The sequence below is a fragment of the Pinus tabuliformis genome, chromosome 9 (genome assembly GCF_031772625.1).
Source record: "Pinus tabuliformis cultivar Carrire ecotype Pingquan chromosome 9, CPIR1, whole genome shotgun sequence".
NCBI lineage: Eukaryota > Viridiplantae > Streptophyta > Pinopsida > Pinales > Pinaceae > Pinus > Pinus tabuliformis.
This window is the reverse complement of record NC_142307.1, coordinates 488,378,585-488,666,942: the sequence shown is the minus strand read 5'-3', so window position 1 is coordinate 488,666,942 and position 288,358 is coordinate 488,378,585. Positions and strand designations below refer to the sequence as shown.

Here is a 288,358-nt window from a genome sequence, read left to right as displayed (position 1 = left end):
TCACTATTTGGAATCCATTTGGGCCAGCCTCTGGATTGGCAAAGTGTTGTCTTGAAGATAGAGATATGATATGGTAAAAGATCAACCTTTCTTGGGCGTTGTTGCATATCTCTCTGGTTCACAACGACGCTGGGTCTTACTCTTGCCCGAATTGTAGAAATGGTAGGACAAAGCCGTATTACTGACCTACTACTACTTGGCCAATCTCTTATATGCCGCTTCCTTTCTTGTGCTGGCCCTCGATTGTTAATAACCTCTGCTTGAGTTTGCTAAAACAATTTAAAGTAAAAATGTTATTCAAAACAAAATCATGCTTGCCACTGCCATGGCTTCCTTTGAGTTCAATTACAAATACCAATTAATCTAATCCAATATTTCATTAAAACAATAAAGAACCATTTGAGTTTACCCTAGCATCATAACCTCTTCCTGACATCACTTCAGCAGGAGCAACCGATGTAGTTGCTACATCAGCTCTGCGTAGCTGTTTAACTGCCATGGAGGCCCTAAACACACATAAAATAACAATTTATTGATCAACCATTCATAGTTTCAGTCTAAAAGAGTTCAAAACTTATGCAAGCATGGCTTCAAGAAAAGTCTAATCTCTATGAAGCTTTAACGAGGGACAATGTCTAAATTTTTGAAAAAGTAATCACATGAATTATGTTTTATCCACTGTACAGGATCAGGAAAATTAGAATCTTATTCTAAAATAACAGATAGGGAATTTTATCAAAAAAAAAAGAATCTACTCCTGAAATAGCAGATAGGAAGCTTAAAACCTAAGCTCTAGACCAATTTTGAGTTTGCGGAGATATGAATCTTCCCTATTACTTAGAAATGACAACCAGCAGATAACCAAACCTAAACTGATAGATTGAAAAAAAAATAAACATTAATCTGCAGACCCTATAAATACGTTGTTGTTTCCTGCCTATAAAAACTCAGGATTATGTATTTTGAAGTGTGCATTCGCAACATTCACTACAATCATAGCCTGAAAGTGTTCGTACAGTTAGAAACCATTTAGAAAAAAGAAAAAAAAAATATCTTAGTCTCCAAGACAATAACACGAGTATAAAACAGGTGGGATCAACCAAGTAAAATTACTACAATTAATAGAGTAATTTTCAAAGTTGACAGTGTTTGGATATGTGTTTTACTTTTGGCTGATTTGTTTTAATTATATATATATATATCAATTATTTTTATCCATTGTAATATAATTTCAATTAAATTGTAATCTAAAACATGATTAATGAAGTAGGGTAATTGATGTGAAATACTTAAACATTCTATTGTGAATTGTTTAGTTAATATTGTAGGTTTTAACTTTATAAAGAAATTACTTGCATACAAATTTTAAAAAACAGAAAATAAACAATAGTCAGAGCATAAAACAGATATACACTGAGATTTTCCTTTGGATCCCAAAACCGGTACTACCATATTGATTTTTCATTATATTTATTTCAATGTTACAATACATATATATGCATGCCTAAGCATCCATAAACCCCAATCCATTAACTTTGGATTAGAACATAACCATAGTTCCCTTGACCGGATCTACAAAATACCATGGACAGAAAACCATCATGCCCAAAACCATGCACAAAACCATAGGTAGGTCCACCCACCTAATATAGGGTCCAAAAAAAAAATTTCCCTGGGCGCTGCCCGGACCCCATGCAGGGGGGCCCCCTACATATCCCCCAACAGGAAACAATATAACACACACCCAACATTCTCCCACTTGTTGTTTTCTTTTCATAGGAGAACTTAGTCATTGCTCCAACCCTGCAATGCCCGTTGTTTCTCTACGCCAAGAGAACTCTTCAATGCTCACAGACTTTGTCAATGCATCTACAATATTCTTCAAAGTGTCCACCTTTACTAGTGACACATTTTTATCCTCAACCATATCCCTTACAAAGTGATATTGAACATCAATGTGCTTTGTCTTTGAATGATAAGAAAGGTCTTTTGCCAAGAAAATTGCACTTTGGCTGTCACAATCTATCCTTATAGCTCGTTGTACTAACCCCATACTTGAACACAATATCTACAACCAAATTGTTTCATTGCTTGCATGAGTGGCTGCCATGTATTCTACCTCTGTAGTTGAAAGTGCCACTACAGACTGACTCTTACACATCCAACTGAATGCACCTTCAAATAGGTTAAACACATACCCATTTGTAGATCTTCTCTGATCTAAATCTCCAGCCCAGTCTGCATCAACCAAACCATGGATGTTCAAAAATTTGTCCAATCCTAGTTTTCTTTGGTAGCACAAACCATAATCACTAGTGCCACACAAATACCTGAAAATTCATTTCACTATTGTCCAATGCTCCTTCCTTGGTTTTAACATAAATCTACTCAATACTCCTACTGCATGTGCAATGTTTGGTCTAATACAAACCATTACATACATCAGGCTACCGACTGCACTTCCATATGGAACACGGGACATGTCCTCTTCATCTTCTTGTGTCTTGAGACACTGTTCACCAGATAACTTTACACCTACAGGAATAGGAACCTTCACCGGTTTACTATCCTACATATTAAACCTCTGCAATATTGTCTCAGCATATTTCCTCTGGTTTAACCAGAGCTTTCTCTTTGCCCGATCTCATCTAATTTCCATGCCCAAAATATAGTTTGCAGCACCAAGATCTTTCATGTCGAATTTGGAGGAAAATTGGGTCTTCAAATCTTGGATAATTTCCTTGTCATTTCCAACTAATAACATATCATCCACATACAAGACCAAATATATAACATGGTCACCAATTAATTTAAAATACACACAGTGATCCGTTTTTCTTCTTGTGAAGTCAAGTCCCCGTATAAATGTATCAAATTTCGGATACCACATCCTTAGTGACTATTTTAACCCATACAGAGACTTTTTTAACTTGCATACCAGTTCTTTCTTACCCTTCACCGCAAAGCCTTCAAGTTGCTTCATGTATATCTCTTCTTCCAGATCCCCGTGAAGAAATGTCGTCTTCATATCCATCTGTTCTACCTCAAAATAAAAAGCAACAGCAACTGATAAAAGTAATCTAATAGAAGCTACCTTGGCAACAAGAGAAAAATATCACCAAAATCAATTCCCGGCACCTGGGAATAAACTTTTTCTACCAATCGAGCTTTATATTTCTTCACCTTGCCTTTTGCATTCATCTTCTTCTTAAACACCAATTTGCTGCCAATGGGTTTCCTTCCATCCGGCAACTCCACCAGATCCCAAGCCTCATTTTTGTGCAAAGATGTCATTTCATCAAACATGGCCTCTTTCTAGAGTTTGCCATCCTCTGAATCTACTTCTTCCGTCACAGTTCTGGGATCATCATCAATAATAGATAAAGAAAAATTTGAACAGTAAGCAGATGGACTATACCTTTCTGGTTGCCTTCTTTCTCGAATTGATCTTCTCACAGCTGGAGTTTGTGGCTCCTCATATTTTGATTCCTCTTCTATTGTAGAGTCTAATTCTTCCTCCTTTAGCTCAAACTCTATCTTCTCATGTTCTTTTGGTAGGGCTTCATGTTTAATAACATCTTTCACCTCTCTAAACACCACATTGTGGTTGTACACAACCTTCTTTCTTTATGGGTTCCAGAGCTTATAACCTTTTTAAACCATCATTATATCCAATACAGATGCACCTTTCAAATTTACTATCCAACTTGGTTATTTTCTCCTTTTGGAACATGCACATATGCATCACATCCAAATACCCTCAGATGTGAAAGAGACGGTTTCTTACCAGTCCATACTTCTTGTGGAGTCTTATCCTCCAACGCTGATGAAGGTGATCTATTGACCAGGTAACATGCAGTCCCCATTGCCTCTGCCCATAATTCATGTCCTAACATGACACCACTAAGCATGCTTCTTGCGTTTTCCATCAAATTCTTGTTCAATCTTTCTGCAACTCCATTTTGTTGAGGTATGTATGGAACAGTCTTATGTCGTGCTATACCACACTTCTTACAGTTCCTTCTTGCAAAACTCTCCACCGGTATCTGTCATCGACACCTTTATCTTCTTCTCTATCTGGTTTTCCACCACGGCCTTAAGTTCTTTAAACCTTGTTGGGCATTGGAAAATCCAGCGCTCCCCATGTGTTTCATGACATGTGCTTAACCGCCTCTCTAGGATCCTTTAACTCTGACGATGCGTCCATTTACTAATACCTGCGGGTTTTAGTGTAACGGAAATTGTGATTCCAACAATTGGTATCAGAGCGGGCTTCTTCATATTAGCCTAACAGCTTGAAGAAGGATTCGTAGTCATGATGAGAAATCACGAAGCGTCATGATTCGTAGTCAACGGCACCAATTTTGGTTTGTGGAAAAGGAGAATGATCTACTATTTAATGTCCCTTGGACCTAAAGTCTGGCATTTCGTTCTAAATGAGTACCCAATTCCTTCCACTCTTACAACAGATCAAGACGAGAGGAAAGCCTACATTGCAAATGCAAAAGCTTTGAACTCCATCACTAGTGGAATCACTAATTCCGAGTTTACAAAAGTCATGAATTGTAACTCTGCGAAAGAAATGTGGGATAAGCTAATTAGCTTATACAATGGGGACTCAAAATTCAAGAAGGCAAAGCTTCAAACTCATAGAAGGCAATTTGAAAGTCTAAAAATGGAAGATGAAGAAAATATTGCATCATACTTTCTCCGAGTAGTTGAAGTGGTCAACTCTCTTAAAGGATTGGACGAAAAGATTGAAGAAAGTACCATTGTTCAAAAGGTCTTAAAATCTCCTCTAGACAGATTTGACACCAAAATAATGATGTGAGGACTATTCCTCATTCATTGTGCAATGCACATAGCGAGCAAGAGCTCGTTGGAGGAGAGACATAGCTTTATCTTAGCCATGATAGGGAGAGGTCTGAACGTCGTGGGAAAGGAAGTCTGTTTCAGGGGTCATCTTAGAGGGTTGAGTTGCTAGAGAGGAGATCGAGGTACCTCCGTAGAGGGTCGAAGCACAGGAAAGTTGTCTATGGTGTTTGAGGTGTTTCTTGGGTGGAGAAGCCTTGGGAGAGGCAATGAAGGTTCTTGTGGGTAGGCTGCAAGCCCTACCTCATTGTTTGAGGGCAGCGTAGGGTATATTGAGGGTTGTTCATGCCCAAAACAACATCAACCGGGTGAGCATCTCTCCAAGGATAGGCCGCAGCCAAGGAGGGTTGTTTGGGTGACTGTTTAGGGGTTGTTGCAGCAGTCCAAGATGCCCTAACCAGTCACAATCACAACAGTAGTATTGCAGACTTGAAACAACAGTGTGATGTGTGTTGGATCCTTGTTTTTGGGTCAGATTTGGATTAGATTATTGGGCAGCCTATGGGAGCCAATTTGGAGGCTTGATTGGGTGATCAAAAGTCTTCATCGGTGCAGATCTTGCAGTGTAGTATTGGGCATCATTGGTCTGGTGGAGGGCAGTGTGTTGATAGCCCAAAGTAGCCCTTAATTAGCTATATTGAAGTGACGAAGAGAAGCTAAAGATTGGGTGAAGATTTGTGCTGAAGTGCAGTACCTTGATGGATAAAGGTTACTGTTAGCCTGGAAGATTGTAGCTCGGGAATTAGCCAACCTAGAGAGAAAAATTGATGAGCCTGTGTACATGCTACAGAAGTGACTTGCAGCAATGTTAGGTGGCAACCCTCCTAGAGTCTCGATGTGTTATCCTTTGAAGGACTAAAGGGTAGCCAGTGAGCAGTACGGAAGCAAAGGACTGGCAGGACAAGATACGACATAGAAGTTGCAGCGAAGTTTGTCATTATCTTATATACCATAGACTATTATATTATTCAGATTTAGTTTAATATAACAAAGATTGGGTCATACATTATTGAACCATTTTGTTAAAAATTGTGTATACTTGTGTACATGTGATTTATTGCTTTATATTTTCCATTTTTCAAAGCAGTTCTTGTTGAGATTGTTAGTTTGGTAGCATCAAAGATTCTAAGATTCTAACCTAGACCCAGAGTTATGCACAATGAAGTACAGCTTAAGAGGGAGTTGGTGACATTGTAGGTGAAAACTTCGAAGTTGCAAGCTACTGTCCAGTATGAGGATAGGTTGGAAGGGTTGTAAAACTATAGTCCATGGAAGGAAAGGATCAAGTTGGTCTTGTAGGTCAACAAGATCTGGGAGTTCCTCGATAAATCCATCAGGAAGCCAACTTACCCAAAGGAGCTGGAAGTGTACGAGGATTTGATTACGAGGGCGAGATTGATCATCCTAGATGGTGTGAAGGATGCCCTAATACCTCATTTGTTTAAGAAGAACACCTCACATAAGATGTGGATGGCTCTTCAGAATTTGTTCCAGAATAAGAACAAGAGTCGTGTACTAGTATTGGAGGATAAGTTGAATTCCACCAAGATGATAAAGGGTGAAGGCATGACTTCATATCTGACGAGATTGTCTCAAGTCAAAGATGAGCTTGTTGTCGTTGGTGTGACTATTTCAAATGGAGATATGGTGAGGATTACCTTGAAAGGGTTCACTGGAGAATGGAAGCCCTTCATCAAAGGGATTGTTTCCCGACTGGAATAGGCTATGGGATGACTTCATTTAGGAAGAGTTGTGAGACGAGGATCTTAATCCAAAGAAGAAGACTTTCGATGATGACATGTCACTTGCAGCGTGAATGAAGGGTGAGCAGAAGAAGGGCTTGAGTAAGGTAAAGCATTTCAACTTTGGCGAGATGGGTCATTTTTCGACAAGATGTTCAATGAAGAAGAAGGGAGATGATGAGAAGAAAAAATTAAAGCAGGTCATCAATGTTGCCACTTCTGCTGAGATAGATGATCTTACCAAGAGATTAGAGGAGGAGGACTTTGCTATGATCTCTCATTTCTCATAGGGTATTATTGATGAGGATGAATGGTACGTGCACAGTGGTGTTACAGGGAAAAGTTTCTACATAGAACTGCTCTAACCCACTAAGGTGTGACAGTTGCCTTAGAAACAAACAGAGTAAAGCTACTTTCGTTTTTCCTTTATGAATTATAGATAGAGAGGAACAGAAAGACCAACCTATGTCTTGCGCTAATCTCCTGATTTGATTCCTCTCTTCCTTGATAGTCTTTCGCTACTTGTTCCCTTGCACGCCCAGCTTCACAAAGTACCTGTAAGATCACAGTAGCATAGCACTATACAAAGACATGGATCTATAATCAGCACTATACAAAGACATGGATCTATAATCATAAACAATCTAGGATCAGATGTAAATTGACCATACAAATGCAACAAATATCAATGACACAAGAGCATGGAGGAAAACTTGAATAGCTTTTATTGATAAACAAGAAAGAGCCAAGAGGAGTTACAACCAGTTGTTCTGACCCAGCATCAACCTCTCAGCAAGGAAGCCCCTCTTCACCTCATACAAAGCTTAGATCACCCAACAATCTGATGTTTGTCTCAAGAAACCAACAGCAATTCCTTACAATATGCAAAATTCCAGCCTCTAACCTCCTGGATCTCTAGGATGAGAGATCTATATATAGATATTTCCAAAGGTGTGAGTCAGCTCTGGGTTTTTTATTAGTGTCTTCTCTATGATAGTTCTTGAGTCCACTTGGAGATCTCATTGATCTCTTACTCATTCTTGGGCGATTCTGAGAGGCAAGTGTCACATGAGAAGTTTCTGGAAGATTCCATGATCATCCACCTCGCAAACTGACTCCGCCACTTGTCTTTTCTCATCCATCGCACCCCATAGAAGGGCTTTTTGAAATGCAACGCACTTCCCGTGTGTACAAGGTGAGATGCATCGCACCCTGGCCATGGAGCATGTGAAATGATCCAGTTTTGACCAGTTCTGAGTAGTTGTTCATGGAGAACTTCTGGGAGAAGTTGTAATCTGTTGACCTTGTTCCTTTAGGGGTTAGAACAACACTTTTAGGGACTTAGGAGCCCTTGGTTTATGGACATTTCATGCTTGGGGTTGTAGTGCCCAAAAAATGTCTATAACAGTTTCCCCGAGGTCGTTAATCTTTTTATGTCGGGTGAAATGCTTTATTATGAGGATCCGAAGTTCTTTCAAGCTGGGAGGAGACCTGTAATAAGATACAATACAATACATTATCTTCATAATATTTTCATGATCTAGCTGAGGCGGGCATTCCCATGCTCAGCTTTATAAATTCATTTTCATGTACATAGGACAGACAATCGTCTGAGTGTAGACTGATGATTCTGGTAGAGCCATCATCCCTTTGATTGGATGATTATCTGTGCAGCAATGATGTACATTTGATGTCTTTATTTCCCTGAATATATATCGCAGCCTGGATGGATGAAACTAGATCCGGAGTATTCAATCTCATTCGATCTTCACTCGAAGTACAAGTCGATCCATGTGAGAGATGCTCTAGAGTCGAACATGAAAAGACATTGCTTGATTACCAGCCAATGATGTAAGTTGTTAACAAGCGCGAGAGGAATCACCAATAATGATAATGACCCTCAAGGTACTGCAGTACAATTCACGTGGTGTGAATAAAGGACTTGGCGTCGAACACCACGCAAAATCTTTCGGTCGAAGGTCATTGATGTAAAGCTGTCACCGGAAGTGAGAAACTTGCCATTGAGGCATGCAAGCTTCAAAGTACTGAATGGGGTGTTCCTAGATCAACTTCTTGGATAATGAGCTGATGTCGACAAGAAGCGATCCATCATAGGAGGGCCTTAATGAATCCCACATCAATGACACGGAACGGAGCAAATGATTTTAATGGAGGTGAAAACGATCTGGTATAAGGTTCCGGGTGGCGGTCATGAAAGAATGGAGTGTAAATGTATTGTAGCGGGTGAGACACAGGTGAATTCTCTGAATGACTTCTCTTGAACATATCGGCGACACTGACATGATGGATTGGTAGCATTAACCCCAAATGTGGATGGTGTGATGGGACCATGGCGATGTGACCGGTGAGTGGAACAACCCAACCCGACTTGGATGCAAAGTGAAAGTGTCATGTTCAAGAGCAACTTGCTACCAACAAAGTTTCTTCAAGTTTTCTTCCCAATTTTTCCCCAGTCATTTCTAACCAGTACCTCTTTATTTTTGTCAAGCTTGAGGAGGATAACATATGCTTGTTCTATAATTTTCCCTTCGGGAAACCCATCGCTATGTTTTAACGAGCCTAGCAATAGTGAAACTCATTCTCGTCTATAGACAAGTTTGTCGCTATTAAGATTTTAACGAGTTTAACGACAAAGATAACTCGGTCCTTTTAAATTTTAGAGAGTCTGAAAAGGAACGTAAAGGTAACTCCAAAATTCCTTTTTCGTCATCTAATCCCTTAAGTCCGAAAAAGTATAAAACAATACAAAAGGGATGAATTTTCGATACTTTTAACGAGCCGAACAAAACAAGCGCTCGATATTTTTGTGTAATAATCCCTCAGGTCCAAAAAGATTAAAATTTAGAGGAGGGATAGCACTTCCGGTCCCTTTAACGAGCTGGAGAGGCCAATGGCTCGGCAATCTTTTCATATTTTACGAGTCAGTTGAAAAGAGCTTAAAGGAGACTCGTCTTTTGAGGAACGAGTGATAAAATGGGTAGCAACTGATTCCAGGTGTGTTACAAGAATGGCTAGTGAGATCACTCTTCGCAGCTGTTCCTCAAAATGGGTAAACAATCAAATGGAGGTGAATGATCGGCCAATGCAAAAGTGGAGGTGACGGTGCAAACATGACCAAGGCTTTAAAGGCTGAAGTACTACATTCACGATGGTTATTTACCGGGAATAGTTCATTTTTTAATGAGCTTAAACACGGGGGGAAACATTTGCTCATGTCTTATGTTTATTTTTTAACGAGCTTGAACTATGTGCTAAAACTGCTCGATTAATCCAGTCGTGTGATAAGAATGTCTCATATAAAAACGACAACTTTTAGAGTTTTGCCCCACATCCTTTCTTTATGCAAGTTAGGAAACGACCAATCCAAAAAACAGATAAATGATCGCTCTTTGCTTGCACTCCAAAAGGTTTGCATGCCCCCAGGTATAAAACAGAGTTTCAAGGTTACCCCTTCTTTCTTCCGTTAAAACATTTGTTTTACCGAGAGAGGCCTACCTCTTACAGGTTACCAAAGATTATTCTATTTACGGCATAAAAAAAACACCTCTTCGGAGATGTCTACCGAGATAAATAAAGGTGAGTGGCGATGCCCACCAACTCACATAACTTTGACAAGAGGATCTTATTCCAGTCCAACTCCCTCTTCCAATCACGGACGGGAGTACGGAGGTCATATACTCTCGCGGAAACCTACCCTATACCCGAAGTTTTCCTGCCGAAGCAGACCAGGGTGCATGCCCCCTGGGTTTCAGTCATGTCCCTCGAATCACTCGCGCTCATCAGGCGGACGGACTGGAGATTGAGACATTTCTTGCGTGAAAAGACCATTCAGGGATGGTATATGACTATTTGCTCTATGTGATCCGGGAAATGAAAGTTGGTCTACGAGCTTGACCACTCTTCCTTCGTGCGGAAAACACATTACTCTAAAGAGTGAGGAGACAATTGCTCCCATGCAATAAATGTAGTCTCGTCCAAGGAGTAGATTATAATCTAGGGATCCTTGAACTACCATTACGTTCATGTGAACGGTTTTCCCCCTCAATGTTATGGGCACATTGGGAAGGATCCCTAACGGTCGACTGGTTCCTTTATCAAAGCCTGTTAGATTTCTCATCTCAGGCAAAAGCGATGGCGAACCAAGCGCTTTCCAAGCAGTCAAGGAAAGGATACTCACAGAAGCCCCCTCATCTATGATGGTACCAGCCATAACCATTCTATATATTTGAACAATGATTCGAATGGTACACTAGCCGGTAAACGGGGTCTGCCTAGTTGATTCCAGTCGAAGGAGACAACTAAGTTGCTTGGAGGTGGGACCAAATAGACGGTCGGGTATGACTCTGACGAAATTCCTTCCTGCGGTAAAGGAACGGGTAAATTGCCCCCATGTTCGTTGGAGTCTGTGCTTATGAAAAGAATTTGGACGGTGTCATCCTTGTTCTCTTCGGTGACTGTATCATCTGAAGATGGAACCTCTGAAGGCAAGACCGGGTCAACTGCCGCCTCGACCTTTTGACTTTCGTTTGGTATGGGTTCAGATGGTTTGTCTTCAATGATAGATGCTTCAGCCGACCACCTGAGCGGGCCAGCTGGATTTTCAACTAGTGACGGACTTGGCAAGAGTTTTTTATATCCAGGAGGAAGTCGTAGCGGTGAACCGGACGATCGTCCAAAACTCTTTTAGCCTCGTCTAAGAAGGGACAACGGTGGACGGCATGATCGCCTTCGCACAGTTTACAAGGAAATCTATATTTTCCTTTTTGTCCTGGGGCTTCACTTTCACTAGTCGACGGTGTGTTTTCAACATGATCATCAGAGGTTGACGACACCAGGTTGTGCAAACGAGGAGACCAGTCCCTTAAGATCCGAGGGATGCAAGGACAATCTCTATGATAGTGGTCTCCTTTGCAAATGACACATGGCGATTTAGGCCTGGTCGGTGCAGTGTGTGGATTTTCGCTAGACGATGCTCGTTTGCCCCCATTCGCTTTTGGCTCCTTCTTCTTCTTTTCCTTCTTCTTCTCGGGTACTTGACTTTTGGCTTTACCAGCCCCATCAAGCGAAGAGGAAGGAGGAGAGGAAGAATTAGAGGAAGTAGAAGGTTGGTGGGTAACTCTGGACTCGTCTAGTTGCTGATTCGATTGTTCAGGAATTGTGGTGTTCTGAATGATAGAGGTTGAGAAGAGCCATACAGGCAAGCCAATTGTCAGTCCTAGAAGCGACAATGTGGCCATATGGGGTGCACCAACATCTCCCCAAGAGGAGAAGGGACTAGGATTTCCTCCAAGGGGAATTCCTTGGTTGGTGCATTCCATTTCCTAACCCAAGATCAACGTAGGAAAGGGGTAATGAATATTCCGTTTAAAATAAATTTTAGACGCTTTGACACAACTTGTTTTTTCAATTTTTAAGAGTCGAGAAAAAACAAAAGATGACTCTAGTCTCCTTCGATTTTTAATGAGCCTGAAGTGACAAGTGCTCAGATGGACCTTTTTTGTTAAAGAGTCTGAAAATGAACGAAAGGGACTGCTCTGGAAATCTAGGTAGAGGGATTACCAAACCAATCGCAAAACTGCAGAATACTTTTTACAGTACGGCAGTCAATCTTCTTGAATGCTGTGTTCAGTGCATTGCAATCGATAGGGCAGCAGACACGGATTCCTGTGGATAAAGGATTAAGCCTATTGGGGTCTCCCAAAATATACTCGACGGTACGTGGGAGCACAAGTCCGTACTGGCACTTATCGTCTCAAAGTGGAGGAATCACCCAACCATCAGTGAGAACAACAGTTACCAGGCTTTACGACGCCGGAATACGTCTCTAGCCTAGACTTCTAAATGTTGTGCGTTAAGTTCCAAAGCGTTGTTAGATTCATTGAATTTATTTTATAGTTGATCTTGTTTATGAAGTTTGCCTTTCAGGTTCACCGCGAGATGTAGATGTAATTCCTAAAATGCAATCTAAGATGATAAACAATCTTTTTATCTTCTTTGTGCAATGAAAATCCTAGCTACTAAGGAAAGAAAGACAGAATCTTTTCACAAAGAGCAAAGAGCACACTCTAAATGCACTTTCCTAAATCAAACCAATCAAACTGTCTATATGCAAATGCACATGCATGTATTTGTTTTCGACTTTCTTAGTATATGAATGATAAGAAGAAAGTTGATGCACAAATCTGAATTTCTTTTCAAGCGACAAATATCAACAAGTTTCTTTTCGAAATCAAAAATGGAGACGATCACAACACCTTACGATTTTGAAATGAATACTTGTTCTTGACACTAGAAAATTACAAATTCAGACCAAAAACAATAGTAACAGGATAATCGACCATCAACAGCAATCAAACTCTTTCCTATGATTGAAATCGACACTTGCGACAGTTTCAAATCAAAGGACGACAGTACGATTATGCTACTTTTGCAAAGGAGAACTGAAAATGACTCAACAAACACAAAAACATTTACAGTTCTTTTGTACAAAGGAAGCGGAATAACAGCAAGGAAAAGGGGTTTCAAACAGACATATATTGATCACAGGCAGCAAAATTCAGAAATAGAACTGGAAAGAATGAATCACAGAAACCAACACTCCACAAAGCCTAGTCTGATCAGTGCACCTGCAACACAGAGAATTTGAAATGCAGCGTACCTTCTCCACTCGGGAAGTGCGCTGAAGTTTAGATTCTCTGAACAGTACCTATGCTGGGCCAGAAATGAGACTCTGTTTGGGTTCCGGGTCACAGTTTGCAGTTCAGTTCATGGGTTTTGGCCGAGCAAAAGGTAATCAGTAATGCAACAATCAGGGGTAGATCTAAGGAGGATCTAAGAGCTATCACAAGGGAAATCAGAGAGTTTGTGAATCAGTTGTTTAAATCATAAACAGATCCAGTAGATGGACTGAAGTAGCATTTATCTACTTTGCATTTGCTATGGCAAATGCAGTTCGAATGCTACCTGTAAGTTTATGAAATAGACAACAAGGAATGATAAACAAACAAACTAATTCTTCCCCAGTGGAGTCGCCATTTTGTTACAGGGAAAAGTGTCTATATAGAACTGCTCTATCCCACTAAGGTGTGACAGCTGCCTTAGAAACAAACAGAGTAAAGCTACTTTCGTTTTTCCTTTATGAATTATAGATAGAGAGGAACAGAAAGACCAACCTATGTCTTGCGCTAATCTCCTGATTTGATTCCTCTCTTCCTTGATAGTCTTTCGCTACTTGTTCCCTTGCACGCCCAGCTTCACAAAGTACCTGTAAGATCACAGTAGCATAGCACTATACAAAGACATGGATCTATAATCATAAACAATCTAGGATCAGATGTAAATTGACCATACAAATGCAACAAATATCAATGACACAAGAGCATGGAGGAAAACTTGAATAGCTTTTATTGATAAACAAGAAAGAGCCAAGAGGAGTTACAACCAGTTGTTCTGACCCAACATCAACCTCTCAGCAAGGAAGCCCCTCTTCACCTCATACAAAGCTTAGATCACCCAACAATCTGATGTTTGTCTCAAGAAACCAACAGCAATTCCTTACAATATGCAAAATTCCAGCCTCTAACCTCCTGGATCTCTAGGATGAGAGATCTATATATAGATATTTGCAGAGGTGTGAGTCAGCTCTGGGTTTTTTATTAGTGTCTTCTCTCTGATAGTTCTTGAGTCCACTTGGAGATCTCATTGATCTATTACTCATCCTTGGGCGATTCTGAGAGGCAAGTGTCACAGGAGAAGTTTCTGGAAGATTCCATGATCATCCACCTCGCAAACTGTCTCCGCCACTTGTCTTTTCTCGTCCATCGCACCCCATAGAAGGGCTTTTTGAAATGCAACGCACTTCCCGTGTGTACAAGGTGAGATGCATCGCACCCTGGCCATGGAGCAAGTGAAATGATCCAGTTTTGACCAGTTCTGAGTAGTTTTTCATGGAGAACTTCTGGGAGAAGCTGTAATCAGTTGACCTTGTTCCTTTAGGGGTTAGAACAACACTTTTAGGGACTTAGGAGCCCTTGGTTTATGGACATTTCATGCTTGGGGTTGTAGTGCCCAAAAATGTCTATAACAAGTGGTGCGATGAAATATATGACAAGGTCACAGGAGGTTTTTGGGACTCTAACTGAATGGGACTCAAAGTTTCACATGGTGTTGGGTGACAAGATTCAGAAGGAGATCTGAGTATCGGGTGTTGTTCCATTCAATATGGAGATAGGACAAGTGATGTAGGTCTAGTATATATTGTTCGTACCAGGACTCAGATATAATGTGATTTATGTCTTGATGATCGTGAAGAAGAGATTTGTGGTCTTGTTCCACGATGGGAAGGAAAGACTCAAGCCTAGAGGCTCTAGCTCTACTGGTATCGTACTTGGAGTTAGAGAGCATGGTCTATATAGGCTAATGGGCAAGCCTATGGATCATGAGAAGCAGGTGGAGCAAGTGCAGGTTCCAGAGAAGCAGGTGCAGCCTTCAGAGGAGCAAGTACAGGTTCCTGAAAAGAAGGTTCAACTTCCCGAGAAGTTCCATATTCCGGAGACTTAGAGGGAGTCGAGTTCGAGAGGGAGCTTGCAAGTTCAAAGGGAGCTTGCAAGTTTAGAGGGAGACTCTGCAATCCAAGAAGAGCGTGTGGTCAGTGGGGAGCAAGAGTGCTCCTATAGCTACATATAAGGAATCATGGAGAGAGTGGAAGACGTTCCAGGAAAATAAGAAGCACGGTGATTGCAGTAGTGACAGTGACACTTCCGAGAGAGGGGTAGTTCACAGAATAGGGATTGTTGCAATTGTGAGCGCCAAGAGTTAGGCAAGTGTTGCGAGTATTGCTGATGATGATGAGTTACTTCCTATTCCTGGAAGTACCTCCCTCGCTAAGAGGGACTGTTGATTTCTGAGTAGCTTGAGAGGTACTCCAAGCCCTAAGGTTTGGGGATTGGAGGGAAAAGCACCACAAGACTCACTTGTGGGTTTGGAACCCAAGCTTAGAGTTTTGTACCAAATAATGTTTTGAGCATTTCCATGAGCACATTTCTACATGTGATGGCATGAGAAGATAGAGGGCGAAGAGGAGAATCCAACGCTTCGAAAATCATCCAATTCCAAGTTGTAGAAGTGGAGATATAACTTTTTGAAGTTATATTTGGGGTTGACACCATAAGTGTCAAGGTCAGCCTAAGATCTTTTTAGGCTCATGAAAGTTGACAGTCCCTAAATGTGACGTTTTAGAAGCCCTCCTTCATGGTATATATAGGAGGTGATGTGAGGACTATTCCTCATCCATTGTGCAACACACATAGCCAACAAGAGCTCTTTGGAGGAGAGACATAGCTTTGTATTAGCCGCAACAAGGAGAGGACTGAACAGTGTGGGCAAGAAAGTCTATTTCAGGGGCCATCTTAGAGGGATGAGTTGCTGGAAAGGAGGTCGAGGTACCTCCCTAGAGGATTGAGGTAGAGGAAGGTTGTTTTAAGGTTGTTTGAGGTATTTCTTGGGTGGAGAAGCCTTGGGAGAGGCAGTGAAGGTTGTTGTGGGTAGTTCGCAAGTCCTATCTCACTGTTTGAAGGCAATGTAAGGTATATTGAGGGTTGTTCATGCTCAGAACAACATCAACCAGGTGAGCATATTTCCAAGGATAGGTTGCAACCAAGGAGGGTTATTTGGGTAACTGTTTAGGGGTTATTGCAACAGTCCAAAATGCCTTAACCAATTATAGTCACAACAACAGTATTGCAAACTTGAAACATCAATGTGATGTGTGTTGGATCCTTTTTCTTGGTTCAGATTTGGATCAGATTACTGGGCAACCTGTGGGAGCCAATTTGGAAGGTTGGTGATCAAAAGTCTTCATCAGTGCATATCTTGCAGTGTAGTATTGGGCATCATTGGTCTGATGGAGGGCAGTGTGTTGATAGCCCAAAGTAGCCCTTGATGAGCTATCTTGAAGTGACGAAGAGGATTTGAATATTGGTTGAAGATTGTGTTGAAAATAGCAACAAGAAATGCTAAAAATAGAAATGCCAAAATTAGCATTGCTATAGATAGCATTTTAGGATATATTCCAATTTTAATTTGTCCTTGAATTAAAATTGAGAATTAAAATTTGAATTTGAAAAATAATTAATTAATTCATCCTGAGTTAATTAGTTGGAGAAATTCAAACATGAAGTCTTTGTAAATACATGCAACAGTTATCGCTTTGATTGAGGAAGTTATCCCTTAATTAAGGAGATAAGGATGAGTTGTATTTGAGTTGTAATTAGTTAGCTCAGTTAACTGAGTTAAGTCCAGTTAGATTAGTTCCAAACAATTTGTGGAATTGATTGTGAGTTCAGTCAGTTAATGCATGCATGCATGAAACTAGTGTACTCCAGATAACTGAATATTCTCTCATGAATAACTCATGCATGTCAGTTCAGACAGAGACCCAATTGAGATTAAAGGCAAGGACAGTGTACTATTAGTTGCAAGAATTTTCCTATAAGAAAATCTCTTGCATGCAAAAGGAATTCATTCCTTGAGATTTGCACAGTTTTACAATGTGTTGGAGCAGTGTGTGAGATCAGTGTCACACAAGGTTACAGCAGGAGCACCCAAGGAAAACAGCGCAAGGAAATAGGAGGCTTGGAGGACAGAGGGAAAGGCATATGAGTTGTCTAGTCTGTCTATGAGCAGTGAGAGGGATTGTATTGAGAGTTGGATAGTTGTGAGAGCTAAAGCTTTGTGTAATCCTGAGATATTTCCACTTGTATGATAATACAGATAGCGGGGTTTTTAGCTGAGGCTTTCCCCAAAGTATTCTTCTGTGTTTCATGTGTGATTGATTCTTCTTCTCTGTTATATGTGTTCTGTTTGATCTTGCTCAAAATCGATTAAGCTTCCGCAAAGTTTGATAGTAGAAGTAGATCAAGTATTTTGCTTTAGTTACATTGCATTATCAGGTGATCTACAGTGAGAATTTCTACATGGTATCAGAGCAAAGGTGATCAGAGTTGTGAATAGCATATTGAGAAGGGAGAAGTTTGAAGTTTGAAGTTCTTGATTGCAGGTACAAAATCGATTTCTTATCACATCTCAAAGTTCACCAATGGCGTTCAATGGCTTGAGACTCGAGTATGCCCTAGATGGCAGCTCGAATTACATAGCATGGAAGGATCGCATGGAAGCGGTATTAGAAGACAATGGTTTGAAGGACTTCATTGATCAAGAAGTCCCCAAGCCAGTAACAGCTAATGCCCAAGAATTGGCGGAATGGAAGAAATGTGTGGCAAGAGCGAGGAGGATTCTTCTGGAGGGAGTTCGAGACCATATTGTCTCGAGTCTCCATGGGAAGGAGACTCTATTTTCAATGTGGAAGACATTGAAGGACCTATATCAGAACAACAGAAACCAAAGGAAGCTGGCGCTGAAGGACAAGCTTTGTAAAATCCAGTGTGAAAAGGGCGACAAAATTTCTACATATCTGAACAAGCTCACCACCTGCAGAGATGAGCTTGGAAGTGTAGGAATCATGACATTCAATGATGATATGGTGAGTCTTTCTCTCCTCAGTCTTCCTAAGAGCTGGCATAGCTACCAGGACTCAGTGAATGGAAGAGAGACTATCGGATTGGGAACGACTGTCGTCAGATCTAATGCAGGAGGAGATCAGGAGGAGCACCAGAGATGGTTCTTCATCTAGGCATGATGATGAAGAAAATCTAGCCTTGGCCAGTAAGTCAAGGAAAGGGAAAGGGAAGGCTTACCATTCCAAATCGAGTTCTTCCCATGGTTGGAAGAAGATTGACAAATCTAAAGTGAGATGCTTTAATTGTCATGAGGTGGGCCATTATGCAACTAATTGTCCATTGAAGAAATCCAAGAAGGGATCCTCGAAGGGATCAGAAGGTGAGGCATTGGTCTCTCAGTTCGAATTGGATTTTACCCCTCATCGCATGCATGGTTTCATCGATGATGGGTTGTGGTTGGTTTCTTGACAGTGGAGCCTCTTTCCACATGACCGGCGATAATAGTTTGTTCAGTACCTTGGAGGAGAAAGACCTCCAGATGCGCATAGAGATGGGTAATGATGAAAGGTATAGTGTTTCAGGAGTGGGCACGTTGCTTTTCAGAGGGAGCATGGAGCTCTCATTACCTTGACAGATGTGAAGTATGCGCCTGGATTGAAGAAGAACTTGGTACCGATCGCGATGTTGAAGGACAAAGGCTACGATGTTATCTTCAGTAAGGGAAAGGTTTTCCTTAGACACATCACCATGAGACAGGTGAAGCAGATTGGTTCACGAGTCAAGAACTTGTATGCTCTTGAGGTTCAAGATGCATGCAAAGCCTTGAGGAGCAAGGCAAATGTTGGAGACTTGGTGGTTGAGAGGGAGAGTAAATTACCTCTCAATATGCAGCCCCAAAAGAAGTCTCAAACAATTGTGGAGGAGCCATAATTGGAGATGCTGAGAGGAGACTGAGTGGAGGCATCCACTCATGCAGAGACCTACAGTAGGGGGAAATTTTGAGCCAAGTGGGCAGAAGGATCACATGCAGCCATACCTCCAGGTGTGAGGTGGGTCAATGTGAAGTGATAATCCTAAGAAGGCTGAAATAGGGGTAGGATCCTTGAGGTACCCAGCCTCTTTGATTAAACCTTGCTACGGAAGCCTCGACGAGGAGAAGCAGGACTAGCTGAGTGGGTAGAGACGGATGCGGATGGAGCAACAGAGGGAGCTTCAGCATCAGAGGGTGTTTCTAGCCCAACAGGGAGGTCAGTTAGGAGAACAGTTACTTACTTCTCAGTAACTGAGTTGCAGTGCAGCAATGGGCAGCACGATGCAACATGATGAGAGGATGTGCAATGCGGATGCAATGCTGGGAGATAGGACCAACAACAGCACAGATGCAGTAGGAGGAATCAATGTGATTGATGCAGTCAGAGATCAAAGTGAGAGAGGGTAGAGCAGTCAAATACTGAAGAGAACAGAGGTGCAGAGTTTTCAGTTAACAAAGGCAATAGCAGTTAGATAAGCATCATTCTGATTCAGGTTGGATATTTTTTTTGTTTCTAGAGTTGCTGGAGCAACAACACTTGAGAGAAGTGTTGCATGCAGAACATTCCAAAGGTTCAGGATCGGGTTCAAGTTGAATGCCTTTCTTGTTGAGAGGGAGTGTTGAAAATAGCAACAAGAAATGCTAAAAATAGAAATGCCAAAATTAGCATTGCTATAGATAGCATTTCAGGATATATTCCAATTTTAATTTGTCCTTGAATTAAAATTCGAATTTAGTCTCACTAGTTGTTTGAAAAATAATTAATTAATTCATCCTGAGTTAATTAGCTGGAGAAATTCAAACATGAAGTCTTTGTGAAGACATGCCACAATTATCCCTTTGATTGAGGAAGTTATCCCTTAATTAAGGAGATAAGGATGAGTTGTATTTGAGTTGTAATTAGTTAGCTCAGTTAACTGAGTTAAGTCCAGTTAAATTAGTTCCAAACAGTTTGTGGAACTGATTGTGAGTTCAGTTAGTTAATGCATGCATGCATGAAACTAGTGTACTCCAAATAACTGAATATTCTCTCATGAATAACTCATGCATGTCAGTTCAGACAGAGACCTAGTTGAGATTAAAGGCAGGGACAGTGTACTATCAGTTGCAAGAGTTTTCCTATAAGAAATCCTCTTGCATGCAGAAGGAATTCATTCGTTGAGATTTGTGCAGTTTTACAATGTGTTGGAGAAGTGTGTGAGATCAGTGTCACACACGGTTACAGCAAGAGCACGCATGGAAAACAGCGCAAGGAAATAGGAGGCTTGGAGGACAGAGGGAGAGGCATATGAGTTGTCTAGCCTGTCCATAGGATTGTACTGAGAGCTGGATAGTTGTGAGAGATCCTGAGATATTTCCACTTGTATGATAATACAGATAGAAGGGTTTTTAGCTGAGGCTTTCCCCAGAGTATTCTTCTGTGTTTCATGTGTGATTGATTCTTCTTCTCTGTTATATGTGTTCTGTTTGATCTTGCTCAAAATCGATTAATCTTCCGCAAAGTTTGATAGTCGAAGTAGATCAAGTATTTTTCTTTAGTTACATTGCATTATCAGGTGATCTACAGTGAGATTTTCTACAGATTGGTGCTAAATTGGAGTACCTTGATGGACAAAGGTGACTGCTAGCCTAGCATATTGGAGCTCGGGAATTGGCCAACCTAGAGAGAAGAATTGATGAGCCCATGTGCATGCTACAGAAGTGACTTGCAGCAGTGTTCGGTGGCAGCCCTCTTGGAGTCTCAATGTGTTGTCCTTTTAAGGACTAAAGTGAAACTAGTGAGCTGTACGGAAGCAAAGGACCAGTAGTACAAGATATGACATAAAATTTGCAGCGAAGTTTGTCATTGTATATTGTATACCACAGACTATTGTATTATTCATATTTGGTTTAATATAACGAATATTGGATTGTATATCATTTACTGCTTTATATTTTTTGTTGTGCAAAGTAGTTCTTGTTGAGATTCTTGGTTTTGTAGCGTCAAATATTCTAAGATTCTAACCTAGACCCAAGATTGTGGAAATTCAACGATAATAATATTAATTTTTTGTAGCAATTGATAAAAAAATATGTTACACTAAGTTAAATTAATTTAATTTATATTGATGATTTTAGGATTATAGTTTTTAATGAAATCTTTCATCGTGTCGAGGATAAAATTTATTATTAGATAAATTTGATTTGGTCATAAAGTTAAATTAATTTAATTTATATTTATGATTTTTAGGATTATAGTTTTTAATGAAAGCTTTTTGTGTGGAGGAAGCTCCCTCTACACAATGAAAGCTTTCTTTGAAATTTCTACACAAGGAAAGCTTTGCACAATGAACTTCTTCAAATTAAGATAGAGATAAGCTTCTTCCGCATAATGAAAGCTTCGCACAATGAAACAAGTTGTTACAATTATGGTTCTCAGTTTGTTAGGTGAAAGTTTATTCTTCCTCCGCACCTAAGCACTTTGCACAATGTATCAGTTACTTTATGAAGATTTGTTTGGCTCCTCACCTTTTGCCTATGTAAAGGACCTACAATAACGTCAGTTTTGGTATCATTGGGAAAAGCAATAGCATAACAGTGTTAGTGTCAGAGCACTCACCAAAGGAATGACCACTCACAAAATTGGCCTTTTTTATTTTAAAATGAATTGTCATGCACTAACAAATACCAAAAATAAAACACCCTCCACCAGGGGATTATGTCCCATCAGATCTCGCTCAGCCAATCGAAAATTAGAAATACAATTTCCATGAAATTAGAAATTTACTTTTTAATTTAAGAGAAAATAGGAATATTCAATATTTTCTTGAAACTTTGGTTAAAATTTCAAAACTCAGAAAAATAATAGGAATTCAACACACTTTGACCACGAGGTGAATGTTATAGTTCCTAGTAAGGAAGGGACTAATAAAACATGGCATATAGTTTGAGTTTAAACATGGGAGACAATATGGAAACATTTGAATGTTTATTTATCTTAAGTTTCAAAGGTTTAAATTGATTGCATAATTAGGATATTTCCTTTACTTTTATGATATCAGACTATTATTTCCCTTATGATTCATATCTCATGCAATCTTTATTCATCAATGGAATGATTGGTGATGTAATGGTGTGATGGATGACATTTCTCTAGATTACTTGTTACATTGTGGAAATTATAATATCATTGAACCAACACAATCATACTTAACATGGTCAATGAATTTGGTGTATAATTTCACGTGATGATTTGCATGGTTTGGTTTATGGTGATGTGTATATGAAAACTTGCAATTGAGTATAGCTAGTGAATTCCTATGACTTGGAACATACATATAAACTGGTATCGTACTTATCACTCCCTTTGTATTAAGTATTTTTTTTGTTGAACAACCATCAAACTTATTCAATAACGCCACACAAATATTTTCTTCCCCAGTAGGTACATGTGATTTTATTCAACAAATGAATCTAATGATGCAATAACACTTTCTTGAATGATATCTATTAGGGTTGGCAGACACAATTTATGCCAACATGGTTAAAAAACTTGACACAAAATTCCTTAACATAGTTTATTAATTGTGATATCTTTATCAAATGTGTCGATTTGCATTAAATTTACATATCTTTGGATGATTCAAAAGATACTTGAAGCACTCACTCAAAATATTCACTCATCATTTAAGAAATTTTACTTCTCAATGGAATGAGTGATGATTACAATATATGCTAAAGAACACAAGAATGTGGTTTCACACACACTTTCTAAGCAAGAAATGACCTTTGAGATTTAGGCTAGAGATGTGTTTGAACATTTATAAATAACAATAGGAACTATCATTGACAAGTAAAATTGTAACTTGAGAATTATACACAGGGAAACCCCATGATTTCATGAGGTTGTACTCATTTATCTTAAGGCTTGCCTTGCTATAGGTCTAAGTGACCATTGTTGGTACCCATTTGAGTAATATTTCATGACACAAGAATGAACACAGACATTACTTCCATGTACCTTGAGTATATTGAAAGTACTCCTAAGTCGTCCCAAAACCAACAATTTTCCCACCTAATTGTTATATTGCACCAAAAACAACATTCGGAAGATCACTTTCTTGCACTAACTTCATGTCAATATATCTGAGAGTTAGAAAATTTTAATGTTAATTTGTGTTATTTGATGCAAATATTTACTCTATCGTTTGTGGGTTGAATCAAAGGTTCATGGATGTAGTTTTATTTTATTATATGTGCATTTTATTAAGGATATAGTTGATATAATTTGGACACTTCACAAATAATTAATTGAGAAATCAAAATTTGTGGTTCATACTTTCAAGCAAGATATCATGATGCCACAACTCTAAGAAAGGGTCAACATCTAAGCTCACTAATACTCACATTTATACGAAATGATAATCTTAGAATAAAACATAGGGAATCCCCCCTTGGGAAATCACAAACATAAACCTAGAAATGAGGGGCAGGGCTGCCAAGGTGACAATGGGTGGCTTGCCTAATAGTTTTTTTAGATTCTTCCCAGGGTGAGGTTGAGAATTTTTCTCTAGGTAGAGTCTAAGTGATAAGATAGTTGATTACTTGAATCTACGACCATGAGACTTTTATTCTTGGCATCTTTCTTTTAGTTATTTTGGTTGATCACTTAATGCAACTTCTATCAGTTCTCCTTTGTATGACCATAAATGTCATAATGGTTGTAGTAGTTGCTAGGATGTTTTCATTGATATGTCATGGTTTTTATCTAATTGTCTTTCCACTTCTTCTTCCCTTCCTTGAAACCTTCTTAGTGTTCCTTTTCCTTTGACCCGTTTAATTTCCCTTTCTTCTGACCAATGTTCTTTGAGTACTGTTCATGTAAATGTTGGATAAAGTTGGCATTGATTTCAATATGATCACTAACCCTAGGCGCATTGTTGAAGCAGCCCTAGGTCATGGGGTATATGTCAATAGGGTACTTCAAGTATTAAGATATGATGTTGGAGAAAACCCTAGGTGCCAAATGTCAATGATAAAGCCCTAGTTAATGCATGCCCTAATATGCCCTAGTTGAAGCTGATGATATGCCATAATTGAAGATGATGAAAACCCTAAGTGCATAAATGAAACCCTAAATCCTATGGATGCATGAATAAAGTCTTAAATTGTTAAAGGAAATCTCTATATATTTGATATCTACATACTTCCCTAATTCTATTGAATAAATAACACATGAGAAGATGTCTTAATTTGTCCAAGCCATAAAAACCATAAGGATTGTTGTAAACATCAGTAGTTTTTGCTTTAGAGGCAATAACTTGAAAATCCATTTACACCAACTTGTAGAGGGCTTCTCCCTCTTTCCATTGAATACTTACACACCCTCTACATCCTTGTCATTGTGGACTTATTGATTTTTTAAGTCTAAAATACACCTTTTGTCAAGCTTACTCAAGTCGACCTCCTATACACAAGTCATCTCTAAGGTTATCTCTCCTAAAGAGACATCTCTGTTCATACACACAAACAAATATATATACAAACGCAGGTCACTTCAGTTATGGCATCAATTCAATCATACAAGTGCAAGCGCATAACAGAGTAAGGAAATCGTGAATTAGAAGAGACAAGAATTGTTTTGGATGGATCTATTGAGCATATTTCAATGAATTTGTTTATTGGATTGTACACATGTGAAGAAGAAAAAATCAGATCAAAGAACAAAAAGCACAGAATAAAAACTTGACTATTGTTTGGACAACGAAGTGGTGTATCATTTTTTGGATAATGAATTGGTGGAGACCTTAGAAGCTCAAACATGTTTGATCTCAAAACTGTGGCACTGAATTTGGGCCTGAAATTCCGGCCCTATCAAAGCCTGAAATTTCGGCCCTAATTGGCCTGTAACTTCATCCTTTTCAAAAGCTCGGGTTTTGATGACTGTGGAGAAGCCAAATTCAAACCTATTATCTTCAGAGTTATCAAAAAAAAGCATGGATTTGTGAGTAGCATCCACAAAAAGTTAAGACTTGTAGTATCACTTCTTTGCAGACCTTATGGAGGTATAAAAGAAGAGCTTGGACAGTTTACAAAGTGGCTCAAATTTGTGAGTAGAACCTCAATCTTCAAACTTGTTTGGACTTGTAAATTACCAAAGGCTTAACTTCAGACCTATGGACAATGCACTAATATAGTACACATTTATGAAGTCTCAAACTTGTTCTCAACATTGTGGAAAGATAAAAGGACTTTGCCCACTGGTATCCAAGGCTCAGATTTGTGGATAGAAATTAGATCTATTTACTTGAGGACGTCATTTAAGCATTGGAAATCGTTGTTGAAAACTTGAATCAATCTTGGAAGCACAGTATTGGATTTGTTTAGCAAACCTTGGTTGGAAGCACAGTCATGGGACTATTTTTACAGTGATACTCTATTTGATATCAAACCTTGTCATTTGTTGGTCTTGTTTGGGAAAATTTGTTGGGCTTGGATTTGTTGCGCTTGGATAAGGACTTATTGAAGAGCTTGTTGAAGACTATCTGAAGGATTCTATTGGAAATTGTTTTTAAGAAAATTTGAATTGTGGAAGTCTATTTTTCTTTTGAGCATTGAAGACCAAGTTGGTGCTTGGGAAAGTACAAGTTGGAGCTTGGTGGATTGAATATTGGAGTCCTCATTTTATTTATTAATAAAGTTATTATTTTTTTATACATATATTTTTGTGTTTTGTTCATACATGATCTTAACTAGTTTAAAATAACAATTATGAAAAGAAATATTGATTCATCTCCCCCCCCACACCCTCGGTATTTCCAATAGTACACAAACCTCATCCACTATTATGGATTTGAACAACATCATGTGCTTCCATAGATGGTCATGTAGACCCCTCGGATACTTAAGTATGTATGAGTTCTTTAGAGAGATACCTATAATTATTTACATATTCCTAAATTCGATGGTGTACTCTTGTACACTATGGCCATGTTTTTACCTAAAGTAATGCCACCTTATCCACTAGTCCTCCACATACCAAATAGGGTAGAACTATGACTTTATGAGAGTTTTCAAATCCTCCTACTTAGTAACTAGAGGATATCCCTCCAATATCAAGGATTTTGTGTGGCTTTCCCACCAACTCAAGGAATGGCCCTCTAATTTCAAACATGCAAATGAAATATTTTGTTCCTCCTCTATGTGGTGAACACTAAAATAAACCTTTAACTATTGCAACCAATGATTTAAATTCAAAACATCGATATCACCTTGATATGGTTGGATGTCAACCTTCAGTTCCATCTTGAATAGGGACTGTGAATGGTTCATGACACTTGAACTGAGTTGTTCTATTTTGGGTTTTGTTGACAATGTTGGATACTGCCAACATACAGGAGATCTCCCCGATATAAGGTCCCAATTAGACCTCACATCGTTTGGTGTAGGAATCCCATCTGGAATATGAAATAAAATCTATTGGAGGAATTTGAACCACATGAGTAAGAAGGAAAGGAAGGAGGTTGAACTAGTGGGCCCACAAGGAATAGAAGGGGCAGAAATTATAAATAGGAGAACCAAACTCATTTTGGGGGTTCCTTGATTATGCAATTTCAGTTTTAGAGTTTGCTTGAGTCATTTATCCAAGTTAATTGGTGATGCTTATCACAGGGGTTTCCAAGCGGAAAATCCCAACTATCTTTCAATGAACTGAGTGTGTCACCCTAGGAGAGAATTCCAGAGCTCTTAGTGATCGATTGCCCATCTATTATGAGCCCATTTCATCAGTTCTTCAGCCAGTATTTGTTCCTTGGAGGATGCAGTAGTAGAAATTTGTGTTACTTGGAGGAGGATATTTCTAAGGAGCTACACTGAAGAATTTGCATTGAATTTTTTTTAGGGAAGATGAAGTACTTGGGAGAGCTTCAGAACTGGAGGTTGTTGCTCGAGAGAGAGCTGAGTTTGGCCATTCTAGGGCCTATGCAAGGAATTTCTGGGCACAGTTACAACACAAAAATTGGTTGGAATTGAGCTAAATTGGGGGCAGGTATTCCACTCACATTTCCAGATAAAATCTTGCATAAAATTTTCATCCAATTGAGGGAGATTTGGAGCAGAACTTTAGCATCTTTTATGGGATGGACATTGGCCAGTAGTTGGAGGAAAATGCACCAAATTTGGCTAATTTCAAGCATTTAGAATTAGCCCAAGGGTTTTTTTTGTTCTGTTTGTTGGGGTTTTAGGAGCTTAGTCCCAATTTTGCATAAATTTTGGAGCAGGTTTGAGGCCCCAAATCACAGATTTCCTCCTGCAGCATTGTTACATAGTAATTTGTCACTCTCCTGTCACTCCATGTTCCTAATCCCGGAGAACCCTAGTAGTGACTACTATGTTATACTTTCACCATGAAACCTATGCTCTTGCATCCCTTGAAGTTTGAAGAAAGTAGTCCCCACTCCCTTCAGAACATTTCAGTGTTTAATATCAGTGCTCTTTCCTAGTGTCTCACCTGCTGTGATGGCAGAGTTTTATGTTGTGACCCGCACCGATCGGCGCTACAATTAGCCCAATACTTGTGTTGGTCCACTTATGGAAAGCTTTTATAAAAAGAAACTAGAAACTTCTAGTGGCGATGTGCTAGATGTTTGTTTGGTTGGATAAGGGCCGAGAACTCCATATAAGGTTCTTTCCCCCTTAAAAGTGAACCTTCCCAAGGAGATAAGACCTTCTTCCCCCTTGAGTGGATCTCATTCTTATCCCCCTCTCCCTATATAAACCACTTCCTCTTACCCTTTTTGGTTACAATAGAAGACAATACAACACACAGTGAAAGTGGTGGAGAGATAGAACCAGCTACTAAAATTATAAAATCTTTAGCTTTTGATAGAAGAAGATTAGTCTTAGATGACAAAAGACTAGTCTTTGGTAGCTAAAGCATGAGGAGAGAGAGTTATAGCTTTGAAGTCATTTCATGTCAAGCTAGGGGAGGAAAAGAGTGTTGAAAAGGCGTGTAGCACGACTTGGATACCGCAAAGGAGATCTCCAACATCAAGGCTTCGGTTGTATTTCTCTTTGAAATTTATTTTAATACAACTAATGGTTTATTTCCTATATCGGGTGTAATATTACATTTGATAGCTTAGAACTCCTTGACCTTTTAAGTAGATTGGATTCGATTTTATGCTATCATGTTTGTTGTTGTTTCTTGCATGTTTGTTTCAGGTACTTGAATGAAAGGACGCTGGAGCAAGGAAGCAAAATCACCATCAAGTGGATTAGCGTTATAAGAGGTAGTCGCTCTTATTTGATTCTACTCTAAGGAAATTTACATTAGATTGTCTTGTTTGTGGCTAGACCCACTCTCTTGGGCTAGAGGGATTGTCTCTGTTCACAGAGAGGATATTCCTACACCACAAATTGGCGACTCCACTGGGGATATACATCTCCTTTTCATCACTCTATTTTTTCTACATGTGTGCCTAGTTTGTTTATTTATGGTCTTCTGGATCTGTATTGACCTGTTTGAAGGCATACAGACACTAGCCCACCCTTTGATGTGTTAAGTTTGTCGCTGTGTGAAGTTCTTTTTTATTTTTCTTTGAATCCCTTGATCAGTGCTAGTTTCAGCCAAACAGTCGCGCCAGTCAGCCCGATCAGCGGTAGTTTTAACCTTACAGTCGTGCAGGTTTCACTTTTCAACGCTAGTTTCAACCAAAAATTTGTGCCGGTTCCTGAGTTAAGAAAAAATCAGAGTTTCTCCCATTCCAGTGCCAGTGTCTTGACCCTCGAACTCTCTTCTTCCACCCAGAAATGACTAGGATGCTTTGTTTGCTGGGTTTGATTGATTAATTGGCTTGAAGTTTTATTGATTGATTTTTTGAGTTTTTTGGATGGTTTCTATGACCCTAGGGCATCTAGGTATCGTTCATTTGTTTATTAACTCATTGTGTCAATTTTTTGATTTGATGCTTCATTTAATCCATCTTTCAGTCGCAACATCTTCATTGCTTCATTTTCAATTGAATGGGTGAAAGAGTCTCATTTGTTCTCTTATTTCGAGTGTCTCCTTTCTCTTTCCGAGCATAGATTACATTGATTGGTTTGTCAATTGAATCATTTGTGTATTTGGTTTGTTTGGTTTAGGGAAGAAGTTGTTTTTAGTTGCATCTATCATGCTTTGGATTTTATTGATGCTTGTTTGTTCGGAATTGTGAAATTTTCATTAGAAATGCTCTATGTGAAAGATTCATTTTGCATTTTATGAAAAGAAGAACATCATTCTAGTTTACTTAAGCGAAAATATTACATTAGTAGCATTATTGAGAAGCTAGAATTCCATCATCATAAGAATTGGAAATGAAATGAAACTTCTTTTGTTGTTAAAGGAAGATTAAGTACATTTAGGACATGTATTAGTGAAAGATTTCATTCTTTGATTGTTGTGTTGATTGTGTGCTCTCTATCCCTCAATCAATGTTAACTTTCATTGAAGAAAGATTTATTTTCTCATACAGCTGCATATAGGAGTTTTTCTGATGACAGCGGTAGGGCCTTGGAATTGAAACCTAATTCAATATCAACCATTAAAATTTATTGAATTAACCTAAGGAAGCATTGAAACTTAACGCTCACATTTAGAGGTCTAGGCTAGAGACGTTTTCCGGCGTCTTTAAACCTACCAGTTGTCGTTAACTTTAGACAACGCTAGTACATACTTGTGCTCCCCATACCGTCACGTATATAAAGGGAGACCCCACTAGGTTTGCAATCCTTTATCCATAGGAAGTCGAGTCTTCCACCTTGTAAACGTGATACACCAAACACAGCATTCGGGGAGATTCCCTGCTTGTACTTTTTGGTTCGCTGGGAGGTATTTTGCAGTTCACGGTTACCTGGTAATCCTTTTTGCCTAGATTATCCTGAGTAGTCATTTTGATATTTTTTGACTCTTTAAATTTGAAAAGATCATCGAGCACTTGTCCTTTCGAGCTCGTTAAATCTGAAAGTGACTAGAGTCACCTTTCTCTCTTTTCTCGACTCTTAAAATATGTAAAGGCAAAGTTTTGTTTCAGTGTCTTAAAATTAACTACCCACGAAATATTCGTGGTTAAGGTTATCTTCCTTAGTGATTCTTTAGGGTCAATTCCAATGGAAACATTTCCAGGGTCTACCAGTCAAGGATTCCCCTTGGATGGGAACCCTGGTTCTTTTCCTTCTTTTGGAAACGCTAGTGCTCCTTATATGGCAACGTTGTCCCTCCCTAGGTTAACCATTGGTTTACCTATCTAGTTATTTTCGACCTCGATGGTCCCAAGGGTCCCAAATCCTGCCCAGACATCTCCTTCATTTGAACCACATCACGTTGATTCTAAGGTTGACCTCTCACATTCTTCCCCTTTTTCTTCACCCTCCTCTTCTACTTCGCCTGGTGAAAGTTTCAAATACAACCAAGAAGCTAAGAAGAAGAACGAGAGGCCAACCGTGCAGTTGTTGCTCCAAATTCACTTCCTGTCGACAAACCTTTTGATCCTTTCCGGAAGGTAAAATTCCCTTGTAGGCTATGTAAGGGTGACCATCTCCTTCGAGACTGTCCTAGTATTCCCAAAGTCTTAGAGGTATGGTCTCAAGACATGAATCGACCATCCCCATCGACCTCTAGAGATCATGTCGATGCTACACCCTTGGCTAGCGATGGTAAGAAGAAAGGAAAAATTAAATTCCCTTCTCAGTTATGCGAAGGAGAGCATCTTCTTCACCTTTGTCCTCTTATGGATAAAGCTTCCAAAGTTTTGGAAAACCTTACAGCTCTTCAACCCCAACTTCCTGTTGGTTATCAGAGGTTTTATTCTAACCCTCTCCTAGTTGGTAAAGAGATTGACTTGGATTCATCTCTCGCCCATCCTGCTCTTCCTGAGCACAACTCTCTTGTGTTTGTTCCCGACCAACCATTGGTTAGAAAGAGTGTTGACTTGGCTTCGCCTTCAGTTGTTCACTCTGTTCCTGAAGAGAGTGGTGATCATATTTCTCATGTTCTTCTCGTCTCCTCAAATTCTCATGAATCGAAGAGTGACCCTCTTGTCCCGGTTGTTCAGGAGAGTCCTTCTCCTATTCCTATAGAGCATGGGAGGAATCATATGATACCCCCACCAAGTAGTTTTGTTGTTGCTTTTGACTGGATTCAATTGACTGCTTTTCGCCTTCCATCTTTTGTGCCTTTCCAGATCACAGTACAAGCCTATAATATGGTACATGGCACTATAGTAGATGAAGGTGTGTATGTTAGCATCATGCCTTCTACTATTTGGCAAGATTTGGGTTCCCCACAGCTTGTGCCTGTCACCCAGAATCTGTTGGCTTTCAACAGAGGAACCAGTCAGCCCTTAGGGATCCTTCTAAAGTTCCCTATTACTTTGGGAGGAAAGACCATCTATATAGACGTGATGGTAGTCCAAGGTCCCTTAGATTTCAATCTTCTCCTTGGACATGATTATGTTTATGTCATGGGAGCTCTTGTTTCTTTGCTTTTCTGTTTGGTTTGTTTCCCACACAAAGGGAAAATAGTGACCATTGATCAATTGTCGATCATTGGTCATCAGGTGCCTCCTCTATAACCATCATCCCCTATTGGTTCTTGTATGCAAGCAGTACCCTCCCTGCCACAGGTCAATTATGTGGCTACCCATTCTGTCTCCACATCTGCAGATGATCACACATGTGGTATAGTACATTATGTACTAGGAGCATTGGAACCCAATCTGTCATTAGTATCAATAGACATGTATTCCTCCCAAAGCATGGTTCTCTCGTCTAATCAGGACCTCTTAGGAGTCATGTTCTCGTATGGTCCATGAACAAGGGGACAGAGCATAGTTCCTTGTCTTGTGTCAAGCTCGTTAAAAAATGAAACAGGGGGTTGGAGCATAGTTCCTTGTCTTGTGTCAAGCTCATTAAAAAATGAAACAAGGGGTGAGCATAGTTCCTTTTCTTATGTCAAGCTCGTTAAAAAATGAAACAAGGGGTCGGAGCATGATTCCTGGTCTTGTGTCAAGCTCCTTAAAAAATGAAACAAGGAGTCTTGAGGATAGTTCGTTTACAGTTTCAACCTCGTTAACAAATGAAACAACTCCCTTTTCCAAATCGAGTCTTTGATTGAGATCTCGTAAAATCCCAGTCGAGTCTTTCTTAGATCTTGAAAGTGAACCTTCATTCCATCCACCTACCTGAATGAAATGAAGCTTGGGGGGCATGTACCTCGAATTGATTTGTTATGTTGGGGGCATGCAAGATTAACTTAAGCATAGTTTATCTTTATTTCAAGCTTGTGGAAAAATGAAACCAAACTCAAGCATAGATTCTCGTTTCAAGCTTGTGTAAACATGAAACCGAATTCAAGAAGAGTTCCCCATGGTTCAAGCTTGTGTAAAAATGAACCCTGCCCAATTTACATCTCGTGATTGTCATTTTTATCAACTACTTTATGCTAGATGAGTCTTGGTTGTTTCATTCCATCGCCACCATCTCTTTGGCCGATCATATTTTTTCACTTGGTTGTTTTCCTTTCCTGAGGAACCGCAGCAATGAGTGGTTTTGCTAGCTAGCCTCTTGACCTTTCAGTGTTTTGAGCAGTTTCCCCATAACCGGAACCAGTTTCTACCCTTTATACCACTCATTCCTCTAGGGCGAGTCACCTTTAAGCTCTTTTCTGACTCGTAAAAAAATGAAAAGATTGTCGAGCTCTTGTCGTTTTGAACTCGTTAAAGACTGCAAAACTTCGTTTACCCCTTTTTCGGGCTAGGATAAACTATTTATGAAAAAGGTACTCCTTGGCTGACATGGTCAAGAGGTTCTCTCGAGCATTGTTTTCCACCTTTTTGGACTCGAGAGACAACTTTATGAAAAGGGACCTTTTGGAGTTTTCTTTTTCATGTCTTTTTCAAACTCTCTAAACATGAAAAATATATCGAGTTTCTTCCTTTTTCGAACTTGTTCAAAGATTAAACGACATAGGACTTGTCATTATGACAAGACCAAGCTACTCCTTCCTAGGGCTCGTAAAACTTAATAGGATGGATCCATTCGAAGGATGGACTTATATTACAAGCATATGTTATCCCCGTAAAGCTTGTGTAAAAATAATTGGGGTACTCGCCAAAAATGGTGGTGGAAAATTGGAAGTATTTCATCAGTTGTATTCCTCACTTGAGGCAGCATGTCTCTCTTGAACATTGACACTCATCTGATGTTCATGATGAGTTTTGGGACATCCTCACTCTATCACTTACCTCCTTGGGTTTTGGGTTATCCATTTTAAACCTCTCATATGATCTCTACCACGTCACGATGACCTTTGATCCTATGATGTAAAATGCTACCAAACTTTGGAGTCGTTTCATCCACATGTTCAAGAGAAGTCTTCCTACCTGTACATTGTCTGATCATATGTCACCATCTTGGATTACTCTCATTCATTGTGTTTCCAGTTTCGTGTCGATGATGAAGGATTCATTATGACCTTCCTTTAGTGGATCGCTTCTTGTCAACTTTAGCTCATTATCCAGGAAGTTGATCTAGAAACTATTTTCCAGTACCTTAGAGCTTGCATGACTCAATGGCAAGTTCTTCGCACTCAACAAAAAGTTCTCATCATTGACCCTCGATCGAGTGATTTCACGGGTGTTCAAATTTAGTTCCTTATTCACACTTCGTGAATTGTACTGATAGTACCTTGAGAGCCATTGACATTATGGGTAGTTTCTCTCGTGCTTATTAACGGTTCACATCATTGGCTGGTAATCAAGTGATTTTCTAGCATGTTTGACTTCAACATGTCTATTCACATGTTAGAATTTGTACTTTGATTGGGTCGTGTGGTGCGCAAGACCCTGGGCTTAGATCACAAAAGTCCAGGTTGCAAGGAGTGATGAGTCATTCATGATTATATACATGATTCTTTAGATGGATGGTTGTGAATGTTGTGGGTATCATTTTGATCCTGCTTAGTGGAATGGTTTCAACCATACTGTGGGTCTTTTCATTTTGATCCTCTCTATGCGGATGGCTGCGCCCACGCCGTGGATCTATTTCATATGATCCCTTCAGTCTAATGACTGCGTCCATGCCAAGGATCCATGCACATGATCCTTTTCTTAATGGATAGTTGTGCCTATACCATGGATTCATGTACTGTTATATGCCTCTCATGTTTAACAGGCATGACTATCAAATTTTAGATATGTACATGTATGTTTGAGTTGCAGGTCTTCCAATGCTAGTATTCCAAGTCCTCGCGCTGTCTTAAAGCATTTCAGCCATCGCTCTCAGCTTTGACTTCATGCTTTAGGGGGCATCTTTTACACAGTTATTTGTCTCTCTCCTATCACTCCACGTTCCTAATCCCGGAGAACCCTAGTAGTGACTACTATGTTATACTTTCACCATGAAACCTATGCTCTTGCATCCCTTGAAGTTTGAAGAAATTAGTCCCCACTGCCTTCAGAACATTTCTAGAAAATCCTTCTTAAAACCCAGTTTTTAAGATTAGCACTCTTTCCCAATGTATCACCCGCACCGATGGCAGAGTTTTACATTGTGACCCACGCCGATCGACGATACTGTTAGCCCAATACCCGCATCGATCTACTTCTGGAAATTTTTTATAAAAGGAAACAAAGTTTTATGTCTAGAAACTTCTAGTGGCGATGTGCTAGATGTTCGTTTGGATGGATAAGGGTCGAGAACTCCATATAAGGTTCTTTCCCCCTTAAAAGTGGACCTTTCCAAGGAGATAAGACCTTCCTCCCCATTGAGTGGATCTCATTCTTATCCTCCTCTCCCTATATAAACCACTTCCTCTTACCCTTTTTGGTTACAATAGAAGACAATACAACACATAGTGAAAGTGGTGGAGAGAGAGAGAATCAGCTGCAAAATTCTAAAATCTTTAGCTTTTGATAGAAGAAGATTAGTCTTAGATGACAAAAGACTAGTCTTTGGTAGCTAAAGCATGAGGAGAGAGAGTTAGAGCTTGGAAGCCATTTCATGTCAAGCTAGGGGAGGAAAAGAGTGTTGAAAAGGTGTGTAGTAGGACTTGGATACCGCAAAGGAGATCTCCAATGTCAAGGCTTCAGTTGTATTTCTCTTTGAAGTTTATTTTAATACAACTAATGGTTTATTTCCTATATCGGGTGTAATATTACATTTGATAGCTTAGAACTCCTTGACCTTTTAAGTAGATTGGATTCGATTTTATGTTATCATGTTTGTTGTTGTTTCTTGCATGTTTGTTTCAAGTACTTGAACAAAAGGAAGTTGGAGCAAGGAAGCAAGATCACCATCAAGTAGATTAGCGTTATAAGTGGTAGGCCCTCTTATTCGATTCTAATCTAAGGAAATTTACATTAGATTGTATTGTTTGTTGCTAGACCCACTCTCTTGGGCTAGAGAGATCGTCTCTGTCTGCAAAGAGGATATTCCTACACCACATGCATTTGTAGAAAATTTTTGAGGAGAGCGTACATCTAGTCTAGCCATTTCCAGCGAGGAGATTCACACATATTCACATGTGTATTGCAAGTTTGTTGTAGAAAGCCCAAGTGAACTCATTCCATCTCCTATTGTGCACAAATTGACTAATAATTTGCAATAAATGGCTCAGAAATGTTGTTCCTGCTGAATGGTGTTCTAATTTTCTTTGCATGTGTGAAATTTTCATTTGCATGTTCCATTTATTTGTTGTAGCTTAGTTCATGTTCTTGGTATTCATTGTATTTCTCTAAGTAGAATATGATAGTGGTATCATAGCATCTTCTTAGCTAGTTGCGGGCTCAAGATCAGGTGGTGACAAGGTCATTTAATGGAGCAATTTATCGTCCTAGAGGAAGGGGTCGTGGTAGAGAGGACAACCCTGAGCATTTTTTAGATACAGAGTTTGAGAATGCCAGAGATTTCATGGGGGGAAATGATGGTGATGAGCATCCAAGGTAGGGTGGGTGTAACCCATTATTGGAGGAGTTAGTGAGGTCGAACCAGCAAATGATGGTGATGATGAGGCAAATGATGGAACTAAAATTGAAAAATATGCATGGAGGACCGCAAGGGGGAACCAATGAGGGAGAAGGGGGTTCCTGGAATAGATAAGGGAGCCATATACACCAACACACAAATCACCAGCCCACGCACACATACATATAGACTCATAAACCCACCATGCCTCACTTCATTGGGGAGCCAGAGCGTGAGAGAGGGGTTGATGCTTTCACTAAGTTGATTAGGTCCTTCACTGATGGGATTGATGAGTATGAGGCGTTAGACCCTAGAGTCAGGAGGACTCTCACTTTTGCATATTATTTCCATCTGAAGGAGAAGTATAGGGGGGTTGGAACTTCATCTAGAGGAGGGCAGCAGTATCAGAGTTGGGATAATCAGAAGTTGGCAGGGAAGGTGACACTACCCAGTTATGATGGGTCAGCCAGGAGTTCAGCGAGGGCATGGGATTAAAAATTAGATACATATCTTAATCTGAACCCTATGAGGGAGACTGATGCCATCATATTTTCCACACTACATCTGGAGGGGGACGCCCAAGATTGGTGGTATCATTGGTTGATCACACTAGGGCATGCATCCATCACATCATATACTGAGTTCACTCATAGGTTGGTGGTGAGGTTAGAAAGGAAGGAATTTGAGCTACACTTGAAGGAGTCGGTTAACCTGAAGCAGACAAGAATTGCAGAGGCTTATATAGTTGAATTTCAGAGACTTATAGTGATGGTCTCAAACATTCCCAAGGAAACGTTGATTATGTTGTTTATTGAGGAGTTGGCTGAGCCACTACGAGGATGGGTGAGAGCATACAAGCCAGTATCATTACAGGATGCCATTAGCTAAGCACGGGACATGGTAGACAATGTTCCAAAGATGAGAGCTCCAACACCTACTCGACCCATTTTCCCTCATAAGGGAAAAGACACCAGACCTAATCAAAAGGAGTAGTCAAGGAGAGGACAATTAGATGATGAGACCAAGAGGGACCTCCAGAGGAAGAAATTGTGTTTCACTTTCCAGGAGTCATGGGCACGAAGGCATCAATTCACCAAGGGCAAGGCCCACTAGATAGAGATATATTTAGATAGTGAGTCGGAGGAGGAGGATGCAGAGTAGGAGGCTTGTATAGGATATTGTGGATCTGAGGGCACAAGAGGAGGTGTCCCATCACCCCCACCTGGTGGAGGAGCATTCTTGCCCACTGGAGGGCTTATTACTTCACTGTGAGGAGTTCTGAAGTATTTGACGATGTGGATTAAGGGCACGATCCACAGGTAGCGCATGTCAGTTTTGGTGGATAGTGGGGCTACCCACAAGTTCATTGATGTGCAGTTGGTTGAGCAGAGAGGCATTCATACAGATTCCTTTGAGGGACTTTTAGTATTGGTGCCAGGAGATAGGACCATGCAGTGCATGAGGTGTGTTCCCAATTTGATTGTGACCATGGGGAACTACATTATGACAAATCACTTCTCCGTCGTGGACATTCCATATACCAATGTGGTGATGGGAGTCCAGTGGTTGTATTATTCTGGGCATGTTACCACTTAAAAGAAGTTAGATATGGAGTTCATAAGCACAAATGGGAAGATGGTGTTGCTGAGAGGTATGCACTAGTATCTGTCCAAGACAGTGTCAGCGCATAGGATGGAGGCTGATTTGAGGCATGGTGATATAGCTTGGACTGTGGAGTTGAGGATTACTAAGACAGAGGGCTAGCACAGCCGACACGTCTAAACACATTGGCTCTCTTGGAGAAGCATCAGGTAGTATTTAGAAATATTCCACCAAGCCTACCACTATAAAGGATTCGAGCACACCATTGAGTTGTAGGAGGGGGTGCATGTAATCGTTACCACTCCCTACAGGCATCCCAAGGCATATTAGGATGAGATTGAGAGGGTGATACAAGAGTTGTTAAGGTTGGGGCACATTAGGCCAAGTTCTATTCCCTTCGATTCTTCAGTTGTACTGGTGAAGAAGGATGGGACCCTTTGCATGTGCATAGACTACAAGGCCCTACACAAGAAAACATTGAAGAATAGGTACTTGTTTCCGCACTTTGATGAGCTAATGGATGAGCTTAGATGAGTTAAGTACTTCTCTAAGATATATTTGCGCCCGAGATACCACCAGATTCGGGTGAGGTAGTAGGATATCTTGAATATTTCCTTTCGTTGCCGCTACAGACACTTCGAGTTCTTGGTGATGCCCTTTGGGATAACCAACGCACCAATCATGTTTCAATCTTGCATGAACCATGTGCTCTGCAAGTAGTTTCGATGATGTGTCCTTGTTTTCTTCGATGACATGTTGATATACAACATGACATGGGAGGAGCACCTTCAACACTAGGTACTGCACATACTGGAGGAGCAACAGTTGTATGCAAAAATGTCGTAGTGTGAGCTTGGGATGATATAGATGATGTACCTTGGACATGTGATTAGGGAGGATGGAGTATAGGTACACCAGGAGAAGAGCAGGGCCATCCTGGATTGGCATATGCCCAAGAATGTGACAGAGTTGTGAGGATTCTTGGGTATCTGCAAGTATTACAGGAGATTCGTGAAAGGATTTTCCCATATAGCAACACCCCTTATGGATTTGATGAAGAAATGGGCTTTTGAGTGAACAGATGTTGCACAAGAGGCCATACCATATTTCCCACGTCCATTGGTTCTGGAGTGTGATGCATCTGGAGAGGGAGTTGGGGCAGTTCTCACACAAGGGGAATATCCTATAGCATTTGAGAGAAAGAAGTTACAACCACATGAGAGGTTGTACTCCATTTCTAATAAGGAGATGTTGGTCTTTATGCATGCGTTGGCCAATTTTAAGTAGTACCTAGTGGGCAATATGTCCAAGGAGAAGATTGGCCACAATAGTCTTTGATTCTTCTTGGAGCGGCAGAACCTACAAGAGAAACAACAAAAATGGGTCAATAAGATCCAAGCATATGATTTTAAGTTTGAGTATGTCAAGAGAAAGCAGAACATAGTGGCTCATGCACTATCACAGAGGCCCACAACACCCTTTTTGATGGATATCACGCAGGATTGGAGAGCACAGTTATTGGTGGAGTATTCCAAGGATCACAGGCATGTGGGATCTTAGACGGTACTCATGGGGAAGACATGTACCAGGTGATGGATGAGGTTATTTACTACAAGGAAGGGATTTATCTGGTGTCAAGCTCATAGTTGAGGGATAAGGTCCTGTGCACAATTCATGACTCACCTTTCGTGGGGCATCAAAGGTTCTTTAAGACATACAGGGCCATTAGGGAGGACGTATTGAGCCATGTTCGGGAGTGCAATGTTTTCCAAAGGAACAAGGGAGAGTGCACTCATCTGGATGGACTACTACAGCCTCTTCCTATTCCTGATAGAAAATAGGAGAGCATATCGATGGACTTCATTACAGGATTGCCACCAATTCAAGGGAGAGATTTCATCTATGTGGTGGTTGACAAGTTGACAAAATTTGCCCACTTTTTTTCCATTCCAGCCTGTTAATTTTAGATAACACTGGTATGTTCTATGCTTAGCACAATTTACTTTGATGTTCCTTTAGCAGCCCAATAACAATTTCCAATGATTTCCAGTAGCAATCACATTGACAATAAATGGAGATAGAACATAAAACAAATGTAAAATCCAAGCCAAGATAAGAGGACACCATATTTGGCGAATGCTAGGTAAAAACACCAATGTGGGGAAAACCCTTTGATCAAATCTTCTTATTATTATTCAATAGTTCAATAGATAGATAGAGTACAAAATTCAAATAGATTAGCCCAATACAAAGTCCAATCAGCCCTATCAAATTCTGCAGTCAATAGCAATCAAACTTCAACCCTAACCAAAAGTCAACTTTAGTCAAAACAACAGTAAAAAACTTCCTTTGAAGCTCAGTCAAAGGTACTCAAATTTAACCTTTAGCAATGGTCAAAGTCAACCCACAACAGTCACAAAAACTCTGGTGAAACTCGGTAAACCTGCGGTCAGTGCAGGTCAAACAGCTCCAAAATCCTTGATTTTTGTGCTAATTAATGCGGCCTGAAGAAATTGAAATTATGCCTTCAAAACCACAGTCAAACAATTCAAAATCTCCTCAATCAATGTTGGTCCTGAAGTCTGAAATTGGACAGTAATTTTATGCCCAAAAAATCGTCCTCCTTGCCACATATGTGAGAGAGAGAGAGGTTGCCCCAAGCTGTACGAACCAATATGATGAAGAAAGAGAAGAATATGTGAGTGAATGATGTCCAAATAAGGTGTGAGGTCGCTTCTATTTATACACTTCGTTGTGGGTGAAGAGACACATCCATTGGGCTTCTTGAGCCTACATTAAGCTGAGGTCAACCTGAACAATTTTGACGTGTGTTGTCATAAATTCAAATTCACACTTCTACTTGTCCAAATGAGATAATCTTTATATCGATCTTGGACCTCTCGAAAAGAGGACTGCAATGCAATCACCATATCCATCAAATGAATTGTCCCAAAGAGGAATTTGGCCCTAGTTTCCAATTTTAACACTCCCCCTCAACTATGGAGAATTCCACCTACCAATCCATTTGTCGTCATCATGCCATCCTGTCGTCATGTACCATCTCTATCATCTATGATCTGCACTTCTCTGTTGAACCATGAAGTAATAATGAATAAGAATTGATCGAGAGTGAGTCACAAGACCTTACCACTCTCCACTGACAAAAGTCAGTTCAAAGGTAGAACCTCAAATGACCCCAGATCAAGTTGATGAACACCATGCATCCTAGTCATAGGGAGTACAGCAGTACATGAAGCGCCCATCAGTAGTGCTATGGTCCCTAGCCACTTTTCCCAACTCGTTAGCCAGATGAGAGGTACTTCCCATGAATCCCAGACTCCAAGGGGAGGATGTATGTTGGGGCATCAGCGGGAGAAGTTGAAGCACTCATCCTGGTCATATGCCATAGGAGAAGGTGAACACTCATCCTATGCATATGCCAATCGTAGGGGAAGGTGAACCACTCATCCTATGCATATGCCAATTGTAGGGAAAGGTGAATCACTCATCCTATGCATATGCCAATCGTAGGGGAAGGTGAACAACTCATCCCACATACATGTATCCGCAATCGTAGGGGAAGGTGAACCACTCACCCTATAGCTCATAGCTCCAAGAAATACCCCAAGCCCCAAAGAGCTCCCAGAGCTTAGTGTCCAACTCATGCAGGACCCTCATACGAGGGTCTTTCCATGACTCCAAGTCTCATACAAGGGTCTTTCCATGACTCCAAGTCCCTAAGAATTTGACCTTCCTAAGGGATTCGTAAGAATGTTTGCGATCTGCTCATCCGTCATGATGTGGTGGAGCCTTATTGCTCCTCGTTGTACCATATCCTGGATAAAGTGGTACATGATATAAATGTGCTTGGAGCAGTCATGGAACATGGGATTCTCTGAAAGGCGAATCCCACTTTGGTTGTCGCAAAAAACCACGTGGTATCCAGCACGTTCTTAGATAGCTCACTAAAGAGCATCCTCAACCAAACAGCTTCACAACATGCCATACTAGCAGCAATGTATTTGGCCTCGGGGTGCTTAAAGAAACCAATTTTTGCTTCCTACTCATCCAAGATATTAAAGCAGACCCCAAAGAGAAGAATACTGAGACATGTTCTTACGATCCACCACGTTGTCAGCCTAGTCAGCATCAGTATATCCATGTAGCCTCAAATTCCCGGCAGTGTATCTCAAACCATAGTTGATTGTGCCACAAAGATATCTCAAGATATTCTTGGCAAAAATCCAATGTATGTGATGAGGCTCGACCATAAATTGACTCAATGTATTCACAGCAAAGCATATGTTTGGACAGTAGTTTACCAGGAACATTAGGGCCCCCACAAGTTATCGATACTCGGAAACATTTACCAATGTGGGCCCAACAGGACTTCCACATAGCTCCTTGAAGTTGAGTTCCATCGGAGTAGACGCAGACTTGCATTCCACCATCCTAAATCTCTCAAGTAGCTTCACAACATATTTTCCTTGAGAAAGGAAAATCTCGTCTGGCTTTTGTCAGACCTCCAAGCCTAGGAAGTAGTGCATAAGACCTAGGTCATTCATCTCAAATTCGGAAGCCAACTCCCTCTTGCATTGATAAATGAGAGGGTTTGCACCTATCAAAAAAATAGCATCCAAATAAAGAACTAGAATGAGAGGCTTGTCCTTTTTAACCTTGAATTATAGGTTCAATTTAGCTCCACTCCTTGTACAACCCAGCTTCATAAGATAGCTATCAATACTCTCATACCAAACCTTAGGGGAATGCTTCAACCCATAAAGGACTTTCTTCAACCTACATACATGTGTCTTTCGGTCTTGAACTTTGAACCAATGTTTTACAACTCCGACTCCGACTCCGACTCGGCCGAGGATCGACTCCGACTCCGACTCCGACTCGGTAATGACTCGGCCGGCTCGATTTCAATGACTCGGTCGTTGTAAAAAATACATTAAATATTTATTTTTTTTATAAAAAAACATAATTTTAAATATTTTAAACATAATTTTAAAGATTTTCATTCATGTTTCCAAACACACAGCATTATAATATAGATGGAAGACAACATATGATCAAAGTAGGCTCATGAACCAATCCATTATATCAAAATGGTACCTAATGGCAATACATAGTCAACTGTCATACATGATCAAAGAGTCAAAACAAAATACAAATAACCAAGGAGGCTAGAAATGGCCTCTACAACAAAAGTAAACTGTGATGGTGACCAGACTCCAATACTAGTACTACTGGCTAGTAGCTACTGCCAGAGGAGCCAAGATCATCTCGACCAATCTCTGGATCATCATCATCAGAATCAGACAAGGGGCCCCATGGCTCCTCATCATCATCATCGTCTCCAACTGCAACTGTAGAAGTGGTGCCAGTACCACTAGCAGGTTGTGCAACAGATGCAAGCTGAGATAGAGTAGATATGCGGCTGCGCTTCTGTTGTGGCTGAGCAGAGGAAGCACCTACAACTGGAGTCCTACTCCTTGCTGGCTGTGAGACTGAGGCTGGTGGATTGGGATCTGCATTCAACTGAACAGGCTGAAGTGGATGTTCCAGTTCAAGTTCATCAAGATCCTCATCAGGATCAAACTCTGGTGGACGACTCTCCACTACCCAATCTGATGTTGGATCAATGTCTTCCAACATAATGGGATCTGAATCAGGTCTTTTGTTCAGCAATTGGTTCCGTCTGAGCCGAAGGTTGTATTGGACAAAAACTAGATCATTCAACCGTTTTTGCTCCAAACGGTTTCTCTTCTTTGTGTGAATCCTCTCAAAGACAGACCAATTGCGCTCACACCCAGATGCACTGCAAGTTTGACTCAAAATACGAATTGCAAACTTTTGCAATTGAGGGCACTGGCCACCAAAGGCCTCCCACCATTGTGCTGCAAAAAACATAGGAGTGTAATGAATTATGAGTTAGATGAAGGCTGAAGCTCAACAAAATTACAAATTATATCTAACTTTCAAATTATAAATGATTTAACAAACTTTAGTCTTTAATAAAAAAAGTAAAACTGTAAAACCATTAAGAAATTGAAAATTGAAATTTTTGTTTACCTGGCTCATCTGCTTCTCTTGCAATCTTTGCTAGGTTCTTCCCAAAGGTACCTGTTGCATTGCTGAAGGATGTGACCTGTTGATGTATCTCCAGCTGATCAGACTCCGACGGGATCATGCGTTCAATGCAATCAACCAGTCCATCTCTGACCTCCCCCCTCAAAGCTCCTGACTCCTTAGCTTTATAATGATACCGTGGGTTCAAAAAATACCCAGCTGCATGTATAGGGCGATGGAGTTGATTGTTCCATCTTTCATCAATGATTTCCCAAATGGGCCCATACTTTGCCACTCTATCCTTGTATGCTGTCTTTATTTGCTCCTTTGCTTGATCCATATCCTCATAAATGAAGCCCATAGCCAACCTTTCCCCATCCACCAACCGCAACACCTTAACTAGTGGCTTAGCAAGCTTCACAATCTCTGCTGCCTTTCTCCAAAAAGTTTCATCATGGACTTTCCTTTTCAATTCTTTGCCTTCTGGTTTGTTAGACCAATTGCTTTGATTCCATTCATCACTGGAAAACATCTTTTGCAAGTTTCTATGTTGAGAAAGCATAGATTGCAATGTCAAAAAATGTGTAGCAAATCTAGTGATGGCAAGCCTAATAATATCCTTGCCTCCAGTGTGTTTCCTCATGAGACTCAAAACCAGTGTATGATTGTAGATAAATTTTGTTATGCTTTTGGCATTATCTACAGTGTTTCTGACCCAATCTAATTTTCCAATATCCTCAAGCATGAGGTCTATGCAATGTGCAGCGCATGGGGTCCAAAAGATGGTCTTGTGTTTTTCCTCTAACAGTTTACCAGCAAGAACATAGTTAGAGGTATTTTCTGTGATGATTTGAACAACATTAGCCACCCCCACATCCTCAATAACCTCATCCAATAGCTGAAACAACAAGTGGCCATCTTTTACCTTATCAGATGCATCAACTGATTTTAGAAACATGGTTCCCTATGGGCAGAAGACAAGAAAGTTTATGATGGTACGGTTTCTTTGATCAGTCCATCCATCTGACATGATGGTACACCCTGTTCTTGCCCATGAGTCCCTGAACTCTTGCAAATACTCATTAATGGATTGAATTTCTTTCTGCAAATGAAACCCCCTTAGCTCTTGCATAGTAGGGCCTTTGAAGCCTTTTCCAGCAGCATGTATGGCATCAAACATAGGCTCATAATATGGTGAACGAGCAGCATTAAAGGGGATATCAGCATCATACCACCATCTAGCTATGTAGTCACAAGCAGTCTCCCTCAATTCTTTCTTCCAATGGTCATCTAAAGTGGGCTGAATTTGACCTTTACTAACTTCAGGACCATGTGCATCTGATGGAGAGGAGGGAGTGAAATAACTTTTGATAGTCACATCACCCTTCATTCTACCCTTTCCCTTATCTTGAACAGAACCAAAAGAGGGAGGAACATAACGGAAAGGGTTGGATGCCTCAGTTTGAGGGATAGAGGAAGAACCCTCAAAATCATAGTGGGGGTTAGTAGCCATCATTCTTTGTATTTCCCTCTTCCTCCCAATTTCAGCATGTATCTCTTTTTGCCTAGCCTTATCTTCTTTAAATTTCTCAAAGCTGGCCAACAAATTCTTTCTAATCTCATCAATTTCATCAGAGGTACATGCGGTAATTTGGCCTCTAATCCCTGCCAAGTGTTGTTTCAGCCTATTAATACCCCCAGGACCTTCCTTAATTTTCCTATGGCAAAACTTGCAATGCATCTGATTATCAACCATTTCAACATATGCCCAAGCAAGATCTTTTGCTCTAGGTGCCATTTTTTGACTAGGAAAACAATCTGAAAATGAAAAAAAAAAAAATTGATTCAATGTTCATTTATTTGACAAAAAACACTCTCTAAGCTTTCTTGATATGCACCTAAAATTTACTAAGAAAAAAAAGATTTATAGAGGTGGAAAAAAATACCTCCAGGCACAAACTGCCTCCTCAAGCTTGCTCCAAGAATCAGCTCCTCAATGCTGCTCCAAATGGCTGCCCAAGAAGCTCCTCACTCCAGCTACAATGCTCCTCCAAGACTCCTCACTGCTGCTCCAAAACAAGCTCAAGAACTGCTCACTAATTCTCAAAGAAGACTCTCACTCAAATGCATAAGACTGCTGTGAGTGAATGAGAGCATTTGGTTGTCTTAAATAGGGTTTGGGAGGGGGAAATGGACCCCAAAAGCATTTAACAAATTACAATTACCCTTTAGAATCCATTAACTGCATTTAACTTTTGCAAAAATCACATAAAAAGTGAAATTTCATGAGCTGTTACGCTGCCCAGCCGGCCCTACATTGACTCGGCCGAGTCATAACGGACCCGGCCGGGTTGACCGAGTCACATATGACTCGGCCGAGTCATTGGATGACTCGGCCGAGTCATATGTGACTCGGTCAACCGAACCGGGTTTCCAACCGTTTCATTGCCAAGGCCATCAACTCGGTTCGACTCGGCCGAGTCGGAGTCGATTCGGCCGTTTTGTAAAACAATGCTTTGAACCCCTAAGGTTGCTCTACATAGACTTCCTCCTTAAGCGAGCCATGCAAGAAAGCAGTTTGACATCCATTTGGTGTATGATCCATCCTTGAGAGGCAACAAGAGAAATGATGGTCAGATAGTGGTGTATCGAGAAACTGGTGCAAATATCTCGTTATAGTTCACTCCTTCCTTTTGAGTGAAGCCTCGAACAACAAACCTGGACTTGAACTTTTCAGCACTCCCATCAGCTCCATGTTTGATTTTGTAAATCCATTTTTAAGTAACCATTGACTTGTCCTTGGATCTAGGAACCACATCCCAAACATCAATCTTCATGATCAAGTCATATTCCTCATTCATCGCATCCTTCCAAACTTGGTGCTTCACAGCTTCTTCGAACGTACATGGCTCAAATTGAACAATGGTACTCATAGTAGCTAATTTTCATTGGAACCTATTCGGCTTCTGCTTTCACGAAATGTCCCCCTTGGTGCAACATGTCTTTCAACATCTTCGAGAGTATCTTTGAGCCACAAAGGTATTTTCCTTGAGGTAGAGGGCTCACTAGGAGGTGGATCAATGGGATCCATCGAGCCTTCAACATCGGGCATCGGATCATCTGTCGAAGATTCATCCTTCTTTCTTGCATCATCATCATTGTCCTTCCTAGGGATAGGAAGATCTCTGACTTTCCCAAGGGCAGAATCTTCATCGAAGGTGACATCATGACTTATTTCCACTTCTCTTTGACCAGGCACATAGATTCTATATGCCTTTGAAGTTTCACTGTAGCCCACAAAAGTTCCTTTCTTCCCAAATGCATCTAGATTGTTTCTTTTCTCTTTCAGCATATGAAAATATAGGGGACAAACAAAATTTCTAAAATGAGAAACATCAGGTTCCTTACCAGTGAAAACTTCTTCGGGTGTCTTGAAGTCCAATGCTTGATGCAGGAACCTATTTTAAACATATACAGTAATGTTGGCAGCTTCTCCCCATAAGAACTTATGTAGGCCTTGGTCATGAAGCATAGCACGGGTAGCTTCTATGATTGTTCAATTCTTCCTTTAAGTAACTCCATTTCACTCAGGAGTATATGCAATATCAGTCTCCCTCTTAATGCCATCTTCTCTAAAATAGTCATTGAATTCATTTGACTCATATTTGGTTCCATTATCAGTCCTCAATATTTTGATATTCTTCCCTATTTGATTCTCAACCAAGGCTTTGAAAGAGCATAACCATCTGAACACTTTGTCCTTCTTATTCAAGAAATAGGTCCATGTTTTGTGAGAGAAGTCATCCACAAAAATTGCATAGTACAAGTATCCTCCTAAAGCTGTTATGGGAAACATACCTGATAGATAATAATGGACCAATTGAATAATATCAGTAGTTTAACTTCCACTTGAAGGGAATGGTCCCCTTGTATTTTTTCCAGTTGCACACACCTGGAAAACTCCTTCATGATCTATGTTGAATTATGGCATACATGTGACCATCTTCCTTACATCAGGTAAGGCTTTGTAATGAAGGTGAGAAAATCTTCGGTGCCATAATTCGGATTGAAGAGAAGTATCGCAAGTCATATCTCCCAAGGGACTTCCTCCAACCTGATAGAGACCTTCAACCCATAATCCAAGTGTAAATGCATCTTTCGGGTTCCTTTACCAAACATGTACCTTCCCATCAACGAATGTCACCTTCAAACCTTTATCTTCCATCGCAGAGATAGATACCAGGTTCTTTTTCAAATCAGGTACATACAATACTTCTTGAAGATGAAAGGTTTGACCTTAATTTAAGTGAAGAGTGACAGTCCCTATCCCTTTCACAGTGTACGTGGCATTGTCTCCAAGTATGATCTCCAAATTTGTCTTCTTTTCAATTAATTTTGGGAGGGCCTCCTTGTACCCAGTGAAGTGCCTTGAGGCACCAATCAATCAACCAATGATCCAGTGCATCCAGAGGAGAGGCAGTGGTGAGGGAAGAAATAAGAGAAAATTATTTTTGCTTATCTACAAAATTAGTTTCTTCATACCTAGAGTTTATCAATCTTTTGGGAGGACGACCATTTCCATATCAAGCAGCGAGAGCATTCCTCTTTCCTTTGTTTTTGAACTTTTTGTTCCTTTGATTGCTATTTCTTTTGTAGTTGTTGTGGTTGTTGTTGTCATCATCTCTTGGAGTATCCTTCTTGTGAGGACACTTTGTATCATAGTGGCCAAACTTATTGCAATTGAAGCATCTTCCTTTTCTTCGTTCTTTGAATCTCGACTTATATCCTTGACCTTGTCTTCTTGGACTAGCATTGTTCTTCCTTTTAGCATGACCGGAGAAAGCAGTAGGATTATTTCCATTTGAGGGCTTATCTCTTTCCATCATCCTTATTTCTTCTTGAGTGCATCTAGCCAATAATTCATCAAAATCTGGAATCCTACCATTGTTGAGGATGGTGGTGTTAAACACGTCCCATTCTCTTGTAAGGCCTCCAAGTGTTATAAGAGTGAGCTCCCTATCACGAATAGCTTCTCCATTAGATAGGAGATCATTCTTGATTTCAGTAATGCTCATGAAGTAAGATTGAATGGACTCTCCTCTATCTATCTTGATGTATTTTAACTTGTTCTTGAGAAAGAGAATTTGATTTGCATTGTTTACTTTGAACATCCCAACTAGATTGTCATACATCTCCTTAGATGTTTCCAAATCAGAAATATAGTCAATCAAAGACTTGTGAATGGAATCAACAATAATTTTCTTAGCTTTGACCTCACCTTTCTTATACTTTGTTTTTGTAGCAGCGGGTGCATTTGAAGGAGGCTCCACCACTCTTCCTTTGACATAGTCCATAGCATAATTCTCTTCCAAAGTCAAAGCTAGAGACAGCTTCCATGTATGATAGTCACATTTGTCCTTAAGCTTATCCTCGGATTTGAAGTATGATGTAGTCATCCTTAAGGCTAGCTCCAAATTCTTGTCCAACAACTTCCCTTAGTGATTGTTTTTCTCACTCTTTCTTGGGTTTTGTCTTCACCTGGGCTCTGATACCATGTTAATTTTAGATAGAAATGGTATTTTCTATGCTTAGCACAATTTACTTCAATGTTCCTTAAGCACCACAATAACAATTTCCGATTATTTCCAATAGTAATCACATTGACGGTAAATGTAGATAGAAAATAAAACAAAATGAAGAAGACAAGCCAAGACAAGAGGACACCAGATTTGGTAGATGCCAAGGAAAAACCCCAATGTAGGGAAAACACTTTGATCAAATCTTCTTATTATTATTCAATAGTTCAACGGAGAGAGAGAGAGTACAAAATTCAAATAGACTTGCCCAATACAAAGTCAAATCCATCCTGTCAAATTCTACAGTCAACTGCAATCAAACTTCATCCCTAACCAGAAAGTCAACTTTAGTCAAAACAACAGTAAAACACTTCCTTTGAAGCTTAGTCAAAGGCAGTGAAATTCAACCTCTAGCAGTGGTCAAAGTCAACCCAAAATATTCCCAAAAAACAATGGTCAAACTCGGTCAACCTGTGGTCAACGCAATTCAAACAGCTCCAAAATCCTTGATTTCTATGCCAATAAATGTGGCCTAAAGAAACCGAAATTCTTGCCTCAAAACCGCAATCAAAATAGGTCAAAATCTCCTCAGTCAACACTGGTCAATGTTGGTCCTGAAGTCTAAAATTTGGCCTGTAATTTTCTACCCATAAAATCGTCCTCCTTGCCACACGTGTGAGAGAGAGAGAAGTTGCCCCAAGTTGTACAAAATAATATGATGAAGAGAGAGAAGAATGTGTGAGTGAATGATGTCCAAATGAGGTGTGAGGTCTCTTCTATTTATACACTTCATTGTGGGTGAAGAGACACATCCATTGGGCTTCTTGAACCTACATTAAGTTGAGGCCGAATTGAACAATTTGCACATGTGTGGTCATAAATTCAAAATTACACTTACGCTTGTCCGAATGAGATGATATTTCTATCAATCTTGGACCTCTCGAAAAGAGGAATCCAATGCAACCGTCATCTCCATCAAATGAGTTGTCCCAAGGTGGACTTTGGCCCTAGTTGCCAATTTTAACACAACCAAATACTCAGTTTCACAGGTAACCGATTTATTTTTCCAAGAGGTGTTCAAGTTGCACGGGCTTCCTAAGACCATTGTTAGTGATTGAGATAGCATATTTATTGGAGGATTTCAGCAGGAGCTATTTCTCCTTATGGGCACATAGCTTACCCCCAGCACAAGCTACCATCCTTAGACAGATGGGCAGACAGAGATAGTAAATAAGTTGTTAGAGGGCTACCTACGCAACTATGTGGTCGGGCAGCAAAAAGCGTGGGCAAAGTGGTTGCACCTGAAGAAGTATTACTACAACACCATTTATCATATGTCCATAGGTATGTCGCCCTTTCATACTTTATATGTTTATGATGCACTAACTTTTTTTTTTATGGTCTTTGGAGATAGCAAGGCCTTAGGGGCCAAGAGTCAGGATATCCTTAGAGCCCTTAAGGATAATTTGCAGATTGCTCAAAACTAACAGAAGTTGTATGCAGACCAGGGTAGATTTGAGCGTCATTTGAGGGTGGGGGACTTGGTTTTTCTAAGACTTCATCCATACAAGCAGTCCACATTGAATCAGAAGGGAGATGAGAAGCTTAAGCAATGCTTTTACGGTCCATACAGGGTGACCCTGCAAGTAGGATCGGTAGAATATGAGTTGGATCTTCTACCAAGAAGCAGGGTACACAATGTATTTCATTTCTCTTGCCTCAAAAATTATTTGGGGTAGCAGGTGATAGCTACCACAGTGTTACCACCCCTGGTTGATGAGGAGCATATGGTTTTCACACCGGAAGCTATCTTACACGAGAGAGAAAGGAAGCTTAAGATCATGACTATTAGGGGGTTCTTTATCAAATGGAAGGACTTGCCTAAAGAGGACGCCACATGGCAAGGAGAACAAATTTTGCAACACCCCACACTATAGTTGCTTAAGGACAACCAACATTTAGGAGGGGAGGATTGTCATGTCCCCAACAAATAAATTTTACTAAGGTGGATTCACAATTTTGCAATTTTGGTAATTATTAAATGTTTTGACGTAGGAGAAAGGGGATTGCAGGCATGAATTAATTTTGGGGAGGAAAAAGGGGACCAACTTAGGAGAAATGAACTATTAAATAATTGGTGGATTATGGGGGCCACCCAAAGAGAGAAATTGAACCTCTTGGAGGTATTCGAACCACATGAGTAAGGAGGTTGAACTAGTGGGACCACAAGGAATAAAAGGGGCAAAATCATCAATAGGATAAGCAAACTCATTCCAGGGGTTCCTTGATTGTGTAATTTCAATTTTACAGTTTTCTTGGGTTGTTTATCCAATTCAACTAGTGTTGCTTATCACATGAATTTCCATGGGGAAAATCCCAACTCTCTTTCGGTGAAGTGAGTGTGTCACCCTAGGAGAGAATTATGGAGCTCTTGGTGGTCGATTTCCCATCTGTTGTGAGCCCATTTCATCAGTTTTTCAGCCAATGCGTGTTCCTTGGAGGACACAGTAATAGAAGTTTGTGGTACTTGGAGAAGGAGATTCTTGGGGAGTTTCACCTAAAGAATTTGCAGAGAAATTTTTTTTAAGGAAGACAAAGTACTTGGGGAATTTTAGAACTGGAGGTTGTTGCTCTGGAGAGAGTTGAGTTTGGCCATTCTAGAGTCTACGCAAGGCATTTCTTGGCACAGTTGCAGCACAGAAATTGATTGGAGTTGACCCAAATTGAGGATAGGAATTCCACTCACATTTCCAGATAAAATCTTGCAGAAAATTTCCAGCCAATTGAGGTAGTTTTGGAACATAGCTTTAGCATCATTTCTGGGTTGGACGTTGCGCCGGTATTTGGAGCAAAATGCACCAAATTTGGGTAGTTTTAGGCAATCAAAATTAGCCCAAGATTTTTTTGGGTTTTTTTGGTTGGGGGTTGAAGAGCTCGGTTCCAATTTTGCAAAAATTTTGGTGGAGGTTTGAGGCCCCAAATCACATATTTCCTCCTGTGACAGTTGTAGAGAATTTATGAGCATAGCGTACATTCAGTCTAGCCATTTCTAGTGAGGAGATTCACACATATTCACCTGGGTATTGCATGCTTGTTGTAGCAAGCTCATGTGCACTCATTCCATCTCCTAGTGTGCACAAATTAACTGATAATTTGCAATAAAATGGCTCAGAAATGTTGTTCTTGATCAATGGTCTTCTAATTATCTTTGCATGTGTGAAATTTTTAGTTGCATGTTCCATTTATTTGTTGTAGCTTAGTTCATGTTCTTAGTATTCATTGTATTTCTCTAAGTAGAATATGGGCCTCAATGTCTTGGTACAAAATTTGCAAACCCAAATTTATTGGTGAATTGGGTTTGAGGGACCTTGAAACTCTCAGTCAAGCCTTGGGAGAAAAAACTTGGTGGGGATGGTTATATAATCCAAAAGCGTTTTGGATTCAACCTTGGAAAGAAAAATATGCACTGAATATAGAGGAAACACAACTTATTTGCTATGCAACTTGGAGAAACATGTATCTTGTCCAAAATCACAACTTTTGGGAAGTTATTGATGGAAATTTAGCTATTTTTTTTGAAGACTCGTGGCACCAATTGGCCATGCTAGGGTAGGTAGGAGAAATGAAAAATTTAAAAACAAATTAATCTATCAAGGAAAAGTCATTATAGCTCAATATTGGACACACTGCCAAGTAAAGAAATAATGACAACAATGGGAACATTTCTCTCTTTAGCAAATATGCATAAATCAAAACACCTAGACTCAAATAACAGAGAATTGGAAAAGAGGAAAATGAAAACCCAACATGGGCCAAATATTTTAAGATAGGGTCATGATACTTTAGGAAATTATAATCTCAAGGAAGTGTATAAAATCCTTTTGGGCATGATACGATAGAATTCCCAAAACAAATGGAAGAAGCTTTGGAATCTCAAGTTATGGCCTAAGGTAAATTTATTCCTTTGGTTTCTTATGCATAACAAAACCTAGGATAAGCTTCAGAAAAAGGGCTTTCAAGGGCCCTCTATATGCCACCTTTGTTTCGCCAACACTGAGACTGCAAAGAACCTGTTGAAAAAATACAAGTTTCCTTCTAAGTTGTGGGATCACATGGCCATTGTATTTTGACAATCATATCAAAATAGAAGTATCATGTTATCAACCGTAGAGGAATGGAGATCTACCACTTTCTCCTATCCAATACTAAATAGAACTTGGAAACTCTTTCCAACAGTTATCTTATGGGAAACCTAGAAAGGAATGAACCAAATAATAATTAAAAATAAAATAGATCCCATGGATTTCATCTAGCATTCTATCCTTAATAAGACCAAAGAAATTATTCCGCTAATAAGTTATACCTTCCAAGATTGGAATTGTAATCAATAGGAAAAGTGCATTATTTCTCTATTATATCTTTATCAATCCATTGACTATCCTCAAGATTATTTGTCTATGCCAAGCTCTTCAAGTCCCAACTATTGGTCTCCTCCCTTGACTAGTTTTCTAAAACTAAACTTTGATGGGGCCTCAAAAGGCAATCCACGATTGGAAAGTTTTGGGAGTTTTTTCAGAACAATTCTATGTCACATAATTCATATTTTCTTAGTAGATCTTGAGATAGAATATAACAGTATTGTTGAATTATATACTTTGAAACAGGGAGTTGAATTATATACTTTGAAACAGGGATTACTCATTTCCATAAGAAGCACTTTTCAAATTTTAATAATAGAAGGGGACTCAAAAACAATGATTTAGATGATTAGAAAACTCCAATATGATTCACACCCTTCTAAAGTATCAAGCAGTTGGAGACTTCATAGTAGCTTAACAAGGGTAGCAAAGCTTTTGCAAGGAATAGTGGCTCCCATTTTATCCCATGTTAGGAGAAATGGAAACATACTTGCAAAAAAATTAGATAATGATGGGCTCATATTTAAAATTGATACTTGGATTGAAATTGAACTTAAGACATTCTAGAGTCTTTAAGTATATGTCAAGAGACTGCAAATCAAGATCATATCCCCCATGGAAAGCACCCGAGTGTGGGATCTATGCTAGATTCTAGACAAACAAGAAAATTTAGATAACAAAGTTTTAGTCTTGCCCAAGAACATGGAAAGCATCACCTTCACTCCATCTAAGGAAGACCACGACTCATAGCCACCAATCCAGTTGGATTCTCCTTCTGGATAACATGATTAGGACAGCCTACATCTATGTTATAGTCTTTTAGAGTGGTAATGGTGTAGTTCTGATTGTTAATATTTAGCAATATGTTTTTATTTGTTATTCTTTTACTTTATATGATAGACATATAGTGTTCGTTGTTAGGTCGCCATAATACTAGTGTAGCCCCCTTATTGTTATTGTTAGTGTAGCCCCCTTATTTTTATTGTTGTGCCCATGTAGCCCCCATATTGTTATTATTCTACCCCATAGAAGCCCACTATCGTAATTTTTGTGTCCTTACATTATTATTGTTATGTAGGGTTTGATTATATTGTGACCCCTCAAACTTCTATATATACCAAAGAGGCCTTGTCATTTGTATCACCCAAGATATGTTCATTTATGTGAAGTAAAGGAGGTTTCCCCCTCAAAAAGGCTAATTTTCAAGTCAATCTATCTTTTCTTTTCTTTTGTGATATGGTTTCATAAAATTTTGGTATCAAAGCTTTGGATTTAAGGTTTCTCTGCTTCAAACAGGTCATATTGGAATTTTTGCTATAGCTTTTTTTTCTACGAGGATTTAGAAGCTAAAATTTCGACCAGTTGGAGCCGAAATCTTGGTGAACTTCTTGTAAAAAAATCAGATCTTGGTTCGCTATATATTCTGAGATATGGTCCGAAGAAGTTAGGGTTTTTGCATGCTCCAGAATTCAGTCTCAAATAGGTGACCTAGGGAGAATCATCATAACTTTCTACATGAGCATCAGATTTAAATTTCATAAAAAGGGACTAAAATTGCATGGACTGTAGTTTGTCTTATATCATTTTCAGGATCGAAGGTTAAAACAATGACACATGGCATTCCGTACAAATTTACTCTACTAAACCAGTCCTTAATCAAGCCATCGTGGGAGATTAGGCATAAATTTATCTTGAAGAATCCAATCTCATTATGACTTGTGGCATTAGAAAGAGGAATCATAGTGATACCACATGATGAAATTTTAGACCTTAGAGCCAAAATTACAGAGATACAACATTTTCAATATTGAGCTCCTAATAGCAAGAAAAGGTGTGTGTGTGTGTGTGTGTTTTATTGTTTGAAGTGATTCAAAGAGCATAGTGAAGCATATAAATAATTATTTGGTCCCAATATGCCTTGTAACAAAAAAATGGATACACTCAGTAAGGCAACATAAAGTTATAGTATGACGCATGAAGAAGAGGAAGAAATGCAACATGATATATCAAAATTATGAGACCAAGTGCAACAAATTTCACTCTCTGCAAAGAGTAACCAAAGATGAACAGGAAGTTGAGAAGGATGGTTTGAAGAATGATTTAAAATCTGACATGAAAACAATTCGAAAACTACATGGAAACCTAAAGATTATTGTAAGTGACATAGATCCCATTTTCACTGGAAATTTTTGGACGAAATTATTTTTTGTCTTGGTACTCAATTAGCTCATAGCTCATCTTATCATCCTCAATCTGACAAGCAAATTGAGATAGTGAACAAATGTTTGCAAGGATATCTTCATTTCTTTGTATCTTCTAAACAAACACAATGGGTCAAGTGGTTACCACTAGGTGAATGGTGGTATAACACTTCCTTCCATACTGCAACAAAAATGACCCTATTTATGGAACTTTATAGATATCATCCATCACATCATATTTAAGAGAAAATTCTAAGGTTCAAGAAATGGAAGATCACATTGAGCATCAACAACAAGTTCTCCAACTCTTAAAGGATAACCTCACTATGGCGCATAATTGAATGAAACAACAGGAATATCAGCATTATAGTGAAAGAAATTTTGACGTAGGTGATGGGGTATTTTTATGGTTATAACCATACAAACAAATGTCCCGCGGGCAAGCTAAGAAGGATAATAAATTATCACCCAAGTACTATGCTCCTTACAAGGTGTTGTGAAATATTGGTACTATGGCATACAAATTGGAGTTGCGTGCATCTTCTCGAGTATGCCCAATTTTCCATGTTTCATGCTTAAAGAAGGTTATTGGTGACAAGCTCCTAATTCAAACAATGTTGCCAAAACTTGACGAGGAAGGAAAAATCATATTGGAGCCTGAAGCAGTCATGGAAACAAGAACCTAGCAGCTACAGAATCGATCAATTTCAAAGTATTTCATTAAGTGGAAGAACTTAGCCGCTGAAGATTCCACATGGGAGGATGAGAATTTTATACAGAAGCATCCATAACTACTCAAGCGTCCTGGACAACACCTTTTTTGAAAGAGAGGCGCATGTTAGGTCCACTATAATACTAGTGTAGCCACCTTATTGTTATTGTTAGTGTAGCCCCATTATTGTTATTGTTGTGCCCATGTAGCCTCCATATCGTTATTGTTGTGCCCCATAGAAGCCCATTATTGTTATTGTTGTGACCTTACATTGTTATTTTTATGTAGGCTCTGATTATACCAAGGAGTTCTTGTCATTTGTATCATCCAAGAATTGTTCATTTATGTGAAGTGAAGGAGGTTCCCCCCTCAATGAGGCTAATTTTCAAGTCGTTGATCTATCTTTTCTTTTGTTTTGTGATCTGGCTTCATTTCATTTGCAATATACAATATACTCCTTATGACAACTCTTAATACCTTGAGTCTCTTTATATCCCTCAAGTGAATATCATAATTCATATGTTTCCAACACCAAGTGGTAGAGTTACCTTCAAATGGATCGATTTCACTAATCTTACCTATATAGGACTTGGCATCCATATCTAATCTTAAAACCACAAAATGAGATCCAACAGAGAATACATTAAACCAATAGCAACTCGTGTCAATTCTAGATATTCAGTAAAAGTTTTCTCAAATATCCAATGAATAACAAGACACACCATGAGAGAGATCCTATTATATAGAGTGAGGACTAAACAACCTTCTTATTACATTACTATTTTTCTCCTTATAAATAACCTCGAAGGTCATAAAAAAAAATATTATCCTCCAACTAACTATAAGGACAAGGTCAAAAATACATAGTAAAAAAATGAGGTAATTATGCCACATGTAGTAGCATCTCCCAAGAGAGGATGTCCCACCGAAAATAGGAAGAAGATGGGTCAAAGGGGAAAATTTTCCTCCTCAAAACAAAGCAACAACCTCAACCACCTCCTCAAAGCAAGACTACCTTATTTAGAAACCCCATCAAATTGTTTTTGAAGATGTATGTTTTATAGCTTCAATCACACCTATTGACAATGTCATTTCATCAGTTAATTCTAACCAAATAGCCAAGGATAGTATCCAATAGAACAAGAATGTTATGAATTTGATTTTGTTCTTGGAGCTTTAATAGTAGATCTAATGTGGATGCTTTATAGTAGTTTGTTGGGAGTGCAAGAGGCCCTATCTTGTAGCTATCTTCAAATTCAATATTTGAAGGATCTATGAATAATTATTAGAGTTAGAGCACTATCACAGCTTCTTCAATAGGTGCTAGTGATCAGTGATAGGGTATAGATGTTGAAGAAAGTTGGAAAGTAAATTCGAACTGGTAGAAAGGAGTCTTGTATCCAACTCATTTGGAAAATCCTAGTAGAGTAGTGAGTCCCACTCCATGGGTGAAGTTGTTTAAGGAATTTGTTGCTTTCTCTTTGGATAAGGGTGATCCTTTTAACATTACAACAATAGTCAATAGATTCAAAACCAAAGGAGTTATTCTTGAAATGGTCCCTTCTAGACCATGAATCATTCTCAATGATGGGGGGATTTCTAGTTATTTCCTCATATTTGCAAAGTTTTCTTGTATCTTATGGTTATGATCCTAACAAAAATTTGAATGGATTATGTTGTTTATTGAAGAGAGATTGCAAAGATTTTGTACAACAAATGCTTCAAATATCGATCTGGTTTGGTTGAATCTATGGTAGTGAATGGCTTCTTCCTTCTTGCATGTAGCATGGATTGTTGGTGTATATTTAAATATGGTAAAATGGAAGGGTGATGGTGGTAGTGGTGTAGGAGTGGTTGTTAGTGTATTTGTAAAAAATGCTTTGGTGAGATTTAAGTTTGGTCTTTAGTTATTTGATGCTAACGAGGGAAAAGAGGGCTTGACTATTCAGTTTGTTACATTTTTTCCAATTTTAGGAAAGGGAAGGATAGGGTGAAAATGAGACTTAGATAAGTTGTTTATTCCTTGGGATGACATCTATTTTTAGGGTCTTGAAGGACACTTGTTGTGATCACTAGGCCATTAGGTCATAACATTCACCCCTATTTACATCCATCTCAATGGTTCATGTTATGGATTCAAATCTGTTAATTTTTCATAGGGCTATATTGTTCTTTGCTTTGATAATTGCATTCCTTCATTAACATATTAAGTTCACCCCATAGCCTCATAATATTATTCGGTTTTTCATTATTATTCATCATCATATGCAACTATATAGAAATAACAATAACATCATCATCAATGCAGTGGAACATAAAGGAACAATAGAAGAAAAGCATGCACACATAGAGACACCAAGATTGGTTGGAGACCAAGGAAAAACCCACTATGGGGAAAACCCTTGCAAATCTTCTTCTAATATATTGTCATAAAATGAGAGAGTACAATGATCCATATCTTCACAACAACTAGAATATCCATGAAATACATCTAAACATCAAAACTCTGATTCAGATAACTATAATGTACTATCACTGCCTGTAGCCTGCTGCCAAATACTTTTGTCACTGAGAAAAATCTTCGAAATATTGAAATCTCATCTTGGAGTCTCGATCGCATGGAGGAGGAGTTGTGCAAACGACTATGATAGACAAGGTCGCTCTCTGTGAACTACATGATAGCGACTGTGGTAGCTCGGTCGCTCCCATATCATTTTGTGCGAGCGACCAGGGACCAAACTGACCCAGAATCTTGGTCTCTCTAATGAATACTTTGTGCTAGCATCCAAGGACCCAAAGTCACTCTCATGACCACTATGTGCCAGTGTCTAGAGACCCAAATGCTAATTTTTGTGCCAGAAAATTTGAATCAGAAAACCCTAGTTCAGTGCGAGCTTCATCCTAAAGTTTTGGACCTTGAGCAATCTTCCTTCGTCAAACCTGTAAGAGCCAAGACAAAATACAAGAGGAGAAGAGAGCTTGATGTGTGTCCAAATGACCTTGAGGTCTCTTCTATTTATAGGCTTCCATGAGTGTCCACTTGACCTGTCCATTGGTACATGTGCATAGGGCCAACCTGATCCAAATATGTATGAATAAAATAATTCATAACTCAACTTCCGCTTGTCCAAATGATGTGATCTTTAGGTTGATTTTGGTCCTCTCGGAAAGAGGGATCTCATGCGCTCATCATATCCATCAAATGAGTAGTCCAAAGTGGAATTTGTCCGCAATTTCATATTTTTAACACTCCCTCTCAACTAGGGAGAATTCCACCTACAAATATCGGACCATCGATCAACATGACATACGTCCCATCTCAAGTATCTCATCAAATTGGATCATCAATGTACATCTTTTTCTTATTCTTGCTTATTTGTTCCTGCTGATATGATGAATATTATCGAATCTATAAGAATTTTCTTCTAGAGGGGAGCTTAAGCTACCACCCTCTATTCATCAAGCTACGACCCAGAATCTCTATCAGGGGCTACTACCTGAAATATCTATTGGCAGGCTACTACCTGGACTATCAGTCAACGGTGTTCTACCCGGAATATCTGTCAATGGGCTACTACCCAAAATATCAGTCGACGAGCTACTACCCATAAATATGTTAATGGGCTACTACCCGGAAATATGTCATCAGGCTACTACCTGGAAATGTCATCAAGCTACTACCCGGAAATACCATCGGGCTACTACCCAAAAACATTATCGGGCTACTACCCGAAAATACCATCGGGCTATTACCCGGAAATATCGGTGGCAAGTCAGATCTATGACTCACATCATCATCGGAGAGCATATCATCAAGGATCACATCTCAACCTGGAACCACATCGGGGAGCTACTACTCAACCTAGAACCTCATGGGGGAGCTACTACTATGACCCCATATTGAGCAATAGGTGATATAGGGGAGCTACTACTCAACCCATCCTATTTCTTATTGATCTTCCCATCAATGACCCTGAATATTCAAGTGATAAAACACATGCATCATAATTGCCTTGGGTTGTACACTTTCAACTCGTTGGCCAGACAAGGAGCGATACTCCCAACAAGCTCAGCCTGTGGCTATGATGCCAACTGTGGTATACTCTGCAAAGACCAAGATAGGGTGAGTTACTACTCCAACCCTATGGATAATAGATAGGGTTGACACCCTATTATCCAGAGTTCCCTCAACCCCAGGAGACCTCTATCTCAATTCCTCACCCTGGGAGCTCCCAAGTGATGATTTTGTAACCAACTCAACAATATCAATACCTAAAGTAAATCAGGAAATTGCCACATGCATGATAAGGGAAAATCAAATTACAAAAGCAGACATCTCAATCAATCTATGTATCTATAATACTCAAAAAAGAAACAATAGACTTATGTTCCAAGGAATATTGATGTCTACACAATTCAGCCTTACAATTACAATTTCTCCCGGCTATCAAATAATTGCAAAGTTCAACAGAAGATTGATTTAAGATGTGTTGTCGTTACTACAACACCCTCCAAAATCTCACTATATTCAAATTTTGGAGCCTACTTCACCATCGTATCTAGTAGTGCCTTGGTCATTAAGTGTCGTTTCATGTCATACAATATGATTGAAGTGTTCTTGATTGTTCTAAAGCGTTGTTGCGTTGATTAGAACTTCCTTAATGCATATCATGGTCAAAACACCTTTGGTTGTTGTAAAACGCCACTTTTGGGTCGCAGTTACTGTTATCACCCCAAGAAACTCTCCTAGGTTGTATCTCAGAGATGCTCGGGAACATTACAAACTCAACAAAATGTTGGAAATGGATGAATGGAAGGAATGATGCATATTCAAGCCAGATAACCACTTCTACTATGCTTAACCCCAAACATGGGTGAACACCCCCAGACTACAAGGCTTTAGACCACCAATTACTCACAATTTGAGGATTAAGTGAACATGGAGAATACTGACCACACCAGCAGATGCACAAGACCATGTGATGGCCGGCTGCAACCAGTAAAGAGGTTTGCAAATCTATTTCCTAATGCACAAACAGGATGATAGCTCTCTGGCACTAAGTTAACAGAAACCTGCATAGCACATTCAATGATACATATTAGATTCTAACACAAAGGTGGTATGGCAGCCCCTCTAATGTTAAACATCAAGAGCACATGAAAAATACATAACAGGCACAGCCTAGAACAAAGTAGAAATGGAAAATGAGAAATTAACAGCAAAAGAAGCTTGTATTAGCTGAAAATGAAGACCAGACGCTACAAGTATCATAGTAGTTACAGTCTCCAGAAGTTGAACCTTACATCAAAACAACAACCATCAACCCTTATCACATCTGTCTTCTGGATATATATAGAGGTTGATTACAAAATGCTATGTTATCCTATGCGTGGAGGGATCATAATGGACCACCAACCACATTAACTATCTAAAATGGGCCTCTGCTACGATCTGTTGCTTCAATGAATGAATTTGACATTCTCTGGTACTGTGTGGTCATTCTCAAGTAGGTGGAGTGTTGACTGAAAGAAGCTCCATAACTGATAAATACGTTTATCTACTCGAGGCTGGTCCTTTCCTTCCTGGCCATGTTGTTTGTTGAATGTGGTGGTTGAAGATTAATTGTGCAGAGTGCTGGTAGATGGCCACCTTCGTCCTTCGGTTGCGTGGTACAGGTTAAGGATAAGAGGACTGCATGGCGGATGAATGGAGGAGGAAGATCAACCGTCGAATCACGTGGATCGACGACGGGAAACGATTTGCAGAGGGTATCGGGAAAAACGGGAGCGGATAAATGTGAGCCATCGAATCGCGGACGGACAGATCCTATGGTGATCGGGCGGCAGAGATGTGCGAATGTTAACGAGCGGGGGACGGAGTACGAACGGTAAGTAGTATCGCCCGCACCGCTTTTCGGAGGTAGGTGGTATTCGTACGCGGGGGAGCGATGCAATAGGCGCACGACGCGTGGCAGATGTGACGGGAGGGAAACCGCTTTCCCCACGGATTAAAGCGCGAGAAATTTGCGGGATCGGGGGGTGCGAACGCCATCCGATCGCGGCGGGGTAGATCGGACGATGCGGAAGCAGCGGTGCAGGTTATTCACAGTGGGGACCGTTGGATCGGGTGATGTGCAATTGACGATGGGGATTAAGGCGGAGGGTTATATGGGCGCGGGTTCATGGGTTAAGCGCCCAGGGTCATTGGATTGGCAATTTCCTTTGATAATTATTTGGGCCTTATACACACGCAATCTGCCAATTGCGATTAAACCTACGGACCTGATAAAGGAATTAACTGTTTTTAAGAGAATGACTGATAAAGGGAGAATGAGGGAAGGAGAAATGGGCGATTTGCGATAGCGGTTGAGGGAAGAGGGCTTATAGCGCTTTTTTGCGAAGGAGCATGGTTATGTGGGTCTGAGGGTTTCAATGCCCAGAGGCTTAAGAAAATGAATTTATGTGATTTTAAACGGAAGCAAAGGAGAAACAGAGGGGAATGGGCGAAGATATCTGGTGTAGGCCTTCTTTGAGTAGAACCAAGGACCGAGCTTACATTCTGCTCCTCGAACATAGGCAACTTGTAGCAGAGCTAACACTGGCTCCTTCTGGGGATGAGATCTTCCCTGTGAGGTCTCAAGAACTGCAGACCAATGCCTTCATACAAAACAAGTTTAAAAAAAATTGCCTAGTATTCCATTGGGCATGGAGTCTAATTAAGTCTATGCTAAAGCCTGTTAAAGAAAATGCTTACAATCATTAAGGCCTGAGAACCTTAAACAACATAAATCTTCAAAAACTGGCCATCTGCTGGGCCATCAAAACTGTTTCCCTTCCTCTCGGTCGGTTTATCAAAGAGCTGCAAAACTAGATTTATTTGATCCTCGGATGTTCTTCATGGGAGCCTTCGTACACGTGATGAATAACAATGGTATCTGTGTACTTGTCTGTGTCATCTATGGCCTGCACAATTAGTATGAATGGTGAACCAATGTATTCTTGTGCGGGGAACACAGAGACCTCATCTGCTCCTTCATCTTTCTTAGAACAGTCCACATCCAGGGAGGAGTCGCAAGACTGTGCACCCTCTTCCTCACTCATCTGGCAAGCTTTTCAATCTGTGTGGAGACCACCTGAGCAGGCATCAGAATATCAAGACTGAGATGATCAGTATCAGCCTTGGGCTTTGAATCATGGCCTGCCTCAGAGCCCAAGAGGCAACTAAGAGGGGTTGTCACTTGAACAGACAAAGAAGCATAAGATGATGGGGAGCTTTCTCCTCCCTTTTTGATCACTGGACTGGGGATATCAGCAGGTTGGTCAATTTGCAGATCTGCATAGTCATGTGAGGATGGGCTGGCTTCAAGCTCAGGGTCTTCGAGGATGGTAGGATCTGTTGCTGGTTGCTTCTGCTGATGAGCTTGTTGTTCTGCAGGTACAACAAACTCACGAGCAGTGCATCTGGATAATGCTTCTTCATAGGCAACTCTGGTTAAGAAAGGGGCACTTCCCTTATCTTCCAAACCATGGACCTCCTCCTCTTCTTCATATTGCTCTTCCTCCATGACTATACTCTGAAAAAGGGTTTTCACCCTTTGATCTTTGTTTGCATTTTTGCTTCTCTGCAAAATCTGCAACTGCTCCTGTGCTCCTCTATATGGATTTGAAATTGAAAGAGTAAAGGTATTAGGAGCTCCTGCTTCCTCAGAATACTGCTCAGCTTTTAATTTGGAAACTTCAGAGGCTAATAACTCTATCATCCTGGCCATTTTATCGATCTTAAGATCTGAGGATGATGAGGACTCACCCCCCTATCTTCTCCTTTCAGCATCACCTTCGAGTCTTTCTGCAGCCATGATGTTTGATTCTACTTCAAAGGCTGCATCTTGCATATCAGCCAAGGAAGCACATCTTCTTTCTCTTAACAGCAGGCAGAACTGAGAATCGAAGGCATGGGCATAAGTGATCATAGCAGAAGTAGGGGTAGGTTTGACTTCAGCTGGTATTCTATTGTACATATGGTTGAATCTGATGTTGAAATCGGTTAGCAGCTCACCCTCTTCCCTCTGCAAGTTCCCAAATTCAGTATGATAATAGAGCAGATCTCTCTTATCCCCCCAATGCTTTAGGAACACATATCTAAAGCATCAATGTCTGCAATAGACCTAGGGGGTAATTTTCTGAACCATTTTCTAGCTTCCCCATCTAGGCTTTAGACAAAAACCCTCATCCACACATCCTTGTCATAGATATCCAGGTTATCAGCATAACAATAAAAAGACTCGATATGCTCTTCAGTTGTTACTCCTTCTGTACCAATAAACTTAGGCATATATTCCTGATAATCTCCTGCAGGCATGGCATTCAAAGGGAAGGGCAAGACCAAGGGTCCGTACCTAGCAGCTACGATTCTTTCTATCCTTGTAAGAGTTTGCTGACCTGCCGTGATTGTGGTTGGTGGAATGATACTGGTAGGTTGAGTGATATGGATCAATGAAATGAATAGCAAATACATAGGAATATGATGGACAACACGGATGCTTTCTTTAGACTGAGATCCGAAAGGGAAATGAAAGAACAGGAGCTTTGTGAATCTCTGAAGGTGACTTCTTCACTAGCAGAGATACACGGGACTTTTAAGGCTTACCTGATCCTAATGCTCCTTTCTATGAAATTTTCTTCTGCTTAACGATCTTCTCAGGGTCAGGCACTGGTTCAGCTGGTGATGTCTGAGGATTTCTTTGAGCATGTCTCACAAACTGAGCCAGGACTGTGATGTGGAGTCGCCAAAGGTTGGTCTTCCTCCAGTGGAGTCGCCAGATAGATGATTACAACCAGAAATGTGCCCAGACCTTGTCTATCATCAAAATCTGGAACTGTGTCGTTCTCCCAGGGAAACTGAGCTTCAATCTCCTCTCCCCGGCAACGACACCAATTAATGTTATCACCCCAAGAAACTCTCCTAGGTTGTATCTCATAGATGCTCGAGAACATTACAAACTCAACAAAATTTTGGAAATGGATGAATGGAAGGAATGATGCATATTCAAGCCAGATAACCACTTCTACTATGCTTAACCCCAAACATGGGTGAACACCCCCAGACTACAAGGCTTTAGACCACCAATTACTCATAGTTTGAGGATTAAGTGAACATGGAAAATACTGACCACATCAGCAGATGCACAAGACCATGTGATGGTCGGTTGCAACCAGTAAAGAGGTCTGCAAATCTATTTCCTAATGCACAGACAGGATGACAGCTCTCTGGCACTAAGTTAACAGAAACCTGCATAGCACATTCAATGATACATACTAGACTCTAACACAAAGGTGGTATGACAGCCCCTCTAATGCTAAACATCAAGAGCACATGAAAAATACATAGCGGGCACAGCCTAGAACAGAGTAGAAATGGAAAACGAGCAATTAACAGCAAAAGAAGCTTGTATTAGTTGAAAATGAAGACTAGACGCTGCAAGTATCACAGTAGTTACAGTCTCCAGAGGTTGAACCTTACATCAAAACAACAACCATCAACCCTCATCACATCTGTCTTCTGGATATATATAGAGGTTGATTATAAAATGCTCTGCTATCCTATGCGTGGAGGGGTCATAATGGACCACCAACCACATTAACTATCTAAAATGGGCCTCTGCTACGATCTGTTGCTTCAATGAATGAATTTGAAATTCTCTAGCACTGTGTGGTCCTTCTCAAGCAGGTGGAGTGTTGACTGAAAGAAGCTCCATAACTGATAAGTGAGTTTATCTGCTCGAGACTGGTCCTTTCCTTCCTGGCCATGCTATTTGTTGAATGTGGTGGTTGAAGATTAACTGCGCAGAGCGCTGGTAGATGGCCACCTTCGTCCTTTGGTTGCGTGGTACAGGTTGAGGATAAGAGGACTGCATGGCAGATGAATGGAGGAGGAAGATCAACCGTCGATAAACGATTTGTAGAGGGTATCGGGAAAAATGGGAGCGGATAAACGTGAGTCGTCGGATCGCGGGCGGACAGATCCGACGGTGATCGAGCGGCAGAGATGTGCGAATGTTAACGAGCGGGGGACGGAGTACGGGTGGTAAGCGGTATCGCCCGCACCGCTTTTCAGAGGTAGGTGGTATTCGTACGCGGGGGAGCAATGCAATAGGCTCACAACGCGTGGTAGATGTGACCGGAGGGAAACCGCTTTCCCCGCAGATTAAAGCGCGAGCAGTTTGCGAGATCGGGGGGTGCGAACATCGTCCGATCGCAGTGGGGTAGATCGGACGGTGCGGAAGCAGTGGTGCAGGTTATTCATGGCGGGGACCGTTGGATCGAGTGATGTGCGATCAACTATGGGAATTAAGGCGGAGGGTTATATGGGCGCGGGTTCATGGGTTAAGCGCCCGGGGTCATTGGATTGGCAATTTCCTTTGATAATTCTTTGGGCCTTATACATATGCGATCTGCCGATTGCGATTAAACCTGCGGACCCGATAAAGGAATTAACTGTTTTTAAGAGAATGACTGATGAAGGGAGAATGAGGGAAGGAGAAATGGGTGATTTGCGATAGCGATTGAGGGAAAAGGGCTTATAGCGCTTTTTTGCGAAGGCGCGCGGTTATGTGGGTCTGAGGGTTTCAATGCCCAGAGGCTTAAGAAAATGAATTTATGTGATTTTAAACGGAAGCAAAGGAGAAACAGAGGGGAAAGGGCGAGGATATCTGGTGTAGGCCTTCTTTGAGTAGAACCAAGGACCGAGCTTACATTCTACTCCTCGAACATAGGCAACCTGTAGCAGAGCTAACAGTTACACACACTTCATACGTTGTACTTGGGGAATGTATGAAAAGTGGTGTTTTGATGTATACTTATCCTTGTTCAAGCTTGTATAAGTTTCCTCGATGAGTTGGTATGTGTCGCACACGGTTTTATGTTTGAACTCATCATGTTCGACCTTTACTCTCTCTTCCAGACTTAGACAAATTTTGATTGCAAAGTGAACACACCAAGGCAAGGAGCGCACTCTCAAGCCTTGATCGGGAACCCTTCTTTGTTCAAAAGTGCACCAGCACTCCCTTAGAGCGCATAGCACACTCCTTAATCCCTTTCCCCTTCCTTGTTCTGAATTGTGCCCTTGAGAGACCAAGTCCTCCTTTGAGTGCACTCCTTCGACCCAAAGGAACACACCCTCCTTTAGTGCATGAGCACACCCCGAAGACCCAAAGCTCAACCCCTTCACCGTTCAGCAATGCGCCATGCGCCCTCCTTAGCCTTTTGAGCGCATGACTGCACTCTAAAGCCCTGAAGCTTCATCCTTCGTCCTTCAACAATGTGCCATGCACCCTCCTTTGCCTTCTTAAGCACATGGGGGCACCCCAAAGCCCTGTCCCTTCAACCTTCAGCTTTGCTCCATGTGTCCTCCTTATCTCCCTTGAGCACAGAGTGCACTTGGGAAGCCTAAAGTCTTCTCCTTCTTCCTTCGGACTTGCGCCATGTGCCCTCCCTTGATTGCATATTTCTCTTGAGCGCATGAGCACATGCTGAAGCCTTGAGGCTTCTTCCCTTTAGCCCTTCGGCCTTTCAAAGTGCACCCTTTCGCTCATAAGCTCTTTGTATTCAAATTGATAATAACTATAAAGACTACATTGTGGCGGACAATCTATCCTTTTACAAAATGTGACTTGTTACTTATAGTCTTTTTTAATTACAATACCACGGGTCAATTTCGTGGGTGAATGAATACCATGGGTGGATGTCACTTACAATACCATGGGTAAATTCCATGGGTGGATGAATACCATGGGTTGATGCCATTTTCTATTCAAATCATAGAGTTAGTACTTTTGGGGAGCAAGTAGTAGTTATAACGCTCCACTATTGGAGCTAGTGATGTTCATTGTACTTATGTATATTGAAACTTTTACTTAATACTTGAAGCGTTTCAACCAACACATTTTCATACATGGATTAAGGATGTTTTAAGACTACTCTTTGAATGTTTATGATTCATGTTCACTTTCACATGTACTGAATTGAACTATTTCGTTGACTTTGATGCTCAACTTATTGGAAATGTGTTCTAATGATTCTAACGATCGCCGCACCTGTGTGAACTATTTCACTTGATGTTAGACGAATCTTTCTCATTTACGTGTCTCCATTAGGGAAGTACTATTACTTCTCTCTTAGAGGCTCACTTTATTTTCCCTCTGTAGTAAAAGAACCTTGATACATCTGCAATCGAACATTCACAAGGCACACTTTCTTGCTCATTCAAAAGCACATGTGCGCTTCTCTCTCGTGCTAATTGCTAAAGCCATGGCATATCTTTAAGTACACGACAGTCAGGCCATATTCCGAATGGAACTCCTACACCAAACAGTGTGAGGTCTTATTGGGACCTCATATCAAGGAAATCCCCTGTATGTTGGCATTATCCAACACCGTCAACAGGATGAGCAACACTTCTTAGTTCGACAATTTTGTTTATCAGTTAGAGGATCCTATCATTTTGTATCATCAAAGATGACAACTCAAAGAATTATGAAATATGTGAATAAATTATACAACAAATAACACGCATTGTCAACAATAAACTTTGAGGACAAAGCTTTTCTAAAGCGGAAGACAATGTTTTGAATATAATATATAAAAATAATACAAATAAATAATAATTATAATAGTAATTAATTAAATAATAATCAGTGTATTGAAGAGCCATATCTTAAAAGACATGACCATTCATGAAGGGGCACCTACCTAGACATGATCATTTATGAAGTGGCGCTTACCTAGATATATAAGCGCACCCTCAATTATAATCAATATATCATATTACATATCTTTCTTTCCTGTAACATTTTTATATTAATATATTACTTTCTTGTAATATTTTTATATTAATATATTACATTCCTATAATAGATATTTACATATTTCAGATATTCTGAATATTTTTGCTATATATACCTACCTTGATCGTCACATAGTGTAATCTGCTAGGTATGAGTATGGGTGAAGTTCATTTTGGGTTCATTCTGTTTTGAATCTCCAACTTCCATGAAATAAAAATGGCACACATGTAGGCTCCCGAGTAGGAAGCAATATTTCTTGTTAAATTTCATGATACGTATTTGTTACGACTTTGTCATTCGAATGAAGTTGTAACTTTGTGGACAAATGGCAACTTTTATGCATTTTACTAGTTTCCCTAAAATAAAAATGAGACACGCGTAGACTCCAAACTCATAGACAATATTTCATGTTAAAATACATGGTATATATTTGTTGTCAACTGTCATTTGAACGAGGTTTTGTCACTCCGTAGACAAATGGAAACTTTTATGCATTATTCTCTTATTTTCACGGTCTGGTCTATTCTATTATTATGTAACATTTTTCATTATTGATGTTTATTCGAAGAAAAGCAAAGTGCTCTCATGACTATGAAGGAAGAGATGTAGGATGTCCTCCTATATCTCTTTCGAAATTTATTAGATGATCCATTACCATGACCTAAGCTTATGTGAATTACAGATTTAGATACAGAACAGGTATGTGATTTTGGACATCTCTATTTTTTTCGATATTTATTAGATGATTTAAGCGTATGTGAATTATAGATTTAATAGAACAGGTATGTAATTTTGCTTCATTCTTATGGGATAGATAGAATCTGTAAAAAAAAAAGATTGACACAAATATCTATGCTTGTTACATATATGCTTATTCGATGTTTTTTTGGAAACTTTTTATAAAATTAGAATGAAACATAAAAAGATTAGCATGACCCTGCCCAAGAACGATACACATAAATCGGAAAATGATTCTTATGCCTTTTTTAATACTGATTAAATAATAGATTAACCTGACCTGAGCTTATGTCAATTATAGATTCGGATATCAAACAGGCATGTGATTTTGCCTGTACCCATTGGATAGATAAAACATATAATCAAGAAAAAGATGAGGCACATTTGTTAGATGTATGATCCTCTACCCCGTTTTGGTTTGCTTGTCGTTAGCTACTTGAAAAGACTGGGGCTACAGGAAGAGAGAGTGAGAAATGAGATCACTCATTGTTAAACCCCAACAGAGCTATTAGACCACTCCTTTGTGGCAAGTCTGCTATGAAAAGAAAAGGAGCAATTATGCGAAAATTATTCACAAGCCAAGCTGGACAGACCACTCCACTACTACGGGAGGATTCACGCCAGATTTTGTAACAGTTCAGTTCAAATTTATTGTTACACCCCTTTTTGTTTTGATATCATCAGCTGGGTACCTAAACATTGGAAACCCTTTGTGATTATAAGGATAGTGTCGTGGTCTTACAAAACCAATCATCAAATATATTGCAAATCATAAGTTAGTTTTGCTCTGGATTATAAATTTGCCAAATCTGACGGGTTTCATCTGTAACACTAGTTTTTTGAAAAACTAATTTAGGGGAATGACTAGTACAGTTACAACGAGAGAGGGCCTACGTTGAAAACATAAGGATTCCACTCCCATTCTTGATAGTTTTGTTTGAAATTGCTTCAAAATAAATATGCCCAGGGACTGCACTGCAAAGAATGAACTTCCTTTTGCTAGAATCTAACCTTGGTATCAGTTAAAGAGTTGTGACTTAACCACGGATGGTTCTTTCACTGTTGCAAGCAAAATCATAACCAGATAAATTATAATTTTTTTCAGAGCACCAAACAGGATGAGTTGCCCTTACCTCGTCTGAAGGCGAGGAGCTGCAGCCATTCTTCTGCTGTATGTGCAAAAGGATTCCCAACGTGAGTCATATTGTTGTCTAAATAAATTTTCAAGAGAGCAAGAGATATTCCACTGTGATTTAGTAAGCAAGTAAACTTGAATTTAAGAACACTTAAAACAAGTAACAATTGAGAAGGTAAAATGTGATGACATATTATTAAATATTTTATTTTCAAGTGTAGTTATTAAATATTTTATATTTGAGTGCATTTGTATTTGAGTTGTTTATCATTATTAAATAAATTTAATAGTTAAAAACATGTGTTTTTTCCCAAAAAATTACAGGTTTAATTATAGAGATTAGAGTATGTACATCTATGTAGATTTTAACAGTCATTTTTTAGAGATTAATTCCATGTTTCACAACTAAAAAATCTCAATACACTAATTTAATGTTCAGCTTAACCATAATTTTGAAATTAAATTATTATTATTACAACCAAGAATGCTACAACATTTAATTCAAAAACTTATATCCAATTTTAAAAATACCCAAGCCTTTGGTTCTTATTATCCTTTATTATTATGAGAGAGAATGCTCTAGCATTCACTCAGAAATTTATATTCAACTTTAAAAATGCCCAAATCTTTGGCTCTTATTATACTTTATAAGTTACCCATGTCTCTCAGTTGTGAATTTTATATATATCTATATAAAAGAAATAAATAAAATAATAAATATAAGAAAATTGTAAATTAGAGAATAGTTGTTATTTTTCTTACTTAAGTTTAAATTTTGTTAATGAAATTTGTGTTTATGAATATTGTTGTATTTCAATTCTCCTTCCCCAGTCAACTTACTACTAAACTAAACTCACTAATAACATTTGTGCTAGAATATAGATGTATTTATCCTTCTTTCATGTGAGTATTCAATTTCAATTCCCTTTGATTCCTTTCCGTCCAAATTCAAATCCCCAGATTCCACTTTCCACCCAAATTCAAATGCCCACTCATCTTTAGTCTATAAATATTATAATATTTGTTTGTTTCAAACCTTGTAACCTCTTAAGTATTGAGAAAGGCTGTGAGTATTGACAGAGGATGATTTCTAATATAAGAGAACTAAAAATATAAGTACAGACTACCTTGCAATATCAACCTGAGCACCTCGCAATTTTCCACCTGCATCCTGCACTAGGCCACTTCTTGCCAGCGTGCCCTGTCTTACTCCTCCTACTTTAACCCTCTGGACAATTGCTCGGCTTCCTGCTGCAGTTTCTGCATGACCTCCATTACCAAAGCTAATTCTAGTTACAGAGCATGTTTTCAAAGGAGAGTGATGAAGTTATATTATATTAACCTCCACCCAAATTGATTATCCCAATTATAATGCTACCATAAAGCTCTCTGATTAATTGATTAATACCTCTGTTTGTGGCGTTTCCTGTCTGACGGGGTTGATTAGCATGGCTAGTTCTGTTTGCCGCCTGCCCCGTGATTCTTCGCCCTGCCCGAGGTGCCTGCAGTTAAAGCCCTTTTAATTTCCGCCATTACTGGGTCTAGAATTTTTCTTGGGTTAATGAATTCTACTAATAGCTGCCTACCTCATTCTTCGTGTGGTCATCTGCCTGGTCTGGATTGTTGCTCATGCTGCGCGGCTTCATCTTTTCCCTGCTGGGGTTTTGTTTCTGTAAGCAAGAGTTTGAAAAGAACGGCAGAAAGAATAGGCTGATAGTCAATATATTACCAGCAGCTAGCTGAGGCAGAGAAGAATTTGATGATCAATCATCCAGAAATAATTCACTCGGCTAACATGAAGAGAAGAGCAGAGAATCGCATGAACCTATACTTCCTCTTCTGAGGCTTATTGGAAAAAGAAACGTTTAGTTGACTGTCCAGCTTCTCTGTCAGCCTAAACTGACGCATCTTGCCACCTATTTTTTAGGTTAGGTATCCACCGTGGTCCGTAGGTGTATAACAGCAACGGATTCAAGACCTGCGTGGAACCATTTAAATTTGGATCATAAAAATGCATGTGTAATTTATTTTGGCGCCTAAATGGCCGTAGGCTTTATTTTTGAAAGTTTTGTTTTTTCTTTTCCACTGAAAGAAATGATATGATCCAGCTGTAAAGCTTTTACCTCTACAGTTTTGTTCTTTGGTGAAAAAATATTTTGTAGTAATTTTTAAGCGTATATGGTTTTGTCACGGATTGGACACAAGCTTTCAGGGTATCAAATCTTTCCACTCAACTGTGGGAACACAGTGACAGAACTTGAAATTTTATTTTTCAAATCCTTAAGCGAACATTTTTTTTTTTTTAAATAGTTTAACTCATAGATATTTTTTTTTTCTTAAATATATGTAAATTTAATAAATTAAAATGTATTTTTGAATATAAAAATAAATTTAATATTTAAATTTTATTTTTGAATTCAATTACTCTGATTTTAACAATTTCACCTACACCATTGAAAAAACATTAATTAAATTTTTTAATTTTATTTTTAAATTTAATAATTACAATTTTAACCATTTTACATATACAATCACAAAAGACATTAAATGATAATATATAAATCATTAAATTGATTAAATTTCAATTTGGATTAAAAAAATATGATGATGATTAATCTCCACTAAAACCAACATGGTCTATTGGACCTCAAGAAAAGAGAGTATAATTGTCATTTTTCAAAATCTTGTTTATGTGATCAAAGAGCAAAGAAATAAGTGTTCCAAGATCTTTATAGTTGGGTTGGCTTAATAAGTCAAGAAGAGTGGAAGTGTGGTTGATTAAGGAATTGAGAGCGAATGTGGGACATGCAAAATAGAGTTATTTGAGTACTATGCAAAAGAACCAGAAGAGATGAAGGAGATGCAAGACAAAGGAAGTTGGAAGACCGTAGAGAAAAGAAAGAAAGCTACAACACCAATCTCGCCAAGAAAGACGAGGAGCCAGACAAGTAAAAATTAAGAAGATTGTAGGTCCTATAGACCAATTTGGTCTCAGTGGACGTTAACCATCATCATCATCATCATCATCATCATTAAGCTTTAAATTATTTATTTTATTTTTATTATTAAAAAAATATTAAATATCAAAATTATTTTTTATTATAATAAGTTAATAAGTACGTTTATTTTAAAATAACGGTTTTACATTTTTAATTTAATAATCAATAATCATTAGTTGGATGGTAGGGATTTAACCTCCACAAATTATCCAATAGGCATCTACAAAATTTTAATTTAATTATTAGTAATTATTAAGTGAAGGGTAAAGATTTAACCTCCATCGAATATGTTGGAATATTCATAGTAGTATTCATATATAATAGTTAAGATTTGTATTCATCTTAATTATGATATTTTAATTAATTTATCTCAAATCATATTGGGCATGGTATTGGCCCATGGTTGATTGTATTGTAACAAGAGCTAAGTTGAGAATTTCCATGGTAAAGTGGGAGGTGAATCTCCATGGTTAAGAATATTGTTACATGTTTTTTAAAATGTATATTGTTTAACTCATATATTAATTATCATGTTTTTTAAACTAGCATTTGCACCAGATATTGCAAAGGAAACACCATAAGGCATAAATTGAGGAACAATTGTGACATGGGAATGGACAAATCTAAATAAGATGCAAAGATGTACCATAAATGAAATTCCAAAGTTGTATAAACTGAGTTGATTTAGGGTGCCTAAAATTATATTTTTTATTAATTATTGAATTAATATTGCATATAAATCTCATAAAATTCAACCAACTTATAGCCAACAAACAAAAGTCTCCAAAATGTTATGATCATTACCATAGTAAACCCAATGACTCTACACACAAGAATTTATTCTTTACTAGAAGAGCATATTACTTACCCATATCCACAAAAAGAATGCAAGGTGGAAAGGTTTCTGCAGAACAGAATCTCTGTTATTATAACTTGTAGCATTGTTCATGTTAGCCTTGGAAGCATTTGGCCCCAAAATGGACCCAAAACACTCCCAAAGTCTCAGAAGTTTTCTTAAAATCATGCCAAAGAATCCAAGTATGCCCCAAAGGTCTTCAAAATCCTCTTAAGGATCATTCAAAGTCAAAACCATCGCAAGAGGAAAGCCCTTGGAAGGGCGGAAATACACTATTGGGAGGCAAAAAATGCTTGAAAACCATGAAAAACCAAAATCGCAGGCTTAACAGTCCAAATGCATGACAGTCGTCCGATCTAGCCGATCAACGGTCAAGACTTGATCGGTGGATCTGATCAGCACAGGCGGGCAGTGGAAATCGGCGCAAGATACCGCCGATTAGCGATTGTCGATGATCGGATCGGCGGGTCGCAATTGACGGAAGCGAGTCGGCAGTTATCGGCACATACCAGGGGGAATGAGCGATTGGATCGACGATTAAACATGGATAGTCAATCATGCATGCAGATTTCTGACTATTCATGATAAAATCCTTCATAATTGCCTTCTGGACACTAGAGCCAGCCATAATCCAATGCCCAAGGCTGTCATGGATAAGCTTGGTCTTGACATTACCAAGCCTTATCAGTTGGTCTCTACGTAGCTTAAAAAACTAGTTTGCCAGATCATAGAGGAAGAAGGCCCACAGATTTGGGACATGTTCTTTGATGGGGCTTGCTCTAAGGAAGTTGTAGGAACAGGCGAAGTCCTTGCGTCCCCCACACAAGAATGCATTGATTCATCTTTTATATTAACTTTTCAGGTCACAAATGACACAATAGAGTATGAAGTAGACCTTATCATTCAGCAGGTGTAAAAAACCTTCCAAGCAAAACATCCAAGGCTGAAAGCATACAGAGATATCTCTGCTTGATAACGTCAAATGCTGGAAAGTTTTTGAAGTAGATGATCAAATCAATAGGCTTTTGCAAGTCTTTAATGATTTTGCTGATATACACATTGACCAAGAGAAAGAAACCTTTGATAGAAAGGTAAAAAGGGTCAACTTTCAGTTTGGTGACTGTTTTCTCAAAAGGGATACATTAAAGGAAGGAGGAGATGTTTTTGATGGCCCAGTCAATGGGTTGTTCTTCAAAATTCATTTAAGTTAAGGCTTTTAAGCCTTGGTATTGTAAATATGTTGTTTTCAAGTTTTATTTCATGCTAAATAGACTCCATGTCCAATGCAACACTAGGAGGAAGATTTGATCTTTTTGTTTACAGGAAAGGCATTGTTCTATAGTTCTTGAAACCTCACAGGGAAGATTTCATCCCCAGAAGGAGCCAATGTTAGCCTTGGAGGCATTTGACCCAAAAATGGACCCAAAAAACTCCCAAAGTCTAAGAAGTTTGCTTAAAATCATGCCAAAGGATCCAAGTATGCCCCAAAGGTATTCAAAATCCTCTTTAGGATCATTCAAAGTCAAAACCATCACAAGAGGAGAGCCCTTGGAATGGCAGAAATACACTATCGGGAGGCAAAAAACGCTTGAAAACCATGAAAAACCAAAATCGCAGGCTTAACAGTCCAAATGCACGACAGTTGTCCGATCTAGCCGATCAACGGTCCAGATCGCATCGGCGGATCTAATTGGCACAGGCGATGGCAATCAGCACAAGACACCGTCGGTCAATGATCGCCGATGATCGAATCAGCGGGTCACAATCAGCGGAGGCGAGTTGGTAGTGATCGGCACAGACCAAGGGGAATGAGCGATTGCGATTGGCGATTAAATGTGGACCGTCGATCGCGCGTGCAGATCAACGACCCAGGTTACATCATCGGATCACTATCAGTGATCACCATGGAGCAGGACCTTTGCATATATGTGTGCAATGCGATTAGACCCGGACCCGATGGGTTTTAGAAGTAAAATATATATAGTTTCAAGTCCGCAAAAGCCCATTTTTTAATATTTTTTGTGTATTTTTGTTGTTTAAACGAAATACAAAGGAAGCGTGGGGCAGTGCGATTGCGATGAAGCCCGGACCCAAAAGGGTCCGGGAAGTGAAATCTATAAAATTTGAAGTTCAGAGGGAGGTTGTTTTCATGTATTTCCCGTGTTTTTCAAAGTATTTCAATACAAAGGGAAACACAGGGTCAGGCCACTCACGATAGGCGACAGTGAGCCAAGGGCGAACCCGACAGATAAATAAACCATACTTGAGGACTTTTGAAGTCAGAAAGAAGTAGAATAGGTGGAATTTCTCAATGTTACAACATTTTCTATATAGAACAGAAAACAATCATTATTAAGCATGTTAAAGAGATCACAGAGGCCCGAATAGCCATTCCATCACCTAAAAGAGGCCGAGAGACAGAGGCAAAAGGCTGAAAGTGGAAAGGCGACAGCACAACATGATGCAGCCCATAACGAAAGTGACCAAGGAGCATAGACAATGCAACACAGCCAAATCAACCAGAAACGATCACGGAACCACAGCACAACACAGCCAGAACAAACAAAATAATTGTGGGGTATCTCTGGCACGAGAGAGCTCCCAGACAGCGCAACAAACTACCCAAAATATTTGAAGGTGGTTATTTCTTTGTCAGAAGAAGAAAACCTCCGAGCCCATGCTTTCCTAGAGGGCATCAAAGTTGTTGAAGAGATAGAGGGATAGATTGAGACCTCTCAAGCCTCAAAAGGCTCGAGAGCATTGTAAACAGCTATAAATATTTGAAAGTAAGATGTAATACAGGTTCAACTTCTCAAGATTATTCCTCCTCTGTTCCTTCAGGCTTCTCATCTTCATTTTAGCAATATAAGCTTCTTTTGTTATTATATGTTCAATGTCCATTCCCTTTGTTGTTATATGCTTGCACTTGAATAGGTTATTCAGGTTTTCTGTTATTTCTAATGCCAGATAACTGTCATCTTATCTCTGCATTGATAAATTAGATTTGCAAGTCTCATTTACTTCCTGTAGGTGGCCATTCATATGTGTTTATGTATGCAATCTGTTAGTACAGTCAGTATTCTCCATTTATCCATTGAATCTATAAATTATTGAGCATTAGTGGTCTAAAGCCTTGTATTGGTGAGATTATTCATGCATGTCTTGAGTGAGAATAGAGCTGAAATGGTTATCTGACTTGATCCAAACCATCATCCATTCCAATAGCTCTGAGAACAATATTGAATATTATATGTTACCAGGCATCTCCGAGCTGCAATCTAGGAGAGTTTCCTGGAGTGATAACAGTTCCAACCAACAAAAATTTATGCACGTTTTGGAAGATCAAATGGCAATAACTTTTGAAGAATTCAATCAGAAAACGTCCAAGATCATTGGCTCACATGATGCTTGGAGTGTTGATAGCTCTCTATAGTATAATTTGCTCGTAATCATTTCGGTCATCAGGAAGTTGATCCATGTTGTCCAGGCCTCCCACCACAGCTCTCACCAAGATGTTGGGATTAGGTGCATTTGAGATACTCCAAGGAGAAGAGAGAAGATATAATTGTCGGCATGTCCTTTGTAGTCACGAAGAGACTTCACTTTTCGTAGCAAGAACTCTTGCACACATTCAAACCATGTAATAGCTCACAAATTCAAACCCAGTAGGTACATAATCAAATTGAAACCTAGTGAGTATATAAGAATGTGCTAACAATCACTAAATCGCCACCCAACAAAAAAAATAGATGTTGTTATACCTTTGAGAGGAGGACTCAGGCACTTGCATGTTTATTGTCCCACCCAAATATATTGTTTGATTCATTAGCTCCTAATGATTGGCCTTTTGATTAAATATAATTTAGAGAAGTTGGGCTGTGTGTTGCCTTATGCAACCAAGCAACTCCCCAGAGTAGTTCATTCCGAGATGATCCCAAAAGCAAGTCAGTCATAAATCTTCCAACCTCATCTGGCAGGCTAAGGATCAGCTCAAAACTTGACATTATATTTAACAGTGCCTTATATCCAGAGTATGAGCAATAGAATGGACAGACTCCAGATCTAAGTGATTCATTATAAGCTCCTCTATGCTTATCAGCAAAAGCAAATGCTTGAGAATCCCAAGGTAACAAAGTCAGTTGTGGGGATTTATAGTGAATTCCTACACTATAAACTTAAAAGAGGTAACCATTTTAGTACTTACCCTCATGACAGTATGAATAAGTCGCTTGGAATATGAAGGATCAGATGTGCGAAAAACAAGGGGTGTAGCTGCAAGTGATGCAGCTATTTCAGTAGCAACATCTGAACCAGGATGTCGACTGTTAATCTTATAAACAGTGCAAGTTGTGTCCATATCTTCTGGCCTTTCCTAGCATTTTTTATCAGTGTTGGGATCCCTTACCTGACACAAGTTTGAAAATTGAATAGATTTTAGCCATAAGATGCAAAACAAGTGCATTGTTGTGGTGAATGCTATTGGAAACCAAAATTTAACATTCTCTCCTGCATCATAGTATCGTCCAGCCAAGTCCACCTGCAAAATAAAAAATGAAATAATGAAAACTGGAAGTGCAAAGTGGTTTGCACCTCTTGAGATATTTTGTCCCTTTTTACACTCAATAAATACACCAAAATAAATATTGCTACTTCCACCACCCTGTGTTGTAGAATGCTCTTCTCACCACAACAATGACAACATGATTATGATTATCCATGGAAATTTTCATGATCTTCATAGGAATTTGACTTGTTAATTTTAGCAACCAAGCACCATGAACGATTTTATAATTTTTAAAACGGTTGATTGTTAAATAGGTTTTGTTGGTTAGCTTATATCAAGAAAGGATCAAGTGAGGAGTTGGACATATTTCAATCAGGGTAGACATTCTCACAACACTCCATTTTTCTTCACTCTATGATCAACGCACTTGTATTGAATTTGATGTTTTTCTTTTTTTCTTTTTTTTTGCATGTGGTTCACGAGCACCCTGGTCAGTGAGTGATCGCTACATCCACGGAAAAATCTGGGCGATAGCTAGGCTAAATCGCTCCTCGACCTACTGGAAAGACCTAACCCCAAGGGCTTCGGGTGGATTCGACCCTGTGACCTCCCAATGGCGAGGCACGGTTTTTGAGCAACTGAGCTAACCCTTGGGGCTTATTGAATTTGATGTTATTTTCCATATTAAGTGAATTGCAAGCTAGGATAATGCTAATACAGTAAGAACCTAATTTTTGCATATGAAATTTTCCCTTTGCAGTAACTTCACTGTAATTAAATGAAACCTTTTGTGACCTGACTACGACATCAAAACTATTCCACACAATTGCAACAAACTCCTAGATATAATATATGCCATATGGATATCTTTGTTTGTTAACTATGAGTTGTGACTTAAAATGACAAGTAGATCAACAACTTATAGGTTAACCATTTTATCAAATTAAGCACAAATGGATTGAATATCTCGTGACTAGATCTCCCTAGTTGCACTTGACCTACTAATGACAGTTCTGAATCCCTGATTACAAAACTGCATGGGAAATCTTTCCAGTTATCCCTATGAAAGAGTCTATCATAGAACATATGACACATTAAAGACTCCAAAGGAGAAACACGTTAGCATAACTATAGGGAAGTCCAAGGAAGTACAAGTAATATGTCTCTTTTGAATGTTAGATTTGTTAGAGTCGGTCTAGTAGCCCTCCATAAGCGATCAAAACTCTTTGCATTTGCATAAGTAAGTGTCTCAATCAGTGTCATTTCATTGCATTCCATTAGGCATGCCATAACCCTGATGGAGGAGTTGGTGTCTTTATTCCCCTCTTGGCACTGCTGGATCAAGTTGTTTCAGTCTACAAATCCTTTCAAGGTTCCTTGTCTTGTCAAAGTCCTAGGTCTAGGGTTTAGGTCCAATTTGTCTTTGAGGTCATGTCTTTAAAGGTCGATAAATGCCTAGCAGGCCAGAGGGATGACTATCAAAGTTTTTCTTTAAAGATTTCTTCAAAGATTTCATCCTGTACAGCTAATTTTAACCTTGGATTTAAAAACCCTGTTTTTAAAGACAAGGTCTTTTTCTCATTTTTGTAAAAAATTGTAAAAATTCAAAAGTTTTCAAAAGACAGCATGCAGCCCTGGTCCCCTTTGCCAAGATTCCTCAGAAGCTATCCCTACAAAAATTTTCAAGACAAAGTATCAGTTCAAACAATTTCAGGACAAAAGGAAACCATAAAGTCAGCAGTATTTAAATTTTGAAAAAGTGTCAAGTTAAAAACATTAGAAAGAGGGTTTGAGGAGAAATTAATTTAAATCAAGCCTATAAAGCCCCTCTCTCCTTCTATTTGAGCATCATTTGCCTCAAAGCAATAGTGAAGAGCGATTTGGGCGATTTGGAGAGAAATTGAGCAAACTTGGCAAGCTGAACCCGCGCGCGACCTGTCAACACTTGCGCGCGACCTATCGAGCGCGCGCGACCTATCAGGGGGGTTCATCCAGTTGAAAAATTACACTGGCGCGACCTATCAAGCGCGCGCGACCTATCAGCACCTGCGCGCGACCTGTTGGGAAATTCATCTACAAAAACCGCCAGTAAACTCCAAAACGACCTCAAAATTCTTCAAGGTTGCAGGTAGGCCTCTGATCATCAAAGTATTTTGCTTGGAAAAGACAAATGAGCATGGGAAAGGTGTTTTAATGTCGTCAAATTGAAATGAGAGATTCATGTATATTTGCTTTAAGAATGTCAAAATGCTTGTAGAACTATGGTTTGTTTTGTTGTTTCAAGGTCATCCTTGTCACCCCACTTTTTCCCCACTTCTCTTTACCACCTCCTATATCATTTCTACCTAATCTCCCTACCAAAATATCAAAAGCCCCTAAAACCCTACCCCTATTCCTAAAAATCAAGAATCAAACCCTAAACCCTACTTCCCATAACATCCTTGCAAATGAAATTGTATGATGATATGTATGTCATGATTCTTCCCCCTTAACTCCCTATTTCCCTATTTCATATATTTTTCCCAATTTCCCTTCAAAGTCTCCCTTCCCTAACATTTCCCTTGTGCTATTTGTCCCCTTGAAACAGCATTACAAACAGGGAAAAACAGCAGGTCATTTGAGCAAAAGCAGCAGTACATTTCAGCCACTTTGCTCCTGAAACCATGTCAGAAACCGAAACCGACTATGAGCAAAGTGATGACCATGAGTCAACACCAGAAATAGAGATACAAAGGAGGCCTCGCATGAGTGGTAAGAGTGGTCACCGTAAGAGAGAGGAGGCCACCTCTTTGACTGATTTGCAGGCTTGTCCACTTGCGGTCACACGTTTCCGCTACCTCTCATGTTATGAATTTTGCGAGAGGATTTCTCAAATTTAGCATCATAGGGAATTGGCTCGCTTGTTTGTTTTGCATTTGCATAATGGGCATGTAAATCTTGCAGGGGTGGATTTTATATTGTCATCTAAAAGTATTGCTCAAGCAACAGGAATACCAAATGTGGGAGAAGAGTGGAACAAATGCAAAGTGTTGGAGAGATTTCAGTATGAGCCCTTCATTAAACCTGTCTACATGAGGACCATAACTGGTATGTTTCCTTTCAGATTTTTGAGGGATGAGTATGCTCCCTTGATGAGGCTCATCATGCTCTATTTCACCTGTGAGGGCAGGTTTGCATATGTGTATTCGTACCATATTCGCTTGTTGATGCATTTCACACGGGTACGAATGATGAACATACCATGGTTCATGTGCCGGGATATTGAGAGGATGGTGCCCTTGGTGCAGAGAAGGAGCCCAGCACAGCAACACAGGAGCATTTATCATTATGGTTTGATTCAGCTTGTGGTCATGCATCAGTTGGCTCAGCAGGGTATCCCATGGGAGGAGTTTATCTCTCGTGAGTTGTTCACAGCACCACCACCACACCCTGAGGTTGTTCATGAGGAGGGAGGGCCTTCACAGCAGCATGATAGTCCTGAGACCAGACATGTCAGCTCTCCTCCATTGGTCACTTATCAGAGAGGCCACAGAGCCTTATTTGCATCAGCTAGGCGAGTATTATCTCCACACCAGGTGGAAGGGGTCTCGCCTTCTTCATCAGCACCACGAGTGTTATCTCCACACCAGGTGGAAGGGACCTCGTCGCCGACAGTAGCACAGGTATCAGAGAGGGGCAAACAGCCCAGGATTGATGAGGGGCCATCAGGTGTTCCAGACATAGAGGTTGTTGACCTTGACATCAATTCTCCTAGCCTAGAGTCAAAGGAGATCATTCAGCACCTAAAAGCTGAAAATGATTCATTGCAGCGAAGATTGGAAGGAGCACGACGATCACATATTTAGAGCAGCACAACAAGCAGTTGGAGGATGAGCACACTCTTGATGAGTTGCGGAGGATTCATGAGGACCGCAACTTGGCTCGAAAGAGACCCGGCGATTTGGTACTCGTTGAGCAAGAGGCTATGCTTCTCCGGGTCAATGCTCATTTGGAGAGGCTATTGGCTAAGGCCAACAAAGATAAGGACTTGCTCAGGAACATGAGAAATCACTATTGGGCCCGAATGCACGTATGCAAGGCAAAAATGAAGGTGATTCAAGGGCGGTTGGCCAAGGCACTAAAACGACGGAGAAGGCCCGGTCCCCTCCACATCTTTGCTGAGGCTTCCTTGAAGGATAATGATATTAGATGACCTCACTACAGCACAAATTTCAAAAAAAATTGAGTATTTTTGGTCACTTATGAATTTTTGGGCAAAAAACAGGTTTTTCTCCTTGATAGGTCGTGCGCCGCGCGCGACCTATTCGATGGGCCACTTCATTTCAGGAAAACTCGGCATTTCTGGATTTTTCATGCAAAGATACACCTTCTCAGCAATTACCAAGAGATTTCATCAAGTTTTGAGCCTCCAGAAGGTCAAAAAACATGCAAAAATTGACTTTCTGCCACCTTTTTGACAAACAGGGAGCAGTCTTGGGAGATTGCAATTTTGGAGGGGCAAATGGCCACCAAATTCAGATATTCCAATTGGGTTGGAAAGTAGACATCCAGACCTTTCCAACAAGCCCACTTTTGCCTCATTTGGACACCTGGAAGTGCCTCAAACGGAGCTCCAAAGTAGCGCGACCTATCAGGCAATTTTCATAATTTTTCACCTACAGCTCAGGAATTCGCCCAACTTTGACCAGTTTTGACTTGTGATGGGATTTTTCACCCTCTTTGATGTAATTAATGTATTTTAATGTTGACATGACACTTATTTACCTATTCTAGAAGATTCATTCATGAAATAGCAAAAATTTAATGAATGAATTGGTTTCCTAGCTTATAGAGGCAAGTTGTTTTGACTGCCTAGATTTTAGTGCTCAGTTTAGAATTGGTTGAAACAGCTCCTAGAAGGATGAGCTCGACCCCTAGAGGCAAGGGAAGAGGTTGGCTTTCCTATATTATGTATTTTCTCAATCATTTTCATGGTTGGAGGGTTGGACTCTTGAGGGAGAAAGCTCTATTGTATTATTCATTGTATCTCTGCAATTTTGGCAAAGGAAGAAAGACCAGGGTTTTGCAGTCCTTTTTGGGATTCCTGTGGTTACATGTATTGATGGTGTGCTTCTCTTTGTACTTGTAAGTGTGTTATGTGAAATTATCCTCTTTATTTTTCTTCTGAAATTAGGCAAATGAAGTGTTAAAGTAGAATTCATGATTTCCATGCTCTGCTTTTAATTTGCTTAATATCAATGTTTTCATCTGTTTAAGGAGAACTCAAGGTGATTGCTTGCTCTCCTTAGCTCCTCACCGGTCATTCCTACCCATTCACTTAATTTAAAGGCATCAGTACAGTCTCCTACCTTGCCCCAAAGAACCCCCTGCAAAAACTGTGTCCAATCCCCGCACCCAAAATTGCCTTTCCCCGATTTTCCACCAAAATCCAAAAATCCCAAAACAAACTCTTTTATCAATTTACTAGCCTAAAATCAGTGTTTCCTTATTGGTTATCTCGCTTGTTGAAGATCTTTACCGAGATAGATCGGAGAGAGCCCTCTCCTGCCCCGTAGGGCTAGCTACAAGGCTAAGTGGTTTGATGTTGCCTTGGAGTTTGCCTTTCTCAGCCTGAGGTGAAATTTCAAGCGCTAATAAGATTCACAGTCCAATGTATGAAAAAACAAACTCTACAGCAATGGGAACTGAAATAAAACCAACTATCTATAAAAATCCAACTTGAATTTTTGAATCTCTTTGGTTCCTTACTAAAAAATAAGTTCTAGTTCAACCTGGTCCTATTTCTAAGGCAAAGAAGAATACAAATAGTTATCCACATTGTGAATATTAAGGATAGAACACAACACGGGTGGGACTAATGCAATCAATTCCAATCACCAAAACTCCAAATCATTACTGAAATGAAATGGAATCTTTCCCCTGAAGATTTATGGGACAAAGATAGAATACTTTCTTCTTTTAACTAGCACTAAGAAAATCCAATAAACCAAAGATCTTGTTAAAACTTAAGCATGTATGCATCTACATACCATGGTCTATAGGGAATACTATAAAAAAACATGAAGAAAAGATGACAGTAGTAGTATAACACATGAAAGGAATGACTACATACATGCTGAGAAAACCCATCCGATAGAGCAGAGTCTCTTCTCCAAGTCATGCGTTGACTACCAGGGAGCTTGCCTAAGAGTTGGCCTTCGTAGAAAAGTATGGCTTTGGAGACAACATCTCTCTAGTTATGGGAAGCTCCATGGAACTTGGGCTTTGGGTGCTTGGAGTGTTGATATCTCTCTATAGTATAATTTGATCGTAATCATTTTGTTCATCATGAAATCAATCCATGCTATTCGGGCCTCCCACCATAGCTCCCACAAAGATGTTGGGATTGAGTGCATTTGAGATACTGCAAGGAGAAGAGAGCAGATACAATTGTCAGCATGTCCTTTGTAGTCATGAAGGGACTTCACTTTTCGTAGCAAGAACTCCTACACACATTCAAACCATGCAATAGCTCACAAATTCAAATCCAGTAGGTATAGAATAAAATTGAAACCCAATGAGTATATAAGAATGTGCTAACAGTCACTAAATCACTACCCAACGAAAAAAAATAGATGTTTTATACCTTTGATAGGAGGACTCAAGCAACGGCATGTTTATTATCCCACCCAAATATATTGTCTGATTCAGCAGCTCCTAATGACTAGCCTTTTGATTGAATGTAATTTAGATAAGTTGGGTTGCGTGTTTCCTCATGCAGCCAAGCAAATCCCTAGAGTAGTTCATCCTGAGATGATCCCAAAAGCAAGTTAGTCATAAATCTTCCAATCTCATCTAGCACGTTAAGAATCAACTCAAAATTTGAAATTATATTTAACAGTACCTCATATCCAGAGTATGAGCAATAGAATTGACAGATTCTAGATCTAAGTGAGTCACTATAAGCTTCTCTATGCTACGGTCATAGAATTTTGAATACTGTAGTACAAGCACAAGAGCATACCGTTTTCATAAATTATTAGAGGAGGATTAGCATAGTGTCCCTTGAAGTATTCCAATAATGCTTGCATTCCCCATGGGACAATAGGAATTCCAGTAGGAGTCAGTTGTAATCAATGGATTTAAAACAACAGTACGAAGATATTAGTCCACCACCCTCCATCCAGATGAATGAAAGTGCAGAGATTAATATATGATCATATGCGTACCTCCCCAATGGTGGTGGTAGTCCTAAAAAGTAGAAACAGTTAGAAGAGGTTTTTTTTTGGGATCAGTATAAGATGTCTAACTTTTAATTAACATAAGTCTCTTTAGTAGTACATTTAAAAAATATGGAACATTGTATCTTTAAAAAGGACAGATCAACATCTAATGGTTGAGTTTTGAATATATGACAACTTAATGTAAATGTCAAATTTTAATGTAAACTTTTGCATGACAGTGCTATGGCCTCATAAAAAAACAAAATATCTTAATTTACCATCCTTTAAATCATATAAGAAAATGTATTTCTTAAACTTTATATGTTGAATACATAATAGTTTTATTTGTTTGTAGAGCATTCGATCAAAAGAGTACCGGCTCTAGTTTTTAGTTTTTAAAGACCGTAACCAATTAGTTTTTTCCACAAGTCTTGTATTAGAAGATATATCGGCTCAGCTCCATACTACTGTACTCATACTGTGCATTCTGATCCTTTTCATATTGCTCCCAGTTAATGCTATGACTGCAACAAATCGAAATCACTTCACACAGCTTGTAATGATGATCGTAGGAATGCATCTATTCATAACAATGATACCCAACACGGCTACACTTCTCAAAATATTACTCAACACAGCTTGTATAATGATGGCTTATTGCTTGGGAATACAAACCTTTATAACAATGATGTCAAGCAAGGTTTTACTTAGGAAACTAAGGCTTAAAGTTACATTGCAAACATTCTTCACCCCATCAAAATTTGCAGTGAGGTGTTAATTATTGTGATCGATTACCACTATTACCACACCAAAGAATATATCAACGATGATCCTATTATGATCAATGCAAATTTCCATGCACTCAACCACACTTCAGTTGATCGCCTCTCAATCAACATTCATTGCAAACTAGACTCCCAATCATTTTAAATAAGTTGTTGTTAGTAATTGTCGCATTAATCCCAGCTCCAGTTTACAGTATCCATGAAATTCAATGTTCACTGTCTACAAATATTATATACGCGTGGGTCCAGCCTCAATAATCCACAGCTCCAGTCTACAGTGTCTACGAATTTCAATGTTCAGTATCTATAAATATTATATTATTTCAATGTTCAGTGTCTATAAATATTATATTATATATGTGTAAGGCCAGCTCCAATATGGAAGAATGATCTACACACACTTTGGAAAAATTTAATTGCTCCAATAGTGGCTCCCATTTTCAACCTCTCCTTATAAAATTTGAGTTTGGAATTAAACCCCACAAAAACAAATTAATCTTCATCTCATATATCTTAAACCATATAATTTTACAATAAAAACCTAACTCATAAAAAAAAAATGTTGGTTGTTAATTTTATAAACAGTGTGAGCTGTGTCCATATCTTTTGGCCTTTCCTAGCAATTGTGATTAGTGTTGGGATCCCTTACCTAACACAAGTTTTAACATTGAATAGATTTTAGCCTTAAGATGCAAGACAAGTGCATCGTTGTGGTGAATGCCATTGGAAACCCAAATTTAATGTTCTCTCATGCATCATAGTATCCTCCAACCAAGTCCACCTGCAAAATAAAAAACGAAATAATGAAAACTGGAAGTGCAGAGTGGTTTGCACCTCTTGAGACATTTTGTCCCTTTTTACACTCCATAAAGACACCAAAAGAGAATATACTTCCACCACCCTGTGTTGTAGAATGCTCTTCTCATCACAACAATAACAACATGATTCTGATTATCCATGACAATTTTCATGATCTTCATAGGAATTGTTTTGTTAATTTTAGCAACCAAGCACCATGAATGATTTTATAATTTTTAAAATGGTTGATTTTTAAATAGTTTTTGTTGGTCAACTTATATCAAGAAAGGATCAAGGGAGGAGTTGGAAATATTTCAATCAGGGTAGAAATTCTCATAGCACTCCATTTTTGTTCATTGTATGATCAACACACTTGTATTGAATTTGATGTTATTTTCCATATTAAATGAATTCCAAGCTAGGATAATGCTAATACAATAAGAACCTAATTTGTGCATATGAAATTTTCCCTTTGCGGTAACTTCCTTATAATTAAATGACACTTTTTGTGACCCGACTGCGACATCAAAACTATTCCACACAGTTGCAACAAACTCCTAGATATAATATATGCCATATGGATAAATTTGTTTCAAGAAATTGATCCATGTTGTCTAGGCCTCCCACCACAGCTCCATATTTGTTCTTTGCTTCAACTCAAAAATAGCAGGGGGAAGCAGAGGACCTACAAACCAAAGAGGCCTACCGGAAAAAAAAAAAAAAAAAACCTTACGCAGATGATCAATATAAATAGATTCTAGGTCATAGAAGGTGTTAACAATAGTGCCCTAGCTTTTTACATTCAAATTTGTCCCTTTTACACTCAATAAAGACACCAAAAGAGAGACTGCTACTTGCACCACCATGTGTTGTAGAATTCTCTTCTCACCACAACAATGACAGCATGATTCTGATTATCCATGTCAAATTTCATGATCTTCACAGGAATTCACTTGTTAATTTTAGCAACCAAGCACCATGAACGATTTTATAATTTTTAAAATGGTTGATTGTTAAATAGGTTTTGTTGGTCAGCTTATATCAAGAAATGATCAAGTGAGGAGTTGGACATATTTCAATCAGGGTAGGCATTCTCACAACACTCCATTTATCTTCATTGTATGATCAACACACTTATATCGAATTTGACGTTATTTGCCATATTAAATGAATTGAAAGTTAGGATAATGCTAATAAAGTAAGAACCTAATTTGTGCATATGAAATTTTCCCTTTGAAGTAACTTCCCTGTAATTAAATGACACTTTTTTTTGACCTGACTGTGACATCAAAACTATTCCACACAATTGCAACAAACTCCTAGATATAATATATGCCATATGGATATCTTTGTTTCAGGAAATCGATCCATGTTGTCTAGGCCTCCCACCACAACTCCATATTTGTTCTCTGCTTCAACTCGAAAACAACAAGGGGACGCAGAGGACCTACAAACCAAACAGGCCTACTAGAAAAAAACCTGCACAAATGATCAATATAAACAGATTCCAGATCATAGAAGGTGTTAACAATAGTGCCCCAACTTTCTACATTCAAATTCATGCCATATCTTATGAATTCAAAGATGGGATCAAATCTCTTATACATGCGTGCACGGTGCGGGATTTGATACTTGGCAAAACTGACAGGATGAGGAAATTCAGGAATATGGAATGTATCACTATCTGATGATAATTCTTCATGTGGCATATATTTCCAAAGAGAATAATTGACAGAAACAGTAAAAGCACCAGTTGGGTGGAATACTACCCTAGGTATCTCAAGCTTTGCAGCTGTGTTCTGAGTCCATCCAAAGAAGAAATTGTTGATAATGCATATAGGAGGGTTGAACCCATTATATGTGCTCTTCTTCTGCTGCTGGAACCAATCTTCAATTGGTTTAGAGAGCTCCTCAAAAGAATCCATGCGGACTGAGATGTGAGGTGAAGGTAACTTGTGGCTCTCAGATTGTCTCCGAGGATGTAATCTATCTACAAGGGCCTAGAGGCAAAAACAAGTACCCAGTTTATATGCTAGCAAATTTTTTTTGAAAACCCTAATCCACAGGGCCCAAAATCTAAATATTGGATTGGGCATTGGAAATTAAAAGCAAACAAGGAAGATTTCTCGAAGAAGAAAAAAGCATATAATCATTTGATGTTGGTAGCTTCTAGGATTGGAAAGCATGTTGTAAGAGACCTTTAATGCATACTTGAGATTGAGCGAAAGACAGAAGCGTTGCACAGCTCCTTTGTAGTGTCAGAACCCTTACAAGTAGTTGCACCCCACCTCATCTTACAAGTATTGAGGCCAGCTTTGTTTTATCACACAACAATTATAACCAAATTTTTTATCAAAGGTGCCAAACATTTTAATCGTCCAACACCAAATCAGACGGATTATAAAAAGACAAGACAAAAGGGGAGTTGATTTCAGGGGGGATGCCTTACGACATAAATATATATTGTTTAATAACTTAAAATAACATTAGAACTTAGTTAACTTTTGTGAGTTTTTTTAATTTATGCAATGGGAGATATATGATGAAGAAAGTGTTTTAATGTTTATCATATATTGATGCATATTGATGTTTATCAGTGTTTACAACCATTTATATGGTTGTGTTAGTAATAATCATAAATCAAAGGTTGATATTATCTCAAAAATAGTTATGCCATTTCTTCCCTTTTAATTTAATAAGCCATGGTACTGTAACAAAGCTTATTTACAAGTTAAGGATCTCTATGGTAAAGTGGGGGTGAATATTCATGGTTAAAAATCTTGTTGCATGTATTTATATGTGTGTGTATGTGTGTGTCTTTAACTTATATATCAATTCTTTTTATAACCAATAATAATAATAATTTAAAATAAAGTTATAATTGAATTAATTTTTATGATATTTTCCCCCGAATGGAGTGACTTGTGCGAGACACGTGAGGGGAGGCATTGTTTCCATCCCACCCATTAATGCAAATAGAATATGTGGAAACACCTCCCCCCATGATAGCAATGAAGAACATCCTGTCAACCTCAATTTCTCTACTCCTTAACTCAGTGCACATGATGAAGAACATGCACATGCAAATTCATTTAGTGCTTGAACTCTCTTGTCACACTCATAGATTAAGATTGCTTAACTTTGTTTGTCCTAGTTAGTCAAGTGCCACACTCGGGCCTAAACTCAAGAATAATATTGGTCATTCATGGAGGCATAGAGTATTCATAATTCTCAAAACCACCTCCCTCCACATGAGTCATACTGATTTCTTTTGGCATGTGAGATCATTTCAATGGTTATGGTTAATCATAATAGAATTGAGTGTAGACTTGTTGATCAAGTCATGGGTATTTTTATGGCTCAAAATCTCTCTAGTTGTTGTTTCTTATTCAATTCCCCATCCTCTCTCATCCATCTCAGATATGGCCTGGGGCTCCCGGTTTGTTTTCTTTTTCAACTATTGGTTATCTCCTTGCATTTGGGCTCACCCCCTCTTTTGGTCCCCGACCCCCTTGGCCTCTCCCCCTAGTCTGTTCTCTCTCTTAGCTATTTCCTCTCGGAATTTGTGGCTCCCTTTGATTTTTTCCTCTAGTCTTCCCCTCCTTGCCCGCCTCCCCCCCCCCCCCCCCCCCCGCTTTAGTTTCTCCCTCCTTGACCTCAGCCTTTTAGCCTCTGATGGCTTTGAACTTTATCCCTTCCATAGCCCTGTTTTTCCCATCTAGCTGACTTTCAAAATGCCACACCAAAGTGAGGCATGGTACCGCTTAATATCGAGAATTTGGGAGTTCACAAGCCCAACAGAGAGAAAAGAGCTTCGATTTTTGTTTTTGTGTCGATACTTCACCATAAGTCCAAGAAATAATTGCTCAAGTTGAGCGATAAATGGAAGATGAACACCAATCCCTTATATATTCGTAGGTGATAACTAAGGTGGTGGATCGTGTTCCAAATATATGAGACTCTTGAGGTTGATACAACTACTACATGCACAATGTTGAGCTCTATTGCGGTTTAAAAGAAACTTTGTAAAGGGTGTTGATTAGCAAGAACAAGGCTTAGGAAGAAATCCCCCTTCAGTTAAACGAGATTCAAGCTCTCTTATGCTTCTTGGATTGCAAACTCAGGAAAATTGAAGCTCACCTTGGCCTATCTCCTACTCTAAGCTACTCTCCAGAAGGCACCAAGCACTAATACAAAATGGAAAATTAGTTACTAAAACAATGACTAAAATTTGCATATAAACGACCATTTTTCAGCCGGTGACCCATAGTAACTAATTTACAGTATCTTATAATGCGGCCAACTTTTAGTCATTTTTAGCTTTGTCATTAATTGGTTGTCTCAATTTTATCTTCTAGTATTGTATTTAGTCATAAATTTGATCATTAATTTAGTCATTGATTTAGTCATTAATTTCCACAATTAATGACCAGAGATACAACAAAAATATATTACTATATGATCCTCCAAGAATATCAATTAATGACCAAAAAAATATGACCAAAATTTTGGTCGTGTTATAAGATACTGTAAATTATCTACTAATAGTCATACATATGCAAATTTTAGTCGTCATTTGAAACCAATTACTAACCAAAGAAATATGACTAAATTTTTGTTGTGTTATAAGATATTGTAAACTAGCTACTAATAGTAGTATATATGCAAAATTTAGTTGTCATTTGTAATCACAAATTAATCATTTACAGTAGTCATTTATATTTTTTTGGGAGTTTCATATTCATTATATAAACGACTAATTTAGTAGTTTATATTCATTTCATTTATTTTCATTAATAATCATTATAAATGACTAATTTAGTTGTATGTTCATTTTGTTTATGTTCATCATTAATCAATATAAACTACTAATTTAGTAGTTTTGGACTAATTTTATGTGTTCATTATTAATTAACATAAATTAATTAGTATGATTTTGCGACTAAAATAATAATAATAATAATTGTCATACAATGTGCACTAGTTCATCTAATATGAAATTGAAAAGTTACATATGTTAATTAAGAACCTCGCGTACAAGCACCAATCTGAGAATTAACAACAGGATGATGCATCAACAACCCCCAGCTTTTGCCTGAGATATTCAAAAGTCTCCCTGGGCAATGGTTTGGTAAATATATCAGCCACTTGTTCCTTAGAAGAAACATATTCCAACTTGACCTTTTGTTCAAGCACTTGTTCCCTGAGAAAATGATACTTGATCAGTATGTGCTTGGTTTTTGAATGCATGACTAGGTTCTTTGAAATGTTGATTGCACTTGTATATCACATAAGATGGAGATAGGTGGAGTACAAGTGATTTGAAAATCCTGCAAGGTCTGCATCATCCAAAGAAGTTGAGTGCAACAAGATGCAGCAGCCACATATTCTGCTTCAGCTGTAGATAAGGCAATTGAACTCTATTTCTTGTTGAACCATGATATTAGTCTGGAACCCATAAAGAAAGCACCACCACTTGTGCTCTTCCTGTCATCCACACTTTCGGCCCAATCTGCATCTGTGTAAGCATGGAGTGTGAGATCTGTGTTTCTAGGATACCATAAGCCATAGTTTTAAGTACCTTGAAGCTATTTGAAGATTCTCTTAACTGCCTGAAGATGAGTTTCCTTAGGATTGGCCTGAAATCTTCCAACTATTCCCACTGCATGCATGATGTCTGGTCGGGTACCTGTCAAATAAAGTAGACTTCCAATCATAGATCTGTAGGTTGGTTGATGAACTACTGCTGATTCATCATTCGCACTAAGATTGCATCCTGTAACCATGGGGGTACATACTGGTTTTGAATCTTCCATGCCATACTTCTTCAAAATCTACTTGAGGTACTTTGTTTGAGACAAGAAGATACCCTCTTCATTTTGTTGGATTTGCAATCCAAGGAAGTATGTCAGTTCTCCTAGCAAGGACATTTCGAATTCTTTCTGCATTACCAAGGCAAAGCTTTGACTCATAGCTTCTTCATTGCTGCCAAAGATAATATCATCTACATACACAACAAGTATTAGCAATTTGTCATTTTCAATTTTTATATAAAGATTGCTATTTGCTGATCCTTTTGAAAAACCTTGTTGATGAAGATATTTGACCAAACGGTAGTACCAAGCCCTTGGAGCCTGTTTAAGACCATAGAGAGCCTTTTTCAATCTGCATACAAGATTTGGATCATTCCCAAGAATGAAACCATCTGGCTGCTCAATGTATACTTCTTCTTCTAAGTCTCCATTTAGAAAAGATGATTTCACATCCATTTGAAAAACTTTGAACTTTTGAAAGCTTGAGAGAGCAAGGAACATTCAGATGGCCTCAAGTCTTGCAATAGGACCAAAAGTTTCTTCAAAATCTATTCCTTCTTGTTGGGCATACCCTTTACACACCAGTCTTTCCTTGTTTCTAATTACCTCCCCATTTTCGTTCAACTTATTTTTGAAAATCCATTTTGTTCCTATGACATTCTTATCCTTTGGTCTAGGAACAAACTCCCAAGTGTTGTTCTTTTCGATCTGTTCAAGTTCTTCATCCATTGCCTTGACCCAACATTCATCCTTGCATGCCTCTCTTACATTTTGTGGTTCAATGGAGGAGAGTAATGCCAAATAGCTTGAAGCTTCTGCAGTTGATCTTCTTGTTTGTACGCCTGCCTCTTTTTGTCCCAAAATTTGAGATTCTGGATGATTCTTCTGTACATACCTGGATGGAGTCTTCTCTTCTATCATTATCTGTTCTTCGGGTACCTCTTGAGGTTCTTTTTCTTCATCATTGGTCTGATTTGGAGGGTAGTCTTCATCTTCTTCGATATTTTCATACCTTACTTTCCTAGGAATGTATCCCTTTTCATCAACCACTACATCAATGCTGTCAACAATTCTTCCAAGTCTCTTATTGTAACACTTATATGCTTTGCTGTGAGGAGAATAACCAAGGAGAATGCCTTCGTCTGCTCTAGGCTCAAGTTTGCCAAGTTGTTCATCAGTGTTCTTAATATAGCATTTGCTCCCAAAAATTTTGAAGTGCTTTACGGAAGGAGTCTCACCGTACCAGAGCTCATGCGGAGTTTGAGTGTTGTTCACTCGGACATTTGTTTTGTTGAGAATAACAACCGCAGCAAATGCAGCTTCACCCCAGAAGGTTGCGGGAGTTCCAGACTCATCAAGCATAGCACGAGCCATTTGTTGGACTGTTCTGTTCATCCTTTCCACTACTCCATTTTGCTGAGGAGTCCTAGCTGTAGAGAATTCCCTTCTTATTCCATGTTCTTCACAGAAATCGAAAAATTCATTTGAGGTAAACTCCCCACCTCTGTCGGACCTGAGGCACTTAATTTTGTAATCTGATTCATTTTCAGCCAAGGCTTTGAAGGATTTGAATTTTTCGAATGCTTCGTCTTTGTGCTTCATAAGTCCTAACCAAACAAACCTGGAGAAGTCGTCAATGAATAATATCAAGTATTCTTCTCCTCGAGGTGTCCTTGTCCTAAATGGACCACATACATCTGCATGGACTAGCTCAAGAGGCTTGCTAGCTGATCCTTCCTTCTCAGGAAAGTTAGTTCTGGTTTGCTTGCCAAACTGACATGATTTGCATATGGTGTTGTCTGGAATTTTGATATTTGGAAGACCACAAACTGCCTGGTATTTGCATGCTTTCCTTATTTGTGAAAAGCTTAGATGCCCCAACCTCCGGTGCCATAACCAGTGTTCATCATCCTTGCTCAAATAGCATTGTTGTTGTCCTTCTTCAAATATGTATAGATTATTTGGAGTTCTTCTGCCTTTGATCACTGTTTTTCCTGTATCAAGATCACGAACACTACATTCATTTGATCGAAATATTACCTCGGTTCCTTGATCGCACATCTGACTAACACTCAATAGATTATGCTTCAGGCCATCAACATACAAAACATTTCCAGCTTTGACCTTTTCTTTCAACTGAGCAGTGCCTTTTCCTTTTATGGCTGCAGGGGTATCGTTTCCAAAAGAAACCTTCTTTCCCTTTTCTAATGCAGTATATGATTCAAGTTTTTCTTTATCCCCTGTCATATGCTTCGAACATCCGCTGTCAATATACCATAGATTTTCCTGTCCTTCTGCATAAAAAGCTATACCACATCTTTCTGGTTGTGGTTCCTTCATTCTCCATGTTCTGGCATTTGCGATTTGTTCCTTATGAGTGGTCTTCCAAAACCTGCTCCTGCATTCAGAATCTTCATGACCGAATTTATTACAAATAGAACATTCAACTTCATTTTCAAGGGCCGAAAAAATTGTTCTAAGTCCTTTTCGTGATTCCAGTCATATTCCTTTGTTTTTGAGATTCTCTAGTCATGATTGTCTTATAGGCAACACATTGAGCTGCTTTGTGCCCAAATTTATGGCAACAGAAACATTGGCCATTGAAGAAACTCCTGTGATTATCAAATCTATCATCCATACGATTGTAGTTTCTATTTGTCCTTAAGGTAGCTTGCCCTCAATTTTCTTGATAATCTTTGTTCGTTCTTGATGTAAACTGTCCCTGATTTACCTGATGATTTCTATTAGGCCTTTGCTCGCTCCTCCTTGTTGCATCAAGATAACTTTTGGAGGTGGATGCTTGAGATGTTTCTCCATTATATCCTAGACCTGTCTTGATTAGTGGAGAACGCTGCACATTGATAATCTCATCCAAATTTTCAGATCCTTTAACAAATTTAAGATTAATAGCTTTTGTTTTCTCAATCTCCTTTCTAAGACCAACAATCTCACATTCCAATTTTTCAAGATGTTTTTCCCTTTCAGCCAGTTGACATTGCAGAGAATCAATAATCGCATTTCTCTCTTCTAAGCAAGTTTTGAGATTAGACATCTCTTCATAAAAACCTTCTACATCTATAGCATCCATGTAGTCATCATCTTCAAAATCCATTAAAAGTTTATACTCATTACCTTGTTCATCTTCGTCACTATTTGAAAGTCCATCACTATCTTCATGAGTGTAATAGCTTTTCCTGCTAGCATTCTGTTTCTTGTTCCATCTAACAGGTTCCTTTCCCTTGTCATTCTTTTCTTTATGAGGACATTTGGCAGCATAGTGACCCACTCTTCCACATGCAAAGCATTTGAAAGGTAACTTACCTCGGAATCGTCCAGCACCCCGTTGGATATTTTTGACAAAATTTGATTCTTCTTATTCTTCTGACACGTGTCCTAATTCATAGTATTCTCCTTTGCCTGAAGCCTTGAAGGCAACTTCTCTCCTATCTGATGGACCTCCTTTCCTCATTCATAAGTAGTAAGAATTCCGTGCAGCTGTGACATTTTAAGACTTTGTAGATTCTCCTTTTCTTCTATTGCAGAAACTTTAGATTCAAACCTAGGTGACAAAGATCTTAGAACTTTTTCAACCACAACAACCTCTTTTATTTCTTCTCCCAGGTTTTTCATACAATTAACAATCTCATCTACAAGAAGAAAATAGTTAGCCACACTTTCATCATTATACATCTTGAGATTTTCATACTGAATCCTGAGGGTTTGAAGTTTTGCTCGTTTTACCTGATCATCTCCTTCATAGCTTAGGACAATCTTGTCCCATATTTCTTTTGCTGATTTTAACTGCATAACTTTCACGAATTTTGATTGAGATAGACATCCTAGAAGAGTATTGACCGCCTTTGCATTTGTTTCATATTTCTTCTTCTCACCTAGATCTGTAGGAGTAGCTGATGAAAAGTATACCCTGTTTCTATGATGTCCCAGACTTCTGTACCCAGAGATTGAAGATAGGCAGTAACTCTTACCTTCCAATATACGAAGTTTGTCCCATCAAAAACTGGTGGCCTGATTGATGCTTCCCTCTCGTAGTTGCTCATGATGAACGACCTTCAAGCGATCAAGCTTCTTCAGAAGGACCTGCTCTGATACCAATTGTTGGAAATAATACTGAGAGGGGGGGGTGAATCAGTATTATTAATTTCTTTTCAATAATCCATCCATATTTATGCTTTAAATTATTCTTCTGAAATTGATAATTAACTTGTTTGTCAGTACCATAAAATGATGAACAAGAATAGTTAAAAACAGATTGTCACACAATGGAACACTAGATATAAGGTGGAAACCCAATGTGGGCGAAAACCACCTGCTGCAATATGTCTCTATCTTCTTTCAAATAGAATTCCTTTTACAATGAATTTGTACTGGTGCAGTCCTTTACCACTATGCAGGCTGTAACCTGCAGAGAGCTACAACCCTCTCTCATTTTCCAGTCTCTCCTAGAAGGGAGCTACAACCCCCTACTTCGTTCAAGGACCACGTTTCATTAATTTTCAAACTGTATCCAAGAAGATCAAATAGTCATCAAGTATAAACAAATCTTAAGAATTACCCAAGCATCAAATCAATATATATTTTCTTTATACAGCAGATCTTCAAAAATCACCCAAGCGCCAACCCAAGCACTAGATCAAAATATAAATAGATGCTCGATCTGGTCACCCATTAAAAACAGAGGTTGTTTATGTCGAAATCAGAACACAATGCAGAGGATATGCATATAACAGTGCACCCGGAGGCTAGACACAAGACAAACCCAATATGCGCACCCAGAACCTGAACTGCAGTACACCCAAAGCAATGTGATTTCTCTCGAAGAAATGTCTGAACTTCAAGCCTGCGATCCTTTGCTCCGTTCTACGCGCATTCTCCTTGATCAGTTATTTCTCCTTAACCGATCACAAGAATGCCAACCAATTCTCTCTTAAGATCTTCAATTCATAATCGATGCTTTCCAAAAGATCTCTTTTCTTCTTATATAGTCATGCTTTTTGACAAAACCATGAGTCGAAACCAGAGGATCCGAAATCCTGAGGCTCGCTTGCTTTGGCCGATGATAGTGAGAAAACGAAAAAAACAAGTCCAAACAACAAAAGGCAGACTTTAAACATTATGCACCCATAACAATAATATATCGGGTCCGCTCTTTATCGTTGTATAACATCGTCTATTTGCCGATGGTCGATCCGATGGATCGGATGCGATATGCCCCATTAACCAGCCTATATATATATATATATATATATATATATATATATATATATATATATATATATATATATATATATATATATATATATATATATATATATATCGGGCCCGCTCCTCATCGCTAACAACGCATGCCCGTGTCATGGCTTATTCCCGACTTCCGATGATGCGACATGCCCATTAACCCTCCTTTTTATATATATCGGGTCCGCTCTTTTCATTGCTATCGGCGATGGATGCGATATATTATAAAGGCCCTTTAAAGTTCCCATCGGGTCTGCTACCTCTTATCGCAATCGGAGGATTGGGGTGGACGGCCCTATATACATTGCGACATACTGTGGACGCGATATTGTTATAACCCAGTTTTAACTCTGCCATCGGGTCCACGGAGTTATCACAATCGGAGGATTTGAGGCGGGAAACCCTATATACCTTGCGATATACAGCGGATGCGATATTATTATAAACCATATTTGAAATGCCATCGGGTCCAATGCAATCGGGTCGACAAGCCCCGATGCCGATATGCCGAAACACATGTATTAAAACTCATGTAACTGGGATATATCCGCCGAAAGGGGAAAATGCATACATCCTATTGCTTATTGAATAAAGCATATGTATATGGGTTTTACGCACCCAAACTGCTCCCGATAATATTAATGCATGCATATATGGGTTTTAATAAGCCCGATACCTCCCGATAAGCATATATATGATAATGAGCCTCTATTGCTCTGATAAACTCCCAATGGCTCAATGGTTCCGATAACTGCTTCTTTGTGATATAAACATATGTAAATGGCCCTCTTCCTCTTATCTCCTCTTGGCTCTTCTTGTCCCCATGTATATAAGAGAGATGTCCGTCTGTGAGAGAGTTGCCATCAAGTTCAACACATGTCAGTAATTCCATAATGCCAACACTTCCCTACATCATGTCAAAGATTCGGCCACTAGAAATACTTATGCAGTACTGCAACTGTTTTCTCGACCCTGAAATGCTGAGTGCCCCGACAGTAGTGTGCTTCCCAAATCATCTTGGCATCCTCGCTTGAAGGAACACAAAGGCATCCTAGAGGTGAAAATCTGGAACTTGTTGACCCCCAAGAGCATCTGGTATGTGTGGCTGAATTCTGGGTCGCTTTTGTAGAGAAGTGGCCAATTAGAAGCCTTGTTCCAATAAGAGTTGAGCATGGTGGTTAACACCATGATCAGTGGTCGGCTGAGGCAGTCTGCAACATTATTGGTGCTGCACTTCTTATACCTGATATTCAAATGGAACTGTTGCAAGTATGTGGACCACTTCTGATGGTGATCATTCTGCAACTTCCCTTATGTCTGTATGAACTGCAGGGGTCGGTGGTCTATGTGGATGACCGTTTCCTTCCCCAAAATATAATTCCATTGTCAGCAAGCATGCACAATGGAATACATCTCTTTTTCATAGTTGGGAGACTTTCGGATTGTGCCTGAAAGTGTCTCACTGTGATATGCCACTGGATGCCCCTGTTGAGTAAGGACTGCCCCAATAGCATAGTCAAAGGCATCTGCCTCGATCTCAAATGGCTATTGCAAATATGGTAATGTGAGCACTAGTGCAGAGCAGAGGCAATGTTTCAAATTTGTGAATGCCTTCTATTGAGATTCATTCCAAAAGAATTTTTCTTTTTCTCCTCCCTTGGTGACTTGACTCAAGGGCCAAGTGATATGAGAGAATCCCAAAATGAACATGCGGTAGAAATTGGCAAGACCTAGAAAGTTCTGAAGCTCTATAAGAGTGGTTGGGACTGGAAAATCCCGAATGACTTGGATCTTGGCTGGATCCACATGCACCCCTCATTTATCAATAATGTATCCTAGATATTGAACTTGGGTCATGCCAAAAGTGCATTTCTCCAAATTGGCACACAGCTTGTGTTTCACAGTGTTTGGAGAACCCGTCGAATGTGGTGGAGGTGCTCTTCCCAACTCTAGCTAAAGATCACGATGTCATCCAAGTATACCACTACAAATGAGTTGGTGAATGGCTGCAAGATGTCATCCATAATCCTCATGAGAGTTGCAGGAGAATTCGTCAACCCGAAAGGCATAACCAACCATTCGAAAAGGCCCTCCTTGGCTTTGAAGGTAGTCTTCCACACATTGAAGGGTTCAATTGGTACCTGTTGATATCCGGACTTCAAGTCGATCTTGCTGAAATATTTTTCCCCATTGAGTTGGTCTTGAAGGTCATCAATCCGTGGGATCGCGTACCTATTCCAGACAGTGATCTTGTTCAGTGCCCGATAGTCAATATAGAGTCTCCAAGTCCCATCCTTCTTCTGTACCAACACTATCGGGCTCCCACAGGGCGATGATCTCGGCCGGATGTGACCTTTCTGCAGTAGCTCCTAAATCTGCCACTTGATTTCGTCATTATCCAGAATGGAGCACTGATAGATTGGTCCATTGGGCAATGATGCACCTAGGGTCAGATCAATGGAGTGCTTGACCTTACAGTGCAAAGGAACCCCTGGCGTGGAGGTGAAGACGTCCTTGTACTCCTCCATGACCTTGTCCATCTGTTGTTGTCGTGCGGAGGGGCCCTGTCTGGAGGTCGTGGCCACCATCTTCTCCTTTATCTTAGGGCATATCACCAGGAAAACAAATTTCTAGTTTTGGAAATGAGCTTACTACATTGTTTTGCAATAACTAAAGAGATGGTGGTAGGCGGTGCTACCTCCAGTATCATGCACAACTTATTTCCCAAAGTAATAATAACAGTGCGAGGCCTTGACTCATACACAACATGTCGCTTCCATAAGTATGGTTGGCCAAATAATACATCACAAACATCAAGGGGAGCAACGTCACGTAATACCTCATCCGTGAAGGAATTGTTGTTGTATGGAAGGCGACACTGTTGACTCACATGAATATCTCATCCTTGGTGAAGCCACCCGATGGTGTACGGTTTTGGGTGTGATGTGGTCGGTAACCCTAGCCGCTTCACGACCCCTGCCGAAATTAGGTTCTTTTGCCTGCCACTATCGATAATGAACTGTAACGGGGAACCCTTTACCCACATCTGGGAGTGGAAGAGGCACTCCTCCTCCTCTGTATCTTCAGGTTCCTCCTTTTGGATCTTCATGGTTGAAATGGTGGCGTTGTGCTCCACATCGATAATATGCTTCCCTTTGTCATTCCCCTTGTCGAGCTCTGACTTAGAGTCAGAACATGCATCTAATTCTGAAGCCTTTAGCTTGGCCACCAGTGACTTCTTGGCCCAACACTCACTTGTGTTGTGAGTTGATTTCTTATGGAACTCACACCACTTTCCTGTGTCCTTCTTCGACTTCATGGTGTTGTTCTTTTCTTGCGGATTTTGCAGCTTGTCCTAGGCCACCCTGCCTTGGATTTGTCCTTTGTTCTGCGATTTGGGGGCACCTTTCCCTTGCTTCGGATTAGTAGATCCAAAGTCTCACTTCTTCTGTTTAAACTTATGCTCGATCTTGATGGCATACTGGTACGTCATGTCAAGCTAGGAGATGTCCAGGAACTCCATCTCGTCCTGGATGTACCTGTGTAGGCAGTCATGGTACTTGAGTACCAAATGTTTCTCAGAATCCTTGATACCCAACTTCGTGCGAAGGGTATGAAAAAAATTAGTAAACTCTGGCACATCTTGGTCCCTTCCCTACCACAGCGTTGTCCACTTTATGTATTTATCCTCATAGTTCCCAACAGGGTAGTACTACTCCTTGATGGCATCCTGAAACGAATTCCAAGTGGGTGCGGCTGAAAACAGTGAGGTTGTACTTTCATCCTTCTACTCACAATAGGTTTCCCACTAGTCCTTGACGTGGGGGGCGGCTTTGAGAAGAGAAAAAGTAATATTTTCTCGGCTGGAAAAAATAATGAATAGAAAAATATCCTTCTAGCAGATTTAACCATTTATCTATAGTGTCTGCATCTATTTGGCTCTCAAATATGGGAATGTCAAATTTTATGTGTACCTTAAAAGGAGTGGAGCCTCGAGAGTGGTTGTTAGATGTGCATGTGCCTCCGGTGGGCAACCGTTGAAGGATCTGGGAAAAGTTATCCATCATCGCGTTCCTTTATTTCTTGAGGTCCTCCTCGAGCAATATTTTGATAGGATCTTCTGCCCCCTCGTCTTTCTTTTCTTCCCCATGGGCAACCATCTGGGTTTGCGAGCCTGATCTTGCAAAGATTCAACCAGATCGAGCCCTAACTCCTTATATCCCAATCTCGTTGGGGACATGCAAAGAAAAACAAAGAAAGAGTAGACCACTCTAATACCACTGATCCAGATTTAAACTGAACGCAACAACTTATAAATATAACCATAAATACCAAGATGCAGAAGAAATAACACTTCATTTCATTAATATCAAATACTGAAATATGCTTACAAACATAATTGAAATAACACTAGCTCAAGCGATGATAGCTTATATCTGAGAAGAGATGTGGTGGCTACATGCGTATGAATTTTGTTACAATGAGGCTCAAAGGCTTATTTATTATTGAGAAAGATGTCATCCATCATCCTCATGAAGGTTGCAGGAGAATTTGTCAACCCGAAAGGCATAACCAACCATTCGAAAAGGCCCTCCTTGGATTTGAAGGGAATCTTCCACACATCAGAGGGTTCGATTGGTACCTGGTGATATTCAGACTTCAAGTCAATCTTGTTGAAATATTTTTCCCCATTGAGTTGGTCTAGAAGGTCATCAATCTGTGGGATCAGGTAACTATTCAGAACAGTGATCTTGTTCAGCGCCCGATAATCAATACAGAGTCTCCAAGTCCCATCCTTCTTCTGTACCAACACGATCGGGCTCCCACAGGGCAATGAACTCGACCGGATGTGAACTTTCTGCAACAGTTCCTGAATCTGCCACTTGATTTTGTCATTCTCCAAAATGGAGCACCGATAGATTGGTCCATTGGGTAATGATGCACCTGGGTAAGATCGATGGAGTGCTTGACCTAAAACTGCGGAGGCACCCATGCAGGGGAGTTGAAGATGTCTTTGTAATCCTCCACGAACTTGTCCATCTGTTGTTGTCGTGCAGAGGGGCCCTGTCTAGAGGTCATGGCCACCATATTCTTCTTTCCCTAAGGGCGTATCATCAGGAAAACAAATTTCCTAGTTTTGGAAATGAGGTTATTGCATTGTTTTGCACTAACCAAAGGGATGGGGATAGGTGGTGCTACCTCACGTATCATGTACAACTTATTTCCCAGAGTAACAATAACATCGCAAGGCCTTGACTCATACAGAGCATGTATCTTCCACAAGTATGGTTTTCCTAATAATACATCACAAACATCAAGGGGAGAAACGTCACATAATACCTCATCTGTGAAGGGCTTGATGTTGTATGGAAGGCGACACTGCTGACTCATGTGAATATCTCGTCCTTGGTGAAGCCACCCAATGGTGTACGATTGTGGGTGTGTTGTGGTCAGTAAGCCCAGCCGCTTCATGACCTCTGCCGAAATGAAGTTCTTTTGGCTTTTCTTGTCGACAATGAACTGTAACGAGGAACCCTTTACCCACATTTGGGAATGGAAGAGGCGCTCCTCCTCCTCTGGATCTTCGGGGTTCCTCCTTCTGGATCTTCGTGGTGAAAATGGTGGCGTTTGGCTCTACATCGATCATCTTATTCCCTTTGTCATTCCCCTTGTTGGGCTCTAACTCAGAGTCGGAATGTGCATCTGATTCTGAAGCCTTCAGCTTGGCCACCAGTGACATCTTGGCCCTACATTCGCTTTTGTTTTGAGTGGAGCTCCTACGGGACTCAAACCAATTTCCTATTCCCTTCTTCAGCTTTGCGGTGTTATTCTTTGCTTGTGGATTTGGTGGGTTTTCCTGGGCTGCCCTGCCTTGGCTTTATCCTTTGTTCTACGATTTGGGGGCACCTTTCCCTTGCTTCAGATTCGCAGATCCAAAGTCTCACTTCTTTTGTTTAAACTTCTACTTGATTTTGACGGTGTACCAGTACGTCGTGCCAAGCGAGGAGATGTCCAGGAACTCCATCTCATCTTGGATATACCTATGTAGGCAGTCGCGGTACTTGAGTACCAAATGTTTCTTAGAATCCTTGATACGCAACTTCGTGCAAAGGTATGAAAAACATTGGTAAAATTTGGCACATCTTGGTCCCTTCCCTTCCATAGCGTTTTCCACTTAATGTATTTATCCTCATAGCTCCCGACAGGGTAGTACTCCTCCTTGATGGTATCCCAAAACGAATTCCAAGTGGGTGCGGCTGAAAATAGTGAGGTTGTACTTTCATCCTTCTGCTCACAGTATCCTTTTAGCAGATTTAACCATTGATCTACGGCCTCTACATCTATTTTTCCCTCAAATATGGGAATGTCAAAGTTTACTTGTACCTTAAAAGGAGTGGAGCCTCGAGAATGGCTGCTAGATGTGGATGTGTTGCCAGTGGGCAATCGTTGAAGGATTTGGGCAAAGTTATCCATCATCTCGTTCCTTTGTTTCTCGAGGGCCTCCTCGAGCAATGTTTTGATAGGATCTCCTACCTCCTCATCCTTCTTTTCTTCTCCATGGGCGGTCGTCGAGGTTTGAAAGCCTGATCTTGCAAAGGTTCAACCAGATCGAGCCCTAAATCCTTATATCCCGACCTCATTGGGGAAATGCAAAGAAAAACAGAGAAAGAGTAGATCACTTTGATACGACTGATCTAGATTTAAACAAGAACACAACAAATTACTGATATAATCATAAATACCAAAATGCAGTAGAAATAACACTTCATTTCATTAATATCAAATACTGAAATATGCTTACAAACATAATGGAAACAAGACTAGCTCAAGCGATGGTAGCTTATCTCTGAGAAGAGATGTGGCGGCTACATGCCTCTGAATTGTGTTACAATGAGGCTCAAAGGCCTATTTATTATTGAGAAACAATGGAAAACCCTAAGCATCCAAAAATCTAACCCTAGGAGATGAAGCGCCAAACTATGGGACTCGTTTGGGTAAATTGGTACATCAACTTCCCGGCGTTGTAACTTTGGCATATGATCTCTGTTTGACATGCACAACACCTCGTTAGAAATATCTATCCAAGGAATACAACTTTTGAATGACCAACATTGGATAGGATGTTGTGTTGGTTCTAGTTTTCCCAAAAAAATGTCGTTTAGGGCCTCAAAACGGCTCCAGAAGTTAAGGACCTAAAAAACTACCAAAAATAGTAAATTGTGCTACAAATAAGGAAACTGAAAAACTGAAACAAACAATGGTCAGGGTCCAAGTGGAATAGGTGGGTGGCCACCAATATCCACGTGGATCATTCCTCCCGCCCTTAGGAAGCAATGGTCCCCATTGCGTTGAGTTCCTCCATGAGATGAGGAAACTTCTACTAAACTTGGTCCTTGCTGAGCCACTTGCCCTGGTGAAGGAGTTTACCTTCTTTGACATCTCGGTGTAGTTGGATCCTTTGTTGTCGGGTTTTCTTGATCTACGTGTCCATGATCCAATCAGTTGTGGCTTGTTCCATGCAATCTGGATTTAACTCTGTAGCTCTGTGTTGTTCTGCAATGTCTGAGGTATCTAGCAATGGTATGAAGTATGGTCGAAGGCGATCCACATTGAACATTAGATGCAAGCCAAGAAATGGGGGAATGTTGAGCACAAATGCATTGTCTCCCACAACCTTGGTAATGGTGTAAGGACCATAACAGAGTGGTCTGAGTTTTCAATAGGCTCTCGTAAGGCATTCCTTCTGCAAATGCAACCAGACTTTGGCGTCCACTTGAAACTTATGTGGCACCCAATGTTGATCATGTCGTTGCTTATACTTACCATTTGATTTCTCCACAATGTCATGGACCTGTTATCAGATATTCTGGATGTGCTCAATGAAGTTGTTTGTCTTATCGACTTCGGACTGGACATGAGCCGAATTTGCCTGAGTAGTTGCAAATGGTATGGCCACATCAATGGGACATAGTGGCAGGAATCCCAAGCCCACCTAAAAAGGGTTGTGGCTAGTCGAGCTATGGAGATCCCGGTTATAGTTATGGACTTAGTGAGCTTGGTGTCCACCATCGACCAGAGACTGGGCCAAAATGTACTGAGGAACCTGCTGTCTCGATCTAGGATGATAGACTTTGGGATCCCAAAGCGTACCCACACTCGTTCAAAGAAGAGTTTAGCAGTGTCTTCTACTGTGATATTCTTCTTCCAGGATGCCATAATGGCCATCCTAGAGAATCTGTTGACGACCACAAAAACGGAGTCGTTGCCATGCTTGGTAGAAGGAAGGTCTGACATGAAATCCATGGAGATGGATTCCCAAGGTCGGCCAGGGGTGGGCAACGGAGTATAAAGGCCTTGCTTCTCAATGGTTGGTTTGGAAATGGCGCAGGCAGTGCAAGATCTGATGTACTTCCTAACATCATGTCGAAGATTCGGCCAATAGAAATACTTCTGCGGTACTGCCATCGTTTTTTCGAACCCGAAATGCCCAATGATTCGACTGTAGTGCCCAAATCATCTTGGCATGCTCGCTTGAAGGAATATAAAGGTGTCCTATGTGGCATAATAGGGCATCGTGGAGGTGAAAATCTAGAACTTGTTGACCCTCCAAGAGCATCTGGTATGTGTGGTCGAATTCTGGATCGCTTTTTCAGAGAAGTGGCCACTTGTAAGCCTCATGCCCACAAGAGTTGAGCACGGTGGTTAACGCCATGATCGGTGGTCAGATGAGGCAGTTTGCAACATTATTGGTGCTGCCCTTCTTATACTTGATATTCAAATGAAACTATTGCAAGTATGTGGACCACTTCTGATGGCAATCATTCTGCAACTTCCCTTGCGTCTGTATGAACTGCAAGGGTTAGTGGTCTGTGTGGATGACCGTTTCCTTCCCCAAAATGTAATGCTTCCAATATCAGCATGCCTGCACAATGGAATACATCTCTTTGTCATAAGTGGGATACTTCCGGACTATGTCTGAAAGTGTCTCACTATGATATGCCACTAGATGCCCTTGTTGAGTAAGGATTTCCCCAATAGCATAGTCAAAGGCATATTTCTCGATATCAAACAGCTGTTGCAAGTCTAGTAATGTGAGCACTAGTGCAAAGCAAAGATGATGTTTCAACTCTGTGAATGCCTTCTGTTGATATTCGTACCAAAATAATTTTTCTTTCGCTCCTCCCTTGTTGACTTGACTCAATGGCCAAGTGATATTAGAGAATCCTAACACAAACCTGATGTGGAAATTAGCAAGACCCAGAAAGTTGCGGAGCTCTGTCAAAGTGGTTGGGGCTGGCCAATCCCGAATGACTTGGATCTTGGTTGGATCCACATGCACCCCCTGTTCATCAATATTGTATCCCAGATATTGCATATGGGTCATGCTAGCATTTCTCCAAATTCGCACACAGCTTGTGTTGCCGCAGTGTTTGGAGAACCTGCCGGATGTGGTGGAGCTGCTCTTCCCAACTCTAGCTAAAGATCAAGATGTCATCTAAGTATACCACTACAAATGAGTTGGTGAATGGCCACAAGATGTCATCCATCATCCTCATGAAGGTTGCATTCGTTAACCCGAAAGGCATAACCAACCATTTGAAAAGGTCCTCCTTAGATTTGAAGGCAATCTTCCGCACATCGAAGGGTTCGATTGGTACCTGGTTATATCAGGCTTCAAGTCGATCTTGCTGAAATATTTTCCCCCCTTGAGTTTGTCCAGAAGGTCATCAATCCGTGGGATCAGGCACCTATTCCAGACAGTGATCTTGTTCAACACTCGATAGTCAATACAGAGTCTCCAAGTCCCATCCTTCTTCTGTACCAACACGATCGGGCTCCCAAAGGGCGATGATCTTGGCCGGATGTGACCTTTCTGCAGCAGCTCCTGAATCTGCCTCTTGATTTCTTCATTCTCCAGAATGGAGCGCCAATAGATTGGTCCATTGGGAAACGACGCACCTGGGTTCAAATCGATGGAGTGTTTGACATGACAGTGCAAAGGCACCCCTATCGGGGAGGTCAAGATGTCCTCGTACTCCTCCACGACCTTGTCCATCTGTTGTTGTCGTGCAGAGGGGCCCTGTGTGGAGGTCGTGGCCACCGTCTTCTTCTCTCCCTGAGGACGTATCATCAGGAAAGTAAAGTTGCCAGTTTTGGAAATGACCTTACTGCATTGTTTTGCAGTAACCAAAGAGATGACAGTAGGCGGTGCTACCTCTGGTATCCTGTACAACTTATTTCCCAGAGTAAGAATAACAGTGTGAGGCCTTGACTCATACACATCATGTCGCTTCCACAAGTATGGTTGTCCTAATAATACATCACAAACATCAAGGAGAGCAACATCACATAATACATCATCAGTGAAGGGCTTGATGCTGTATGGAAGGCGACACTATTGGCTCACGCGAAGATCTCGTCCTTGGTGAAGCCACCCGATGGTGTATAGTTGTGGGTGTGTTGTGGTCAGTAAGCCCAGCCGCTTCACGACCTTTGCCGAAATGAAGTTCTTTTGGCTCCCGCTGTCGAAAACGAACTGTAGCGGGGAACCCTTTACCCACATCTGGGAGTGGAAGAGGCGCTTCTCCTCTTCTGGATCTTTGTGGTGGCAATGGTGGCGTTGGGATATGCATTGATAATCTTCTTCCCTCTGTCATTCCCCTTTTCTGGCTCTAACTCAGAGTCGGAACATGCATCTGATTCTGAAGCCTTCAGCTCGGCCACCAATGACTGCTTGGCCTGACACTCACTTGTGTTGTGAGTGGTACTCTTATGGAACTTACACCACTTTCCCGTGTCCTTGTTCGGCTTCACGGTGTTGTTCTTTTCTTGTGGCTTTGGCAGTTGTCCTAGGCCACCCTGCCTTGGCTTTGTCCTTTGTTTTGCGGTTTGGGGCACCTTTCCCTTGCTTCAAATTCGCAGATCCAAAGTCTCGCTTCTTCTGTTTAAAATTATGCTTGATCTTGACGGCATACAGGTACATCGTGCCGAGCGAGGATATGTCCAGGAACTCCATCTCATCCTAGATGTACCTGTGTAGGTAGCCACGGTACTTGAGTACCAAATGTTTCTCAGAATCCTTGATAGACAACTTTGTGTGAAGGGTATGAAAAACATTGGTAAACTCTGACACATCTTGGTCCCTTCCTTACCGCAGCATTGTCCACTTTATGTATTTATCCTCATAGCTCTCGACAAGGTAGTACTTCTCCTTGATGGCATCTCAAACGAATTCCAAGTGGGTGTTGCTGAAAATAGTGAAATCATACTTTCATCCTTCTCCTCACAGTAGGTTTCGCATAGTGCTTGACGTGTGGGGCGGCTTTGAGAAGAGCAAAAGTAATATTTTTTCGGCTAGAAAATTCATGAACAAAAAAATATCCTTCTAGCAAATTTAACAATTTATTTATGGTGTCTGCATCTATTTGGCCCTCAAATATGGGAATGTCAAAGTTTACTTCTACCTTAAAAGGAGTGGAGCCTCTAGAGTGGCTGTTGGATGTGGATGTGCCGCCAGTGGGCAACTATTGAAGGATCTGGGCAAAGTTATCCATCATCGCATTCCTTTGTTTCTCAAGGGTCTCCTCTAGCAATATTTTGATAGGATCTCATGCCCCCTCATCTTTCTTTTCTTCCCCCATGGGCGGTCGTCGGAGTTTGCAAGGCTGATTTTGCAAAGGTTCAACCAGATCGAGCCCTAACTCCTTATATCCCAACCTCGTTGGGGACATGCAGAGAAAAATAGAGAAAGAGTAGACTTCTCTGATACCACTGATCTGGATTTAAACAGGGATGCAAAAAATTATAGATATAAACTTAAATACCAAGATGTTGTAGAAATAACACTTCATTTCATGAATATCAAACACTGAAATATGCTTACAACCAGAATGGAAATAAGATTAGATCGGGCGATGGTAGCTTATCTCTGAGAAGAGATGTGGCGGCTACATGCCTCGAAACTGTGTTATAATGAAGCTTAAAGGCCTATTTATTCTTGAGAAACAATGGAAAACCCTAAGCATCCAAAAACCTAACCCTAGCAGATGAAGCGCCAAACTATGGGCCCGGTTTGGGTAAATTAGTACATCAACTTCACGGGGTTGTAACTTTGGCATACGATCTTTGTTTGACGACCACAATACCTCGTTAGAAAGATCTATTTGAGGACTACAACTTTCGAATGATCAATATTGGTTAAAAACCAATTTTGGTCTCGGTTTTCCCAAAAAAAAACATCGTTTAGGGTCTCATAAATAGCTCCGGAAGTTCAGGACTCGAAAAACTGCCAAAAATATTAAATTGTGCTACAAATAAGGAAACTGAAAAACTGAAAGAAACAATGGTGGGGGTCCAAGTGGAATAGGTGGGTGGCCACCAATATCCACCTGGATCAACTCAAATAAAACTTTAAGTGTCCAAGATTGTGAGAGAGAGAGAGAATAGAGAGAGAGCTCCAAATCTGAACTGACAAAAGGTACCAACTCATCCTCAAAAGCCTTTTTATCAATGAGTCCTCTATTTTCTTCATTTTTTATTATTTTCCTTCAATTTCCTCCTCATATGCAACATGTGAACTTTCACCTTCATTTTCTCTTTATTTCCTTTATTTTCATAAATAAATGTCAATTAATGCCTCTTGTCTTTCCAGATCCTTTGCCTTTGCCATTTTCCTTTAGCCATAATAACCAAAATGAACACCCACTAGCATGTTTTTCCTACCATTCAGCTTGGAATACGTGTCCTGTGACCTTGGTCTTATACTTTTTTTTTACATGGATTTTTTTTAAACTAGGGTTATACAGTATTTGGTTGTTCAAACAATAAAAAATGGGTGACACGTGGCACACCTCACAGGTCGCTGCATGGCATGATGATGTCATCCTAATGCCACTATGTGAACGACCATGGACCCCAAAGGCAGGGTCACATGACATGGTCACATTGCCAAAAAAAGGGGGTTTGAGTGCTAATCTCAAGGTCACATGGTTACAGTCACATTGTTAACATCGTGGATGGGATAAACCCCCCTATTATACAAGAAATATTGTGTTATGAATGGAGGTTACAATGAGCATTGGTCGACCTCGATGTCAGCCCATGAAGTCCCTAGTCCACGTAATATATATATATATATCTATATATATATATAAACTATCTCCGAACACTATATATACACACAAAGAACAAATGCCTGAAGGTTCGAACCATGCCACCGTTACAGAGCTCGACCTCGGCTAGACCATGGATATTTCATTGATTGAATTGTTGTTTCATTGGAGTCTCCATCAATGAAATATACATGGTCTAGCCGAGGTCGAGCTCTGTAACGGTGGCATGGTTCGAACCTTCAGGCATTTGTTCTTTGTGTGTATATATAGTGTTCGGAGATAGTTCGTCGAATGGTAAATACATCTTTTTGTTTCAAGCTTCGAGATTTTGAATATGTAAAATCCCCTCTCCCACAAGTTATGATCCAAACTCAAATAGGAACGCAACAACTTACAAATATAATCATAAACACGAAGATGTAGCAGAAAAACACTTCATTTCATTAATAGAAAAATGTTGAACTATGCTTACAAATAGAATGGAAATAAGATTGCTCGGGCGATGGGTAGCTTATCTCTAAGAAGAGATGTGGCGGCTACATGCCACTGAATTGTGTTACAATAAGGCTCAAGGACCTATTTATTATTGGAAAACATGAGAAAACCCTAACCCCAGGAGACGTAACACCAAGAGTTTGTGGGCTCCGTTGGGGTTAGTTGGATAACCAACATCCCAGGGTCGTAACTTGGTCATATTATCTTTGTTTGGCGCGTACGATACCTTTTGGAAAGGTCTCTTTGAGTACTACAGGTTTTGCCACATGCCCCTGCGCATAATCATGGGCGTGTTGTAGACCCCAAAAAAACGTCCTTTAAGGGGTCAAAACTGCTTCAGAAGTTCAGGACCCGAAAAACTGCTAAGAATAGTAAATGCTGAAATGAACAAGGAAACAAATGAAACTGACTGGGGGGTCTAGGTGGAATAGGCGGGTGGCCACCAATATCCACCTGGATCAAATTACGACTCAACAATTAGGTTAGTTGGTTATATTGTATGGTTTGCTCAATGAAAGTCAGGAGTTTGAGTTCGGTCAGCCTCAGTCAATTTTTTTTTATATGGAGGTTAACTAGTGCGCCGTATATAATGATTCTGTCGAATATTTAGTCATTTTGTAGATCCCATAAAGTGTTATTTTGTAGAATGCAGTTGATATATGTTGTTCTATAAAATGATTATTTTTATATAGTTTTATATGGTTTTTGGGCTCATTTTAAGGCCAAATTCAATTCCAGAAGAAGCATGATTATTAGGGTTCAGTTGTGAATAGTCCTAGAGGCATGAAAAGCCTTGATGATGTATTTTTTATGTTCATTATTAGTGTCACTATAACAAAACTCTGTGATTAACATCCCTTTTTGCTTCCTTTTTTGCATCTAGAGCCCATTTTTAGTGTTATTTGCATCCATTTATCAAATACGGTGCAAAATTTCACGCAAAATTTGCACCAAATTTTTTACTAGGTGTTGCACCAGGTTTTTCATGAGGTTTTGAACCAAGTTTTGAGCCAGGTTTTGCATCAAGTTTGGCACCTAACTTTTGTTTGGCCTACTATTGCATCCATTTTTTACGCCTACACGTGCATTAGCTTTTGCATTATTTTTTGCATCCTCTTTTGTATCCTCTTTTCCATCGCTTTTTGCATCGCCTTTTGCATCAAATTTTGTGTCTAGTTTTGAATCTACTTTTATTGCATCCAATTTTGCGTCTTGGTCTGCATCCACATTTGCATCCATTATCGTGTCCGCTATTGCATCCACTTTTGTTGTGCCACAATTTGCGCTTGGTTTGGCACCTACCTTTGCACCCACTTTTTCTTCTAATTGTGTATCCATGTTTGCATCCTCATTTGCATCTATGTTTGCATCAAATTTTGCATCCCTTTTTTTATCCACTTTTTCGTCAAGTTTTGCATCGGGTTTTAAGTCTCATTTTGCATCTACTTTTGCATCAACTTCTGTTGCATCCACTATTTCACCCATGTTTACATCCACTTTTGTATCCATTTTTGCATTTTATTTTGCATCAAAGTTTGCTTCTTTTTTCGCTTCTATTATTGTATCCAATTTTACATCCACTTTTGTTGTGACACAAATTGTGCCATGTTTTATACCTACTATTGAACCCATGTTTGCTTCCACTTTTGCATCCACATTTGCATCCTCTTTTGCTTCCAAATTTGCATCAAATATTGCATCCACTTTTGTGTCGAGTTTATGCATCCAGTTTTGTATCCACTTTTGTATCTACCTCTATTGCATCCAATTTTGTGTCCACTATTGCACCCACATTTGGGTCCACTTTTACATCCCTTTTTGCTTCTTATTTTGTTTCTTTTGTTGTATCCACTTTTATATCCACATTAGTTGAGCCACACTTTCTACAATGTTTTTCATCTACCATTGCACCCACATTTGCTTCCACATTTACATCCACATTTGAATTCTCCTTTGTGTCCAAGTTTTCATTGAATATTGTGTATGTTTTTGCATCCCCTTTTGCATCCACTTTTACGTTAGGTTTTGAACCTACTTTTGCATTTACTTATGTTGCATCCACTTTTGCATCTAATTTTGTGTCCACTATTTCACCCATGTTTGTGTCCACGTTTACATTCATTTTTACATCTTATTATGCATCCAAGTTTTCATCCTTTTTGCTTCCAAGTTTGTGTCCATTGTTGCATCCACTTTTGTTTCACCACAATTTGTGCCAAGTTTTGCACCTATTATTGCACCCATATTTGCTTCCACTTTTGAATCCGCATTTGCATCCAAGTTTGCATTGAATATTGCATCTATTTTTCATCTCATAGTCAAGTTTACTATTTCTTCACATAACATAATGGTTGCAGGTGCATCCCTATTAGGAGGATGACCTACATTGCCCCCTTGTGGAGGAGAAATATTTGCAACAATCATGATTTGGAATTGTTGCTGAGGTGGGAAAGGATTGTTCAACACAACAAGTTGTGTGGTAGGATTTCACTAAGTAATGTTCTCATTGACCTCATCCAAATGTGGATAATGATGTGTCATATGGCCCTTACTAAAAATATTGCATGGAAACTTTAACTTTCGCTCTTTCTTGTCCCCAACATTGACAATTGGAGCTTGTGGTTCTTTTTGCTCATTCAAAGTAGTTTTCTTGTTCTTCTTCTTTTTACCACTCGGTTGTTGTGTTCTACCTAGCCTCATGGACTGAACCAAGTTAATGGTGTATGTTTGGGCAAAAGTTTTAGTTGTTTTGGCTGTAGGAGTAGTCAGTGCATGAATATGAGGAATAACTAACTAGTTTAACCTCCCAGCGAACTAAATATAACCCATCATTCAAGCTTATAACAGTTTTGTGCTTCCATTGCAATTAGCTCTTTGCTATTACCTGGTGCATAGCCTAGATATTTAGGAAGGCCCAGACGATCTTCAATTCAATTCAAGTGTTTCTTCAAGTTCTTCATGGGGAGTTGTAACTCATCTAACATGAGGAATACTTCCTCCTCGACCTCATTGTGATCCAACAATACACTACCCAATAGAATTTTCAAATGGTAGTAAACATCAACAATATACATGTATTAGTTGTATCGTGCTATGGTGTGTGTTGTGTTAACCACCCAATACACTACCTCTCTAGCCACTTTGATATTTATCAAACATTTATGCTTTCCTACAATGTCATGTTTCACTGCCATTATTTTGTCATGAATATTCAGTGAGTGTGGATGCAATATAGAGGTGTTGAAGTTTAAGCTTTCTCTTGGGCTCAAAATCCATGTATTGGGCCACTCCTCATCGGCTTTGAGTGCATCGATGATGCATTGTAAGCTTGAATCAATGGTAACACAAACTTCCTAAAATATGAACGTTTTCTCAAGAGATGGAAGTGAAGGGTAGTGGAAGCCAAGGAGGAGAGGAACTTGGGAGATGAGGAATTTTCTCAAGGATGGATTCAGAGAAGAACTTAAAGGAGAAAGACCATTCCTGACTTGAAAAATATATCCAAAGCAAAGGATAAACCTAGCCAAACCTGACTATAATAGTCTAAGTAAGGGGATGAGTGTTGACACGACAAAAGATAAAAGAGAAAACAATGTAACCAATGCTCAGGGGATGCACTGGGAGAGAACACCAAAAATAAAGGAAACAATAAAGGGTAGAAAATTATCCACTATACAAAGTTAAAGTAGTATCCCTAGAAAACCTCCTATGGAATTATTATAGTTGAAGAACAATAGCCCATGAATGCTAATAATTGACCACATTACAAGGCCCTGTAGCTTGAATTAACATTTGACTTGTGCAAATTATGACTAGTTCTTGGAAAAAATGGACACACCTACAAATTATGAGTGTTCTGCAAAGGCATGTAGGCTAAGAATGAAACCAATGATGGCTCTAGAAATACATACCCCAATATCATAACTACTATTAATTTCAACTCAATTGCAACCATTAAACCAATACTACTTCCATAGAGATTTGACAACAAATTGGAGTAATGTCAAAATATCCTCAGGGCAACTTCATGATGGCTTCTTAAAGACATTGGGGAGGGTGCATGGCGACATCCTCATTTATGAGTGCTTAATGGGATGATGACCATGCACTCTCCCACTTGGCATGTCTTAGTCATTCCATCAAGGGGAGATTCATATTTGTAAGTATGACATTTCAAAAATTTATATTTAAATTTAGTTAATAAGCATATAATAACCTAATACTTATAATAAACTCTTTTCTAAGCATGTGCACACTCCCTCTCTATATTACAAAAAAAAATAACAAAACATGTTTAAACAAATTTCCCTTATATGTATGTAGTTATATGTATTATGAGGATTATAATAAAATTAATAATAAGAATTTTTATAGATAGAAATGTGAAATTTATATATATTATAAATAGTATAATAAAGAACAAGTGTATGTCCATCTTAATTATGAATCTATTAAGTGTTGAGAGGGATCACATCTCTCGATATTTTCTCCAAATTTTCACTCAAAATAAATTTGCATCTCGAGTGATTTGATCCCTCTAAAAATTTGATAAAACCAACAAAGATATATCTTAATTCCAAATCTATCAAGTGACAAGAGAGATCAAATCTCTCAAGTTGCAAATCTTTTCTTAAGTTTTGCACTCAAAAATAGGTTTACATCACTAGAAATTCATTCATTCTCTATGTTTGGTAGATTCAAAATAAAGATAAATATTTTAATCAATATAATCTCCTTTTGTATTTTACAAATTTTCCTGTTCCAGTGCAAAATTGTGTGTTTAAAGCCACGGTAGTGAAAATAACATGGGTCATGAGACACACTGAAATAATAAGACCAAACGCCTCTAATGGTGATGGATGCAACAATTTTATATCAGGTGAAGCCTAAAAACAAAACAAAATCTTCATCGCGTGGCCTACTTGTGAACAAATCTATTACAAATGAACAATCTGGGCACGATTCTGTTGCAACAGTTGATAACCTCGTGCAAACTGAACCTACAAATTGTAACTCTTCTATGCTAAATTTTGGGGACCAACGATCTCCTTGTTTTGATCATTTTGAAGGAGATGTCGTTAATCTAGCTGATAATTTATTGTATTTGAACGATCAACCTTCTCCAAAATTTATTTAGTAGTGATGGAGTCACCAGTGTTTAATAAATTCAAAGCCGTACAAGCCCAAAACCCCATACACTAAACCAGTTTAGACAAACACCTTATACACTGCATTAACATTTTGAGAAAAAATTAATGGTGGTCGTGTGATCATCTTACAAGCATTGGTGGGTTTGTCTCTGAAGAGGTACGTTGATATGCCCTGCACACCTTTGTAGTTTTTCTAACTTGTTTTATGGCCCAATAATAGTATTTTCCAGTGTTATTTTATGGTCAAATATGTGAAAAAATGCATTGTTATGGATGAAAATGTATATGGAATGCTTTCTCTATGCAAACTTCAGGGTCGTTAATTCAAACTCTAACTGATTTTTTAAGAATCTTTCCAATGGGAAGTTTAGAATTCATTTTTTTCGTTGGTAATGTACGCAATAATGGTTACAACTTATTTGTTTTGTCAAGCAAGTTTGTAAAGGATAAAAATTATCTGACATCTATGTCCTTTATTGTATTAGCATTCTAAGAGTTTTTGTTGGCCATGATGGAAAGCACATGCACATTTGAATTATAATTTATTTTACTAATTTTTATGTAGGGAGCAATTTTGTTGCCCATGATCATTGATTTATTCAATAAGAAAATCTCAAATTTATTTGAATTAGAAAGCTTATTTTTGGTTTTTTTTATAGGGAGAAAAGTAAAGTTATATTTTCTAAATGGGGACCAAGCGTGCTGACATAACATTTGAAAAGGGGTGTAGTTGATATGGGGAGCACTTATATTATGGGAATCATATAAAAAAGAAACTTTATAAAACAAAAATACAGATATGCAAGTTTTTTATTTGATGCGTGCTGACATAACATTTGAAAAGGGGTGTAGTTGATATGGGGAGCACTTATATTATGGGAATGATATAAAAAAAAACTTTATAAAACAAAAATACAGATATGCAAGTTTTTTATTTGATAAGTTCAACCTTAAATGTTAAGGTAGCTGCTTTGCTCAAAGCTCGAGGTTATTTGAATTAGAAAGCTTATTTCTTGTTTAGGGAGGAAAGGTGAAAGCAATAATTTTCTAATGGGAACAAAGCTTATGGAAATAATTTGAAAATGCAATGGTTGATATTGGGTGCACTTATATTATATTAACGATATATATGTCAGTTTTTTACTTGATAATTTTCAAAGTTAAATATTGCATGTTCTAGATAGAAATTTACTATGCTCTTTTCCTGAATAGCAAAATTCGTGTTCTTATTTTCTTTTTGGCTTTTGTTGGTTGCAGACAAAATATACCTCATTACTAAATGAGAATAATGAAAAGTATATAGTTTGCTAGGAGTAGTGGGTATAATTTTACTTGGGAACGAAATGAAAAGAAATAAAGTGTAATTTCAGAATGTGTAGTGTGTGTTAGAATAAGCAAGCGGACATAAACAATGCTTATTTTGGATTTGGCTTGATAATGGAAGTTCAATATGCCATCTCAAGCATCGAGATAGGAGGAGTCAATAAATGGAGAAGACAAGGTGATCTCTATGACCTACTTTGGTTTGGATAAGACAGTGTAAGTACAATTCAATCAAAGACAAAATTAGAAAAGTTGGCAGAGAATAAGAGTTGTTTATGTTTCCCCCGATCAGGGTGATGGAGGAAGTTAAGAGCCATAATGGCACTGTCAAAAGAGGGACGGAGCGAGGACTACTCACCGCACCTCGCATGAGGGAAAGAATGAACGTGGAGAGGTACAGCTGAACAATTGCGAGAAGTGGCATAAGGAATGTCAGGATGAGGAGAGGAGGGAAGGACGACGACGAAGGAAGGATGGGACAATAGGTTGGTGGAAGGAGGTATGAAAGGGGTGGTAAGGTAGGAAGGAAGGTTAGAATGAGAGAGGTAAGAAGGAGGAGCAAGACGAGGAAGCCTAGCATTCAGCCAGAGTCCAGGAAGTGATTCACCGGGTATGTATCCAGCCTTTACTCTGTAATAAGAATAGTCAATTGCAGAATGTTAGGGGGGGTTAGAACCAGGGGTATGGGGGATAAGGAAAGACTCGGTGAGAAAATTCAATTACGTAGCCAGTATGGGACTCGAGGGAAGGAAGAGCCTGGTAGTATGGACCTGAGGCAGGATAAGGGAGAGGGCTTAGATATTAACAGAAGGAGGCAGGATGAGTCCAAAGCCATGGACTTCAAGGGGGACAGAGAGAGGGATAGGGAGGATGAGAGGTCGGACAGTCTGGAAAGATTAACTAGGTAGGGAGGCTGGAAAGGAGAGGGAAACCTGAGTCAAGGAAGAGAGCGAACCTGGGAGGGTGACCCGGGTGAGAATCTTAGAAAGAAGGAGAAGATCGCCCATGGGGGGATCACTGTCAAGGAAGGGAGTGGATCCAATCTGCATGGGAGGAGGGGAGAGAAGTTTGATAGTTAGACTCACGGGTTTACCATGCTGAGGAAACCTCGAGCTGGGGACAACAGAACCAAGGTGGGAGACAGAGGAAGTGAAGGAGAGACCGATACCAGACACCCGAGCGAAAAGAAGATAGAAGGGAGCAGCGCTATGGCAAGGACAAGTCGAGGCCACAGACAAGGATGCAGAGGGAGGACAAACAATAGTCCGAGACCCCAGATTAGTGGTACCCCTGGCAAACGACGGGGTCGTCGCCCCATGGACGAGACACTACAGGAAGTGGCTCGAGCCTACAAGCGGGACACAAAGGAAGGCATCAGGCAAATAATTGAGGAAATGGAGGAGAGTGTGAAGGAAGAAGAGTCTGAGGAAGAACTGAAAGAGTGGAGAGAACTGGTGTCTGACCCTGGTAATACGAGGGGACGGATGTCACAGTACAACCAGACCCTCCACTTATATTGGCTCATGAAGAGGTTGACGTGTAAGGCAGTGGAGCAAGTCTCCATGGGTATGGCCTTAATAATCAGGGACATGCCCGATTACAAACGGGACTTGCAAACTATTCAGTTTCAACTCTGCAAACAGGATATTCGTCTGGATCGCATCAAGCGACAAATCCCCAGTTTAGCGACCACAACACTAGTGTAGGTTGGATCAGCAGCGGATCCAGCAGTTGTCGAACTAGACCAGGATGAACTGAATGACTAGATTGAGCATGGTCTTAGGTCTATTTTGTTTTTTAGCAGTTGGTTTTTCTTATATTTGCATGCTTATTGGAACAGTAGATAAAAACTGGACTTTAAATAGCTCTGCTTACATAGCATGTTTAGAAAGACTTCTTATTTACCAATTTTGGATGGCGTATAACATGTATAGGTGGCCAACAGACTTGGTTTCCCATTGGGAAAGTTGAGGCCACCTATTTGACAGTATGTGTATTCAATGTGTTTTATTATAAATAGAAAAAGGACCTACCTAAGCTTACAAAAAAAAAGTTGTTTATGTTTAGGAACGCCAACTTGAAAAATGATAAAAATTGATTAATTTTGTAGTAAGCGATAAATAGGAACGTTGTTAGTATCTTTTTTCCTGAAATGGAATAGCCAGGGGAGTTTTCTTTTCTTTTTGAAATGGAATAGGCAAGGGAGTTAAAAACAGAGAAAATTTGTATATGCTTGATTATGAAGGGATTTTATAAGAAAATTATTTTTGGGTATATATTACAGTGTAACATCTTTTCAAAATTCAAAAGTGCAATTGGGACAACTTTTTTTGAAACTATTCAATTCAAAATATGAGAAAAATGTTTTTGATAAAGAAGAAAGTAAGTATCCTGCAATCTTTTGTAACTTTAGTAATTGAGCCAAAGGTATTCATGCCCCTGCATCAAAGGCCAATGATTCATGCTTCAGAGTGAAATTCCAATATTAAATCCTAGAGATAAAATTGAAATTAAATTCTTTCAATACTTCTTTTCCTTGAAAATAAATTCAATTCAATTATTTGATGCCTCTTGCTCGATTGCAGATATGCCTTTTTTATTGCAATATATTCTATACTCGTGATAGGATACACAGATAGTCTTGGGTTTTATGCGTTAGTAATATGATGAAGATATACCTTTTTTACTGCAATATATTCTATCTGCATGACACTATTGGCCTTATTCGTGAGAAATATGACGATGAATGTACATAGACGTGTTAGAACTTAAGATATGGAAGGAAAGAAGTGGAACTATCTTGATGTGCAAACTTATGCATGTTTATATGCACTCAAATATTTTTGTTATTATGCTTGAAGACATAATGTGCAAATCCTTTCTCTATATAAATATTACTTTTGGATTTTTGTTTTACGTGCAAAGGGATGGAGCTAGGTAAGGCCATTCATTCTTTTTGTTCTCTTAGATGTGTAGGCAAGGTTATTCATTCTTTATGTTCTGTTCTCTTAGATGTAGAGTTGAAGTTTTGGTTTTATACATAGCGGTTATTTGCACCAGAACAACACATTCTTTGGGTTTTTTTGTATATATTTGTTTTTGACAGTGGACAAAAAGCCACGTTTACAGCATATGCTTTCGGGCATCCACAGCATGTAATTTATCTTAATGAAATTATGAATTTTCTTTACGCAAAAAAAGAAGAAGAAGAAGAAGAAGAGTTGAAGTGATAGATCAAATGTGAGAAGATTAAATATTAAAGATTGTATTTATTTTCATGATGATTGAAAAAAGAAGAAGAAGAAGAAGAAGAAGAAGAAGTGATAAATCAAATGTGAGAAGATTAAATATTAAAGATTGTATTTATTTGCATGATGATTAAACTTCCTCTCACTCTTCAAGTTGGTAGATTTTTATCCTCCAAAATGCTTATTAAGCAACACATTAACGTTTAAAATTCTCAAGACGAATCTGCAAAGAGAAATTTTAAAAATGGAATGGGTGAGTGGAATAACTCTACATGGATATTATTTACAACGATCCTTTGCTATACATTTCCTTGAATCTGTCAGATTCTGATCGTCCAGCTACTACGTTGCAAAGAAGTTAGATGGAAGGTGGTTGCTTATTCTTGTTGGCCTCTTCATTTCAACACACCAAAATCAAGTTGGTTTATGTGTTTTAAGAAGATACATTTTATCTGTCAAATCAGATAATCACTTGTGGGCTTATATGCTTCTAATGCAAGTGTACTTACTAGTCTCGATACTAGCATGAGAAAGAGAGTTGTGTTTTTACAAATAAGAGAGTACAAGAAGTAAAATTCATTAGGATGTATCTAAATTTATTACTTATAACATGTGCAAATGATGAGAAAGGTCATAGGAAGAACTATTACTTGTTGCAGTATTGTTATGGACTCACATGAAAGTGATAATGGAAATGAACAGTATGATTATGGCTCACATGAAAGTGATAGTGGAATTAGAAATGAACAACATTTAGATTGGTATTGTTATTAATATTATTAATTCTATTATTATTATTATTAATTTGTTGGCCCAAAATTTTCTTTAATCTCTCTTTTAGAGTGAGATGTTTGAGGGTATCCCTAGTTCCTTGTCCTTTTTCCAAATGTTTTCATAGGATTGAATAAGATGTGTGCATATGATTTATCTTGTAAAAGATAGGCAACAGTTATAGTGTGGAATTTGATATGGAACAAAGCATCCTTCCCAACAATTTTCTTATTCAACCATTCTAATCTGAATGAATGTCTAGTGAGCCTCTTTTGTTGTACATTTGACTTTAAATGGTAATTCAAAGGGTTGTGTGCGCATGTTTACTCTTTCTTGAAAATATATTGTTGCATGGATATGCTGCAAAGATTAATGTAAGTACTTAATTGTGTAGTCTTTCATGACACTTTAATTGCCAGAATATTGTTTTGTGATTTTGTTAATATATCTGGAATTTATTTGAAAACAATAGTTTTATAAGACAATAGTAACAATCTAGGAGTAGGTGGTGACCTTTTGATAAATGCATCAAGGTAGTTGATATTTTCAGCCATACACATAGAAGGTGAATTTACTAGTTATGTTTTTTGTTAGATGAATATGTAAAACATGTAACTTTCCAAGATTGGACTAGGGTTGTGCTAGCTTGGGTCAGGTTTAAGGAATATGAAGGTAGAGAGGTTGTGCATAAAAGTTGCAATAAAGATCACATACATCATGCATAATAGTAGGTGTATGAAACTTCTCATCTGTGGTAGGATTTTATTGTGATTCTGTATTTTCATGGTCTTTTTTTATTTAACAAGTTCAAATGTGGCATTTTGACAACAACTATTATGGAGTGTAAAAACATCATCAATAATTGTGTTGCCATTTTCAATTCATTAGTTTTTCAACTTAAATCTGGATATATTTTTCTACAATGATCAGCGATATGATTACAAAGCCATGTATCTGTCTTGTGCATGCATTCAATGTTTGTGTATTTATATGATTGATTTTTGGGCATCTCTTGGGTTGGAGCATATTTCTATCCATTATTTTGGGCGCATGTTTGGCTTTTGATATTTAGATGACATGGAAGCTTCTTGTCATTTCAAGAGAATATTTTCCTCATTTTTCAATCTAGCTCCTTCATAGGAAGATGAATGTTGTCGAGCCGTAAAAAGGGTCTTTTTGACCTCTAATTACCTCACATTAATCTTGTCAATCCAGGAACGATTTGTTATCTCAAAGAGTGTACTCAGTTTGAGGCGGTCATTTGTCAGAGTAATGCTAGTAGTATAGCTCAAGAAAATACAAAAGCAAACGGATGCTTGAAATAAGATCTACTTACAGCAAAATACTTTAAAATACTAAATCATGCACTCGGAAAACTAAGCAATTTATCAGTCAAGGGTCTAGTAACAATAACTCATCCCTTTGGAAACTGATGTAACTGAAGGTGATCAAGGAACAGATCATCAATCTGGGGACTAGACAACAAATGCCAACGCCCACTACAGTTTCAGATTGTTCTGCACACCAAAGCAACAATAACGCAGATAACAAGAAATGGAATAGCAACTAAGAAATGGAACAACAACTAGAAAATGTAACAGCAACTAAGTCTGATGAACAGCAACACCTTAATCTACAGGAACAAGTGCAGCAATCTTATCCTACGGAAATCAGATGGCAATCTTTACTTAAAGGATGAATCGGACAACAAATAGAAATGGAACGGCAACCAATTACCAATGGAATATAGAACAACGCTTAGAGCCAATTGTGAATATACAGTACCGAAATAAATAACACACACAGCACACAAAGATATTAAGAGAAACAGTAATCTGAGTCTGATACCACAAATACCGATCTCAGTTAGAAAGGATAACGATCGCAATTCATAATGGAGTAGCAATGTCAATTGAACAGCAATCATATGAAGTATAAACCATAGACGAATACAGTAATACCAACTTAAGAATATTACAGCTCGGTTACTCTGCAATTGAACAGCAATAACATTCTGTAAAGAACGGTAATGTTACATTAATGACTTAAAGGAACAACAATACGTTATAAGGTCAGAATGAACAATACGACTTTCCTGTTGTAGAGAACGATATTGTAAATATAACGGAGTTGTAATATAAAATAACAAAACACACCAGATTATCGATAAAAGCTGATAACGAAAACCACACACGAACTAAAGATAATGATACATGAGCAAGTGTTCCACCAGGGCTGGGCCCTTAGCCTCCAGGGACACACCGCTTGAAATTATTCCAGGATCAAAGATGGAACAACAATAAGATTTATATTAAAGTATTAAAAAAAAGTTACAGTGGATCACTTCTCAACGAGAGTCGATGATCAAAGTTTCAAATACAGAGCAAAGTTACATAAAAATTAACAGTCTCCCCTTCGGCTAGCAATGCTGCCCCTACTTATAACAGCTGAAGCAGAGATATCAAGGATGCGAAAATAGTTAAAGCAGCAATCCCTCAGGATCAAAGGATCCTGAGGGATTCGCCAAGCTATTAATCCTCAGTTATCCGGTTGTTTTCTTGCGCCGATTTGATATCTCCTTTTCCTTTCCTTGGCTGAGATGTTTTAATTTAGATCGTCTTGTTTGCATATGGTTCCCCGCCAAAGGGACAGCGGTTAGCTTGGCCCTGTCTTTTTCTTTGGAGCGGAAATCTTTAGTTTTTCCCTTTTCCTGCATAAGAAATGGCAATTATTAGCATTTTCATGTTGCATATAAATCTTATAGATTTGTCATGATTTCCCATTATCTACCTAGTTCATGATGCAAAGATGTTACGAGTTCTAAAGAAAAGATGACAAAATAGTCAATAAAAACATACCTTCTTCAGTACTCCACAAATGTCGCCTTGGCTCATGAGAAAGGTTTGTTAATGAAAGGATGTATGCTTTTTGATGTATATATGAACCTTTTGGATATGTTAGGTTGTTATTAGTTTGCTTACTGCTCATACCAACTTATTCTAGGTTGAAAAATGTTGGCTTTATATTACCAACATTTTTTATATAGAGTTTGGTGGTAGAATATATGGATTAAATATGCATTAATTGTTGAGAGTAACAAGAAGGAATTTTTGCCTGTGTTTGCAGGTATAATGGCTTGTTAGAAAAACATAACTATTATCGTTTCTAACTGGGGTGATTAACATCTACCTGTTTCTACTCGAGGTTAACCCCTGTGGACAACACCCCTATGACAAGGCGGTCTAACCATTTTGTGTATGGTATCCATCTGTCTATGTGTAACAAGAGGGGGCTTTCTAGTGGTATAAAGACCTCAAATATTTTAAATATTAAGGAATTTTTGTAATGTTTTATTCAATTTTTAACTTAAATTTGGTATTATTCATACTTATAATTAATTTTAGAAGACCAGAGTATCCTTATCCTATCATCAACAAGTGTGATTAAAAATACCATATTGCATCTTATTCATGTTATCTTGTGAAACTACAATCCTACTAGCCTACTAGGTAAGAGTTGGCTAATGAAATTATGTCTTCAAAACACATGGTAAATCAACTAAAGTAAGCTTCTATGAGTAAATCAAATGGCACCTCAGTCATATTTATGTGTCATTGAAACACTAAAATGTATCCTAAGGACTTGGTCAAAGGTAAATTGTCTAATTTATATAGTTGCCCAAATTTAACATTAAGTGGGTTATGGAATAAGATATATTCATGTCTTCATTGATTAACAAATTGTTGTGCCGAGAGGTGCTCTACAACCCAGTATGGGGGTGATGTTGTAGTGGTGTAAATGTTTGTAAAAATTTACATTTCTGCAAAAAAAAAAAATTAAAAATAATAAAATAATAATAAAATAATAAAAAATAAAATAAAAATAATAACAATAATAATAATAATAATAATAAAAGGTTAAAACTTAAAAGTAATATAGAGCCCAGTATGGGGGAGATGTTGTAGTGTCCGTAAATGAGTGTAAACATTTAATGTTGATTCAATTAATAATAAAAAAGTTCGAAGTAGTAAAAGTAATAAAATTCAATTTGCTATATTGTAATTTTGTTTTTGTTAATAAAATTAGATAAAATAAAATCATAATATACATATCACATATAATTTATTATATTGCCATTTATGGCACATGGGACTATCAAGTAATATTTGTAGGATGATTTGTGAGATGAACAATGTGGTCATGCGTACGATAAAGGTTGTCATTGTTAACGGACCTCTATTCCATTATAGAACTCAATTATTTATCCCATGTCTTAAGTTCACATGCTATAAATTGTATGTATTGTAGGGTATATTTGTCTCTCGCATCTGGTTGAGTACCCCCTCATTTGAACAATGCAAGTCATCAACCTCAACGCCAACAACTATGACCTAGCCAGCGCAAAGCTTTCCAAGAACGCCCAACAAAGGCACTCGAGAAGCAATCTCACGCACGATATCCGAAGAGTTGGCTTATCATTTGAATCCACACTCACTCCTACAATTCTCCTAGGCATGCTTCTCTTATACTCTTGCGAGGTGTCTAGAAAAACGCATGAGGCCCTCCAAATGCCATAAAAACCACAAACCTATGAGTAAATGCAATGGCAATATCTGCTCTATACTCCCTCACTAAGACTTCCATATTGTCAAAGGCAACAGATGTAGCCATGAAAACATTTACACCATTAGCATGTGTATTCCTAATGAAGTCAAAATAATCCCATACCTCCCCTTCGGTTCTAGGATATTGGATTGATGTCGCCTTATGGGGCGCACAATGTCATGTTGAAGGAGATGAACTTTCTGACCTTCACACCTCAGAAACCACTCCAATCCTTGCAATCAAAGGGGGTCATGTCATTGATTTCAATGGGAGGACTATTGGAACTATCCCCACCAATTGTCTTCTTATAAACCCATATATTGTTAAAACACACAAGCTCCAAAAATGGTTTTAGGAAATAGGTTTCAATGCATCCTCACCTTCACTGATTTGAAAATACACAAACATCTCTAAAATCCCCCTCAAAACAAAGATAATCTTTGAACTTGTTTCATTGTCCCACTCCGAGAAAGCACTTTGGATTGTCACTTGTGCTACTACTATAGCAATTAACATGGAAGATTTTTACTTTCTTGCATGCCCCCTTAGCATTGATGGGATGCAATGCATGAAAAATGTTGTTGAACAATCTGACAACATGTGGCATTGCACAAATTGCATTGGTACCTTCCTTGAATGTGACTAACGTTATGTTCTCCATCTTGAATTACATGACCACACTGGCCAGTTGGAAAATGTCGTTGCTTTTGATGATGTTGCAATTGAACTCTTGGGTGTAGTAGCAAAGGACCTTTGCCTCCTTTCAAGCGAGCCAAAATCTGTCAGAGACATCTCCACCAAGATCAAATGTTGTCATTTCCTTTTCACTATTTTTATTTAAACAAACACTTTCAACATCATTGAATGCCTCCACCCAACCCTTATGCATTATGATTTATGTTCGGAATTTATTTCATGTCATTTTAAAACACCCCAAACAAATTGAACTCCTTTGTTATGTACTTTGTGCCTCCAAGAATTGCCATTGTTCTGGGACATTTATGTTAGTGTAACTTTCTTCTTAAATTTAACTTATTGCTACAATCTTTAGAAGATATATAGAAATACAAATTTCGATTGTATTTCATTATCCATATATTTCACTTAGTTATTGTATTCCACACTTGCGGCGCCCCTCTCTTTCCCCCCCCTCTTTCCTATCGACATTCCTTTGCACCTCTTGGTGCAATTGCTAGTATTAATTTTATCTTAATTTTATTGTTTGGAATTGATTTGCAAGTAGTCCCACCCGTGTTCTACTATATTTTAGAAAAATATAATATACCTTCAACCTAAATTAATATATATTTTTGTAGTTTAGAGAATGAGAATGTACCTTCAACCTAAGTAATATACATTTTAGCTTTTATTAATTTTATTGAAAAATCATGCAGACAACAAAATTAAATATTATTACCATCGTGACATAGATGGAAGACCTCTAACCAGAAGCAAATAATGTGGAAATGCAATGAAAAATCAAATAAAAATGAGAGCTAACATTAATTACTAATAATTTCATTATTATTATCTAAACATATAAAAACATAAAAATAATAAAAAACAACTTATGGAAAAATATAAGTATTTAAAAACATAAATATTTATAAATATAGAGTATTTTAAATTTTTATTATCAAAAAATATTATTAAAAACAAGAATTTGTTTTAATTTGAATGAAAGTAAGTTAGGAAAAGTCCTAATAAATCCTCATTGCTAAAAAAAAAAGAAGAGTCAAACTTAATTACTCAGAAAACTAATAAAACAATAAATATTAAACAAATGAAAAAATAAATATAATTTTGTTTATAAATATAAATATAATAAATTATTAGAAACCATTATTAAAAACAAAAGCAATTTTTAAATTGAATGAAAATAAGATTATGAATAGTCTTGTAAATAAGGTAAGGTTAAAGTCTAGGGTAATATATAACTAAGTTGGAAATAAAATGGGTTTAAATTAGATATTATGTATTAAAACTAAAAATAAATATTTTGTTTGAATTAAATAATTAGTAATTAAATTTTCTTAGAATTTTTTCCCTCATTTTATTTATTTATTTCCTTCTTACTCTCTTTTTTCCCTCCTTATCTATCTATAGACTCTATCAATATATCTATCTATTTTTCTTATAACAACTGCATAACTAAGAAGCAAAGAAGCATCTATCATCATCTCCTTTTTCCACAACTTGAGGGTTTTTATTGTTGTGGAATGCATATATCAATTTGCTACATCTAGTTAGCTCATACAAGGATTTGATAGATCCAATTTGCTAATATAGACATTTTCCATAAGGGTTTGCTAGATCTAGTTCACATATACATGTGTTTGCTAAAAGAGTTTGCTAATAGAGAAGTTTGGTAGATCCAGTTCATTGATATAGGGGTTTGCTACATCTAATTTGTTGATACAAGTGATTTTTATATCTAGTTCGTTGACATAACAACTTTAGATAGAGAATTTTTATTGTTCTGGAATACATATATCCATAGCTAATATAAGGGTTTTAGATAGATGATTTTTATTGTTCTGGAATGCAAATATCCATAGCTATATAAATTTCCCCGATACACAAGTTTTGATAATTCAGGTCTACCAGCGATACTATATGGGTTTTGATAAAACAATTTAATTGTCATGAGATTCATATATCCATAGCTAGATGATCCGAATTTAAACAGGAATGCAAAAAATTACAAATATAACCATAAATACAAAGATGCAATAGAAATAACACTTCATTTCATTAATATCAAATACTAAAATATGCTTACAAACAGAATGGAAATAAGACTAGCTCGGGCGATGGTAGTGTTATCACCTGGATTGAACCTCAAGTTGAAGGAAGGCAATGCCAGGGTAACCACAAACCACGCTTAGCCAAGTAGCTAGCCCTACTAGGCCAGGAGAGGGCTCTCTCTGTAAGGATCTCAACCAATATGACTGGATCAGGAAAAGGATATTAGGCTAGGTATAGTAGCACAAGGTTTAATTTGATTTTAAAGGGGTTTTGCTGGATCAGGAAGAGCCAGATAGTTAGGGATAGGGAATTAGGTCAAAATTGCAGCGTGTACAATGGGGCAAGGTAGGCATAAGGTTTAACACTCTAGGAATTGATGGGTGGGATGTTTTAAGACTGGTGAGGAGCTAGGAAGAACATGTGATTGGCATGGATCCTTCCTAGACTGTAGAAAGCATATAATGGTGAATATTTCCCCAAAGCAGAGTAGTGATGTTATGAATTCTGGCTATCAATTTGAAAACATTCACTTAGAAGCAATGAAATAATTAATGAAGTACACAAAACATATTAAAATATGATCACAAGAGAATAAACTGAACTAAACTCCATACCACATGGATCCCAAAGAAATAGCTGCAATTTTTATTAATCTCCTGCTAAACTGCTACAAAATGATGTACAATCAAGGCATAAGCATCCAACTGAGTCCAACCCTTTACAATGAGAAAGAAGAAGAAGATATAGGCATTGTTTCAACCTTCTCCCATCCTCAGGGGTCGAATCCCTAAGATGAGGAGTTAATCTAACCAATACTAACCAAGAAACAAGAATATAGCCATCTTAACAACTTGCCTCTAAAAGTGAAAAACTTCTTCGTTTGAGCTCAAATTGACTTTTAATCTAATGAATCTACCCTCTACTACTAATTATCCATCATATTTACAAGCCAAGTCATCATTTACCATAGTAAAACATCCTCCGTGAGAGAAAATCCATGAACATAGTCAAAACACGGAAAAATAGCCATCCTATGCAAAATTTGCCCTACGCACAATGCCACTGGCCCAACGCGCATCGCCACTTGTAGGTCCCTTTTGGAGGCCTTCCCGACATCCAAATTGAGCTCATGATAGCTCATTGGAAAGGTATTCAAGTCTACTTTCCAAAACACCTATAATTTCTTCATTTGAAGCTCATTTGACCCCTCAAAATTTGATTCTCCCAAGGCTGCATCTGTGTGTCCAAAAAGTGGCAAAAAGTTCATTTTTAGGGTGTTTTTTGACTTTTTAGTGGACCAATTCTCCCCCAAAGACTTAGAAAATCCATAGGATGCATGTACTCATCACTCTAAATCCAAAAATGCAAGACATTTGTGTTTAGTCAATTTAGTGTTGTCTAAATTGCTATCATAAATTGTCAACCCGAGGCTCGTAAGCTGATGAAGTGAAGGTGTACTATATGTACTTAAGCAACCTCTTAGATATTTTTGTCGTTTGGGGGTGTTGTGGTCAATTTAACTTCCTAAGATGGAGTGATGATTTTATAAACAGATGAGTGATAGTGTGTGTAAGGTGATTTCTAAATGAGTGAGTGTGTGCAACTGGTGTTTTCTAACTACCTTCTAAACTTTGCAAAGAAAGAGATTGAAAGAAATAAACTTGAAATGAAACTGAAAGCAAAGAACCACTTTCTAATGGCACTAGTCACTACTCATGCTGCTACAAATAAAAAGGTAAGAAAAACCACTTTAAAGACCAATGATAATGTTCATCTCTTCCTAACACTCTGCTTCCAACATATAGTACTATGTAAAACACGATTAAGAAGTAGTTAGAGATAAGTCTAAAAAGTGATAAAGCTCTAAATGACAAATTATAACACCATTGTGCCTTTCTCCAGCATTCTGCTTCCAACATACATTGTTATGTGTAACAAGTGAAGAAAGAGTTAGTGATATAAGTCAAAAGCTACTCAAAGCAAGTTGTAATTTATTAGTATTCTGATCTCTTAAAGATGAACAACTTATGATAAGGAGACCATCAATGTGTTAGCATACAGCTTGAGAAACTAAACTAGAAATTAAGCTAGAAAAACAGAGTAAAGGCAGCAACTATGAATATGACAACTGAAAATACCATCAGAGATAAAGCAAATACAACAAAGACACACAATCCCGGGCTAACACCTGCAGAAAACAATCCTGATCAGTTTAAAATAAATGCTGGAAATGAAAGTAAATCAAAACTGTACATGTGTTAAATAAAAGGAAAATTGTTGAATTCGAAAGAAGGAAATGGCAAGAACATAAAGGTAAATTTACTGTACAAAGGCTGTTATGAATGGGGGCCCTCCATCCACAAAACCCAAAGAAAGATCAGCTACTGGAAAGAGTCAAAACAGCACAGTCTTCTATTAACTCATATGCAGAAATTACAGTAAAAAGTGCTGAAACAGCAGCTTCAAAACAGAGTTTCTGAATAAGCTAAAATTGCAGCAATTACATAAACAAAATAACTAAAGACTAATTCTTAAGCGTACGCAGACGCTGGATTTATAGGCGTATGAACAACTGCCTACTGCGTAAAACATGAAACGAGAAATTAACTAACAGTCATGCTAATTGAATGGTTCAGCAACACGTAAACAGGTCCGTGTGCTTTTCTGGAGGGTACGGTCGTCATGGAGGTTGAATCCAAGGTTGGATCCTGTCTCCCATAACCTGCGTAGCGTGGAGGAATCGCCATCTGGGGTGACGTGACCTTTCAGCTTACGCAGCACCGTTTGAGCTGGCTTTGTTGATCGAAGTTTGTTCCACGTTGACCGGAGGTGTGCGTGGCATTGCTGGCCGAACCAATAGCATAGGAACCTTTAACACCTTCATTCCCACGTGCCCATGTGATTTGTTCTTCAAAATGACACGTGGAACATAGAGATCAATGAAAAGGCTGTGGAATGATTAGATAGCTACGGAATTGCTGAATGGCTGCGGAATTGCCAGACAGCTGCGGAATCTCTGTGCATATGTCAAAAATCTAGACAAACAGTCAAACATTAGCAAAGTTAACCAATCATGCTTAAAGACATCAAATGTAATGATCTGGATAGGTTTATGAGGAAAATAGGGCAAAAGAGAGGGATAAGTGAGGAAAAGCTGTAGGTAATGATAGATAACTAGGTGCAAGTTAGAGGCTCTACATACCCCCACTACGAGGGTGTTGCATGTCCTCATGCAACGAAAACATTGTTTAATCTACCTGCTGAGATGCCTCTGCTAAGACATCTAGTCTTCTCATCTTCCTCTGTGTAGCTACATTGACTCTTGGTTTCCTCACCAAGCATCTGAATTTTAGATTGACCAAAGCTCTGCTTAGCTTCCTGCATTTCTTCTTTAGCTTTCTGTTTTTCCTTTGCCAAAGGCCTAGATGAAGCATGGTATTATCGTGGATCATCTTGTCCACCTTAGCTTGCTCCTTCAATTTTTCATTCTCTTGTATGATGTGGCGATTTAAAACTTCAAGCTCAAAATTTTCCTGTTTGAGTGAGTGAATTTGCTGCTCAAGAGGTAGAACAGTGCTTGGACCAGCAGCAGCTTGTTCTAACGTCTCCAGGTAATTATAAACCTTCTGCTGATCTGGGTCAATCTCTGGTGACCTCTTTGGACTAGGCTCATGCTCAAATTCGGGTTCATGCTCAAAAGGACTTTCCTCACGTGGAGGACTAGTCTCATCATGTTCAATATGTGGAGGACTTTTCTCAAAGTCAAGTCTTGTAGCAACCTTTTCAGGTGTGCTCAAGTCAATAATGAGTGACCTTTTATCCTTTGTGGCCCCCATTTTGCCTTGTAGCCTGCTGCTCCTTCTCACGGTGGTGATGCTCTGTTTTTCCTTTTGTTGATTTTGCTTTTGTTTTTGCATCTTCTTGGAAAGGGCAGCCTCATGAAGTTGGGCCAATCTATGTGCTAATGGCTGAGTGTCCTCTTCACTGGAATTTTCAGGAGTAAGGTAGGTTTCTTGGGCTATAGCTTTTCCTTTATCTTTCTTTTGTCTCTTCCTACTCTCCTTTTCCTTTTGAGCAGCCTCTTGGACAATTTCTTGCAGGGTTTCTGTAATGATTTCTTGGGCTGTTTGGTCAATGTCTACAGCAGGCTCAGGGTCATTTTCTTCTTCAGAATGATGTGCAGCAATTTCTTCTTCAACAAGGTCTTGGACAGTTTCTTCTTGGACAACAGTTTCTGGGGTAATTTCCTCTGTTCTTTTCCTTCTACTCTTTTTAGGCACTTGAGGTGAACCACCAGAGGCTTCCCCTATCTCTTGGAAATGATTCCTTACAAGAAATCTTTCCCACGTGTCTCTTTTTGCTTTCAATTGTTCTTCAACTAGTATCTTGATAAGCCCATGATGGTACAAATGTGGCTCAATGTTTCTTGGGTTTCTTTGGACTATTGAGCACATTTTTCTAAGGCTTGAGAGTAAAAAGTATGGAAGGTTAATGTCATGCTCTCCTAAGAAATGCATCATAACTTTGGCATGATAGACATACAAAACTCCAAATCTTCCTTCACATGTAAAGAATTTTTGTATTAACAGAAGCAAAGTTGTCCATTCTTCTTTGACAAGACTAACAGGGATTCCCTTTGTAAAAATGCTAGTGTCCATACCTGGATTTTTCAAAATTTGCTTCCATTGCTGGTCTTGTACTTATCGGTTTTTGAACCATCTTTCCCCAGTTTGTGGTAGTGAAGTGGCCTGTGCCAAACTGCTTTCGGTGACTGTAAATTTCAGATCTCCTATCTCCACTTGGTTGTCTTTGTCTCTGAAAGAACGTGCAAAAGCCTTCGTGACCTCTTTGTGGTAACCCTTGAATTTTTGGATGCACTGGAGCCAATTTGCCTTCTGCAAAGCGTCTTTGACTTAGGGATATCCTTCCAGAAATTTAGAGCCCTCTGGCTCTGCCCTCAAAAGTTTACCCATCAGCTCTGTTTTAATTCTTTGGAAAAAGGGTTATACAGCTTCAATAGTGGCTTCAACACAATAGATTTACGGCTTCAACACAACAGTCGTAATGCGTTCACAACAGTGGTCAAAGTTTAGCAGAGGGGAAAACCAGAGTATGGTTACGGTGGCAGAGTAGTGAATAAGGCAGAGCAGTGGAAAACAAGGGAAATGCGGAAGTGAATCAACAGTGTGAATGAGATTATGCGTAGGAGGGTTATGAATAATGGGAAGAAATGGTTAAGTCCCTTAGACATCGGTCATGAGTGTACATTTGGCTGCAGAATCATAACGCAGAGAGCCGTAGTACAATTGTCTACGTCACTCAGGTACAGGAATTTAAATGGAAGAGCAGCCGTGCTTGAGTTTTAAAAATCGTGATGAATAGGGACTATCAAGGTTGAGGGATACGTGGATTTTCGGTCGGGTAATGGAAAGGACTGGTAATCATTACATTAAATGGCTAAAAACACAATCCGTAAACCATGCAAAATGTTATAACCATAAGTTTAGAAATTAGATCATACCTCATGTATCCGCGCTTTGATTCCTTTTGCTCATCTGTGCTAACCTTTCATTGTTTATTGCTGCTATATGACCTTTTTTTAATTTTTGCTGATGACTTTTTGGACTGCAGATTCCTTCTTAAACAGACTGTGTTTTTTTTATGCAGGTGCAGAAAGTGTATCGGCTGCGGAATTGGGATGTTGGCTGCGGAATTTCTCCTCAGCTGCAGAAACTGCAGTGATACCCTTTTGTCTGCACAAAACAACTTTAGCTGTGTGAAATAAATCTGACAATGACTTTATTGGTGAGATGGAATGTAATGGATGGATGGATGGAAAGAAATGAGGTGGAGTGAGAATGATTGGATGAATGAGATGGTGAATGAAGTGGATGAAATGGCGAAATGAGATGGAACAAGGAAAAGAGGGATTTTTTTTTTTTTTGGAAAATGTGAGGTGTCAGGTGACCCTGATTTTCACCTCAGATTTTCTGCATAAGACTGCCAATCAGCGATTGGTTTTCAGGCTTATACATTTATTCTTTTTTTTCTTTTTCTTTTTTCTTCTTTTTTTTTTTTTTTTTTTTTTTTTTTTCAAAAACCAAAGATTAGGCTGATGGAGGAGAAGAATCCTTCTCCACCAACCTGATTGCAGAATCTTCTTTAAACAAATTGACAAATTCCTCTTTTGAGAGGGGCTTCTGGTAGATCTTCAAGCGATGGCCATTCACAATAAGAGGAGTATGAAATTCATCAATAGTTTTCACTCGAACTGCTCCATTACTAAAGACTTCATCAACCTCATATGGCCCAAGCCAATGAGTTTGAAATTTTCCTTTGAAGTCTTTAAACTTTGAATCAAACAATAGAGCCCAATCTCCTTTCTGAAACTTTCTTTCTTTGATGTGACGATCATGCCATTTAGTTCTTTGGTGCTGAACTAGATCGGTCCTTAGAATTGCATCTTGTCTTATTTCATCTAGCTCATTTAGCTGGTCCATTCTGTGTTTTTGGGCTTCCGAGAGGCTCATCCCCAATTGGACCGCCATCTTGAAGGTCTTGATTTGGAACTCAATGGGGAGCAGGACTTCCTTCCCATAAACAAGTTCATAGGGAGAATGTCCTGTGGTGTTCCTCCATGTAGTTCTATAGGCCCATAAGGCTTCAGGAAGCCTTTCCGCCCAATCTCTTCTATGAAGATGAACAGTCTTGGTGATAATGCCTTCAAGAACTTTATTGGTAGATTCCACTTGGCCATTTGATTGCGAATGGTATGGAGTAGATGTTCTGTGCTTGATCTTATATTCCTCCATTAGCTTCTCCATCAATTTAGATGTAAATTGGCTGCCCCGATCTGTCACAATTTCCCTTGGGACACCAAAACGAGTGAAAATATCCTCAAAAAGAAATTGAACAACTGAATTTTCAGTGGCAGAAGGCAATGCCTTGGCTTCTACCCACTTAGTAACATAATCAGTACAAACCAGTATATACTTCTTTTGCTTTGATGGTGGATTAATTGGTCCAACGAAATCTAGAGCCCATTTCTCAAAGGGTTCGATGCATACCTGTGGCTGTAGTGGCATTTCATTTGAAGGAGTTGGTCTCCCAACTCTTTGGCAGCTTTCACACCTTCTAACATACTGCTTTGCATCTATGCTTGAAAAGGATTTTGAGGTTGAGGCCAAGGTTGTTGCCAAGGATTCCAATTTGGTTGGGATTGAAAATTCATAGAGTTGTTAAACCCTTGATTCTGTTGCCCTTGCCAAGGTCTCCTTGCAACAAAACAGAGAGATTCAAGTGTATTTGGATCCTCTTGAAAGACTGCTTTGAGACCAGGAATTGAAGGACAATCCTTGGTCTCATGAGTTTCTGAGCAAATTACGCATGTTTCTACAACGTGTGCATCCAAGGGACATTCCCTTAAAGCATGTTTCTTTCTACATTTCGGGCAAAAAATGGCCAAAGCCTCAGCTTCTGCTTTTTGTTTATTGTGAATCTTAAGGGTATCTAATTGTTCACTAAGACTCCCTAAGATGTCAGTTTTGAATTCATCAAGCATATTGCCGATTTCAGCCCTACTTACTGATCCTATTGCAGATTTATTTGCTCTAAGGAGAGAAGGATCTCTAGGCCCTTTTTGAGTTTTTGATTTGCCCCTTGAGAGATGGATACATAGTTCTGCTATATCATTGAGTGAAAGTTGAGATATATCCCCTTTCCCCATCATGTTCAAGATATCTATCCATTCATCCCTAATGGCTTTTAATAAGAGGGCTTTTAAGGTCTCTTCATCCAAATTACTCATTTTTGCTCTTTTTAGGTTATATTGAAATCTCTCAAGTAAATCTTCTAAGCTCTCATCTTCTCTTTGTATCATTTTAAATACCTCGTCCTTGTGATTAGTAGGCATACAATAGTCCAAATACCTATCCAAAAATGTTTGTTTCATTTCATCCCAAGACCTAATGGATTGAGTGAGTAACCCCATGAACCATTTCAAAGCTTGATCCTTCAATGTTGAAGGGAACAATTTGAGTTTCTGCGAGTCATCCAGATAGTCATAAGTTCGACACACAACTTCAAACTCAAATAAAAATGTTTCAGGGTCCTCAGTTCTTAACCCATGGAAATTTGGGAGGACAGATGGCGATATGTTTTTCATGGTGGCTCGGGAATCCTCATTAACAATGGGAAACCCAAATGAGTTATCCCCATCTCTATTTCCTCCTCCAATGGGACCTCTACCTCCTCCATTATTGTTGTTGTTATTTCCTCCTCCTCCTCTACCTCTACCTCTACCACCTCCTTCTTCCTCTGCCATGATGATTCTCCTAGGGATTTCAAAATCTTCTGGTTCTTCTACAAAGAGTGAATGAGAAGAGATTTCTCCTTCTTCTTCCGATGATTCTACTTCCTCAATTACAACTGGTTTTTCTATAGGAGAAAGAGAAGGGTCTCTTCCTGTTTCAAATTCAATAGAAGGTGTGGGAGAGTCAATTCTTGGCTTTTGAATTCCAGGAATTCTAGGGCTAGGAGTGTCGGTTGGAGATAAGGGAGGTGTCTCTTGTCTATCCCTTGAAGCAGATGGACTTGTAAAAATTGAACTTCGAGCTCTAGCTAAAAACCTTCCCCTAGAATCTCTAGCTCTATGCATGTCATTTTTTTTATTATTTTTCTTCAAGTCAAGTCAATAGTCCTTTTTCTGATCTTCCAGGTCACTCTAGGTGCAAGAAGAGAGCATACTCAAGAAACTACTAAATCAATAACTTTCTCGTTTCTGATCCTCCAGATCACTTTGAAGTGCAAGAGGAGAGCATACTTTGATAGGTTATCAACTTCTTTTCTTGAAATTTTATGTTTTTTTTTTTTCTAAGAATATGGCTACTTAATTTCACTTCCCCGGCAACGGCGCCAAAATGTTTAGTCAATTTAGTGTTGTCTAAATTGCTATCACAAATTGTCAACCCGGGGCTCGTAAGCTGATGAAGTGAAGGTGTACTATATGTACTTAAGCAACCTCTTAGATCTTTTTGTCGTTTGGGGGTGTTGTGGTCAATTTAACTTCCTAAGATGGAGTGATGATTTTATAAACAGATGAGTGATAGTGTGTGTAAGGTGATTTCTAAATGAGTGAGTGTGTGCAATTGGTGTTTTCTAACTACCTTCTAAACTTTGCAAAGAAAGAGATTGAAAGAAATAAACTTGAAATGAAACTGAAAGCAAAGAACCACTTTCTAATGGCACTAGTCACTACTCATGCTGCTGCAAATAAAAAGGTAAGAAAAACTACTTTAAAGACCAATGATCATGTTCATGTCTTCCTAACACTGTGCTTCCAACATATAGTACTATGTAAAACACGATTAAGAAGTAGTTAGAGATAAGTCTAAAAAGTGATAAAGCTCTAAATGACAAATTATAACACCACTGTGCCTTTCTCCAACATTCTGCTTCCAACATACATTGTTATGTGTAACAAGTGAATAAAGAGTTAGTGATATAAGTCAAAAGCTACTCAAAGCAAGTTGTAATTTATTAGTATTCTGATCTCTTAAAGATGAACAACTTATGATAAGGAGACCATCAATGTGTTAGCATACAGCTTGAGAAACTAAACTAGAAATTAAGCTAGAAAAACAGAGTAAAGGCAGCAACTATGAATATGACAACTGAAAATACCATCAGAGATAAAGCAAATACAACAAAGACACACAATCCTGGGCTAACACCTGCAGAAAACAATCCTGATCAGTTTAAAATAAATGCTGGAAATGAAAGTAAATCAAAACTGTACATGTGTTAAATAAAAGGAAAATTGTTGAATTCGAAAGAAGGAAATGGCAATAACATAAAGGTAAATTTACTGTACAAAGGTTGTTATGAATGGGGGCCCTCCATCCACAAAACCCAAAGAAAGATCAGCTACTGGAAAGAGTCAAAACAGCACAGTCTTCTATTAACTCATATGCAAAAATTACAGTAAAAAGTGTTGAAACAGCAGCTTCAAAACAGAGTTTCTGAATACGCTAAAATTGCAGCAATTACATAAACAAAATAAATAAAGACTAATCCTTAAGCGTACGCAGACGCTGGATTTATAGGCGTATGAACAACTGCCTACTGCGTAAAACATGAAACGAGAAATTAACTAACAGTCATGCTAATTAAATGGTTCAGCAACACGTAAACAGGTCCGTGTGCTTTTCTGGAGGGTACGGTCGTCATGGAGGTTGAATCCAAGGTTGGATCCTGTCTCCCATAACCTGCGTAGCGTGGAGGAATCGCCATCTGGAGTGACGTGACCTTTCAGCTTACGCAGCACCGTTTGAGCTGGCTTTGTTGACCGAAGTTTGTTCCACGTTGACCGGAGGTGTGCGTGGCATTGCTGGCCGAACCAATAGCATAGGAACCTTTAACACCTTCATTCCCACGTGCCCATGTGATTCGTTCTTCAAAATGACACGTGGAACATAGAGATCAATGAAAAGGCTACGGAATGATTAGATAGCTGCGGAATTGCTGAATGGCTGCAGAATTGCCAGACAGCTGCGGAATCTCTGTGCATATGTCAAAAATCTAGACAAACAGTCAAACATTAGCAAAGTTAACCAATCATGCTTAAAGACATCAAATGTAATGATCTGGATAGGTTTATGAGGAAAATAGGGCAAAAGAGAGGGATAAGTGAGGAAAAGCTGTAGGTAATGATAGATAACTAGGTGCAAGTTAGAGGCTCTACAATTTGTCCATTGGATTCCCCTAGGAAAAGCGCAGTGTCGGTGGCACTGCACGTTGAGCGAGATTTTTTGTGTGTGCAATTTCCAAAATTTGCAAAAAGCAAAATCTTCTCCAAACCTAACCAAAATTGGTGAGCAGCACCATCATCAAGCATATTGATGAGCCAAGGAAGCTTCAGCAAGCAACCTAAGCCTATGCTCCTCCTTTTTTTCCGTTAGATCCCGCCTTAGCCTAGCTTTCATCTGTTTGACCCTCATGTTGCAAATTTTGTTTCGGGTCCTATAGTGGTAGGCCATGTGCCTAATCATCTGGTTGTCCCTATTGGCCTTCTGTAACAACTTATCTAGGTGCAAATTGACTCTTTCAAGCCAAATCTCTCTATCATCCTCAATTTCCTTCTCAATAGGAGTCAAAGTGATCGGTGTTTCCTTGTCACCTTGTCGTTTTATCTTGAGAAGTTCCAGCTCCATGAGGACCTGCTTGTCACTCAACTGCTTGTTCTCTTGTTCTAGATATGTGATGACATACTTGGCTCTCTCCAAATTGTCCATCAATGCTTGGACTTGAGCCTCCTTTTCCTATATGATAATGTCCTTTATTATTTCTTCATCCTGAGCCTCTAAGTCAATGGTCTCTATGTCATGATGAATATAATGATGTTCTGGCTCATCATGCTCTGTCAAATCAAAGTCTCTCTCTTCCTCCTCATCATCAAAACTTTCCTCTGGCATCTTTTCCTTCCCTTTGTGCATCTGTTGCACCTATACCTGCTATGTTGATGAAGAAGGCAAAGCCCCTTCCACATCCTATGGAGCAAGCATTTGCCTATAGGTTGATGAAGAAGGTAAGGTCCTTCCACATCCTGTGGAGCAAACACTTGCCTATCAGCTGCAAACAATCTCCTTGTGCCCCTCTAATATGTCATGTCGGTCCCGGGCACCCCAGTAGCTCTAGTCTCTTTGGCCTTCTCATCTGTCTTCCTTTGTCCATGTTTGCAAATTTTGAGGCTGTGCACTCCTAGAAAGGGATGAAGGGAGTGAGAAAGAGTGATTAGGAATAAGGGAATGGGAGATGACCTTGTGAGGTATTTAGTGGGATAGGAAATGAATGGGAGGGTAAGAATCATGAAAATGAGGGAGAAGGGCTTGGGTCCTTTTTTGAAGTATAGCTTGTGGGATGAAGGATGAAGGGGTGTAAAATGTTATGGAGTGATATAGGGGTGGGTTTAAGGGCTTTAGTGATAGGTGGTGGGAGAAATAATGGAGATTAGGGTTTCTAGGGTGTAATTGAGGAAGAATCTAGGGTTTCTCTTTTTCCAATGTGAATTACCTTCAAGCTCTTCAATTGCTATTCAATGATGAGGTATAGTGAGGACACTTACTTGCTTGAGGGATGAGAGGGTGATTTTTTATATTTTTAGGAAGTTTGGAGGTTTTCTGGTCTTTTCTACTCAACGTGCAGTGCCAACTACAGACGCGTAGCGCCACCACTCAACGCGTAACGCAGTGTAAATTTGCACTGCTGAAACCTCCCTACGTGCAGCGCCTAGCTTAGAGGTGCAGCGCCACCCCCTCTTCGTAATTTGTTCTATATTCATTCTGCTGAAGGGTAAGGCCTTATCAAGATCTCTTTTTGAGATTCTTTCTATATTAATATGAATTAGAAGAGAAGATTCGTACAAATAAAATGTCTCTGTCATTTACTTCATTCAATGCCTTTCAGTCAAGTGATGAGCCAATCTATTCTTCCACTATATGATAAAAAAAAAAAAAAAAAAAAAAAAAAAAAAAAAAAAAAAATTTGGATCGATCCAATTTCAATATCTATCGAAGGAACAACAAGAAAACGGAGAATATTAAGTACTAAATATTTCCTCATTTCTCTGATGGAAGATTATGTGAAGTTTTTGTTAAAACCCGAACTATGAGAATCTAAATGTGCATATAGAATCTTTTCTTCTATTTTTTTGGCTTACAAAATAAAAGAGGAGGAAAAACACCTTTTATTCATTTTCTCTCATTAGGAACAAACCCTATCAAAAGTTTTATAGGTTTTTTTTTTATGAGTGATATTGCTTCTTACTTGTCTGCTCTTCCTTCTTTAGGAATTTTCAGTATAACGTACAAAATAATCTTCAAATTACGAAGGAATTGACGAATAGGACAAGATCGGAAACCCACTTAGTTCTTCGAATAATGAAATAGGAGAATGGGATCAGAGAAAATAGGAATCTTCTCCAAAATTGCTTAGTTATTCTCCTCATCTCTCCTCCCTATGATCTATCTCTATTTTCCAGATCGTTTGGACAAGGAAAGGAGGGAATGGCGTGTCTCTAGTACACGATATAGCATATCGGGGAACAGTGCATCAACTCTCCTAAGGCAAATGATGTTTTGGACATTTCTCCCAAACCATGAGACCTGTGTAAAAACTGAAGGAGGTTTTTCTTCTTGGGTCTATGGTGGACAAAAACCTCTCTCACTTTTTTCAAATTCATTTTTTATTGCTCAGAAACATCATTTGAATAAAACCTATCCCGATGTGTGGAACAAGGGATTTGTAGAAATGAAGGGAAATGAAGGGGATGAGGGGCTTCTAATTTCTTGAGAAAATTTTGGGAAGTAGGGAGGGATGTTAGGAAATAGGGGAAAGTGGAATTTCAAGGATTGAGTGAGGGGAAGGGGTCCAAAAGGGAAAAACACAGCCCTAACCTAGAAAAGTGTCAAATTGTAGCAATAGGCTAGGGTTTGTGGGAAAATGATGAATTCAAGGGATATCAGTGATGGGAAGTGTTTAAGAGGGTATATTAAGGATAGGGGAAGGTGTATGAGCATCAGGATACAAGTTTTTGTTGATGATTTGACCATCCAAGAAAATTACCTTCAAAACCTTAGGAGAGGGAAATGAGCCTTACCTAAGCACAACTGAAGCACAAACAAGGTGTAAAATGACCCATTGGAACTTGAAATAATGGTGACAACTCTTTGAATGATGGTACACTCAGCCGAATGGTGATATGGACCAATACTTGGAAAACTTTGGAAGGAGTGAAAACAATCCTAGACCTAATACCTAGTGACAAAATTTTACTTGAAGACTCACTGAAATGACAAAGTTTGACTTTGACACCCTAAGACCACTTTGTAAGAGCATGTTTGATCGCTGGTGGAAGGCTGCAAAAACTGACACTAACATTGGCTCCATTGGGGATGGTAGTTCCTTGGAGGTGCCAAGAACACCGTAGACCAAGTGGCCTTATCCATTGGGCATGGAGTAAAAAAAAACCTCAATTTGAAATACATGACTGAACAGTGATGACTCAAAGACACAAACTAACTTTTACTCAAATAAAAACTAACTCAATACTAAAACACAACTGACAAACTGGAAAAGATTCTCAAAATGGAGCTTATTCAATAAAACCTACTCTAACTATGCCATTCATCACCTGATCAAGTGAAATGAGACAACCAATGCAACCAAGTAAGCATTCTGGCTATTGTTTGAATTCTCTGCAAGTGTTTGCTTATGAGCAACAAGAGAGAACCACCGAAATGCAACTCCCATGAAAACTTGTAAACGGATCCAAATTTTCCCAGATTGAATAATATGGATGCTCTATCTGACTCCAAAAATACTGCATAAGGATCTTGAAATTCATGTGCACTGGCACTTAGCTCATCCAATGGATTACTTTGCTTCTCCTCATACCATGAATGCAAAATTTCATTTGAGCTTTGTGACGAGAATCATGCTGAAAATGATAAAGAAACTGGCTGTCGGATCAAGTTTGTATCAATACTTTTTTCAAGCTCACAGTTAGCTAATGGAGAAGGACTTTGACTGCAGACATCATCCAACACATCAGCTATTGGATCATGAAAAACTTGAAAAGACTGTTGCAACCCATTTTCTATTGGTTCCAATGAGATTGCATGATTTTCTACAGGTTGCTCATCCTTTATTGAAGATATACTATGCAAATTTCCCTTCAAAAACTGAAATGATTCAAAACATAATGGTACAAAATCATCTTGCATCATTTGATCATATGTTCTAGCTTCCAATTCTTCATATGCAACCTGACATTCAATGGCATTTGGGGGGCTGCAAATCTAGATATGAGAAGTCTTGAACAAGGATTTCATTGCCCTCTAGATGGTCCAGATCAAAACTTATCGACGGTTGATTTCTGATTGCATGAAAGTTGTCTCTGATGAACTGAAACGAAGTAAAACAAAGAGGCAAAGATCCTTCACTTACTTCAAAATTTTCTGCACTTTCCTCCTCACTTCCATAGCTGATATGCAATGGCTGATCACTGTATTCGAGCTGCTGAAAGTGAACTTCCTCCTTCCACAAACCAGCTACTGATTTGTCTGCAAGACTAGCTTCTGTTTGGAGAACATAATCATCATCATACTAATCAAACTTAGGCAAATCATCAGTATAAAACACATCATCAAGCATACATGTCAAATCAACAGATCTCTCTTCTCCAAGATGATCTATAAAACAATCATTATCAGATCTATGACAACTAGGATAAGAAAGAAAATGTTTTGGATCAGCCACTTGTTTTTCTTCAATCAGTGAGCCATGGTCTTGAACATCATACTCATTCCTTGTGGTGATCTTTTGCATCATCTCTTCCACTTCACCTACCAAAATGTTGAACTTTACCTCTAAATATGTCGATTCCTCTGGATCTATGTTCTTCATCTCTTCTTCATTCAAATTTTCCCTTCTGATCAGCAAATTAGCCTCTACATCTACTGCATCGTTTTGCATCTCTTCAAGTGTTGCAAGGTTCCTTTCCCTCAGTTGAAACTCCATTTCCAGATCAAAGGCTTCTGGATAATGCAAGAGAGCGGAATCAGGAGGAGGTCTTATATTAAGAGGCATCGAACAATAAGCTTGGTTAAATCTGGAAAAAAATTGTTGTACTATCTCCCCTGGTTGTCTTTTCAGCTGGTTAAACTCTTCTAGAATCAAGAAAGGGTTCTGTCTGACCACCCACTTGTCGAGGAAAACTTTGACAAACTTGTTACACAGTAATTTGTCACTGTCCCTATTACCCCTCTCCCACACTTTGGAGGACTCATTCCGAGACCTGTGAGAAGTGACATAACTTGAAAACACTTGCATTATGTTCCCCTAAGTATGGACTTCATATGCCCTGAAGACATCTCCTGCAGAATATCCTTAAAAAGTTCCCTTTTTCCATTAGCGCGGATCCATAGTGTATTACTCGCGCCAATGGGGGAAATCCTCCAAAGAGGGCGCGCCAGTTGGCGCTCTGTCTTAGAGCTATACTCGCGCTAACCAAGTTAGGGAAAGCTTTTTAACAAACGCACGCGCGAAGGTTCTTTCCTTTCGACTCATGAAGCTTTTTAAGGATAATGCCAATCCCATGGATGTCGTGATTAATCTTATCTCCCTTTCCTCTATCCATAATAGCTTTTTGAGGATAAACCCAATCCCATAGATGGTGTGATTGATATTATCTCCTTCTCCTCCATCTATAAAAGCTTGTTCTATTGCCTTGGACAAGCTAGTTCGGGCATAGGGAGAATTATACTTTCAGAAGTCTGAGAGATTGCTGTAAGAGTCTTCTTTGCATTCATAATCAAAGAGAGAGAGGCTTGTTCCCAATCCCGACAAGTTTTGCAAGGCATATGTAGTTGATCACCCATCCAAAGGAGGATTTGACGTCAGAACTATGGTTGTATTCTTCTTTGTTGTTTATCAATAATAGATGACTATCATTATGGTTCCACTCTTGTTGTTCATTGTAATGATGTTTGAGTTATATCTTTTCTGACCGATATATAATTGCATCTATTGGATTTTATGCTTGTATTTGTGTCATTCTTTGTACGTGCAGGTGTCCATTCACGGAGATCGTGAGGATCGTGACCAGCCGGAGCAAAGGAACGGGAGTGTCGACTCTTCTACAACACTAGCGTTGGAATCCAAGTAGGCTCTCATCATTTACCTTTAATTTGTAATTAGGAACCTACCTGTTAGCATTGTTTGATTGTTTCTAGACCCATTATGGGCTAGTGGGGATCGCCTCTGTCCGCAGAGGGGATTTACCTCTCCAACAATTTGGCGACTCCACTGGGGATGGTATTTGTTGTTTGATTTGTAAACTTTGGACAGAGCCTGAAGTACGGCCAGATAGCCTTCGAAACGTTATTGCTCTGCATTAGCGAAGTAGATCAATGCCACTTCAGTCAATCTTCGGTTTGGTTTACGAACCGAACAACTTGGAGTTTGTCTTGCCCTTTGGTTTTCTCTTGTTTTGCTTGCTTAGATAAGCTTTCTGGGTTGAATTTTTAAGTTGTCTCTTGCTGCCTGGTCTGTCTGGATACTGTTGATCAAGCCTTGGACTGCTTGTTTTTATTTTTAAGCTAGCAAACTTGATTAGCGTGAATTTTTCCCTGACAGTCGCACCAGTGGGCGCATGTTGCACAAAAACAACTCGCACCAATCCCTTAAAAGCGCGAGTTAGAGCCTGACAGTCGCGCCAGGCCTGTGAACTTTTCCAGTTTGCTTGTTTGGAAGCCTTCTGAGCTTGGATTTCTGTCTACATCTTTTTCGACTACTGGAGTGTGTCAGAGCTTTGTTTGACTGGTTTTGACCTTCATCCTTCGGGTGTTTGCCTCTTTCCATCGATTTCACATTCCAACCCTAGGGCATCTAGTGGCTTTGTGCATCGAGCCTTCCGTAGGAGTTTTTGGTTCTTTGATTGTCCAGTCGACTTCTTGGCTACTTTTTGCACTTGTCTAGTGGTTGTCAAAACCTTTTATTGTGTTTTTCGAGCAATTTACCTCTTTTTCGTTTGGATTTCGCTTGGCTTTGTTTGGGCTTAGATTACATAGCTCATTGAGGTCTTTGTGATTTTTCTTGGTTTGAAAGATTGTCTTGGTGTTTCAGGGACTTGATTGTGTTTTCATTGAGTGAAATTTGTCTTTTTTACTCTTTGTTATTATCTCTCAAAATTTGTTTAGTGCATTTTGCCATCGAAAGGAAAACAAACAATCTCTTTTGCGTTGCAGTAGTTAATGGAAATTAGAGCTTTTCATTGTTATTGGCGATTAGTGACTTTAAAGAAGTTTCGTTTATTGCCATTAGCTACATTAGAGTCATTGTTGATTGTTTTATGATCATTTTGTTTGATTGAAAGATCTCAACTCTCTCGTAGCTAGCGTTCATTGAATGAAATGATATATTTTGGCATATAGCTTGCATTTAGGAATTGTGAGAGATTACATACGGTAGGACCTGGAAACTAAAACCTAATCAAAGATCAACCGTAAAACGAACTGAATGAATCTAAAAACGCATTGGAACTTAACGCATACATCTAGAGGTCTAGGCTAGAGACGTGTTCCGGCGTCGTTAAACCTAGTCACTGTTGTTTCACATTAAGGTTGGGCGATTCCTCCTTTTGTGACTCAATAGTGTTCTAGCACGGATTTGTGCTCCCATGTACCATTTAGTATATGGGGAGACCCCACTAGGTTATCATCCTTTATCCACAGGAAGCCGTGTCTGCCGCCTTACAAGCCGTAACGCACTAAACATAGCATTCGGGAAGATTGACTACCGTACAGAAAGTCCTTGGTTTTCATATGATTGCCAAGGTGTATATGCAGTTTTACGGATTTGTTTGGTAAACCCTTTGCCTAGTTTCTCCAGAGTAGTCAATTTTGATCCTTTTCGGACTCGCTAAAAGAAAAGGCTCACCTGAGCATTTGTCACTTCGAGCTCACTAAACAATCGAAGGCGACTAGAGTCACCTTTTCGTCCTTTTCTCGACTCTTAAAACATGAAAAGGTCAATTTCAGTTCCTTTGTCTTAAAATTTATTCGGCCGCGATTCACATTTACCCGGTTAGATCTTGTTTGCGTTAGTTTGAGTAGGGTCCTTTCTCGTTAGCTTCCCTAGGATTTTGTGAAGTTTTCATCCTGGCGGAATTACCAATTTCGTCCCCTATTCCAAGTGACCAAGGGTCTCCATCCTTTGCTGCTCCCGAGATACCAGTTGCGAGTGATACTCTTCCTATTATTCCGAGTATCCAACCGATTAACTCTCGTGCTCCAGGCGACGAGGCTTACGAATTTCATTGGAACCCCGTTTGGGAACCTTCTGAAGACGGTATCACTTTTTGGGAATACACTTCCCCTCGTGTTTTGGCCCCACTATTTTCTTCCGATATGGAGGAAGTATCCCCTATTCCGAGTGAAGAATCCGTTGCGACGAGCGGTGAAATTACCACCGCCACGGAACCTATACCTGTTAGTAGCACCCCTACTACTGGGAGACTACCTACAGGCTATAAAGCATTAAAGGATGTTATGTCTTCTAGGACTCCCTCCACGAGTTCTATTTGGTCACAACTCTTTACTCCCACCACGGAGCCTTTTACTCCACAAAGTTGCAGTACGTCTGTTACCTCAATCCCAACCATTCCAACGGTATGTGTAGCCTCTCCAGCCCCCGTTTTTAGTGGCCCATCGACCTCTATATTCGGAGTCGTTGATCCTACATCAAACGTCCCACTTTCTATTCCAGCAGAGGGGCCATACGACCAGTATTTACGACATCTTGGTAGGCCTTTGTCGTCTCAACCGACTGTTGAGATTTCGGTCCCGTTGTCAATTGATTGGGGCACCACCTATTATCATGGTGGCCAAGTATCACCTGTGCAACCCCAAGGGCCACCTAATCAAGACCAACAGTCTTACACAGGGAAACCTGGGAGCCAACAAGGACAACCCTTCCAGGGACAACCTTTGGCCTCTAGTGGTCCGTCTTTCACTTCTTATGCTCAACCTTCTGATAACCCAGGTCAATCTTCTGTTCAACAAGGCCAGCCTGGTATCCAACAAGGTTACCCTACTGGACAAATTGGTCAATCATATGTTCACCCAAACCAGCCTAATGTCCAGTATGGTCCAACATCTGGACAAGCTGGTCAACCGTATGGTCAACCCACCGTCCAGTATAGTCAAGCACCTGGGCAAGTCGGCCAGCCTCAAATCCAATCAGGCCAACCAACTGCCTAGCCCACTCGACCATCTGGTCCGTCAGGACAACCCTCAGTTGTGCAAAGACAACTCCACCCCCAGAAAGTACAACCTTCTGGGTAGGTGGGCCAACCTCAATATCAACTAGGTCAACCTTCCGGCCAGATGGCCCAACCTACAGGACATCCTTCTGGCGCTGCTCAACCAGGAACTCAAATGGTTGTTGTCTCACAAGCTCAACCTGGTTTTAGGCCCCAGGCTGGACCCCAAGCCCCATCCGGTTTTCAAATGCAAGTTGGCGTTCAATCCCAACCAGTCTATCAAACTCAGCCTGTTTCTCAAGCTCAGTTTGGAGTCCAGCCGCCTTATGGTTACCAGGAACCCCAAGGGCAACCTTCGTTTGCCCCATATCAAAATTATCAACAACTGCAGGCAAATCCTTATCAGAATTATCTGCAATCGTATGGTGCTCCTGCAGGACAGTTTAGTAATCCATGGAATGCTGGGGGGCAGAACCAAAATCCCTACGGACAAAACCCTATGGGGCCAAATCTGTCCGGACAAAGCCCATGGGGGCAACCGCCAGTTGGTTGGATCCCTGGTGCTCCATCCTACCCGCAGCCCCAGATGTCCTTCAACCCTCAGTTGCCCTTCTTAGCAACCTTAGAACTATCGGATGTGTCCAAACTGACCAATGATCCCATTCTCCATAATCCGTATTGGCCTCCGGTTCCGACGAAGATTCCCGGTGATTGTCCTAAATTTGATGGTAAAGCTAATGAAGATCCTCAAGCTCATGTCATGACCTATCACTTGTGGTGTTCATCGAATTCGTGGATTGATGATTCGATTCGGCTTCGCCTTTTTCAAAGGACTCTCATTGGCTCTGCAGCTAAGTGGTATATTGAGCTCACTCACGGATCCTTTCAGGATTTTAACTCATTGGCTATGGCATTTCTAACTCATTTTCAGTTGCCCATTCGATATGAAACGAGTACACACCTCCTGACATCCTTAAGACAGACAACGGCTACGCATATCTCTGATCATATCCATGAATGGAGACGGCGTCGATGTATGATCAAGTTTTGGATTCCCGACCAACTTCTTACCGACTGGTTTACGACTTCGTTCGTTCCCCCAATAGCACGAGACATTGCAATGGGGGCATGTGTCACTGAAGAACAAGCTATCGCGCGCGCTCAGTACCTTGACTTGGTTTATTCCCAATCTGGTACATTGTATGATTATTTTCCTGATGCCCCGAGACCAGGAACATCGAAAGCCCCGCCAACACCATCTGTTGACGGTATTATTAGTTCTGTTAACTCATCCTCGAAGAAGAATTCCGCGAACCCTGGGAAGCAAAAATCAAATGCTTCAAATGAACACACTTCTCAGGCTACACCCAATTTGAATATTACTTCCGAGGTCAATGTCGTCCAGTCCACCACGGCAGACAAAGCCTCAAAAGGAAAGAAGAAAGGAAAAGGGAAGAATAAGCCGGATCAACCTAAACAGGACTCCCCTAAACCTCCACCCGAGGAAGGTGCCAAGCGCAAACCCAAGTATCCTTGTCTTATCTGTGATGACGATCACTATACCAAAGACTGCCCCAGACGGTCCGAAGTTAGTCGTTTGTTGAAAGGTGCTCCTGGGACTCCTGCGGTGCTCAAAGAACCATTTCCCTCGCATTCCCTCGCAACAAACTCAAATGGTGGTTGACCCCTCTCAACCTCCATCTTCCTTCGGTTCTCAAGTATTTATGGCTGGAACGATACCTGTCCACACCAGTACTCGGACAAAAGAATATCCGTCATCTGCCGGGAAAGAGCTTGAGGTCCCCTTCAGTGCTCCTCCGTCCAGTTCAGGCCTGCTCCACATTGAGAAACCTAGCACTGAGACGCCTATTCGACCCCCTCCAAAAGGAGTACTCTGGAAATCTTCTTACAACCCAAATGCTCGTGCTGCACAGCACTACAGTATTGTTGAGGACTTAGCTCAGGCTCCGTTGGCTATGTCCGCTTTAGAATTCCTCCAGAGCTGCCCTTCTCAGAGGAAGTCCTTGCTATCGGCCATCAGTGGCATAGACCCGGCCGACTCGGACCTGATTACTTTTGATTTGGAAAGCCATACGCCGAGACTGCCTCACCAAATCGCATTCCTCATACAGGTTATTATTAATTCCAAAACGATTAATCGTACAGTCTTTTATGAAGGTGCTTCAACTTGCATCATGTCTGTTTCCTGTTGGAAAGAAATTGGTTCTCCGACGCTGAGCCAGTCTCCCACAACCTTGGAAGCTTTTGATGGAAGAGCATCCCGTCCCTATGGTATACTCCAACGTTTGCCCATCTCTTTGGAAGGGAAGACGGTCGAGATGGAAGTTGAATTTGTTGATGCTAATCTTACCTACAACCTCCTTCTCGGACGTAGTTGGACATACGCAATGCAAGTTGTAGCTTCGTCTTTGTTTTGTATCATCTGTTTCCCTCATCAAGGGAAGATTGTTACCGTAGACCATCTTTCATTCTTCGCTTCCTCTTCCGAAGGCAACATCCCTTTTGTGGAGCATACCTCCAAATCATATGAGAGTCTGGGAACCGGCTTTTTAAAGATCCCGCCCTCATGGGTGTTTTTCCGCTCCCACCTCCTAACATCACTTCCGTCAATATGATTACTGTTCGTTCTGATCCGTGGATCCTCCCTCCCACTAATCAAGTAGAATCTTGGGGCGATGAGATGCCGTTGAGTCCTGCCGAGCTCAACTACGTCGAAATCATTGTTGCATCGGCTCCCTCTCCTGAACCTGCTCCTTCGAGCAAGGTTCCCGACTCGTTCGCTCCATCCTCATGGCTTGGAGATGAGACTTCTTCAGACCCTTTAAAAGAAATATTCCCTTCTGACGAAGCCATTATTGAGACTATGTCTCCCGAGGAACCTCCTTGGCATGATTCTCACCATCGTTCCTCGTTTCTCCTTGCCCATCAGGATATGCTTACTTGTCTCGAACGGTTTGCTCCTTGTCTCCCATTTCAAACCCTTCAAACACCTATCCAAGTTTATCAAGTGTCCTCTGAAGGAAATATGGGGAACATCACGCAAACCCAGCCTATCGACATCTCTGCGAAACCAGGGATTGTCGAACATCTTCACATTGGAGTCACTTGTACTCCGGAGGAGATTCAACTCTATACCAATCTTTTTCGCGAATTTCATGACGTCTTTGCATGGTCCTACGAAGAAATGCCCGGCATTGATCCTAGCATAGTGGTGCATGAGATACTCACGTACCCGGGTGCTAAGCCTGTTCGTCAACGTTTACGCCCCGTACACCCCCGCAAGGCTGCAGCTATTAAGGCGGAAGTGGAAAAGCTTCTTAAAGCTGGTTTTATTTACCCTATCCCACTCACAGATTGGGTCTCCAACATCGTGCCTGTGAATAAAAAACAGGGTACCATCCGTGTTTGTGTCGATTATCGTGATATTAATCGGGCCTGTCCTAAAGATAATTTCCCCACACCATTCATTGATCAACTTATTGACGAGTGTGCCGGAAGCGAAATGTACTCCTTTATGGACGGTTTTTCTGGGTATAACCAGATAAATATTGCCCCCGCTGATCAACACAAGACCGCTTTTATCTGTCCATGGGGCACTTTTGCTTATAAGAAGCTCCCTTTCGGTCTCAAAAATTCTGGTGCTACCTTCTAACGTGCAATGTCTTAACGCTTTTCATGACATTCGCCACATTGTACAACCGTACCTGGATGATCTACCAGCTCATTCAGCCAAACGCCAGGACCACCCTACCCATCTTCGCGATATCTTTGTTCGCTATCGACACTACCGTATCAGACTCAATCCTCACAAATGTGTCTTCTGCGTTGAATCCGGCCGACTTCTCGGGTTTATCGTCTCCCGAGAGGGCATCCGTTTGGATCCCCTTAAAGTCGAGGCTATTGTGAATCTTCCTCCCCCTGCTTCTTTACAGCTATTGCAAAGCTTGCAGGGTAAAGCAAATTTTTTAAGACGATTCGTTCCAAACTATGCCGAAGTGGCTAAAGGTTTTACACGGTTGCTAAAACGAGACGTTCCTTTTCATTGGGATGCTCTCGCTCAAAAGTCTTTCGATCATCTCAAGAATCTCTTGGTTTCCGCTCCATTGTTGCATCCTCTGAACTATCATCGCGACTATACTCTGTATTTGGCCGCCGCCGACACCACTATCGGCTTGGTTCTCGTTCAAAGTGACGATGATGACACTGAGCATGTTATATATTATCTCAGCCGCAACCTTTTAGACACGGAAACTCGATATGCTTATGTCGAAAAGTTGGCTTTGGCCATCGTTTGTGCCGTCCAATGCTTCCGTCACTACATTCTGCTGCGCACTACCACCGTGGTTTCTGATTGCAACCCCATGACGTACATTTTGTCACGCCAGTTGTTGGGGGGTAAGTACTCAAAGTGGATTGTCATCCTCCAAGAGTTCGACTTGGAATTTACCACTGCCAAGTCCAAGAAATCCCTTGTATTCGTTGAGTTACTTTGCTCTTTGCCATCTTCTTCCCCGCCCTCTCACTCAGAGGATCATATTCCGGATGAGACCTTGTTTCTCATTAGCACCCTCGATCCCTGGTACGGGGATATCATCGTATATCTGCAAACGTCCTCCTTTCGCCCCACCGTGTCCAAAGACGCTCGGCGAAGGATCCGTCATCAGTCTCAACCATACCGTATCATTGGGGATACACTATACCGCCTCGGCGCCGACTCTGTTCTCCGCCGATGTCTAACTCTCGAGGAAGCTGAGCGTGTTTTGAATGACTACCACTCTGGTGCCTGTGGTGGTCACATGTCCGAATATGCCACTGCCCAAAAAATCCTCCGTGCTGGCTACTTTTGGCCCTCTATCTTTAAGGATTACATTCTTGCCGTCCGCTCTTGTCATGAGTGCCAGATATACCAGCGGAAGATGCGTGCACCTCCCGCTCCATTGCACCCTGTTGTCACCGTCGACCCTTTTGCAAAATGGGGCATTGATTATACGACCTGTAACCCTCGCTCGGCCGGGGGGCATGGGTATATTATCGTTGCCGTTGATTACTTCACTAAATGGGCCGAGGCGATGCCCACATTAACTGAAGACGGTCACACAGCGGCGCAATTCTTGTTCAACCATGTTATCTCGCGATTCGGCGTCCCTCAAGCCATCGTCACTGATCACGGGAAGCATTTCCGTAATCATATGATGACAGAACTAACAACCCAGCTGGGCTTACGGCACGATAGTTTGACTCCATACTATCCTCAGGCCAATGGCCAAGTTGAAGCTATCAACAAGATTTTGGTTACAATGCTTCAACGTACCATTGGCATGCATAAGTCTAACTGGCACTTGATGTTGTTCCCTGCCTTGTGGGCCTACGGAACCTCCGTGAAGGATTCCACTGGTTTCACTCCATTTCAACTAGTTTATGGACTGGAGGCTACCCTTCCAATCGAGTGTGAAATCCCTTCATTAAAATTGGCCGTCGAACTACTTCCCAACACTACTCCGGTAGAAGAACGCATTCTTTACCTGGAACGGCTAGATGAGACCCGTCGCCTAGCCTCTATGGCCATTGAAGCACAAAAAAAGCGAGTAAAGACTCACTTCGATCACACTGTCCATCCACGTTCTTTCGTTGAGGGATATTTAGTCCTGCTATACGATCAGGCAAACAATAAGCTGGGGGCAGGAAAACTCGAGCCTATGTGGCTAGGTCCTTATATTGTCAAGAAAGTTTTGCAAAAAAGGGGCCTACGAGCTAATTGACTATGAAGGGAACCCCCTCGAGAAGCCCCGAAATGGGTTGTACTTGAAAAAGTACTATGCGTGATACTTATACATTTTGTTTTGTACATACATGTACTTTAGCAGGTGTGTTGTGTGTGTGTGTGTTTTTGTTTTGAAGGCGTGACTGCCGCTTATTGTGTCTTTCGCTTCTTGTGCAGATGTTTGATACACCTTATGTTGGTTTCGCTGATTGTGCCTGCCGCAGTACTCGCAACTTGTCCTCTGCGGCGTGGGTGATCTATCATCCTCATGGCAAGTTGATAGATCTTCAAGGTGTGTGTTTGGGTTGTACCACTAACAATGTCGCCGAATATTGTGATGTAATTGAACTACTTGCTGAAGCAATTAATCTCGGCATTCGTGCATTAGTAGTGAACCTAGACTCTCAACTTGTCGTCCACCAGCTCAACGGGCAATATTCCGTCAGAGACCATCGCATTCTAAGGTTGTATTTACGTGTGAGATTGTTAGAAAGGAGCTTTGATTTCATTACATATCAGCATATTCCAAGACAATTGAACACATTAACTGATGCATTGGCTAACCATGTATTAGATAGACATTTGCGTAATATATAAAACATCATACAAGAAAGCATATAAAGCACAAAAATAAAACCATAGAAATAGGCATATGTATATATATATGTGTGTCGCAATGTTTGCACTACGTGCATCATATAGTTCAAAAAATAATACATGTTCATCTCAAATACATCCAGAGACGACATGTCTCTCAAAAAATATGCATGAAAAAGAAACCTAGGAGTCTAGTCCCGGTGGTGCTCATGATAGCACAACACCACGCGCACCAAGCGTCTCAACAGATGATGGACACGATTAGGCACCCCCACTGTGTGCCTCTGGTATGCTAGTGGCATATCTGCCAGTCTAACGTAGTCAGGAATCCCTCGGGCAAGTCCCTCGAGATTCTGAATCAGTTCCTCCCCCTCGGCACCCTCTTCCTGAGGGTCGGCAGCGGGCTGGTTCCTCCGAGCGATGGGAGACATGCCAACTGGTCGCTTTAGGCCAACATCTGCATATATATACAATTGGTGTTAGGACAAACATGTATTAACAAAAAAACATATAAAACATCAAAAATAAAAAGAGATCTTACCCAGCTCCTCGTCCCACTCCTCTCCCTCGGGAAATGGGAGATCTGGGTCTCCGGTGAAGTCAGTCCCTGCATATGGCCAATCCTCCACCACAATCAGCTGACGGCAGAGCCATATAAAGAGCTCGGGCCTCCAGGACATCTGCTGCCCCCCTCCTCCCCTAGGCATCAGTGCTGCCTAGCGAGCCATCCTAGGCTCTCGTGGCAAAGGATCAGCCACTATAGCTCCCTGTCCCTGAAAAATTGGTAATCGTTCCAAGAAAAATGATACCACGATTGAGCCGTACCCAAACTGCTTTACTCCTCCTCGCTTACACTTTGTAAGCTGCCTCTTGATGTTAGCGGTCACTGCTGTGGCCCAATCAAAGATGGTAGGATTTAGGCATTCTGTGGCTAACAGAAGATGGTTTTTGCTCACCTCATGAGGCGCCTGCACCCCTGCAGCTCGAGTAATGGTGAACAGTATCACCCTTAGATTCAAGTCCAGAACGGTAGGAATATCCACCTTTGCACTGTTCCTTCCAAATTGTGCCCCTGGGCACACTCGGTCTCGAACTTCGGTCATCTTCTCCCTGGAAGGTCTACTCCCGGTCAAAATGGGCCTCACCCCTCTCCGTGACAACCCCGTGATGAAGTAGACATCAGACACATCAAGCTCCAGCACTTGGTCCCGTAAACGGAACACTTGGTCATTAACATCCCACAGATCAATTATGAATTGCACTAGCTCGGGCTGAGCGCACAAGTAAGGCGTAAGAAAGAATTTCTTAAGCCCGCAGTCCCTTAGGGCATTCATGCACCCTTCATCCTCAAGGGCCAAAGCATCCATGGTATCATGTTCTCGTTCCTTCCATTCTACTACCATTTTGCCTGCTTTCCTGCACCCACAAGAACACATAAATCACAATTAGATCATTGGTAAGCTTGCAATCCAGTTAGATTCAAAATGCATTGGGAAATTTTAAGCGGAAAATTGAGTTGCGCAGTTGGCGCGACTGTTTCTAAAACAGTCGCGCCAATGGGTGCGACCCTTTTGGAAAAATCGACCCATTAGCGCAGGTCCGTGCCAGATACCCACGCCAATGGGCAAAGCCCTAAATTTTGCAATACCCCTTTGCAGAGGCCAATCAGGAAGCAAAAGGCATAAAAAAATGTATGGAAATGGAGCCAAGGGAAGCGCCTCTTACCTGGAACCGACAAAATCCCGAATGGTTGCACGGATTGGCCGTAATCACCGTCTGAAGTTCACTCCCCAAACAGACCACTGCTACTCTTCAGAGAGGTAAAAAGTAAAAGTAATTCTATTTTTACCATTTTCACCATATTTATAACTTTTTGACTTATAATAAGATTTGAAGAGTTACTTTTTGAATATTTTGATATATCTTGGTCGAAAATGGATTTTACACTTGCTTTTTGTGTAGCGATAGGTCTTTTATGCAACTTCGATGGTGAAACGAGTTGTATTTTATACTTTTTCGGACTCAGTAAATACACGAAAAAATCACTGTGGAGTCATCTTTCGGCTCTTTTCTGACTCTATAAACATGAAGAGATCGCCAAGTTATCCCTCTTGACTCATTAAACGTAAATAAGAGGCAGTCGTCTTTAAACTCTTTTCCGACCGTGTAAAAACGAAAAGATCGTCGGACCCTTGTCGTTTCAGGTTCGTTAACGGTTACGAAGCGATGCAGCTTCGATCGCTTTTTTACTTTTTCAGGTCGAAATCACTACTCATGAAAAGTACTCCTCGATCGAAATGGTCGGGCGGTTCTTTCGAGCATTGTTTTATACTTTTTCGGGCTCGAGAGACACAACTTTACGAAAAAGGACACCCTTGGAGTTTTCTTTTCTGTTGTCTTTTCAAACTCTCTAAACATGAAAAGACGCCGAGTTCTTCCTCTATCATACTCGTTAAAACCTGATGACATCGGATTCCGTCGAAATGACGCTTTACAAGCATATGCTATCCTCGTCAAGCTTGTTAATAAAAATAACTGGGGTACTCGCCAGAAATGGTGGGGGAAAATGGAACCATAATTATTGTCGTGTCGGCAGTATGTCCCTCTTGAACATGGCACTTGTCTGCTTTCGTGTCTGGGTGGGGACATCTCATCTCGTTTTTCACTTGCCTCCATGGATTTGGGTGATCCTGTTTGACCTCTCATTTGCTCATTGCCTCGTCACCATGACCTTTGATCCATTGATGTCAAATATTGCCAAGTCCACTGTCGTGCCGCCGATATGTTCAAGAGAAGTTGACCTCTGCAGAATAACAACCTCCCTCTGATAGCTCGCATAATTCTGATTCACCACAACATTCTTCCTCTATCTCGTGTCGATGATGTGGGAAACACTATGGCCCACCTTCGATCAAGGTCACTTCCTGTCGACTTCAGCTCATTATCCAGGAAGCTGATCTAGAGACTCCCTTCCGGTGCCTTGGAGCCTGCATGCCTCAATGGCAGGTTCTTCGTGTTCGACGTGAGGTTTTCATCATTGGCCTCCGATCGAATGATTCTACGGGTGTTCGACGCCAGCTCACTGATTCGCACGTCGTAGATTGTACCTATAGTACCTTGAGGGCCATTGTCATTATTGGTGGTACCTCTCACGTCTGTTAACAGTTTTCATTATTGACTGGTAATCAGATGATGTTCATGCATGTTCGACTTCAACTCATGTATTCGCATGCTTGAACTTGTACTTTTGTTCGGGTCAAGATGGAGCGCAAGACCCTGGATTTTGTCTGTTGGAATCCAGGCTACGATTTTGTGGATTATTGTGATTATTACATGACTCATTCACTGGATGGTTGCGACCATGCCTGAGTCTATTCATCGATCCTCACCGGATGGCTGCGCCCATACCTTGGATCTAGATTATTATGTACTCTGTTATGGATGGCTGCGCCCATACCACATATATTATGTACTCGAGATATCAGTTGTACCTCTCTATGCAGATTCTCCGGCGGCAGCATTTTCAGTTGCATGTGTTCTTGTAAAGCATTTCACCCCTCTCTCTCTCGGGCCTCATGCTTTAGGGGGCATTTGTTACATAGTAATTTGTCACCATTTGTCACCGTCCCTATTACCCCTCTCCTGCACTTTGAAGGACTCATTCCGGGACCTGTGAGAAGTGACATAACTTGAAAACACTTGCATTATGTTCCCCTAAGTATGGACTTCATATGCCCTGAAGACATCTCCTGCAGAATATCCTTAAAAAGTTCCCTTTTTCCATTAGCGCGGATCCACAGTGTATTACTCGCGCCAATGGGGGAAATCCTCCAAAGAGGGCGCACCAGTTGGCGCTCTGTCTCAGAGCTATACTCACACAAACCGAGTTTGGGAAAGATTTTTAACAAACGCACGCGCGAAGGTTCTTTCCTTTCAACTCATGAAGCTTTTTAAGGATAATGTCAATCCCATGGATGTCGTGATTAATCTTATCTCCCTTTCCTCTATCCATAATAGCTTTTTGAGGATAAACCCAATCCCATAGATGGTGTGATTGATCTTATCTCCTTCTCCTCCATCTATAAAAGCTTGTTATGTTGCCTTGCACAAGCTAGTTCGAGCATAGGGAGAATTATACTTTCAGAAGTCTGAGAGATTGCTGTAAGAGTATTCTTTGCATTCATAATCAACGAGAGAGAGGCTTGTTCCCAATCCTGACAAGCTTTGCAAGGCATATGTAGCTAATCACCCAGCCAAAGGAGGATTTGACGTCAGAACTATGGTTGTATTCTTCTTTGTTGTTTATCAATAATAGATGACTATCATTATGGTTCCACTCTTGTTGTTCATTGTAATGATGTTTGAGTTATATCTTTTCTGACCGATATATAATTGCATCTATTGGATTTTATGCTTGTATTTGTGTCGTTCTTTGCATGTGCAGGTGTCCATTCACGGAGATCGTGACGATCGTGACCGGCCGGAGCAAAGGAACAGGAGTGTCGACTCTTCTACAACACTAGCGTTGGAATCCAAGTAGGCTCTCATCATTTACCTTTAATTTGTAATTAGGAACCTGTGTGTTAGCATTGTTTGATTGTTACTAGACCCATTCTGGGCTAGTGGGGATCGCCTCTGTCCGCAGAGGGGATTTACCTCTCCAACAAAACTGTTGGAAATCTGAGATGCTCGCATCAGGGAGGGTTTTGAACCAACTCTTGTCTTTGCCTTGCAAAGAAAGAGCAAAAGGCCTAATACTGACATCCTATTCATCAACTTCAAAAAGGTCAAGAAAAGACTCAAAATTCAGTACATGTATCTCAATAGTGATGTTGTCACATTCACCATCAAATCTTGGTAGATATAGGTAATGAATTTTAGGGAAAGCATGGGATATAGGAGTTAAAATCAGAGGCTTGTATCTATCCGAAATTTTACAAGGTATAGGAGTATATACAAAAGCTGTAGAATTATTCTTGATCTCTTGAGGCTCATCAGTTTGAAGACAGTCAATATAAGATTCGAAAGAAGGGTCTTGATCAAGATCAAAGGCATGCGAATATTTTGTATTCGCAATCTTCAAAAGGAAGGAATCACATGCATGTCTAGGATATTTTCTCAAATACAATATACTTTGCAAAGCCTTCTTAACATTCTCGAGAAAGAGAAGAAATAATTTAAAACAAAGAACGTAATTTATTGGATGAAATTCCAACTTGAATACCTGATCTTTCCATATTGTCCTTTCATGTTTTTGCTAGTCGGGTTCATCCTCCAGTGGAGTCCTTGGATCTGATCTCAAAACTGATTTGGAGTCACCAGGTGAATGATTTCAGCCTTTCGGTGTCTAATCGTTGTCCACCATCAACAATCAGAGCTAAGCTTGATACATTTTGATGAGGAACATAAAACTACGTTCCCCAGTATGGTCACCACTATGTTATCACCTGGATTGAACCTCAGGCTGAAGGAAGGCAATGCTAGGGTAACCACAAACCACGCTTAGCCAAGTAGCTAGCCCTACTAGGCCGGGAGAGGGCTCTCTTCGTAAGGATCTCAGCCAAGATGACTGGATCAGGAAAAAGATATTAGGCTAGGTATAGTAGCACAAGGTTTGATTTGATTTTGAAGGGGTTTTGCTGGATCAGGAGGAGCTAGACAGTTAGGGCTAGGGAATTAGGTCAAAATTGCAGGGTGTTCAATGGGGCAAGGTAGGCATAAGGTTTAGCACTCTAGGGCTTGATGGGTGAGATGTTTTAAGACTGGTGAGGAGCTAGGAAGAGCATGTGATTGACATGGATCCTTCCTGGACTATAGAAAACATATAATGGTGAATATTTCCCCAAAACAGAGCAGTGATGTTATGAATTTTGCCTATCAATTTGAAAACATTCACTTAGAAGCAATGAAATGACTAATGAAGTACACAAAAAATATTAGCATATGATCACAAGAGAAGAAACTGAACTAAACTCCATACCACATGGATCCCAAAGAAATAGTTGCAATTTTTATTAATCTCCTGCTAAACTGCTACAAAATGATGTACAATCAAGGCATAAGCATCCAGCTGAGTCCAACCCTTTACAATGAGAAAGAAGAAGAAGATATAGGCATTGTTTCAACCTCCTCCCATCCTTAGGGGTCGAATCCCTAAGATGAGGAGCTAATATAACCAACACTGAACAAGAAACAGGAATATAGGCATCTTAACAACTTGCCTCTAAAAGTGAAAAACTGATTCATTTGAGATCAAATTGACTTTTAATCTAATGAATCTACCCTCTACTACTAATTATCCATCATATTTACAAGAAAAATCATCATTTACCATATTAAAACATCCTCCATGAGAGAAAATCCATGAACACAGTCAAAACACAGAAAAATAGCCATCCTGTGCAAAATTTTCCCTACGCGCAGCGCCACTGGCCCAACGCACAGTGCCACTTTTAGGTCCCTTTTAGAGGCCTTCCCGACATCCAAATTGAGCTCATGATAGCTCATTGGAAAGGTCTGCAAGTCTACATTTCAAAACACCTAGAATTTCTTCATTTTAAGCTCATTTGACCCCTCAAAATTTGATTCTCCCAAGACTACTTCTGTGTATCCAAAAAGTGGCAGAAATGTCATTTTTATGGTGTTTTTTTTTTTTACTTTTTGGTGGACCAGTTCTACCCCAAAAACTTAGCAAATCCATAGAGTTTATGTACTCATCGCTTTGAATCCAAAAATTGAAGCCATTTGTCCATTGGATACCCCTAGGAAAAGCGCAACGCCGGTGGCACTGCGTGTTGAGCCAAATTTTCTATGTGTGCAATTTCCAAAATTTTCAAAAAGCAAAATCTCCTTCAAACCTGACCAAAATTGGTGAGCAGCATGATCATCAAGCATCTTGATTAGCCAAGGAAGCTTCAACAAGCAACCTAAGCCTATCCTCCTCTTTTTTTTCCTTTAGAGCCCGCCTTAGCCTAGCTTTCATCTGTTTGACCCTCATGTTGCAAATTTTGTTTCAGGTCTTGTAGTGGTAGGCCATGTGCCTGATCATCTGGTTGTCCCTATTGGCCTTCTACAACAGCTTCTCTAGGTGAAAATTGACTCTTTCAAGCCAAATCTCTCTATCATCCTCAATTTCCTTCTCAATAGGAGTCAAAGTGACCGATGCCTCCTTGTCACCTTGTCGTTTTATCTTGAGAAGTTCCAGCTCCATGAGGACCTACTTGTCACTCAACTGCTTGTTCTCTTGTTCCAAATATGTGATGACATACTTGGCACTCTCCAAATGGTGCATCAATGCTTGGACTTGAGCCTCCTTTTCCTGTATGATGATGTCCTTTATTGTTTCTTCATCATGAGCCTCTAAGTCAATTGTCTCTATGCCATGATGAATATAATGTTGTTATGGATCATCATGCTCTGTCAAATCAAAGTCTCTCTCTTCCTCCTCATCATCAAAACTTTCCTCAGACATCTTTTCCTTCCCTTTGTGCAGTTTTTGCACTTGTACCTACTGTGTTGATGAAGAAGACAAAGCCCCTTCCACATCTCATGGATCAAGAATTTGCCTATGGGTTGATGAAGAAGGCAAGGTCCCTTCCACATCTTGTGGAGCAAACACATGCCTATCAGCTGCAAAAAATATCCTTGTGCCCCTATGATATATCATGTAGGTCCCGGGCACCTCAGTAGCTCTAGTCTCTTTGGCCTTCTCATCTGTCTTCCTCTGTCCATGTTTGCAAATTTTGAGGCTGTGCACTCCTAGAAAGGGATGAAGGGAGTGAGCAAGAGTGATTAGGAATAAGGGAATGGGAGATGACCTTGTGAGGTATTTGGTGGGATAGGAAATGAATGGGAGGGAATGAATCATGAAAATGAGGGAGAAGGGCTTGGGTCCTTTTATGAAGTATATCTTGTGGGATGAAGGATGAAGGGGTATAAAATGTTATGGAGTGATATAAGGGAGGGTTTCAGGGTTTTAGTGATAGGTGGTGGGAGAAATAATGGAGGTTAGGGTTTCTAGGGTGTAATTGAGGAAGAATCTAGGGTTTCTCTTTTTCCAGTGTGAATTACCTTCAAACTATTCAATTGTTATTCAATGATGACGTATAGTGAGGACACTTACTTGCTTGAGGGATGAGAGGACGATTTTTGATGTTTTTAGGAAGTTTGGAGGTTTTCTGGTCTTTGCTACTCAACGTGTAGCACCAACTATAGAGGCGAGTGCCACCTCTCAACGCGCAGCGCAGTGTAAATTTGCACTGCTGAAACCTCCCTACGCTCAACGCCCAACTCAGACACGCAATGCCACCCCCTGAACTCATAGTTGCACTTCAATCCAACTTTTGACTACCTTCTCGATGTCCAAGTTGAGTGTGGGATAGCTCCTTGGAAAGCTTGTGGAGTCTACTTTCCAGAAAATCTTGAATTTTTCAATTTGGACCTCATTTTCCCTATCAAAAGCTCAATCTCTCTGAGACTAGTCAAAATGTGCAGAATGAGGCTACCAAAATGCAGAGTGTTGTTTCAATCAACTTTTGGAGATCTTCCTCAACTCCAAATTGAGCTCATGTTAGCTCATTGGAAATATATCTATGTCTAGTTATCATTTGACTCATCAAGAAAGTCATTTGATCACCCCAGCCAGGAGAAAACTTTATTTTCCCAAGGTCACTCAAGAAGTGCATCAACTTTCCTGAGGCAAATGATGTTTTGGATATTTCTCCCAAACCTTGAGACCTATGTAAAAGCTGAAGGAGGTTTTTCTTCTTGGGTCTATGGTGGACAAAAACCTCTCTCACTTTTGTCAAATTCATCTTTACTTGCTCAGAAACATCATTTGAATAAAACATATCTCGATGTGTGGAACAGGGGATTTGTAGAAATGAAGGGAAATGAAGGGGATAAGGGGCTTCTAATTTCTTGAGAAAAATTTGGGAAGTAGGGAGGGATCTTAGGAAGCAGGGGAAAGTGGAATTTCAAGGATTGAGTGAGGGGTAGGGGTACAAAAGGGAAAAACACAGGCCTAACCTAGAAAAGTGTCAAATTGTAGCAATAGGCTAGGATTTGTGGGAAATGATGAATTTGAGGGATATCAGTGATGGGAAGTGTTTATGAAGGTATATTAAGGATAGGGGAAGGTGTATGAGCATCAGGATAGAAGTTTTTTTTGATGATTTGACCATCCAAGAAAAATTACCTTCAAAACCCTAGGAGAGAAAAATGAGCCTTACCTAAGAACAATTGAAGCACAAACAAGGTGTAAAATGACCCATTGGAACTTGAAATAATGATGACAACTCTTTGAATGATGGTACACATCCAAATGGTGACATGGACCAATACTTGGAAAACTTTGGAAAGAGTGAAAACAATCCTAGACTTAATACCTAGTGACCAAGTTTTACTTGAAGACTCATTGAAATGACAAAATTTGACTTTGACACCCTAAGACCACTTTGTAAGAGCATGTTTGATCGTTGGTGGAATGCTGCAAACACTGACACTAACAGGTAGCTTATCTCTGAGAAGAGATGTGGCGGCTACATCCCTCTAAACTGTGTTACAATGAGGCTTGAGAGCCTATTTATTATTGATAAGCAATGGAAAACCCCAAACATCCAAAAACCTAACCCTAGGAGATCAAACACCAAACTATGGGCCTCGTTGGGGTAAATTGGTACATCAACTTCCCAGGGTCGTAACTTTGGCATACGATCTCTGTTTGACGCATATGATACCTCGTTAGAAATATATATCTGAGGACTACAACTATTGATAGTGAATACTGAGTATACCGTGTTGAAAACTTGTATTAGATGCCAGTGATTTTCCCAACAAATGTCGTTTAGGGCCTCAAAACGAATCCGAAAGTTCAAGACCCGAAAAACGCCGAAAATAGTAAATTGTGCTATAATTATGGAAATTGAAAAATTGAAAGAAACAATGGTGGTGGTCTAAGTGGAATAGGCGGGTGGCCACCAATATCCACCTCAATCACTAGATCTACTGCCCTGATGCTTGGGTTTTGATAATGCAGGTATACCAACGATAAGAGCTCCATAACTCATAAGCAAAAAGAAGCATTAAGGTTTAGACACCAAGTTTTCTCCCTTAGTCCAGTTACTTCAAAGAATATAATGATTTTATTGTTGTGAAATGTATATGTCCATAGTAGCTATAGTTCCCTAATACATGTGTTTCAATAAAAAGGTTTGCATATGTGGAGTTGTAGCCATATTGACTAATTAACCAACGCTTTTGCCACGTTCTAAACATATAGCCTCTTTTCCGCCAAATCCTTCCTCCACGAGAATGGTGTGTGATCCGGATTTAAACAGGAACACAACAAATTACAGAGATAACCATATACACAAAGATGCAGCGGAAATAATACTTCATTTCATTAATGGAAAATACTGAAATATGCTTACAAACAGAAATGGAAATAAACTAGCTAGGGCGATGGTAGCTATCTCTGAGAAGAGATGTGATGGCTACATGCCTCTGAACTGTGTTACAATGAGGCTCGAAGGCCTATTTATTGTTGAGAAACAATGGAAAAACCCTTAACATTCCAAAACCTAACCCTAGGAGATGAAACGCCAAACTGTGGGCCCCGTTTGGGGATAAGTTGGTACATCAACTTCCCGGGGGTCGTAACTTTGGCATATGATCTCCGTTTGACGCGTACAATAGCTCATTAGAAAGATCTATCCGAGCACTATCATTGTTGGAACGGGCAACACCAGTCCATTCCATGGACTCGTGTTGCCCCCGGATTCCCCAAAAAACGTCGTTTAGGGCCTCAAAACGGTTCTGGAAGTTCAGGACCCGAAAAAATGCTAAAAATAGTAAGTTGTGCTACAATTAAGGAAACTGAAAATGCTGAGAAAGACAATGGTGGGGGTCCAGGTGGACTTGGCAGGTGGCCACCAATATCCACCTGGATCATTCCTCCCCCCTTAGGAAGCAATGGTCCCCATTGCGTTGAGCTCCTCCATGAGATGAGGAAACTTCTGCTGAACTTGTTCCCTGGTGAGCCACTTGCCCTGCTGAAGGAGTTGGCCCGCTTTGACAACTCGATACAGTTGGATATTCTGTTGGCGAGTGTTCTTGATCTGTGTGTCCATGATCCGATCAGTTGCAGCTTGTTCCATGCAATCTGGATTTAATTCTGTGGGTTTGAGCTGTTCTGCAATGTCGGATGTGTCTAGCAATGGTGGAAAGTATGGCCGAAGGCGGTCCACATTGAATACTGGGTGCAGGCCAAGGAATGGGGGAATGCTGAGCTCAAATGCATTGTCTCCCATAGCCTTAGTAATGGTGTAAGGACCATATCGGAGTGGTCTCAATTTCCGATAGGCTCCAGTAAGGCGTTCCTTTTGCAAATGCAACCAGACTTTGTCACCCACCTGAAACTTGTGTGGCACCCGATGTTGATCATGTCGCTGCTTGTACTTGGCATTTGATTTCTCAAGAATGTCATGGACCTGCTGGCGAATATGTTGGATGCGCTCAATGAAGCTGGTGGCCTTATCTGTTTCGGACTGGACATGCGCTGAATTCATGTGAGTAGCTGCAAGTGGCATGGCCACATCAATGGGGCATAGTGGCTGGAATCCCAAACCCACCTGAAAAGGGCTATGGCCAGTGGAGCTGTGAAGAGCTCGGTTGTAGCTGTGCTGAACGTAGGGGAGGCTATCGTCCCATGTGCGTGGATGCTTTAAGTTATACATGCGCAGAATGTGCACAATCATCCTATTGACAACCTCTGTCTGGCCATCAGTTTGAGGATGGAAGGCTGTGGACTTCGTGAGTTTGGTGTCCAGCATTGACCAGAGACTGGACCAAAAGGTGCTGAGAAACCGACTGTCCCGATCTGAGATGATAGACTGTGGGATCCCAAAGTGCACCCACACTCGTTCAAAGAAGAGTTTAGCAGTGGCTTCTGCTGTGATATTCTTCTTGCAGGCCATCATAATGGCCATCTTTGAGAACCTGTCGACGACCACAAAAACACAGTCATTCCCATGCTTAGTGGAAGGAAGGCCTGACATGTAATCCATGGAGATGGATTCCCAAGGTCGACTAGGGGTAGGCAACGGGGTATAGAGGCCTTGCTTCTTAATGGTCGGTTTGGCAATGGCACAGGCAGTACATGATCGGATGTACTTCCCAACATCCTGTCGAAGATTCGGCCAATAGAAATAGTTTTGCAGTACTGCCACTGTTTTCTCGACCCCGAAATGCCCAGCAGCCCGACTGTAGTGTGCTTCCCAAATCATCTTGGCACGCTCGCTTGAAGGAACACAAAGGTGACCGAGGTGGCATAATAGGGCATCCTGGAGGTGAAAATCTGCAACCTGCCGACCCTCCAAGAGTGTCTGGTATGTGTGGCCGAATTCTGGGTCGCTTTTGTAGAGAAGTGGCCAATCAGAAGTCTCGTGCCCGCAAGAGTTGAGCACGGTGGTTAGCGCCATGATCGGTGGTCGACTGAGGCAATCTGCAACATTATTGGTGCTGCCCTTTTTATACTTGATATTCAAGTGAAACTGTTGCAGGTATGTAGACCACTTCTGATGGCGATCATTCTGCAATTTCCCTTGGGTCTGTATGAACTGCAGAGGTCGGTGGTCTGTGTGGATGACCGTTTCCTTCCCCAAAATGTAATGCTTCCATTGTCGGCAGGCCTGTACAATGGAATACATCTCTTTATCATAAGTGGGGTACTTCCGGACTGTGTCTGAAAGTGTTTCACTGTGATATGCCACTGGATGTCCATGTTGAGTAAGGACTGCCCCAATAGCATAGTCAGAGGCATCTGTCTCGACCTCAAATGGTTGTTGTAAATCTAGTAACGCGAGCACTGGTGCCGTGCAGAGGCGATCCTTCAACTCCCTGAATGCCTTCTGTTGAGATTCAGACCAAAAGAATTTTGCTTTCGCCCCGCCCTTGGTGACTTGACTCAAGGGCCAAGAAATATGAGAAAATCCCAACACAAACCTGCGGTAGAAGTTGGCAAGACCTAGAAAGCTGCGGAGCTCTGTTAGAGTGGTTGGAGAGGGCCAATCCCGAATGACTTGGACCTTGGCTGGATCGACATGCACCCCCTGTTCATCAATGATGTATCCCAGATACTGAACCTCGGTCATGCCAAAAGTGCATTTCTCCAAATTGGCACATAGCTTGTGTTGCCGCAGTGTTTGGAGAACCTGTCGAATGTGGTGGAGGTGCTCTTCCCAACTCTGGCTGAAGATCAGAATGTCATCCAAGTATACTACTACAAAGGAGTTGGTGAATGGCCGCAAGATGTCATCCATTAGCCTCATAAAGGTTGCAGGAGCATTCGTCAATCCGAAAGGCATGACCAACCATTCGAAGAGGCCCTCCTTGGATTTGAAGGCAGTCTTCCACACATCTGAGGGTTCAATTGGTACCTGGTGATATCCTGACTTCAGATCGATCTTGCTGAAATATTTCGCCCCCTTTAGTTGGTCTAGGAGGTCATCAATCCGCGGGATCGGGTACCTATTACGGACAGTGATCTTGTTCAGCGCCCGATAGTCAATACAGAGTCTCCACGTCCCATCCTTCTTCTGTACCAACACTATCGGGCTCCCACAGGGCGAAGAACTCGGACGGATGTGACCTTTCTGCAGGAGCTCCTGAATCTGCCTCTTGATTTCATTGTTCTCCAGAACGGAGCGCCGATAAATTGGTCCATTGGGTAGCGGCGCACCTGGGGTCAGATCGATGGAGTGCTTGACTTGACAGTGCAGAGGAACCCCTGCCGGGGAGGTGAAGATGTCTTCGTACTCCTCCACAATCTTGTCCATCTGTAGCTGCCGTGCAGAGGGACCCCGTTTGGAGGCCGCGGCCACTGTCTTCTTCTTCCCTTGAGGGCGTATCATCAGGAAAACAAATTTCTTGGTTTTGGAAATGATCTTACTGCATTGTTTTGCAGTAATCAAAGAGATGGCGGCAGGTGGTGCTACCTCTGGTATCCTGAACAACTTATTTCCCAATGTAATAATAACAGCACGGGGCCTTGATTCATACACAGCATGTCGCTTCCACAAGTATGGTTGTCCTAGTAATACATCACAAACTTCAAGGGGAGCAATGTCACACAATACCTCATCCGTGAAGGGCTTGATGTTGTATGGAAGGCGACACTGCTGGCTCACGCGAAGATCTCGCCCTTGGTGAAGCCACCCAATGGTGTATGGTTGTGGATGTGCTGTGGTCGGTAAGCCCAACCGCTTCACGACCTCTGCCGAAATGAGGTTCTTTTGACTCCCGCTATCAACAATGAACTGTATCGGGGAGCCCTTTACCCACATCTGGGAGTGGAAGAGACGCTCCTCCTCCTCTGGATCTTCGGGTTCATTTTTCTGGATCTTTGCGGTAGCAACAGTGGCGCTGGGATCCGCATCAATGATTTGCTTCCCTTTTTCATACCCCTTATCGGGTTCTGACTCAGAGTCGGAACATGCATCTGATTCTGAAACCTTTAGCTCAGCCACCAGTGACTGCTTGGCCCGACACTCACTTGTGTTGTGAGTGGAGCTCTTATGGAACTCGCACCATTTTCCAGTGTCCTTTCTCGGCTTCGCGGCGTTGCTCTTTGCTTGCTGCTTCGGCTGGTTGTCTTGGGCTGTCCCGCCTTGGCTTTGTCCTTTGTTCTGTGGTTTAGGGGCACCTTTCCCCTGCTTTGGATTCGCAGATCCAAAGTCTCGCTTCTTTTGTTTAAACTTCTGCTCGACCTTGACGGCATACCGGTATGCTGCGCCGAGCGAGGGGATGTTTAGGAACTGTATTTCTTCCTGGATGTACTTGTGCAGGCAGCCACGGTATTTGAGTATCAAATGTTGCTCCGAATCCTTGATACCCAACTTTGTGCGAAGGGTATGGAAAAGATTGGTGAACTCCGGCACGTCTTGGTCCCTTCCCTGCCGCAGCGTGGTCCACTTTATGTATTCATCCTCATAGCTTCCGACAGGGTAGTACTGCTCCTTGATGGCATCCCGGAACGAATCCCAGGTGGGTGCGGCTGAAAATAGTGAGCCAGTACTTTCATCCTTCTGCTCGCAATAGGTTTCCCACCAGTCCTTGACGTGGGGGGCTGCTTTGAGAAGAGCAAAAACAATCTTTTCCCGACTCGAAAATTCATGAACAGAAAAATAACCCTCTAGCAGATTTAACCATTTATCTACGGCATCGGCGTCTATCTGACCCTCGAATATGGGGATTTCAAAATTAACTTGTACCTTAAAGGGTGTGGCGTTTCCAGAGGAGCTGCTGGAAGCCGATGCGCCGCTTCTGGGTAGCCGCAGAAGGATCTGCGCAAAGTTGTCCATCATCGCGTTCCGTTGTCGCTCGAGCGCTTCTTCGAGCAAGATTTTGATGGGATCTCCTGCCCCCTCGTCTTTCTTCTCGTCCGCCATGGGAGGCCGTCGGGATTTGCGAGGCTGGTCTTGCAAAGGTTCAACCAGTTCAAGCCCTAACTCCTTATATCCCGACCTTGTTGGGGACATGCAAAGAAAAACAGAGAAAAAGCAGACCGCTCTGATACCACTGATCTGGATTTAAACAGGAACGCAACAAATTACAGAGATAACCATATACACAAAGATGCAGCGGAAATAATACTTCATTTCATTAATGGAAAATACTGAAATATGCTTACAAACAGAAATGGAAATAAACTAGCTAGGGCGATGGTAGCTTATCTCTGAGAAGAGATGTGATGGCTACATGCCTCTGAACTGTGTTACAATGAGGCTCGAAGGCCTATTTATTGTTGAGAAACAATGGAAAAACCCTTAACATTCCAAAACCTAACCCTAGGAGATGAAACGCCAAACTGTGGGCCCCGTTTGGGGATAAGTTGGTACATCAACTTCCCGGGGGTCGTAACTTTGGCATATGATCTCCGTTTGACGCGTACAATAGCTCATTAGAAAGATCTATCCGAGCACTATCATTGTTGGAACGGGCAACACCAGTCCATTCCATGGACTCGTGTTGCCCCCAGATTCCCCAAAAAACGTCGTTTAGGGCCTCAAAACGGTTCCGGAAGTTCAGGACCCGAAAAAATGCTAAAAATAGTAAGTTGTGCTACAATTAAGGAAACTGAAAATGCTGAGAAAGACAATGGTGGGGGTCCAGGTGGACTTGGCAGGTGGCCACCAATATCCACCTGGATCAGTGTGGCATTTACCTTTGTCGTTTTATTCACTCGATGTCCTTTTCAATCATGATATAATTTGATTTATATTGAATTTGTTGTTTTTTATTTATAATGAATGAGCTTAACCCATTCACTAGATAATATGGAATCATCAGACTGTATTGAATGGTTAGATATTTGTTATTATAACTATCACACAGTATATGGTAATCCATATCGTTTTGATTCATTATTAATTTATATTGAATTTTGATTTAATCTTAACTTTAAATTGCAATATATTTTGATTTGTATTGAAATTGTTGTTTTTTCATTTATAATGAATCCGCTTAACCCATTCATTAAATAATATGGAATCATCACAATATATTGAATGGTTGGATATATGTTATAACTATCTACTGTTGAGAATGCAACAAGATGATGGAGCTTAGTGGAAAGAAGTCGCCTTCACTAAGTGGGCCCACAGGCTATTTTTGGCGCAAAGTCTATTTTTAGACATATGGATCATGGTCTATGAGTTGCAGGATGCTATTTGTGGATGATTGGTCATGTTGGTAAAAATATATGGACTTCTATTTTAGACATATGGGCGGAGTCTATTTTTAGACTGCCATGCTAAAAATAGAACAATGAAATATTATTAGCTCATAATAATATTTGGACTATAAACATTATCTTATCCTCTTGGAGCACTTCAGTTTGAGCTACAGATGTGGCACATGCAGCTGTTAGAAGGAAATACTCTTTTCTTGTGGGTCAGTTGAGCTATTGCATGATGGACTTCAGTTAGAACTCATGTGGTTGAGTTTGGTGGAGTTGATTGAGGAGTTGATGGAGTTGTGTTCAGTTTGAATTGGTTGAACTAGATGTATTTAGTTTAATTGCAAATACACTAGTGATGAGTGATGTGAATTAATTGTTAATTAATTCACTAATTATTAACTCATAAAGCAACTAAATAATACATCAGTTAACTCAGTGCATGAACAGTTCAGTGGAGACAGGTGTTAGAGGTTGAGATTGCTATCAGTTGTGACTATAGTTGTGCATGAGATTTGCACAATCAATGGATTGAGTATTGCCAATGAGGATTGCGTGGTTCAGCCAAGGGAAATACGAGTTTGGATCAGCCATACTCATCTATTCTCATGCAGGATTGCGCAGTGGAGGCAGGCAGACAGTGGAGGAGATTTGAACCTGTGATTGATTCAGATCTGAGCTAGTTTTGTGTGTAACAGGTGGAGATAGTACTGAGTACTTGTGAGGAGTATTGTACTATGTATTGTTACATGTTCTTAATCATTATAATATACAGATAGTGTGGGGTTTTCAGCTGTATGCTTTCCCCGGGTTACATACTGTGTTAATGTGCGCATGCGATTGATGTTTCATTGTTTTTAATTCCGCAAAATTGATGATCAACGTAGAGGAGATTATGAATTATGCATGTATTTCGCAATAGTGTATAATCGGGATAATCTTTGTGAATAAGTGTCACATTATTCAAAATTTCTACATCTACATGGTAGATGGTAATACATATTAGTTTGACCTAACAACTAATACATGTGTTTTAATAATGCAGGTCCATCTAATGGGTTCACACATGAAGAAAATGGATTCAAAGTGGAGGGGAAAGGCATGCCTAATGCATGGTGGTGGATTCATTGTTCGAGGTTGCATCATTAGAATTTGCTAAGTGGCCTCTCTTGGTGTGCAAGGATATGTGCATGTTAAGGCCTTTCCAGATCCGACCCCCTCCATATCTCTAATATACATCGTGTCCATACCCCCAGTATATATGCCATGTGTCACTAACCTTATGTATATTATACCAGCAATGTTTAGATACAAAATTGATGTATATGATACTAACGATGTTTGGTTACGAATTTTATGAATATGATGCTCCCACTTGTATGTTCGAGCTTTCATTTGTTGAATATTGGTACAATCAAGGCTCATGATCTTACTGCTTATTTAGGGGCTCTGCTCACCACATATCACTACATTATAAGATTAAATTTTATATGCCTTATGTATATTTTGAAAATTATCAACATTATTTTGATGGAGAATTATTATGTATGATGATATTATTATCTTTGGATGGATGTTTTGAATTTACCTTAGAATAATGATATTCATGAAAGATTTTGATCTGGTAATCACACATTTGAATTTTAGTTGATTTGATTAAAGATGACAATGATATTATTAGTATTATCTTGTTACTTTATATATGTGTTGAAAATTGTCAATGTTTTTTGATGGAGAATTATTATGTATGATGACATTACTATTTTTAGATGGATGTTGTGAATTTACCTTAGAATAATGATATATGCGATAGGTGTTGATTTGGTAGTCATATATGTATATTGAAAATTGTCAATGATTTTTTTATGGAGAATTATTATATATGATGATACTACTATTTCTTGGATGGATGTTTTCAATTTTATTTAAATATATTTACTAACATTATGTTATCAATTTGAATTGTGATATCTTATTCAATATTTAGAAATTGTAATATATTTCACTACATAATTGAAATAAGTAAAAATGAACCCATAAAGGGGGTCATAAATGGAAATAAAAGTACACTCTAAACAATAAGATTGTTGGAGTCACGATTGTCGTTACACCAAAACCCGCGGGTATTAGTAAACAGACACATCGCTAGATTTAAGCACATGCCACGAAACACACGGGAAGCGTTGACCTTCTACACCGCCATTAACAGGAGCCAACAATCTCCCCCCAATGCGAGCCCAGTGTGTTTTGAACTCAAGAACTCTGGCTCTGATACCACTTGTTGGAGTCACGATTGTTAAACCAAACCCCGTAGGTATTAGTAAACAGACACATCGCTAGATTTAAGCACATGTCGCGAAACACATGGGAAGCGTTGACCTTCTACACAGCCATTAACGGGAGCCAACAAAGACAAATGTGGATGTAATCATGGATGCAAAACTAAGTAGAATTGGATTTTAAAGTATGCATCGAGACAATATGGAAACAAGGATAGAAAAGGGTTTTAAACTAGAAGTCAAAAAGGGTACAATGTTAGACACAAAAGGGAACAAAACGGGGCATAAAAAATGATACTAGACTAGGTGCAAAAAAAGATGCAAAAATGGACACCAAACTAGATGCAAAAAAGGAAAAACAACTAGACGAAATTGAATGCAAAAGGGGATCCCAAGTTGGGTGCTAAAAAGAAACAAAAAGAAGATGCAAATTTAGACGCCAAATTAAGATGCAAAATTGACCTAAAAAAAGGGTGAAGCCAAGGACACCATATTGTATGCCAAAAATGATGCACAACTAGATGTAAATTTAGACGCCAAATAAGGATATAAATAATGGTGTAAAATTGGGATGCAAAATTGAGCTAAGAAAAGGGTGAAACCAAGGACACCATATTGGATGCTAAAAATGATGCATAACTAGATGCATATTTAGACTTAAACCTAGGCACAAAATGAGATGAAAATGTGGACACAAAATGAGGAAGAAAAAAGGATGAAAAATTGGATGTTGAAGGTGATGCAAAATTAGACATCAAAAAGGATGCCAATTTGGATGCCAAAGTGTAAAAATAGGCATAAAACCATATGCAAAAATAGGTAGAAAATTAGAAGAAAAAAATGGTGTAAGATTAGATTCAAAAACTGGCACAAACTAGATGCAAAAAATGCATTAAATTGCATGCAAAAGATGGTGTAAAACTTGATGAAAATGATGGCATAAAACTATAAGCAATGAATGGTACAAAATAGGAAGCAAAAAACGTTGAAAAAATAGATGCAAAAACGACGTAATGTTGAAAAGTGTGCAACAAGAAATTCTAAATTTAGGAAGTACTAAAAATAGAACTGCTAAAAATAGCACTTCTAAAAAATAGCAGTTTGGCCAATGAGCAATTTGGCCACCTTGGGTGAGAGGTGAAATTGCTAAAAATAACATCTTCTAAAATAACAATTTTGGGTCCCTTCCTATTTATAGCAGTCCCTGGTCTATCTATAGGAAGTAAATTCGAATTTGGTCTTACCAGTAGTTTGGAATATTAATTAATTAATTCAGTTTGAGTTAATTAGTTAAGGAAAATCAAACTTGAAGTCTTTGTGAGAACATGCAATAATTTCTCCACTGATTGGGGAATGTGTCCTTGATTTGCTCCATTGATTGAGGAATTAAGGATGAGTTCTATATTGAGAGGATTAGTTGACTTCGTTTAACTTAGTCAAGTTCAGTTAGATTAATTTAACAAGTTGTTAAATTAATGAGATATAGTTTGTTGATACTTGCATGCATGTGACAACTATTATTTTCAAATAATTGTGTATTCACTCATGGATAACTGATGCATGTCAGTTCTATCAGAGACCCTATTGAGATCAAAGAAGGGACAATGTACTATCAGTTGGATGAATATTTTTCCTATAAAGGAAGCTCATCCATGATGAGGATTTATCTCCTTCAGGTTTGTGCAGTTATTTCAGAGGTCAATGTTGTGTGTGAGGTGAGAATCACACAGGTTGCAGCTGGAGGACCCAGGAAAACTGTGCATAGAAATAGGAGGCTTGGAGGGCAGAGGAGAAGGTTTGTGAGAAGCCTTTGACTATCTATGAGCAACAGAGGGATTGTACTGAGAGCTGGATAGCTTCCGAGCTAAGGCTTTGTGTAATCCAGACTATATTTCCACTTGTATGATAATACAGAGATGGGGTTTTAGGCAGGTGCTTTCCCCAGGTAAATTCTTATGTGTTATGTGTGATTGATTCCTTCATATCAATTATATGTGTTCTTCTTGATGTTGCTCATGTTCGATTAAGCTTCCACTAAATTGTTTGTAGAAGTAGATCAAGTGTTTTGCTTTAGTAGATTTCATTACCAGGTTGATCTACAGTGGGAATTTCTACATGGTATCGAAGCTAGCTGATTTGTAGAAAAAGTTCTACATGGTATCAAAGCTAGCTGATTTGTAGGAAAAATTCTACAAAATTCTACTTGGTATCAGAGCACAGGTGATCAAGGAAGAACAATATACTAGAGGAGATTTCAAAGTTTTGAGTTTTGGGCCGAGAGTTTGCAAAGCAGATCTGAAAATTTTTGTACAAAATTTTTAGAAACAAATAGTAGATTTGGATTCCTTGTGTAAAAATACCCAGAAAAAAAAAAAAAAAAAAAAAAAAAAAAAAAAAAAAAATTCGGGTGAATCGCAGTTCGGATGAGGGAGATATCACTGATTTAAAATCAGCTCTTTTTCTAGAAAATTTCGTGACGGCAGGAAAGTGGAAATAGATTGGTGTGCTAGTCAAGAACTTGTATGCAATTGAGGTACAAGATGTGTGCAAAGCCATGAGGAGCAAGACAAAGGTTAGATACTTGGTGGTTGAGAGGGAGAGTAAATTACCTCTCAACATGTAGCGCTAGAAGAAGTCTCAGACAATTGTGGAGGAGCCACGATTGGTGCAGCAACTTCAGGAGGTTATGGAGCAGCCACAACAAGGGAAGCTGAGTGGAGATTGAGTAGAGACATCTACTCATGCAGAGACCTCCAATAGGGGGAAACTTCGAGCCAGGTGGGCTAAGGGATCACATGCAGCAATACCTCCAGGTAGGAGGTGGGGCGATATAGAGTGATCGTCCCAAGGAGGAGGGGCAGGATCCTTGAGGTACCCAACCTCTTGGATGAGAGCTTACTACGGAAGCCCCGATGTGGAGTAGCAGGAATTGACTAATTGGGTAGAAACAGATGCGGATGGAGCGACAGAGAGAGCTACAGTGCAGGGAATCCCAGGACAGCGCAGAGCATGCAGGCTGCAGTAATGCGAGAGGCACAAGTGTGTTGCATGGTGCAGGGTAGCACAGAGAAGGGTGCAATGGTGCGAGATGCATGGAGATGTTGCAGTAGCGTAGAGGTTAGAGAGGGAGCACTTGTCAGCAGTAGGTAGAGCTTTAGCATCAGAGTATGTTTTTAGGCCAACAGAGAGGTCAGTTTGGAGTTTTTTTGTTCTGAGTGTTGCTGGAGCAACCGCACTTGGTAGATGTGTTGCATGCAGAACATTCCAGAGTTAGAAGATCAGGTTCGAGAGGAAGCCTTTCTTGTTGAGAGGGAGTGTTGAAAGGTGTGCAACAAGAAATGCTAAATTTAGGAAGTGCTAAAAATAGAATTGCTAAAAATAGCACTTCTAAAAATAGTAGTTTGGCCAATGAGCATTTTGGCCACCTTGGGTAAGAGGTGAAACTGTTAAAAATAGCATCTTCTAAAAATAACATTTTTGGGTCCCTTCCTATTTATAGCAGTCCCTGGTCTATCTATAGGAAGTAAATTCGAATTTGGTCTTACCAGTAGTTTGGAATATTAATTAATTAATTCAGTTTGAGTTAATTAGTTAAGGAAAATCAAACTTGAAGTCTTTGTGAGAACATGTAATAATTTCTCCACTGATTGGGGAATGTGTCCTGGATTTGCTCGACTGATTGAGGAATTAAGGATGAGTTCTATATTGAGAGGATCAATTGACTTAGTTTAACTTAGTCAAGTTCAGTTAGATTAATTTAACAAGTTGTTAAATTAATGAGAAATAGTTTGTTGATGCTTGCATGCATGTGACAACTATTATTTTCAGATAACTGTGTATTCACTCATGGATAACTGATGCATGTCAGTTTTGTCAGAGACCTTGTTGAGATCAAAGAAGGGACAGTGTACTATCAGTTGGATGAATATTTTTCCTATAAAGGAAGCTCATCCATGATGAGGATTTATCTCCTTCAGGTTTGTGCAGTTATTTCAGAGGTTAGTGTTGTGTGTGAGGTGAGAATCACACAGGTTGCAGCTAGAGGACCCAGGAAAATTGTGCATAGAAATAGGAGGCTTGGAGGGTAGAAGAGAAGGTTTGTGAGAAGCCTTTGATTGTCTATGAGCAACAGAGGGATTGCACTAAGAGCTGGATAGCTTCCGAGCTAAGGCTTTGTGTAATCCAGACTATATTTCCACTTGTATGATAATGCAGAGATGGGGTTTTAGGCAGGTGCTTTCCCCAGGTAAATTCTTATGTGTTATGTGTGATTGATTCCTTCATATCAGTTATATGTGTTCTTATTGATGTTGCTCATGTTCGATTAAGCTTCCGCTAAATTATTTGTAGAAGTAGATCAAGTGTTTTGCTTTAGTACATTGCATTACCAGGTTGATCTATAGTCAGAATTTCTACATGGTATCGGAGCTAGCTGATTTGTAGAAAAAAGCTCTACATGGCATCAAAGCTAGTTGATTTGTAGGAAAAATTCTACAAAATTCTACACGTAAAACTAGAAGCAAAACCTGTCGTAAAACCATATGCAAATCATGATGCAAAATCTGATGTAAAAAAGGATGCAAAATATGGTGTAAAAAAGGATGCAAAATGTGGCGCAAAAAAAGGACGCTTTAAAAAATGTACAATAGAGCCAAGTTTAGCGCCAAGATGCTCATCCTAACTGGAAAAAAAATGCATTGAAATTTGGTGCTAAATCTGGCACAAATTACTTGATTTATTGTAGTGTGTTATGTGCTTTGGGGGCTAATGAGTAAGTTGAAATGTGTATTGTGTATATTGTAGGAACAAGTTTCGAGAAGTATTTTATGTGACCAAATTGATGAGCATATGGAAACAGGTTATGGACATGATATGACAACACCATAACAACAATAATATGATTAGTTTGAAGATTTATATTGATTGAAGAGTAGGCGGATCCAGTTTGAAATGATATGAAAAGTGGTCAACAAGAAGTTGAAGAAGGAGGTGGGTGCTTCCACTGAGATTAGTGCCTCAATTAGGTTGAAGCTTACAACAATTCGAAGATTTCTCTTCTTTGAGGTTGGTGCCTCAATCAAGTTGTAGCCTTGCAAGTATTTTCTTGCACATTTCGAGGTTAGTGCATAAATCAGGTTGTAACCTATCGCAAGTAGTTTCTTGAACATATTGATGGTGGGTGCCTCATGTAGGCCAATTTTTACAAATATATGCAATGAAATAAAGAAGAAGAAGAAGAAGAAGAATTTATGGTTTTCTCCTGTAACAACTTCCACATAAAAACTTGTGTCCTCTTGTGTTGATGACTTCTTGATGCATAATTGATGTAATGATGGCTTCTTGATGCTCCGTTCCATTTACTGATATGTTGTAAGCGGTTATGATACACTGCTGCATAATGGATTATTGATCAAATGTGAACTAAAATGATAAAATTGTCTCGATAGTGATTCATCCCCCCTCTCAGTGTGATCTTTGGTCTAACAAGTGGTATCAAATTGGGTGCCTTTAGGAACAATTAACTACTGGAAGGTAGATCAAAGAAGTTATGGCCAATAAAGGGAAGAGTAAGAAGAAGTTGTCTCTAAGAGGAAGGGTTGCAATCATATGAGAAGAACATAATATCCCAAAGAACACACCCTCTTCATGGTCTTGGATGTTGAAAACAATAAAATAGAGGAATAAGATATTGTATTTTGCTTCAATTGCTATAATGAAGGTCATTATACTTCTATGTGACGATGTCTTATTATAGATACTGAAGAATTTGTTCCCCATCAAATTGAGGTTTGTTGCACAAACAAAGAAGCCAAAAGAAAAAATGAAGAAGTGAAGCTTTGATTAGAGAATGCAAGAAAAATTGAAGTTTCTTTGATTAATCAATTAAAAAATTGTGAACAGAAACTTATGATGAAAAATGAGCTCACTTCTACTCTAGAAGAAATAAAGAGTCTTGTGATTTTGAATAAATAGCAAAAGCAATTGTTGAAGAAATATGAAAACCAAGATCAAGAAAAAGCAGTTATGGAAGTCCACCTAGAAGAAGTAAAGAGGGAAGAAATGTGGCAAAGCAAACCGAAGGAAAAATAATATTGTTGTGAATTTGTAGAAGCTGAGAACATCTCCTTAAGAGCTAAGCTAGAAAAGCTCACTATCAGATGGTGAATGAAACAAAATGGCAACAAGAACTCTTGAAAATTGGGGAGCTATTGGAAAGTAGGGATCATGAGGTTACCATTCTTGAAACATAGTTAAAAGAATCCAAACAGAATGAGGAAGCCTTTTTGAATCAACTAAAAGAAAACAAGCAAGATTTTGAAAGGAAGAATCACAAAGTAGAAGAAGAAACCATCTCCTTGAAATCCAAATTTGAAGAAGAAAAGATACTCGAAGAAGTAATGAATATCCAAATATTGAAGAAGAAGAATAATGTGAGAGGCTTAAAGAAGAAGTTATTTCACTTAGGTTTGAAGTTGACAAGCTCAATAAGAACTTGAAGAGCTCGCAAGTATTGGATCATATTTTTAGTGATTAGAGGTCACCATTTGATAAAACAGGTCTTGGTTATACAAGTAAATTTCCTTGCAAAGAAGATTAAAGCTCCAAGTTTCCTAAGGTTGAATTTGAAAAAAAAAAGTTTGAAGACAAAGTAGGCACTCTTCAAAATCCAAGTCATAGAGAAGGCCAAATTGGTAGTGTTGCTACTCTAGGGAGTTATGTTAATGTTCTAAAGAAGTCTCATCAAGAAGACAACAATATAATGAAGAACAAGCATGAAAAAAGAATTGAACCTCCTTAAAGGTGGAACATCTTCAAAAAATCTTAAAGGGAACCTTTCTCATCTAGGTATCAAAGTATATTTCCTAGTTATTGCTTTTCATGTACAAATTTTGGGCATAAGGCTAGGGAGTGTAAATCCTATGACATAAATGATTATCAAACCTATATAAGAAAGTTTGCAGACAAACAAGGTCCATATGGCCTCAATAGCAAAAAGCATATGACAATTGGTCCTTCATTCAAATATTATGCAAAATGTTTTAGATGCCACAATTTTGGTCCCATTGCACGAGAATGCAACGTGAAGAAGTTACCTAAGCAAAACAGGGAAGGAAAGGGTTCTACTAAGCAAAGAGAAAGTCATACTAAAGGTTGGAAAAGAAAAAAGGTTGAAATTATGAACTTTCCTTAACTACTCAAGGCATTGATATGAGTTGTTAATCTGTTATGTACCCGAAGGCTAAACCCATTATTTCTTTTTCTATTTGAAGTTTTGCCTAATGAAGAAGTTCTATGTTAAAATATTATTGTGACAATTATGCTTTGGTGAAAGATATCAAAGGTTGTAGTCGTGACAATAACATAATTTGAATACATAGGAAAGACTGAAATGTTCCTGGAGATTAGCAATCATGAGCATGTCAAGGACAATACCAAGGATACTTCAGATATAAAGGAAGGAAGATAATAGACTCCAAATATGAAGGATGAACCAAGGAAGGATGATCATTACCAGGGAAGCAATTATTGATCACTGCATTGACATAGTAGACGAGCAAATTTGAATGCTTACATCTCTTTTGGAGGTGACATCTCATGCTTGATGGAAGAATATGATAGCACGCATGTACATGTAAAGATCTTATGCAGGTTCACCATCAAATACAGGTTCACAAAGTTCAAATCAAAAGAAGCAGATGAGCAGTCCAAGGAAGTTAAGAAATCTATATTGGGCCTTATGTTACAAATAAGAGGATATCTAAAATAAGAAGAAATGCTCACCAATCTTGGTAGGAAGAGACTTGATTTACAATCCAATCAGGTTCAAAGGTTCACCTGAAAGTTCAAGAACAACTAGAAAACATCAATAGGAACTTACATATCTATAAAGGAAGCATGGTCCCAAGGAGAGACTCCATCAGGTCCATAGGAAAGTTCAGTGATAAATGGAAGGCACTTATCAACACCTTATGTAAAAAGGAAGTTGGTCTCTGGGGGAGACTCTATTATATTTACAAGAAATTCCAAGAATAATTGAAGAAGCATTAGTAGCATGATCTCATGAGAGACTCTATCAAGTCCATAGGAAAGTTTAGGAATAGTTGGTGAGTATTAGAGAGCACTTACAAATAAAGAAAGCATGGTTTCAAGCCGAGACTTCATTAGATATACATGAAATTTCAAAAGCAATTAGAGAATGTAGACATTGACAGACATGGCAAGTATTTACAAAAAAAGAAAGATGATCTCAGAAAGAATCCACTTATAACAATATCAACTTCACACATATTTATGGAAGCATTGGTGAAAAACCATGTCCTTTTGCCATTTATGTCAAAGGAGGAGAGAATGCATACATTGATATACTTTGAGCATGAGACATTAACAAACATCGAGTAGAAAGATTGAAGGAGAGAATGCAAACATTCACAACGAAGACATTGAAGGAGAAAAAAGAGGAATATTCACAGTTAGACAAGGGTAATCCTCTATAGTATGTCATGGGGAGCTTGGTAGATTTAAAAGAAAGTTTTGTCTGGTGCATTCCAAGGGGATCTTAGCCCATTGCCATCAATGTATAGTGGTGTTTCCATCAATGAAAAAGGGGGAGATTGTTGCACATAATGTTGTCATTGATGTCAAAGGGGATGTCCAAGGAAACAAAAATATCATTCATGAATCAATTGAAGTAGTGTGATAGTTGGATCTCTTGCATGCCCTCATTAAGAGAGTAAAATAGGTATGAAGTTTCTTGAGATTTTGTGAAATTCATGATGTCTTAATGACTCTATGGATGGTATGGTTGGATAGTCCTCTCTAAGACCTTTCTAATGATATATCTCACTTTGAAAACTCCTTTTGGATGAGAATTTATGGCCATTAGAAGTTCAATAATAGTTATGGGCCTAAACTATAGGTTCAAACCCACAAACACCAAATTTTTTAAACAATGTGCATCTTCTAGGCAAATCCATGGTTCAGTGATCCAACCTGCGATAGATTGCGACCAAACTTGCACAAGGTTTAATGCATTAAAGGTCAAGCATATTTCTTATATCAAATGGATACAATAGTAGATGAAGGATTTGAATGGCATATGGTATTATAACCTGCATGAATTTTAACCGAGGTCACTAGCCTATCCCATAGTAACACGTGGTAACTTTAGTTGGATGATATGGCAGTGACATGTCCTCCTACACAATCAACTATGATGTGGCACAATTCGGTTGGCTGAGGTGACATCACCAGGATGATGTGTCTCCTCCAGGTACTGCCACATGGTAGGTACAACTGGAAATATTTAGTTGTTCAAATAGTAAAAAATGGGTGACACACGACACCCCTCATGGGCCACCATGTGGCATGTGTTGTAAAATGCAATATGGCAGCTATTAATTTAGATTTTCCTTAACCTTAATAATTTCTTGTGAACTTTATTTATCTTCTTGTGTTTTCTTTATTAGTTCTTCTTCATCAAACAACTATCAAGAACAAATAAGAAAAATAGTTGACAAAAAAATTAGGCTTCAAGCGAGGGCAAAACCCCTCAAAGGGGAAAACTCAAAAAAATATCTTCTCTTCTTATAAAATCTAATTCAAATGAGACAACGAATACCCAAACCCTAGACCAAGTGCTTCCTCTATGTACCATGTCAACCCTTCAAGAAAACATTTCTAATAGGACCAAATCAACAAGGCCCAATCCTACATCAACCAACTTCTAACTACAACTTCGACCCTGCAACTTTGAGCCTGTAGCTGTTGTTGAAACCCTAAGTCAGTTCTTCAAGAGATCCTCCTTTGAGTAAGACAACACTTCCTAAGGTCAACGAAGTCAACTCAGAGAATTCACTCTTCCATCAACTTGATTTTCTACGATTCAGACTTGCAACTTCAACCTTTCTGGAAGCTGCAAAAGCCCTATATTTCACATGTGTGAGAGCGATAGAGCCCAAAAGAAAACTTTTATTCTTCTTCTTGGATTCTCCTTGTCTTCTATACCTTCACTCTTCCTTTCTTGCATCTTCCAACTTCAAATCAAACTTGTTCTTGAGAGATTGAAATTGTGTGAGTGAGTGTGTATATTGAGGTCAAAGCTACCTGTATTTATATCCTTTCCAATGGGTCAAATTCCCTACTTTAGGCCGACTTATAGCTGCTAGGGTCAACTTGTACTTTGGAGGTTTCTAGGATCTTATAAATTCAAAATAAATTATTTTACAAGGCTCATCTTGCCCATAAGGGTCTTATAATCATGATGTTGACTCTCTTGACTCATGAAAATAAATCCTATGAACTAAAAAACCCTAGAAGCATGAAGAACATGGTTTTACCTAGAAGACCATCAATAAGAAGCATGAAACCCATGCTTTAAAATAATAACTTTTTATTTTCTTCTTTTGTTTGTTTTTTTTTTACATTAACGGTTGAAGATTTTATTTATGGCAGCAAACTGCCTGCCGCAAGCAATTACAATTCAGCTTGACAAAAGGAGAAAAGTCATAGTTGTTCTGTCAAACTAACGCCTAGAACAGGGATTAACACAATGGCGAATCATTACAACAGCAACAGATGATTTGAAAAGAGGAATCCGCAAAGCTGTAGGAGCTGCCCGGCTTTGAACGCTGTAACGACTGAGGACAGCGGATTTCTTTGGACCATCCCTGTACCAGCTAGCAAAGGAACTGATCTGTCAATCTAACGCCTAGCACAGAAATTATCACAACAGATGTTTCATTTCAGTAGCAATAGATGAAAAGATAAGAGAGGAATCCGCATAGCTGAAGGAGCAACTCGGCTATGAACGCTGAAGCGACTGCGGTCAACGAACTTCTTTGGACCAACCCTGTACCAACTAGCAAAGGAGAATCGAGCTTAAGAGAAACTTCATCGCACAGAAAAACAGAGGCTTGAGGGTCTTCATCACACAGAACTGCGTTTCTTGAATCTACAGAACGAGAGCCTCTATTAGGGGATTAAGAGCTTTGAGGGAGATCAGATTTGAGCGGAAATCAATGTTCGGGTGTCGGATAGGATCAGATCTGGTTCTGAAAGACTTTAGGGGAGATTTGAATCCGCAAGAAAAGATTTGACAGAGTGTAGGATTATTGAAAATAGGGTTGTCTGACCTGAAATCAAGACTTCTTACAGCTTTGAAATACCCTGAGGAATGACCCAAGAAGCAGAGGAGGGCAGAGCATCGAAATAACCAATGGATCAGAAACAGCAGATCGGACAGCAAGACCTTATGGAATAGGACAGTAGGATTCCCTCGAATTAATCACCAGAACTCTTCGATTGCATAGGGAGCCAAGATTGGCCTCCAGATCTGCTTCAGAGTTTAGCCCCCTTAATATATGATAGAAGGAGATTTTCCTGAACTTGGGCAGAAGGAGTTGGATTTTTTTGATGACAGTGTCTAAATGGATCTGATGAGGAGTCTTATGAGAGGACATTGCCTGGATGATGAGCCTAGAGTCTCCAAATACACAGAGAGAGAGGATATTTCGGTTAATTGCCAGATTCAGCCCTTGCCACAGTGCTAGAGCCTCTGCTCTATTATTGGTTTCGGTGCCCAGGCCCCAATGGAATCGAAATTCTGTCGTTCCTCCAGGCTTCAAGAGAACACCACCACTGCCTGCCACCCCAGGGTTTCCTTTGGAAGCCCCATCAAAGAACAAACAGTAATCATCTAAGGTTGATCTCCACTTTATAAACTCCTGTTCCTCCAGTCTGATCTCCCAGTTGGCATGGATAGGGACAGGAGGTGTGGATCTTTCGTTCAGATTTGGAGCCAGTTCTTGGAGCCATTGCTCCTCTTCTTTGACCAACTTCAATTCATTCCTGGAAGTAGAGTTGGCCTCTAGAGCCTCGCCTAGCAGAGCTTTGATTTTGGAAATTACTCGTGTAGGATTGCAGCTTTCTCCTCTGAAAATCCTATTATTTCTCTCCAACCACAGCTTCCAACAAATAAACTTAGGGACCCACATCCAGCTTATTTTGAGAAGACGTTTTTTTTTAAGGCAAAAGGGAGATAGAATGACCCAGGTTCGGAATAAATCAGAGATGTTTTCTGGAAGAACAACATTTGCATGATTTAACCTCAGAACTCCCCTCCATACTACCTGAGCAAAAGGGCAGAGCAACAGCAGGTGATTGACATTTTCTTCGGCAGCCACACAAAGGGGGCATCTGGAGGGCCCTTCCATCCCTCTTCTTCTCAAATTGTCTCTGGTGAGGATGCTGTTGTGCGCAACAGTCCAACAGAAAAAGTCAATTTTAGGGAGAGAGGGGAAATCCCAAATAAATTTCCAAATAGCTGGGTTAGGAGGAGCAGAAGGGACAGCCAGAATTCTTTTGTAACCTTCGGCAGCTGTGTAAGAGCCTGAGAGGGAGCCCCAGCCTCTTTTGTCTTTAGAGTTGGCCTTTGAGGGAGACTTGCCTTGAAGCAGATCCAACAGAAGTGAAGCTTCCCCCTGCAATATATGAGGAATCTCTCCCAAATTCCAACAATCCCAGAGCCTATCAGGGTCGTTCTTCCAGGTGGAAATGTCCCACAAGGTGTGCAAGTTGGAGGATTGCAGCCAAGCTCTGATATTTGCAAGCCCCTCCACTTGAATCAGAGGTTGGTCTCCCATAATTGAATCTTCCCAGATTTTAATTTTCCTCCCATTACCTGGGATCCAATAAAGTTGCTGGCTGAATTGCTCCATAGCCTGACTGCAGAGATTGAAGATTGGGGATCCTTTTAAGGTTCTTGGAGGGTTATCCAGGCATCTCAAGTGATGTCCTTGGTAGTATTTCTTTCAAATGACTCTTTTGCTCCAACTAGATTTACCGGAGACTAATATCCACGAGATCTTGGTTCCCATAGCAAGGTTTTGGGCAGCCAAGTTACGTAGATGAAGGCCGCCTTCCAGAAGAGGTTTCTTGATGGTCTCCCAGTTCACTAAATGGATCCTTCTGTCATTGTTGTTCCCACCTTCCCATAGAAATCTTCTCAACAAACTGTCCATTTTGCTGAGAAAGGATTTGGGGGCGAGGAGAACTGAGTTTTGGTACAGCGGCATACTTATAAGGACTGACTTCATCAGAATGACTTTCCCTGCATTATTCAGCCATGAAGCACCCCAAGCTTGGATTCTGTTCTTTAACTTATCGAGCAGCGGCATCCAATGGGCCAGTTTGGGTTTGATTTTGAAGATTGGGATCCCGAGATATTTAAAAGACTCCCAATTACGAATTCCATCCATTTCTAAAAGCCTTGCAATGTCAGACAGCTCCTTAGTCGTGCAGTTCCAGCCATAAATTGAGCATTTCCGGTAGTTAATTTTGCTTCCTGAGATCGATTTGTAAATGTCCAGCTCCTTCTTGAAGGATCTGGCAGAGATTAGGTTGGCTCCTCCAAGCAGCAAAGTGTCATCTGCAAACTGTGCATGGTTGATATCCTTCACCCTATGAGTCGTTCTAAGACCAGGAAGAATTTGAGTTTTCTGATTGTGATCAAGCTGGAAACTGAGAACCGAGGCCTGAATAGCATAAAGGAGAGGAGATAAGGGACAGCCTTGTCTGAGGCCTCTAGAGGCCTGGAAGAAGTCAGTTGAGCGGCCATTGACCAGAGGTGCGATCCATGGCGAGGCAATACAGGCTTTCACCCAGTTTATGAAGGCGGATGAGAAACCTAGATTCTTCATTACATTGAACAAAAAATCATGTCTTACCCTATCGAAAGCATTAGCCAGATCGAGTTTTATAACCATACCTTTCTCTTTTCTTTGACAACTTGAATGGACAGCTTCTTGCACCAGCACAATATTATCCAAAATCTTTCTTCCTTTTATGAATCCACCTTGATTTTCAGGGATGATGGCTGGCAAAATATTCTTTAACCTGTTGGCAATTATTTTGGAGACCAGCTTGTAGCTAGAGTTGCACAATGATATGGGCCTAAATCTGCTAAAGTCGGAAGCGCCTTTCTCCTTTGGGATCAGTGCTAGAAATGCCGAGTTGATGCCACCTCCCAGCTTTGCACAATTCTGGGATTTTCTGACCATTCTCAGTAAATCTTTTTTGATTGTCGACCAGCATGCCAAGAAAAACCTGACAATGAACCCATCAGGACCTGGGGCTTTATCAGGCTCCATAGAGTCCAGAATATGCTTAATTTCATCCAAGCTGATCGGAGCAGTCAGTATGGCATTGTCCGAATTCTTAACGCTATTGGGGATTAAATCCATCGGATAGGCCTGGGGATCTATAGGGTTTTCTTCCGGAGCCGAATAAAGATCTTTGTAGAAAGAGTAAGCAGCTCTCTTAATGCCATCAAAATCCTTTATAACTGTGTTTTGGTATTGAATCTCAGAAACTGTTTTGAAGTGCTTTCTGGCTTCGGCTTGCTTGTGAAAGAAGCTGGTATTCCTATCTCCGGATTTTAACCATAAATTTCTAGATTTCTCTCTCCAAAATTCTTCCTCCTCCCTGCTAGATTTGTGAACCTTTTTTTGCAGCTCAACTTCTTTTTGAAGGAGATTTTGAGTTACAGGACTATTCTCCATTGCTGATTGATGGGCAGCAAGATTGTTGAGAGATTCTTTTCTTTTGGCAGTTGGTGTTTCCAAGCTTTTTGCCCACTCCTTAAGGCTTCTTTTTAAAACTCTAATTTTCTCTTCCCACACATAGAAAGGGGAACCATGGACAGTCCTATTCCAGGCATCCGAAACAACATCTTGAAATCCTTCTTGCTGTATCCACAGAGGGCTGAACCTGAATGGAATGGGGCCTAAATTGCCATCCAGTGAAAGCTCAAGGAGGATGGGCTTGTGGTCAGAAGTGAGATTTGGTAGAATTTTAGAAGTGGCCATTAGACCGCAAGTCAGGAAGGAAGAATGGACAAGGAATCTGTCCAAACGGGCAGCTATATGATTTGGGGCTAGTCTTTTGTTGGACCAGGTGAATTTGCCTGAAGTAGGTTTTATATCCTCCAGGTCCCAGCCCAGCATAATATCTTCAACCCATTCTCTAGCAGGGTCCCTGACAATGGAGCCTCCCTTTTTCTCATCAAGAGCAAGGGTGACATTCAGATCCCCTGCAATGATAATATTTCCTGGATTTTGTTCTGAAAGAAAGGAATGAAGCGAGTTCCAACAAATTTTTTTTTCCACTGGCAAAACGGGAGCATATAAATTAAACAAACTTACTTGTTGACCAGAATCTTTGTGAAGGAGCTGAGTGAATAGCCAATGAGGACTGCTTTTTTCTTGAATGAGATCATAAATGGAGCTGTTCCAGAAGGTGGCTATTCCACCAGAAGCACCTCTTGCACTTACCGCTCTTCCTTGACCTTTTTGCCAAAATACTTTACTGGATTGGAGGAGAAGGGGTTCCTCCAACTTAGTCTCCTGGATGAGAAGGATTTCAGGTGCATATATTCTCATTATGTCTTTGACGGCTTCCTCTTTCAACCTGCTGCCTAATCCTCTATAGTTCCAGGAGACGTATTTCATTATTTACTGATTTGGGGGATTGAGGCTCCTTTTGGAGCCCTGTTACTCTTGCGCCCAGATCTCGTATTCATCATTCCTTTGAGGGTTTTTTGAGAACCTTGGAGGACATCTAGATAAGTTTTTTCCTCCCGCTGTTTCTTCTTGGATTTCCGGCCCCTTGTCGATTTAATAGGGGTGACTTGCGAGTTATCTGAATCAGAATCTCTTTCCTCCGAGTCCTCCTCAGATTCGGAGGCGAGGCTGATATGCTCTTCATTTCCTTCTTTCCCCTGCTGACCATCATCAACTGGAGGAGCCGATGATTCGCCTTCAAAATCTTTCACTTGCTTCGACTTATTTCCAGTTTCCTCTTGTGTCTCCATGGTCTCCACCTGTTCTCCTGAAGAGGGGCCATCTTTAAAATCAGCATTGGGCTTTGGATTAGGTTGAGGTTTCCCCAACGGTGCAGAGGAGTTCTGCCCCGGGGGCTTTGGGACAACCTTTCCCTTTTTAATTTCTTTCCATCCTTCCTCTTCAACCGTGGTCTCTGCTGAGGCTTTTGGGCAGTCACGCTGGAAATGTCCATGCTCATGACAGGTTCGGCATTTGAACGGCAACTGCTCGTAATCCAGCTTCTGATAATGCTGCCAGTCTCCTACTGAAAGCTTGACCGCTTCGGGCAGACCGGCTTCCAGATCGACTTCCACGCAGATTCTGGCGCAGGTATATTGGCCCTTATGGTCAGCTTTATCAATGAAACGACCCAGCCCATTTCCGATCTTCTGCAGGGATTGATAGCTCCAGCAATGTATCGGAAGGTTAGGGAGGCGAACCCAGACCGGCGCCTCCTTAGGGACATCTACGGAGGGGTCGAAATCGGGGCTCCATTTATTTAGGTACAGACCTTGATTTCCCATAAAATACGGCCCGTTTCTGAACACCAGATCCCGATCTTCTTTGGTTGTGAACTCAAAAATGAAGTAGCCTCGTCCCACAGCATAACAGATCACATTGTTTTTCAGCTGAGGTCTCCAGTTCCTCTGAATCCATTCGTCCGTGATTTTTGTGGATGGCCAGCGGCCCATAAACTGCCCTACTAGGCCTCTGTCAGCCAGAGCCAGAGCGATTTTGATCGGTTGTTCCTCTGGGAGAGGAATCTCAGGTATCTCTTCCAGTTTCTTAATGAACTTCGGCGCCTCTGCAGGTTTGCGTTTCTTCCCTTGCTGTTTTAACAGGCTCCTAAATGCGTCTGCAGATGAGATTGGAGGGGTGGGAGCGGCCTCCCCGCCCCCTGGGCCGCTCATGGCTGCTTCGATCGAAGGCGGCTGTGGCTCTGATGCGAGTCCGTTGTGCAGAGCAGCGCGCGGCTAGGTCTCCCTCTTTAGAATTTTTTTGTGGTCATTTGTTGGACATTTCTTCTTTTGTTTGTTGCGTAAGATACATATTGAAATTAGTACAATAACAATTATGAAGACTTAAACTACTTACATTTTCAACAACATGATGTTGTTATGCCAACATCATTTTGCAAACGACCATGGACCCCCAAGATAGGGTCACATAACACGGTCACATTACCAAAAAGAAGAGGGGGCTGAGTGTAATATCAAGGTCACATGGTTACGGTCACATCGTTGTCACCGTGGAATGGCTAAGCCCCTAATTATATAGGTGATATTGTGCTATGAACTAAGGTTACATTGAGCACTCGTCAGCCCCGAGGTTGGCCCTTGAATCCCTAAGTCCACGTAACACATATATACACCCATGGCAAGACTCCAATGAAACAAAAATTCGATCAATGGTATATCTGTGGTTTGGTCAAGGTTGAGCTTTGTAATGGTGGCATGGTTGATCCATTATGTGCCAAATGGTGGATGGCTCGAGTCTTTGAGCATTCATTCTTCATGTGTATATACAGTGTTTGGTGACAGTTCCTGCAAAGGATCGATACACATTTTGGTTACAAGATTCAAGATTTTGAATGTGTAAAAGTGTCTCTCCCACAAGTTATGACTCAACAATTAGGTTAGTAGGTTATATGGTATGGTTTGCTCGGTGAAGGTCGGGAGCTCAAGTTTTGCTTAGTCTCGGTCATTTTTTTTATATAGGGGTTAATTAGCGCATCATATTTAACCATTTTGTTAAACAATTAGTCATTTTGTGGAGCTCGCAAAGTGTTATTTTGTGAAATGCACTCGATTTATGTCATTATGTCAAATGATTAATCTTTGTATAGTTGTATATAGTTCTATATGGTTTTTGGAGGTTTCTGGGCTCATTTTAAGGCCAAATTGGATTATGAAAGAAGCATGAGGATCAAGGTTCAATTGTGAATATTCGTAGAGGCATGAAAAGTCTTTATGACCTATTTTTGATGTTTAGGATCAATGTTATGTGTTTTGGAGGCTAATAAGCAAGTTGTAGTGAGTATTTTGTGTATACCAATAACAGGTTCCGAGACATATTTTATGTGACCAGATTGATGAACATGTGGTAACCAGTTATGGACAGGATATGACAGTTGTAACAACCCTAGTGAAAATTCCATGTAATAAAAGTTAATAAAGGCAAAATAATAACCACGGTTGATGTGACACTTATTCCAAGCTGAATGTTGGGCAAAATCCTAGTGATGGGGATCACTTATGACTGTTTAATGGCCAAGGAAATTGGCGAAGGCAATGGCTAAGCCTTTGGAAAGGCAATATGGCATTTTTGGCACATTTATTTATAAAAACAATCGAAATTATGAGGAAAGGGAGGTGAAAGGTCGCAGGTTGCATGTGAGGAGGAAATTGAAGGAAAATAGTGGAAAATGAAGGAAATAGAGGCCTCATTTATAAAAAGGCTTATGAGGATCAGTTGGTAACCTTTTGTCAGTTCAGTTTTGGAGCTCTATCATTATTTTCTCTCTCCCATACTCTTGGAGACTTAGAGTTTTCTTGGAGCACTCTTGGAGAGTGTGGCATACTTGGATTTTGGAGCAAGTAGGCAAAGGAGGAGCAGGAAAGCACAAGAGGGCATCAGGATCAGTAACTACAACGAGATTTTCTTGCAAGTACCGAGTTATGTGTATGTTTTACTCACTAGTTTTGGCATGCATGGCATATGCATGTGGATTTTTGGTTATGATTTGTCACTAGCATGGAGGATTTCCTGGATAGACAGTGGATTGCCTAGCCTTGCCATTTCTTAGATAGCCATGGAGTTTGTGGGTTTATTTCCTTGTTTTGTTTTGGTTGGTTCTCATGTTTCCTTAGCTTGGGTTGAGTTATTACTTCCTGGAAGCCCTGGTTGGACAAACGCTCTGGAACCCTTGTAACAACTTGGGTTGAGTTATTAGTCCTGGAAGCCTTGGTTGGAAAAATGCTCTTGAAACCATTTGTGGGTTGAGTTACTAGTCCTAGAAGCCTTGGTTGGACAAATGCTCTCCAAGATCGGCAGTACTTGTGGGTTGAGTTACTAGTCCCGGAAGCCTTAGTTGGAACAAACACTCTAGAAGCCCTGGAAGGCTTGGATAGAGACCGATCTGATGATGGTTTTGTGATTTATGATTGTGAAGTGGAATCACTGTTTGATGGGTTGAGGTGGATGGCCTCTAGAAGCCCTAGATGTGTTTTTTTTATTGACATGTTCTATGAGATCCCACATTCATGCTTGGAATATGGCACAGGGGTGATTGGCTAAAGAGAGATTTGGCTCAGCCATTCTATGGTCAGGTGGAATGTGGAAGTCCGATCTTGGGTTTGGATTTTGCATCATCAATATGAGGTTATTTCTCCTTGTAAATATATGAGTATTATACTGGCTTATATGTGGTTTATATGGTTGTGATTTCATGAGTATTTTTGCTGCTATTATGCTGGTTATTTATATGTTTTATGACAGTAGCTATGTATGGCTCTCATCATGTTTTAATTGTAAATTAATGATCAATGTATCTATGATCTAATGTATGAAATGCCAGTTGATGTGTTTAGACATCAATGTTTCTTAGTGATTCTCAGCCAAGTACAAGACCCCTATGCTCAGATATGTTATTTACACCTGTAGATTACATATTTGTGATATGTTTGATGAAATGCAGGCTATCATGGCAGTAGGGTTCCAGTCAATGTATTATTCAAGTAGTTACATTAGTACTATTGTTTTCATGTTATCTTACTATTCTGAAGGTATCATGCAATTTTGGGCAGTGACCTGGGCTCTAGGTCTCAAAATGTGGCTTAATTCTCGAGCATACTAGCATAGAACTGACAAAAAGAGTCCCTTGACATTGGCTTATAGGTCTGTGAGAGCGTCTAGAGGTCCTTGGATGCTAGCATACGTATAGCATGAGAGCGTCCAGAGGTCAAGTTGTCCAAAAGTTCAGTGGCACCCAGGGGTTGGTTGCCTAAAAGGTTGGATTGGTTCCTAAGAGTTCTAATGTTGATGTTGAATGTCTGTATCGTGTGTTTTCGTTGGTTCCACTTCCTTAACGTGACTTAGGAGGTTGAATCATATCATAGTGGCCTCTCGTTGCATGTTTACCCACGGCGGACGAGTTGCTTGGATAGATGTGGGAGGAGGGTGTCACAATAGCATTGTAAAAACAATAGTGTGATCAATTTGAAGACTTATATTGATTGAAAAGTAGGTGGATTCAGTTTGAAATATTATGAAAAGTGGTCGACAAAATGTTAAATAAGGAGGTGGGTGCCTCCACTAAGGTCGGTGCCTCAATAAGGTTGAAGCCTATAATAAGTCAATGCTTTTTCATCTATGATGTTGGCGCTTCGATGAGGTTGTAACCTTGTGCAAATGGTTGCTTGCACATTTTCAAGGTTGGTGTCTCAATCAGGTTGTAGCATATCACAATTAGTTGCTTGCACATCTTGGGGGTGGGTGCCTCCAACAGGTCAATTCTTGCAAATCTATGTAATCAATTAAAGAATATTAAGAAGAAGAAGTTTTAGTTTTCTCCCGTAAGTGTTTCCATGTAAATTCTTGTGTTGATGACTTCATAATTCATTGTTGATGTGATGATGCCTTCTTGACGCTCTGTTCTATTTTTTGATATGTTATAAATGGTTATGATACACTGCTACATAATTGCTTATTGATAAAATGTGTTGAAATGATAAAATTGCCTCCACATTGATTCACCCCCCCTTCTTAGTGTAATATTTGGTTTAACACTGATAGGGATCATAAATGTTTAAGAAAAGAAAGGATTGATCTATTTCCTTTGAGTGAACATCAACCATCAGGCCCGAGTTGATAAAATCAAGCATTCATAAGTTTAAAATTGGTTTTTTTTTTCATCCAATGGTCACACCATTCAAATGAACCAAGGCATTGTTTTCTAATAACTCTCAACTTGGAAAGAGAGTTGATAAGAATTGGGTAATTTTATTTCCTCTACTTGCTAATTTTAAAGGTCGAACACATGACATATAAACAATTCTTTTGAGAGTTCGATGATTTTCCTATAATTTAGGGAGAGTAGATTCATTTTAAACCTCCCAAGTAGGATGATCCTCTAAGAGCCCCAATAATTGATTTTTGTTTGCCTAGAGTTGACCCTATGAAATGTTTGATTTTTGGCACCTTGAATGTTATTTTGGAAAGGTGCCTTCAAAAGGCCCACAACCCCTTATGTAACCATTGTTAGTAAGTAGAAAATATTTTGGGGGAGAAGGAGGTTAAGGATACCTTTTCTCTAGAGGGAACAAAGGTTGTAAGCGTGGCAAGAAGAAAAAGAGCGGGATGAGTTTACGAAGGGATCATAGGGCTAGTAGGACCTCGGGATGGAAACATGGGGAAGAGCAAAATTCAAGGTCAAAGGAAGAGAAAGTGATGTTAGGGAAAAAAGAGTGATCGAGAGAGCCTGATAAGGGCGATAAGGAAGTCCAAGGGAAGAAGGAAAGTCAAAGTCATTGGAATGGAGGAAAATAAAGATAAAAAGTATGAGATTAAAGCACAGGAAGGGGGATTGGGAGAGATACAGGAGGAATGCATGCCTGAACTACTAATGACGAGAGTTTGACCTTATAAAGGGTTGATTGTTGTAGCAGGAGCTATGTCGAGACCCACAGTAATAGGAGGAGGGTTAGTCTTTGGCAAGGCTTCCCTTATGATAGGAGGGCCCTTCTAAGAGTATTTACTATATGTTTTCAATGGAGATAGAGCATGGGATACCATAGGATCCTTTCTAATCCAGTGCTTTTGTTTATTATCTAGTTTGTAGTTGACTCCCAACCATCCATAAAATCGAAACTTCTTGCATTTAAAAGGTACCCCCTCATAGTCCAAAGGCCACCAAAATGAGAAACCATTTCTTTAGATACTAATGTGGTGCGCCAAACCTTTATCTAGGTTCAAACCAACTAGGATTTGCACCATTATCATATATCCATTATCCAGAAAATAAACATTTGCTTCATAGTAGAGCCATCAGTTATTCCTAGTTTCTTGGAAAATGTCCCTTGACCTCAAGTGGAGGGGAAGACTAGGGAGTTGAACCCAAATTGGAACCACCTCTAATTTCTTCGTAGGGGTGTTGAATTTGACATTCCATTGTTTGATGAACATGGTTTGAGGGCCTAAAAAATTACATTGTTGCAGGAGTTTCTAAGCATCAGACCCTAAGGAGGTGACCCATGCTAGCCAACATTTAACTAGAATGAGGCATTTAGGGGCATAACCCAAAATAGGGGAGAATTTCCTTTCTTTCTAGCCCTTTCGAGTATTCATAGCACATTCAAAGACATCATGTGGCTGGAAAAATGACCAACTATGGTGGATTCATCCATATATAAAATGTCGTTAAATTTCACCCATTAATTGAGAATGGCACTAGTATCCTTTCATTAGTATTTTAGGCATTTTTTCTGTACTGCATTGAGCTCGTGACAAGTGGCAACTCTAGGGGATTGTGCGAAGGGAAAAGTTGAGGATTGTTAAGGTTTTTGCTAAACATTTACAAAGATATAAAGTTGTCAATAAATACTTCAAATGACTGACAATTATCCTAGAGCAAAGAGGGTTAACTAGAGGGGGAGAGACTAGGGTCGAATGAGGGTAGCTTAGAATGTGGGGCCACCAACAATAGGGGAGTAGTAGATTTCTCTATGTGATGACAAACAAAAAAGGTGGCCAGAGAATTGACAAGAGAGATGGATTTTGAAAAGAGGGATACCTCGAAGCATAAAACTGTGTTGCCCAATTGTCCCACTTGTAGGTGATGAGTATTAGACCTCGAGCTTCAAACTAGTGCACCATTTTGTAGAGTGCATGTTGAGTCCTCTGATCGCACGTGAGAAGGAGAGATGGTGGCAGTGATTGGGTTGGTATCCCATGTTGGGACCCCCTCCCACAGATTTGGTGAGCAATAGACCATATCATCCTTGATCATGATTGCTAAGTGGCCAAGGAGGACGCTCATGGTTGGCGAGAAGCTTAACTGATGGCAAGGAACTAGTAAGCTTAGTGACAAGTGATGGACAAACCTGCGACCTATGAGAAACTTAGGGTTTCATAACCTTAGACACGCTGCATAGCCTAGCTTCCTTCCTCCTTTATCTCTTTAACCTATAGCAATTCATGGAGGACAATGTTATTATTATACTAGTTTTCGTCATTTTGAGAAAAATTGCAAAGCTAAAATGCGTGATCTATAAAATAAAGATGTTAATACTATTGCCAAAGAAAAAAAAAACATTTGTCTCAAACTTAATAACACATAACGAAGAAAGTAAAACATGATGAATAAGAATAAAATAGATCATGTCAATAAATACTTAATCATGAATTTACTCTCAATTAAAATAAACTTAGCTTTTAAAAAGAAAATACAATAAAAAAAACACTACACTTAAATACATTTTAAATTTTTAAATCTCTACATATTATTTAGTATAAATCACTTTTAATTTATTTAATATTCTCCCAAACTTCCATAGAAATCCAACATACTCAAACTTTACGACCTCATTAAAATAACAATCATGTTATATAGAACTTATTTTTTCTCAAAACTAAAATTTTACAAAGATTAAAGTAAACTTTCCATCCTTTATTAATTTCTTAATTATCAGTATCGATCCATCTTAACTTCGGATCTACTAAATCTCTTTTCACTCTAAAAGGGGTTAGACGCTTGGTAGATCCGGAGTTAAGATGGATCTAGGTTTAGTTTTTCTCAAAACTAAAGTTTGCAAAGATTAAAGTAAACTTTCTATCCTTTATTAATTTCTTAATTATCAACGTAGATCCATCTTAACTTCGGATCTACAAAATCTCTTTTCACTCTTAAAGGAGACGCTTGGTAGATCCGGAGTTAAGATGGAATCTAGGTTGGTTTCATTATATATATATATATATATATATATATATATATATATATATATGTAATTTGACCGAGTCAAAAAATTTACATAACATAACATGATGGGACATTACAACATATCTTTCATACTAGCGCCTCTCAGCACAACCAACCTAGATCCATCTTAACTTCGGATCTTCAACCTAGTATGGAAGAAATGTTGTAATGCCCTGTCTTGTAAACATGTTAAGTGGGTAAAAAAAAAAAAACTCTATGTTAAAATAAAAATAACTTCAAATTAATATAATAAAAATAAAAATTATATGTTATTATTATTATTTTTACTAATTTTTGTTGGGTAGTTAAGGTAAACTTGACTTGGTAAGTTATCGGTGGTTTTTGAGCTCCAGGTTTATGAGACTCATGGTATCGACCCATGGTATTCATGTGGAATATAACCTATTTAAAGGGGGAAATTAAACCAACCTAGATCCATCTTAAATTTGAATCTACTAAGTGCCTAGAGGGATCAAATCTTTTGAGATGCAAACTTTTTTACAATGAAAAGAGTTTTGATCACTCTCGACGCTTGGTAGATCTATATTTAAGATGGATCTAGGCTGGTTGTTCTCCAGTCTTGTATTGAAGTGATGTTGTAATGTCCTGAATTGATATATTATGTAAAAATTTTGACTTGGTCAAATAATATAAAAATAAAATTAATAATTAAAATAAAATTGAGGTTCTCTTGAATTTGATGGTCGAGATCTCAAAGTCACGTATGAGAAAAAATTGCCACCTAAGAGCTGCCGCCTGCTCGGCCTTCGGCTCTGCCCCAGCGCTTTCCAGATCGAGCTCGGATCCGTTGACCAGTTCGCTGATCCCCACCCCTGCGCGCTTCCGCGGTTGAACCAGCTGAGGATCCGTCCGCGCTTCCTTTGCGGCTGTGCCTGTTGAGGATCATGGAGCCTTGATCTGCCAATCAGATCTTGGGCCCATGGAGGTGCTGGGCACCCCCCAGACCCCTTCCTCCCCTCCTCCGTCGGCAAGCTCCCCTGCTGAAGCGTTTAGTCGCCTTCTTGAAGGGTTGCCCAAGAAGAAAAATGCAGAAGCAGCGAGATTCGTCAAGAAACTTGACGATATCCCCGAGATTTCATTACCTCCGGAAACCCCGATCCAGGTTGCTCTGTCTCTGTCTGAGAGGGCCCTCATAGGTCAGTTTACTGGCTTATGGCCTTCTCCCAAGTCGACAGAGAGTTGGGTTAAAAGAAATTGGTTGCCGCTGATCAGCGAAAGTGTGACATCTTATTTCCTGGGTCGAGGATTCTTCCTCTTTGAGTTTACCTCCAAAGAAGATAAGGAGCTGATCTTTCGAAATGGCCCTTACTTTATGGGCCCCCAGGGTCTGTACCTGAACAAATGGACTCCCGACTTTGATCCAGCAGTAGATGTGCCCAAAGCTGTTCCGGTTTGGGTAAGGCTCCCCAATCTCCCGGTTCATTGCTGGAACTGGGACTCCCTGATGCATATTGGAAATGCCCTAGGGAAATTCATAGACCGAGCGAACAGCAAGGATCAATACGACTGCGCAAGGATCTGCGTAGAGGTGGATCTGGAGGAGGGGCTTCCTGAGGCCATCAAACTCAAAGTAGGGAACTGGACACATGTGCAGAAGTTAGACTATGAACAGCTGCCTTTCAAATGCCGGAAATGCCAGGTCTATGGACACTTCGCCAGAAACTGTCCAACGGCCAACGAAGCAGCTCAAGGGAAGGAGGCCGGTTGGAACCAGGTAAAACGATCCAAAACGGCACCTAAGAACCAGAAGCAGGGAGGAGTTACAGGCAAAGACCTTCCGAAGGACCCTGTCCAACAGACCCAGCAGTCCCAGCCCTCGTTCAATCTAGAGAACAGGTTCGGCCCTCTCAGCTCCCAACCAGAGGACTCTCATGAAGAAGCAGCTCAGATGCCAGAGGCCCCAGACAAAGATCCCCAACCACTCAGCGATAAGGACAAGGGAGCTGCAGAAAGCTCAAAAGGTACCCCTGAAGTAGCCGAGGAGGAGGATCAAGAATCAGAAGAATCAGAGGAGGAAGGGGAAATAGGAGTATCCCAATCCTCGGTAAGGAGATCTACAAGAGGACGTAAAACGGATCGGGAGAAAAGAGAACATGAAACGTACAAAGATAAACTCCAGGGCAGCCAACCAACATTGGAGAAGCTGCTAGCAAAAAAACCGAAGATGATAAGAAACCAGCCACAAGGCTCCAAGGGAGCCCATCCAAACAAAGGTAAATAATGAAGATCATCTCCTGGAATTGTAGGGGTATGGGCAGCAAAATAAAAGAAGAAGCGATAAGAAACTTAATAAGAATAGAGGCCCCGGACATACTCCTTCTCCAGGAGACTAAGATGGAGGAATCTGATTTTCTCCAGGTAAGTAAAAAACTATGGAAAAACAGTAATGCTTCAGCTGTCTCAGCCCGAGGAGCTTCTGGAGGGTTGGGTACTCTTTGGAATGAAAACAGATTTTCGCTGGTGGCGGAGGCATCAAACACCCACTGGGCGATGGTAAAGATGCAGCATGTTATTACAAAAGAAATCCTCTGCCTTTTCAATGTTTATGTTCCGGTAAATGCTGGAGAGAAAAAGAGCTGCTGGGACTCCTTAAGGCAGCAAGCAGATCTGATTACTTTAGAAAATGTCATCATAGCAGGCGACCTGAACATCACTTTGCATTCTACCGAAAAGAGAGGGGGCTCCATTGTACGAGATCCGGCAAGGGAATGGGTCGAGGATCTCCTCCAAGACTGGGATCTGCTAGATATCAAGCCCGTCTCAGGTATGTACACTTGGTCCAATAAAAGAATAGGTCCAGGCCATATTGCAGCAAGGCTGGACAGATTCTTGGTGCATAGCTCTTATCTTATGCTTGGTCTAGATGCCAGTATGCATATTCTTCCTTGTAGCATCTCAGATCACAAGCCAATCAAGCTCACCCTCCGAGCCCACGCGGATCTAGGTCCCATTCCCTTCAAGTTTAGCCCATTATGGATCAAGGAACCAAACTTCTTGCAGATTGTGAAAGAAAGCTGGTCTCAACCAGTCACTGGATCCCCATTTTATATCTGGGAAGAAAAACTCAGGAGACTGAAAACAGCCCTGAAGAGCTGGGCCAAAACTATTGCAAACCCAGCATCTGATAGGAAAAATATCCAAAGCCAGCTCGAAGCATTTCAGCTGAACGCAGAAGAGGAGAATATAACCAGAGAGACTTTAGATAAGGAGGCTCATCTTCAGCAATGCTACCATCAAGCTTGCCTGACTGAAGAAGAAACGTGGAGGATTAAATCACGATGCCTCTGGCTAAAGGCAGGAGACAGAAATACATCATTCTTTCATAAGTATGCGGAAGCCAGAAAAGGTTTCAACTCCATCAAAGAAATTAAGGAAGCGGATATCACTCATAAGGACTTTGCAAGTATCAAACAGGCAGCTCATCTCCATTTCAAAGGGTTGTATAGTAAAGACAACAATTCGAATCAGAACTTTAGTTTGTTGGACGGTATCCCCTCCTCAATATCTGTTGATATGAACCATCACTTAGAAAGTAAAGTCACTATGGATGAAGTCAAAAGAGCCCTCTATGCCATGAATCCTGACAAATCCCCTGGCCCTGATGGCTTTTCCGCCTCTTTCCTCCAAACCTGCTGGCACATAGTGGGGAAAGACTTATATAAAATGGTCCTAAAATCGCAGGCTTGCCAGAAACTAGGAGGAAGCACCAATTCTTCCTTCCTAGCTCTCATCCCCAAGGAAAAGGGAGCCAACTCCTTCAACAGGTTTCGGCCCATATCGCTGTGCAACACTGGCTACAAACTGATCACAAAAGTCATTGCTAATAGGTTGAGGTATATTCTTCCTAAAATCATCCCGGAGAACCAAGGAGGCTTCATCCACGGAAGGCACTTAGTAGACAATTTCATTCTTGTCCAAGAGGCAATTCTTTCAAGTCAGCAACGCAAGGAACAAGGTATGGCAATCAAACTAGACCTTGCAAATGCCTTTGATCGAGTTAACCATAGTTTTCTGTTGAATGTGTTGAAAAAATTTGGATTTGGGGAGAGATTCATCAATTGGATCCGAGCCTGCATCTCGGAACCATGGATCGCCCCATTAATCAATGGTAGATCTGCAGGTTTCTTCAAAGCTACAAGAGGGTTAAGACAGGGTTGCCCCATGTCTCCCCTGCTGTTTGTAATCCAAGCTTCAGTGCTCAGCTTTCACCTAAACAATCAAATGCAAGAGCAGGAGATAACAGGGATATCTATAGCAAGGGGGGTCCAAAACATAAATCATGCATTATTTGCAGACGATACCCTGCTGCTTGGGACAGCCTCGATCCACTCGGCCAGAAAATTTAAAGAGGTGCTCGATGAGTACTGCACGGAGTCTGGTAGCAGCCTCAACAAGGGTAAGTGCCACACTTACTGCTGGAACACTTCGCCCTCTTTGATCAGCTCTATCTCCAGATGCCTAGGATTTGCAGCTTCCTCACAATGGACATCGTTTAAGTATCTGGGGCTGCCCGTCTTCCTCAAACGAGCCTACAGTAGGGACTGGATGCCTCAGGTAGAAAAGTTCAAATGTACTCAAACGAGCCTACAGTAGGGACTGGATGCCTCAGGTAGAAAAGTTTAAATGTAAACTCCAGGCATGGGGAGTTAATTGGTTAAATATGGCAGGTAAGACAGTCCTCATCAAGGCTGTCCTTAGCAGTCTTCCGTTATTCCAGTTTGTTGTGCTTCTGGCGCCTAAGGGTATACTCCAGAAAATGGAACAATATATCAGAAATTTCTTTTGGAAAGGGGGTAAACACAATGAGAGAAGATTCCAGCTTGTCAATTGGGAGACTGTCCTCAAGCCTAAGATGGAGGGAGGGCTCAACTTCAAAAAGCTCCTTTACCAGAACATAGCAATGGGAGCTAAACTTCTATGGAGAATAATTGCGCCTAAGCCAGGCTGGGCACAGACAGCTCTCTGGCGAAAATATCTCAAAGGAGCAAGGTTGAGATGCTTAGACGGTCCCCTGCCTCAAGGAAATACGCCCTTCGTCAATCTTTGCTCCAAAGCGGCCCCCTTGATCCAATCAAAAGCCTATTGGATTCCCGGAAACGGCAAAAAAATTAATCTATGGAGGGACCGGATCATGGACCGAGATCCTATCGGAGATAGTCCAAATCTGATCATGGACCGCGATCGTTTGGTGGCTGCAGGGAAGAATAAACTGTGGGACATCTCCACTTGGAATGGTGCGCAGTGGGCGGGCTGGAGCCTGCCGGATCTGCCCTCAGACCTGCACCAAGAACTCGCACACTTCCGCGATCTTCTGAATGGCATTGCACCTGTGCGCATTAACAAGAAGGACAGGCGAGGATGGGGCGTTCACTCTACGGGTTACACAGTCGCCCAAGGATATGCGTGTCTAGACGCAATCCCAAACGCGCCCATCGACCCGGCCCCGTGGAAAGCAGTATGGGGCAACCCCACGCTGCCAAAAATCGATATCTTTTGCTGGTTACTGTGCCACAGGAAAATTTTAACAGAAGACAAGCTCCAGAGGCGTGGTTTCTATGGACCGTCCAGGTGCTCGCTGTGCTATGACTCTGAGGAAAGCGCCACTCACCTGATTCTAAATTGTAAATTCTCAATTCAGGTCTGGAGAGAACTGATGGAGCATTGGAATCCCAAATTCGAGCTTCCAGCGACCATATCAGATCTGTTTGCCACCTGGAAAACTTGCTTTCCCGGACCCCCTCCCAAAAACAAAGGGATCAAAGCGGCCTGGGCATCACTGCTAAAAATTTGCTGCTGGCAGCTATGGCTTGAGCGCAACAGCAGAATCTTCAGGAGTCTCCATCACAACGCCAAGATAGTGGCGATCAAGGTAAAGTCCCAAATAAAAGAATGTCTGGGAGGTCACATAGACGACTCCAACCTCACCCAGTTAGACAAAGATTGGGGGTCCTCCTTGAACCTGAATTTTCAGCAAAATATCAGAAGCTTGGCTCCACCAGAGGAATGGCAAATAAGGGGAAAAGGCAGAGAGGACTTTCAAGACTGGATTCTCAACCAGAGGATGCACTCCCTCTTCTTCGATGGTGCAGCAAAAGGTAATCCGGGCAGCGCTGGAGCAGGGGGAGTAATTAAAAACATAGATGGTGCAGAGATCCTCCATTTTGCCTGGGGATTGGGAATCAACTCCAGCATCCAAGCTGAAGCATTTGCCCTCTTCCAAGGACTCAAATATCTTCAGAATCTGGAAATTAAAGAGGCCAATATCCTGGGGGACTCTGAAGTGATCATCAAACTGATGGTGACTGGCTCCATTCCACGGGATTTAAGACTAGCAAGACTGATCCATAGAATCAGAGGAATGGCAAAGACGTTTCAAAAACTGAAATTCTTTCACGTGCTGAGAGACAACAACAAGGAGGCAGATCTTGAAGCCAATAAAGCTGCTCTGCTTTCGGCCGGAATTTTGAAAAGAGGTGGAGAAGAAGCCTGGGTTCCAATTCCCTAAAGCATTTCAGAAGATGTTTTTTTGCTTAATTTTAAAGCTGTTTGTATGTATATTTAAATTGGGGCAAATAGGAAATAAAAGCGCAATTGCTGAATCCAAATGGAAGTGGACAGCAAGACTAAAAGATTCTCAGAAGGAAGAATCCAACTGGATAGTGCCCATATCTATTGTATTCAGAAGACTGGTATTTAGACCAACCCATTAATACAACTCATAACCATTCCTGTTAAAAAAAAAAAAAATTGAGGTTCTCCAATGGGGGTGAGAAACACGACAATCACACTTATGCGTGGACGATGATGTCAGACACCTGGTTGTTGGTGCAGGGGCCGACCTCCTTGTCCTCTCATGGTGATCTTAGTATGGACAACGTTAATGTTGGGTGTTTGAATTTCCCATCATCCTCATTGGAAGAGGGAGCGGGCAATCATCGAGGGTATATGGTGGGTGGCACACCTTTGTTATGGCATGTGATTTAGTTATTGTGGCGGTTTGTTGGATGATGCTTGAGCTCGGATAACAGTGTGAACCTCTGCGTTTGGCATCCTACTTGGGACTGGAGGCACTTCCACCATCGGTGCCCCCTCCCCAGTGCTAGGGTAAATGGATTGGTTGCTTTCTTTTCTCGCGTGTGGCATCTAGCTTCTTTGAGAGGGATAAGGGTTCAACACATAATAACTGGGTCGACCTGTGAGCTTTGTTGTGGGTGGTTGAGTATTCAAGCTTTTGGCTCTCCTCTATATCTGCAGGGTAGCAGGTTTCCTCTTCTGAACGACTCTCCCCTGGGGTTCTGCATTTGTAAAGGTCTCCCATGGTGGTGGGGTGTCTGCTCTCAGGGTTTCTGGTCAGTGTTATGTCTACGGGGGACTGGGGTCTGCGAGTTGGTGGTTAATTGTTTCACCGTTGGACTAGGTTCTTGGTGTCTAGCAACTTCCCTGGCTAGACTGCTTAACGCTTTTCCGATGTGGTTGGGGAGTTTCCGTGTAGTCATAATTCGGGTGTGGGTTAGTAATTTCTTGCTCATTTTACCTTTTCCTAGTGCCGGTGGCCTTGCTACGATGCGTCTGGAGTCGCACAACACTCCTTCTCTCTTCCTGACTAAGCAAATTTCACCCAGTTGAGGATCTCACTTGTAGGTGGCAATGGTGGCAGAGGCATCTCCAAGCTCTGGACGAGGGGGTCGCACCGCTAACAGAGTGGGACTGACGGCTTCTGGGGCTTGTGTTGATTCGTCGGTTAGTCGTAGGGGGAACACCCTGTGGATTCCGAAGAGGGGTAGGGGGACACGACGAAGGGGCGCAGGCAGTGAGGGGAAAGTGAGACGACCCGGGCGTAGAGCAATGGAGGAACATCATTTTTGTTTGGATAACTCTCAAGATTTGATCCAGTCTATACTAGACCACCTGGAAACCTCTGAGAGAGTGCAATAGGAAGAACATGTAGCGATCATTGCTACGTTGAACAAGATGCATAACTTCCAATTCCATGTTTGGGAACGAGTCGTGGTGGTATGACGTGATCAAAATTTGCTAACAAAGAAGGTGGAAAAGCTGGAGTCATGGATGACACACTTCAAAGAGCATGTACAATTATCCTTCCGCCCTCCTCCTCCAAGGACTGCTCCGTACAATCCTACTTCAGATGATTATGCATGGTTACAGGTGTTTTACTTGTTTCATATGTTTTCTGGTGCTTTTGGCCTCCTAAGTTGTGGATTGTGTCTCTAGTTGTTCTTTTGTTTCTTTATCATATGTTGGTCGCAGTAGTCAACAAACTTGGTTCGAGTGAGACTACCTGCATTTTGAAACTTTGAAACTGACGTACCTTTACTTTTTTGATGAAAGAAGATATATATATATATACAACCAACCTAGGATCTACCAAGCACCTAGATCCATCTTAACTTCAGATCTACCAAGCATCCAGAGGGATCAAATCTCTTGAGGTGCAAACCTCTTTTAAAGTGAAAAGAGATTTGATCCCCCTTGAAGCTTGCTCATCTTTGATGTTGGTGCCTTGATCAAGTCGTAACATATCACAAATGGTTGCTTGCACATTTTCGAGGTTGGTACCTCAATCAGGTTATAGCCTACCAAAGTAGTTGCTTTCACGTCTTGGGGCTGGGTGCCTCCATCACGTCAATGCTTGCAAATCTATGTAATTAATTAAATAAGAAGAAGAAGAAGAAGTTATGGTTTTCTCCCGTAAGGGTTTCTAGGTAAAAAATTGTGTCCTCTTATGTTGATGACTTCTTAATGCTTTGTTGATGTGATGATGGCTTCTTGACACTTTGTTCTATTTATCTATATGTTGCAAATGGTTATGATACATTGCTACATAATTACTTATTAATAAAATGTGTTGAAATGATAAAATTGCCTCCACACTAATTCATCCCCTGTTAGTGTGATATTTGGTCTAACACTAATAGGGCCCATGAATGTTTAAGAAAATAAAGGACTGATCTATTTCCTTTGAGTGGACATCAACCATCATGCCCAAGTTGATAGACCAAGCATTCATAAGTTTAAAAATGGTCTTTTTTCCATCCAATGGTTACACCATTCAAATGACCCAAGGCATTGTTTTCTAATAATTCTCAACCTAGAAAGAGAGCTGATAGGAATTGGGTAATTTTATTTCATGCATCATTATCTCTTGAAGAAATAACTTCGTTGATTTTAGAGTTCGACCACACGACATATAGACAAATTTTGAGAGGTCGACGATTCTCCTATAATTTAAGGAGAGGACCTTCATTTTAAACCTCCCATAGAGGCTGATGCTCTAGGAGACCCAATAATTGATTTTTGTTTGCATAAAGTTGACCCTAGGAAATGTTTGATTTTTGGCCCCTTATTTACTATTTTTTAAATGCGTCTTGAAAAGGCCCCAAACCCCTTATGAAGCCATGGTTAGTAAGTAGAAAATCCTTTGGGGGAGAAGGAGGATGAGGATCCTTGTGCTTCTAGAGGGAGCAAAGGTTATAAGAGTGGATATAAGCAAAGGAGTTGGAGGAGTCTTTGAAGGAATCACAGGGCCAGTGGGGCCTCAAAAGGGAAACAAGGGGACGAGTGTAATGCTAGGTCAAAGGAATAGAAAGTGATGTTAGGGAAAAATGAGTAATTGAGAGAGCTTGATAAGGGTGGTAAGGAAGTCCAAGGGAGGAAGGAAAGCGGGAGTCATTGCAAGGGAGTAAACTAAAGATAAAAAAGATGAGTTTTAAACATAGGAAGAAGGATTTGGAGAGATACAGGAGGGACGCATAACTGAACTACTGATGAGGAGAGTCTGACCTTATAAAGAGTTGATTGTTGTAGCAAGAGCTATGTCGAGACCTAGAGTAAATGAGGGTTATTCTTTGGCAAGGCTTCCCTTGTGATAAGAGGGACCTTTTGAGAGTCTTTATTATATGCTTTCAATGGAGACAAAGCTTGGGATACCATATGATCCTTTCTAGTCCAAAGATTTTGTTTCTTATCTAGTTTGTAGTTCGCTCCCAAACATACATAAAACTAACACTTCTTGCATTTAAAAGGTACCCCCTCATAGTCCAAAGGCCACCAAAATGAGAAACCATTTCTTTAGATACTAATGTGATTCACCATACATTTATCTAGTTTCAAACCAATTAGGATTTTCACCATACTCATATAGCCACTATCTAGAAAAGAAACATTTGCTTCATACTAGAGCCATCAATACTTATTCCCAATTTCTTGGAAAATGTCTCTTGACCTCAAGTGGAGGGGAAGACTAGGGAGATGAACCCATATTGGAACCACATCCAATTTCTCTGTAAGGGTTTGAATTTGACCTTCCATTGTTTAATGAACATGGCTTGAGGACCTCAAAACTAACACCATTGTAGGAGTTTCTAAGCATCAAACTCTAAGGCATGATCCATGCTAGCCAACATTTAACTAGAATGAGGCATTTAGGGGCATAACCTAAAATAAGGGAGACATTCCTTTCTATCTAGCCCTTTCAATTATTCATAGACATCACATGACTTGCCAAATGACCAACTAGTGTGGTTTCCTGCATATATAGAATGCCATTAAATTTCACCTATTAATTGAGAATGACATTAGTCTCCTTTGATAATTAATGTAGGCATTTTCTTTGTACTGAATTGAGCTCGTGACAGGTGGAAATTTTAGGGCATTGTGCGAAGGGAAAAGTTGAGGACTGTCAAGGTTTCTGCTAAACATTTGCAAAGATAGAAAGCTGCCAATAAATATTTCAAATGAATAACAATTAGCCTATAACAAGGAGGGTTAACTAGAGGGGGAGAGACTAGGGTTGAATAAATCTAGCTTAGAATGGGGGCCACCAACAATAGGGGAGTAGTAGACTACTCTATGTGATGACAATAGAAAAGGTGGTCAAAGAATTAATAAGAGAGATGGATTTTGAAAAGAGGAGGGATACCTTAGAGCATAAAATTGTGCTACCCAATTTTCCCACCTGTAGGTGAGGAGTATCTGACCTTGAGCTTCAAATTAGTGCACCATTTTGTAGAGTGGATGTTGAGTCCTTTGATCACATGTGAGAAGGAGAGATGGTGGTGATGGTTGGATTGATGTCCCAGATTGGGATCCCCACCCACAAATTTGGTGAGTAATTGACCATATCATCCTCGATCACGACTGCTAGGTGGCCAAGGAGGACCCTCATGGTTGGCAGGAAGCTTAATCGACGACAATGAATTGGTAAGCTTGGAGACAAGTGATGGAAAACCTTGCGACCTATGAGAAACTTAGGGTTTCATAACTGTAGACAAGCTGCATAACTTAGCTTCCTTCCTCCTTTAACACTCTAATCGATAACAACTCATGGAGGACATTGTTATTGTTATATTAGAATTGGCCATTATGAGAAAAAATATAAAGCTAAAATGAGTGATATATAAAATAAAGATGTCAACACTGTTACCAAAGAAATAAAAAATAAAAACATATTTATCTCAAACTTAATAACACATAATGAAGAAACTAAAACATGATGCATAAGAATACAAAAGATCATGTATATATATATATATATATATATAAAAGACATAGTGGGAAAACCTATCATAATTCAATTGTCAAACCAGCAGTGAGGACAACCATCTCTGGCTGCTAACCACAAATGCAGGCTGACTCATCACCGTTATTCAAGGAAAACCATGCCACTTGGAATAACCCGTTGGTGGTTCGTAAGGGGGCAGGCTTTCACTCCTGCCAGATGCCTCTAGGTCTTGGGCCGTTAACCTGTTTCCTTACATCCGAGGAAGATAAGAACTTAGCCAAGTAGAAACAGTTTTAGGGCATACTCCAAGCCCAATGTCAATATATACCTAATCATAACTTTACTATAAATTAAAAGAAAATACAATAAAAAAACACTACACTTAAATAAATTTTAAATATCTACATATTATTTAATATAAATCACTTTTAATTTATTTAATATTCTCCCAAACTTCCATGGAAATCCAACATACTCAAACTTTACAACCTTACAAAGTCATTAAAATAACAATCATGTTAGATAGAACTTATTTTTTCTCAAAATTAAAATTTTGCAACGATTAAAGTAAACTTTCCATACTTTATTAACCTTAATTATCAAATTAGATTCATTTTAATTTCGGATCTACCAAAGTGCCCAGAGGGATTAAATCTCTTTTCACTCTTAAAAAGGGGTTTGTACCTGGAGAGATTTAATCCCTCTCACTCCTTGGTAGATCTGAAGTTAAGATGGATCTAGGCTAGTTATATATATATATATATATATATATATATAGGAAAACCATGGGCTGTCAAAACCTGGAGCCCCATGGTAAATTAACTATTTTACCTCAAATTTATTTTAATTATTTTTATATTGTTTGACAGTCAAAATGTTTATATAACATAACAAGTTAGGACATTGCAACATCACTTTCATATAAGGTTAAATAACAACCAACCGAGATCCATCTTAAAGCTGCATCTACCAAGTTCCAAGACGGATCAAATCTCTTTTCGCTATCAAAAAAGTTTGCATCTCAAAAGATTTGATCCCTTTAGGGGCTTTGTAGATGGGAATTTAAGATGGATCTAAGCGGGTTTAATTCCCCCCTTTGAGTAGACTATATTCCACATGAATACCATGAGTCTCATAAACCTGGAGCTCCCCTTTGAATATGCTATATTCCACATGAATACCATGAGTCGATTAAACCTAGAGCTCCAAAACAACTGATAACTTGACCAAGTCAAGTTTATCTTAACTACCCAACAAAAAATTGTAATAATAATAATAACAACATATCATTTTTATTTTTATTATATTAATTTGAAGTTATTTTTATTTTTTTGCTATTTTATTTTGACTTACAGGACATTACAACATCCCTTCCCTCTAGGCTTAATAAATTTACTTTAAGTTATAATGAAAATCAAATTATAAAATATTTGTAATTTTTTTCTAATATAATCATTATAAATAATTAATATAAGGAATGATAATAATTAAAAAATATATAAAATTTTAAATAATTATTTGATGATTATTATTAAAATTTATTAAAATCAATATGATTTATTGAATTTTAAAAGATATACTTAAAATTCTTTAGCATTTTATTTTTATATTTCGAAAGTATTAAGAAAAGTGTTTTAAGATCATCATAGTTTTAATGAATTTAAAAGTCAAGAAAATTGGTAATGTGAGGAATATTTTGAAAATTAAATTGAATGTGAATATAAGATAAACAATTTAAAAAAAAATGATTTTCACTTCAATTTTCTTACGATAGACTCATTTTTCTCATGGTGTTTGGGAATTGACCAATGTTGTTTGTTTGTTTTTGTTGTTTGTTTGTTTTTGTTTTTTTGTCAGCATGAAAAAAACTATATTTGTATTAATCAGATGGACCATTTACATCATAGCGACATTCCTTTGCTTGAGTCATCATAAACCTAGAAAATCCTGATTGCTTGTTCAGCCAACCCCAATAAAGAGACCATATACAGTCATGTACATACAATGTGAGAAACCAGATAAGAGCGACATATGGAAATGTAGCAGGTATATAAGAGATTATATAAAACTGTTAAATCCATCACAAATAGCTTTGAGTTGAAACCTTATCAGCCCATATTCATAGTGAAAATTAAGAGGTAACAATATTGCCCTCTGATTACATATAACATACAAAAAAAGCAAAATTGTTATACAAAAAAGTTTATAAACTATTTGTGAAGGCTATCTAGGAAATGTGAACTCCACGACACCTATACTATTATCTTCCATGACTATATCCATCTACACTTCTCCCACAATTCCTTGCAGTCCTTTCTTTGAGAGCTCATCCGCAAGCTGATTATGTTCTCTGCTAGTGTGATTGATTGGCGGCCTCCCTAGCTGTGCCCAAAGACATTCAATTCTCCTTAACCAGCCAAGGAGAGATGATTGTTTGATCTGTGCCTTACCCTTTACATGATCCAGGATAATCTTTGAATCCCCATATATATGGATCTCGGGGATATTGAGAAAATTTGTGAGCCATAAGATGCCCCATAGAGCCATTGCCTCAGCCTTGTTATTTGTTCCCATACCAACATTCCAGTGGACCCTATATTGTAAATCCTTTGATATTTGCAATCCAAAATCCGCAGTCGCAGACATTATTTTGTGCCACACCATCAAAAAAAGCAATCAGGTACACCATGAGAGGGTAGTTGCTCCTTTTTTGTTTTTCTTTTGGAACATTATCTTGTACAGGAAACAATGTATATAATGATATAATCTTTTCATATACCAGTCCGAAATCCTCAGCCATGTTCTCAAATATGGATTTATTTCTCCATTTCCATATAGTCCAGAAGAAAAAGAGTGGAATGGTCCTCCAGGCAGGTTTCTGATTATTCCACCACCCCATACAATCTGCAATGTCAAGAAAATAATTATATGGAAAACCATAATGCATTGCTAATTTTTTCCATACCTGGATCACATGATGACACTTGAGGAACATATGATCATTGTTTTCCCCCTCCTGTTTGCAAATCACACATATGCTTGGCCCATGCCATTGACGCTTTTGCAAGTTCTCCCATGTGAGGTTCTTGTTGTGGTATACTAACCATGAAAACAAGATGATTTTGATAGGGATATGATTTTTCTAGAGGGCAAACAAAATCAGATTCTCCATACACCTGCCACCTCGACCACATAGTGAAGTATATACGTCAGCCACCATAATGTTTCCAGACTTCATTCTTCCTGACCACATCAATTTATCACATGGTTCCTCCCAGCATATACCTAGTGCTTTATATCCTGCAGTAATTTTCTTCCATTCCATAGCCAGATTACCGACCATCCCCAGTTCTTGTGGTGTTTTCCATATGGGGGATCTTTCCTGCCATGAATTAATTAGTTGGTTCTAGAAATATATGCCTTTTCCATATAGAAAAGCAAGTATTGAATTAGATACACAACATTCCCCATCTGCACCTAAAATCTGATCCACCCCAATAATGATAGAGTGCCCCGATCCCATATTCCACACCAAATGTTGTATAAATTTTTTTGAAACCTTTTGCATACTGCGCCAAATTGCCGATCCACTTGATATGCCAATACTGTGCTTGCGGAACCAATATAGAAAGTCCTAGTTTTTCATATATTTTTGTGTGATCACCTTGCTCCATATACCAGACCCAAAGATAGCACACCATAGGGATTTTATCAGCAGCCAAGATCCAAATGATTTTAGATTCAATATACCCCATCCCCCCAATCTTTTTGGGTAGGCAATTGGAGACAATTTGGACAAATAGTATTTATTCTGTCCATTGTTACCAACCCATATAAAATAGGCAATTATGCAATTTATGCAATTAATGATGGCCATGGGGTGTGAAATAAGTGTGCCCAATATACCCCCAGTTTGGTAAGAACAACTTGTGCGAGAACCACGCAGCCACCCAGAGATAAGCAATGGAATTCCCATCCAGAAACTCGTTTGAAAAATTAGTCGACCAACCATTGCCAATCAATGTTTCTATAACAGTTTGGTTTTAAGTGATCATTGAGATACTGCATACCATTCTGCATTGATTCCGCTTCAATACCAAAAAGATTTTTAATATAATCAATGACTTCCATATCACCCATATCATGATATACTATAGATTTGTGTAGATTCATATTCAAGCCAGTAGCATTAGCAAATTTTTTAAATATATGAAAAAGATTCAGCCATGTAAGACGATTCAGCATAGCCATGATGAGCACATCATCAACAAAAAAACCATGAGAAATTTTGATATTGTTCCCCATTACCAGTGCCAGAATTTGTTCTTCATCCACCTCTTTTTTGATCCATAAACTCAAGCCATCCATAGCCAAGATGAACAGGAGAGGAGAGAGGGAGCAGCCCTGTCGCAGTCCACGTCCATCTCTAAAAATTTATTTTTATTTTAACAATGCTTATTTTATCCTTAATATTAATCAAGTTAGAGATATATTTTTAATTTTCGAAATTAAAATTAATCATTTTTTCTTTAAAATATACCAAATCTAACTTATCTATTATATAGAAGAATAATTTATCCAAAATAAAATGTTATCTTAATCTTCATTTTATCTCTAATTCTTTATTACCTTACCATTTCTTTTTAAAATTTAATGTAATATTATTTTTAATATAATGTTTATTATGTAAAATAATTTCTTCCTTTATCCCTTAATTAAAATATCTTTCTTCCATGGCTAATTGAAGTAAGTTAAAAGTTTTGAATAAAATATCTTTCTTCTATGGATAATTGAAGTAAGTTAAAAGTTTAGAATAAAGTTTAAAACAAATTTAGAAAAACTTGTGCTTATACTTAAAATATTTAAAATACTCAAAATTTCAATAAGAAAAATGCTCATTCTAATCTAAGTAAAAAATATTTTAAATAATAAAAAACATTTAAATTAAGCAAAGTCTTTCGATAGATGACTTACGTGTTTCGAACCAATAAGTGTGGTTTATCGTCAAGACCAGATGAAAAGGGAGATCATGACAAAGGCTTAAATAGAAAGCAATGTAGTCATTACTTGAAATAATGTTTCTACATTACTCTCCATTTAAGCGTTTGCCAGAGTCTACCTCTTCATCTGGGGCTGATGATTTCTACTGAAAAATATTTTAAATTTAATTCATTATGGATCACAAAAACTTGAATACATTGACATTTAAATTATTAAATTTGATTTTTAATAAATTTAACTTAGCTATCCCTTCAAATGAGAGATACACATTTGACCAAAGTACAACACACATTTGATGGTGGATATCCAGTGTATATATTGCAATCAATGTTACGAAACCAAGGGCTTATTGATTGTCGATATCAGATCATAAAAACTTATATATTATTTTAATAAGGGAACACCCGTATATCCATTTGCTGTATCTCGTTCTCACTGCAATGCATTCCAGATCAGAGCTCTGCGCTGATTTATAGTTTTGACGGTGCTTTTACCCTGCATCGTAAAGACCAGTTAGCGAGATTTGACCTCGAGACGTCACTTTGGTAGAGGTTTCAGCTACCAGGCTCTTGCATTTCGATGGCGGAGGTGCTGGACATGCCCCCGGAAACCCTAGATCGGCGCAGGGACCGCCCATCTGACCGCAAGGAAAAGGAAAAGCCATCGGAAGAACGGAGTAAGCGGGACAGGGATTCGAGAGAACGAAGAGACGAGAGAGACGACCGGCCACCTCGCAGAGGAGGAGACTATCACGAAAGAACACGGTCACCTGCAATGGGCAGCGGGGGAGGAGGCCCCTCGAGGGATTACAAGCGTCGCCATAGCCCCAGCCCGCCTCCCTACATCCCACGTGATCGTCGCCACTCTCCGCCTTCGAGGCGTTCTCCTCCTTACAAAAGGTCCCGCAGAGATGATGTCTATGACAGTCGCCGCGGCAGCCCCAGGGCAGGCTTTAATCCTGACGATAGAAGGTATTTATTAATTTTTGACCCTTAAAGCTTTTGAATTCTTTATAATATTGGGTTCTAAAATATGTTACAGTGCTTTAGTTGTATTTTCGTTGGAGCCAGTAATGGCAAATTAGGGTTGAGCTTTTTTAGGGTACCTGCTTGTTGATTGTCATTTTCTACTAGAACCTCACCTAAAAGAAAATCCCCAATGCGCTCTAAAGTTAGACTCCAACTTACCATCTGCAAACATATAACGATGAAATCTAGACATTGCAACACCTGTTTGACGCTGGAATTTGTTATGATAGGTTTTTAGTTTTTTTCTTTGCATTTTCAGGTTAGACTTGCATGGATTATTCTGTGAAGCCGATATGACGTTGAATTCCCTACAATTTAGTTGATTTGCTAAATACTGATAAAAAAGTGGTAATCAAACCAAAGAATGAAGGCCCCAAGAAATTGGCTTAATCTTACCATCGGAGGGTCAATTTACTTTGCTTGTTCTCACAGCGGGTAGCGAGACATCCTAGAATCTGATTAGAGCTTTTCCAAGTGCCAGGTTCAACAACTAAATGTTTTGCAGTTGGGTGCTTTTTGGAAATACTGGAAGCACAGATCCTCTTCAGATACGCCGTTTCATCTTGCTAATCCAGTCTATTAATGTTTACCTCCATCTTTCACGTAGTCTACTTTGTCGACTTACAGTTCTGGGCTGCTCTTCAGCTTCCTTGATTTGTTGTTCGCTCTTCAACTTCTCAATTCTTGTCCTCAATGCTTACAATTCTCCATTCACTGCCATTCTTTTGTCTGTTCTCATTATTTCTTCTACTTCTCACTTATGATCCTTCTTTCCTCTTCTCAAAACCTTATTGTCACTCAGTTCACCTCACAGAGCTTCCAACTCTCATCTGATTTGAAATGGCATAGTTGGGGACGCAATGGGCTTAATTCACCGAAACTTCAAACTCAGCAGACGATATACAGCGGTCTGCAACTCAAAGGTTTGAATAGAAACTTGCTGTTAGAACATGAATGGTCATATAAGCACTCAGGGTCTCAGACATATATAAGCACTCAGGGTCTCAGACATCACAAGAACCTGATCATACTGATATAAGGGTAACTGTTTTCTCATTCCAAGTTCCTATTACTCAGCGAAGTACATGTATATAATTCAGTCTTTCACTTTTCTTGGCTCTTAAACTGTTACTGCAACTTTACAACTCAAAAGTACTGGCAATGGATTTACTAACCTGACTTCAAGCTGTCAGAGTCTCAGACATCACAAGAATCTCATCACACTGATATAATGGGAACTGTTTGCTCATTCCAATATCTTATTACTCAGCGAAATACATGTATATAATTTAGTCATTCACTTTAGTGCTCTACGCTTGGCTCTCAAACTCTCACTGCAATTTTACAACTCAAAAGGTATTGACTAACCTGACTTCAATGGCCATAGTCCTAGTTTGTTTTGATTTGTTTTTTGTTTATTTTTTAAATGCATCTAGAGGAATTGGCAACGGGCCAGGCTTGTACCCATGTGACATGGGGTAGATTCCGACTGCTACCACTAAACCTTTAGGTGAACCCATGCACACTCCTTTACGTGGTTCACAAGGCTGATCAGGGGGATTTAAACCTCAAACCACATAATTCACAAAGACGTCATTTCATGATGATCACCAATCAAGCTGCCCCCTTAGGGGCTTAAAATAAAAATTGAAGGACATGAGGGTGGGCTTTGATCGACATGTGTGTGCACAGGTCACGGGATCATTTAATATAATTTATTTGGGTTCAACCACACTTTTGACCACTATTTCAAGGTGCCCCATTGGCTTCAGGTTAGGCCCTCATGGGAATTGAAGCTCGCCCAACCGTGGGAAACTCCTTGCTTTCGACCATTGGATCCAACCCTTTTGGATCTAGCTTCTATGAACTCTGTTTTCCTTTTGCTTCTTTGCGTATTCAACATGGCTCTTTAGCTTCCTCTTTAACTCTTCAGATCCATGGTTGTCGCTTTGATTCCCACTGACTTTTTAGCTTTCTTTGTCACACATTCTTTCTTCCCTGTAACTTATGTTTTGCACTTTTCTTCTTTGTGTCATTCATCTGTGCTGCACTTGCCTAAAATTTTGTTGGACTTCGCCATTTCAGCGCTTCTCCTTTATCAAAAGAGCTTACAAATAATTACAGTACGGAAAGAGACTAACCTAATAAGGCAAAAAAGCAAGTCTAGATTCATTGACCTCACTAATGGATGAACATGCTCTCCCTCTCTCTCTCTTTATATATATATAATAGAACAAAAATATTTACAATGTAAAAATATAAATTACAAAATTCCCTGCCTATACTTGTAGTCAGAACAACACTAGTCACCAAATGCATAGTACCTAAGAATTCTCTACTATTTAGGCTATGTATCAGTAAAACCCAATGCAACCAAAATACAAGCATTAAGGTTTGTTACCCATTTTGGTGATAAAGCGAACGGTTAAGGGAACTTAGGTTTATTAATTTTCTGCCTAGTTGGTACTTCCTTCTACTCTGTGTTTTCTAACTAATAGTAAATTGGTCGTAGTTAATAAGCAAATCTGTAAAGATAAGATAAGATAATTATATTTATGTCCAACTAATGACCATAAAGTAGGTCAAAGGGATTGTTGAGTACACTAATGTATATACAAAGTGGGAGAACCATACGGTATCCTATAAAAGATACAATGCATGAAGTAAATCAACATTTGGTTCTAGCGGAGAAGATCCAGGAACTAATAGGTTTGAGGATCAGATCCATCTCTCCTAACATCTGAGGCTGAATGAATAACGCTGAAGAAACTCAACAATGTTTGTTGGCACGATGAAGAGCCGATGGCAAGTGTAGACTATCCACTAAATCGTGTCCTGGGGGGGTTCACACGCTGCTGAATGCTGGAGGACCTAGTCTATCTCCCAGGAACCTGATCTGAGATGAAACTGCTAATGAGATCTCGTGTAGCAGGGTGAGGTCCCACAACTCCTCACTAATCTGGAGTCTCGATATGTACTGGTATCAATCGATCTCTTGGTGCCATTGTCTGAAGGTAGTACCCTGAAAAATGTCGTGATCCTCTGTGTGGGGTCTGGTTTGATGGGAGGTTGAAGAATATGCGCTCAGAACTAAGAGCCTCCTGTATATATAGGGGCAAACATCTCCGATTGGGGTACCTGAAAAAGTCGGTGAGGGTCCGAGAATCTCTGAACAAGCAATGAAACCTTCCTCTGATCTCGTAGTAGACAGGGCATCCAAGGATGAAGTGCACCTTGGTCTCCACTTCCTGTAAATGACATACCTGGCAGAGTTTGTCTAATCTATCCACTTGGTGGTCTGTCTCTACCCGAAGTCTATGAGAAGAGCATGCATCCAGTGGTGAAACGTATACTGGGGTCAAACAATGAGCCTATCTCTCAACTCCAAGAAGTGCTTAGCATAGAAGGCCATCTTTGGGTGCAACCCTCTTGGAGCATTGACCCAGGTGACCTGGACGAACTGCCTGTAGATGTCCTCCCTGATGATCTTGTTTAACTCTTGTTTATTAGGTAAAAGGTGACCAGGAGCATCTAAAGAATATCGGAAAGGAGGGAGACGATCCAACTGAATTCCCACTGACTCTAAGAGGTTTGAAACTCTTGTAAACCAACATCTGGCTTGGCTTGAGGGGGTAGAATGGGAAATAGTCTCAGAAGAGCAATATGCCAGGTAAGGGTAACGATCCCTACTCTTTATCGAGTTTGCCAAGCCCTGGACACGATGAAAGAATGAAACCAATCTGAAGACCGTCTCAAGTCAAAAGGGCTGAGCTCCAAACTCTGCAAGGATGATGTGCTGTGGCACTGTTAGTTTGCACCTAATGATGCGGCGGAGAAGAAGAATCTGGACTCTCTCAGCTGAAGCCTAGTCTGACTCAAGTAAAGACGGTCCCCAAATCTCTGAGCCATATAGAACAGTGGGATGAATCAAGTTGTCCATGACGCTCATCTTGGACGAGATGTTCTGGAAGTGATGTTGAAAGCACTGCCTCCCGAGAAGGGTTAAGGATCCATATCCTTTGTTGATTTGAGGTTGAAGCGCTGGTCGCAAACTGAAGCGGGGACTGAAAATTGCACCCCCAAGTAAGTATACGTGTTGGTGATCTCAATCTCCTCCCCTCTGAATAGAAAGTGAAGGTCTGAGGTTTTCTTCACCCCATTGAAGATCATAACCTTGGTTTTACCCAGGTTGACCGTCAACTGTCGATGGTCACAGAACAGAGCTAAGGCATCCAATTGCCTCTGTAATCCTTCTGGGGATGAGGAGAGGAGGACCACGTCGTCAACAAAGAGTAGAATAGATATTAGAACCTGGTGAAGAAGGCAGCATCAGTGTCCTAGATATGCTCATGTAGAAATGCTTCCAACTCATCAATATAGATCCCAAACAGGGTAGGGGACAGTGGACAACCCTGTTTAACCCTAATAGTGCTTCGAATGAAATCAGACATCCCATGGGCTGCGTGAAGATGACCAAGAACAGACTCATATAGGCGCATAATAACGGTCAACAGGATTGCAGAAATGCCAATATCTTTGAGTCTCTGGAGCAAGGCCTCCCTCGGAACAGAGTCAAAAGCTTTCCGAAAATCTACGAAACAATAGTAGACTTTCGAAGAGTGGTGTCGTGCCTCCTCAATCACAGCGCGAAGGGTGAAAATGTGGTCAATGGTCTGATGATCCGGTCGAAAACTTGCCTGTCCTCTAGCTCTGAGTTGTCTCTCCTCAAGGTCACTGGAGAGCTTCCTACGTAGAATAATAGCATACAACTTTGAGAACGTATGACCCACCATGATCGTTCTGTAGTTCTTGGGATTTGAGCTGGAACTTGATTTGTGGATCGGATGGATGATGTGGTGTGCCCATGTCGGTGGAAAAACTTCACGAACTACATGGTTGAAGAGATCAGCCAAGTAGCTAACCAAAGCACGGAAACCGTGCTTAAAGAACTTTGCTTGGTAGCCTTCCTCATCGGCTACTTTGCTGTTGTTCATCACTCAAATGGCCTCTCTAATATATCTGTCTGAGAATAGATAACAGGAAGACGGTGGGGAGGTAACATGAATTTGGGCCTGCCTGGGAATATCATAAAGGTTGGAAGTGTGAGAGAACATGGATGTAGGGTCGAGGTCAGGTGGAATAGGGGATCATCGGGGAAGGATGGTACGCCAGAATTGTTTAGGGGAATGGACAAGGAGAGTAGAAAGTTCCCGTCTTCTATGGGAGACAAAGAGTCGTTTCTTGTGACGAAGAAGACGACAATAAGAGGCTTTGAGTTCGGAGTAGGAGGGTTGAGAGTGGGTGAAAGCATATTGAAGTTCTCGATGTAGAGTCTTGCATTCATCATCGTACCATTTGTTCATGGGGCAAGATCCAACTTTAGGGGAGATGGAAGTGGAACGAGCGGAGTGGGGGAAGGATTTGAGTGCTGCTTCCCAAATGGCAGCTGAAAGATAGGTGTATTTAGTGGAAGCAGAGTCAAGCAAGGAGAATTAGGTTTTCGATGGGAGTATCTTGCATAGGGTAGAGGAGAAAATGTCAGGGTCTCCTTCGTCAAATCGGAAGGTAGTTCGGGGTGGGCCCCGAGGGGAGGGATGGGGTGGAAGGGGAAGGTCAAACCGGAGAGAGAAGGAAATAAGTGCATGATCAGCAAGGGGGATGGGGGAGACTGAGAGATGGCGAATAAAAGGGAGCAAGTTATGGCTAGCGAGTACATAATCAACTACACTCGCACCCTTGCCATATGGCTGGCAAGTGAAAAAGTGAGAGTTTGGGAAACAGGGGAGACCATTTAGAATCAACAACTCCTGAGATTCCCCCAACTGCAATAGATGTTTACCATAAACTGTAATGGGCCCTAAAGCATCATCTGACATCCGGTGAAGCCCTACTGAATCTAGATCTATCCCTTGAGTACAAAATACGTCCTTTGATCGATCGTGGAGAGGGATCTGGAGATCTCGTCACCTAGGAGGATGACTTCCCCAACAACACAATACCGGGTGATGTCAGTGTAGAAGTCTATAAGGGGATCCCAATTTGAGTCATTATGGACAACAAATGGTGAAGAGGCTGGGGGGAAGTAACAAACTACAATGTAGATGTCCGACTCCGACACTAATCCGAATCCACATAAACCTGGCAAACTCATCTTCGACTACCAAAGATACCCTGTTCCGGAGTGAGTCACTAGCCAAACAAGCAACTCCACCTGATCCTCTGACCCCTCCTGAGCTCCTCGTCTCCTGCCTGCAAATTGAGATCCAATGGTAACTTGCAATATCTGGGAGGGGTCGAACATGGTTTGCATGAGTCTCGGTCACGAAGAGGATGTCCGTTGATTCGAGAGCATCATACAAGAGTCCCGACGATGACCAGAAAGATCCATTGCCATTCCAACAACGAATAGAAATGCCTGTACCCTGTCGCCTCCCCAAGCGGGCCCGTCATTTGGAACCTCCAGTTCGGGGTTTCCACCCAAGTGGGAAGGAATCCCGAATGACTGCCCGGAGATTCCTGATAACCGCCCATTTCCTTGCCTGTCGTGCTACCATAACTTGTTCTCTGGATTGTTTAAGTTCCACAACCTGTGCTCGAGTGAGGTCCTCGTCCAAGAAAATCCTGTTGGGAAGAGAAAACAACTTCCGCTTAGCCCTGAGGGTGCAAAGTCGGTCAGATGCAGTTCGAAACCTGAGGAAGAGAGTGGAGTCGTAGCCCAGCCAAGCTCTGTCCAAAGCTATATCAGGGAGGCTAAGGGTGTCCCGAAGGAACCTAGCCCCCACTTCCATAGGATCCGGTGAGGGGTGGGGTAAAGGGAGACCTCTCACCTTGAGATTCAATTCTCTTGCCCCTCTGTTGTGTTCTTCCCCAAGTCTTGCTTGCATCACCTTCTCGACTGCTGCAAGAGGGGTAGGAGTTTTATCCTTCTCTTGAACCACCTGTACCCAAGAATTGATGTGTGTCTCCGTTTCTTGTTTGAAAGTGGCTTGTTGGGATCAGATTTCTTCTTGCTTGCTTTTAAGGTCAAGGATTTTTGCATGCAGTGCACCATTTGGAGGATGGAGAATTTCCTGTTCTTTAGTTTCATGTAACATATTCTTAAGGGATAAATTATCCCTCTTCACTTCTGAAACTCTGGCAAAGAGGGTGTGTATTTCTGAACGAAGCTGCTTGTTTTCAGTTTTGAGAAATTCCATTTTCCACAGCATTTGTTTTACCAAGCTGTCCAGAATGAAAAATCGGACTCCAGGCTGACTACCACTTGCTCTTGCTGGTTTGCAATAGCTGATAATTCAGCAAGGCTAAACATGTCATCTTGGCACAATTCGTCACGTTGCACAAATCCAATCCCTGGATTTGGAATTCATTCTTTTGTCTCTGTCTGTTCCTCAGCAGTAAAATTCATCAAAGGATTTAGAGAGAACCCGTCTACCACCATCTTGGTATTAGTCACAATAGAATTTAATGGGCAGATTCCATCAAACACTTGACGTGCATGCTCGGGCTGCCTGCCAGTTATCTGCCCTGCTCCTCACTGCTGCTCTGCTGTTGCCATCCTCGGGCTGCCTGTCAGTAAAGAACCCAATACCTGTATGCCCCAGCAAATAAATGAAGAACCCAACACCTGCATGCCTGAGCGCTGCAAAACTTGATTCTCGGCTTCCTGTCAGATCCAGCGAATGGGGGAGAGGCGGATCAATAAATGGAGCACCCAAAGCCAGAATTCATGCTTTTTGTTGAAAACGGGTGGGACTGGTGCGACTACCTGAGCTGAATTCTGCAAAGACTGGGTCGACTGATGGTAGGAGACGAGATTGATTACAGCATCATTCCCGTAACCTTGCAAGTGGCAATCAAAGTGCAGAACTGAAGTGGTCCGAGGCTCTGTAATGCAAACACGGCCTTGGGAAAAATCTCACCTGCGTCGTTCTCCTCAGAGCTATTTCAACTGAGGGAGTCGGCCCTCTGTACGAGTGGACTCGCTACACTCTTATCCACGTCTTTAGTCGGCCCTGTAATCCTAACTGATCCCTTACAAACCAAATAAACGCAGCAAACAACAAGCGTTAAGGTCTGTTACCTAATTTATTTGGTGATCAAGTAAAGTTGGAATAGAATGTAGGGTTAATTCTTTTTCTAGATGGGTGAAAAATCCTTAACTGGCTGTGGATCTCTCCTGATCTACTCTAGAATATTCTATTGGGTGGTCACTTGGGCTTGAGGAAGAGGGAAGCAACATGGAAATTAAGCAGGGTCAAAACAACCTAATGTGCCTGAGGGTGTTGAGCTCTCCTTGTGAAAGCAAGCAATGGTAACGTGTCTGCAATTTAACTAAAAGAGAGCAACAACCAAGCCACACAGTAAATATCTATCTACCAATGCAAATGTATGCAAGTGCATGTGACCCTTATCTAAGTTTCTTCCTCATGCATAGATATTTTTTGAAGATTCCTTTGAGGTGGGGTTGATAGAACCAGAAGCGAAAAGTGTTAAAATTGGCATCTAGAGCCAAACACCACAGGGGTCATCTTATTTATGACAGCTGATATTTTTCTTGGATTCCTCTCTCCGAGAGGTGTAGATTGATCTAATGATCACCTGATTTTGACATGTATAAATGAAGTTATGAATTTATTTTGATTATGGTCAAATTGTCAAGGTCAGCCAGCAAACTTATGTAGGCTCAGAAGCCCAACAATCACGTCTATTCATCCTCAATGTTGCATATAAATAGAAGGTGACTTAGCCTCATTTGGACTCTCATCTTCACACTTCTCTCTCTCTCTCCTCATTGATTGGGTACGGATTTCTGGGCCTCTCTCTGCACACGTCCGAAATTTCAGGAGACCGAATTTCTGGGCTGTTTGACCAGACCTTGATTGGGCTGAATTTGACTGTTTTGAGGGTTGTTTTATCTTGCTGTTTTGAGGCTGAAGTTGACTGAAGTTGACCGATTTGTTGAGGGTCAAATCTGCCCTGTTGACTAGCGTTGACTTTTCTGGTTAGGGCTCTTTTGCTGCTGTTATAAATTAACAGATTTGTAAATTGTACTATCTCTCTTTGCAAAACTATTGGAGACTAAAAGAAGATTTGATCAAGGGTTTCCCCACATTGGGGTTTGTCCCTACTGGTGCCACATCTTGTGCCCTCTTGTCTTGGCTTGTTTTCAACTGTTTATGTTTATGTTCTATCTGCATTTTACTATCATGTTGATGTGATTGCTAATCTGAATATTGATACTGGGCTAATAAAGAAATTGAAGTAAAATTGCTCTAAAGCATAGGACATACCACTGTTTCCTAAAATTAACATGGTATCGGAGGCAGAAGAGGACAAGCTCAAGCAAGAGTAAAAAGCAATAACAAAATATTTGTGGACAATTCTCAGTGATGATCCAAGGTGTGTTCAATATTCATAAGGTATGGTTGATTATTTTGCAGACCTAACCTATCCGGCCTTAGGTTGTATCACCATAAATTTCTAAGTAGTATCTGAGATTCCATCCATGAGCAGTATGGAAGCAGTCCTTTTGTTAAGTCTGAAACTGATCTTAAACTGCTACGTGAACTGTTTAAGGAAATTGCAAGCATACTTTGCTTTGTCAACTTTTAATTGCCCTTGGGCTGTCTCTATATTTCAAAGACTGGAAGAACTTGTAACCAATCTGAAGTTGCATCAACTGTGAGTGATATATTTTTAACATTCTACACATATGGGGAAGCCAACTGTTGGCCATTCAAGCATAGCCAGAAACATGCTCATTTCAGAATTTCCTTCAAGCTACAATAGTGCTTTGAAGATGCATTTATGAAATCTTCCTTTCAATATTCAAAGGCTGATATTATAAATTTGAATGTTGATCTTCAACTGTAAGGGTTTTTTTTTAAGACTTTGATTATCTGACGAATGGCTAGATTGCAGTCATCTGCGATTTCTAACCCTCACTAGGGCATAAATTACAGATCAACAAGTACAATAGCTACAAGCCAACTTGTGTTATCTAAAGTGTCTAGCTCTGCTGCTGTTATTTTTTTTATTGGCAATGAAAAATGGTAGCTTAGATTTGCCAAGCTATTACTGATTTTTGTGACCTTATTATACCTCCGTGGTTGACTGAAGGTATCGTTAGAATATCTCAGTGGTAATATTTCTCAACATAAAGGTCACTGTGCCTCATCCAGAAATTGTGGAAAAATCTGCTTAATTATTTCTTTGTGAAAATCATTGAATTCGACCCCTCAATTACAACAATCATAGACCAAGCGAAGACTTGAACAATTGAAGAGCGTAGCCTGATTTGCTATATGATTCAAAACTTGCTGCAAGGAAAGACATACTTTTGTATGCACGACTTCAAATATATTTTGAGAAATCAAGATTGATTAAATGTGATAATTTCGGAAGAACTTACATCTAATGGTTGTTGTTGATAAGGGAATCGGACTTGATAAGAAGAATAAGAAGTAGAACCCTGATATGGCAGTATTCATGTTACACATTTAGTATGGGCCGGTATTTCTATAATCGACAACTATTTGTCAGTGACTTGGTGTTGACTTTGCCATAGCAGATCAGTGACCCAGTATATATTAACCTTGTTGCAGTTGCAGTATTCTTGTCAACATTAATTTTGTTATATAACAGAGATCCACATTCACTTCTCAGTTTACATATTTATATAGAAAAGAACGTAGAGCATTCTGATTGAATTCCCCTGTTTTGAGAGAGGTTTGATCAGTAGCTTGAAGGCAAGATAGCACAACAGAGATCCTCATATGGTCTATCTGATGGCATATATAAATGATCTCTCTCTCGGATGACATAACTCTTCTGACCTTCGCATGGGTCAGTATATTAACTTCGCATAGCTCAAATGGGGCAGTCTGTTGACTTGGGATGGTACAGTCTGTTGACTTTAAAAAGCACAGTTTTGTTATGGATTGCACTGTATATTTAGCTCAGGAACAGTCCTTCGCACATCACAGCTCCAACTCCTATGAATTAATATCTCGTTTTGTTTGGATAGGGACCTTGCTCTCTTGGTTCCGACACTTCAAAGCCTTCATCGAAAACCAATTCAAGAAGAAAATCAAGATATTGAGGACTGATAATGGGACCGAGTACAAATCCAATGAATTCCAAGATTATTGCAGATAAGCTGGCATTAAGAGGGAGACTACAACGCCATACACTCCTTAGCAAAATGGTGTGGCTGAAAGGAAGAATCACTCTATTGTAGAAGCAGTTTGTGCCACGCTTCATCATCAAGGCTTTTTGAAGTTCCTATTGGCTGAAGCTGCAAATATTGTCATGTATGTTCAATACCGATGCCCTCATAAAGCATTGGACTCCAAGACTCCCAAAGAAATGTTCACTGTTGAAATAAGTCATGATGTCACCTTCGACGAAGATATGGCCTTCAGGAAATCAACAACCTTACTATCCTAAGGAAGGACAAAGAATATGACACTGGAAATGAGGGTGCAAAAGAGGACGAAACGATCCCTGATGTTGATGAACCTATGGATCCTATTGATCCTCCTCCTCATGAGCCCTCCTCGAAAAGGAGACCCTCATGGCTTAGGGAGACTCTCGAAGATGCTGAGAGGCACATTGCACCAAGGGGGACTTTCCGTGAAAGCAAGAAGCTGAACAGGTATCAAGGATATTTGATCGCCATGAGCAATATCATTAAAAATTAGCCTTCATCATTCAAAGAAGCTGTGAAGCAACAAGTATGGAGGGATGCTATGAATGAAGAATGCGAGTCAATTATGAAGAATGATGTCTGGGATGTGGTCCCTAGACCCTAGGACAAATCGGTTGTCACCTGTAAGTGGTTCTATAAAATCAAGCATGGAGCTGATGGAAGTGCAGAAAAGTTCAAGGCTCGCTTTGTTGTTCGAGGCTTCTCTCAAAAGGAAGGTGTAGATTATGATGAGATATTTGCACCTGTTCCCTGGTACACCACCATTCGCTTGATCATAGGCCTTGCTGCCTCGCAAGGATGGAACCTACATCAGATGGATGTCAAGACTGCTTTCGTGCATGGTTCAATCAAAGAGGAAGTCTATGTGGAACAACTCGAGGGGTTTGAGGTTCATGATCATGAATCTCATGTATGCAGGTTGAAGCTGGGATTCACTAGAAGTGAAGCTAATCCAAACCTTTACTTTAAGGTTGAGAATGATAAACCTCTCATTCTGGTACTTTATGTGGACGACCTCTTTCTGACAGGTGGAAACCCCTCTCCTTCACAAATGTAAGAGGGAGTTGGCTTATGAATTTGAGATGAAGGACCTAGGACCGATGCACTATTTCCTAGGGTTGGCGGTCTTGAAAAAGCCAAGTGAATTTTCTTCTCTCAAGGAAAATATGTTGTGAAGATATTGGAAAGATTTGGGACGGTGGACTGCAAGCCTGTGACTACCCCGATGGAACTTAATTGTAAGAAGTTATGCGGTAGTGGTGTTTGATTTGAATTGGGAAATGCTTTTAAGTATCGTCAGCTCATAGGGGCTGTGATGTTCTTGGTGAACTCCCGTCCTAACATATGTTTTGCAGTTAACATATTGAGCCAATATATGGTTGAGTCATATACATTGGATTGGTGCCAAGAATCTTCTGAGATATCTTCGGGGCACAATCACTCATGGATTGAGATACACTGTCGGAGATGTGAGGCTGCATCGTTATTCTGATGCTGATTGGGCTGGCAGTGTGGTGGATCCCAAGAGCACTTTTGGACGCTGTTTTTCTTTGGGTTCTGCTTTGATATCCTGGATGAGTAGGAAGCACAAATTGGTTGCCTTAAGCACCATTGGGGCTGAATACATAGCTGCTACTGCTAGTATGGCCTCCTGTGAAGTTGTTTGGTTGAGGAAGCTCTTCAATGAGCTGTTTGGACATGTGCTGAATACCAACGTGATCCTCTGCGACAACCAGAGTGTTTTCATTGTATAAAAGTTCTCAAGGAACAATGTGAATTTCTAAGTAAACAATAATGCTATTTGAGAACCATGTAATAAAGAAGGCACATGAAATTGAAATGCTGACCAGACATGTGATCCTAGTTAGAATGTTTATAGGTGCAATTCTCTCTTGGAAGATGGCAGTTTATCTTTATGCATATTACAAAGTTGATGGGACAAACCTGAAGTTATCCAAAGGGATCCTAAAACTAGAGAATAGCCACAAAATATTCTATGGGGTGTAGATGGGTCTGTCATGACTGCATGTAGATGTGGATGCAGAAGTTTTGGCGTTAGGGATCCTATATCTTGATCTGTGTCACATACAAATTGCTTTTGTAGTTCTTTTCATGAATACATCTATTAACATCCCATCTTGGTAAGATGGTCTAAGATGATTGACGAGGGTACAAGATTAAAAATGAGTCACAAACTATGAAGCATGTAGATATGATACCAGTGGTTGATCCAGATGATCTTGGCTCCTCTAGTAGTAGCCAATAGTATTGGTCACAGTTTACTTTTGTTGTAGAGGCCATTTTTAGCCTCCTTGGTTATGTGTTTTTGTTTTGATCTCTATATCATCATCATGTATGTATTGGACAGTGCACTGGGTGCCATTTTGATATAATGGATATATTCATGAGCCTACTTTGATCATATGTTGTCTTCTATCTATATTCTAATACTGTGTGTTTGGAAACATGAATGAAAATATTTAAAATTATGTTTTTTATAATAAAAATAAATATTTAATGTATTTTTTACAACAACCGAGTCATTGAAATCGAGCCGGCCGAGTCAATACGGAGTCGGAGTTTTACAAGATTGGTTTACATATGAAAGCAATCACTGATAAATGAAGGGAGGGAGGCTTTTGAAAAGGCAAGACGAGATAGTTACATGTTTTATTGAAATGGGGCCTGTTACTGCAAAATCTAGCACTTTAATGCAAAGCCTCAGAAATTACTCTAGATAAAGGGAAACAATAGGATAAGCCGGAAAATCTAGCACCTTAGTGGCAAGCCTCACTTGGTACTCTAGATCAAGGGCAACATGGCCAACATCAGGGTCTGAAAATTGCCTCTGCCAATTTAGCAAGTTAGCGAGATGGAGTTCGCTGTTAACTCTGACATTGACTTCACTGAGTCAGAAGTTAACTCAATTTGTTTTCTGACTGAGGTGAGTAAGACATCGACTCAACTTGTTTTCTGACCAGGCTGAGTAAGAATTGGTTGATTTTAAGTGACTTGGCTGGTTTTGATTATATTGCTTGGGATGCAAGAAAAGCGGTCCATTGAATGAAGAAACAATTGATCTTAATAAAGTGATACATGGAGAAAGCAATTAACCAAAGTTGCTAATTTTCCAATCTTCTCTCTCTTGTTATTGCTTAGTTAGCTAACTTCTCTGCCTGCTCATTAATGTTGTCGGTGATGTGCGCAAAAAACATTTTAAGTTACTGGAAATGCTTACCAGAGTTGTTTGAAATGCTGTTCAGTGCTTTGGATGTTGAAATTGAACAGACATGTGGGGGATACAACCCTGAAATGTTTCAGGCCATATCAAATTATGGAAATTTGGTTCCAATGCTGGAGGGTTGTTTAAGGACTTCAAAGCAAATTTTGTCAACATTCCAGGATTTAGGAAATGTATAGCCAAAAATGGTTACATTACTGCCTAAAAAATCGACAAAAAAAGTTAAAAACCATAAAAATAAATCTCAAAGGAAGCATCGTGGTCTATTAGCCTAGAAGATATGATTGTTGATATCAATATCTTGATATTGACACACTCTCTTGGTATTGCTTGATTGTTTAATTTTCGTTTGCAGATTTGCATATGTAGTCTATTTGAAGCTATAAAAATTGTACCAAAGATCATTTTTTTATCTGATTTCTTTATACATCTAACAACAAATACTATGTCCTATCCATGGATGAGGTCAATGTCATACAAGTTGTGTTGATCCTAGGTTCCATACTGGGCTTCAAAGCAAATTTTGTCAGCATTCCAGGATTTAGGAAATGTATAGCCAAAAACGCTTACATTTTTGCCTAAAAAATCGACAAAACAAGTTAAAAAACCATAAAAATAAATCTCAAAGGAAGCATCGTGGTCTATTAGCATAGAAGATATGATTGTTGATATCAATATCTTGATATTGACACACTCTCTGTATTGCTTGATTGTTTAATTTTCTTTTACAGATTTGCATCTGTAGTCTATTTGAAGTTATAAAAATTGTACTGAAGGTCATTTTTTTTTATCTAATTTCTTTGTGAATCTAACAACAAATGCCATGTCCTGTTGTTAAAATTGGAAACTAGGGCCAAACTCCACCTTGGACAGCTCATATGATGTAGCTGATATTTTTATTGGATTCCTCTCTCCGAGAGGTGTAGGATTGAACTAAAGATCATCTCATTCTGACATGTACAAATGGAATTATGAATTTATTTTGTTTATGCACAAATTGTCAAGGTCGGCAAGCAAACTAATGTAGGCTCAGAAGCCTAACAGTCTATTCATCCTCAACGTTGCATATAAATAGAAGAAGCCTCTTCCTCATTTGCTCACTCATCTACACACATCGCTCTCTCCCCATTTGATTGGGTTGAAATTTCTGGGCAGCTTCTCTCTCCAGACGTGCGAAGTAAAGGACGACAATTTTATGTTTTGGATGTTGACCAGTGTTGACCGAATTTCAGGAAGGTTTTTGACCAACATTGACCTGTTTGACTTTGTTTTTGTGAGGAAAATTTCTGTTTGGGCAGGCCGCATTTATGGGCACAAAAATCAAGGCAATCTATAGTGTTTGACCAGTGTTGACTGCAGAAGGGTTTGACTGCAGTGTTGACCTGTGTTGACCAAGTTTGACTGAGTTTTTCGAGTTGTTTTGGATGATTGTTGGAGGCCGAGTTGATTGGGTTTGACTGAGCTGTTTTGGAGGTCAGAATCTGCCCTGTAGACCAGCGTTGATTGCAGTGTTGACCTACGTTGACCAAGTTTGAATGAGTTTTTTGGAACTGTTTTGTGCTGTTTTGGATGACTGTTGGAGGCCGAGTTGATTGGGTTTGACTGAGCTGTTTTGGAGGTCAAAATCTGCTTGTAGACCAGCGTTGACTTTCTAGTTATGGCTTTTTGTGGCTACTGTTTGACTAGACAGATTTCACTTTGATTGGGCAAGTGTATATTACATATTGTACTATTTCTCTTTGCTGAACTTTTGAAGAATAATAAGAAGAATTGATCAAAGGGTTTCCCCACATTGGGGTTTGTCTCTTGGCTTGTCTTATACTGTTATTGTGTATGTTGTATTTGCATTTTACTATCATGTCAATGTGGTTGCTAATTTGGAAATTAATATTGGGCTTATAAGAAAATTGAAGTAAATTGCTCTTAAGCATAGAACATACCATTGTTATCTAAATTAACATGGTATCGACGCTAAGGTGAAGAGAAAGCCCAAGCAAGAGTGAAAAGAGCAATCACTGAGATTTGTTGGACAAGGACAAGAGTTAATGGCCTCCACATCCTACTTCAAATCTGATGACAAGCTTCATGATAAGTTTGATTATCATGCATGGAAGATGTCTCTTTATTTGATTTTAGAAGAGCAAGATGTTATGGACTATCTGCAGAGAAAGATTTGTGAACCTCCTTCAAATGCACCCACTGCTGCTGAGACAAAGTACAAGAAGGGTGAATTCAAAGCAAAGAAGATCATCAGGGATTCTATTCATAAGCATTAAGTTGCTTATGTCTCCGATTTGAACACATTGAAGGAGATATATGACAGGTTGGTTGGCATGTTCAAAGCTAGCAATGCAAACTAAGTTCTTTTTCTCAAAAACAAGCTGAAGGATATAAAGAAGGGAAGATGTGAAGACATTCAATCCTACTTCATGAGGATTACTGAGATAAAAAATGATCTTCTTTCGATTGGAGAAGCTATTGCTAATAGGGAACTTGCTCACTCCCTCGTCAATGGCACGTGTTCAATACTACCATTCTTAACAACGACAGGATTCCAGGTTTTGAAGAATTGTTGACTAAATGTTTTCAAGAAGAAACAAGGATGATGGAACTAGATATGCCTTCAAATAGGAAGGAACCTACTGCATTCTCCGTTCATGCTAAAAAGAAGAACAATGCAGGTTCAAAGAAGCAATGTCAAGGAAGACCGAGTTTCAAGAATGGAAGGAAGGGGAGATGCTTCATTTGCAACAAGTTTGGCCACTATGCTAGGGAGTATCCTAATAGAAGGGATACACCTCATGATGATGACAACCACAACAACAACTATTTCAGGGGCAACAACAATCAAAGCAATGGCAGATTCAACAACGGAGGAAAAAGGAATGCTCCCGCTACTCAATATGGAAATGGTCGCCCTTCCAAGAGATTAAGAAACTCCAGGGATGATGAATCTAATGTTGCTGATAACAAGCAAAAATAATTTTATCTTATATCTGCCCTCTCTACTGCGTCTCCTCTGGACACCTTGGGAAATTGGTTGATTGATAGTGGTGCCTCAAGGCACTTCACTGGGTATAAGGAAGCTCTTTCAAATCTGATTGAAAAGGATACAAATTTGAAAATTTTCCTTGGAGACAATGCCACCTATCCCGTGAAGGGAGTTGGGAATGTTACTCTTCAATTGAATCAAAGTAGCACCATTCATCTACAAGAAGTACTATATGTACCTGAACTAAAGAAGAACTTGGTATCTATCTCGACAATGGAGGTCAACGGATTCAAGGTGGCATTCTTCGATGGAAAGGTACATGTGTGGAATAAAAATTTCAAAGATGCATTTACACTTGGATTCAGGGTTGATAGGTTATATCAATTCGAATTATGGCACTAGAGGTTTGCCCATCTACATTATAAGGCTCTACCCGATGTGAGGAAGATGGTGACAGGTATGCCCGAGTTTAAAGTAGAACATGAAGCTGTTTGTCAGGGGTGTGCCCAAAGAAAGCATACAAGGGGACCATTCCCCTCCAACGATTGCAAGATTACCCACATATTGCAATTGGTTCATTCTGATTTATCTAGTATGATGCCCGTGAACTCTTTGGGAGGATATTTATATTATGCTATATTTATGGATGATTTCTCTCGCAAAACATGGATATACTTCTTGAAGAAGAAGGACGAAGTATTCTCATGGTTTCGTTCTTTCAAAGCTTTGGTTGAAAATCAAACCGGGAAGAAGATCAAAATATTGAGGACTGATAATGGAACCAAATGTGAATCAAATGAGTTCAATAACTATTGTAGAGAAGTTGGCATTAAGAGGGAGACTACTACCGCACATACTCTTGAACAAAATGGTGTTGTTGAAAGGAAGAACTGTTCTATTGTAGAAGCCCACTCGTGCCACTTCTTGTGGGCCAACGCTGCCAACACTGCCGTGTATGTTCAAAATAGGTGCTCTCATTAAGTGTTGGAATCCAAAACTCCCGAAGAAGTTTTCACTGGTAAGAAACCTGATGTTCCTCACTTTAGAATTTTTGGTAGCCTCGTATATTTTCATGTGTCAAAAGAAAAGAGAAGCAAATTGGATGCTTTTGGGAAGAAATGAACATTTGTGGGCTACAATGAAACTTCTAAGACATAGAATCTATGTGCCTGGTCATAGAGAAGCGAAGATAAGTCATGAGATAGAGCTGTCCTTCCTATCCCAAGGAAGGACAAAGAAGCAGATTTAGGAAAAAGCAGGGAGAACTGTAGGATGAGCCGATGCCCGATGTTGAAGGACCAATGGATCCCATTGATCCACCCCCTCATGAGCCCTCTTCCTAAAAAAGGAGACCCTCATGGCTTAGGTAAACTCTCGAAGATGTCGAGAGACATGTTGCACCAAGGGGGATATTTCGTGAAAGTAAGACGACGAATAGGTACCAAGGGTACTTAACTGCAATGAGCACCATTATTCAATCTGAGCCTTGCACATTTGAAGAAGTTGTAAAGCACCAAGTTTGGAAGGATGCTATGAACGAAGAGTATGACTCGATAATGAAGAATGATGTTTGGGATGTGGTCCCTAGACACAAGGACAAATCCGTTATCACCTCGAAATGGCTCTACAAGATCAAGCATGGAGCTGATGGAAGCGCTGAAAAGTTCAAGGCTGGATTTGCTGCTCGAGGCTTCTCTCAAAAGGAAGGTGTGGACTACAATGGATATTTGCACCTGTTGCCTGATATACCACCATCCGTTCGATTATAGCTCTTGCTGCCTCGCAAGGATGGAATCTACATCAGATGGATGTCAAGATCACCTTCTTACATGTTTCAATTAAGGAGGAAGTCTATGTAGAACAACCCGAGGGGTTCGAAGTTCAAGATCGTCAGACATATGTATGTAGGGTGACGAAATCCCTCTATGGGTTGAACCAAGCTCCCCGAGCTTGGTATGAGAGGATCGACAACAATTTGATGAAGCTAGCTGATCAGAACCTTTATTTTAAGGTTGAGAATGATAGACCTCTCATCTTGGTACTTCATTTGGACGATCTCCTTATGACTGGTGTAGACCCTCTTATTCATCAATGTAAGAGGGAGTTGGCTTTTGAATTCGAGATGAAGGACCTAGGATTGATGCATCACTTCCTAGGGTTGGAGGTCTGGCAAAAGGCACGTGAGATTTTCCTTTCTCAAGGAAAATACATTGTGAAGCTACTTGAAAGAGTTGGGATGGTGGACTGCAAGTTTGTGACTACTTCGATGGAACTTAACTTCAAGAAGTTATGCGAAAGTGTTGCTGGGCCTAATTTGGAAATCCTTCTGAGTATCGTCAACTCGTGGGGGCCCTGATGTTCTTGGTGAACTCCTGTCCGGACATATGTCTGTAGTGAACACATTGAATCAGTTTATGGCCGAGCCTCATCACATACATTGGATTGCTGCCAAGAATCTCTTGAGATATCTTCGGGGCACAATCACTTATATATTGAGATACACTGCCGAGAATGTAAGGCTCCATGGTTATTCTAATGCTGACCGGGCTGGCAGTGTGGTGGACCGTAAAAGCACATCTGGATGTTGCTTCTCTCTGGGTTCTGATTCGATATACTGGATGAGAAGGAAGTTGGTTGCTTTGAGCACCCTTGAGGCCGAATACATTGCCGCTAGTATGGCCTCTTGTGACGCTGTTTGGTTGAGGAAGCTCTTTAGTGAGCTGTTTAGACGTGTTGGATACCACCGTGATCTATTGCGACAACCAAAGTGGGATTTGTCTTTTTAAGAATCCCGTGTTTCATGACCGCTCCAAGCATATTGATATCAGGTACCACTTTATCCGGGATATGGTACAACAGGGAGCAATAAGTGTTAAATTTGGAAACTAGGGCCAAACATCACTTTGGACAACTCTTATGAAGCAGTTGATATTTTTCTAAAGATCATCCCATTCTGACATGTACAAATGAAGTTGTGAATTTATTTTGGTTATGGACAAATTGTCAAGGTTGGCCAACAAACTCATGTAGAGGCTGAGAAGCCCAACAGTGATGTCTATTCATTCTCAATGTTTGCCTATAAATACATGATGCCTCATCCTCATTTGGACACACCACTCTCATTCATCTTTCTCTCTCTCTCATCTTGATTAGGTACAAATTTCTGGGCTTCTCTCTCTCCACACGTGCAAAGGAAGGTTTGATTTTCTAGTTGCCATGTTGACTAGATTTGACCGAAATTTTAGGAGGTTGAAATTCTAGGAGGCTGACTTTGACCAGCATTGACCCTATTTGACTGCGGTTTTGTGAGGGAGACATCTGTTTGGGCAGGCCACAATTTTGGGCATGAAAATAGAGGATGTTTGACCCTAGTGTTGACCAACATTGACTTCCCTAGTTCTAGTTGTTGTGTTGACTTTTGTTGACTAGGTTTGATTGGTTATTTTTGGACTGTTTTGGGCTGCATTATCTTGTTGTTGGAGGTTGAGTCGACCAAGGTTGACCGAGCTGTTTTGGAGGTCTATTTCAGCCCTGTTGACTAGCGCTGACTTTCTAGTTAGGGCTTTTTGTTTCTGCTATTTTGACTGAACAAATTGAGCAAGTGAATATTGTAAATTGTACTCTCTCTGCTGAACTTTTGAAGAATTATAAGAAGAATTGATCAAGAGTTTCCCCACATTGGGGTTTGTCCCTGGCTGGTGCCATATCTTGTGTCCTCTTGTGTTGGCTTGTCTTCTACTGTTATTGTTTATGTTCTATCTGCCTTTTACTATCATGATGATGTGATTGCTGCACTGGATATTGATATTGGGCTAATAAAGAAATTGAAGTAACATACCATTGTTATCCTAAAATTAACATGGTATGAGAGCTTAGGTGAAGACAAAGCCCAAGCAAGAGTGAAAAGCAATCACTAAGAGGAGCAATTACTAATCAAAGTCAAGTCTCAATGGCCTCCACATCCTACTTCACATCTGATGATAAGCTTCATGATAAGTCTGATTATCATGCATGGAAGATGTCTCTTGATTTGACATTAGAAGAGCAAGATGTGATGGATTATGTGCAAGGAAAGATTTCAGAACCTCCTTCTAATGCACCGGTTGCTGCTAAGACCAAGTACAAGAAGGGTGAAGTCAAAGCCAAGAAGATCATCATGGATTCTATTCATAAGCATTTAGTTTCTTAGATTTCCGATTTGAACACATCAAAAGAGATATATGATAGGTTGGTTGGCATGTTCAAATCTAGCAATGCGAATCAAATACTTTTCTTCAAGAACAAGTTGAAGGATATAAAGAAAGGAAGAAATGAAGATATTCAATCCTACTTCATGAGGATTACCGAGATAAAAAATGATCTCTTTCGATTAGAGAAACTCTTTCTGATAGGGGGCTTACCCTCATTACCCTTGGAGGACTCCCTCGACAATGGCATGTGTTCGACACTACTATTCTTAACAACGACAGGATTCCAAGTTTTGAAGAATTGCTGACTAGATGTTCTCAAGAAGAAACAAGGATGATGGAATTGGAGTTGCCTTCGAATAGGAATAATCCTATCGCATTCTCCGCTCATGCTAAGAAGAAGAACAATGCAGGTTCAAAGAAGCAAAGTCAAGGAAGACCGAGATTAAAAAATGGAAGGAAGGGAAGATGCTTCGTTTGCAACAAGTTTGGTCACTATGCTAGGGATTGTTCGAGTAGAAGGGACACGTCTCATGATGATGATCACAATCATTCCAGGGGCAACATCAATAATCAAAAGAATGGCAGGGTCAACAACAAAGGGAAAAGAAATGCTTCTGCTACTCAACTTGGAAATGATCGAGCTTCTAAAAGAACAAGAAACTCCAGGTATGATGAGTTTAATGTTGTAAATTCTAAGCAAAAGGAATTTTATCTTATATATGCCCTCTGTACTGCCTCTCCTCCAGATAATTTGGGAAATTGGTTGATTGATAGTGGTGCCTCAAGGCACTTCACCAAGTACAAGGAATTTCTTTCAAATCTGATAGAGAAGGATACAAATTTGGAAATTATCCTTGGAGACAATGCCACCCGTGAAGGGAGTTGGGAATGTTACCCTTCAATTGAATCAAGGTAACACCGTTCATCTTCAAGAAGTACTATATGTACCTGATCTAAAGAAGAATCTTGTGTCTATATCGACGATAGAAGACAAAGGATTCAAGGTGGCATTCATCGATGGAAAGGTACGTGTATGGAAAAGAAATTTCAAAGAAGCATTTACTCTTGGATTCAGGGTTGACAGTTTATATCAAGTTGGAGGAAGTCCATTGGGAGCTATGTCTTGTGACACATCTCTTCAATCCGAACTATGGCACCGAAGGTTTGCTCATTTTCACTATAAGGCTCTACCCGATGCAAGGAAGATGGTTACAGGTATGCCTGAATTCAAAATAGAGCATGAAGGTGTATGTCAGGGATGTGCCGAGGGAAAACATACAAGGGGACCATTCCCCTCAAGTGATAGCAAGACCACAGACATTTTGCAATTGGTTCATTCTAATCTATCTGGTGCAATGCTCGTGAACTCATTGGGAGGAAATTTATATTATGCAACCATTATAGATGATTTCTCTCGCAAGACTTGGATATATTTCTTGAAGAAGAAGGACGAAGTATTCTCATGGTTCCGTTCTTTCAAAGCTTTGGTCGAAAATCAAACCGCGAAGAAAATCAAAATATTGAGGACCGATAATGGAACTGAATACAAATCAAATGAGTTCCAAGATTATTGTAGAGAAGTTGACATTAAGAGGGAGATTACTACTGCATATACTCTTAAGCAAAATGGTGTTGCTGAAAGGAAGAATCCTTATATCGTAGAAGCCACTCGTGCCATGCTTCATGATCAAAGCCCTCCAAAGTTCTTATGGGTTGAAGCTGCAAACACCACCGTGTATGTTCAAAATAGATGCCCTAATCAAGCGTTGGGCTCCAAGACTCCCGAAGACGTTTTTATCGGTAAGAAAACTGATGTTTCTCAGTTTAGAATTTTTGGAAGCCCTATATATTTTCATGTGTCGAAAGAAAAGAGAAGCAAATTGGATGCTTTCAGGAAGAAAGGAACATTTGTGGGCTAAAGTGAAACCTCTAAGGCATATAGAATTTATGTGCTTGGTCAAAGAGAAGTGGAGATAAGTCATGATGTCACTTTCGATGAGGATGCTACCCTTGGGAAGATTAGTAAACTTCCTCTTCCAAGGAAGGAGAAAGAAGCAGATTCCGGAAAGCAAGGAAAATCGCAGGGTGAGCAGATGCCTGATGTTGAAGGACCAATGGATCCCATTGATCCACCCCTTCATGAGCCCTCCTCCTTGAAAAGGAGGCCCTCATGGCTTAGGGAGATTCTTGAAGATGTCGAGAGACATGTTGCACCTAGGGGGACATTTCGTGAAAGTAAGAAGCCGAATAGGTACCAAGGGTACTTAACTGCAATGAGCACCATTATTCAATCTGAGCCTTGCACATTTGAAGAAGCTGTGAACACTAGGTTTGGAAGGATGCAATGAATGAAGAGTATGAGTCGATTATGAAGAATGATGTCTGGGATGTTGTCCCTAGACCCAAGGACAAATCTGTTGTCACCTTGAAATGGCTCTTCAAGATCAAGCATGGAGCTGATGGAAGTGCTAAAAGTTCAAAGGCTAGTTTCATTGCTCGAGGCTTCTCTCAAAAGGAAGGTGTAGATTATGATGAGATATTTGCACCGGTTGCCTGCTACATCACCATTCGTTTGATTATAGCCCCTGTTGCCTCGCACAGATGGAATCTTCACTAGATGGATGTCAAGGCTGCCTTCTTGCATGGTTCACTTGAGGAGGAAGTCTATGTAGAACAATTTGAGGGATTCGAAGTTCAAAATTGTCAAACACATGTATGCAGGTTGAAGAAAGCTCTCTTTGGGATGAAACAAGCTCCCCAGACTTGGTATGAGAGGATCGATAGCTATCTAGTGAAGCTAGGATTTACAAGAAGTGAAGTTGATCCAAACCTTTACTTTAAGGTTGGGAATGATAAACCTCTCATCTTGGTACTCTATGTGGATGATCTCTTTTTGACAGGTGCATACCTTCTTATTCATCAATGTAAGAGGGAGTTGGCTTCCAAATTCGAGATTAAGGGCCTAGGACTGATGCATTACTTCCTAGGGTTGGAGGTCTGGCAAAAGGTCCCAAGGAAAATATATTGTGAAGATTCTTGAAAGATTTGGGATGGTGGACTGCGAGTCCGTGACTACTTCGATGGAACTTAACTTCAAGAAGTTATGCGGAAGTATTGTTGGGCCTGATTTGGGAAATCCTTCTAAGTATCATCATCAACTCGTGGGGGCCGTGATGTTCTTGGTGAAATCTCGTCCGGACATATGTTTTGTGGTGACTACATTGAGCTAGTTTATGGTTGATCCTCTTCACATACATTGGATTGTTGCTAAGAATCTCTTGATATATCTCCGGGGCACAATCACTTATGCACTGAGATACACTGCCAAGGATGTGAGGGTCCATGGTTACTTTGATGCAGATTGTGCTGGCAATGTGGTGGATCGCAAAAGCACATCTGGTTGTTGTTTCTCTCTAGGTTCTGCTTCGATATCATGGATGAGCAAGAAGCAGAAATCAGTGGCCTTGAGCACCACTGTGGCTAAATATATTGTTGCTAGTTTGGCCTCCTCTGAAGCTGTCTAGTTGAGGAGGCTCTTTAGTGAGATGTTTGGACATGTGTTGGATACCACGTGATCTTTTGTGACAACCATAGTGGGATCCATCTTTCTGAGAATCCCGTGTTTTATGGTCGCTTCAAGCATATTGATATCAGGTGCCACTTTATCCGGGACATGGTACAACGGGGAGCAATAAGGCTCCATTATATTGGGACCAATGAGCAGGTTGCCAATATTCTTACAAAGCCCCTCAGGAAGGTCAAATTCCTAACCTTTCGTGAACGACTTGGAGTCTTGGAGAGACCCTCTTATGAGCTCTGGGAGCTTCGGGGGGCTTGGGGTACTTCTTGGAGCGATGAGTGACCATAGGGCGGTTCACCCTCCCCTAGTGGTGCGCCATGTACAGGGTGAATGGTTCACCTTCCTCTGTGATACCCCATGGTGACATATGCATAGGTTGAGTGGCTCACCCTCCCCTGTGGCATATGAGCAGGATGAATTGTTCACCTTCTCTTGTTGGCATATCCTACCCATGTAGTCTGGGATTGATGGGAAGTACCTCTGATCTAGCCAATGAGTAGGGAAATGAGGATAGGGAGCATAGTACTACCGATGGATGCATCGTGTACTACCGTACTCCCTATGCGAGGATGTTGATATTGATTTGGGATAAATGGAAACTGACTTTGGGTCAGTTAAAAGTGGTATGACACACTCTCTATTATTGGAAATTGACTTCGGGTCATCGGAGAATGTTATGATACATTCTCGATCATTTCTTCTTTCTTCATGGTTCAGTAGAGCAGTGACAGGGATGGTACAAATTGTCAGGCAATTTGGCAGGTGATGTTCTCCCTAGTTTAGAGGGAGTGTTAAATTTGGCTACTAGGGCCAAACATCATTTTGGACAACTCTTATGAGGCAATTGATATTTTTCTTGGATTACTCTTACCGCGAGGTGTAGGATTGATCTAAAGATCATCCCATTCTGACATGTATAAATGAAGTTACAAATTTATTTTGTTTATGGACAAATTGTCAAGGTCGGCCAACAGTCACGTCTATTTATCCTCAACCTTTGCCTATAAATACATGATGCCTCATCGTCATTTGGACACACATCACTCTCATTCATCTTTCTCTCTTTCATCTTGATTGGGTACAGATTTTTGGGCTTTTCTCTCTCTCCACACGTGCGAAGGAAGCTCCGATTTTCTAGCTGCTGTGTTGATCAAATTTGATAGAAATTTCAAGAGACCGAAATTTTAGGAGGCCGACATTTCAAGAGGCTGACTTTGACCAGCGTTGACCATATTTGACTGCGGTTTTGTGAGGGAGACTTCTGTTTGGGCAAGTCGCAATTCTGGGCCCAAAAACCGACGCTGTTTAACCCCAGTGTTGACTAGCATTGACTACCCTAGTTTTGGTTGCTACGTCGACTTCTGTTGATGAAGTTTGACTAGTTATTTTCAGACTATTTTGGGTCGCATTATCTTGCTGTTGGAGGCCGGGTCAGCCAAGGTTGACCGAGCTGTTTTGGAGGTCTATTTCAGCGTTGTTGACTAGCGTTGACTTTCTGGTTAAGGCTTTCTGTTTCTGCTGTTTTGACTGATCAGATCGAGCAAGTGAATATTGTAAAGTGTACTCTCTCTGCTGAACTTTTGAAGAATTATAAGAAGAATTGATCAAGGGTTCCCCACATTAGGGCTTGTCCCTGGCTGGTGCCATATCTTGCGTCCTCTTGTGTTGGCTTGTTTTCTATTGTTATTGTTTATGTTCTATCAGCATTTTACTATCATGATGATGTGATTGCGGAATTGGATATTGATATTGGGCTAGTAAAGAAATTGAAGTAAAATTGCTCTAAGCATCGAACATACCATTGTTATCCTAAAATTAACAATAAGGCTTCGTCATATTGGCACTGATGATCAGGGCACAGATACTCATATGAAGCCCTTGAGGAAGGTCAAATTCTTAAGCTTCTGTGAACGACTTGGAGTTGTGGATAGACCCTCTTATGAGGGTCTCGTATGAGATGGATGTTGAGCTCTGGGAGCTTCGGGGGGCTTGGGGTACTTCTTGGAGCAATGAGTGACCATAGGGTGAGTGGTTCACCTTCCCCCAGTGGTACGCGATTTACAGGGTGAGTGGTTCACCTTCCCCCGTGATACCCTATGTTGAGATATGCATAGGATGAGTGGTTCACCTTCTCTTGTCGGTACATCCTACCCATGAAGTATGGGACTCATGGGAAGTACCTCTCATCTGGCCACTGAGTAGGGAAATGAGGATAGGGACCATAGTACTACCGATGGACGCATCGTGTACTACCGTACTACCTATGCTAGGATGTCTGATATTGATTTGGGATCAATGGAGACTGACTTCGGGTCAGTGGAGAGTATTTTGATACACTCTCGATTATTGGAGACTGACTTTGGGTTAGTGTGTTAGAGCCTAAAATTGTCTCAGGCTGAAAAGACAAGGTTCTAGGTCCACATCAAACCACGCTCAGCTTCGTAGCTAGCCCTACGAGGACAGGAGAGGGCTCTCTCCGGGTTGATCTCGGCAAAAGACAAGCGATGGGGCTTGAGATGACTGAAATAAAAGCTAATTTTAGGCTAGGTATGAAGTACAAGGGTTTAATTTGAGTTTTTGGTGGTTTTGTGCTGGAAATAGGGGAAGGCAAATTGGGCTCGGGGATGAGGCACAGTTTCTGCAGAGTTCTGATTGGGGCAAGGAAGACAATTGTTTTGATGCTTTAAAGTGAGTGAATGAATAGATCGGACTGGTGAGGAGCTAAGCAGAGCAAGAGAGTTTCAAGAATTCTCCTTAAACAGATGAAAACATGGAAATTTAAACAGAGCGTAACAGTTAATGGATTCCACCTTAATCATTCATTTGTTCAAATTCAGAAGAAAAGAGAGGAAAATGATACACATAACACTAATGAACTTACAATTACTTAGAGAAGCACACCATCAAAACATAAAGCCACATGGATCCCAAACAATGCTGCAAAACCCTGGTCTTTCCTTAGCAAAAAATGCAGAGATAGAATGTACAATGATATGCCAAAGCAATCCCTAGTGTCCAACCCTGAAAATGACTTAGAAATTACATGATATAGACTAGCCCAACCCATTCCCTTGCCTCTAGGGGTCGAGCTCATCATTCTAGGAGCTGGTTCAACCAATTCAAAACAAAGCACTAAAATCTAGGCAATCAAAACAACATTCCTTTATAAGGTAGGAAACTGATTCATTCATTAAATTTTCACTTTTTAGTGAATGAATCCTCTAGAACAAGTAAATAAGTGCCAAAATTACATCATGTTTATCCAATTACATCAAGATAGATAAAAAATTACATCACAAAGTAAAACTAGTAAAACTGGCCGAATTTCTGAGCTAGAAGGTGAAAAATTGAGCAAAAATCCTCTGTGCGCCACGCCAAAATCTGTATGCGTCGCGCCACTTTGGAGCTGATTTTGAGGCACTTCTTGAAGTCCAAATTGAGTCCAAGTGTGCTTGTTGGAAAGCCCTGCCTGTCTACTTTCCAACCCAAGTGGAATTTCTGAATTTGGTGCTCATTTGCCCCTCCAAAACTTCAATCTTCCAAGACTGCTTCTTGTGTGTCAAAATAGGGGCAGAGAGGTCATTTTTTGAGTGTTTTTGACCTCTTGAGAACTCAAAACTTGCCCAATCTTTTTGGCCATGCACCAGCAGTCATGATTTTTCATGCCAAATGCAAAAATATAAACTTTTTGCAGTTTGGAGCTCTCTAGCAAAAGCGCGCGCCAGGTGGCGTGAGGCACAGGGAGAAAAACCCTGTTTTTTGTACCAAAATCTGCCAAAATGCCAAAAATGCCCCAAATTTCTTGAAATTTGGGCTGGAGCTTCTTCATTAAGTGTTATGCTGGGCTAAAGAGGCTTCGGCCAATATCTGAAGACAATCAAGCTCCCTTTGCCTCTTTTGCTTCCTTATTTCCTTTCTCAATTTTGCCTTTAAATTCTTAATTCGTGCCTTGCGGACCTTGTTTTGTGCCATGTAGTGGAAAGCCACGTGTCTCAGCAATGCATGATCCTTATCGGCCTTATCCAACAGCCTCTCTAAGTGCATGTTAACTCTCTCGAGATTAGCCTCCCGATCCTCATTAATCTCTTGCTTCAATGACGTGAGCTCAATTCTTCTCCTTTGTGCAGCTTGGCAATTCTCGCGGATGTTCTGTAGCTCCATGATTGCTTGCTGATCTTCAAGCTGTTTGTTCCTCTGCTCCAAATATTTCATGGTCCACTTAGCTCTCTCCAAGTCAAGGGATAAGGCTTGGATCTCTGTTTGCTGCTCCTGGATGATCTCCCTAAGCTTGGCACTTTGTGGGCCCGTATCTGTATCATCATCATGAATAAGAATGAAGTCGGTCTCTCTTTCACCTGAAGGCTCACCTGAAGGCCCCTCATCTTGCATTGGCCTCTTAACTTTGTCCTGTACCTGTGATGCTGATGGAGGAAGCGAGGCCCCTTCCACCCCGGGTGGAGATAACACTCGCTTTGCCACTGCAAACAAATGTCTGGTACCTCTCTGATATGTGATGAATACCGGCACACTAGCGATCTCATGGCGCTCATATTGATGAGAAGGTCCACCTTCATGCTTAAACTCTGATAATCCTTGTGAAGCTCTGAAGAAGTCAGGGGAGATGAAATCATCCCAAGTGATGCCTTGTAATTCAAGCTGATGAACCACCAAAATCTTAATAAGAGCAAAATGATAGACACTGTTAAGTTGCTGCTGAGGGGTTTTATGCTGCACAAGGGTGGTCATCCTCTCAATGTTCCGACAAATGAAATACGGAATGTTCATCATCCTTACCCTGGTGAAATGCATGAGCAACCTGATGTGATAAGCATAGAGACGAGAGAACCGTCCCTCACAGCTGAAATATTTCATGATCAATTTCATTAGTGGAGCATATTCATCTTTCAGATATCGGAATGGGAACACTCTCTTGAGCTACCTCAAGAAACTGGTTTTAATGTATGGCTCATAATGCTACCGGTCAATCTTCTGCTTCTTGTTCCATGGTTCACCAATGTTTGGTATGCCGGTTGCTAATGAGACAGATTCTAGTGTAAGTGTGAAGGTGACACCAACTAAGATAGCTTGATCTCCATGTAAGTGCAGCACAAAAAGACGAGCCAGCTCATGATGAAATTGAACACTAGCCACCTTTTGACAAAACTCATAGCATGACTGATGCTGAAAACAAAACATGGCAAGAGGGCAGGCCTGCAATTTTGTAAGGGTGGTCGGTTCTTCTCTAACATGTCTACCACCTTTATGAGGCCTCTGGGGTGCCTGTTCTTCCAAGGGTGAGTCACTTTGGGTTTCCACTTCATAGTCGGATGAATGCTCAGATGTCATGACTGCTGTTTTTCAAACTGCCTTGAAGATGAAGATGTTGGTGTATGAAAACTGTTTAGACTGCTCTTTTTAGTAATGTGTGCCAATTCTGGCGAATCCACGCAAATGAATGGCAATTTGGAGAAATTTGAAACGTTTTCGGGCTTTCAGGGGTATGCGCCGTGCCACATACCCAACGCGCCGCACCGTGCCAGTGCGCCGCGCCCGTTCAGATTTACACTGGAAATTTTCTCCCAGTGCGCTGCGCCTCCCCAGTGCGCCGCGCCGGCCAAATTTCCTCTAACTTTCCCCAAATCGCACATCAACTCAACCAATTTGCTTTGAGTGGCTTTCTCCTTGGTTTTGGCATGCAAATAACATTGATCTTCATGAGAATATCTTTATAAAGGCATGGATTTAGTTTTTGACTCTCTAAGACCCATCTTTATAATGTTTTGACATTGGCACTTTTTCTATTTTAATACAACTCTGATTTTGAATTTCCTTTAGATTTTTTGATTGAAACAATGAAATTCTTGGCAAATTCTTGCAGGGATAGCTGACATGGAATTTGGCAAAGGAGACTAGGGCTGCGTCTGAAGATTTCAAAAATTGGAAACTTTTGAAAATTATTACACAAAATGTTGCCTTTTCTTCAAAACAGAGTTTTGAAGAACAGTCGTAATCCATCGATATAATGATGAAATTCGCGAAATAGAAAACATGTGTAAAACCTCCCTCTGGCCTACTGGCATTTGAACACTTTAACGACTCAATTTTCGAAACCCTAGACCTATGATTGACATGACTCGTTGCCCATTAAAAGATCAAACATTGACTGTCATGGACTTTAATAGACATCGATGAAAAAACCTAAGCCAATAGGTCTAAGACACGAGGGGAATGAATGACAAAGCCCTTCCGTCAGATTTATGGCATGCTCCTAGCGGAATGAAAGTGATCGAGCAGGATGGGACACCTAAAAATGAAATGCAAAAAGAGTTTTGATCTCTGACGGAGGACTGACAAGACTGACTCTAACATAGTGGAGAATGGTAAGACACATTCTCGATCATTTCTTCTTCATTATTTCTTCACGGTTCAATAGAGCAGAGCAGGGATGGTACTGATTGTCAGATGGTTTGGCAGGTAGAGTTCTTCCTAGTTGAGAGGGAGTGTTAAATTTGGCAGCTAGGGCCAAACTCCACCTTGGATAACTCATATGATGCAACTGATATTGTTATTGGATTCCTCTATCCGAGAGGTGTAGGATTGATTTAAAGATCATCTCATTCTTACATGTACAAATGGAATTATGAATTTATTTTGTTTATGGACAATTGTCAAGGTCGGCCAACAAATTAATGTAGGCTCAGAAGCCCAACAATCACGTCTATTTCATCCTCAATGTTGCATATAAATAGGAGCCTCTTTCTCATTTGCTCACTCATCTACACACCTCTCTCTTCTCATCTGATTAGGTACTGATTTTTGGGCAGCGTTTCTCTCCACACGTGCGAAGGAAAGGACAATGATTTTCTGTTTTGGACGTTGACCAGTGTTGACCGAATTTTAGGAAGGGTTTTGACTAGTGTTGACCAGTTTGATTGCATTTTTGTGAGGGAAATTTCTGTTTGGCAGGCCGCATTTATGGGCGTAGAAATCAAGGCAATCTGTGCTTTTTGACCAGCATTGACTGCATAAGGGTTTGACAATAGTGTTGACTTGTGTTGACCAAGTTCGATTGAGTTTTTTGGAACTGTTTTGGATCACTGTTGGAGGTCAAGTTGATTGGGTTTGATGGAGCTGTTTGGAGGTCAAAATCTGCCTTGTAGACCAGCGTTGGCTTTTTGGTTAGAGCTCTCTGTGGCTGCTGTTTGACTGGACATATTGTACTCTTTCTGTTTGTTGAACTTTTGAAGAATAATAAGAAGAATTGATCAAAGGGTTTCCCCACATTGGGGTTTGTCCCTGGCTGGTGACAGATCTTGTGTCCTCTTGTCTTGGCTTGTCGTCTATTGTTATTGTGTATGTTCTATATGCATTTTACTATCATGTTAATGTGATTGCTAATCTGGAAATTGATATTGGGCTTATAAGAAAATTGAAGTAAAGTGCTCTTAAGCATAGAACATACAATTGTTATCTAAAATTAACACCATGGATGAGGTCAATGTCATACAAGTTGTACTGATCCTAGGTTCCATACTAGGCATGCATAAAAAGGTAAGCCTTCTCGTATTTAGTTCCTTTCCATTCCCCCCAAAAATATCCATGTGCTATTTTTGCAAGTGTAAGCTCGATCTTGCCAAGTATAGTCAGAAAACATGATTTAAAATCACTGACATTGATGAGCATTAGAGGAAATTTTAGCCTAAACTTGCCCATGAAATTTTCACGTAATTTCCATGTCATAATATGTAAACCAATCAAAATTCTTTAAATTTAAAAAGAGGTACATGTAAATATTTTGGAGGGAAAAGAAAAACTATTTTTTTAATCGTTTTTTTGGCTTATCTCATTATAGGTTTACTCAAATTTCAAGTGTAGACACTCGTTGGATGCAGAACTAAATTCCACATCCAATGAATACCCATTATGCATACTTTTGAGAAGACCCACAATGATAAAAATTGCAGATACATTAAAAATGTGTGTCCAACACGCTTTTTTAATGTATCTGCAATTTTTATCAATGTGGATCATCTCAAATGTATGCATAATGCAGACTCGTTGGGTGTGGAATTTAATTCTGCATCCAACGAGTGTCTACACTTGAATTTTGAGTAAACCTATAAGGAGATAAGCCAAAAATACAATTAAAAAAACGAGTTGTCTTTAGTGCGACTTTTTGGAAGCTTTTCTGGTGGGTTTTTTCTGGTCAAATTTCTCTAAAATCTGACAGCAATTTATTGAAATCACAAGCTTGATGGTAATCCCTGCACATTCAAAGTGCCCTAGGGGTTTTTCAGGGTGCAGAATCCATATATACAGTCAAAAAACCAGTTGAAATAACACAAATCAAGATTTCACTTCAAAAATTTCCACGGATTTCGGCACCGGAAAGTCCAAGAAGTCGCACTAAAGACAACTCCTTAAAAAAGTAGTTTTCTTCTTTTCCCTCCAAAATTCAGAACTCTTATTTTATTATTTTAACTATTATTTTTCCTTAGGAGGCCACTTTTAGGCTGAAATTTCCTCTAATGCAATGCTTAGTAATTTTTCCCTAGTTTCTCATTAAAGGCTTTTAAAGCTTCTCAAGTTTTTGTGTTTTTTTTTTGTTTGGATTTAAGGATTTTTTTTTTTGGTTTATCTTTGTTCTGTTGTTTTCTTGTTCATTGTTTTTGTCTGTTCTGTAATTAACTACAATCAGAGAACTGTTGAATAATTTTCAAGAGCTTTTTGCTGTGTCGTTTCTGTTATACTCGTTCACTTTTCCTAGATGGTTGTTGATTTGTTTGGTTCCTTCTGTGGTACTTTTTGAACAATAATTGTTTTATAAAGATTTTAAGATGGTTCCCATTATTTTATGTGTTGATCTCTTTACCTGAATCAATCAATTTAGTGCTAGGTTTTCCAAGTCCATAAGGATGGTGGGACAAATTCTTGTATGGCCGGGGACCAGGACCAAATATTAAAGGATGGTAAAAGTAAACATGGAAATAACATTTATTATACATGTTAGTTAGTAGGGAGTTAGGGCATGGTCTTAATTATAGTTTTTATTTAGTGCTTATTCTAGACTCTAGGGTTGGCTCTCTAAACTGTTATATGAAAAAAGGGAAAATAGTTATGGGGGGCTTTGGGGATTCCATAACCACCATGGTTGTCTTTGGTATTGCAAATGTTACCTGGGACATGTTAGCCATCTCTCAACCAGTGCAGGAATGGTAAGGACATCCTTGGATTGTCCTTACCTATTCAAAACACCTGGGGACATTCCCTGACTGTACATCACAGGTATGGGAAAACTGGGTGGATGCATTCCAACTTCCAACCCTGCTGGTGTGCTTTATAAGCTTCATCTGAGAAGAGAGAATATTGTGATGCTATTTCTAATTTAATTTTCACCAATCCTGTACCTTATACTGAAAAGATCATTATTGGTTTTATTTGTTATCTGCTGGTTTTTATAAGGTGATTTTTCTTGCCATTATATAATGCATGCATTCATGAAAGGATCCCTGGTAAGGTTCTGGTAGAAGATGTCAATTGTTTTACTGTACTGACTGGATGAATAATTTGAAATTGTAAATTCCTGGGCATATTTCACCAATTGGTATTGGTCTTCTGTTCTACCATATTCCCTTTTTTGATCAACAGATTAATTTCTAATGAGTTTATACAGTTAGAACCTGTAATTCAATGTTTTCTGCTGTGCATGATGAGCCTTTGGTATGTCCAAGTTTTGTGTTCTTGCAGGGTGGTGGATTAGCATTTTTTTCTAACTGATTTATATTGGTACAGGCATATGGCTGACTTTTCTGGGACTTTAATCAAGAATTGACACTGCAAATTTGTAAAGGAGAGAGATCTCAAATCTAGTTTTTAGTCCTCTATCCAAAGATGAGCTCTTTGCCTCTGACTAAAGCTTGAGTGATCTTTAGATTTTCCTGTGAGCTGTATTTTCCTTTCATTGGTCCTGCATGACCATGCTTAGTACTCGGAGAGTTAGGAAAAATACTTATGTGAGGTCCCCTTTTCTTCATCAGTAATCTTATGAATGGAGGAGAGCATCCAAGGTTGATTGTCCGGGAATCAATTTTTGCATCTTAAGGATTAGTAAAGAGGGTTGGTGACTTCGGCTGCCAATCACAGCAAGAACAAGAGGTGCCAAGCTTGTGACATCAGCAAACATTAAGTCTACATTTCAATCTGAATAATAAACTGTCACTTGTGTATTCTGTCTGATTGATTTGGTGTTTTGCCAGTCATTTTGAAAGTCAGTCTCCAGAATGTAATTTTGGGGGGTTTTTTGTTTAGAAAGTATTTTTCGAAGGTGGGGGAAGTGATACGGACTAATTGATGGAATTTGGTTCTGACATCAGCAGGCTTTAGTGTTATTATGGTTTTTCCTGACATCAAATTGGTGGCAGGTTTGGTTATGATAACATGGGAGGATATGATAGAAGTGGAATGGGAGGAAGATCTGGATATGTTGATGAAAGACTCCACAGTCGGCACTTAGGACGTGCATCTGGTGGCTTCCAAGGTGGATCTCCGGGTAACCTGAACAGGACTCTCTTAGTTGTAGTACCCTGCAAACTGTGATCTTTTAATAATAAATGGTATGCTATGTTGTGCTGTGTGCTGCTAGACAAGGCTGGAGGCAATATATGTGTTGGTTAATATAGGTGCTATTTGCCTCTGGGCAGGTTCTTCTTTGTAATACTTTTTGCTAGTATTTGTGTCTGTTTCCCCATATCATAATGTTGTTGCTTTCCATTTCTTTGTGATGCTTTTTGCTAATCTTTGTGTCCGTTTCCCCACATCATAATGTTGTTGCTTTCCATGTTGCAGACTGGCCAGGCTCCGGACGTGCTGGGTTTGGTGAGATGGGCACCCCTCAGCGGTAAGTGGATCTGAGTCCAGGTACTCTAGTTGATGTAGTGGTTGCCATACTTTTTTATTTTCTGAGTTAGTTACCGGAGAACCCACAGTAATAACCATGGATCCCTGTTGGGATTTGAAACGTTGACAGATATGGTTATTACTGTGGGTTATGCGGTAACTAACTCAGAAAATATAAACCACAGATGTCTAAAATCCAGAATCATTTCCCTGTATGGAGGGGATACATGGAGTGAAATCATTTTACTCTAAAAATTCACATTCAAAAATAGTCTTGATGATGGATCCCTGTTGGGATTTGAAACGTTGACAGACTATGGTTATTAACTTATTACTGTAGGTTATCCGGTAACTAACTGAGAAAATATAAACCACAGATGTCTAAAATCCAGAATCATTTCCCTGTACAGAGTGCATACATGGAGTGAAATCATTTTACTCGAAAAATTCGCATTCAAAAATAGTCCTGATGATGGATACCTGTTGGTATTTGAAATGTTGACAGAATATGGTTATTACTGTGGGTTCTCCGGTAACTAACTCAGAAAATATAAACCACAGTTGTCTAAAAATCCCTATACCAAGGGGATACATGGAGTGAAATCATCTTACTCTAAAAATTCACATTCAAAAATAGTCCTGATGATGGATCCCTGTTGGGATTTGAAACATTGACAGAATATGGTTATTACTGTGGGTTTTCTGGTAACTAACTCAGAAAATATAAACCACAGATGTCTAAAATCCAGATACTTTTTTATTATTTGGCTGTGTGTTTGTTGAATTGTTGTTCGTCTTTTTAAAATGCAATGTTTTGTTGCGCAATGATTCCTGTCCTTTCTACCATGTTGTATGATAGTGGCAATTCTTTTGCACTTTAGTGTCCGCTGTTGTTTGTTCTTCTATTTTTGTAGAGATTAATGTTTTTAAAGCCTTGAAACAATGGCATTACAGTTTAGTTTATTGATAATTTTAAATGCATCTGCATATTTGATAATCTGACAAAAGACGGGTGCCTTCAGGGAAGGGTTAATGACCTATAAACAATTTATTGCTGAACTTGAGGATGACATATCACCAGCTGAAGCAGAGCGCAGGTAGTTTCTCTTACGAAATAGACCCTTGGAACCTCTTATGCAGAAACAAACACCCATTTACATTTTTGTTTGCATTTTCTTTTCATGTGAAGGCACACAAGATCATTAAAAAAATGGTTTAATGCCTATCAGGTACCAGGAATACAGAACAGAATATATCAGCACCCAGAAGCGTGCATTTTTTGAAGCTCACAAAGAGGAGGATTGGTAAGCTTTTTAAATCATCGGTACATTAATTTGTGATTGGCATTCAAGCCATCTCTTTTTCAAGGTTTTTTGATTTGTCATCTAAGCCTTGGTTTCTTATTCTTATTGTGATGTAGGCTGAAGGATAAATATGACCCATCACACCTAGAAGCTGTCATACAAAGGTGAACCTCCTCCCTCTTTTGTATGGAATTATGGTGTATCATATAATTAAAATCCATATTATCTGTATGTCTGCATGATAAAGTAATTTTCTTCTTTGGTGGTTGATAGAAATTATTCTTGATGTTGCAGGAGAAATGAAAACGCAAAAGCAACAGCAAAGGAGTTCCTTTTAGACCTACAGAATGGAACCCTAGACATGTGAGCTGTTTTCATTTGTATAGCCGTACATTACTTTTTTAATGGAAATATATGAATTCTTTGCTTCACTCTTTCTCTGATATATGTTGGTTTTGAATTCAGAGGTCCAAGTTCGACTGGTTCTATACCATTAACTGCAAAAGGTGGTCAAGGGAGTGACCACAATTCAGATGATGATGCTGAGGTTAGTGGCAAAAGGAGGAGACATGGTAGGGGCCCTGCAAAAGAAAATGACCCTGTTTCTAGTGCTCCCAAGGCTCCTCCTGTGAGTTCTGAACCAAGGCGAGTGAAAAAGGATATAGAACTAGGACAGGCTCTTATTCGCAAACTAGATACAGAGAAAGGTATAGAAGAAAACATTCTTGGTAGTTCAGAGCAAGACAAGTTTGAAGGAGACAAATCTATTAGTGGTTCAATTGGTGTTGTAATTGTGAGGGGCACAAATACTGTGAAGGGCCTTGAAGGTCTGGAGCTTTTGGATGTCGTTGCTACTTATCTGTGGCGAGTTCATGGATTGGATTACTATGGAATGATTGAATTGAAAGAACCTCCCAAGGGTCTGCGTCACGTGAGAGCAGAAAGCAAGAACAATCATGATGAACAATCCACAGCTGCAGCTGAATGGGAGAAGAAATTGGATTCTACCTGGCAAGCTAGGTTGCAGGGTCAAGATCCATTAGAGATCATGGCAGCAAAGGATAAGTTAGAGGCTGCAACTACTGAAGCCTTAGATCCTTTTGTGAGAAAAATAAGAGATGATAAATATGGATGGAAATATGGTTGTGGAGCCAAGGGTTGTGCCAAGATGTTTCATGCAACAGAATTTGTGCATAAGCACTTGAGGTTGAAGCATCCAGATCTTATTGGGGAGCTAACATCCAAAGTATGCGAGGAAGTCTATTTTCAGAACTACATGAAGTAAGATATGAGGATATAGTTGTGGTTAGAGTGTCATTTATAGGCTGTAGCTGTTGTTTTCTTCTTGTAGTGATGATTAACTTGTTGGTCTGATGACAGTGATCCAGATGCGCCTGGTGTGACATTGACTACTCAACAGTCTGGACAGGTACAGGCAGCTATGTCTTCAACAGCTGAATTACCAGCATTGTTAATCTTTTGGTTTCACTCAATCTGATGATATTATTTTCTCCTTCTACTCTTCAGAGAGACAAGGCACGAAGACGTAAGGCTGGGCATAATCTTTCTGGTGATGGTGGCCAAATTGGTGGAACAAGCCGAGCTAGAGATGTCGACCATCCTGATCGGGCAAGTCGAAGGGAAAATGAGAGGACAGACAGATCTCATGAAGATGATCGTTATGATAGGAATGATGATTCATCACCTCGGGATTATCAATCCATCCCTGGTGGGCAAGATGTTGGCCACCATGATCCTTCAATGTTTGATCCCTTTGCTGGACCAGGAATGCGTGGACCGCCTCCTTTTGGTTCAGATATGCCACCTCACCTACCTGTTTTCATGCCTCTGCCAGGAGCTGGGTGGGTGCTTTTATGTTATTCTAGTTTCATTTCTTTATTTGCTTGTTCAAATTCTACCTCCATTACTAATACTAATCTGTACATCATGTGATTATGCAGGCCTCTGGGCCCCTTTGTGCCTGCTCCGCCTGAAGTTGCAATGCGTATGCTAAGGGAGCAAGGTGGACCTGCACCATTTCATCCCAATGATAGTAATGGTGGTCTGCGTGGGAGGAAAGGTCGTTCAGGTGGTGGGCCTTCCATGGGAGGAATGACAGATCCACCAATGATGCTTCCGATATCACCAGGATTCCGTCAGGATCCTCGTCGTATCCGCAGGTAAGTCTCTTTGTGTGCTGATGAACCATCTGTTTAATTTGGCTCTATATTCCTTGTTTTTCTTGTAAAAGATTCGTCATAAATATGCAATTTCTGGTGCACACAGCGTAGCTGACTGTTGATACTCTTGCTTTGTCTGTAGTTATCATGACCTTGATGCACCAGAAGATGAAGTTACTGTAATTGATTATCGGACTTTGTAGATCATCTTGGTAAAAAATGGTGTTCAGCTGCGATGAACTGCTTACTGAGCAAGTTGATTTCAGCAATATTTTTGAGCTTATTTTGCGAACACAGTTGTCTTGGTTCTCATATGCTTGTTTTGGAGCGTATTATTTGATATAGCATGGAACATAAGAGCCATTTACTTCGTATTGGTTAATGCTGATGCATAGTTATTATATACAGCCTCAAAAGTCGATGAGGAAGTTTCAATTTATTACTCTAGGTGTACTATATCTTTGGTGCAAGTAATAGCCATAGCTAGAGTATGCTATAAGCTTTTACAGGGAGTCTTGTTGCCGCAGCTAGCTAGGATAATGCTGCAATTGACTTTATCACTGTTTCGGACACTGATGAAATATAAAGTTACTGGCTTGCATTTCAATTTGTACTTCTTAGCTATCACTTGTACTTGTGATAAGGCTAAACTGTTGCTATATTTGATAGTATAATTTATCCGGCACTGGTGTTCAACAAGACTTCAGTTTGAAACGAAATCCCTGCTGATTATTGTTTCCTACAGTTTATGTGGGACCAAGTATGCCACTGCTAATTTAAAAAAACAAGTTATATTTATTACGAGTCCCGGCAAAATTAATATTTTTTGTTGACGATTTGAACGTTGAGAAGTGTTTGAAGGTTTTGATAATTATGCTGGCCATAGAAATGGGATTCTGAGTTATAATTTCAATAGAGAAATGGGATTGTAAGTGGGATTGTAAGTGGTAATTTCAATATTAGACTCTAGATTGTTCTAGAGCATAATTCTAATGTAGTACATGACTATACTTTTGGCAGAAAAATGAAGAGTTTTTTCGAAACATTTTCCGTACTTGTTCTCATAACAACATTTTACTAGCCTTTTTTGATTTATGGTTTTGTATGGTCCATTGATGGGGTCTTTATTTTATAGGTGGATCTTCCTAAATCTATGTCAGTATATGTGCAATTTTCTCACTATTCATACTTTGGAAGACCTTTGGAAGCATTTTTTGTACTAGGCACTATTTTGAACATATGCACTGGTACGTTATATAAACTAGCGTTTTTTTCATCTGAAAAAAAAACATATTTTGCAATTGAAAGAATGTAGATATATGTGCGGAGGGAAAATAATCATTATATTTTAAAATTTCCAAGGTTTGGAATCAAACAAAAGATACGTGTATTGTGTAATGAAGTAGATAGTGGAATAGATAGTAATTTTCCCCACTAGAAGTTTTTTCATATTTCGTTTCTTATTAATACTTGAAATGTCGAGCATGACGCCCTTAGTTTAATCCAAAAGGTGTACAATATAGTCATATGTTCAAGCGTCACGCAATACAACCTTGAAGGCTTAAAATATTTTTTTGTGCCCCGAAGTTGGCCAAGAGTTGAACGCGAAGACTGTAGTGAAAAAGAACTTTAGAAAGGTCTCCATGCCTGTCTAGGCAGAAGACAATTGTGTTCATGCCGATTTAAGGTTTATTTATGTTCACTGTTAGTGTTTATTCATGTCTTATTGATGATGTATAGAGGCCTGACTATTTAAAGGATTGCATGGAACCTTGGTATAAAACTGTATTTGCAGTTGATAGTTTTCTAAAGAGAGCAGTGTTATGATTTTGTTGGTTGAACCACAAGTCTTTTGGAAATTGTGACTGTATGAGGATCTGGAAAATTGTGACAATATATGGGCATAAACATAGTTTTTCTTTCTTTTCACAATATCTCAGTTAATTTGTCTTTCATTTGTACAAAAGGAAGTCTCTCTATTATATCAATCAACTTAATTTGCCTTTTTTCCCTAAATATTTCAGTTAATTGGTCTTTCTTTTTACATAAAATGAAGTCTATAAAATTGCAGGGTTATCATATTTTTTTTTGAAGTAAATTCATGGCTTTGCAATATCCAATTTAAGTTGTTTATTGCTTGACTGAATTGAATGAGCGTTATTAGGATGGTGTACATTTTTATAAACTTTAGCTTCGTTGGTTTTGTATTAATTTCGAACCTATGATCCATTCTCTAACGGGGTCAAAAGTCATGTGATGGTTCTGGGAACATAACTTGTTACATGGTTACTCGATGGGGTCATGTGATGGTTTTTGGAACAGAACTCACTTACATGACTACTTAGATCAGATTGCATGATTTATTGGTGTATTTGTTATAGAGATTAATATTAAGGTGTTGTTTACATCAACTAAATTTTGCTTCTTACATTTTTATTATTACATATTAAAACTATATATTTAATAAATTAAGTAATTTTACCAATAGATACTTACATTTTTATTATTACAGATTAAAACCATATATATTTAATAAATTAAGTAATTTTACCAATAGACACTATGGAATAGTGATTAAAATAGAGTTTTTTTAATAGGATTTTGTTTTTTTTGTTTTTGTTTTGTTTTGTTTTTTTTTTTAATTTTTTTAATTTTTTATTTTTTTATATTTGAAATGTTGTTTTTTTGTGGGACGACCAAGTGTTGGGCACAATGAGATGTTGTCACCTGTTGTGATAAGGCTTAAGGAGCAGGCTCCCCAACCCTTGTGGACTTTCGACCTTTGCTAAGTCATAAATTCCTGGTATATCCGGCTTACGAGCTGTTGGATCTTAGTGGAATACAAAGTATGAAGGAGACTGAAAGATTATTGTTTATGCCTCTAGACAAAAGACTTCTTTGAAGATTGTTTAAAGTTATCGTTTGTCTAATGTTAGCTAAGAGTACAATGCAAACTCTAAAGTGAATAGGGGCCTATGAAGATTATTGTTGATGCTTATGTTGTCAATGTTTTACAATATGGCCATAAGTTCAAGTGTCAAGCAATGCAACTTTGAAGAACACTTTAGTTGTTAATGTTTGTACTAATGATGAAATGATGGTGGACTACAAAGTATGAAGGGCACTGAAAGATCGTTGTCGATGCCTCTAGACAAAAGGCTTCTTTGAAGATTGTTTAAAGTTATCGTGTGTCTAATGTTAGCTAAGAGTGCAATGCAAACTCTAAAGTGAATAGGGTCCTATGAAGATTATTGTTGATGCCTCTTTAAATGGAGGACATAATGATCATGCTCTGTTCATATTTGTATTATTAAAGGAGAAAGGAGATGCATGTAAGGAAGGTACAAATATGTGGTACACAAATACATTTGTTGTTTATGCTTTTTGGTGGTTTAGAATATTATTTTCTTCATGAAGACCTATTTCTAGGAGAAATAATTGTTCAATTCAACAAAGGTACAATCTGACAAGGTCAAACTTGGTACAATTGCCTACTTAGTTAAATAGCTGCCTAAAAATCTTGGTCAACTTTGCCTAGACTATGGTCAAATTAACCTAGACAAAACTTGGTCAATTGCAGTAAACTATGCCCATAACTGTGGTCAAATCTGCCAAGAACAGATTGGGTCAATTGCCAGAATTTCAATCAATTTTGTAGTCAACTCTGTCCAGAGAGAAGGTTGGTCAAATTCCCAAAATTTTGATCAAACAGTGCACTCAAAGTTATGGTCAAATAGATCAGAAAGGAGCTCGGTCAAACCACAGAGTTCACTCTCTCCTTTTTATGTGTAGATAAAAGATACATTGTGTGAGATTCAAATTGATGCTAAGGAAGGAGGTCGAGTTATGTATTTATATTGGTCAAAGTACGTGGGTTTTGACCAATGGTTAAACCCATTCAATTGGTGGGCCGCCCTGTTTGTTTGGGCTTACATGAATTAAAAAATTAAATTTCTTTCTTTTAATTTGAATATTAAATGTAGCTACAAAAATCAACAAATGGTAAGTGATGACTAATCTTAAGGTTCATTTTTTTTAAATAGTCTTGCTTAAATTGATGATTCCTTTTAATATCGTGGTTGGCCCCATGATATTGACACAACTACTAGTCAGAGCACCTTCACGGCTAGGTATGTTATTGTAGCTTTCACTAGTTATTTAGATGGTAAACATAGGTTGTAAATACTCTTCACTAATCTCTATACATGGATAGAACCTAACCAATGTGAGGTAAGGCATTCGTGAGTCATGATACCTAGCCCAAAGTAAATGAATCTTCAAATGATAGTATAACACATGTAATATTCATGGCATAGTCTAAATGGGTGACCTTTTGTCTCTTTTTTTGAACTGATTTTTTGGTGTATTTGATTTAAAATCCAATTAAAATTGAGAAAATTGTAGTTTTAAGTCATTGATTCTGATCAATTCAAGTTCTCTAGGTTTTTTTCAAAACATTAAAATCATTTTTATATTAATTAATACAATTTAAATGATGAAATATTGAGATCTCAGTGAATTCTAACGAAAAATATCAAAATAGCCTATTTACACTAGGCCAATGCAAATAAGACATTTTTTATGTGATGTATCTTTCACATAAATTAATTTATAGCAATACATATTCACATTTTGGGATGCATGATTGTTAATGTAGTTATCAATTGCCACCAATGCATTTGAGGCTATTGGAGTATATTTATATTGAGGAGAGTCTTAGTGGTGGTTAGTTGTTCTTATATATGTCATTGTTGACATAGTTATGACTTGCTATCAATGTATTTGAGGCTACATGAGTATATTGGCATGAACAAGGAATTTAGGGGTTGGTTAATATTTATATTTTTCCCTTTGCATGTAAGAATAATGTATGTTCATGTCACATAGTTGGACCTTAATCTTTCAATGACCTAGCTTACACAATGATTGAATTTTCACTAATGATAAGCAACCCAATAATTTCCACCCTACAGTTAATAGGAGCATTAATTCTACCATGGTTCAAGGAACATGCATTAACTACCAAGTCTTTGGATATAATAATGTTAGTCTTCATGACCTAGGAAAATATCCAAACCATTTTCTGACCACCTAGTTGAATTTCTCGACCACTGTAGACATGTATGTGTACATTTATGCCACTCTCCTTGAAGAATTTGTAGAAGGGTTGTGTTGAGGCCCTAATGGACCCCCAAGTTGAATAACTTAAAGCTCCATTTTTAAATTTTGATAAAATATTGGTAAGTGGACATTGCTCTTCCTTATCTTTATTCTTTTGAGCTAAATTAATGATTGAGTTGTTGATCATTAGATTGATCCATACTGAATGAATTATTAATTATTTTGATTCATATTGATGTGTGGCATTTGTTTTATTTAGTTTGCATCACAAATTTGTTTCCATAGTCATAACATTCCTTGTATCCATAGTTACAACATTCCATGTATCATAAATATTTTGTTTCTAGCTTTCTAGGATGCGAATGTTTCTGAATTATGTGATTTTTTGTTTTTGTTTTCCCTAAGCACATTCAAGATTTTACGCATCATTTATTGGCTCTAAATGTTGCACATCAAGTGCTCTAAGTGTTAGTTGGTTGCTTAATACATTAAAATCTATTTTCTACTTATAAACTGTTTGGTCCCTATATTATCAGTGTAGCCCCCTTATTGTTATTGTTAGTTTAGTCCCCTATTGTTATTGTTGTACCCATGTATCCTTCATTTTGTTATTGTTGTGCCCCACAGAAGCTCATTTTTATTATTGTTGTGCTCTTACATTATTATTGATATGTATGCTTTGATTATATTGTGACTCCTTAGGCTCCTATATATACCAAGGAGGTTTAATCATTTGTATGATCCAAGAAATTTTCATTTATGCGATGTAAAAGAGGTTGACCCCTTGAAGAAGTTATTTCTCAAGGCATTGATTTATCTTTTCTTCAGTTTTGTGAGTTGGTTGTTTAACATTTGGTATCAAAGCTTTGGATTCTAGGGTTTCGTTTCTTCAAATAGGTCATCTTGGAATTTTCACTATAATTTATTTATTTATTTTTACGAAGTTTCAGAAGCTGAAATTGCAAACATGTGGAGCCGAAATATTGGTGAATTTCATGTACAAATTTTAGATCTTGGTTCATTATATTTTCAAAGATGCGATCTGAGGAAGTTAGCGTTTTTATAGGCTCTAAAATTCCATCTCAAACAAGTGACTTAGGGATAATCGTCATAACTTTCTCTCAGAGCATTGGATTTAAATTTTATAAAAAGTGACTGATAGTGCACAGACTTTAGTTTTTCGTGTATCATTTTCAGTGCCGAAGGTCGAACCAGTGACGTGGCACTCCGTACAAGTTCTCTCTACTAAACTATTCTATAATCAAGTCATCGTGGGAGATTAGACATAACTTTTTCTTGAAGAATCCAATCTTGCTCAGACTTGTGGAATTGGAAATAAGACTCAGAGGACTACCAAAGGATGAAATTGTAGACCTTGGAGATCCAAAATTACGGAGATACAACAATTTCAACACCGAGCTCTCAAAAAGCAAGAAAAATGTGTGTATTTTTCAAAAATTTTCATAACTTTTGTTTGAAGTGATTCAAAGGGCACAGTGAAACATAGATATCATTGTTTGATTCCAAAATGTCTCGAAACAAAAAAATGGACACACCTAGTAAGCAATTAGAAAGCTCTACTATGATGCATGAAGAAGAGGAATAAATGCAACATGATATATCAAAATTATGAGACAAAGTGCAACAAATTTCGCTCTCGCAAAGAGTAACAAAAAATGAACTAGAAGCTAAGATGGATTGTTTGAAAGCAAATATGGGAGTTTTTAAAATAGACATGGATGCGATGAATGTCAAATTGGAAGGGTTGACAAAGTTGTTGCAAGAAAGCCTTCCCAGTGGTGACAAGGTAATTCATATAAATAATGACGGGGACAAAATGAATATGAATTATGATTTTAGAGGCTCCAATGTTGGGTTTAAGACCCACCGCATTCCAAAGATCGATAAGAGGAAGTTTTATGGCAAGGATTCGGTAACATGGATACTACATATGTAGCAATATTTTGATCTCCATGATGTGCAACACACACGAAAGGTACACGTTGCATCTTTATATTTAGAACCCAATCAGTGTGTATGGTATCGATGGATTTGTTCTCGTAAACAACTTGTCACTTGGTCAATTTTTACGGAAGAAACGATAGCACATTATGAAGACACAAAGAACAACACCTTCTTTAGTCAATTGATAAATCTTAAACAAAAGGATTCAATGGTAGAACACATTGAGGACTTCCAAAAATTGAATATCAGGGTAACTAATATTCTAGAGGAGCATAGGGTTGATGTCTTCATAGGGACTTTAAAGAATAACATCCAACATGAGGCTTGCCTTTGAGAACCCGATTCATTGGAGAAGGCATTCAGGGTGGAAAGAAAAGTTGAAAGCAAAATTATGCAATAAAGAGGTCTACCACTCACAACTATGAAGATGGAAGTGTCGCTGCTCCTAGCCTTCTAGAACCTACAAGGTTGACACCACAACAATTGAAGGAAAAAAGAGCAAAAGGGCTTTGTTATAGTTGTGATAGAAAATACACTAAACATCATAAGTGTGTTGAGAAGAAATTATTTTACATAGATTGTGAAAAGGAGAAAGAAAATGAATAAGAAACATCAAAAGAGGAGGATATACACAGGGACCAACCCCAGAGAAAGAAGAAATGAATCCGACCATATCTTGTAATGCATTGACAAGAATTGCCACTCCTCAAACTCTCAAGATAGAAGGATATATCAAGAAGAAAAAGGCAACAACGCTGATTGATTTAGGTAGTATCTATTAGAACTCCAGGAAGCTCTCCTAGGTTGTAGCTCGGAGATGCCTGGAAACATATAAATCTTCAATATCGTTCTTTGAAATATTGGAATGGATTTGGGTTTGGATCAAGTTAGATGACTGTTTCAACTCTATTTTCACTCAAAACATGCATGAACACCCTCAACTTGACAAGGCTTTCAAACACTAATGCTCAATAGTTTATAGATTCAATGAATAGATGGAGAATCTTGACGGTACCAGCAGATACATACATAAACACATATGAATGGCTAGCTACAACAAGTAAATGAAGCTTACAAATCTAATTTATCAATGCAGGGATAAGATGATAGTTATCTGGCATTCGACAGAGAAGAAAACATGAATAACCCATTCAAGTGCAAGCTTAGAATAGAGGGAAAGATGGCGATTGAACATATAACAACAAAAGAAGCTTGTATCACTGGAATGAAGATGAGACGCTGAGAGGAGTAGAGTCTCCACAGGCTCCAAAAGTTGAACCCTTGATACTTCTAACTTTTAGCCATTTATAGGTTTTTTACAATGCTCTCAGGCTCTCAGAGGCTCGAGGTGTCTTAATCTATCCCCTCTGGCCTCTAACTATTTGATGCCATCATTAGATAGGCATGAGCCAAAGGTCTCTTTTTCTAACAACACAGTAACCAAATTCTAGTAATTTTGTGGCGTTGTCAGGTAGCTCGCTCGTGCCAGCGATGCTCCATGATCACTTCTGTTGGTTCGGCCGCATCGTGCTGTGGCTTTTTCCCTTTCTCGACCTTTTGTCTCTCGACCTTTGTCCGCTCGAATCCCTCTTCTAGCGTTAAATAATCATTGCATAATGCCTTAAGGGGAGGTGGCCACCTAAATAGAAACGGGTGAATGCATCGGGCCTTTGAAATCCCTGAAACGACCGCTTTCTGTTAACACAAAGAAATGCATTCAAACTGTGAAAATCCGCCAAAAATACTGTTCACCCGGACTTCAAATGTCCTCAAATCTGGTCTATTCTCCTATCGGGTCTGTCTGTGAGTCGTTATTGCATGTCGCAAATGGCCTATCCCTTTGTATTTTAGAAATAAATTTAAACACTAAAAATCCCGTAAAAATGGCCTTGGGCGGATTTGAAATGACATACAATAGCCTTATGGAACCCTTCTGGGTCCGGTTTATTGCATCGATGCTTTATCCTTTGTATTTCGTTTGATAAATGAAATACGCAAATACAAAGGAAATTGCTATTTCCCGGAACTAAAATTATATCGAATATGGTTTATAATGTTATCGGGTCCGGCGAATCACACATACATATAGGTATAAGCCCCGCTCCATTGTGTTTCTCCAATTGTGATATCGAGATACAATTGATCACAATCGCATATCGCGATAACCCCGGGCCATTTGGTGAGCGCTCTATTGTTGTTTTCCGATTGCGATTCGCCGATCAGATCTAGACCATTGATTGGCCAGATCTGACGGCTGCTGTGCTAAGTTGCTGTAAGCCTCCACTAAGCCTTATTTCACTATTTTTTTTGTGTTTTTTCGCCTCCCGATAGTGTTTTTCCGCATGTTTGAAGGTTTTAATCTTTTGAATGATTTTAAGAAGACTTCGAAGACTTAGAGAGTGTTTTGGATTTGTTTGGTTCGGCACTTGAGGGCTAAAACTGGCTCCTTCTGGGGATGAAAGCCTCCCTATGAGGTTTCAAGGACTGCAGACTACTGCCTTTCTAGTAACAACCCAAACAAACTTATCTGCTGGTGTTCCATTGGGCATGGAGTTTATTTGTATAGAAAACAAAAACTGAAAAAACCTATTACAATATTAAGGCCTTAAAGCCTCATATGAAGTAAAATTTCAAAAACTGCCCATTGACTGGGCCATCAAAAACACCTCTCCCCTCCAAATTATGTAGAATAAAAGTATTGTTCATCTGAACTTGTGCAATGACAAATGGTCCCGTCCATAAGGCATCAAATTTACCATGGTTGCCTCTCTTTTCCTTCAATGCATCCCATTTGAGAACCCAGTCACCAACCTGAAAAATATCCATTTTTGACTTCCTATCAAAGGTTTCTTTGATTTTCTTCTGATGAATTCTTGACTTCTCAACTAGTTGTTCTTTGATTTGCTGTAATTCAACCAAGTTACTCATTCTCCTCGCCATGTCGTTCTCTTCATCCTGTTCTTCTTGCAAGAATTTGGCCGCAAGGAGAATCAGCTGGATAGGAAAAACAACATCAACGCCATAAACCAGCATAAATGGAGAATTTCCTATGGACTTCTTGTTGGTAACTCTGTCAACCCATAGTGCAAACTTCAACTTCGAATCCCAGTTCTTTTTGTTGTCCTCCAACAATTTTTTGATTATTCTTACAAGACTCTTTTTAGATGATTCTACAGGGCCATTTCCTTAAGGATAATATGAGGTAGAATGCACCAATTGAATGCCCATGGATTCACACATGTCCACCAATTCTTCTGCCATGAAAGCTGCTACATTATCAGTGACTAGTTTGGTTGGGCAACCAAATCTAGTGAAAATATTATCATTTAAGATAACCTGATGATTAGCGTTTTTAGTGGGTATGGCCTCAATCCATTTGGTGAAATAACCAGTGGCTACCAAGATCCATTTGTGATGGCCATTGGAATGTGGATTGATATCACCTATGAAGTCCAAGCCCCACTGTTGGAAGGGACCACTAACGTGTACTGGCTTCAAGGGAAAATATTTTAGTTGTTGTCTTCCTGCAAACCTCTGATATTTGTCACAAGACTTCACAAAAGAAAACACATCAGAGAACAGAGTAGGCCAATAATACCCAGCTCTCAGGATCTTGTGGGCCGTGGTTTTCCAATAATGATGCCCTCCGCAGATGCTAGAATGGAACTGGTGTGTGACTTCCACAGATTGTCCTTTGTCTAGGCATCTCAAGAGGATCCCTGATGGGTCTTTCCAATAGAGCAGGTTTTCATTAATGCAGAATTTGGCTGATCTGAGCTTAATGGCCTGGGCTTGACTTGAGCTATGCCTTGGAGGGACTTCTAGGTTCTGCAAAAAATGAACTATATTGGAATACCATTCACAGATGGCTAGATTTTCAGCCAAAGACTGATTCTGCTCTTGCTCTTCCGCTGCTTCCTCTGTCCGCTCACCACCTGAATTTGAACCCGCACAATTGATGTCTAACAAGCTGCAATTTTCCTTAGCCATAAGCTTAGCCAAGCCCTGGCCTTTGACAAGCTTGGTGGACTTCACCTCTATGTTGAACTTTATGAATTTTGCAATCCATTTAGCTCTCTTTCCATTAATATCTGGCTAAGTTAGGACGTCTTTTACTGAGGCTGAAGGTACATACACCACCACTTCAGAATATAAATTCTGAATGCCTTTAAAGATTTTATGAGAGCATAAGCTTGTTTTTCAATAAGGTCATACCTTAGTTCAACGTCCCTCAGAGTTTTGCTAAAAAAGACCACAGAGTGCTCTACACCTTCATCGTTTTTCTGCAATAGAACTGCTGCAAGTGTATCATAAGAGGAAAAAGAGAAGATATAAAACTCCCTGGTATAATCTGGGTTGATTAGAGTGGGAGCTTCCATGATAGCTTGTTTGATGGCTTCAAAAGAGCTTCTTGCACCATCTGTCCATTTTATTTCTGATCCTTTCTTCAGCGTGGAAGTGATGTGCTTCACTAGCTCTACGAAGTTTAGAATAAACTTCCTGACAAAGTTAAATCTTACCCAGGAAATTGAATGTCCCTTTTTGACCTTAGGATGGACAATGTTTGAATTGCTTGAGCTCTTGCTAGATCGATCTTCACACCTTTAGCAGAAACAATATGTCCCAGCAGTTTGCCTTCTTCTAGAGAAAACCGTGGCTTCTTTGGGTTCATAGAAATTCCAAAACGTCTCCACTTTAGAAACACCTTCTTCAAATGCTGCAAATGGTCCTTGTGACTGCTGGAAAAGACTATTATGTCATTGAGATAAATAAGGACAAACTTGTCATTCTCTCCCACAAAAGCTATGTCCATGTTCCTTTGAAAAGTAGCCCCAACATTCATCAGTCCAAAAGGCATCTTGGAGTACATGAAAGTGCCCCAAGGAGTAGTGAAGGTGGTATTTTCCTGATCTTCTAGATGTACATCAATCTGATTGTAACCTGAAAACCCGTCTAAGAAAGACATGACTCTATCCCCTGAAACTTTTTGCAGCAAGTGTTCCATCTTAGGCAGGGGGTAGTTGTCTTTTTTAGAGCATTTGTTCAAATTCCTGAAGTCAACACAAACCCTGATTTCTCCATTATTTTTTCTTACTAACACAAGGTTAGCTATCCACTTTGAATACCTTAGGGGAATTATGATCTTGGCCTCCAACAACTTCTTGATTTCCTTTTCAATCAAAGGCAATAAGAGGGCTGATAGGTCTTAATTTCTGCTTAAAAGGGATAGTGTTATTCTCTAGTGGAATTTTATGCTGAATGATATTGGTGTCATAGGTCTTAAGCTCACTGTACTCCCAAACAGAAATATCAGCAAATTGTTTCACAAGGTGCAATACTCGGAACTTTGGGTAGAAGACAAGTGAGTGGACAGATTTATGTACTTTGGATGGGCTGGACTCCCTACATTATGTTTATGAACAACATATTCAATTTCTTTTTTTGGCAGGCTTATAAGGTACATCATTGTGATCAAACAGCTTCTCCAGGGGCACCAATCCTTTGGGTATATGGTTACTAGGCAACTGAACAATGCCATCCTGACCAATCTCGTCCTTTAGCTTGGACTGGTTGCATTCTTCAATGGTTTCGTTTTCTTGGTCGATGTGCATTTCAGAAAATTCATCGACGACTTGTAAAAACGTATTAATTTCATCATCATCTTCAAAAACTTTCTAGTATTTGACATTGTCAGGCAGAGATGGTCTATATTTCACTTGAATTTCATAAGTCAATTTAGGAGGCAAAGGAGGAATAAACGTGCTAGCAGACACAACAAGGGAATCAACAAGCTGGTTCTTCATTCTCGGGATGTAAGAAACGCTGAAAATATTAAAAGAGTCCTTGAGCTTCCATACCTCATCTCTGTATGCTTTCAACCTTGGATGCTTTGCTTGGAAATTTTTGTTGACCTGCTGAATGATAAGGTCTGCATCTCCAAACACCTTCAGACCTTTGATGCCCATTTATTTAGCAGTGTTTAAGCCCAATATCAAGGCTTCGTATTTTGCTATGTTATTTGTCACCTGAAAAGTTAACTTGAAAGATAAATATATGCATTCTTGTGTGGGGGACACAAGGACTACACCTGCCCCTGTAGCTTTCTTAGAGCAAGCTCCATCAAATAACATGCCCCTTATTTGTGGGTCTTCTTCCTCTGTGATTTGGCAAACCGATTTCTTAAGTTGCGTGGAGGCCAACTGGGATTCTTCAATTTGAAGAATACAGGTTCCAAAATCAATGTCGACAACATAGATGGGATGATTAGTGCAATTCTTTTCATCACTGATGATATAAGCCAACTGAGCTTCTTTGTATAATCTCCTACTATCACCTCCAAAAATTGGGACAGTGGCATAAGACAGATCATTTTGCAACGTTCCACCTAATCTCTTGATCCAACCTCTGGAGAGCAACATGCCAAACTTAGGGGTACATCTGCTACCACAATATCCATCATCATGCTCTTCATGGGTAGCTGAGGCAAGGTGATGGATAGGTCTTTGATTAATCCCAAACATTTCACTTTTCTAGAGTCAAAAGAAAACAGGTCATGATAAGACTTGGTAATGTCAAGACCCAACTCATCCATGACAGCCTTGGGCATTAGATTATGGCTGGCTCCTGTGTCTAGAAAGTAGTTGTGAAGGATTTTGTCGTGAATAGTCAAAGAGACATAGAATGATGGGGAGATGTCATCACAATTTTCAATCATTGGGCTGAGAACAACAACTGGTTTGTCGTCTAGCAAATTTACATAGTCAGTGGAGGCTTGGATGGATTTAGGCTCAAGGGCCTCGAGGATAGATCTCTTGAAGGACTTATTCTTCACTAGTTCAGTCAGAGGTATAGGTATGCTTAGCTTCTGAATTTTTGATTCAAAACTGAAAGGAGAAGGAGACTTGTCAAGGCCTTTTACCTCATGAGCTAGAGCTTTGAGGATGATGGGATCAACTGCTGATCGTTTCTGATTTTTAGCTTCCTGTATTGCAGGAAAAACAACTCTCTGAACAGAAGTTTCCTTGGCATTATTTGTCTTCGACCTCAGATTATATCTGTGTTGATCAGTAGTTTGAGAACAACTCCTCCATCCCACTCTTGGCTGATCTGGTCATTGAATAATGCCTTTTCATAGGCAGCAAAGGTCAAAAAGGAGGCACTGCCTTTGTCTTCCAGACAATGGATCTCATCATCTTCTTCAAACTGCTCTTCTTCCATGACTACATTCTAGAAAGGGGTCTTTACCCTTTGGTCTTCATTGGCATCTTTGCTTCTTTGTAGAATCTACAACTGCTCATTAGCTCTTCTATATGGATTTGGATTTCTAGGAGCAAAGGTATTAGGAGCTCTTCCTTTCCCAGGGTGCTGCTCAACCTTTAATTTGGAGATTTCAGAGGTTAATGACTCTATCATCTTGGTCATTTTATCTATCTTGGGATCTGAAGATGATGAAGATTCGCCCCTCTGTTTCCTTCTATCAACATTCCCCTTGAGCTTCTCTGCAGCCATGATGTTTGATTCTACTTCCAAGGCTGTGTCCTGCATATTAGCCAAGGTAGCACATCATCTCTCCCTCAACAGTAGACAAAAGTCAGAATCAAAGGCACTGGGATAGGTGAGTTTAGCAGAGGTACTGGTGGGTTTTACTTCAGCTGGTATCTTGTTGTACATACGGTTATACCTCTTATTAAAATCAGACAACAACTCACCATTTTCCCTCTTTAAGTTCCCAAACTCAATGTGGTAGTAGAGTAGATCCTTCTTATCCCCCCAATGCTTTAGGAATGCATCGTCTAAAGCCTCAATATCTACTATAGAACTTTGGGTCAGTTCTATGAACCATTTTCTAGCCTCTCCATCTAGACTTTGGACAAAGACTCTCATCCATACATCATCTTCACTAATGTCCAGGTTATCAGCATAGCTGTAGAATGATTCAAGATGTTCCTCAGCTGAAACACCTTCAGTCCCAGTGAAATTAGGCCTATACTTCTGATATTCTCTAGTAGGCATGGCATTCAAAGGAGTGGGCAGTACTAGAGGTCCATACCTAGCAGCTATGATTCTTTCCATTTTGGTAGGTGCTTGTGGACTTGCCATAGTTGTGGTGGCTATAAGGGTACTGGAAGTCTGAATGACAGAGGATTGAGGAGTGACTGATAGGACTAAAGGAGTATGAATGGAAGGAGAACCTAAAGAATAAGGAGCTCTATGAATCTTAGAGATTTTTTCTTCATTGCTAGTATTAGATGCTATACTCTCAACATGTATTTGTTCTATTACAGGATTTTCTTGAAGTGATATAGAATATTGTTTAGAGCTACCTGAACCTGATGCTCCTTTCTACAATGCCTTTCTTTCTTTGATGATTTTTTTAGGGTCAAGTACTGGGTCAGCTTGTGGCTTCTGAGGATTTCTTCGAGTATGCCTCACAAATTGAGCCAGAACTATGAAGTGGAGTCGCCAAGAGGTTCATCCTCCAGCAGAGTCACCATATAGATGACTACAACCGAAAAAGTGTCTATACTTTGTCTATCATCAAAGTTGGAACTGTGTCATCCCCCAGGAAGCTGAGCTTTAGTCTTCTCTCCCCGGCAATGACGCCAATTATGTTAGCACTCCAAGAAGCTCTCCTAGCTTGTAGCTCGGAGATGCCTAGAAATATATAAATTTTCAATATCGTTCTCTAAACTATTGGAATGGATTGGGGTTTGGATCAAGTCATATGACTGTTTCAACTCTATTTTCACTCAAAACATGCATGAACACCCTCAACTTGACAAGGCTTTCAACCACTAATGCTCATTAGTTTATAGATTCAATTAATAGATGGAGAATTCTAATTGTACCAGTAGATACATACATAAACACATATGAATGGCTAGCTACAGAAAGTAAATGAAGCTTGCAAATATAATTTATCAATGTAGAGATAAGATAATAGTTATTTGGAATTTGACAGAGAAGAAAACATGAATAACCCATTCAAGTGCAAGCTTAGAACAGAGGGAAAGATGGCAATTGAACATATAACAACAAAAGAAGCTTGTATTATTGGAATGAAGATGAGACGCTGAGAGGAGCAAAGTCTCCACAGTCTCCAAAAGTTGAACCCTTGATACTTCTAACTTTTAGCCATTTATAGGCTTTCTACAATGTTCTCGGGTTCTCTGAGGCTCGAGGTGTCTTAATCTATCCTCTTTGGCTTCTAACTGCTTGATTCCATCATTAGACAGACATGAGCCAGAGGTCTCTTTTTCTAACAACACAGTAACCAAATTCTGGTAGTTTTTCCACGCTGCCAGGTATCTCACTCGTGCCAGCGATGCTCCATGATCACTTCCGTTGGTTCGGCTGCATCGTGCTGTGGCTTTTTCCCTTTTTAGGCTTTCTGTCTCCCGGCCTCTGTCTGCTCGAATCCCTCTTCTAGCGTTAAGTAATCATTGCATAACGCCTTAAGGAGAGGTGGCCACCTATTCTGCAACAGATGAATGCATCGGGCCTTTGAAATCCCTGAAATGGCTACTTTCTGTTAACACAGAAAAATGCATTCAAACTGTGAAAATCTGCCAAAAGCACTGTTCAATTGGACTTCAAATGTCCTCAAATTCGGTCTATTCTCCTATCGGGTCCGTCTGTGAGTCGCTATCGCATGTCGCAAATGGCCTATCCATTTGTATTTTAGAAATACATTAAAACACTAAAAATCTCGTAAAAATGGCTTTGGGCGGATTTGAAATGACATACAATAGCCTTACGGAACCCTTTCGGGTCTGGTTTATCGCATCAGCATTTTGTTTGATAAACGGAACTCAAATTATAATATGGTTTATAATGTTATTGGGTTTGGCTAATCGCATCGCACATACATATAGGTATAAGCTCCGCTCCATTGTGTTTCTTCGATTGCGGTATCGCGATGCGATTGATCACAATCGCATATCGTGATAACCCTGGGCTGTTTGGTGAGCGCTCTGTTGTTGTTTTCCGATTACGATTCGCCGATCAGATCTGGACCGTTGATCGGCCAGATCTGACAGTTGCTATGCCAAGTTGTTGTAAGCCTTCGCTAAGCCTTATTTCAGTATTTTCTTGTGTTTTTTCGCCCCCCGATAGTGTTTTTACGCCTGTTTGAAGGTTCCCCTTATGCGATGGTTTTGATCTTTTGAATGATTTTAAGAAGACTTTGAAGACTTAAAGAGTGTTTTGGATCTATTTGGTTCAACGCCTTAGGGCTAACAATACCCATCATTTTATTAATTGTAAGATAGCCAAGGAATTAAATTGCTTTCTATATCCAGTACCAAAGTGCCAAGTGATGGTTGCAAATGGAGGAACTATAAATTGCTCTGAAAAGTGCCATAATATCAAGCTAACCACGGGGGAATATGTATTGAATAGTCAAATGCTTTCCATTCCAATGGGTGGTGCTGATGTTCTACTAGGAGTCCAATAGTTACAATATTTAGGGATGAGAGCTTTAATTTTCAAGAACTTTTCTTTAATTTTTTTGGGAACGAAACATAGTTGAAACATAGTTGAATTAAGGGGTATCACAGGGAAACCATGGAAGATAATAAACTTTAATGGCATAACAAAGCTTTTGAAGAAAGAACAACATGAATAATTGCATAATTATGCTCACTAGAGGTTCAAACATCGAAATCATCTATTTCTCCAGATTTCCAAAAAGTCTTGGACAATCATTCCAAGGTATTTGAGAATCCCAAAGGCCTCCCACCTATTTGTGATCATGATCATACTATTCACTTGATTCTAGTAAGTGTTCCTCCAAACATCAGGCCTTACAAATATCCCTATGCCCAAAAGAGTGAAATTGAACATATGGTTGCAGAAATGCTAGAGGTCGATATAATTCAACCTAGTCAAAGTTATTTCTCTGCTCCAGTAGTATTGGTGCACAAGAAGGATGGATAATGGCATATGTGTACGGATTATAGTGAGATCAACAAGCTCACTATTAAAGATAAATTTTCCATTCATGTCATTGATGAATTGTTGGATGAATTACATGGAGCAATTAACTTCACCAAGTTGGATCTTCGTTTAGGATATCATCAATTAGAATGAAGCCCGAAGACATTTTGAAAACAACATTCAAAACTCATTAAGGTCACTATGAATTTTTGGTCATGCCTTTTGAACTTACTAATGAACCTTCCACATTTCAAGGTTTGATGAATTCCATTTTCAAAGCCTTAGAATTTCTGTTAGTATTTTTTGATGATATACTAATCTACAACAAGTATTGGAAGGATTATGTTCAACATGTTGACAGGGTGATCAAACTATTGCAGGAGAAACAATTGTATGCAAAAACCTCCAAATGTTTCTTTGGAGTACAAGAGGTGGAATATTTGGGTCATATTGTATCTCACAAGGGTGTTAAGGTAGACCCTAACAAAATTAAATCCATTAAGGAATGGAAAATCCCCACAACCCTAAAGCATCTTCAAGGATTTCTCGGGTTGAAAGGGTATTATGACAAGTTTGTTAAGAATTATGGGAGAAGAGCAACACCTATAACATCATTATTGAAGAAAGATGCATTTCCTTGGACTCTAGAAGCAACTAAGGCCTTTAAACATCTTAAAGAGGCAATGTGCTGAGCACCGATCTTAGCTATGTTGAAATTTACAAAACCATTTATTGTGGAATGTGATGCCTCAGAAAATGGAATTTGTGCTGTTTTAATGCAAGAAGGAAGACTCATTTCTTTTGAAAGTCGTCCAATCAAGGGAAAGTATTTACACAAACCTATTTATGAGAAGAAAATGTTGGAAATACTACATGCACTAAAGAAATGAAGACCTTACCTAATAGGAAGATACTTCAAGGTAAAAATAGATCATGATAGTCTTAAATACTTTTTGGAGCAAAGATTATCTCCGGAAGAGCAACGAAAATGGGTCACAAAGATGTTGGGTTATGACTTTGAAATCATCTACAAAAAAGAGAAGCAAAATGTTGTTGCAGATGCACTCTCAAGAAAGGATGAGGATGTGGAAGCATTGTTTTGTGCCATTTCTATTACCCAACCTGTTTGGATAACTGAAGGAAGGGATGAATAGAAAAATGACGAAGAGGTGCGAGCACTCATTCAAAAGTTGTAGCAAGATCCTAATACTTCTAATACATTTATATGGAAAAATGATTCATTATGGTACACAAATCATTTATATCTTTGTAAGAATTCCTAACTCAAACATAATATTTTTGTAGAATTACACACCTCCCCCTTAGGATGGCACTCAGGATTTTCAAAAACTTACCACAGGGTCAAGAAGGATTTTTTTGGGATGGCCTTAAATATGATATTCATAAATTTGTGGCAAAATGTATAGTTTTCCAACAAAGTAAAGTTGAGACAACTAAGACCCCAAATTTTTTACAAACTTTAGCCATTCCAAGTTAGCAATGGGAGGAGTTCCCAATGGATTTTATCACAAGTTTACCAAAGTCTGAAGAAAAGAGTGTCGTCATGGTGGTAGTTGATAGACTTACCAAGTATGCACACTTTTGTGCATTTTCTCATCCTTTTGAAACCAATACAATTTTTACTGCATTTATGGAATTATTCAAAAGCTACATGGAAACCCAAAAAATATTGTAAGTGACAAAGATCCTATTTTCACTATAAATTTTTGGACAAAATTGTTTTCTTGCGTTGGTACTCAATCAACTCGTAACTCATCTTATCATCCTAAACATGAAAAGAAAACTAAGATAGTGAACAAATGTTTGGAAGGATATATTTGTTGCTTTGTATCTGATAAACAAACACAATGGGTCAAGTGGTTACCTCTCGCTAAATGGTGGTATAACACTTCCTTTCATACTGCAACAAAAATGACCCCATTTATGGCACTTTATGGATATCATCCATTTTCCATCACATCATCTTTAAGAGATAATTCTAAGGTTCAAGCAATGGAAGATCACATCGAGCATCAACAACAAGTTCTACAACTATTAAAGGATAACCTCAGTATGGCGCAAAATCGAATGAAACAACAAGCATATCAACATTGCAGTGAAATAAGTTTTGATGTAGGCGACTGGTTATTTTTACGGTTACAACCATACAAACAAATGTCCCTTAATCAAGCTAATAAGGATAAAAATTTATCAACCAAGTACTACTTACAAGGTTTTGTAAAGGATTGGTACTATTACATACAAACTGGAGTTGCCTGCATCATCTTGAGTACACCCAGTTTTCCATGTTTCATGCTTAAATAAGTTTATCGATGACAAGCTCTCAATTCAAACAGTATTGCCAGAACTTGACGAAGAAAGAAAATCATATTCGAGCGTGAAGCAGTGACGGAAACAAGAACCAGACAACTGTGAAATCGATTAATTTTAGAGTATTTCATTATGTGGAAGAACTTACCTGCTAAAGATTCCACATGAGAGGATGCTAATTTTATACAGAAGCATATAGAACTACTCAAACGTTGAGGACAATACTTTTTTGAAGGAGAGGGGCACGTTAGGGCCCTATAATACTAGTGTATCCCCCATATTGTTATTGTTAGTGTAGCTCCCTATTTTTATTGTTGTACACATGTATCCCCCATATTGTTATTGTTGTGTGCTTACATTATTATTGTTATGTAGGTTCTGATTATATTGTGACCCCTTAGACTCCTACATATACCAAGTGTTAACACCCAGGTTGTTCCCTTTGACTCCTAAGGGAATACGGCCGGGGTAACCACTAACCAAGCTTTGGATTACAGGTTCTAGCCAACCTGTAATCAGAGAGGGCTCTCTCTTTTAGTTTTTAACTTTGTTCTTGAGGATCTTAGGCTAGTTATGAGGTATGGGTTTTGATTTAAATTTTGGTTGAATGATGTCTTCCAGTAGCTAAGATGAGATCTTCAGACAGTTTCAGTCCATTGGGCAATGGAGTCTGTGGTTATAGGTTGTTTGAAATGTTGAGTGGGATTGTTTAAACTGCAGGGCCATTTAGATATATCATGAAACAAACTTGAAATTGTGATGATGAAATATGATTAACCAGTGAAAGGCAATTAAGAGTTTTTCACTAAGCTGGTGGTGTGAGAATGAGATATATCGCCCAGGAGCAGGTTTGAATTCCTGAACAATAGTCACTGTGAAAGTTTTAGTCTGAAGGTGCAACAATTAAGAATTACACTTTCATAACTATAACTGGAGGAAAACATTCATAACAACATGGATTGAGTTCAGGGTATTCAATGAATAAATCCTGAAACTATTCTTTTTCTGTGCTATTAAACTGTGAAACATAGAACATGAACGGATTATGAAAGAATGAAATACATAACAAGAAGGTTAAAGAAACTTATTGTGCCATGAAATATGCAGGAATCCTGTAGCAGTCAGCAAGCACACCACAACGCATCAAACAACACAGAACTTTGGAAATTCCATTAGCTCCCTGTATTAAACTCTGAAATTTACAACATAGGCTCTTTTGAAGAGAAAATCAACAACCCCTGCAAGCTTATGCGAGGGGAAATATATACAATCCGTTTTTACAAAATATCTGAACGCTGAGTCATTCACTCAATAACTGCGTTCACCAACTTTCAGAATAGAAGATAAGGAAGTTATTGTTGTCTTAAATTTATAATGAATACCCTTTACTTCTGTCAGAGATCTTTTGACTTTTGGAGGCCACTGAGTCGGTTGAGCGCTCTTCTTTAATTCTGAATGATATGTCTTGATGGCTCTGTCGTGCTGTAGCTTTCTCGGCCCTGTCATCTGTACCTGTCAGCGTTGCTTTAGTGGCCGAATTGGTTTGCTGAGTTGGCTCAGTCCACTCTTCTCCAGTGATAGTAGATATGTCGACTATCTGAACCTGCTGATTTGTATTCTGATGTGAAAATTTGATGAAAACCTGTGTGTTTACAGCAATGTCTGTATCATGCTGGTCCACCATTCCTGTGTAGGCAACTGATGCCTCAAAATTGTGCCTAATGTCTCATCTGCCTCTGTATATTTGAAGTAATTAGGAGGCACTTCAAACAAATGTCTGATTTCATTCATGATGAAAAATAAATTCTCTATTTTTTCATAGAGGCTCTGCCCAGATGCAGGCCCTGCTTCTTCTGGGGTGCTTGATCCTGCAGTGATCTGATTAGTGGCAAATGTATTCACCCTTTTTGCATAATTCTCATGTGACAGCAACCTACCTGCACTGTTTAGTAGGCTGGGAAGGCCTCTGCTATGCAATGCTGTAAATTTATCTGTGAACTTATTTACCTCTGTTTGCATCTCCTGGCACCTTCTATCCAATGTCTATACCCAAACTTCTCAAAGTTAGGACCCTCTTTATCAGCAAGATGGTGTCCTTTCTATTGTTGATCCCTATTGCTGCCAGCTGAGGGCCTGTGCGGTTATTAAGGACATTTATCATTCTGTTGGCTATCTCAGGCATAGTGCCTAGAGATGCCCTTGCTCTTTGGCTTTCCTTGTGTGCTCTACCTATGAGCTCCATGTGCTCATGAATGGTTTCAATGTACTGCCATTGATTTGTTATTGATTGGCCAATATTGGCCCATAAAACTTTCTTGATCTCAGCTACCACTTTCTCAAGGGAGAGCTCTTTCTCTAGCTCTTTTATCCTTTTCTCCAGAGCTTTAACTTCCCTGGTTTTCTCAGCCACAGTTTGCTTTGATTTGTCATATTTCTCATTAAGTGTGGCCAATTTCTCCTTGGCTTCATTCAGCTCTGCCATCTGGGCTTCTAGGACTTGAATCTCCTTCATCATCTTCTGCATGTCTAGGCTTTGAGCCTGTTCTGATGTCGTTGCTGGTGCTGATGTTGATGGGCCTGTTTCAGCTGTCTGCCCTGTGGGAGGAGTGATAGTTTGAGGGGGCTCCTCAAGGTTTATAACTTGCTGAGGGGGCTGAGATGTCTGGCCTCCCTCTTTCTGCTTTAGTGCCTCCTGTAACGCAGCCTCTGTTTCTACCAGCTTCCCTTCTGTTTGTACCAGCTGTTTGTGCAGTGTTAGCAGCATGGCTGCTACATCCTGGTCCTTCCTCTGTTGAGCAACCTCTTCTGTTTGAGGGTGAAGGGTTGCTGGAATTTTCACCATCTTCCTCAAAGCTGCTATATCTGCATCTCTTTCCTTTAGCAGTGCCTGAATAGCTTTGGGATCCTTTGGGTCATGCCCAAGCTCTATAATAATATCCTCCAAAGACCTGATTCTATTGTCTTTGGCCTGGGAGGATGCCTTCTCCAATTCAAGTTGGGCTGTTGTATTATGCAGACTATTTTGTAATTTGTGCACTAGGAAGGTTTTGTCTGCAAGAGTTGAATAGACCATCTCACCCGTTTGCTTGTGAAGCTCTATCTGGTCCATAGGGTGGATGTCTTTTGCAAGAACCTCAAGGTTGGTCCTTATGTAATCTGCAGCTGACTGTGGCTGCAGCATGGTAGGCATGAAATGACTCATGGTCATTTTCCCCTCTGTTATGTCATATGCTGACATAAGTCTTTGTTGGTTTGTGGGAGCCATTTTTAACAAGTGATTGTAGAGTTGGAGCCTGACTGGCTCATTTCTCTTTTTGATGTCAATGAACTGCTGTTTTATGCCTGATTCAGCTCTCCTTTGCTGGCTTGAGGAGCTGACCTCTCATCCAAGGGTTCTTTCTTGTTCCTGCTGAAAGGAACTGGCAGATGCCTCCATGCTAGGGGGGCCCATACCCAAGGATTGCCCAATAGGCATCTCTTCTTCAGAGAGGGGATTTAGTCTCTGCCTTTTCTCCCCTTGATTTGTGGATGTGGTGAGGGGAGTTTCTTGCTCTCTATCCCTCTTCCTGCTTCTTTCTTCATTCAGTGGAGTTTGGAGCACCGAGGCCTCCACTACTGTTTCTTGCCTAGGAGGCACACTCTCTTGAGCCTGTTGCTCTGTAGATATTGGGGCCTCAGCTGTTTCTTCTTGCTGCTTTGGCTGCTCTTTTTGCTGTTCTGCTGTAGGGGGTGGCTGTTCCTGCTCCATCTCCTTTTCTTTACCCTTGCTGGCTGCCTGAGGAGTAGTTTTAGCTGCTTGCTGGTGGGCTGTAGAGGATGAGGCAGCTGCTCCAAGTTGCCTTTGATAAGAAGAGGAAACCTGCCCACAAGTTTCCAAGTCAGCTTCTTTCTCAAGTTTCTTTGCTTCTCTTTGTAGTATTTCCTCTCTAGGACTTGCTTCCTCTAATGTGCCCTCTTTCCATCTTAACAAATTGGCATATTTCTCAATGTGGGGCAGCCTGACATGATCATAGCTAGCCAATTTAAACTTGACCCTTCTAAGACTAATGAAATGATTGGGGTCATAGGGTGACCAGAGGAAACTGGTTTTCAATTGGAGGCCCTCTAGGATCTTATCTGCTTCTTTCCATCCTTCTTCTCTTTTGTTATAAAGAAATGGGCCTAGCTGGTTTCTGATTTTGAGCTGTACCTTCTTGTTTTTGCTGTGGAAATGGACCATGTCTGCATTTCCAAACTGCCCGAAATACTCTAAGGAAAAGAGCCTCATAGGGACATATCTTGGCAGCCTGTATGGGGCTAATTCACAGCCATATATTCTAATCACTGTATGGTTTTGGTAAAAGTACCAATCCCCAATGCTGTAGGCCTTTGAGAGCTGGAGAATCCTTTGCATCTCATCTGTCAATCTTGGAGGAGGGGTACCCAATAGCAAGGACATAGCTGGATGGATAAAGAGGTCTATGAACTCACAGTAGCTGTATGGTGAATAAGATGTGTGGTGAAAGACTGAAGTCCAAAATACCACAGACCTTGGGTTTCCCTGAGCATCAAACTTCTTGAGAGGAATAGGGAAGCCATCAGGTTGATAAAATAGGAACAAGTGATAGATGTATGAAGTGTATCTAAACACCTTTTCCCTCTCTAGATTCATCAATTGCTCATGAATCTTATTGGCGATGTACGCAGCATAATCATAGTGCACAGAAGGAGGCATTACAGGGGAGAAGATAGACATCATTGCCAGAATGGTTTCATCAACATCCTCAGCTGATCTGTAACCCAGGACATAACTGATCAAATCCACAAGCAACCTGCCCAACTCATTAAAATAGACATTTCCTATAGGAGGGGTCCTCACAGTTTGAGAGCCTGATTCAATGAATAGTTGATTAATCTTTAAGATTTGGGCACTAGACAACTTGCCTCCTTTCTTTAGCAAGTCCATCATGGAAAGAGGAGTCAATGGCTTTGTAGAGTGAAAGTTCAGCATTTGATTTATAGCCTCAGGGGTGACATGGAACAAAACTGAACCTGAGGTATTGAGGACTGCTCTTTGACATGGGTCATAGTTGGCACTGCATCTGTGAATTAAATCTGGAAGGACATTGACTTGAGGGAGGTTATAAATGGGCAAATTGGAGTCCCAAATCCCTAGAATATCAGTTCCATTGAGGTGCTTGGCCTTCAGCTCATTGAGTACATGAATATTATATTTGGTGTGCATTGAGAGTGTTTCTGTCATCTGGTAATCTCTATCACCCAGGGCCTGCCATTCTAGCTCTCTGTGTGGGGCATTCAAGGGTGGAATGTTTAGTGCTACTGGTGTTTCCATGGTTAATTAGTACTCTGAATTGTACTAGAACTTGTTTCACTGGGCAGAGCAACACAAAGCAGTATTTTTTTGCAGAAGTAAGGCAATTTGCAGGGGAAGCAGGGTGAATTATGGTGAGAACAAATTGGAATGCTCCCAAGAAAGTCTAATGAGCAAATGCTGGGACTAACAAAGCTGTTTTCTCGGTGAATTAGTGCAGCAAAGGTTTTAAGTTCACGAATGTGCAAACTGATTGTAAATTGATGGAAACTTGGCTCAATGTGGACTTCTGTAGGTGAATTTCGACCTTATAACTGCAGATAAATGGTGGTCACCGGGGATTTGCTGGTAATTACAGTGATTTCTCTCTCTTTTCTCACTTGTTTTGGTGAATTTATACAAAAAACCAGGCGCAGAGGGGAAACTTGGATAAATACCTGGTGAACTTCGGCAATGGTGGCAAGTGCAGGCAGATTGAGGGCGCCCACGGTCTTTAAATCGATTTCTGCAGGTTGGCGGCGAAATGGTCGTAAATTGCATGCAGAGAGCACAAATAGTTCTTTTGGAAAAAGTGAGAAAAAACGCGAATTTTGGTGAAAATATGGACATTTTGGGCTATTGGCGCTTTTTTTGGATGACGTCAGCATGACGTCATCGGGTGGGGTTGGGTACGGAAGGGTGACGTGGCGGCCTGTGATTGGTCCACGGGGACTGATGAGGTGGCGGATAGGTCGGAGCGATGGCGGGCCGGGCGTTGACGCGACGCTGACTTGGCATGACGTGGGCGTGACGGGGGTGGGCGGTAAACCACAGCGGTAAGCGGTAATTTCGGACCGCTATTTGTATAGGGATGGTATTGGCAGGCGGCCTCCCGATACGATATGGGAGCGACGCGTGGCACTGCCCTGACGTCACCCTCTGACACTTTTTGGGTGCTATAGTCCGGACATCGGGGGCGACCCGATATTGATATGGGCCGTCGGATGGGAAAGCCCAGATCCGACGGTCGACGGGTTATAAAAATGAAAGGACGATACGGCAGCGGGGCGGGGAATAAACAACTGTATTTCTTGAAATGTGCGCCCGGGCGGGACTTTGGAAACCAAAAGAAAATATGGGGTTTTCAATGTTTTTTTATATTCAATGCACATTACAACAAAACTTTGGATAAGGGGCACAAGTGGGTTTATTGGTGTTTATTGCAAATAGCGCGGGTTAGAGAAAATGTGGGGTTTTACAAGGTTTTTCGCAAATAATGTGGGTAAAACATTTCAAAGTGGTTGTAAGGGGAAAAAGGGTAGGGCTTAGGCTATTAAACCAACCAGGGGTCAGCTTAATCCCTGATTTTGAACAAAGCATCTTGAACCAGACTTAGATTCTGCATGGTTATCCAATATTTGGACATATGTCTATAATGCCAAAGGGGAGGGATATATACATTTTTTGGGGGTTTTATACACCATAGCGTTATAGTAATAGGGAGGGGGGAACATAGGGAGCTAAGTATAGATAGAGTTAAAAGTTAGTTTTGGAGGGGAATAGGAATGGGCGGAGGCAAAGACTAAGTTGTTAGGGAACAAACTTAGTTAGGAGAGTAGATCAAAATGAAAAGACTTTTACACAGGAAATGTGGCTCTTTATGTAACAAGAACCAATCAATGAGTTTGTTTTCTCTCATGATCAAAGGTGGTATTGGGATGTTAGCAAGGAATGCGATGGAGGATGATTGGGAAGTTAGACATGCATCATTTTGCTGCTACAAGACTACTGAATAGGAAGATCTGCACTGACACCATGTTTTTCCTTTGCTTAGGCCAGTGAAATGTCATAAATCATGCTTCTGCAACCCCATCTACCTACCCATTCTATTGCCTAGAATTTTTTGTTACTTCAAGGAGGGTGCCTTTAGACTTGCAAACCCTTATGTGCCTTTTCTTTTCCTTTGGCTTTTTCTTTTGATTTTCTATCTAAGGCTAGCCTTATTACTTCCAAGGCCCCAGATTAAACAGTTGGGAACCTTCATTCTCTACCTAACTACTTTATCTGCCAAGATTGAACAGTTTGGACATATTTCTTTCTCTAATCTACAACAAAAAATTGAAACATGGCATGACCCAGCTTAGACTGTTGGATCACCCATTCAGAAGTAGGACAACATCAACCAACTGTAGATATGTGTCTTTCACAAGAATATGAGATCTTTGCATCACCAAAGTAGATCATATTGGCACTTTCCCTGCCAATCATGAAAAATGAAACCTATTGGTATAGGTAGATAACATCAAGGAGGTCTAATCATTTGTATCATCCAAGAATGGTTCATTTATGTGATGAAAATTAGGTTCCCCCCTGGAAGAGGCTATTTCTTAAGTCGTTAATCTATATTTTCTCTAGTTTAGTGAGTTGGTTGCATTACATAAACCCTGCGAGTTATAGCCACCATCTTGAAAGCCTATATATAACATAGATAGAAATGATTTGGTAAAATGAAATTCAAGTATAGAATTAGAAAAAATAGGCTTTTAAATTTTATTAGAAAATGCATCTCTAAACAAGTTTTGGCCCAAGGCAAGAAGAGTTCTGATTTTTGCAACAATCAGTTCCTATAGGTTTTTGGGGATTTTGAACTCAATGCAGCTATCAGAAACCAATTCTAAGTTCCATGTGTATGAAAATGTGCAATCAAGGCCCCCTTGCTTAAACAACTATCAAAATGTAATAGGTTATAAAAGCAAAAAAGTCATCCTCGAAGTTAAACATGCAACCATTTGTTGCAAATATTGTTCTCTCTTCTACCCACTACAAAAATCCATGCAATAATCGAAGGTAGGATGTAAGAGATATAGCCCATAAACATCCAAACTAGACATTGGAATCAAGGTCACAAACTAGTTTGTAGAGGAGCTACAATTATGCTAGTAGGGAATTTAAAAATAATGCATGTAATTTGTCCAATGCATTGGGAGCTAGGATGGAAATATGATTGTTTAGAAAACACTTCTCATTGTGGAGTACCATTGGCAACCTCCAATGGAGGTTATGATGATGTATTAGCAAATGATAAAAGGTATTGTTTCCATATGAACATTTGTGCATTTAAAAAAAAGGTTGAAACGAGCTAAGGCTATCGCCATGTGGGTGAACCAATTGCAGGAACATCTATTTTGCATATGTTGTGTTTTATTGTTTCACATACATAAGGTCGCTTGTAGCTTACTTTCTATATTAATCAAATCATGCACATACATGTGTAACAAATGGATGGTGTTTTTTTTTGTGAGCCTCAACGTCAAGTTTGGAAGATTAGTCAAAGTGAAGAATTGTTTTCACCATCAATAACACCTTCATAAATTCCTAAAAATTAGTGGAAGTCTTGGATACGAAAAATAAGAAGATACTTATGATTTCATGAGGGTTGCAAGTCATTCAATATAATTTATTTGTCTTAATGAAATTAGAGGAGAATATGGTAAGTCCTTATATTTGTGAGATCACATTTATATCACAAATTTAGGGGACAAAAACTATCTCAAAGGGTATTTAGGTTCCATAGAGTTGCACATAATCCTAGTTGCAACATACCATTATTGAGTAGATCGTTCTCCCATCCAACATGAAGATAGCCCCTCCCTAAACTCAGTGTAGATATGAAAGAAAAAAAATAACAAATAGCTTTGAGAATCTTGAGTCTGATGTGAAATATACATTGCATCTTTTAACATGTGCAAAAATGCATCTTTTGGATCATGCAAATTTCATCTTTTGAATCATGCAAAGAATTTTTCAACCCTCACAAAGATTCTTTTTTGCAGGTTTTATAACATTGCACACCTCCATTAAAGGTCATCTTCTAAAGGCTTGTGAAAACCATCTTGCTAAAGAAATCTCCGAAGGACAATTTTAAATATGTTGTAATGAAAACCTTTTGTTGGGCCGGTCTGAGAGATAAAAAATGGGCCACTTGTGAAATATCCTACCATCATTTAAGGATTTTACATCATTGGTTTCCTCGATTGAACCTTCATCTGATTCACCTACTACAAAATCTTATGATGTTGGATAGATCTAGTAGAAAATTGGCTGAGGAAGCACAATGGAAGAACCAAGCTTCATGGTCTCCATCATTTGGCTTATGAAATTTGACTCAACTTGGGGTTTCTATAAATGTATATGTTGTTATCTTCCTTTACGTTTTTGTTAACATCACAGATGATCACCAAGATATTCCCAAAAATTTACATCCCATGCAAGCCTACTTCATTATGACAGATATGTATGCTAGAGCATATCATGGTATATAATGGTTGTTTACTAATGTGCTCAAACTAGATTAAATTATTAATCAATTGAAGAATCAATTGCTAAGTGTTGCCTTAAAATGAAACCCTTTATTCTAAGATTCAAATTTATCACTTTTAATTAGAATGCTTAAAATCTATTAGAATTTTACAAGAGAAGATTTTATTCTACAAATATGGGTATAGCTTCACTAAAGCTAACCTGTCACAGGTTTAAATCTAGAGGAGGGTTGAGTATATACACCTCAATGGAATTTAGCAATCAGATCATTGCATAGAGGCAAGTCCCTTGTCCCATAAAAAAAAGGGTTTTATACAACATCCATGTACTATAGTAGTCAAACTGTTGCATAGAGGCAGGTCCGTTCCCACAAACCAAAGTCTTATATAACATCAATTTGGTGTTCAACTTGGCCATAAAAAAGTATCTATCAAAGATGTAATTTCATTAAATGAGGAAGATAAGATTACTTAGTTAACCTTTTATTTTCTTTGGCTATCCTAGTGTTTCATGGCCAGTAGAAACTCATTGTTTTGTGAGGGAAAGATTTCAATGAACCACTCATGGATTTGATTACCTACTCTGCTGGGTTCTTTGTTTTTTGAAGATTTTTGGGAAATAAGTTTGCAAAGCAGTTGCAGAGAAAATAATGGATAGATTTTCTAGAAGAAGACTACTAGAAAAAAGAGGTGGCAAGTAACTTACATTGGGACTCACTTAAGTGCAAAAGAAGGAAAGCACAAATGTAAAAGAAGGAAACAAAAGCTCAATTTTGAAAGGATTAAGAAGGATAGGGACAACAGAAGCAAATTTTTTCAAAGTGGACCAGATCAAAGACGGGATCAAGGAACCTGTGCGATGACCAAATCAAGTGAGCGAGTCTATAAAAGAAGCCACAAATGAGAAAATCGAGCAGCTAGAGTTAGAATCCGAGCTAGAATTCCAATTTGTTGCTAATGGTCTGCGCGCTGAGAGCCTGTAACTTTCTCAGAGTTATGCGTCTTCCTTCTCTAAATTGTATTGCTTTGATGTAATATAAT

The 288,358-nt window shown here is 39.8% G+C and overlaps 4 protein-coding genes and 1 non-coding gene across 8 annotated transcripts in view; 3 read left to right on the top strand and 2 right to left on the bottom strand.

The window, feature by feature from the left end:
• Nucleotides 1-73,384, bottom strand: part of LOC149149343 (uncharacterized) — a 74,034-nt gene extending 650 nt beyond the window's left edge. Inside the window, exons 1-7 of the mRNA XM_089441506.1 lie at nt 73,190-73,384; nt 73,047-73,113; nt 72,869-72,962; nt 72,588-72,720; nt 71,459-71,494; nt 410-506; nt 87-269 (exon numbers count right to left, since the gene is read on the bottom strand). Coding sequence (XP_089297632.1) covers nt 87-269; nt 410-506; nt 71,459-71,494; nt 72,588-72,720; nt 72,869-72,962; nt 73,047-73,106 — 603 coding nt within the window. The 5' untranslated portion in view covers nt 73,107-73,113; nt 73,190-73,384. The remainder of the gene's footprint in view (nt 1-86; nt 270-409; nt 507-71,458; nt 71,495-72,587; nt 72,721-72,868; nt 72,963-73,046; nt 73,114-73,189) is intronic.
• LOC149149344 (U6 spliceosomal RNA) lies at nt 70,468-70,570 on the top strand. The gene has a single exon (XR_016263860.1). It is a non-coding gene; the product is annotated as a U6 spliceosomal RNA (small nuclear RNA).
• Nucleotides 73,385-122,162: 48,778 nt separating the features above from the next.
• Nucleotides 122,163-191,201, bottom strand: LOC149149342 (uncharacterized). The gene is made up of 7 exons (XM_089442454.1): nt 190,836-191,201; nt 190,190-190,736; nt 189,179-190,021; nt 187,876-189,016; nt 158,177-158,739; nt 157,557-157,780; nt 122,163-122,192 (listed from the first exon to the last, which is right to left on the bottom strand). The coding sequence occupies exons 1-7, from the start codon at nt 191,199-191,201 to the stop codon at nt 122,163-122,165; spliced, it is 3,714 nt and encodes a 1,237-aa protein (XP_089298580.1).
• Nucleotides 191,202-201,130: 9,929 nt separating this feature from the next.
• LOC149149341 (uncharacterized) lies at nt 201,131-206,716 on the top strand. Its single transcript, XM_089442453.1, has 4 exons — nt 201,131-201,536; nt 201,678-202,255; nt 202,570-204,607; nt 204,879-206,716. Exons 1-4 carry the CDS (start codon nt 201,131-201,133, stop codon nt 206,714-206,716), a joined length of 4,860 nt encoding a protein of 1,619 aa, XP_089298579.1.
• Nucleotides 206,717-217,098: 10,382 nt separating this feature from the next.
• On the top strand, nt 217,099-258,151 carry SE (C2H2 zinc-finger protein SERRATE (SE)). 4 transcript variants are annotated; one of them, XM_089440638.1, is made up of 12 exons: nt 217,099-217,704; nt 253,395-253,510; nt 253,819-253,870; nt 254,892-254,966; nt 255,099-255,173; nt 255,290-255,337; nt 255,468-255,536; nt 255,639-256,454; nt 256,554-256,602; nt 256,701-257,035; nt 257,135-257,353; nt 257,496-258,151. In XM_089440638.1, exons 1-12 carry the CDS (start codon nt 217,313-217,315, stop codon nt 257,554-257,556), a joined length of 2,307 nt encoding a protein of 768 aa, XP_089296764.1. In that variant the 5' UTR covers nt 217,099-217,312; the 3' UTR covers nt 257,557-258,151. The 4 variants fall into 4 exon arrangements, with proteins under 4 accessions (XP_089296764.1, XP_089296763.1, XP_089296766.1 ...); XM_089440637.1 differs by having other exon boundaries at nt 253,395-253,522; XM_089440640.1 differs by lacking the exon at nt 217,099-217,704 and adding an exon at nt 252,817-253,128.
• Nucleotides 258,152-288,358: the final 30,207 nt, after the last annotated feature.

Coding starts and splice junctions, on each gene's coding strand:
- LOC149149342 (XM_089442454.1), bottom strand. CDS start 191,201: ATGGCCACTTCTAAAATTCTACCAAATCTCACTTCTGACCACAAGCCC. Junction 190,737..190,835: donor AAGTTGAGCTGCAAAAAAAG/GTTCACAAATCT, acceptor TTCTTTCACAAG/CAAGCCGAAGCCAGAAAGCA. Junction 122,193..157,556: donor ATCATCTGTTGAGACGCTTG/GTGCGCGTGGTG, acceptor CCTTTGATGCAG/GGGCATGAATACCTTTGGCT.
- LOC149149341 (XM_089442453.1), top strand. CDS start 201,131: ATGGAGGTGCTGGGCACCCCCCAGACCCCTTCCTCCCCTCCTCCGTCG. Junction 202,256..202,569: donor TAGGAGTATCCCAATCCTCG/GTAAGGAGATCT, acceptor GATTTTCTCCAG/GTAAGTAAAAAACTATGGAA. Junction 204,608..204,878: donor TGGTAGCAGCCTCAACAAGG/GTAAGTGCCACA, acceptor TAAATATGGCAG/GTAAGACAGTCCTCATCAAG.
- SE (XM_089440637.1), top strand. CDS start 217,313: ATGGCGGAGGTGCTGGACATGCCCCCGGAAACCCTAGATCGGCGCAGG. Junction 253,871..254,891: donor GAGATGGGCACCCCTCAGCG/GTAAGTGGATCT, acceptor GGGTGCCTTCAG/GGAAGGGTTAATGACCTATA. Junction 257,036..257,134: donor ATGCCTCTGCCAGGAGCTGG/GTGGGTGCTTTT, acceptor GTGATTATGCAG/GCCTCTGGGCCCCTTTGTGC.